The sequence below is a fragment of the Prionailurus viverrinus genome, chromosome X (assembly GCF_022837055.1).
Source record: "Prionailurus viverrinus isolate Anna chromosome X, UM_Priviv_1.0, whole genome shotgun sequence".
NCBI lineage: Eukaryota > Metazoa > Chordata > Mammalia > Carnivora > Felidae > Prionailurus > Prionailurus viverrinus.
Genome location: NC_062579.1, coordinates 62,308,546 through 62,596,903, shown reverse-complemented (window position 1 = coordinate 62,596,903; position 288,358 = coordinate 62,308,546). Strand labels below are relative to the sequence as shown.

Sequence of the window (288,358 nt, the reverse complement as noted above, 5' to 3'; positions counted from 1 at the left end):
AGGCTAACATTAGGCAGGAAAACATAAGGGAACTTCAGAGAGGCAGGAAATAGCTGCAAATTGGAGACTGAGAAAGTAACAATGGCAATGTCGGTGGTGTTTGTGAAAAAAGAGGATGAGATAAATATGTTCCAGACCTGCCTGAGCTAGATGCCATAACAGTACTATCTTACAGTTAGATCTATGTTACAAAAGAGAAGGTAAATAGTCAGAAGTTCCTTATATGCAGGTTTGCTTTACATGACCAGGCAAACTTATGTAAGAGTTGTAAATTAGGTGCTCACTTCCTGTCCACTTTAAGCAGCCAAGAAAGGCAAGTACTTGCAGACTTCCCCTCTGAGGGCTTTTCTCAGGAAAAGCCACCTGTTAGACCTTCATACCTTCCTTATCCAGGGTTTTCAGGGATAAAAAATCTTCCCCCTAAAAGGAAGGCATATTTAATGTATCTATTGACTAAAATACCTCATGGTACCTTTGGCCCCATAAAGGTTCCATTTTCCTTGCAAGATTTTAAACAAATAAAAATGGACCTGAACAAATTTTCAGACAACCCTGATCAATATATATATATATATATATATATATATATATATATATTCATATTCCAAAACCTAACTGCTGGAGAACACCCAAGCCATCCCTAATGAAGGGAAGTGTAACACTGTCTCGCTGTTTTTCCTAATATACTAAAATTCTGCTAAATGTAATTAAGACTGATGGAAATAAGTGAAGTAACTCTGTATGTAGAAAAATAGGACATATATAAGAAAGATATAAGTAATGAGAATACATTTTTCTTAAAGGTAAAAGAAAGGAATTTTGTCCAAAATGAGACTAGTTATTTGGAAAAAATGGCTTGGGACAAAGTCTAAATGCAAAGGGTAAGTTACAGAAGATACATAAAGGGAAATCTTTGGAAAAAATTATATGTATGCTTAGGAAAGACTAAGATTAAAATAAATGGATTTTCCTGTTTCTTGAAGATGGCGGCATAGGAGGACGCTGGGCTCACCGTGCGTCCTGCTGATCACTTAGATTCCACCTATACCTGCCCAAATAACCCAGAAAACCGCCAGAGGATTAGCAGAACGGAGTCGCTGGACCCAAGCACAGACGAGAGGCCCACAGAAGAGGGTAGGAAGGGCGGCGAGGCGGTGCGTGCTCCACGGACTGGCGGGAGGGAGCCAGGGTGGAGGGGCGGCTCGCTGGCCAAGCAGAGTCCCTGAGTCTGGCTTGCAAAAGCGGAGGGGCCTGATGGATTGTGTTCCGACAGCAAGCGCGACTCAGCGTCTGGGAGGTCATAAGTTAACAGCTCTGCTCAGAAAGCGGGAAGGCTATCCGCCCATCCCCCAGACAAAATCCCAAAGGGAACCGGTTCCTGCCAGGGAAATTGCTCGCTCCCTGCAAACACCCAACTCTGTGCTTCTGCGGAGCCAAACCTCCGGCAGCGGATCTGCCTCCCTCCCACTGCCACAGGGCCCCTCCTGAAGTGGATCACCTAAGGAGAAGCGAGCTAAGCCTGACCCCCCTGCCGCCGTGCACCTTGCCTACCCACCCCAGCTAATACGCCAGATCCCCAGCATCACAAGCCTGGCAGTGTGCAAGTAGCCCAGACGGGCCACGCCACCCCACAGTGAATCCCGACCCTAGGAGAGGGGAAGAGAAGGCACACACCAGTCTGACTGTGGCCCGAGCAATGGGCTGGGGGCAGACATCAGGTCGGACTGTGGCCCCGCCCACCAACTCCAGTTATACAACACAGCACAGGGGAAGTGCCCTGCAGGTCCTCACCACACCAGGGACTATCCAAAATGACCAAGCGGAAGAATTCCCCTCAGAAGAATCTCCAGGAAATAACAACAGCTAATGAGCTGATCAAAAAGGATTTAAATAATATAACAGAAAGTGAATTTAGAATAATAGTCATAAAATTAATCGCTGGGCTTGAAAACAGTATACAGGACAGCAGAGAATCTCTTGCTACAGAGATCAAGGAACTAAGGAACAGTCACGAGGAGCTGAAAAACGCTTTAAAGGAAATGCAAAACAAAATGGAAATGACCAGGGCTCTGATGGAAGAGGCAGAGGAGAGAATAGGTGAACTAGAAGATAAAGTTATGGAAAAAGAGGAAGCTGAGAAAAAGAGAGATAAAAAAAATCCAGGAGTATGAGGGGAAAATTAGAGAACTAAGTGATACACTACAGAGAAATAATATACGCATAATTGGATCCCAGAGGAGGAAGAGAGAGGGAAAGGTGCTGAAGGAGTACTTGAAGAAATAATAGCTGAGAACTTCCCTGACCTGGGGAACGAAAAAAGCATTGAAATCCAAGAGGCATAGAGAACTCCCTTCAGACGTAACTTGAATCGATCTTCTGCACGACATATCATAGTGAAACTGGCAAAATACAAGGATAAAGAGAAAATTCTGAAAGCAGCAAGGGGTAAACGTGCCCTCACATATAAAGGGAGACCTATAAGACTCGTGACTGATCTCTCTTTTAAAACTTGGCAGGCCAGAAAGAATTGGCACGAGATTTTCAGTGTGCTAGACAGAAAAAATATGCAGCCGAGAATCCTTTATCCAGCAAGTCTGTCATTTAGAATAGAAGGAGAGATAAAGGTCTTCTGAAACAAACAAAAACTGAAGGAATTTGTCACCACTAAACCAGCCCTACAAGAGATCCTAAGGGGGACCCTGTGAGACAAACTACCAGAGACATTTCTACAAGCATAAAACATACAGAAATCACAATGACTCTAAACCCATATCTTTCTATAATAACACTGAATGTAAATGGATTATATGCGCCTACCAAAAGACATAGGGTATCAGAATGGATAAAAAAACAAGACCCATCTATTTGCAGTCTACAAGAGACTCATTTTAGACCTGAGGACACCTTTAGATTGAGAGTGAGGGGATGGAGAACTATTTATCATGCTACTGGAATCCAAAAGAAAGCTGGAGTAGCCATACTTATATCAGACAAACTAGACTTTAAATTAAAGGCTGTAACAAGAGATGAAGAAGGACATTATATAATAGTTACAGGGTCTATCCATCAGGAAGATCTAACAATTATAAATGTCTATGCGCCGAACACCGGAGCCCCCAAATATATAAAACAATTACTCATAAACATAAGCAACCTTATTGATAAGAATGTGGTAATTGCAGGGGACTTTAACACCCCACTTACAGAAATGGATAGATCATATAGACACATGGTCAATAAAGAAACAAGGGCCCTGAATGAGACATTGGATCAGATGGACTTGACAGATCTATTTAGAACTCTGCATCCCAAAGCAACAGAATATACTTTCTTCTCGAGTGCACATGGAACATTCTCCAGGATAGATCATATACTGGGTAACAAAACAGCCCTTCATAAGTTTACAGGAGTTGAAATTATACCATTCATACTTTCAGACCACAATGCTATGAAGCTTGAAATCAACCACAGAAAAAAGTCTGGAAAACCTCCAAAAGCATAGAGGTTAAAGATCACCCTACTAAACAATGAGTGGGTCAACCAGGCAATTAGAGAAGAAATTAAAAAATATATGGAAACAAACGAAAATGAAAATACAACAATCCAAACGCTTTGGGACGCAGCAAAGGCAGTCCTGAGAGGAAAATACATTGCCATCCAGGCCTATCTCAAGAAACAAGAAAAATCGCAAATACAAAATCTAACAGCACACCTAAAGGAAATAGAAGCAGAACAGCAAAGGCAGCCTAAACCCAGCAGAAGAAGAGAAATCATAAAGATCAGAGCAGAAATAAACAATATAGAATCTAAAAAAACTGTAGAGCAGATCAACGAAACGAAGAGTTGGTTTTTTGAAAAAATTAACAAAATTGACAAACCTCTAGCCAGGCTTCTCAAAAAGAAAAGGGAGATGACCCAAATATATAAAATCATGAATGAAAATGGAATTATTACAACCAATCCCTCAGAGATACAAACAATTACCAGGGAATACTATGAAAAATTATATGCCAACAAACTGGACAACCTGGAAGAAATGGAAACATTCCTGAACACCCACACTCTTCCAAAACTCAATCAGGAGGAAATAGAAAGTTTAAACAGACCCATAACCAGCGAAGAAATTGAATCGGTTATCAAAAATCTCGCAACAAATAACAGCCCAGGACCAGATGGCTTCCCAGGGGAGTTCTACCAGACGTTTAAAGCAGAGATAATACCTATCCTTCTCAAGCTATTCCAAGAAATAGAAAGGGAAGGAAAACTTCCAGACTCATTCTATGAAGCCAGTATTACTTTGATTCCTAAGCCAGACAGAGACCCAGTAAAAAAAGAGAACTACAGGCCAATATCCCTGATGAATATGGATGCAAAAATTCTCAGTAAGATACTAGCAAATCGAATTCAACAGCATATAAAAAGAATTATTCACCATGATCAAGTGGGATTCATTCCTGGGATGCAGGGCTGGTTCAACATTCGCAAATCAATCAACGTGATACATCACATTAACAACAAAAAAAGAGAAGAACCATATGATCCTGTCAATCGATGCAGAAAAGGCCTTTGACAAAATTCAGCACCCTTTCTTAATAAAAACCCCTGAGAAAGTCGGGATAGAAGGAACATACTTAAAGATCATAAAAGCCATTTATGAAAAGCCCACAGCTAACATCATCCTCAACGGGGAAAAACTGAGAGCTTTTTCCCTGAGATCAGGAACACGACAGGGATGCCCACTCTCACCGCTGTTGTTTAACATAGTGTTGGAAGTTCTAGCATCAACAATCAGACAACAAAAGGAAATCAAAGGCATCAAAATTGGCAAAGATGAAGTCAAGCTTTTGCTTTTTGCAGATGACATGATACTATACATGGAAAATCCGATAGACTCCACCAAAAGTCTGATAGAACTGATACATGAATTCAGCAAAGTTGCAGGATACAAAATCAATGTACAGAAATCAGTTGCATTCTTATACACTAACAATGAAGCAACAGAAAGACAAATAAAGAAACTGATCCCATTCACAATTGCACCAAGAAGCATAAAATACCTAGGAATAAATCTAACCAAAGATGTAAAGGATCTGTATGCTGAAAACTATAGAAAGCTTATGAAGGTAATTGAAGAAGATTTAAAGAAATGGAAAGACATTCCCTGCACATGGATTGGAAGAATACATATTGTCAAAATGTCAATACTACCCAAAGCTATCTACACATTCAATGCAATCCCAATCAAAATTGCACCAGCATTCTTCTCGAAACTAGAACAAGCTATCCTAAAATTCATATGGAACCACAAAAGGCCCCGAATAGCCAAAGGAATTTTGAAGAAGAAGACCAAAGCAGGAGGCATCACAATCCCAGACTTTAGCCTCTACTACAAAGCTGTCATTATCAAGACAGCATGGTATTGGGACAAACACAGACACACAGACCAATGGAATAGAATAGAAACCCCAGAACTAGACCCACAAACGTATGGCCAACTCATCTTTGACAAAGCAGGAAAGAACATCCAATGGAAAAAAGACAGCCTCTTTAACAAATGGTGCTGGGAGAACTGGACAGCAACATGCAGAAGGTTGAAACTAGACCACTTTCTCACACCATTCACAAAAATAAACTCAAAATGGATAAAGGACCTAAATGTGAGACAGGAAACCATCAAAACCTTAGAGGAGAAAGCAGGAAAAGACCTCTCTGACCTCAGCCATAGCATTTTCTTACTTGACACATCCCCAAAGGCAAGGGAATTAAAAGCAAAAGTGAATTACTGGGACCTTATGAAGATAAAAAGCTTCTGCACAGCAAAGGAAACAACCAACAAAACTAAAGGCAACCAACGGAATGGGAAAAGATATTTGCAAATGACATATCGGACAAAGGGATAGTATCTAAAATCTATAAAGAGCTCACCAAACTCCACACCCGAAAAACAAATAACCCAGTGAAGAAATGGGCAGAAAACATGAACAGACACTTCTCTAAAGAAGACATCCGGATGGCCAACAGGCACATGAAAAGATGTTCAGCGTCGCTCCTTATCAGGGAAATACAAATCAAAACCACACTCAGGTATCACCTCACTCCAGTCAGAGTGACCAAAATGAACAAATCAGGAGACTATAGATGCTGAAGAGGATGTGGAGAAACGAGAAGCCTCTTGCACTGTTGGTGGGAATGCAAATTGGTGCAGCCGCTCTGGAAAGCAGTGTGGAGGTTCCTCAGAAAATTAAAAATAGACCTACCCTAGGACCCAGCAATAGCACTGCTAGGAATTTATCCAAGGGATACAGGAGTACTGATGCATAGGGGCACTTGTACCCCAATGTTCATAGCAGCACTCTCAACAATAGCCAAATTATGGAAAGAGCTTAAATGTCCATCAATTGATGAATGGATAAAGAAATTGTGGTTTATATACACAATGGAATACTACTTGGCAATGAGAAACAATGAAATATGGCCTTTTGTAGCAACGTGGATGGAACTGGAGAGTGTGATGCTAAGTGAAATAAGCCATACAGAGATAGACAGATACCATATGGTTTCACTCTTATGTGGATCCTGAGAAACTTAACAGGAACCCATGGGGGAGGGGAAGGAAAAAAAAAGAGGTTAGAGTGGGAGAGAGCCAAAGCATAAGAGAGTGTTATAAACTGAGAACAAACTGAGGGTTGATGGGGGGTGGGAGGGAGGGGAGGGTGGGTGATGGGTATTGAGGAGGGCACCTTTTGGGATGAGCACTGGGTGTTGTATGGAAACCAATTTGTCAATAAATTTCATATAAAAAAATAAATAAATGGATTTTAAAAATACACTAATACAACATTAAAATTCTACCTTTCCCTCTATTCATAAAACAGTTTTCTTGGATTGTGGATCTTCTCTTGAAAAAAAAAAAGTAAACTAAGGTCTTTTCTCTTTTGTCTACCAAAAAACACCAAAGTTTTATGTTTTGTATTTATCATGTCTTTAATTACTTAGTCAAAACTTCTCAATGTTAAGAAATAGGTTTTGCTAAAAACTATGTAATCCTACATATTTCCCTTTAAAATCTCTTATTGCCACCTTGGTGAAATAAATAATTAAAATTTATAATGAAATATAATCTTATTTAAGATATGCTTCATAACTTTCTAAGATTTTAACAAATTTCCCAAGATTTAAATTGTAAATAAATCTTTTTAACCAATTGGCCCTTTTAATTTAATATGTTACTTAAAAAGCTCTGCCAAACAAATAATGATAATCCTTAGGTTGTATTGCTTAGGTCAATACTATAGATATTCAAAAATTTATATATAATTCTTAAAATTTTAATATGTTTTCATATAAGGTCATCAGTTGATATTCTAATTATCAGAAAGTTACATGTTCCAAAAATAACCAAATTTCCTTGTCAATTGCACCATAATAAACTCTCATATCGCATTATTAACCATATCCATTTTTAAGTCTTTTATCATTTATACTTTTTGTACTGATTCTCTTACAAAATATGTTTAATATTCAAAGAGATTTATAAAAATATCTTTTGAGACAAATGCAGGTGTTTGACATCTTTAAGGTTATAAAATGTATGAGTAAAAATTTCCTAAATTAAATAACTACATTCAAACTAAACAAAAATTAATAACATAAAACTAAATAAACAAAAAAATATCAACTATCAAAAAACTCTTATTTAGACTTCTTTTTCTTTTTGTTATTCTAATCATGCTTTGCCAAAAGGGGGGAAATGCCACCCATAAGGCCAGACTAATGAGAGCCCTATTCACCTTAAATCATTTACAGTTAGATAGAAATTTTCATTCCACAATGCTCAGACATTTTCAAATGGGGCAGGAACGCCCAAAACCCAAGGTATGGTACAGATTGTCCAATGAGGGGCCAATATGGAAGGGTCCAATACAATTGTTAACCTGGTGGAAGGTTGTGCTGATGTGTTTTCTCCTCAGGGTCCTGTGTAGGTACCTGCTCAGTTAATAAAACCATATCATGAGCTGGCAGGAGGGACTCAAGAATCCAATACCAAACTTCAAACTGTTGGCAGTGGCCCCTCCCAGTGGGATCTTTAATCAAAAGAAGAGGAAGATCAATCACTAATCCAACTGGGACATCTCCTGGGGTGATGTTAAAAAATTAACCTCAAAGGCTGAAGAGGTTTTAAGCAACACGTGTATGCCCATGACTCCTAAAAATATGTTTCTATCCATCATCTCTTGCCTTACTGCCAACTCAACCAAGGTAATACTCCTGCTAATATGTCTGCATATTCACCCACACTCTACTTTTACCTACTGGACTCATCTTCTTAGCCCTCTGATGTTTGATCTATTCTCCTAGGAAGATCCTGAAATTCCTATATCATCCAATGACTCCTCTGTTACCGGAAGACACTGAGTTTCCATGAACGCTGATGATTCATCTAACTATCCATCCCATAGGATCTCTATAAATTGGAATCTTTCTCACTTGGACATCTCTCTATGTTTCTATTACAATCCTAACACTCAAAATACTAACCGAAGCCTCTGTGTCCCTCTTCACAAAACATGGTATATTAATAGCATACCTAAAACACCAGAAGATGAATCTCAGGTAAGTACTACCAAATATCAACATTTTTTTCCTCACAATACGAATAGTAAGAAACCTAACTGAGGTAAAACGAGTACCAAAACCTCCAATGCCAGTATGTACCAGACCATGGCTAGAGATAGGGTCCTAGTATGGCTTCCCAGGGGACTTCTGCCATTCTTATAATTTTACCCAAATATCCCTATTTAACAATACATTCCTTGAGAATTGGGGACCCCAACGACTGATGGTAATGGAAAGTAATAGAATTTGGGAAGCACGAATCTGCAATTGGTCACTTCCTTTTCATTATGACACTTGTAACCCCATATGGAATCCCGGATTTGCGGTCCAATTTTTGACTCCACTAATACTCCACTAAATACTCCACTAAATACTCCACTAATACCTCTTCCTCTATTAAAACTTCCTCTTGGAGGATTGGCTTGCCAATTTATCCAAAGAAAATTTATACACGTCCTGCTACATTTATACATGGCAAATTTAACTGGTCCTATACTGAAGGAATCAACAGCACTCTTATATGAACTACAAGACCATATATTTTCTTACTTACATCTGCAGCTCCATATTTTAATGAGACACACACTATTTTCCTAGAAAAAAAAACATGGGTGACCCCTTGTTTCTTTACTACAAACATACCACATTTACATATGACTTTTGCCTATATTGTCAAACAAAAGGCACAACTTTGGCTGCCAGTCGAATTAAGTCTGCCTAGGCAAGTGGGGGGGGGGTCCTCATTGCAACAGCTTGCCTCTGCATTGACAGACAGAAAGAGAGTCAAAAGGTTTCTAGACATTGTGTTGGAGACTATTTTGACCATTAGGGCACTTGCAACAACAACAGCCACCGCAGCTGCCTCTATAGACATCTCTTTACAGACCACACAACAAATAAATCAATATATGCAAAGCACTGCATTAGATTTAGAAAAGCAGGTGAGGATTCACCAACAAATCATCACCCAACTTCAGGCATTAGAAGCTGTTGTATGGATAGGAGAAAATCAACAGGCATTGTGCACCCAATCAGAACTTGTATGTGACTCAGGTTTCACAACCAACTGTATCACTCCCACTTCATACGATGGGTACTGGAATCAAATACATCAACATCTAAGTCAGGCATTTGACTTGCCCCTTAAACATGAATAAAAAAATGTAAAACCTCCATTAACAACTGAAAAATCAGATCGCAAAAACAATTACAACAACTTCAACAAGAAAGCCAACAGGCCACAATTAACACTCTCAACGATAATTCTAACTGTATCAACCCAAAAAACTGGCTCTCTGGGTTGAGTTTATACTCCTGGTTCAACACTGTTATAATATTGCTAATAATCTTATTTTTTGTTGCAGTTGTCAAGCTGATTATGTTTCTTTTCCCCTCTAACATGTCACCCAAGTAGTTCTTTAACAATATCCAGATGCTCACCACTTCCGTGACAACTCCTGGTCATGCAAATAAAATACAAAAGGGGTGAGGGAGATGTGGAGTTATTTCTAGAGTGTATTGTAAGTCCTGTAGAGTGAATGGGGTAATAGCTGAAATGTCAGCAATGTTCTGGCATCAAGGCTGTCAAGCATGTAGCATTATGAGATACAGAGCCCCATGATCCCCCAAAGGATAGTTTAGATACAACACCTGCTGCAACTCCCTGACATTCCTTGAAACCACATGCACTCCCTTCATACTTTCACATAGCCACCAGACATAGGTCTGGCTAAGGTTTAAAGATTCTGTGTGCTGTCTTTCCATGCTTTGATATACTTTGATACTTACACCTAATGAAATGTGAAATAAAGACTATGTGCAGACTAATGCCACTGCTGTTTCTCTCACAGAGGAAGCCCTGCATGTCCATCAGTCTTGTGTCTGAGAACTCTTTCTTCAATGTGCGGCTACAGATGGCACTGTTATAAACATTAGCGTGCATGTGCTCCTTCAAAACAGCACTCCTGTATCCTTTGGATAAATACCTAGTAGTTCAGTTGCTGGGTCATAGGCTAATTCTATTTTTAACTTTTTGAGAAACCTCCATACTGTTTTCCAGAGTGGCTGCACCAATTTTCATTCCCACCAGCAGTCCAAAAGGGTTCCTCTTTCTCTGCACCTTCACCAACATCTGTTGCTGCCTGAGTTGTTAAGGTTAGTCATTCTGACAGGTGTGAGGTGGTATCTCATCAGAGTTTTGATTTGTATTTCCCTGATGATAAGTAATATTGAGCATTTTTCATGTGTCTGTTAGCCATCTGAATGTCTTCTTTGGAAAAGTGTCTATTCATGTGCTCTGCCCATTTCTTCACTTGATTATTTGATTTTTGGGTGTTGAGTTTGATAAGTTCTTTATAGATTTTGGATACTAATCCTTTATCTGATATTTAATTTGCAAACGTCTTCTCCCATTCCATCTGTTGCCTTTTAGTTTTGCTGATTGTTTCCTTCTCTGTGAAGTTTTTTTTACCTTAATGAGGCCCCAATAGTTCATTTTCCCTTTTTTTTCCCATGCCTCTACAGACATGCCAAGTAAGAAGTTGCTGCAGTCTCGGGGCGCCTGGGTGGTGCAGTCGGTTAAGCGTCCGACTTCAGCCAGGTCACGATCTTGCGGTCCGGGAGTTCGAGCCCCGCGTCAGGCTCTGGGCTGATGGCTCAGAGCCTGGAGCCTGTTTCTGATTCTGTGTCTCCCTCTCTCTCTGCCCCTCCCCCGTTCATGCTCTGTCTCTCTCTGTCCCAAAAATAAATAAACGTTGAAAAAAAAATTAAAAAAAAAGAAGTTGCTGCAGTCTAGGCCTAGGTTGCCTGTTTTCTTCTGTAGGATTTTATAGCTTTCTGTCTCACATTTAGGTCTTTCATCCATTTTGAATTAATTTTTGTGTACGGTGTACACAAAATGAAAGTGGTCCAGTTTCATTCTTCTAATGTCACCATGCAGTTTCCCCAACATTTGCCAAAAGACTGTCTTTTTGCCATTGGATATTCTTTCCTAGTTTGTTGAAGATTAGTTGGTCATATATTTAAAGCCCATTTCTGGTACTGTGTTCTGTTCCATTAATCTATGTGTCTGTTTTTGTACCATTACCATACTGTCTTGATGATTACAGCTTTGTAATACAGCTTGAAGTCTGGAATTGTGATGCCTCCAGCTTTGGTTTTCTTTTTCAGGATAGTTTGGCTATTCGGGTTCTTTTCTGTTTCCATACAAATTTTAGGATTGTTTGTTCTAGCTCTGTGAAAAATTCTGTTGTTATTTTGATAGGGATTGCACTGAATATGTAGATTTCTTTGGGTAGTATCGCCATTTTAACAATATTTGGTCTTCCAATCCATGAGCATGGAATGTTTTTCCTATTTTGTGTGTGCCTTCAATTTCTTTCATAAGTCTTCTATAGTAACAGATCAGAAAACTTCTAGATGGTTTTTGATGGAGTCTTTCGGGTTTTCCACATAGAGTATCATGTCATCTGCAAAGAGTGAAATTTTGACTTCTTCCTTGCTAGTTTGGATGTCTTTTATTTCTTTGTGTTGCCTGACTGCTGACGCTAGGACTTCCAACACTATGTTGAATAACAGTGGTGAGAGTGGACATCCTTTTTGTGTTCCTGACCTTAGGGCAAAAGCTCTCAGATTTTCCCCACTAAGGATGATATTGGTAGTGGGCCTTTCCTGTTATGGTCTTGGGGTATGATCCTTCTATCCCTACTTTCTTGAAGGTTTTTATCAATAAAGGATTCTGTATTTTGTCAAATGCTTTCTCTGCATCTATTGAGTGAATCATGTGGTTCTTATACTTTCATTTTTTAATATGATGTATTACATTGATTTGTGGTTATTGAATCAGAGTTGCATCCCAGGAATAAATCTCATTTGATCTTGGTGAATAATTCTTTTAATGTATTGTTGGATCCGGTTTTCTAGTATATTGTTGAGAATTTTTGCATTCATGTTCATAAGGGAAATTGGTCTGTAGTTCTCCTTTTTACTGTGGTCTTTGTCTGATTTTGGGATAAACATAATGCTGGTCTCATAGAATGAGTTTGGAAGTTTTCCTTCAATTTCTGTTTTTTGGAACAGCTTCAGAAGAATAAGTGTTAACTCTTCTTTAAATGTTTGGTTGAATTCCCCTGGAAAGCTATTTGGCCCTGGACTCTTGTTTGTTGGGAGACTTATGATTATGTATTCAATTTCTTTACTGGTTATGGGTCAGTTCACATTTTCTATTTCTTCATGTTTCAGTTTTGGTAGTTTGTGTGTTTCTAGGAATTTGTCCATTTCTTCCAGATTGCCCAATTTATTGGCATATAATTTCTTGTAATATTCTCTTATTATTATGTGTATTTCTGTGGTGTAGGTTGTGATCTCTTCTCTTTCATTTGTGATTTTATTTATTTAGGACCTTTCCTTTTTCTTTTTGATCAATCTGGCTAAGGTGTTATCAATTTTGTTAATTATTTCAACGGTCTACCTCCTGGTTTCATTAATCTGTTCTACTGTTTTTTTTTTAATTTCGATATCATTGATTTCTTTATTATTTCTCATCTTCTGCTGATTTGGGGCTTTATTTGCTGTTCTTTTCCCAGCCCTTTTAGGTGTAAGGTTAACTTGTGTATCTGAGACCTTTCTTCCTTCTTTAGGAAGGTCTGGATTGCTCTATGCTTCCCTCTTATATCCACCTTTGCTGCATCCCAGAGGTTTTCGACTGTCGTGTTTTCATTTTCATTGGCTTCCATGTACTTTTTAAAAATTTTTTTAACTTTTATTTATTTTTGAGACAGAGAGAGACAGAGCATGAACGGGGGAGGGTCAGAGAGGAGGGAGACACAGAATCTGAAACAGGCTCCAGGCTCTGAGCTGTCAGCACAGAGCCCGACGCGAGGATTGAACTCACAGACCGCGAGATCATGACCTGAGTTGAAGTCAGACACTTAGCCGACTGAGCCACCCAGGCGCCCCAGCTTCCATGTACTTTTAATTTTCCTCTTTAATTTCTTGGTTAACCCATTCATTCTTTAGTAGTATGTTGTTTAACCTCCATATATTTCAGGGCATTCCAAATTTGTTCTTGTGGTTGATTTCAAATTTCATAGCATTGTAATCTGAAAATATGCAAGGTATGATCTCAATCTTTTTGTACTTGTTGAGGGCTGATTTGTGTCCCAGTATGTGATCTATTCTGGAGAAGTTTCCATGTTCACTTGAGAAGAATGTGTATTCTCCTGCTTTAAGATGAAATGTTCTGAGTATATATATTAAGTCCATCCAGTCCAGTGTGTCATTCAAAGCCATTGTTTTCTTGTTGATTTTCTGCTTACATGATCTGTCCATTGTTGTAAGTGGGGTGTTGAAGTACCCTACTATCATGGTATTATTATCAATGAGTTTCTTTATGTTTGTGATTAATTGATTTATATATTCGGGTTCTCCCAAGTTGAGCACATAAATATTTACAATTGTTAGATCTTTTTGGTGGCTAGACTCCTTCATTATGATATAGTTCCCTTTTTAATCTCTTCTTACTGTCTTTATTTTAAAGTCTAGTTTGTCTGATAGAAGTATGGCTATTCCAGCTTTCTTTTGGTGACCATTAGCATGGTAGATATCTCTCCATCCCCTTACCTTCAAATCTGCAGGTGTATTTAGGTCTAAAATGGGTCTCTTTTAAACAGCATATAGATAGGTCTTGTTTTGTTATCCATTATGGTACCCTATGTATTTTGAATGGAGCCTTTAGTCCATTGACATTTAGAGTGAATACTGAAAGATACAAATTTAGTGCCATTGTATTGCCTGTGTAGTTGGAGTTTCTGGTGATGTCCTCCAGTACTTTCTAGTCTTTGTTGATTTTGGTAATTTTTGTTTTGTTTCATATTTTCTCCACTCAAAGAGTCCCACTTAAAATTTCTTGCAGGACTGGTTTAGTGGTCACAAACTCCTTTAGTTTTTGTTTGTCACGGAAACTCTTTATTTCTCCTTATCTTTTGAATGACAGCCTTGTGTAGCCAAACACTGAATAAAAAAATTCTCAGTCACTTAGAATGAGTGATGGGCAGGGCTGCTTCTGCTAGCAAAACAGCAGCAGCAGCTGCAGCAATAGCCAACTGGAAAGAGTCTTTATTTCATGTTCACCAGGTATAAACATCAAAGAATGTCAAAGCATGAGAGGAAAACACAAAGAGCTTCCAGACATAAACCAAATACATATCTGTTGTTATATGTGAAAGCATGTAGGGAAGATGAGCAGTTTCAGGAACTGCTTGGAAATTACAGTGGGTCTGCCTCCTAACTGGCTCCTGAGAGATTATGGGGCTCTGGATCTCATAGTGCTATCGTGTCTGAACACCTTGAAACCAGAACATCGCTGATGTTTCAGCAATTACCCCATTGGCTTTTCCAGTGCTTACAATACACTCTCTAAAAATAACTCTACATATCCCCCCTTTTATTTTTTATTAGCAGGACCAGGAGTTATCATGGAAGTGGTGAGCATTTGGGTATTGGTGAAGAACATCTTGGGTGACTTGTTAGAGGAGCAAAGGGACACCATTTTGACAACTGAAACAAAAAAGCAAGATTATTAGCAATATTATAATAGTACTAAACCAGGAGTGTAGATTGAAAGCAGAGAACCAGTTTTTTGGGTTTATACAGTGATATATATCATTAAGAGTGTTAATTGTAGCCTGTTGGATTTCTTGTTGAGGCTCTTGTAATTGTTTTTGCAATATGATTTTTAAGTTGTTTAAAATTTTTTGAACAAATGGTAAGTTAATGCATCATCAAGAGGAAGTCTTAATAGAGGAATAGGTATTAGTGGGGTATTTGAGTCTGAGTATTGGACCCACAAGCCTAGGATTTCATATGGGGCTAAAGTATCATAATGGAAAGAAGTTAGGTTTCTTATTATTCATGTTTTCAGGAAAATAATGTTGACATTTGATAGTACTTCCCCGAGATTCATCTTCTGGTGTTTTAAGTATGCTATTCATATACCATTGTTTGTGCAGAGGGACACAGACACTTTGACTAATATTGCAAGTATTAAGATTATAATAGGAACAAAGGTGATGCCCAAATGAGAAAAAGTCCAATTTATTGGGAGCTTATGGGATGGATAGTTAGATGAATCATCAGCATTAATGGGAACCCAGTCTAATTACTCCAGTAATAGAGGAGTCATTAGATAAGAATTTCTGAATCTTCTCAAGAGACTAAATTAAACATAAGAGGGCTAAGAAGATGAGCCTAGTAGGTAAAAGTAGTGTGTGGGTGACTGGAAGAAACAGGTAAAGAATGCAGGCACATTAGCAGGAGTATTACCTCAGCTAAGTTGACAGTAAGGCAAGAGATGACAGAAAGGAACATATTTTCAGGGATCACAGGCATGCCCGTGTTGATTAGAGGCTCTTCAGCCTGTGAGGTTAATTTTTTAACATCACTCCAGGAGGTATCTTGGTTGGCTGAGTGATTAGTCTTCCTCTTCTTTGGATTCAACATCCCATTGGGAGGGGTCACTGTTAGTTTGAAGTTTGGTATTGGATTCTTGAGTCCCTGGTGTCAGGTCATGATGTGGTTTTAATAACTGATCAGGTACCCATACAGGACTTGGAGGAGAAAACAAAGCAGCGTAACTTCTCTATCAGGTTAACAGATGTATTGGACCCTCCCAGATTAGCCCCTCTTTGGGCAATCTATGCCATCCCTTGGATTTTGGGAGTTATTGTTTAATTTGAAAATGTTTGAGCATTGCAGAGGGAAATTTTCTAATTGTAAATAATTTAATGGAATAAGGCTCTCATTAATCTGGCCCTAGGGGTGGCATTTCCACCCTTTTGTTTTAATAAAAATAATTTTATGGGGCCATTTGCATGTTCCCTGATGGCTTGACCTTGTGGGTTATAAGGAATTTTAGTGGAGTGGAACATATTCTATTGTAACAAGAGCTGTAATTGTTTTGAGGTGTAAGCTGGGGCATTAAAAGTTGTAATCTTTTCAGGTACATCCATCACTGTAAAACATTCCAATACATGAGAAATAACATATGAGGTGCATTCCTCCTTCTGGGCAGAAGCCCATATGTATCCAGGAAAAGTGTCTATAGATACATTCAGTTTTACCAAAAGATGATATGGGCAAAATATCCATTTGTCGTAATTTGTTGGCTGTTAGGCCCTGAGGATTTACTCCGTGGAGCAAGTAGATAGGGGAGAATTGTTTCCATTCTGGGCAAGAATGAATGAGATTTTTTGATTGAGAAAGAGGAATAGAAATTTGTTTAGAGAATGTGTGTTCTGGTGAAAAAAGAATGAAAAGAGGCATTGTTTAGTCACAATTGTGACTATATGACCTATGTGACCTATGTTTAATAATCAATGCTTCAGCATTCCATTAGAATTGGAAAAGGCTTAAATGTCCAATGAATTAAATCCAGTTTATAAACCAAGCAAAACTTTAAAGTTTCATGTTACCAAAGACTTTGAAAGCTATTTTAACAATTACCTATGAAAAGGTTTGAGATATAATGAGTCATCATCTTAAGTTGTCTTTTTGTTAACAAATTGCAACAGAGATAACATGAGGTTATTTGACCTTTGGTAAACGTAGGAGAAAAAGTTTCATATATTTAATGCCACTGGCTATAAAACATGTCTATCTTAAATTAGTTTAAATACCAAACATGTTCCATTTGGGTCCACTTAAGAAGTGAAGCAATTTGCTTTCTTGCTTGGGAAGATGGGGGCGTAGGAGGACGCAGGGCTCACGGCATGCTACTGATGACTAAGATTCCACCCACATCTGCCTAAATAACCCAGAAAACCACCAGAAGACTAGCAAATCAGACTTTCTGGAGACAAGAGTAGACAAGAGGCCCACAGAAGAGGGTAGGAAGGGTGGAGAGGTGGTGTGTGCAAACACGGACTGGCAGGAGGGAGCTGGGCAGTAAAGGAGCAGCCCGCCCTGAAAGGCAGAGCCCCAGATTCTGGCTTGCAAAGGCGGAGGGGCTGGACTGCGAGAGTTCTGACAGCTAGCAGGACTTAACATCTGGATTGTTAAAAGTCAACAGATCTGCTCTCGGAGAGCCAGGAGGGCAAGAGGACACCAAAGGGAGAGTTGCTGAGGCCCGGAGGACAGAACACAGCTAGGTGGGGTACAAAGGAACTGGCAAGTGCCATCTCCCTCTCCCATCCCCCAGCTGAAAATCCAAAGGGAACCAGTTCCCGTCACCGAACTTGCTTGCACATTGCAAACGCCCAACAATGTGCTTCTCTGGATCCATCCCTCCTATGGGTATGGCTCCCTCACAGTGCTGCAGGGCCCTTCCCACAGGGGCGAAGGCAAAGCCACCCACGGCAAAGCCAACTAAGCCTTCCCCTCCCAACCCTGTGCACCTTGCGGATCCACCTTGGCTACTATGCCAGATCCTATTGAAGCAGCACCACAAGCCTGGCAGTGTGCAAGTAGCCCAGAAAGGGGCCACACCACACCAGAGTGAGTCCTGCCCTGGGAGAGGGTAAGATAAGGTACACACCAGTGTGACTGTGGCCCCAGAGATGGGCTGGGGGCAGAAAACGGGTCTGACTGCAGCCCCAGGCACCAACACAAATTACTCTGGACAGTACAGGAGAAGTGCCCTGCAGTTTGGAGCCACCCCAGGGAATACCCAAAATGAAGGAACAGAAGAACTCTCCTCAAAAGAAACTCCAGGAAGTAGCGACAGCTAACGAATTGATCAAAAATGATTTAAGCAATATAACGGAACAAGAATTTAGAATAATAGTCATAAAATTAATTGCTGGGCTTGAAAAAAGCATAGAGGACAGCAGAGAATCTACTGCTACAGAGATCAAGGGACCAAGAAATAGTCATGAGGAGCTAAAAATGGTATAAATGAGGTGCAAAATAAAATGGAGGCGACCATAACACGGATTGAAGAGGCAGAGTAGACAATAGGTGAATTAGAAGATAGAATTATGGACAAATAGGAGGCTGAGGAAAAGAGAGATAAAAAAAATCCAGGAGTATGAGGGAAGAATTAGAGAAATCAGTGATGCAATCACACGGAAAAATATCAGTATAATAGGAAATCCAGAAGAGGAAGAGAGAGACAGAAAGGGGCTGAAGGAAAAAGGCATTGAAATCCAAGAGGCACAGAGAACTCCCTTCAGATGTAACTTGAATCGATCTTCTGCATGAAATATCATAGTGAAACTGGCAAAATACAAGGATAAAGAGAAAATTCTGAAAGCAGCTAGGGATAAACAGGCTCTAGCTTACAAAGGTAGACACATAAGAGTAGTGGCAGATCTATCTACTGAAACTTGGCAGGCCAGAAAGGAATGGCACAAAATCTTCAATGTGATGAACAGAAAATATATGCAGCTGAGAAACCTTTATTCAAGCAGTCTGTCATTCAGAATAGGAGAGATAAAGGTCTTCCCAAACAAACAAAAACTGAAGGAATTCATCACCACAAACCATCCCTACGAGAGATCCTAAGGGGGATTCTGTAGGTGAAATGTTGCAAGGCCCACAAAGTACCAGACACATCACTACAAGCATGAAACCTACAGACATCACAATGAATCTAAACCCATATCTTTCTATAATAACACTGAATGTAAATGGACTAAATGCTCCAACCAAAAGACATAGGATATCAGAATGGATAAAAAAACAAGACCCATCTATTTGCTGTCTACAAGAGACTCATTTTAGACCTGAGGACACCTTGAAGTTGAAAGTGAGGGGATTGAGAAATATCTATCATGCTACTGAGGTCCAAAGAAAGGTGGAGTAGCCATACTTATATCACACAAACTAGACTATAAAGTGAAGGCTGTGACAAGAGATGAAGTAGGGCATTATATAATAATTACAGGGACTATCCATTAGAGAGAGCTAACAATTAAAAATGTCTATGTGCCAAAAACGGGAGCCCTTAAATATATAAAGCAATCACTAACATAAGTAACCTTATTGATAAGAATGTGGTAATTGCAGGGGGCATTAATACTCCACTTACAACAATGGAGAGATCATCTAGACACAGAGTCAATAAATAAATAAGGGCCCTGAATGATACATTGGATCAGATGGACTTGACAGATATATTTAGAACTCTGCATCCCAAAGCAACAGAATATAGTTTCTTCTCAAGTGCACATGGAACATTCTCCAAGATAGATCACATACTGGGCCAAAAAACAGCCCTTCATAAGTATACATGAATTGAGATCATACCATGCACACTATCAGACCACAATGCTATGAAACTTGAAATCAACCACAGAAAAAAGTCTGGAAAACCTCCAAAAGCATGGAGGTTAAACAACACCCTACTAAAAAATGAATGGGTCAACCAGGCAATTAGAGAAGAAATTATAAAATATATGGAGACAAATAAAAATGAAAAGACAACAATCCAAACGCCTTAGGATGCAGCGGAGGCAGTTCTGAGAAGAAAATACTTAGCAATCCAGGCCTATCTCAAGAAACAAGAAAAATGCCACATACAAAATCTAACAGCACACTTAAAGAAAAGAGAAGCAGAACAGCAAAGACACTCCAAACCCAGCAGAATAAGAGAAATAACGTTCAGAGCAGAAATAAACAATATAGAATCTAAAAAAAAAACCTGTATAGCAGACCAATAAAACCAGGAGTTGGTTTTTTGAAGAAATAAACAAACTTGATAAACCTCTAGCCAGGCTTCTCAAGAAGAAAAGGGAGATGACCCAAATAGATAAAATGATGAATGAAAATGGAATTATTACAACAAATCCTTCAGAAATGCAAGCAATTATCAGGGAACACTGTGAAAAATTATATGCCAATAAACTGGCCATCCTGGAAGAAATGGATAAATTTCTAAGCACCCACACCCTTCCAAGACTCAAACAGGAATAAATAGAATACTTGAACAGACCCATAACCAGCAAATAAATTGAATCAATTATCAAAAATCTCCCAACAAATAAGAGTCTGGGACCAGATGGCTTCCCAAGGGAATTCTACCACACATTTAAAGCAGAGATAGTACCTATCCTTCTGAAGCTGTTCCAAAAAATAGAAAGGGAAATAAAACTTCCAGACTCATTCAATGAAGCCACCATTAATTTGATTCCTAAACCAGACACTGACCCAGCCAAAAAAGAACTACAAACCAAGATCCCTGATGAATATGGATGCAAAAATTCTCAGTAAGATACTAGCAAATCGAATTCAACAATATATAAAAATAATTATACACCATGATCAAGTGGGATTCATTCCTGGACTGCAAGGCTGGTTCAACATTCATAAATCAATCAATGTGATACATCACATTAATAAAAGAAAACGACCATATGATCCTGTCAATTGATGCAGAAAAAGCCTTTGACAAAATTCAGCATTATTTCTTAATAAAAACCCTTGAGAAAGTCGGGATATAAGGAACATACTTAAAGATCATAAAAGCCGTTTATGAAAAGCCCACAGCTAACATCATCCTCAATGGGGAAAAACTGAGAGCTTTCTCCCTGAGATCAGGAACACATCGTGGATGTCCATTTTCACTGCTGTTGTTTAACATAGTTATGGAAGTTCTAGCATTAGCAATCAGACAACAAAAGGAAATTAAAGACATCAATATTGGCAGAGATGAAGTAAAGCTTTCCCTTTTTGCTGATGACATGATACTATACATGGAAAACCCAATAAACTCCACCAAAAGTCTGCTAGAACTGATACATGAATTCAACAAAGTCACAGGGTTCAAAATTAATGTACCTAATTCAGTTGCATTCTTATACACTAACAATGAAGCAACAGAAAGACAAATAAAGAAACTGATCCTATTCACAATTGCCCCAAGGAGCATAAAATACCTAGGAATAAATCTTACCAAAGATGCAAAATACCTGTATGCTGAAAACTATAGAAAGCTTATGAAGGAAATTGAAGAAGATACAAAGAAATGGAAAAACATTCCATACTCATGAGTTGGAAGAATAAATATTGTTATTGTCAATAGTACCTAAAGCTATCTACACATTCAATGAAATCCCAATTAAAATTGTACCAGCATTCTTCTCGAAGCTAGAACAAGCAATCGTAAAATTTGTATGGAACCACAAAAGGCCCCAAATAGCCAAAGTGATATTGAAGAAGACGCAAGGTGGGAGGCATCACAATCCCAGACTTTAGCCTCTACTACAAAGCTGTAATCAAGACAGCATGGTATTGGCACAAAAACAGACACAGAGACCAATAGAATAAAATAGAAACCCCTGAATTAGACCCACAAAAGTATGGCCAACTAATCTTTGACAAGGCAGGAAAGAATATCCAATGGAAAAAAGACAGTCTCTTTAACAAATGGTGCTGGGAGAACTGGACAGCAACATGCAGAAGGATGAAATTAGACCACTTTCTCACACCATTCACAAAAATAAACTCAAAATGGATGAAAGACATGAATATGAGACAGGAAACCATCAAACACTAGAGAAAGCAGGAAACAACCTCTTTGACCTCAGCCACAGGAATTTCTTGCTCCACACATCTCCAAAGGCAAAGGAATTAAAAGCAAAAATCAACTATTGGGACCTCATGAAGGTAAAAAGCTTCTGCACTACAAAGGAAACAATCAACAAAACTAAAAAGCAACAAATGGAATAGGAAAATATATTTCCAAATGACATATCAGACAAAGGGCTAGTATCCAAAATCTATAAAGAACTCACCAGACTCTACACCCGAAACAAATAATCCAGTGAAGAAATGGGCAGAAAAAATGAATAGACACTTCTCTAAAGAAGACATTTAGATAGCCATCAGGCTATCTAAAGATGCTCAACGTCACTCCTCATTAGGGAAAAACAAATCAAAATCACACTCAGATATCACCTCACGCCAGTCAGAGTGGTCAAAATGAATAAATCAGGAGACTATAGATCTTGGAGAGGATGTGAAGAAATGGGAACCCTCTTGCACTGTTAGTGGGAATGCAAACTGGTGCAGCCGCTCTGGAAAACAGTGTGGAGGTTTCTCAAAAAATTGAAAATAGATCTACCTTATGACCCAGCAATAGCACTGCTAGGAATTTACCCAGGGGATACAAGAGTGCTTATGCATAGGGGCACTTCTACTCCAATGTTTATAGCAGCACTTTCAACAATAATCAAATTATGGAGAGAGCCTAAATTTCCATCAACTGATGAATGGATAAAGAAATTGTGGTTTATATATACAATGGAATACTACGTGGCAATGAGAAACAATGAAATATGGCCTTTTGTAGCAACGTGGATGGAACTGGAGAGTGTTATGCTAAGTGAAATAAGTCATACAAAGGAAGACAAATGCCATTTGTTTTCACTCTTATTTGGATCCTTAGAAACTTAACAGAAGACCATGGGGGAGGGGAAGGAAAAAATGTTAGGGAGGGAGGGAGCCAAACCATAAGAAAGTCTCAAAAACTGAGAACAATCTGAGGCTTGATGGGAGTTGGAAGGGAGGGGTGGTTGGGTGATGGGTATTGAAGAGGGCACCTGTTGGGATGAGCAGTGGGTGTTCTATGGAAACCAATTTGACAATAAATTTTATTAAAAAGAAAAAGTCAAACAATTTGTTTACCATTGTTAACTTTTATGTGGGACATTGGTGGGGAAATCTGATGTGGGTGCTTTACATCTAGTGGGTTGCTCTTTGCTCCTTGACATCAAGGGGAGGAGGAGAAGCCCATGGTACCAGAGGCACCAAGAACGTATAGAAGTCAGTCATGTAGTTTGCACCCTAGGTGGTGTACAAGTAGGAGGAGGGAACGAAAGGCAGAAGAGGTGAGGTATAGCAAAGAAGGCTGGAGATGGATAAAATCCTAGTGGACAGAGAAAAAAGTCTCCCAGTCCTAAAGCCTGTCAGCTCCAACAGATCTGGTCTCCAAATGGAGGCATGAGTTAAATGTTTGTTTGGAAATTTACACCTTGACAAGTGCAAAAGCATACGTAGTTGCTCCTTATGTATATTCTGCTCTTAGATAGTGAAACCCCCATGACAAGTGAACATGAAAATGAAAGTAAAAGAAACAAGAAGACCAAGGATTCTGCATGCTTGACTTGAACAGAAAAGATTAGGGATACTATTCTTGTCTCATTGCAGGCATTGAGTGCTTTATTTCCTGCCTAGATGAGTGGACAACCCTTCTCTTCCTTAGGCTCGAGAGACAAGGTCCGCTGCTGGGAACCAGTTGACTTTTCTCATCCCTGTTCAGATGCCACTTGTAGCTGCACACCGATGAAAAGTTCTCAGACACTATACTGAGCAGACATGCAGGGCTGCCTCTTTGAGAGAAACAGCAGCAGCAGTAGTCTGCACATAGCCTTTATTTCATATTTCATTAGATACAATTATTAAAGGATAGCAAAGCATGGAAAGAGAGCACACAGTATCTTTAGACGTTAACCAGACCTATGCTGGTGGCTATGTGAAGGCATGAAGGGATTGTGTGTGGTTTCAAGCAATGTCCTGGAGTTACAACAGGTGTTGTATCTAAACCGTCCTTTGGGGGATCATTGGCCTCTGTATCTCATAATGCTATAATGCTTGACAGCCTTGAGACCAAAACATTGCTGACATTTCAACTATTACTGCATTTACTCTCCAGGACTTATGATACCCTCTCTAGAAATAACTCCATAGCTACTGACAATGCCAAAGTATGCAAAGAGCCCAAATGTCCATTGACTGATTAATGGATAAAGAAGACATGGTATATATATTCAATGGAATGTTACTTGGCAATCAAAAAGAATGAAATCTTGCCATTTGCAATAACATGATTGGAACTAAAGTGTATTATGCTAAGCGAAATAATTCAGAGAAAGATAAATATCGTATGACTTCATTTATATGTGGAATTTAAGATACAAAAGAGATGAACATAAAGGAAGGGAAGCAGAAATAATATAAAAACAGAGAGGGAGACAAAACATAAGAGACTCAATGTTTTCTTATTTATTATTATTATTATTATTATTATTATCATTATTTTAATTTTTGAGAGAGAGACAGAGTATGAGCAGGGGAGTGGCAGAGAGAGAGGGAGTCACATAATCTGAAGCAGGCTCCAGACTCTGAGCTGTCAGCACAAAGCCTGATGCAGGGCTCAAACTCACAAGCTGTGAGATCATGACATGAGCCAAAGTCATACGCTTAACCGACCGAGACACCCAGGCACCCCCATAAGAGACTTTTAAAAGCAGAGAACAAACAGGGTTGCTGGAGGGGTTTTGGGTGGGGCCTGGGCTAAATGGGCAAGGGGCATTAAAGAGGACACTTGTTGGGATGAGTACTGGGTGTTACATGTAAGTGATGAATCACTAAATTCTATTCCTGAAATCATTATTACACTATATGTTAACTTAGATATAAGTTAAAAAAAAACAATAATAATAAAAAATGTGGAAACCATCCCTACAACTATAAACCTGCAAATGTCCTGAAACTTAGTATTCTCCAAATACTTGTTTGAAATTTCTCATCCTCTAATGGTAGTGATGAAGAAAGATAATTTGGATCTGAATTAAATTACTTGTTTTCCAACCTGGTGTATGCCACTTATTAGCTATCTGGCCTGAAGCAAGTCAATTAACAATTCTAAAACTCACTTCTGACATATTAAAATAAAAATGTAATACCCACTTCACAGAGTTATTAAAACACCAAAAGAAAACTACAAAGCCCAAAGAAAATTTCTAAGCAGCTTATAGATTTTAAATAGTGTTTTCTTATCCGTGTATGGGGAAAAGATGGGCAAATTATTCATGAAAAGTTGTTATGAAAATTTCCTGAAAAAAAACAATTTTAATTTCTATCTCACATCATACACCAAAATAACTTTTAAATAAATTTAAGACCCAATATAAGCTTTTAAACCTAAAATATCAAAGAAAATATAAACAAATAATATATTGTACAATCTGTAATAATAAAGATATTTCCAGGGATTAAACAAAAAAGTAAAAGAGGATTAATGGATTCAATAACACCAGAAAGAGAAGCAAATAATCAACTGGAAGAAAATATTTGCAACGTGTATTATGGAATTAATATCCATAAGAAAGGGTTCTTAGAAGCCAATTAAGTTATGACTAACTCTTGATTTTGAAAAAATGGGCTAAGATAAATAATAAATTTATAAAAGATTATTTTTAATTGCAGTAATCTAAGAAAGGCAAGATAAAATAAAATTTCATTTTTCCTTTATAGGTTTAGTAAATAATAGTAATAATAATAATAATGATAATGTCAAAAAAGGTAAAATGAAATGCCTTCTGTTGACCATATCATAAATTGGTAAAATCTTTCTGAAAAGAAATTTTACAATATGTATGAAACATATTAAAAATGTCCATAATCTTTTTATGCATAAAAGTATTCATTCCAGTATTGTAACATCACAATATTTGAAGACAACCAACATATTTAGCAATGGGGATTGATTAAATCATGGTAAGGTATACAATTTAATAATATGCAGTAATTAAAGTCATATTGTAGGGAAAAGTTCACTTTCTTTTGAGTAAATATTTGTAAAATAGGATTTCAGTGTAATTCAAATTTATTTACATACAAATACAAATTCACATATGCACACATACTTGAGAGATACACACCAAAATTTATCAAGTTTTTGCTTTGTGGTGTTTTGTATTTTGTAAAATTTTTTAAATGAACATATGTTAATCAGAAAAAAGTATATATTATTTTTAAAGCCCTTAGTTTTGAATCAAAATATAAATATTAAAGTGAAAAAATTACAAGAACCTTTAGAACAATTAGTATGAAACATTTAGCATATAATAAGTGCTGTGTAAATGTTAGTTATTACTGTTATTACTATTTTCATCATTGATATTCAGCAGAAATATTTAAAGTTCTTTATTTGTACTTACAACATGTCACTGTTTCAGTGACTTAAATGTGCTGAAAAGATAAAGATATTCTAGCCTAATCTCGTTATTTTATCAGTAAAATGTTCAGTGTTGAGATGGTTTACTTAAAGGAATACAGTTAGGTTATGGAAAGCTGGGGTCAAAATCCAAAACTTCTTCATTAGATCCACGCACATGTTGTTATGTCGGGATGACATTTGTTTTAAATATCACTAAAGGAAGAGTTAAAATAGGACATGACCCCAATAACTTTGCAAATCCTGGGGCCCTGAAAAATCACATGATGGAACACTATGGTCTGAGCCCCATTGGAACATCAGTATGAAGCTTAAGTTATTAGACGTTGAAAGCCAGAACGTTTTTCATAATAACTCTAAGTAATAAAGAATGAATGAAGTAGTCAGCATTGGAGAAATATTGATTCATTTATTCAACAAATATTTACTAAGTGGTTACTATATATTAAGCAATGTACAAGGTACTAGGGAAAAGGTCACCTGCTGGTTTAGTCAGTAGAGCATGCGACACTTGATCTCAGGGTTGTGAGTCTGAGACCCACACTGGGCGTGGAGCTTACTTAAAAAAAATTTAAAAATAAAGGTACTAGGGAAATGAATGGTAAACACTATGCCTAGTGTGTCTGTGCTCAAGTAGCTTTCAGTCCAGGATAGAAAGAAAGCCTTTAGTTCAATCTACAACAGAATTCAGGAAATAATCAAACTCCCATTTCTGTTGAACCTTTCAAACAATGTTATACTTAATTTTACTATCTTCAAAGCTTGATATGTTTATACATTTAATTTTGACTGGATTTTAGCCACTGAATTATGAACTGATACTTTCCTATTCTTTCGTCTGGTCCTAGTGATAGGGGATGCAGCCCACACTTCTTAGTGACATGGTATTTAACCCTAGGCATGACCTTCTACCCCAGAATAGAGCTTTTTTTAGGAGGAGCAATTATTTGTAATTGCTACTCCTGACTCTTCATTAAGTATCCAGGTTATTAAGCTTTAATGAACAAGCTTTAAAAAAGTTTTCAAACTCATTCTCTGACTGAAAATATGTACACCAAAAGCATTTAAAGACTTAGGTCACTGTTGCTGTATCATATACTAATTTTATTTTTATTTAAAGAAACTCTGCACTGTTTTCCATAGTGGCTGTACAGTTTTACATTCCCACCAACAGTGTACAAGGAGTCCAATTTCTCCACATGCTTGTCAACACTTGCTAGCTTTTGTTTGTAATGGCCATCCTAACAGGTGTGAGGTGATAGCTCATTAATGATATTGAGCATCTTTTTATTTACTTGTTGGCTATTTGCATATCTTCCCTATAGCAGTCTCTTTTAAAATCCTGTGCCCATTTTTAACTGGGTTAATTTTCTAAAATTGAGTTGTAGGAGTTCCTTATATATTTTGGATGTTAAGCCTTTATCATATGTAGGTATGTAAATGTTTTCTTGTTCCATAGGTTGCCTTTACACTCTGCTGATTATCTCCTTAAATACGCAAGTTTTTTTTTAGTTTAACTTAGTCCCACTTCTTTACTTTTGCTTTTTTTGTGCTATATCCAAAAAATCATTCCCTAGACAAATGCCATAAAGCACTTTCTTCTATGTTTTTTCCTGGGATTTTTACAATTTCAGGTCTTAGTTTAAATCTTTAACCCATTTTTAGTTGATTTTGTGTAGGGTGTGTTATAAGGGTCCAGTTTCACTCTTTTGCAGGTGGATATCCAGTTTTCCTAGCATTAGATCCAGAAATTCTATTTCTGGATATATATAAATCAGGATCTCAAAGAGATATCTGCATTCTTATGTTCACTGCAGCATTATTCACAATAGCCAGAATATGGGAGCAATTTAAATGTCCATCAAAGGATGAATGGATAAAGAAAATGTGGCATATGCACACAATAGATGTTATTAAAAATAAGGAAATCCTACCATATATGACAACATGGATGAACATGGTGGGCATTATGCTAATGAAATAAGCCAATCCATGAGACAGATACTGCATAATTTCACTACATTAAGGGGTATGGTCAAACTTATAGAAATAGACAATAGAATTTTGGTTTCCAGGGGTTGAGAGAAAGGAAAAATGGGAAGTTCCAATCAACAGATACAAAGATTTCAGTTTTATAAAGTGAATGAATTCTAGAGATGTGTTGTACAACATTGTACTTATATTAAATAATACCATATTGTGCATTTCCAAATTTGTTAAGAGGGTAAATCTCATACTAAGTGTTCTTACTACAATGATAAAAAAAGAAAGAAATAGGCTCCTACAATATTTATTTGGCAAGTGGTTAATTACAAGTAGGGGGAAATTTCAGATCTGACTTTTTCTCAGTGGTAGTGTAAAAGGACAGAACAGGCCCTGAGGCTTCATCTCTTATTGCTAAGGTTGGAATCTTAGGGGTTTAAAGATGGGTTTGAAAGGTCAAGGGCCAAGAGAACTTAGCCACAAATTAAAATTCAAGACCTGGAGAGTTGAAAGTAATGCAAAGATGATAATTGCTTTTCCAGCAAATTAAAAAATAAATATTTCTTTGGTCAAAGTATTTGAATTTTGATGTAGCAAGTGGTTAAACCTTTAGTATCTGGAGAATCTGTGAACAGTAAGTACCTATACATTCCAGGAATTTAGAGTTTTAAGGAAATGGCATATTTCTTGATTTCTTCAAATGGGGTTCATGACGCATACCTACCATCAGGCTTAGCATATTCCTAGTGGTCCAGGTGCTCGATATGAAACTGTCATGAAAATAGAAAAGCAGTTATCATGAAAATTTATAAGAGATACTTCCAGGATCCAGAAACTGGTTCTGCCTTTACTTCTTTTTTTTTTCTGGCTTTATTTATAATGACTGAATTTGCTACGAGGATTTGTGGAGATTCTGTCAAAGGAATTATGCTTGAATATCTGAAGCTTAGTCACATTAGAACACACAGTTTTACATGCCACCTTTCAATGACTTTATTTTTTAAACTTTTTAAAATAATAAAATACTTCAGGCATAAACAAACCATAAGTAATAATATTGACAACCTTATTTAGACTCTTCAACTGAAAAAGTCATCATTCATACAATTTAAATCTCTCACCCCTATGTCATTATCCTTGAGCCCTCATGGTTACATATTGCCAATAATAAATATTTGTTCTTTTTTTTTTTTTTTGGAAAGAGAGAGAGTGCATGAGTTGGGGAGAGGGGCAGAGGGAAAGATAATCTTCTAGATTCAGGACTCAGTCCCATGACCCTGGGATCATGACTTTAATGGAAATCAAGAGTCTGATGCTCAACCTACCGAGCCACCCAGGTGTCCCACCAATAATAAATATTTATATTATTTTATACTTCTATATTTATGAGAGTCTTTGTTGCCTCACATTCTTCCCATAATTTGTTATTGTCAGAACTTTTTGGTCATCTCCAAAAGAAACCCTGTACTCATTAAACAATAACTCCCAATTCTCCCTTATCCCCAGTCTCTGGCAAACTCTATTATACTTTCTGTCTCTATGGATTTGCCCATTCTAGGAATCACATATAAATGGAATCATGCAATATTTGTCACTTAGCATAATATCCTCAAGATTCATCCATGTTTTACATGTGTCAGAATTTTCTTCTCTTTCAAGCCTGAATAATATTATTATATTTGTGTGTATGTACACATATATGCATATGCATATATATGATATAAATATATATATTATATTTTGTTTACTCATTAATCCATTGATGGACATTTGGAGTGGTTTTTAGTTTTACTTTTGGCTATTGTAAATAATGTTGCTATGAAAACTGGTGTCCAAAAATCTGAGTCCCTGCTTTCAATTCTTTTTAATATATATCTTAAAGTGGAATTACTAGAACATGTGTTAATTCTATGTTTAATTTTTTTAGAAACTTCCATACTGATTTCCATAGCTGCTACACCATTTTACATTCTCACTGGCAATGCACAACGTTTCCAATTTCTTCATACCTACACAAACACTTGTTATTTTCTTCTTTTATGATAATAGCCATACTAATGGTTGTGAAATTGCATCTCATTGTGGTATTTTATTTGTATTTCCCTAATAACTGGTGACATTAAGCATGTTTTCATTAGCTTATTGGACATTTGTATATCTTCTCTGGACAAATTTTTATTCAAGTACTTTGCGCATTTTTTGAAATAAGCTGTATTTGTTGCTGTTGAGTTGTAGAAGTTCTCTATATGTTCTGGAAATTAATGTCTTACCAGACATATGATTTCCAAATATTCTCTCCCATTCCATGGATTACCTTTTCACTTTCTTGATAGTATTCTTTGACTCACAAATTGTTTTAATTTTGATGAAGTTCAATTTATCTATTTTTTTGTTGTCGCCTGTGCTTTTGATGTCACATTCAAGAAATCCTCACCAAACCTAATGTTATGAATATTTTGCTCAATGTTTTCTTTAAAAAGTGTTATAGTTTTAGCACTTATGTTTATATGTTTGATCCCCTTTGAGTTAATTTTTGTATATAGTGTAAGGTAAGAGTCCAACTTCATTCTTTTGCATTCTTTTCCAGTTTCCAAGCACCATTTGTTGAAAGACTGCCCTTTCTCTATTGAATTGTCTTGGCATACATGTTAAAAATCATTTAACCATGTATGCAAGGGATTCTATATTAATACCTATTCCATTCCATTAGCCTATGCATCTGTTTTTATGTGAGTGACACACTGTTTTGATTACTGTAACTTTGTGGTAAGTTTTGAAGTCAGAAACTGTGAGGCCACTGACTTTTTTTATTCTTTTTCTTTTCTTTTTTTTAAAACATTTTTTAAACGTTTATTTTATTTTTGAGAGACAGAGAGAGATAGAGCATAAGCAGGGGAGGGGCAGAGAGAGAGGGAGAGAGAATCTGAGGCAGGCTCCAGGCTCTGAGCTGTCAGCACAGACTTGGCACAGAGCTCAAACCACGAACCATGAGAACATGACCTGAACAGAAGTTGGATGCCCAACCGACTGAGCCACCCAGGCGCCCCTGTATATGTTCTTCTTTTAAAGAATATAATTGAATTTTTTAAATCCACAACCTTCCAAACTTTATCTTTGAAATAGAGCAATAATTCCATTTAAGTTTTACCATTTTATTTTGCACTATTTTTTCTGTCATTTTTTTCTCTTCTCATCTCCTTTTTGATCACTGGTTTGTTTTAATCATTCAAATTGCTGCCTGATATTTGGAAATTAGAGATTTTATTTCTTAGTATTTATTCCATACATTATAGCATGTGCACTTAAAATATAAAAGTCTAAAGTCAACAAATTTATTTATTCTCCTGCCAGATAATTCAGAAACTTTCCAGCACTCTAATGCTATTTACCTTTTGGCAACTTATGTTATTGATGTCATGTATTTTAATTGTATAATTTCTTAAAAATTGAATTCCCCATGCAAATTGGTGCAGCCGCTCTGGAAAGCAGTGTGGAGGTTCTTCAGAAAATTAAATAGAGACCTACCCTATGACCCAGCAATAGCACTGCTAGGAATTTATCCAAGGGATACAGGAGTACTGATGCATAGGGACACTTGTACCCCAATGTTCATAGCAGCACTCTCAACAATAGCCAAATTATGGAAAGAGCCTAAATGTCCATCAACTGATGAATGGATAAAGAAATTGTGGTTGGGGCAAGATGGCGGCTTAGGAGGACGCTGGGCTCACCGCACGTCCTGCTGATCACTTAGATTCCATCTATACCTGCCTAAATAACCCAGAAAACTGCCAGAGGATTAGCAGAACGGAGTCGCTGGAGCCAAACGCAGACGAGAGGCCCACAGAAGAGGGTAGGAAGGGCGGCGAGGCGGTGCGCGCTCCACGGACTGGGGGGAGGGAGCCGGGGCGGAGGGGCAGCTCGCCGGCCAAGCAGAGCCCCCGAGTCTGGCTGGCAAAAGCGGAGGGGCCTGACGGACTGTGTTCCCACAACAAGCGCGACTTAGCGTCTGGGAGGTCATAAGTTAACAGCTCTGCTCGGAAAGCGGGAAGGCTGGAGGACAAAGGGAGGGAGAGCTGCTGAGCCCCCTGACAACAGAGCTCAGTTTGGTGGGGAACAAAGGCGCTCGCCAGCGCCATCTCCCCCGCCCATCCCCCAGCCGAAATCCCAAAGGGAACTGGTTCCTGCCAGGGAACTTGCTCGCTCCGCGCAAACACCCAACTCTGCGCTTCGGCGGAGCCAAACCTCCGGCAGCGGATCTGACTCCCTCCCGCTGCCACAGGGCCCCTCCTGAAGTGGATCACCTAAGGAGAAACTATCTAAGCCTGCCCCTCCTGCCCCCGAGCACCCTGCCTACCCACCCCAGCTAATACGCCAGATCCCCAGCATCACAAGCCTGGCAGGGTGCAAGTAGCCCAGACGAGCCACACCACCCCACAGTGAATCCCGCCCCTAGGAGAGGGGAAGAGAAAGCACACACCAGTCTGACTGTGGCCCCAGCGGTGGGCTGGGGGCAGACATCAGGTCTGACTGCGGCCCCGCCCACCAACTCCAGTTATACACAGCACAGGGGAAGTGCCCTGCAGGTCCTCACCACGCCAGGGACTGTCCAAAATGACCAAGCAGAAGAATTCCCCTCAGAAGAATCTCCAGGAAATAACAACAGCTAATGAGCTGATCAAAAAGGACTTAAATAACATAACAGAAAGTGAATTTAGAATAATAGTCATAAAATTAATCGCTGGGCTTGAAAACAGTATACAGGACAGCAGAGAATCTCTTGCTACAGAGATCAAGGGACTAAGGAACAGTCACGAGGAGCTGAAAAACGCTTTAAACGCAATGCATAACAAAATGGAAACCACCACAGCTCGGCTTGAAGAGGCAGAGGAGAGAATAGGTGAACTAGAAGATAAAGTTATGGAAAAAGAGGAAGCTGAGAAAAAGAGAGATAAAAAAAATCCAGGAGTATGAGGGGAAAATTAGAGAATTAAGTGATACACTAAAAAGAAATAATATACGCATAATTGGTATCCCAGAGGAGGAAGAGAGAGGGAAAGGTGCTGAAGGGGTACTTGAAGAAATAATAGCTGAGAACTTCCCTGAACTGGGGAAGGAAAAAGGCATTGAAATCCAAGAGGCACAGAGAACTCCCTTCAGACGTAACTTGAATCGATCTTCTGCACGACATATCATAGTGAAACTGGCAAAATACAAGGATAAAGAGAAAATTCTGAAAGCAGCAAGGGGTAAACGTGCCCTCACATATAAAGGGAGACCTATAAGACTCGTGACTGATCTCTCTTTTGAAACTTGGCAGGCCAGAAAGAATTGGCACGAGATTTTCAGGGTGCTAGACAGAAAAAATATGCAGCCAAGAATCCTTTATCCAGCAAGTCTGCCATTTAGAACAGAAGGAGAGATAAAGGTCTTCCCAAACAAACAAAAACTGAAGGAATTTGTCACCACTAAACCAGCCCTACAAGAGATCCTAAGGGGGACCCTGTGAGACAAAGTCCCAGAGACATCACTGTAAGCATAAAACATACAGACATCACAATGACTCTAAACCCATATCTTTCTATAATAACACTGAATGTAAATGGATTAAATGCGCCAACCAAAAGACATAGGGTATCAGAATGGATAAAAAAACAAGACCCATCTATTTGCTGTCTACAAGAGACTCATTTTAGACCTGAGGACACCTTTAGATTGAGAGTGAGGGGATGGAGAACTATTTATCATGCGACTGGAAGCCAAAAGAAAGCTGGAGTAGCCATAGTTATATCAGACAAACTAGACTTTAAATTAAAGGCTGTAACAAGAGATGAAGAAGGACATTATATAATAGTTACAGGGTCTATCCATCAGGAAGAGGTAACAATTATAAATGTCTATGCGCCGAATACCGGAGCGCCCAAATATATAAAACAATTACTCATAAACATAAGCAACCTTATTGATAAGAATGTGGTAATTGCAGGGGACTTTAATACACCAGTTACAGAAATGGATAGATCATCTAGACACACGGTCAATAAAGAAACAAGGGCCCTGAATGAGACATTGGATCAGATGGACTTGACAGATCTATTTAGAACTCTGCATCCCAAAGCAACAGAATATACTTTCTTCTCGAGTGCACATGGAACATTCTCCAAGATAGATCATATACTGGGTCACAAAACAGCCCTTCATAAGTTTACAAGAATTGAAATTATACGATGCTTACTTTCAGACCACAATGCTATGAAGCTTGAAATCAACCACAGAAAAAAGTCTGGAAAACCTCCAAAAGCTTGGAGGTTAAAGAACACCCTACTAACGAATGAGTGGGTCAACCAGACAATTAGAGAAGAAATTAAAAAATATATGGAAACAAACGAAAATGAAAATACAACAATCCAAACGCTTTGGGACGCAGCAAAGGCAGTCCTGAGAGGAAAATACATTGCAATCCAGGCCTATCCCAAGAAACAAGAAAAATCCCAAATACAAAATCTAACAGCACACCTAAAGGAACTAGAAGCAGAACAGCAAAGGCAGCCTAAGCCCAGCAGAAGAAGGGAAATAATAAAGATCAGAGCAGAAATAAACAATATAGAAACTAAAAAAACTGTAGAGCAGATCAACGAAACCAAGAGTTGTTTTTTTGAAAAAATAAACAAAATTGACAAACCTCTAGCCAGGCTTCTCAAAAAGAAAAGGGAGATGACCCAAATAGATAAAATCATGAATTAAAATGGAATTATTACAACCAATCCCTCAGAGATACAAACAATTATCAGGGAATACTATGAAAACTTATATGCCAACAAATTGGACAACCTGGAAGAAATGGACAAATTCCTGAACACCCACACTCTTCCAAAACTCAATCAGGAGGAAATAGAAAGCTTGAACAGACCCATAACCAGTGAAGAAATTGAATCGGTTATCAAAAATCTCGCAACAAATAACAGCCCAGGACCAGATGGCTTCCCAGGGGAGTTCTACCAGACGTTTAAAGCAGAGATAATACCTATCCTTCTCAAGCTATTCCAAGAAATAGAAAGGGAAGGAAAACTTCCAGACTCATTCTATGAAGCCAGTATTACTTTGATTCCTAAACCAGACAGAGACCCAGTAAAAAAAGAGAACTACAGGCCAATATCCCTGATGAATATGGATGCAAAAATTCTCAATAAGATACTAGCAAATTGAATTCAACGGCATATAAAAAGAATGATTCACCATGATCAAGTGGGATTCATTCCTGGGATGCAGGGCTGGTTTAACATTCGCAAATCAATCAACGTGATACATCACATTAACAAAAAAAAAGAGAAGAACCATATGATCCTGTCAATCGATGCAGAAAAGGCCTTCGACAAAATCCAGCACCCTTTCTTAATAAAAACCCTTGAGAAAGTCGGGATAGAAGGAACATACTTAAAGATCATAAAAGCCATTTATGAAAAGCCCACAGCTAACATCATCCTCAACGGGGAAAAACTGAGAGCTTTTTCCCTGAGATCAGGAACACGACAAGGATGCCCACTCTCACCGCTGCTGTTTAACATAGTGCTGGAAGTTCTAGCATCAGCAATCAGACAACAAAAGGAAATCAAAGGCATCAAAATTGGCAAAGATGAAGTCAAGCTTTCGCTTTTTGCAGATGACATGATATTATACATGGAAAATCCGATAGACTCCACCAAAAGTCTGATAGAACTGATACATGAATTCAGCAAAGTTGCAGGATACAAAATCAATGTACAGAAATCAATTGCATTCTTATACACTAACAATGAAGCAACAGAAAGGCAAATAAAGAAACTGATCCCATTCACAATTGCACCAAGAAGCATAAAATACCTAGGAATAAATCTAACCAAAGATGTAAAGGATCTGTATGCTGAAAACTATAGAAAGCTTATGAAGGAAATTGAAGAAGATTTAAAGAAATGGAAAGACATTCCCTGGTCATGGATTGGAAAAATAAATATTGTCAAAATGTCAATACTACCCAAAGCTATCTACACATTTAATGCAATCCCAATCAAAATTGCACCAGCATTCTTCTCAAAACTAGAACAAGCAATCCTAAAATTCATATGGAACCACAAAAGGCCCTGAATAGCCAAAGGAATTTTGAAGAAGAAGACCAAAGCAGGAGGCATCACAATCCCAGACTTTAGCCTCTACTACAAAGCTGTCATCATCAAGACAGCATGGTATTGGCACCAAAACAGACACATAGACCAATGGAATAGAATAGAAACTCCAGAACTAGACCCACAAACGTATGGCCAACTCATCTTTGACAAAGCAGGAAAGAACATCCAATGGAAAAAAGACAGCCTCTTTAACAAATGGTGCTGGGAGAACTGGACAGCAACATGCAGAAGGTTGAAACTAGACCACTTTCTCACACCATTCACAAAAATAAACTCAAAATGGATAAAGGACCTAAATGTGAGACAGGAAACCATCAAAACCTTAGAGGAGAAAGCAGGAAAAGACCTTTCTGACCTCAGCCGTAGCAATCTCTTACTCGACACATCCCCAAAGGCAAGGGAATTAAAAGCAAAATGAATTACTGGGACCTTATGAAGATAAAAAGCTTCTGCACAGCAAAGGAAACAACCAACAAAACTAAAAGGCAACCAACGGAATGGGAAAAGATATTCGCAAATGACATATCGGACAAAGGGCTAGTATCCAAAATCTATAAAGAGCTCACCAAACTGCACACCCAAAAAACAAATAACCCAGTGAAAAAATGGGCAGAAAACATGAATAGACACTTCTCTAAAGAAGACATCCAGATGGCCAACAGGCACATGAAAAGATGTTCAGCGTCGCTCCTTATCAGGGAAATACAAATCAAAACCACACTCAGGTATCACCTCACGCCAGTCAGAGTGGCCAAAATGAACAAATCAGGAGACTATAGATGCTGGAGAGGATGTGGAGAAACGGGAAGCCTCTTGCACTGTTGGTGGGAATGCAAATTGGTGCAGCCGCTCTGGAAAGCAGTGTGGAGGTTCCTCAGAAAATTAAAAATAGACCTACCCTAGGACCCAGCAATAGCACTGCTAGGAATTTATCCAAGGGATACTGGAGCACTGATGCATAGGGCCACTTGTACCCCAATGTTTATAGCAGCACTCTCAACAATAGCCAAATTATGGAAAGAGCCTAAATGTCCATCAACTGATGAATGGATAAAGAAATTGTGGTTTATATACACAATGGAATATTACGTGGCAATGAGAAACAATGAAATATGGCCTTTTGTAGCAACGTGGATGGAACTGGAGAGTGTGATGCTAAGTGAAATAAGCCATACAGAGAAAGACAGATACCATATGGTTTCACTCTTATCTGGATCCTGAGAAACTTAACGGGAACCCATGGGGGAGGGGAAGGAAAAAAAAAAAAAAGGAGGTTAGAGTGGGAGAGAGCCAAAGAATAAGAGACTTAAAAACTGAGAACAAACTGAGGGTTGATGGGGGGTGGGAGGGAGGAGAGGGTGGGTGATGGGTATTGAGGAGGGCACCTTTTGGGATGAGCACTGGGTGTTGTATGGAAACCAATTTGTCAATAAATTTCATAAAAAAAAAAAGAAATAGAACAAACATTTCAAAACGTTTAAAAAAATTGTGGTTTATATACACAATGGAATATTACGTGGCAATGAGAAAGAATGAAATATGGCCTTTTGTAGCAACGTGGATGGAACTGGAGAGTGTGATGCTAAGTGAAATAAGCCATACAGAGAAAGACAGATACCATATGGTTTCACTCTTATGTGGATCCTGAGAAACTTAACAGGAACCCATGGGGGAGGGGAAGGAAAAAAAAAAAGAGGTTAGAATGGGAGAGAGCCAAAGCATAAGAGACTGTTAAAAACTGAGAACAAACTGAGGGTTGATGGGCGGTGGGAGGGAGGGGAGGGTGGGTGATGGGTATTGAGGAGGGCACCTTTTGGGATGAGCACTGGGTGTTGTATGGAAACCAATTTGTCAATAAATTTCATAAAAAAAATAAAAAATAAAAAAAATAAAATAGACAAAAAATTGAATTCTCCAAGTTATTATTATTAGTTTCATGCAGTAAATGCTCATTTAAAATTGCTCACGTATTTACCATTTTGTTTTGTTTTCATTTCTTCTATTTAGAACGACCTCTTTTATTTCCTTAAGAGAACATTCTTTTTCTTTGTGATAGTTATCTTAAAATAATTCCTTAAGTTTATTTTTATCTGGCAATGTTTTCATTTGAAAGATATTTTCACTTGAAATATATTTTTACTGGATATAGAATGTTAGCAGTTTATTTGAGAACAATGGCTATACTATTCCACTGCCTTGATTTCTATTGCTACCATTGAGAAACAAGATATCAATTAACCTGCCATTCCTTTGAAGATGTCTCTTTTCTTAGACAGTTATTAAAGTATTCTTTCTTTTTGGTGTTTTGGTATTTCATTATGATGTGTCACTGGTGTGAGTTTCTTTATGTATATTTTTTAGGATTCACCAAAGTTCTTGAATCTTTAGTGTCTTTTGTCATTGCTGTAAAATTCATAGTGAATATCTCTTTAAATATTGATTCTACCCCATCCTTTCTTTTCCCTCATTTTGGTACTCTGATCAACCACATGTGAGACCTTCTAATTCTATTTTCATGGTTCCTATCTCTTTTACATCTTTTAAATCTTTTTATGTCTATGTGATTGCCTGACAGCTAATTTATTCTGACTTATGTTCTAGTTCATAAATTCTCTCTTCAGTTATGTCTAATTTCCTATTAAAAGCCACCCATTTTATCTTTGTTATTTTAATTTTTACTTTTATAAGTGTCATCAAATCTGCTTTCTCAACTCTTCTGAGTCACTTTTTAGTTTCTTGTTCTCTCTAAAATTATTAATATTCTCTTTTAATTTTTTAAGCTTAGTAAGCATAGTTGTTTTAAAGGTATTTCTGACCACTTTATTACCTGAAGTCTGAAGATCTGCTGTTTTACCACTGTTTTTCACTCCTGGTACCTTGGTTATTTATATACTTGATTATCATTGTGTGTTGCTTACAGTACCTTGAACAATTAACTGTGGGAATAATTTGAGACCTAGAATAAAGTTGACTTAATCTAGGGAGAATTTGTATTTGCTTCTGGATGCCTAAGGACACTACAAGTTTGTTACCTTGTTAAACTAAATTCAGAGCTTGAGGTTTTCTGGACGAGTTAATATGTATTTGTGTAGAAAAAAATAGTATACTTATCATTTTTCTTTACCTTTGAGGCTTACACTTTAAAGACTCAGCTTACAAGGTTCAAATTTTCCTATATTACCAAATTCTCTCAAGGCCAAATAGCTTCAGTGTTCTTACTTCTCTGATTCTCACTTTCCCTTCAAATTTTAGCTGGTAGTTTGTAACTATCTTATCATTTTTTTCTTGCTCCTAAGCAAGATATCTTTAAAAAGATATTTTTAAAATAAATATTCTAGCCAGTATTTTAACTTGTTTTCTCAGGAATGGTTGGTAAAAATAGCGTGACCTCTCATTACTCAAATGGAAGTCCTTCCTTTTCTTTTTGCAAACTCACCTATGTATTTAAAATGATGTTATTTTTCCAGAAATTTTAGGTGTACTACAGTGAGGATTTTCATGTTTCTGACCATAATGCATGAAAGAGAACCCTCCCAAGTTTATATTAATGAATATACACAATAAAAGCACTCTAATACACTGGGCCAAAGTATGTGTGAGCTTCAAGACCACTCTTGCTCTTTCTACCCAATGTTCAGATCAAAGAAAAGTCTGAGGTAATTGCTCTGTGCCTCCTTTTACCTGAGTTGTTTTTTAGTAGCATAATTTTCTAAACTTCCTGCATTGGCTTTTGCCTTGGCTTTACCCTGGTGCAATGTTTTCCAGTCCTATCTTACTGCATCAACCACTTTGAAAGGAACACAGATTTATACTAGTCTAGTACTACTTATATTGCCTTTCCTTATTTCATAAAATCCCTGCTACATGAAACTATTTGTATGCCTAATTGTGGGTCTTTGAGGATTCTATTTTGTCTTTATCATTGTCATTATTTTTCTTACTGGGAAATATAATGCAAGGAGTGAATGGGTAGTAGGAGTGTGGTGAAGAGGATTAAACATTTTCTTAAAAAGTTTATTTACTTATTTTGAAAGATACAGCACGATTTGGGGAGGTATAGAAAGAGAGGGAGAGAGAGATAATTCCACCAGGCTCTGTGTTGCCAGTGCAGAAGCATTTAATTACTTTAAGGAGAGTGTGTAACCAAAATGAGTCTTGTCCTATAGCTTAGAAAATTTATATTAATAAGTTTAACTACAGTGAAGAAGGTAGACAACTTCATGGCCCTTGGGCCACTTGTAGTATTTCAACAATGGCATGCCTGATAGAAGTTTGTAGAACCCCTTTCTTAGTTTCTCTTCCCTTTGTAGCACTTTCCTAGGTCTGAGATTTAACTTCTTTATTTGATATGGTGGGCAAGAAATAATGAACACATTATTACTTCAGATAAATTGTTATTTCTAGAAATTCCTTGAACACATTTTGAATTACCTATAATGTTCTTCTTGTCTTCCTTCTATTTGTCAACTTTTGGTATTACTTTTATAAAGTTGTAGCTTATAAGGTTGTGTCACTATCTAACATGATGTAATTTAGATGAAAAATGGCTTCATTTTTTATAAACTATGAACTTTAAAACTGAATAATTTCTGTGTTTTAACGTTTTAGTCACTCACTAAATTTGTATATAGTTATTGTAAAAGAAGTACATTTAGAGACCAACATGGTGGTGAAGTAGGGAGATCCATACTTCCCACATCTCTCAAACAAAAAAGGGATGAAGCCAAAGGACTTTGAACCCTAAGAGTCTGGGAGGAAAAGAGACTGAGTCTACTAGGGAGAAACCAGGACAACCTGATGGGCCATAGATGGGTGATTGCGAACTGGGGGAGATAAAATGGGCTATGTAGGCATGGAAGGGAGGGATCCCCTTCTGCGGAGAGACAAAGGGAAGAGAAAGAGTTGCTGAGGAAGCGTAAGACTATATCTGGACAAGAGAAAAAAAACTCACATCAAGATGGAGATGTATATCATCTCTAACTGCATGTTAGAGGGTCTCTAAACACAGATCCCATCTTCTGACTGGGGTCGGCTGCCCTGTTCGGGCACCTGTGGAGAAGGGGAGGCACCTCCAGGTTCAGTGGTATATACGGGGCACAGTCCCCAGCAGTAAAAAATGGTCCCCTTCCTTGAAGGTCTATGGCACAGGACAAAACCAGCTGGGACCACTATCCGGAGGCGCTTCCCCAGTACTGGGGCACAGAGAGCAGGAGTTTAATTCCCAGCCAAGTGCCAGGCAAAGGAGTTGGCAGAGCAAGACAGACAACCTTGTCTGCACCCATGGCACAGAGATAATGAGTCCTAAGGAGTGATTTGGGACACCGGGTCCGTGGAGAAGAGACTGGGGGGTTTCCGTTTTTCTCCCCATCACCACCAAGGCTGGGCCTCAGGGATCAGTCCTGGGGGCCCACAGTGGAGGAGGGACCAGCCTACACTAAACCATGTCCCTCAATGCCAGGTAACTGCATATCTACTGGAGCAGGACAGAGGCTATGGAACCAGACAGACCCCTTCCAGACAAGCGCTGCTGTATTGCCTGGATTAATTCAAGGACAATTCTTGTTATATAGATATATTCTCCTTTCGATTTCTCCTTCTTATCTCTTCCCTTCTCTAGGATGATTACTCTGGTTATTGGTTATAGGGTAGTTCTATTTTTATTTTTGTGAGGAACCTCCACACTGTTTTCCAGAGCGGCTGCACCAGTTTGCATTCCCACCAACAGTGCAAGAGGGTTCCCGTTTCTCCACATCCTCTCCAGCATCTATAGTCTCCTGATTTGTTCATTATAGCCACTCTGACTGGTGTGAGGTGGTAGCTCAGTGTGCCTTTGATTTGTATTTCTCTGATGAGGAGTGATGTTGAGCATCTTCTCATGTGTCTGTTGGCCATCTGGATATCTTCTTTGGAGAAGTGTCTATTCAGGTCTTATGCCCATATCTTCCTGGATTATTTGTATTTTGGGTGTGAAGTTTGGTGAGTTATTTATAGATTTTGGAAAGTAGCCCTTTGTCTGATATGTCATTTGCAAATATCTTTTCCCATTCCGTTGGTTGCCTTTTAGTTTTGTTGATTGTTTTCTTTGCAGTGCAGAAGATTTTTATCTTGATGAGGTCCCGATAGTTCATTTTTGCTTTTAATTCCTTTGCCTTTGGAGATGTGTGGAGCAAGAAATTTCTGTGGCTGAGGTCAAAGAGGTTGTTTCCTGCTTTCTCCTCTAGGGTTTGATGGTTTCCTGTCTCATATTCATGTATTTCATCCATTTTGAGTTTACTTTTGTGAATTATGTAAGAAAGTGGTCTAGTTTCATTCTTCTTCATGTTGCTGTCCAGTTCTCCCAGCACCATTTGCTAAAGAGAGTGTCTTTTTTCCATTGGATACTCTTTCCTGCTTTGTCAAACATTAGTTGGCCATACACTTGTGGGTCCAGTTCTGGGTTCTCTATTCTATTCCATTGGTCTATGTGTCTGTTTTTATGTCAATACCATACTGTCTTCATGATTACAGCTTTGTAGTAGAGGCTAAAGTCTCGGGTTGTGAAACCTCCCGCTTTGGTTTTCTTCTTCACTATCACTTTGGCTATTTGGGGTCTTTTGTGTTTCCATACAAATTTTAGGATTGTTTGTTCTAGCTTTGAGAAGAATTCTGGTGCAATTTTGATTGGGATTGCATTGAATGTGTAGATTGTTTTGTGTAGTATTGACATTTTAACAATATTTATTCTTCCAATCCATGAGCATGGAATGTTTTCCATTTCTTTGTGTCTACTTCAATTTCCTTCATAATCTTTCTGTAGTTTTCAGCATACAGATCTTTTACCTCTTTGGTTAGGTTTATTCCTAGGTATTTTATGGTTCTTGGTGCAATTGTAAATTGGATCAGTTTTTATTTCTCTTTCTGTTGCTTCATTAGTAGTATATAAAAATGCAAATGATTTCTGTACATTGATTTTGTACCCTGTGGCTAGTTGAATTCATGTATCGGTTCTATCTAGTAGACTTTTGGTGGAGTCTGTTGGGTTTTCCATGTAGAGTATGATGTTGTCTGCGAAAGGTGACAGTTTGGCTTCTTTGCCAATTTTGATACCTTTTATTTCATTTTGTTGTCTGGTTGCCCATGCTAGGACTTCCAACACTATGTTAAACAACAGTGGTGAGAATGGACATTCCTGTCATGTTCCTGATCTCAGGGGGAAAGGTCTCAGTTTTTCCCCATTGAGGGTGATATTAGCTCTGGGCTTTTCATAAATGGCTCTGATGATAAAGTATGTTCCTTCTATCCCAACTTTATTGACGGTTTTTATTAAGAAACAATGCTCTATTTTGTCAAATGCTTTTTCTGCATCTATTTAGAGGATTGTGTGATTCTTATCCTTTCTTTTATTAACATTATGTATCACATTGATTGATTGCAAATACTGAACCAGCCCTGCAACCCAGGAATGAATCCCACTTGATCATGGTGAATAATTCTTTTTTAAAAAATTGTTTTAACGTTATTCATTTTTGAGAGACAGAGCATGAGCAGGGGAGGGGCAGAGAGAGGGGAAGACACAGAATCTGAATCAGGTTCCAGGCTCTGAGCTGTCAGCACAGAGCCTGATGCAGGGCTCGAACCCACGAACTGTGAAATCATGACCTGAGCTGCAGTTGGACGCTCAACCAACTGAGCCACCCAGGCACCCCTGAATAATTCTTTTTATATGCTGTTGAATCGATTTGCTAGTACCTTGTTGGGAATATTTGCATCCATATTCGCCAGCGATATTAGCCTGTAGTTCTCTTTTTTTGCTGGGTCTCTGTCTGCTTTGGGAATCAAAGTAATGCTGGCTTCACAGAATGAGTCCAGAAATTTTCCTTCCATTTCTTTTTTGGAGCAGCTTGAGAAGGATAGGTATTAACTCTGCTTTAAATGTCTGGTAGAATTCCCCAGGGAAGCCATCTGGTCCTGGACTCTTATTTGTTGGGAGAGTTTTGATAACTGATTCAATTTCTTCACTAGTTATGGGTTTTTTCAAATTTTCCGTGTCTTCCTGTTTGAGTTTTGGTAGTGCATGAGGGTTTAGGAATTTGTCCATTTCTTCCAGGTTGTCCAGTTTGTTGGCATATAATTTTTCCTAGTATTCCCTAATAATTGCTTGTATTTCTGAGGGATTGGTTGTGATAACTCCATTTTCATTCATGATTTTATCTATTTGGTTCTTGTCTCTTTTCTTTTTGAGAAGCCTGGCTAGAGGTTTATCAATTTTGCTTATTTTTTCAAGAAACCAATTCTTGTTTTCATTGATCTGTTCTACTGTTTTTTTTTAATTCTATATTGTCTATTTCTGCTTTGATCTTTATTTTTCCTCTTCTGCTGGGTTTGGGGTGTCTTTGCTGTTCTGCTTCTATTTACTTTAGGTGTGCTGTTAGATTCTGTATTTAGGATTTTCCTTGTTTCTTGAGATAGGCCTTGATTGCAATGCATTTTCCTCTCAGGACTGCCTTTGCTGCATCCCAAACCTTTTGGATTGTTGCCTTTTCACTTTCATTTGTTTCCATATAATTTTTAATCTCTTATATAATTGCTGGTTGACCCATTCATTCTTTAGTTGGATGTTCTCTAACCTCTATGCTTTTGGAGGTTTTCCAGACTTTTTCCTGTGGTTGATTTCAAGTTTCGTAGCATTGTGTTCTGAAAGTGTTCATGGTATGAGCTCAATTCTTTTATACTTATGAAGTGCTGTTTTGTGACCCAGTATGTGATCTATCTTAGAGAATGTTCCATGTGCACTCGAGAAGAAAGTATACTCTGCTGCTTCTGGATGTAGAGTTTTAAATATATCTGTCAAGCCCAACTGGTCCAATGTATCATTCAGGGCCATTGTTCCTTTACTGATTCTCTGTCTAGATGATCTACCCATTGCTGTAAGTCCCCTGCAATTACCACATTCTTTCCAATAAGATAGCTTATGTTTGTGATTAACTGTTTTATATATTTGGGGGCTCCCATAATTGGCACATAATCATTTATAATTGTTAGCTCTTCCTGATGGATAGACTCTGTAATTATTATATAATGCCTTTCTTCATCTCTTGTTTCAGCCTTTAATTTAAAGTCTAGTTTGTCTGATATAAGTATGGCTACTCAGCTTTCTTTTAATTTCAAGTAGCATATAGTTCTCCATCCCTTCACTTTCAATCTGAAGGTGTCCTCAGGTCTAAAATGAGTCTCTTGTAGACAGCAAATAGATGGGTCTTGTTGTTTTATCCATTCTGATACCCTGTGTCTTTTGGTTGGAGCATTAAGTCCATTTACATTCAGTGTTATTATTGAAAGATATGGGTTTAGAGTTATTGTGATGTCTGTATGTTTCATGCTTGTAGTGATGTCTCTGGTACTTTGTGGGCCTTGCAACATTTCACTCACAGAATCCCCCTTAAGATCTCTTGTAGGGCTGGTTTAGTGGTGATGAATTCCTTCAGTTTTTGTTTGGGAAAACCTTTATCTCTCCTTCTATTCTGAATGACAGGCTTGCTGGATAAAGGATTTTCGACTGCATTTTTTTTTTCTGTTCATGACATTGAAGATTTCCTGCCATTCCTTTCTGGCCTGCCAAGTTTCAGTAGATAAGACTACTATTACCCTTATGTGTCTACCTTTGTATGTTAAGGCCAGTTTATCCCTAGCTGATTTCAGAATTCTCTCTTTATCCTTCTATGTTGCCAGTTTCACTATGATATGTCATGCAGATGATCAATGCAAGTTACGTCTGAATGGAGTTCTCTGTGGCTCCTGGATTTCAATGTCTGTTTCCTTCCCCAGATTGGGAAAGTTCTCAGCTATGATTTGTTCAAGTACACCTTCAGCCCCTTTCTCTCTCTTCTTTTTCTTCTGGAATTCCTATGATATTGATATTGTTCCATTTGTTTGAATCACCTAGTTCTCTAATTCTCCCCTACTGATCCTGGATTTTTTTTATCTTTTTTTCTCAGCTTCCTCTTTTTCCCTAATCTTATCTTCTAAATCACCTATTATCTCCCCTGACTCTTCAATCTATGCTGTAGCTGGCTCCATGTTTATTTTGCACCCCATTTTTAACATTTTTTTAAATTTCATCATGACTATTTTTTAGTCCCTTGGTCTTTGTAGCAATAGATTCTCTGATCTCCTCTATCCTTTTTTCAACCACAGTGATTAACTTTATGACTATTATTCTTAATTTTTTCAGTTATGTTGCTTGTAACTGTATGGATCAATTTTTTGGCTGTCACTTCTTCCTGGAATGTCTTTTGAGGAGAATTCTTCTGTTTCACCATTTTGGCTACTTTTCTGTCCCTTATGGGTTTTAGAAGTTTGTTATGTGCTCTGTACCTGTGAGCACTGCTATATTAATGGAATCTTAATATATATATTTTATAATATATATAATTATTAATATATATATATTTTTTTCAGCCATTAAAAATAATGAAATCTTGCCATCTGCAATGACTTGGGTGGAGCTAGAGAGTATAATGCTAAGTGAAATGAATCAGGGAAAGACAACTACCATATGATTTCACTCATATGTGGAATTTAAGAAATAAAACAAATGTGCAAAAGGAAAAAAGAGAGAGGGACAAATCAAGAAACAGCTTCTTATAGAGAAGAAACTGATGGTTAATGGAAGGGAGTTGGGCGGGGGTATGGGCGAAATGGGTGATGGAGATTAAGGAGTGCATGTTTCATGATGAGCACTGAGTGATATATGGAATTGTTGAATCACTATGTTGTACACCTGGAACTAATGTCACTTTATATATTAACTAACTGGAATTTAAATAAAAACTTAAAGAAAATTAAAAAAAACAAAAAACAAAAGAATGATGGTGGAGAGCCTGGGTGGCTCAGTAGGTAATGTGTCCAAGTCTTGACTTTAGTTTAGGGTATGATCTCACAGGTTCGTGCGATCAAATACCACCTCAGGCTCTGTTCAGGATGCAGCCTTCTTGAGATTCTCTGTCTCTCTCTCTTCCCCTCCCCCACTCATGCCCACTCTCTTTCTCAAATAAATAAGCATTAAAAAAAGATGGTTAAAAATCTATAATCTATATCTATCTATCTATATCTATCTATCATTTTACCTATACATACTTTGTGCTTTAAGCTTCTATGGCTGCTGTTCGTTGATTTGCCATGATTCCTGACTGCTCACTTTCTTGATTTTTAAATAAGTCAGACTGGCCTGGCCTTAGTTTATCTTGTTTGGTCTTTGGCTTCTTTCTTTTTCTTTACTTCCTTTTACTTTATTTTCCTTATCCATAAAAAGTGATGGCAAAATGATGTAACAAATTAGATATTTTTTTCTTATTTAATTTATCTTAAAAAATAGCCACTTAAATCCTTTTTTGTGCAGCACGATTTTTCAAAAAGTTGTCAAATGACTCTGAATTTTTAAGAACTCTTCTTTTTCTTTCCTTTCCCAATCTTCCCTGTAGCCCAATATTGATTTAGAATAATTAGATTTTTTATTTTGCTATCTTCTTTGGTAATGCAGATATGAAGCATGTACCTGGGTGCTTCTTTAGATACATTTTGCTTATTTGGACAAAGGTATTTTCAATGTACCTCCCTTGATTTGACCTGAAGAGTACTGGTACTTTTAACTCCTCAGATCTTTTAGTTCTTCTAAAGACAGATGAGATTTCAGATCAAATTATAGGTGCCTGGTTGATATATTTGTGTGGATTGGGGTGAAAACTTGCATAGGATCCTGATTTGAGGCATTCTGGAATGGCCCATACTTCATAGTGCTAAATAACTGACTAATAGGGACTACTATTAGAACTCTAATGAGCAAATAGTTAATTTTTTGGATCATCTTAATGATATAGCAAAAGTGTTATTTCTGAGGATATAGCCACTCCAGCAAGTTCATGATGATCTATAGGAAATGTATGTGTGTGTTTCTGGAGAAAGGATTCATGGTTATGTCATATTAGCAAAAGGATCCCCCAATCAACCAAGTGGTTGAGAACAACGTTAAAATTTAAAGGAAATACAGTTTAACCTTGAAAAAGTAGTATATGTTTTTTCTCCTATAAATAGGGTTCAAGCTTCTTCCAGAAGTCAATAAATGTAAATATGTAGGGCCCCTAAAATCTAGTAAATTTCTACAAATATATTTCAATATGAATTAGAGACACAAAAATCAATTTTATTATGCCCTCAAGGGAGGCATTTAGAAGTGGATTTTTTCCTGGACGTATAGAAAATGTTTCTTTAATTTTTTTTAACAGTTTGCTATTGCACAACTGTCAAATTAGAAAATCTAAGGCTCTGGTCTCTTGCTTTATCCTGACAACAATAGCATGGCTGAAAGGAAAAACATACGGAGCCATATCAAAAATATAGCTGCTGACAAGTGAGAAATAGAACTCCACTATGCAAAAGACAATCACTTATATTCATAGCTTTAGTTTTCCTGGATCCACTTACAAACTCTGCCCCCACTCCATCTCTATCTTACTATTTTGCATTTTCTCTTTAATTCTTTGACTGCTGTACTAGACTATAAATAGCTTGAGGACAAAAATAATGTTTTAGTAAATTACATATGTCTGTACATAATAGCAACTAAATGAAAGTTTGTGGAATGAAGTTGTCTCCAGTATTCCCTTTTATACTTACAGCTTAATACATTGGATCTCAATCTTTATCATACACAAGAATTCTCTGGAGTGCTTATTGAAACAGTGGTTGCCGAGTCTTACTCTCAGAATTTCTGGATCTGTAGGTGGGGCCCTCAGGTCTGCATTTCTAACAAATTTCCAGATGATGATGCTATTGATCCAGAGAAAAATGCTTGGTTTAAGTAGGAAAAAAAAACAAGAATATTAGTAATAACCTTGCATCTCAAAAATCACAGTGCAGCTCCAAAATCAGTTTCATTTTTGAAACTTATTAGAGTGAACTAGTTTCATGAAATATATTTTCCATAAAATAAGTTCCCTTAATAACTAAAATGCAATGTAGATATATAGTGTTCTGCATAGGTTATTTACAGAATCATTACTAGGTATTTACCCAAAGAATATTAAGTTGAAGGGATCATGTACCCCAATGTTTATAGTGGTATTATAAAAAATAGCCAAATTATACAAAGAGCCCAAATGTCCACCTGCTGATGAATGGATAAAGAAGGTGTGGTATATGCATACAATGGAATATTCCTCAGCCATAAAAAAATAAAATTTTGCCATTTGTAACCACATGGATGGAGCTAGAGTATATTATGCTAAGTGAACTAAGCCAGCCAGAGAAAGACAAGTGCCATATGATTTCACTCATATGTGGAATTTAAGAAACAAAACAAATGATCATGGGAGGGAAAAAGAGAGAAGCAAACCAAGAGACAGACTCTTAACTATAGAGAACAAACTGATGGTTACCAGAGAGGAGGTGGGTGGGGGATGGGTGAAATAGGTGATGGGATTAGAGAGTGCACTTGTGATGAGCACTGGGTGTTGCATGTAAGGGTTAAATCACTAAATTGCACATCTGAAACTAATATTTCATTGTATGTTAACTAACTCGAATTTAAATAACAATTTTAAAAATAAAGAATAATTAGAGCAGAGGAGAATATGCAAATAATTCTGAAGAGGTTTCCACCAAAAGTTTGTGGCAGAGTGTATTTTTCTTCTTAATTTTACTCTGACTTGGCCCACAGTAAAGCGAGGGAAATTTCTTCAACTGTCATCTGTTTAACTAGTCAGAATACGAAGAACAAGGTTGTCATGGATAATTGAAATCTATTGAGAACATATACATTTAACATTGCATTTTCATTTTAAATTATTTCCTTCATGCTTTGAATCAAGAACATTTAAAAGGACAACACTTAATTTTAATTTGCTTGTTAATTTTTATTGTGCAACTTTGAAGATGTCAGTAAGTGGCAAAATGCCTAAATGTTGGAGAGCAAAAAAATGAAAGAGACGTAAACAGCCTCAATTATCTACAAAGCATTGACTTTCTGATTAATGAAAATCAACTTGACCAGGGAAATCAACCCAATTTTCAGTAGCTTAAAAGTTAGTTTTTTAAAACCTTTTTTTTAATCCTAGCAAGCCATATTGTTAAGAGTTGTGTTTTGGACTTATATAGGCAGGTTTCACATATGTTAACAAGTGGTTGCCTTGGTTAAGATAAACTGGAAATGAATTGCTTATTAATGGGAAAAAGTTTAAAGAGGAAAATGAAAGTTGAAAGCACTTTCTTTGTTGTATGCAGTCCCACACTGACCCAAAATGCACTGTGAAAATGTTTTATTTAGATTCCACTTACTGAATAATTGGATAGCAGTGAATTCTTTTTCTTTTATTAGTGGTGCCCCAACCTAGAACTTCTCTCCCATTCAGCTCCACCAAACCAAATCCTAAAAGACCAAACCCACTTCTACTCTCAAGGCATATTCTGGACTAATTCCTATCTGACATGATCCAAAGATTAGTAAAGTCCATGTTGGAATGGATTTTAGCAGTCACTCAACAAAGATAAGCCTTTATTCCTGATTGATTGTCATTATGCTTGAACATTTCCAATGATTTGAGGACTTTTGAATTTATAAAGCAGCCCTATCATTTTTGAAAACTTGAATACAAAGCTGAAACTTGCCTCCCTGTCAGTTCTCTTTTTTGGCTTTGGTTTTGCCTTCTTGAGAACCACACAGTAAGTCCATCATTCTTTGCCCTAGTAGTCTTTCAAATATTTAAATGTAGTTATATTTTCTTCAGATCTTCCCTTCTTTATACTAAACATCCTCACTTCTTGGAGCTTTGCCTCTTATCACATATTTTTAAGATGCCTCATCATTCCTGATTTCTCTTCTCTAGATGCAGCCTTTTGTGAAGTTTTTTTTTTTTTTAAATGAAACAATCGGCTGAATAGAGCAGATTTTATCTGATAAGGATCAAGGATTGTAAGACTCTTAACATTCTTACTTTAGATCTAACTTTTTCTTAATGTAGTTTAAGTCTCAATTATTTTGCTTAACCCCTATGGTACACCAGCTCATACTAAATGTATACAATTTTTAAATAAAATTTTCCCACTTTAAGTGTTTATTGCCCATCCTGTACTTGTGCAGTTAATTATTGTAAATCTAAAAGTAAGATTTAACTGTTAAACCCTGCCAAATTTGATCTTGCTGCATTTGAATGTTGAGTTTTTTGAGATCATTGAAATCTTGTTTAATATCTATGCTTTCATTATTCCTCCCAGATTGTTTTCAACCACAAATTCAATAAACATGGCTTTGATTGATACATTGCATGAAGAACAGGTGTGGATACCTATGACATGGTACTGGAAATATCTCTGATTTCTGAATACCAATTACTCTAGCTTATACCACACCATCTATCCTTTTCCACAGCCATTCACTCAACAGAGTTTCACACCACCAACAGTTCTAGGCACTGGGAATATAACAGTAAATAAGAGAGATAAGATTTCTACCATTATGGAAAAGCAAAATAAATAAGCAAATTGTGATTTCCCATAGTGATTTGAGAAGAATAAACACAACCAGAAGATAGAGGAGATAGTATGATTTGGGGATGCTATTTTATTTTATTTTTTTAATTTTTTAAACGTTTATTTATTTTTGAGACAGAGAGAGACAGAGCATGAACGGGGAGCGTCAGAGAAAGAGGGAGACACAGAATCCGAAACAGGCTCCAGGACCTGAGCTGTCAGCACAGAGACCGATGCATCGCTCGAACTCACGGACTGTGAGCTCATGATCTGAGCCAAAGTTGGCCGCTTAACCCACTGAGCCACCCAAGCGCCCGGGGATGCTATTTTAAATAAATTAGTCCATAAAGACACATCTGAGGAAGTAAATTTTAGCTGGCAACCTTAGTGAAGTAGTATGCTATGTGAAGATCTTGGAGAAGAGTTTTCCAAGAAGGCATAGCAGGTGAAAAGTCCCAAAAAGACAACAGGATTTCCAGAAAGAAGGAGAGAGAGTGAAAAAAAATGCCAGTGTAGCATAATGATCCAGGGCAGAAAGAAGTGTTAGGAAACAAACCCTAACAATGATTTGTGATTTTATTGTTAATGTGTTGGGAAGCATTTTGAGGATTTTAAGCTGGGAAATAATATGATCCTATTCAACTTTACAAAGAATATTTTGACTGCTATTAACAGAAAGTGTTCTTGTGCCTCGGTAGCTAAGTCAGTTAAGCGTCCAGCTTCGGCTCAGGTCATGATCTGGTGGTTCATGAGTTCAAGTCCCACATCGGGTTCTGTGCTAACAGTTCAGAGCCTGGAGCCTGCTTAGGATTCTGTGTCTCCCTCTCTCTCTCCCTGCCCCTCCGCCACTGCACTCTTTGTCTTCTGTCTCTCAAAACTAAATAAATGTTGAAAAGTTAAAAAAAAGAGAAAGTATTAAAAAAGGTAGTAGTAGACAATAGCAAACCATATAAGATGATTTTGCAGTGGTTCAAGCTAGAAACAATAGTGACTTTGTTGGAACAGTAATGGAAGATGTAAGGAGTGCTTAGATTTTGGACTTATTTTGAAGGTAAAACCTACAGGATTCATGAGTGGCTTGGATATAGAGTGTGAAGGGAAAAGAAGACTGAGAAACTGGGTGAATTTAATTACCTCTGTTTGTACTCTGGTTTCATATTTGTCTTCTCTTATCAGTTGGACTATACATTCTTTAAGGGTAGGGAACCTTCATTTCTTTTTCTCTCAAATCACCTAAGTTCAACATATGCAGTGTGTACTTAATGAATTTGTTTTTCTATCATAGGTAGTCTATCTCTGAATCCTCCATTTTCATCCTAATCATTCCTTCTTTGAAATTCAATAATTTCTCTTTATTACTGCTCTTGACACCCTGATCTAGGACTGAGTCATCTAGAAGCTGTATTACCACTACAACTGTCTAACTGATCTTTCTTTTTCCAGACTATCCCTGATCTGATTCAAGCTGCAAATTGATGACCAATTACTTGAAAAATTTGCTTTCAGTCATTCATTCAACAAAAACTTACTGATTTGTCTTCTTTGTATCTAGGACTCTTCTAGAAGCCAGGGATATAAAAATAAGACAGACAAAAAAAAATCCTGCCATCATGGAGCTCATATTTGCAATAACTAAAAATAAAGAGCATGTTAGATAGTAAGTGCTATGAAGAGAAATAAAAGAGGAAAGGGAGTATAGGGAGATAGATGAAGTGTTGAGAAGATCACAATTTGAAATAGCATTACAGTGTAATTTCTTTAAAATTTTAGATATTACTTTTAATGAAGTTACATGACAACAGAGATATGAATCAAATAAGGGAGTAAAGTCAGGCAAAGATCAAAGGGAACAATAGTGCAAGGGTTCTGATGTGGTCATGAGATTAATTTGTTTGAGAAACGGATAGGCCTGTGTGATTTGAAAGTGCGTTAATTGCAGGGTGGCAGGAGGTGAGGACAGAAAGATGGCAAAGGCCAGATCAATTAGGAGTTTCAGACTATGGTAAGAAATTTTCATTTTATAGTATATGTGAATGTAAACCATTGGACATTCTGGAGCTGGGCATGATTTGATTTTCTTTTAAAAAATCATTGAAGCTCCTGTCTAGATTGTATAGGTTTGAGGTACCCTGCCTTAGGATCTTTAGTGGCTTTTAATAAAATCAACATTCTCTGCCTATTTTCAAATACTTATCCTATTTCCTATCCTATTTCCCCACAAGTCCTCATATATGCCCTCTATTTGCTAGGCTGATTTTATCACGGGTTTAATTTTTGTCTATTCCTTCCCCTTTAAGACAGTGCTTAAAGTTTTCTCTTATCCACCATTCAAGAACTATCTCAAGTTTCAATTACAAAATAAAATGCTCCCCCAACTGTCATCACCTCGCTGTTGTTTCCAGTCATCAAATGATGTATATCTTGTCCATAGTTGATAATTGAGCACCCAATAATGTACTTAATTTTAGTGTTGTGAATGTTTAATGTGTGCTAATCTTGTCTTCTCAATGATGTTATAAGTTCTATAATAGCATAGGTCCAGTAAATTGTACATCTCTTATGGCACCCAGAAAATTTGGGGGGTGTTAACTGTGTAACATATGGCTTGAGTTGTTTTTTATTTTTCTTGCAATGGTGTAGCTGTGACCATGCAACTAACTTCTGGCAGAACAGGATTGATGTTAGGTGAACAGAAGTCATAATTTTAATTTGTTTTAGTTGCCAGAGTCAACTGGTCACATAAAACAGTACACTTGCTCTTATTGACAAATTCCAAAAGCTTGATAGATACCTTCTTGATTTTACTAATACTGAATATATGCATGCCAATTGAATACTGACCACAAAAGACTATTTCTGTATGTAATCATTTGATTTTGGCATGCAACAATTCTGCTGAAAGCGAATCTGAAGTTGGAAGACCAGACAGCACCTGCTCAAATGGTGGCATATTAACTATTATAGTCACAGGGATGCTGGGTGTTCACAGCTATTCAGGAAGGGAAAGATACAGAAAGGCCTGGCCTTGGACACAGCTGATAGCAGGGAAGAGGCAGCCCCACTGCAGGCAGCTATCATTCCTCCCCCCTCCCCACTCTTGGGTTCTGGGCTGAGGCCTGGGACTGTCCGAGCTGATCTCGGGCTCCCATTGGTCGCTGTCTTTTGTGACGTCACAATCATGATGAGAATTGATGATCGGACACGCTGATTTCATTGTCTGAGGAGGCTGTAAGACCCAGGAAAAATCTTGCTGAATCTGCCTGCCTAGGCACTGGCCTGATTGGGGATCCTCCGATCCTTCCAGTGACCGCACCACGCTGCGAGGTAAGTACCCAGTCTGGGTGGGTGTGAAGGGTGAAAGACGATGAGCAAGACACCGAGCTAATGCTTTGCCCAGTAGGGAGCTTATAGGTTCAGAGGCCTACAGAGGCTGCCAACAAATTTGCGGCGGCTTTTGGGGAGCCAACTGTATCTAGTTTCCAAGCAAAGGCTGGCGGCAGCGTGAGGTTAAAAAAGAGCTGAGGATAGGGATATAGCAGGTATTGCCAGAGTGCAAAGGATCTTGCTCCTAGAGAGGGCAACGTTGAGGATGCGCTTCTGCCTTCGGAGTAGGAGGAAGTGGCACATTTGCCTCTGAAGAAAGGAGGCGGGGGCGGGGGATGAATTCTACCACTACTAGATTTCACTGGACAGCCGATTTCTCACAGCCCTACTCAAACTCACTGAGTGCTGCGCTTGCGCATTAAGAACATGTGGGGGAGGGGAAGGGGGGAGTTCGTGGCGAGAAGAATAGACGTAGAGTTTGCGCAGGCGCCTTTTCGGTTTCGCTGGAGGAGGTGGCGCTGAGCTCTGTCTGGGCTGAGTATAGAAAGAGCTGGGGAGTTGGCCCTGTGATATTTCAAGGGCTGATTGATGGAGAGCGGTGTGCCAGTTATTTTAAATCTGGCTTATTGGGCATACCCACACCCCAAATGGGTTTGATGAATTTAAGAAAGCAGATTCTTAATCTACATATACCAGGTTTGTAATAATTGAAAGAAGTCGGAGAGGAATCTGTGGAGTAGAAATTACTGAGATGAGAAACCTTTGGAAGAAAAAAAAAAACCACTAATTATTCAAATGAATCCAACTTTTAATCTTCAGTGCTAACTCTGATTTGAGGTACCATTCAATGATTTTGAAATTTAAACTCTTTGGAGAGACTCAGAGGGAGACCCATTGTGGAGAGTCAGAGTAAGAAATTTAACTTTCTTGTCTTCTTTTTTCTTCTTTCTTTCTTGAAACGGTTTCTTATAAAGCCTTGGTCTCCCTTTCAGGTTGGTGCTAAGATTTTCTTCTTTCTTCCTGTTTCTCTGCTAAAACCACCAAAGTCAAATCCTGTTTGAGAGACCCTTTCTAATTCTCCCTTTTTGGGAGGGGCAATATTACTCAGCAATTGTGAGGAAAAACCTGCCTGTTTGTTCTTGGTGGAAAAATTGTACAGTAGTGTTATTAACTCTCGACTGTTTCATAGAGAAATCTGATTTTTCCCGTCTATTTTTTATAGTTAAGGGGTTGTCAAGTCCTGGGAAATTTTCTTTTCAAAGGTCACTATTATAATTCTTCCTTTATCCTACAATATAAGCTATCTTCACCACCCATCCAGTCACTCCAGGAACCTCCTAGCCAGCTTTCACTTGTGCTCCAAATCCCTAATTTATTCTGCCAGACTAATGGTCAGTGAGCACTTCTTTTACCAAGTCATTTTCTTCACCAAAATATTCTTGGCTCTATTTTTTTTTTTTATTGTTTCAAGCCCAACTCCACTTGGATTGCAAAAACTTCATGATCTGGCTTTATTGTACCATAGGAGTCTTATTTTACTTAATTCTTCAGTGTATAATTCTTCTTAATGTCCTTTGGACCATCTATCTCCAGAGCTTTGCTCCTTGCTCACCACCATTCCCTTCACCCAGGATGCCTTCTCTTCTGCCCATTCAGATCGTACCGAATTTGAAAACTCAACTCAATTTATACCTCTCCCTAAGTGCCTTCCAAGTGTAACCCAACCATCATTAAGCTCACCTTTTCTAGAACTTCTACATCAGTTCTTATATTTGTCACTTTCTTATAGCCTGTATTATTGTCTTATTTGGGTTGTGTGCATGTGTGTGTGTGGGACTAAACTTTTCAAGTGGATTTTAAACCCCCTCTTAAGGGTTGGGACCATGCCATCTAATTCTTTATCTTCTGCCTACAGCACCTGGATGATTATTGGAAGTATCTGTAACCATATATTGTCTTTGTATCCCAATTTCTTGGGTAACAAAGTATTATTATAGAGAAAACTGTATATATGTGAAAATTTATTCATCATTGCTCAGGCAAGGGACCCTCCAGTGACTGAATAAACTTGAGCATGAATCAGAGAAAAGGCAATATGGACATATCTATATAGTGGGTGGCCTCCAAATATATACTGTCTTCATAAAAGACCAAGGGGACATTAACCCAGAAGTGTTTCTATCTCTAACTTTCTCAGTTTGAAAAATACTAAGACATTTCCCATTTTCTGTACTTCTCTTTTATGACATTACATCATGTATGTTCTGTTAAAACCTACTAGTTATTTACTGTGTTTTATTGCAATATATCATACAGTTGCTGATTTGCATTGACTGTCACTAATAGTTTTCATTTGTACCTCTGTTAAATGAGAGCTAATCATTGTGATAGCTATCATAATTGTTATCATATAACATATCACTTGCCACTTTCCTACCCCTTCGGCTTCAAAGTGCATTGTTTCATGGAGCTGAGTTTTATTTGATAGACATTGTTTAATATAGAGACTTTCCACAGATTTCACTTTGGCTGCTGCTTCACTTTGAGGCACCATGCCAAACAATATCATATGTGGCTTAAGAACATGGATAATAATCATTCTAGAAGTGGATAGTAATCATTCTAGAAGGGTATTATAACCTATAAATTTAAAAATATTTGTCATATATCATTATGAATGAACTGTGAATGTTATTTACTATAAGGGAAAATCCTTTGTCCTTGACTTTTTCTCTTATTACCTATATTATGTAAATTCCCTCAAAGTGTTTTAGCTTGCAACCATTTCATAGTAATTAATAAGACTTACCTAGATATTCACATATAGACCAATAGACTAAACTGTTCAAAGGTAGGACACTCTAGATAGAATATAATGCTTAGGAATATGTTGCCAATTATTATTATTATTTTTTTAAATGTTTATTCATTTTATTTTATTTTTAAATATAATTGATTGTCAAATTGGGTTCCATACAATACTCAGTGCTCATTCCAAAAAGTACCTTCCTCAATGCCCATCATCCACTTTCCCTTCTCCCCCAACCCCCCATCAACCCTCAGTTTGTTCTCTGTATTTAAGAGTCTCTTATGGTTTGCCTCCCTCCCTGTCTGTAACTTTTTTTCCCCTTCCCCTCCCCCATGTTCTTCTGTTAAGTTTCTCAAGATCCACATATGAGTGAAAATGTATGGTATCTGTCTTCCTCTGACTGACTTATTTCATTTAACATCATACCCTCCAGTTCCATCTGCGTTGCTGCAAATGGCAAGACTTTATTTCTTTTTCATTTCCAAGTAGTATTCCGTTGTATATATAAACCACATCTTCTTTATCCATTCATCAATTGATTGACATTTAGGGTCTTTCCATAGTAATTTGGATATTGTTGAAAGTGCTGCTATAAACATGGAGGTACATGTGCCCCTATGCATCATATGCTGCCAATTTTAGAAAACATAAAAAAAAATAAAAGTGTGGTATTTGTGTTTTAAGGTTTATTTTACAATTCCTATCTCAATGAAAGGATGGCATTGGACGTTGTCATTTAAGTTTTAGTTTGAGCTGCAGGAGATTTTATAATGATGAGCCAATCTCCCCATTTTACAAATGAGGAAGCTGAAGTATAGAGAAGTGTAGTACCTTAGCAGGATTAATAAATGGTAATATTTATTAAACACTTAATACCAGGCACTGTGCTAACAACTTTATATGTTATCATATTTAAACCTCACGACATCCCTATGAGATAGTTTCTAGTATTATTTCTCATTTTACAAATGGGAAAACAGTGGCTTAAAGTGGTTGACTTCCCTGGGGCCACACAACTATAAAATGTCACAGAGTTCAAACATTGGTCTGTTTTGACTCTTTTTAAAAAAAAATGTTTATTTTTGAGAGAGAGACACAGAGTGCTAGCAGGGGAGAGGCAGAGAGAGAGAGAGCACCAGAATCCGAAGCAGGCTCCAGCCTCTGAGCTGTCAGCACAGAGCCCGTCACAGGGCTTGAACCCATGAACTGTGAGATCATGACCTGAGCCGAAGTCGGATGCTCAACCAACTGAGCCACCCAGGACCCCCTGTTTTGACTTTTAATCATCAAACTATACTTGACCAAAGTAATATGCAATGAATCTTTGGCAGAGCTTTAGCAAGAATCTGAATATCTGGAGCCCCAGCTTAATTGTGTGTGTGTGTGTGTGTGTGTGTGTGTGTGTGTTTTATATCATAATGTTTTCCATGAACAACATACTACTTGTATAAAGTCGCTGATTTCTAAGCCTGACCAAATGGTGTATACCTACATTTCTTTTTAGGTATTTTACTAAAACATACTTTCTTGGTCTTGATTGAAAAATATGGCATTAAATTTTGTATGAAATATATATTTAAAGATATTTAATTAGTTCTGCTTTTAAAATTGTATTGTACTTCCAGAAGGAATTATATATTGTGTGTTGTTACCCCCAAACACAGTAAAAATACTTGAATTGTTGATTTTAATTTTATAGTAGAGTTAGCTAAACATGAAATTAGTGCTGTCTTAATATACTTGTATAGAGTACATTATATCTAGGCATAGTGGTTTGTAAGTAAGGAGTGAAAATTCTAGAGAGATAGATTCTGCATAAGAAGGGAGCTGGAGAGGTTAGCATATTCAGAAGCTGTAACTAACACTATGAGACCTGTCTAGTATGTAAAATTTCAAGACAACAGACTGAAACCTGTCTGCAGAAGTGGAGTCATCCATATACCAACTAGTAGCAAGATTTCCTAGATTAATTGGATATCTAGGTACATGGCAACTAAATAAATGAGATTATATTATATCAATTAAATGCTATACTTTACATTTGTCATCCATAAAGAAATCTGCAATAGAAGCTGTCCTACCTACTTGGTCTCCTATTGTTCTATAACTAGAGTTATGTTCGAATTGGGTTGATCCTTAGAAGCTTTAAAATGGAGGGGGATGGAGATTTGGACAAAATGGGTAAAGGGGGGAGGGAGATACAGGCCTTCAGTTATGGAATGATTAAGTCAAAGGAATAAAAAGCAGAACATAAGGAATGCAGTTAATAATATTGTAATCACTATGAATGGGACAGATGGTAGCTATACTTTTGAACATAGCATAATGTGTAAACTTGTCATATCACTGAGTCGTACACCTAAAACTAATATAATATTGTGTGTAGGTATACTCAAAAAATGTATTGTCAGAGTGACAAAAATTTGGGAAAACATTTTCTTAGCAGTTTTTCCCTTGGAGTTGGTGGCAGTTTATTTTAAGATTTTTAAATGCAAACATGTCTCAGGTAGGCAATTTTCTCATGTACACAACAGTTTGTGCATGATGCTTGCCCAAGGTCATGCAAGCAGTAAGTGGCAGATCCAGGGCTTTAAAGGAGATGCCATTGTAGATGCGTCACTCTTTACTAGGTTATGGACTAGAGAGCTAGAGTGAGGCCCATCTTTATTTATTGTTTTTAAAAACTGTTTGTATGTATGTATATATGTGTGTGTGTGTGTAATTTCCCCCTAATTTCTCTTTCTGAGAAAGAGACTGTCTTTCAGAGTCTTTAGGTCTATGACATTTTTCCTTTTTCTGTCAGTGGAGACAAATAATTTTAATTTTTTTATGTTTATTTTTGAGAGAAACAGAGTGTGAGTGGCAGAGGGGCATTGAGAGAGAGGGAGAGAAGGAGACACAGAACCTGAAATAGGCTCCAGGCTCTGAGCTGTCAGCACAGAGCCCGACATGGGACTCGAACTAGGGAACTTTGAGCTCATGACCTAGGCCAAAGTCGGATACTTACCCGACTGAGTCACCCAGGTGCCCCTAAACAATTTTAATAGAAAGGCCAAGGCTTAAGAGAAAGGGATCATTGTGTTGGCCTCCAATGGCTTCAGAGGCTGAGGGCATATAGACCCATACACTATTCTTTCCTATTGTCAAGTACAAAGCAATGGCAAAAGCATGTCTTCTTTGGGTTTTGTTTTGTTACACTAATATACATTGTTTATATACATTATACACTAATATCTTTCTTTACATATTGTCTTACTTGGTTGACTTGGGCTATGTATTGTGTGTTTTATGGATGAAGTAGTTATGTCATTTAGGAAAGTAATGATCTGAGGCCCATCCTCCAAATAGCTTTACGTTTCCATAGACCCATCAGGTGTGTTGAAATCTCCTCAATAGAACAACAATTGAAAGAGACCCAGGGCATTATGAAATATGGAAGAAAAAACATATTCTACATTAGTGGGACTATTACATTAGTCATAGAATACTCAGCCTTGACTTATCCCCGCTATCCTGAGACAGCATGGAGTTATTTTTGAATATGTATGTAAATTATTAAAATAGTCAGACATTTTATTTAGAACCTATAGGTTAACTTTTATCACCAATGAATGTTTGAAAGATGCTCAAGGTCAGTTTTGGGGCACCTGGGTGGCTCAGTCAGTTAAGCGACCGACTTCGGCTCAAGTCATGATTTCACAGTTCATGGGTTTGAGCCCCGTGTTGGGCTCTGTGTTGGCAGCTCGGAACCTGGAGCCTGCTTCAGATTCTGCATCTCCTCTCTCTCTGCCCCTCCCCTTCTCATGCTCTGTCTGTCTCTCTGTCTCTCCCTGTCTCTCTCTCTCTCAAAAATAAATAAAAGATGCTAAAGGTAAGTTTCAGTTATTTCTTCTTTTCCCAACAGCTAGTGCTTAATGTAAAGAGACACTTTTAAAAACTCATTATTGATTGTGATGTTTAGCCAGTGTACTTTTCTGGTAGGGTTGAATGCATCTATATCTATTAAATTTTTGCTCCTCAAAGTGTGTTACATGGAGTACAAGCATGAGCATCACCTGGGAACTTCTTAGAAATTGCAGAATCTATGTCCTCAACCAAGACCTACTGAATCAGATTCTGCATTTTAATATCTCCAAGTGACTCATATGCACATTAAACTCTGAGAAGCACTGATATAAAGTGAAATATGACTTTCTGTGCAACTTAGACTTTTAAGAGCTGATAATCAGAAAAATACCTTAATTTCTTTTATACAGTTTTCACATGTGTAAAGAAATATGTAATCAAAGTCTTACTTGTCTAATATACATCAGCTTTGCTCCATTTTGGAGTCTATCTCATTGGGAGAATAGCTACTCTTGTGTGATGGGTAAAATTGTTGAGCCTGAGTGAATCCAATTATTTTGATGGTAGTAATGGCCTTACTGTTGAAATGATATTTTTCCTAATTGTCAACAGAGTGTTACAAAAGAGTATGAACGTATTGGGGTCACTGTCACTAATATCTTCAAAAGAAACTATACTTAGTTTTCCATTTGCTACTGTAACAAATCACCACAAACATAGAGGCTTACAATAACACATGCATTATGTTCTGGTGGTTTGAAGTCTGAAATAGGTATCATTGAGTTAAAATCAACGTGTCAACAGGGATTTTTTCCCCCTAAAGGCTCTAGGAAATAATTTACTTTATTACCTTTTTTAGCTTCTAGAGGCTACCCTCTTTGGCTTGTTGCTGCATCCATCTTCAAAGCTAGCAATGGCCAATCAAATCTTTCTCATATCGCATCACTCTGGCACTCTTCTGACTCCATCTTCCACATTTAAGGATCCTTGTGATTACATCTGGCCCACTCAGATAATCTAAAATAAGGTCTTTATTTTAAGGTCAGCTGATTATAAATCTTAATTCTTTCTGTAACCTTAATTCACTTTTGCGTTGGAATTTAACATATTCTTAGGTTTCATGCATGAAGATGTAGATATCACTGGGTGTGTGTGAGGGACACAGGAATTGATGGCCTTTTCGGCTGATAAGGAAAGTCAGCTTCTAATCTTGTAATGGGAATAAGCAATTAGTGTATGGTTTGAACTGTGTCTCCTACCCCCAAAAATTCATTGAAGTTCTACCCCCCGCCCTCCGTATCTCAGAATGTAGATTTATTTTGAAATAGGGTCATTACAGATATAATTAGTTAAATTAAGATTAGTAAAGTAGGCCCTTAACCAGATGTAACTGGTGTCTTTATAAAAGGGGAAGTCTGGATACTGGTATGCATAGAGAGAGAATGACATATGAACATGAAGATGTCCATGTATAAACGAGGAGAGAGCAGAGCCTTCCCTCACTGCCCTCAGAGAGAAAAACTCTCCCAATACTTTGATTTCATACTTCTAGACTTCATAATTGTGAGATAATAAATTTCTGTTTATGCCATCCAATTACAGTAGACCTAGAAAAGTCAAGATTGTCCTTCAGTTGATATCTAAGTATCATCATCCTCAAAAGCATTTATTTAGTAAGCTTGTATTCTATAATGTGCTAGATGTTGGATGAGGTGAATTAGACATTGAAGAACTTATGATATACATTAGACAATTTTCATAAAGCAACCTCTGAAATAGATGACTTTATGACCCTCTGTTTATTCAACTGTGAAAAGAGGGCATAGTATTCATACTATCTAACAGCATTTCTAACTTAAAATCCATGATTTTATTTATTAATTAAATTTTAGGAAGTTATTACATCCATACATTAATAAAAAGTATTAAGTGCAGGCAAAGCCATCAAACTGTTAAACTTTTCTTTGGGATCAGTATCTTAATAACTACCACCTATGTTATTCATTGCCCACTTTCTTCAATTTTTTTTTCTGAACAAGTGCCCTCTTTTAATGCCCAGCCCCCAGCCCCCAGCCCCTAGCCACCTCCCCTCTGTCAACCCTCAGTTTGTTCTCTATATTTAAGGGTCTTTTATGATTTGCCTTCATGTTTTTATCTTACTGTATTTTTACTTTCCTTCCCCTGTGTTCATCTGTTTTGTTTCTTAAATTCCACATGAGTGAAATCATATATTTGCCTTTCTCTGATTGACTTATTTCGCTTAGCATAATACCTTTAGTTCCATCCACGTTGTTGCAAATGGCAAGATTTCATTTTTTTCTAATATTTAAAACAAAAATTTAATATTTATTTGTTTTGAGAGAGAGAGAGAGCCTGGGGGAGGGGCAGAGAGAGAGGGAAACGAAGAATCCCAAGTAGGCTCCAGGCTCTGAGCTGTCAGCACAGAGCCTAATGTGGGGCTCAACTTCACGAACCATGATATCATGACCTGGTCTGAAGTTGGACGCTTAACCAACTGAGCCACCCAAGCACCCCAAATTTCATTCATTTTGATGGCTGAATAATATTCCCTGGTATATACCACCTCTTCTTTTTCCATTCATCAGTTGATAGACATTTGGGCACTTTCCATAATTTGGCTATTGTTCATAGCACTGCTATAAACATAGGGGTGTGTGTGCACCTTCAAATCAGCATTTTTGTATCCTTTGGATAAATACCTAGTAGTGCAATTGCTGAGTTGTAAGATAATTCTATTTTTATCTTTTTAAGGAACCTCCATACTGTTGTCCAGAGTGGCTGCATGAGTTTCCATTCCCACCAACAGTAAAAAAGGGTTCCTCTTTCTCTACATTCTTGCCAACATCTGTTGTTTCCTGAGTTGTTAGTTTTAGCTATTCTGACAGGTGTAAGTTGGTATCTCATTGTGGTTTTGATTTGTATTTCCCTGCTAATGAATGACGTTGAGCCTTTTTTTTTATGTCTGTTAGCCATCTGGATGTCTTATTTGGAAAAGTGTCTATTCATGTCCTCTGCCCATTTCTTCATTGGATTATTTGATTTTTTGGTGTTGAGTTTAGGTTTTTTTAAATAGATTTTTGGATACTACCCCTTTATCCAATGTGTCATTTGCAAATATCTTCTTCCATTCAATCAGTTGCCTTTTAGTTTTGTGGATTGTTTCCTTCCCTGTGCAGAAGCTTTTTATTTTAATGATGTCCCAGTAGTTATTTTTTGCTTTTGTTTCCCTTGCCTATGGAGCCATGTCTAGTAAGAAATTGCTGCAGCTGAGTTCATAGAGGTTGTTGCCTGTTTTCTCCTCTAGGATTTTGATGGTTTCCTGTCTCACATTTAGGTCCTTCATTCTTTTTGAATTTACTTTTTTGTACTTTCCTTAAATTTTAAAGAGAAGTAATAAAGACATTGAGAAACACCTTTGTTCTTTTGACTCTTTTGACCCTTTTGAAATTGGTTTAAAACTTATGTTTAGGGGGCGCCTGGGAGGCTCAGACGGTTGAGCGTCTGACTTCGGCTCAGGTCATGATCTCACAGTTAGTGGGTTCCAGTCCCGCATCGGGCTCTGCTGACAGCTCAGAGCCTGGGGCCTGTTTCGGATTCTGTGTCTCCCTCTTTCTTCTCCTCCCCTATTCACGCTCTGTCTCTGTCTCAAAAATAAATAAACATTAAAAAGTTTTTAAAAAGACTTATGTTCAGGACACAGTATATTAATGATTCTATGCCCACAATAGATGCTTAAGAAATAAATTTCAATAGATGAGTAAATTGTCAAAATATATGACGTGACACATTCATATACTGGAAAAATTTGAGAACAATGACATGAAGAGGAAATGGTTATTTTGATACAGTTTTGCCCTAATTTCTCATTATTGCAAAGTATATTGTAGTAATACGTGTTCTCATAATTCACAGATGAAGCTGTAGTCTTTAAGTAGCTTTAAGAATATTTTTGCAAATTTTTATCAGGTTTCCTGGATTAATTAGCAGTAAAATAACAATTCCTGAGTATGGTCATGATCAAACACTGGACAGTACATTTCATATGTGCAGATCTTTGCTGATTAACACCAAGGAATATGATTGTAATGAAATATTTAGAAACACAGTTGTGTAATAATCTCTGCCTTTGTGTTTCATATCTACATGAAAAAAAAAAACTAGGCAGGAGAAATGCAGTGCCAACAAAAACATTATGGGTCAATGTTAATCCCATACTTTAAACATATATACGCCTATAATTTGACAGTAACATATGTTTTCTAACTTAATGTCACAGGCTTAACATAGGACAATGTCTTTCAAACTAAGGTCTGCAGACCCCTATGGGTCCAAGGAAATGTCTTCAGAGGTCTGCAAGTTTTATGGCAATTTTTAAATTTGAGGGTTTTCTTTGATCTTGAAATAATTTATCTTAAAAATAAAATGATGATCTTGAAAGAAAAATCCACAGTAAGCATGCATTCACTCATACACAAAGCCTTTCTACCAGGTATAAAAACAAAACCTCTCTTTTAGAGTCCTAAATCACAGTTAAAAGACATTTGATGGAATTAATTGGGTACCTTAATACAGAGTTCCTCAAACTGACATCCAAAGATAGATTTTGGCAGGATAGGAAATATTTTGGTTTTGGTTTTGGTTTCTTCTTTCAAATGAAGAAGAAAGAAGGGTCTTTACCTGTGGCTTTATGATTTGGGTTGTGCTCCATAAGGCTTTTATGTTATTAAGCAGTTTCTTAGCTTATTCAAAATATTTGTGGAAATCAATTTATGCTTCCACTATTTGATGAATTAAATATGTATACATATATTTTTCCACACTATATATAGGTATGTACTTATTACTGTTACATACTTACCACTAGATTGTGTGCTTTGAGGACTCTTTCTCTAATCCCAAAAGAGCAGGATGTTTAATTTTTCCCCTGTGTTTTTCTAGTAAAATTGAGAATGGAAGACAAGACAATCTGATAGTTTATCTATTTGCTTCTAGGTGAAACTGGAAGCAAATCTTTAAAAAAAATTTTTTTGTGGGTTTATTTTTGAGAGAGACAGAGTGTGAGCCAGGGGAGGGGCAGAGAGACAGGGAGGCACAGAATCTGAAACAGGCTCAGCTCAGAGCCTGATGCGGGGCTTGAACTCACGAGCTGTGACATGACTTGAGCTGAAGTCGGACACTCAACTTACTGAGTCACCCAGGCGCCCTGAAACTGCCCTCAAATCTTAACATATACTATTTAAATATTATTCATGAAACACTAAAAGAATATCTAGTCTAAGTAAATGAATATGGCTTTACCCTTTTTTAAAGCAAATTTTAATTACCAATAAAACTTCTTGCTGGGAGTGTGTTAGAGAAGATGTAGAATAGGGTAGGATGGAGTTATGTGGATAATAAAAAAAGGTTAGAAAGAACTAATAAGAATAAGTTTACAGTAAGAATAAGCTTATGGTAGGGGCGCCTGGATGGCTCAGTTGGTTAAGCATACTACTCTTGGTTTTGGCTCAGGTCATGATCTCAGTGTCCTGAGATCGAGCTCTGCACTGGGCGTGGAGCCAGTTTAAGATTCTTTCCCTCCCTCTATTCTTCCCCCACATGCACACACACTCTGTGTCTCAAAAAAAAAAAAAAGGTTTTCAGTAGAGTAAAATAAGGGATATATAGATTATTTTGGTATAATGGATAATTTGTTATAATAACTATTTCAAAGTGTGGCTGTGGGAAGTTTTGTAGAGTTCCTCTAAGAAGTAACTGAAAATGCAAGATACATTTTAAAGATGTTAACCTAGAATGTGAATTGCAAGATTTTAGTGGTCAATGCTCGAAGCAGTGCAAACAGCTTGATTAAATAGCGGAAGACAGAAGTGATTTATGTGCACAATTTGGGGCTAGAAATGCAAGAAAAAAAAGCACAATTTGGTAGACAAATACGAATGGAACAAATATGTATGAGTGGCCCTACTTAGCTCATCATAAGATACTATATATCTCTGGTAACTGACAGTCATTTCTTCAGAATAAGTGTATGTGGGATTGTATCAAAGCAGAGTTAGGACAAGAAATCAGTTATCCAATTGAGGCTTTGTTTATGCCTCTGTTGTTCAACTTATAATCTGTTTGAATTTGATCTTTTTGTATTTTATTGTAATGTGAGTTTTGATATCTGAGTGTATAATAAAGTACTTACAGTTTAAATGTATTTTATTAATTTAACATCAGGACTCTGTAATAAAGCAAGTGTAATTAAAAGCCAATAGGTAATTATAATTGATAAAACAAAATGAGGTCTAGCATAACAACTGGCTAATGCTCTGTTTCTTTTAAGATAATCTAATCAAAACTTAAAAAATTATTCAAGTATACATGACATAAATATATTAATTTCACACGCAGTACATAGTGATTTGACAAATATGCACAATAAGTAATGCTTATCACAATAAGTAGTTAACCATTTGTCACCATACAAAGTTCTTACACTATTATTGACTTTATTCCGTATTCTGTACTTTTATTTTTTTTAATTTTTAATGTTTATTTGCTTTTAAGAAAGAGACAGCAAGAGTGGGGAAGGGGCAGAAAGAGAGAGAGACAGAATCTGAAGCAGGCTCCAGGCTCTGAGTTGTCAGCACAGAACCCAATGCAGGGCTCGAACCCATGAACCATGAGATCATGATCTGAGCCGAAGTCAGATGCTTAACAGACTGAGCCACCCAGGCGCCTCTGTACTTTTCACCTTTGTAGCTTATTTATTTCATTTTTTAAAGTTTTAATTTAAATTGCATAGTTAACATACAGTGTAATAGTAGTCTTAGGTATAGAATTTAGTGGTACAGCATTTACATACATACCTTGTGCTCATCACAACCGCACTCCTTAATCCCCATCATTTATTTCACCTACCCCCCTCCCCGCCTCTCCTCTGGTAACCATCAGTTTGTTCTCTATAGTTAAGAGTTTTTCTTGATTTTCGTCTTTCATGCCCCATGATTATTTGCTTTGTTTTTCAAATTCCAAATATAATTCAAATCATATGGTATTAGTCTTTCCTGACTGACTTATTCTGCTTAGCATAATGCTCTCTAGGTCCATCCATGTTGTAGCAAATGGCAAGATTTCTTTCTTTTTTATGGCTGAGTGATATTCCAATATATGTATATTGGCCATCTGGATGTCTTCTTTGGAAAAATGTCTATTCATGTCTTCTGTCCATTCTTTCACTGGATTATTTGTTTTCTCACTGGTGTTGAGTTTTGTAAGTTCTTTGTATATTTTAATTACTAACCCTTTATCAGGTCATTTGCAAGTAACTTCCCCCATTCCATTGGTTGTCTCCTGGTTTTGTTGATTGTTTCCTTTGTTCTGCAGAAGCTATTTATTTTTAATTAAGTTCCAATAGTTTATTTTTGCTTTTGTGTCCCTTGACTCAAGAGACATCTAGTAAGAAGTTGCTATGGCCAGTGACAAAGAGGTTACTGTTTATGCTCTCTTCTAGGACTTTAATGGTTTCCTGTCTCACATTTAGGTCTTTCATCCATTTTGAGTTTATTTTTGTGTATGGTGTAAGAAAGTGGTCCAGTTTCCTTCTTTTGGATGTTGCTGTCCAGTTTTCCCAACACCCTTTTTTTAAACAGACTGTCTTTCCTATTGGATATTCTTTCCTGCTTTGCCAAAGATTAATTCACCATATAGTTGTAGGTCGATTTCTGGGTTTCTAGTCTGTTCTATTGGTCTATGTATCTATTTTTGTTTTGGTAACCATAATATTTTGATTGCTACAGCTTTATCATATAACTTGAAGTCTAGAATTGTGATGCCACCTGCTCTGATTTTCTTTTTCAAGGTTGCTTTGGCTATTTGGTCTTTCAAGATTTCATACATATTTTAGGATTGGTTGTTCACCTCTGTGAAAATTGCTGTTGATATCTGACAGGAATTGCATTAAATATATATATTGCTTTGGGCAATATTCACAATATTTGGGACATTTTCACAATATTTGTTCCTACAATCCATAAGCATGGGATGTTTTTTTCAGGTTTTTTTTTTTGTGTCATCTTCAATTTCTTTCATCTGCGTTTTATAGTTTTCAGAGTAAAGATCTTTTATCTCTTTGTTTAATTTTATTCTTAGGTATCTTATGGTCTTTGGTGCAGTTGTAAATGGGGCCAATTCCTTGATTTATTTTTCTGCTGCTTCATTATTGGTGTATAGAAATGCAACAGATTTCTATACATTGATTTTGTATCCTAAGACTTTGCTGAATTCGTGTCTCAATTATAGCAATTTTTGGGTGCAGTCTTTCGGGTTTTCTATATAGATTGTCATGTCTTTGAAGATAGTGAAAATTTGGCTTCCTCCTTTCTGACTTGGTGCCTTTTATTTCTTTTTTTTTTTTGTCTGATTGCTGTGGCTAGGACTTCCAGTAGTATATTAAATAACAGTGGTGAGAATGGACATCATGTTTTTTTCCTCACCTTAGAAGAAAGCTCTTAGTTTTTCCCATGGAAGATGATAATAGTTGTAGGTTATTCATATATGACCTTTATTATGTTGAGGTATCTTCCATCTTGCCCTACTTTGTTGAGGGTTTTTATCATGAAAGGATGCTGTACTTTGCCAAATGCTTTTTCTGCATCTATTGAAAAGATCATATAGTTCTTATCCTTTCTTTCTTAATGTGGTATATCATGCTGATTGATTTGTGAATACTGAACCAATTTTCAGCCCACGAATAAATTCCACTTGAACATGGTGAATGGCTTGTTTAATGTACTGTTGGATTCAGTTTGCTAGTATATTGTTGAGAATTTTTGCATTTAGTTCAGTCGTTATTTGGTTTTGGTATCAGGGTGATGCTGGCCTCATAGATTGAGTTTGGAAGGATTCCTTCCATTTCTGTTTTTTTGAGATAGTTTGAGAAAAATAGCTATTATGTCTTTAAATGTTTGGTAGAATTCCTCTGTGAATCCCTCTGGCCCTGGACTTGTGTTTGCTGGGAGATTTGATTACTGATTCAATTTCTTTGCTGGTTATGGATCTGTTCAAGTTTGCTATTTCTTCCTGTTTCTGTTTTGGTAGTTTATATGTTTCCAGAAATTTATCTATTTCTTTCCAGTTTTCCAATATGTTGGCATATAGTTTTTCATAACATTCTCTTATAATTGCTTGTATTTCTGTGGTGTTTGTTGTTATTTCTCCTCTGTCATTTGTGATTACATGTATTTGTACCCTTTCTCTTTTCTTTTTGATACCTCTTGCTAGGGGTTTATTGTTTTGTTAATTTTTTCAGAGAACCAGCTCTTGTTTTCATTGATCTGTTCTTTTCCTTTTTTAGTTTCTATATCTTTTTTTTTCTGCTGTAACCTTTATTATTTCCCTTCTCTTGGTTCTAGGTTTCATTTGTTGTTCTTTTTCTACCTCCTTTATGTGTAAAGTTAGGTTGTTTATATGAAATATTTCTTGCTTCTTCAGGTAGCACTGTATTTGCTGTATACTTCCCTCTTATGACCACTTTTGCTGCATCCCAAAGGTTTTGGACTGTCGTGTTTTCCTTTTCATTTTTTTCGATGTAGTTTTAGATTTATTCTTTGATTTCCTGGTTGATGCATTCATTGTTTAGTAGCATGTTGTTCAACTTCCATGTATTTGTGGTCTTTTCATTATTTTTCTTGTAGTTGCCTTCAAATTTCATAGCATTGTCCTCTGAAAATATGCATGGTATGATCTCAGTCTTTTTGTACTTGGTGAGGCCTGATTTATGACTTAGTATGTGAGCTATTCTGAGAATGTCCCTTGTGCATTTGAAAAGAATGTGTATTCTGCTGCTTTGGGATGAAATGTTCTGAATGTATCTGTTAAGTCCATCTTGTCCAGTGTCTTATTCAAACATTGTTTTCTTGTTGGTTTTCTGTTTAGATGATCTGTGCATTGGTGTAAGTGGGTTATTAAAGTCCCATATTATTATTGTATTATTATCAATGAGTCTCTTTATGTTTGTTATTAATTTTTTTAAGTGTATTTGGGTACTTCCATGTTGTGGAATAAATATTTACAATTATTAGATCTTCTTGTTGGATAGTCCCCATTGTTATGAGACAGTGCCCTTCATCTTTTGTTACAGTCTTTGTCTTAAAGTCTATCTTGTGTGATGTCATTATTGCTACTCCAACTTTCTTTTGACACCTATTTGTAGAATAAATGTTTCTCCATCTCCTCACATTCAATCTGCAGGAGTCTTAGGTCTAAAATGAGTCTCATGTAGGCAGCATATAGATGGGTCTTGTATTTTTATCCATTCTGACATCCCAGATCTTTTGACTGGGTCATTTAGTCTATTTACATGCAGAGTAGTAATTTTTAATTTTTTTTTTTATTATCATGAGAGAGAGAAAGAGACGGAAAGAGAGAATCCCAGGCAGGTTTCGCACTGCCTCAGAGCCCGACGTGCTGCTTGATCTCATGAACTGTGAGATCATGATCAAGAGTCAGGTATTTAACTGATTGAGCCACCCAAGCACCCCCAGAGTAATTCTTAATAGATACGAATTTAGTGACATTGTATTACTTGTTTTGTCATTGTTTCTGTATTTTCTCTGAGCCTTTTTTGTCTTTATCATTTTGGTCTTTCCTTTAATGTTTCTTGTAGGGCTCACTTAGTGACCACAAACTCCTTTTAAGTTTTGTTTGTCTCAGAATCTTTTTGTCTTTCATATTCTGAATGATAGCCTTGGTGGATAGACTATTCTTGGCTGCAGATTTTTCCCATTCAGCACATTGAATATATCATGCCCCTCCTTTCTGGCTTGCCAAGTTTCTACTGAGAGATCTGCAGCTACCTTTATGGGTCTTCCCTCATAAGTTAGGGATTTCTTTTGTCTTGATGTTTTTAACATTAAAAAAATTTTTTTTGATGTTTATTTATTTTTAAGAAAGAGAGACAGAGACAGAGTACGAGTGGGGGAGGAGCAGAGAGAGAGGGAGCCACAGAATCAGAAGCAAACTCCAGACTCTGAGCTTTCAGCTCAGATCCCGACGTGGGGCTCGAACTCACGAACTGGGAGATCATGGCCTGAGCCGAAGCCGGACGCTCAACTGACTGAGCCACCCAGGTGCCCCTGTTTTTAACATTTTAATTTATCATTATATTTTGCAAATTTAATTATAATATATCTTGGTGTTGGCCAGCTTTTTAAAATTTTGATGGGAGTTCTCTGTTCCTCCTGGAAATGGATATCTCATTCTTTCCCCAGATTAGGAAAGTTTTCAACTATTTATTTCTTCAAATAAATTTTCCACTCCCTTTTCTCTCTCTTATTCTTCTGGTACTCCTATAATATGAATGTTACCATATTTTATGGAATCACTGAGCTATCTGAGTCTATTTTTTGTGTTCCATAATTATTTTTTTCTCTTTTATTCAGCTTTATTAGTCTCCATTATTTTATCTTGTCTATCACTTATTCTCTATTTATTCTAACTTTATGCTCATTTATCAAGTCTGTTTTCAATCTGTTATTGAATTTTTATTTCTGACTGACTTTTTTAACAATTTTTTTTATTTGAGAGAGAGTGCAAGCAGGGGAAGAGGGAGAGAGAGAGTGTGTTAATAAGCAGGCTCCTCACTCCATGCAGAGCTTGACGTGGAGCTTGATCCCATGACGCTGCATCATGTCCTGAGCCAAAGTCAAGAGTTCTCCTGTATTTTGTTGTTGTTTTTCTGTTAATTTATTTGTTTTTATTCTACATGTAACTGAAGTTATATGGTATTTGTCTTTTTCTGTCTTATTTCAAGATTTCATTCTTTTTTATAGCCAAGTAATATTTCATTATGTATATTATACCACATCATTATATATATTAAACCACATCTTCCTTATACATTCATTTACTGATGGAAATTTAGGTTGCTTCAATATCTTGGCTATTGTAAATAAGTTGCAGTAAACACAAGGGTGCGGTTATCTTTTTAAATTAGTATTTTGTTTGTTTGTGTGTTGTGTTTTCTTCAGAAAAGAATAGTGGAATTACTGCATCATATGATACTTCCATTTGTAGTTTTTTGAGAAATCTCCATAGTGCTCAGAGGCTGCATCAAATTACATTCCCACTAACAGATTTGGATGATTTTCTTTTCTCCACATCCTTGCCAACACTTGTTATTTCTTGTCTTTTTGATACTGGCCATTCTGACGGGTATGAGGTGATATCTCATTATGTTTTTGATTTGTATTTCTCTGATGATTAATGATATTGAGGATTTTTTCATGTGTCTGTTGACAATCTGTAAGTCTTTGAAAAAAAGTCCTTGGGGTGCCTGGGTGCTTCAGTATGTTAAGGGTCTGATTCTTGGCTTTGATTTAGGTCACAATTTTGGGGTTTTGTGAGTTCAAGCCCCACACTGGGCTCTGCACTGGCAGCATGGAGCATGCTTGGGACCCTCTCTCTCCCCCTCTCTCTTCCCTTCCCCCACTTGCACTCTCTGTGTTGCTCAAAATAAATAAACTTAAAAAAAAGAAAAAAAGTCTAATCATGTTCTCTGCCCATTTTTTTTTTTTTTTTAATTTTTTTTTTAACATTTTATTTATTTTTGGGACAGAGAGAGACAGAGCATGAACGGGGGAGGGGCAGAGAGAGAGGGAGACACAGAATGGGAAACAGGCTCCAGGCTCTGAGCCATCAGCCCAGAGCCCGACGCGGGGCTCGAACTCCCAGACCGCGAGATCGTGACCTGGCTGAAGTCGGATGCTCAACCGACTGCGCCACCCAGGCGCCCCCTCTGCCCATTTTTAATCAGATTAATTTTGTTTTTAGTGTTAAGATCTTTATATATTTTGGATTTTGACTGCTTATCAGATATATCATTAGTATATACCTTCTCCCATTCAGTAGGATGTCTTTTCATTTTCTTATGGTTTCCTTCACTATGCAATTTTTTTTACTTTGATGTAGTTTAATTTTTCTTTTGTTTCCCTTGCATGGGGAGACATATATTAGAAAAATATCGCTAAGGTCAAGATCCATGAGTTTACTACCTATATTTTCTTTTGGAAATTTTGTGGTTTCATGTATTACATTTAGATATTTAATTCATTTTGAGTTTTTTTTGTGTGTGTGTATGGTGTAAGGATCTTCCCCAGTTTTATTCTTTTGAATGTAGCTGTCCAGTTTCCCAAAGCCATTTATTGGGCTGTTTTCCCCCCAAATACATTCTTTCTTTGTCATAGATTATTTGACCATATAAATATGGGTTTATTTGTGGGCTTTAATTCTATTCCACTGATCTATGTGTCTGTTTTTGTGCCAGTACCATACTGTTTTGATTACTATATGTAGTTTTGTTGTATAGTTTGAAATCGGGGACTGTGATGCCTCCAGGTGTGTTCTCCCTCAATATCACTTTGGTTATTCAGGGTGTCTTGTGGTTCCATACAAATTTTAGGATTTTTTGTTACAGTACTGTGAAAAATACTATTGTGATTTTTACTAGGGATTGCATTTAATCTGTAGACTATTTTGGATAACATGAACATTTTAATAATGCTAATTCTTCCATTCCATGAGTATGTTATATTGTTCCATTTGTTTATGTTATCTTCAATTTCTTTTGTCCATGTTTTATAGTTTTTAGAGTATAGGTCATTTACCTACTTGTTAAATTTACATTTACACATTTTAATATTTTTATGCAATTGCAAATGGGATTGTTTTCTTAATTTTCTTTTCTACTATTATTAGTGTATACAGATGCAACATATCTCTGTATATGAATTTTGTGTCTTGCAACTTCGCTGACTTCATTTATTAGTCCTAATAATTTTTGGTGGAATCCTCAGAGATTTCTATATATAGTATCATGCCATGTACAAATAGTAACAGTTTTACTTATTTCTTACCAATTTGGATGCCTTTTATTACATTTTTTTGTTTGACTACTGTGGCTAGGACTTCCACTACTGTGTTGAATAAAAGTGGCAAGAGTAGACACCCTTGTGTTGTCCCTTATCTAAGAGGAAAAGCTTTCAGCTTTTTTTTCAGTATATTAAGGTTATTGTCAAATTGGTTTCTATACAACACCCAGTGCTCATCCCAAAAGGTGCCCTCCTCAATACCCATCACCCACTCTGCCCTCCCTCCCACCCCCCATCAACCCTCAGTTTGTTCTCAGTTTTTTTTTTTTAATTTTTTTTTTCAACGTTTATTTATTTTTGGGACAGAGAGAGACAGAGCATGAACGGGCGAGGGGCAGAGAGAGAGGGAGACACAGAATCGGAAACAGGCTCCAGGCTCTGAGCCATCAGCCCAGAGCCCGATGCGGGGCTCGAACTCACGGACCGCGAGATCGTGACCTGGCTGAAGTCGGACACTTAACCGACTGCGCCACCCAGGCGCCCCTGTTCTCAGTTTTTAAGAGTCTCCTATGCTTTGGCTCTCTCCCACTCTAACCTCTTTGTTTTTCTTCCCCTCCCCCATGGGTTTCTGTTAAGTTTCTCAGGATTCACATAAGCATGAAACCATATTGTATCTGTCTTTCTCTGTATGGCTTATTTCACTTAGCATCACACTCTCCAGTTCCATCCATGTTGCTACAAAAGGCCAGATTGCATTCTTTCTCATTGCCACGTAGTACTCCATTGTGTATATAAACCACAATTTCTTTATCCATTCATCAGTTGATGGACATTTAGGCTCTTTCCATAATTTGGCTATTGTTGAGAGTGCTGCTATAAACATTGGGGTACAAGTGGCCCTATGCATCAGTACTCCTGTATCCCTTGGGTAAATTCCTAGCAGTGCTATTGCTGGGTCATAGGGTAGGTCTATTTTTAATTTTCTGAGGAACCTCCACACTGTTTTCCAGAGTGGCTGCACCAATTTGCATTCCCACCAACAGTGCAAGAGGCTTCCCGTTTCTCCACATCCTCTCCAGCATCTATAGTCTCCTGACTTGTTCATTTTGGTCACTCTGACTGGCGTGAGGTGATATCTGAGTGTGCTTTTGATTTGTATTTCCCTGATGAGGAGCGACGTTGAGCATCTTTTCATGTGCCTGTTGGCCATCTGGATGTCCTCTTTAGAGAAGTGTCTGTTCATGTTTTCTGCCCATTTCTTCACTAGGTTATTTGTTGTTTGGGTGTGGAGTTTGGTGAGCTCTTTATAGATTTTGGATACTAGCCCTTTGTCCGATATGTCATTTGCAAATAACCTTTCCCATTCCGTTGATTGCCTTTTAGTTTTGTTGGTTGTTTCCTTTGCTGTGCAGAAGCTTTTTATCTTCATAAGGTCCCAGTAATTCATTTTTGCTTTTAATTCCCTTGCCTTTGGGGATATGTCAAGTAAGAAATTGCTACGGCTGAGGTCAGAGAGGTCATTTCCTGCTTTCTCCTCTAGGGTTTTGATGGTTTCCTGTCTCACATTCAGGTCCTTTATCCATTTTGAGTTTATTTTTGTGAATGGTGTGAGAAAGTGGTCTAGTTTCAACCTTCTGCATGTTGCTGTCCAGTTCTCCCAGCACCATTTGTTAAAGAGACTGTCTTTTTTCCATTGGATGTTCTTTTCTGCTTTGTCAAAGATGAGTTGGCCATACGTTTGTGGGTCTAGTTCTTGGGTTTCTATTCTATTCCATTGGTCTATGTGTCTGTTTTTGTGCCAATACCATGCTGTCTTGATGATGACAGCTTTGGAGTAGAGGCTAAAGTCTGGGATTGTGATGCCTCCTGCTTTGGTCTTCTTCTTCAAAATTACTTTGGCAATTCGGGGCCTTTTGTGGTTCCATATGAATTTTAGGATGGCTTGTTCTAGTTTCGAGAAGAATGCTGGTGCAATTTTGATGGGATTGCATTGAATGTGTAGATAGCTTTGGGTAGTATTGACATTTTGACAATATTTATTCTTCCAATCCATGAGCAGGGAATGTCTTTCCATTTCTTTATATCTTCTTCAACTACCTTCATAAGCTTTCTATAGTTTTCAGCATACAGATCTTTTACATCTTTGGTTAGATTTATTCCCAGGTATTTTATGCTTCTTGGTGCAATTGTGAATGAGATCAGTTTCTCTATTTGTCTTTCTGTTGCTTCATTGTTAGTGTATAAGAATGCAACTGATTTCTGTACATTGATTTTGTATCCTGCAACTTTGCTGAATTCATGTATCAGTTCTAGCAGACTTTTGGTGGAGTCTATCAGATTTTCCATGTATAATATCATGTCATCTGCAAAAAGCGAAAGCTTGACTTCATCTTTGCCAATTTTGATGCCTTTGATTTCCTTTTGTTGTCTGATTGCTGATGCTAGAACTTCCAACACTATGTTAAACAACAGCGGTGAGAGTGGACATCCCTGTGGTGTTCCTGATCTCAGGGAAAAAGCTCTCAGTTTTTCCCCATTGAGGATGATGTTAACAGCTTTTTACTATTGTGTGATGTTAGCTGTGGAATTGCCATATATGGCCTTCATTATGTTGAGGTGTGTTCTTCCCATACCCACTTTATTAAGAATTTTTATCATAAATAGATGCTGAATTTGGTCAAAGGTTTTTTCTGCATTACACTGTTGAGATTATCATGATTTTTATCCTTCATTTTGTTAATGTATTGTATCACATTGTTATGAACTATCCTTGCATCCATGGAATAGATGCCACTTGATTATGGTGATTGGTCCTTTTATTGTATTTCTGAATTTGGTGTAATATTTTGTTGAGGATTTTTTGCATCTGTGCTCATCAAGGATATTAATCTGTAATTTTTTTCTTGTAGTGTATTTTTTAACTTATTTTATTTTTTATTTTTTGAAACTTATTCATTTTGAGACAGAATGCAAGCAGAGTGAAGAAGAGTAGGAATGGTTTTATAACCCCATTTTCCATATGAAGAAACTGAGTCCAAGAGGTTAACTACATAGATATATCCTGATTCATAACATAGCGTTCACACTCCACCACTCCTAAAGGTCACTTGAATCTCTGTTTACGCCCATGGTGAAGTAACAGGAATAGAATTTACACTCTTATCTTAAATACCTAAAACAAAAAATAAATAAAAATATATATGAAACAATGGATTTCAACTATTCAACAAAAGACAGCACCAGACCATTATTATTAAGAGAAGGGAAATAAGACTAGCCTATGAGTGTCTCAACTCACTGCCTGGAGAAAATGTCCAGATCACAACAAAAGGAAAGTGAAGCCAAACAGGCTGGAAGTCTCTCTGAGTTAAGGGGACAAAGTTAAGGAAAGACAAAGGGACAGAATAATGGAGAGGAGAAAGCTCACAGACAGATGAAAACTGCACATTGAGAAAGTATGGAGATTTGTACAGGGACCTCTCAAGTCTTTGGCTAAATACTGATCAACTCTAGTGTGTTAAGAAAATATTGAAGACAAGGTAAGAACCACTAGTAAAGAAAAAGCAAAAAATTCTCAGGGCTCACATAGGACCCAAAAGTGTTTATGTTCCAACAGCCAGACTGGAAAACCTCATATTTTATGGAGCACCTAGGAAGGTCCTAAAAAGGATATTGACTCAGTAATGGGACAAATTAGCTCTGAACTATAGGCAATTCTTGACGTGCCTAACATAATGAAACCTTAAAAGAATAAAAAAAAATTCAAGTAACATAAATATATCCCAGAAAAAAAGCCCAAAATTATTTAAAGAATACAAAAACACCCAGTACCCAATAAGAAACTGCACAATATCTACCAATAAATGAAAAACTACTATGCCTGGCAAGCAATAGTAAATAGAGGTTTAGTGTGGTGAAAAAGCATTTATAAAACAGAATGAAAATAATATATTATAGAATTAGTAAAGAAGAATATTAAAACATCTGTGATAACTGTATTCTCTATGTTCAAATAGGTAACCAGGAAAGGGGTACATGCACCCGCAATGTTTATAGCAGCATTATTAACAATAGCTAAACTATGGAGAGAGCCTAAACAAATGTCTGCCAACTAATGAATGATAAAGAAGATGTGAAGATGTGGTATATATGTATACCACATGTATTCACATATGGTACACACACACACACATATAAACAATGGAATATTACTCAGCCATCAAAAAGTGAAATCTTGCCATTTGCAATGATGTGGATTGAGCTAGAATGTATTATGCTAACTGAAATAGGTCAATCAAAGAAAGACAAATACCATATGATTTCAATCATGTGGAATTTAAGAAACAAAACAAATCAGCATATGGGAATGTAGGGGGAAGAGAAGAAAGGAAAACAAACCACATGAGACCCTTAATGATAGAGAACAAACTATGGGTGGAAGGAGGGTAAAAACCATAGAGAACAAACTGAGGGTTGATGGAGGGGATGTGGGCAGGGGATGGGCTAGATGCATGTTGGGTATTAAGGAGGGCAATTGTGATGAGCACTGGGTGTTGTATGTAAGTGATGAATCACTGAATTCCACTCCTGAAACCAATATTGCATGGTATATTAAATAAAATTTAAATAAAAAAAGGAGGTAAAGGAAAGCACAAGCCTGATGCAAAAGAAAATGATTTATTTAAAGATCCAAATTGAATTCTAGAGACAAAATAAAGTACATAAAATGACAAACGCACTGGATATTTTTGACAGCAGATTAACCACAGCAGAAGAAAAAGTTAGTCAACTTGAATACATACTAGAGAAAAAATAAAATATTAAAAGCAACTGGAGGAATATTTGTTTTATTGGTGTTGAGTTGTATAAGTTATTTATGTATTTTGGATATTAACCCCCTATTGGATATATCATTTGCAAATATCTTCTCCCATTCAGTAAGGCACGTTTTTGTTTTATTGATGTTTTCCTTCATTGTGCAAAAACTTTTATTCTAATGTGATCCCAGTAATATGTTTTTCCTTTTGTTTCCTTTGCATGGAGAACATGTCTAGAAAAGTATTGCCACTGCCAATGTCAAAGACATTACTTCCTGTGTTGTCTTCTAGGATTTTTATGGTTTCATGTCTCCCATTTAGTTCTTTAGTTTATTTTGTGTAAAGTGTAAGAAAGTGGTCCAGTTTTATTCTTTTGCATGTAGCTGTCCAGATTTCCCATAACCATTTATTGAAGAGACTCTCTTTTCCTTAATATATATTCTTTCCTCTTTTATCATAGATTAATAGACCACATAAGTGTGAGTTTATTTTGGGGCTCTATATTTTGTTTCATTTATTTATTTGTCTGTTTCTGTTCCATACTATTTTGATGACTACAGCTTTGTTCTATACCTTGAAATCTGGAATTGTGATAGCTTCACCATTATTGTTATTTCTTAAGGTTGCTTTGGCTGTTCAGAGTCTCTGAGGTTCCATACAAATTTTAGTACTATTTATTATAGGTCTGCAGAAAACTCTATTGGTATTTTGATAGGGATTTTATTGAATCTGTAGATTTCTTTGGGTAATATAAACATTTTAGCAATATTAGTTCTTCCAATCAGTGAGAATGGAATATGTCCATTTGTTTGTGTCCCCTTAAGGTTCTTTTTATTTATTTTTTAACATTTATTCATTTTTGAGAGACAGAAAGAGACAGAGTGCAAGTGGGGAGGGGCAGAGAGAAAGGGAGACACATGATCCAAAGCAGGCTCCAGGCTCTGAGCTGCCAGCACACAGCCCTATGTGGGGCTCAAACTCACAGACTGTGAGATCATGACATGAGCTGAAGTTGGATGCTTAACCGACTGAGCCACCCAGGTGCCTCCCCCTTCAGTTTCTTTCATATGTGTTTTATAGTTTTCTGAGTGCAGATCCTTCACTTCCTTGGATAAGTTTATTCCTAGGTATTTTATTCTTTTGGGGCAATTGTAAATGAAATTGTTTTCTTTTTTTTTTAAATTTTTTTTTCAACGTTTATTTATTTTTGGGACAGAGAGAGACAGAGCATGAACGGGAGAGGGGCAGAGAGAGAGGGAGACTCAGAATCGGAAACAGGCTCCAAGCTCTGAGCCATCAGCCCAGAGCCTGACGCAGGGCTCGAACTCACAGACCGCGAGATCGTGACCTGGCTGAAGTCAGACGCTTAACCGACTGCGCCACCCAGGCGCCTGAAATTGTTTTCTTAATTTCTCTTTCTGCTACTTTGTTATTAGTATATAGAAATGCAGTCCATTTATGGATATTAATTTTGTATCCTGCAACTTGACTGAGTTCATTTGTTACTTACAGTAGTTTTTTGTGGATTCTTTAGAGTTTTATATGTATAGTATTATACTGTCTGCAAATAGTGGCATTTTAGCTTCTTCTTTACCACTGTGGATTTTATTTCTTTTTCTTCCCTCATTGCTGTGGCTAGATATGGAAGTGACCCAAGTATCATTGGTAGATGAATAAATAAAGAAGATGTAGTATATATACACAATGGAATATTACTCAGCCATAAAAATAATTAAATCTTGTCATTTGTGAAAACATGGATGGACCTAGAACATATTATGTGAAGTGAAATACATCAGACTGAGACAGACAATGCCATAATTTCACTTATATGTAGAATCTAAAAAACAAAACAAATTAACAAACAACAACAATAAAATTAGAAAGGACTCATAAATATTGAGAACAAACTAGTGGTTACCAGAGGAGAGGAGGATGGGCGACAGGCAAAATGAGTGAAAGGAAGTAAGTACAAACTTCCAGTTATAAAATAAATAAGGCATGTGGCTGAAAAGTATTGCTTAGGGATTATAGTAAATAATATTGTGATAAGTGTGTGATGACACATGTTCACTGCACTTCTTGTGGTAAGCATTTTATAATGTATGTAATTGTTGAATCATTGTACACTTGAAACTAATATGTCAGCTCTACTTAAAAGAGTCACTGTAAAGCTTCAATAATTAAGACAGTGTGGTTTTGATGAAAGAATGGACACATAGATCAATGGAACAGAAAAGATTGTCCCAAAATAGACCCACAGATATATATAGTCCATTGATTTTTGACAAAGATGAAAAAGCAATTCAATAAAAAAGTTTCTTCAAATAATGGTGCTGGAATAATTAAATATCCATAGCCAGAAAAAAAGCTCACAAAACTGACCTGTACTTCACACCTCTACAAAGGTGATCTCAAAACGGACCATAAACCTAAATGTGAAATGGAAAAATATAAAACTACTAGAAGAAAACGGGAACAATTTCTGTGACCTTGTGCTAGACAAAGGTTTATCAGATATAACACTAAAAACAAAAGCACAATCTGTAAAAGAAAAAAAAACAGTGATAAATTGGGCTTCATCAAGATTAAAAACTTTACTGTGAAATTCACAATATTTTTTTTGAAATACACTTTATTTTAATAAAATGGACAAGCTACTAGCAGGGAGAAAATATTTACAAATCATATTTCTGACAAAATACTTGTATGTAGAATATGTAATGATTCCTAAAAACTCAGTAAAAAGTAGAAAAAAATCCAATTAAAAATTTGCAAAATATTTGTATAGTTCTACAAAGTAGATATGTAGATGGCAAATAAACATATTAAAAATGCTTAAATTCATTACTCACTAGGGAAATACAAATTAAAACCACAATAATAACATATGATTATACACCTATTAGAATGGCTAATTTTTATTTATTTTATTTATTTCTTATTTTTTTAAGTTTTTATTTAAACTCCTGTTGAACTGCAGTGTAATATTAGTCTCACATGTATAATTTAGTGATTCAACACTTCATATGACACCTGGTGCTCACCACCAGTGCACTTCCTAATCCCCATCACCTGTTTTACCCAGCCCACCACCCACCTCCTCTCAGTTAACTATCAGTTTGTTCTCTATAGTTAAGAGTATCTTTCTTGGTTTGCCTCCCTCTCTCTTTTTTTAGCCTTTGCTTATTTATTTTGTTTCTTAAGTTCCACATATGAGTGAAGTCATGTGGTATTTGTGTTTCTCTGACTTATTTTGCTCAACATAATACTCACTTGCTCCATCTATGTCATTGCATATGGCAAGATTTAATTCCTTTTTGTGGTTGAGTAATATTCTATTGAATATTTATACCACAACCTCTTTATCCATTCATCAGTCGATGGACTGATCCATAATTTGGATATTGTAGATAATACTGCTATAAACATGGGCGTGTATGTATCCCTTCATTAGTATTTTTGTATTATTTGGGTAAATGCCTAGTAACGAAATTGCTGGATCATAAGTGCAGTTGTATTTAATTTTTAAAATAACTAATGACAATAAATGCTGGTGAGAATGTGAAAAAACTGAAACACATAGAATACTGGTGTGAAAAGCAAAGTTTTACAGTCACTTTTGAAAACTGTTTAGTAGTTTTTATAAAGTTAAACATATACTTATCATATGAAATCCTACTCCTAGGTATTTATTCAAAAGAAATGGAAAGACGTTTGCAGACAAAAACCTGCATACAAATGTTTTTATTGACTTTATTAATAATAGCCAAGAACTTGGAATATCTCAAATGTCCTCCAGTGGATGAATGGATAAACTGTGGTACATTTCATGCAATGTAATACTACTCTGCAATAAAAAGGAGAAAACTACTGATACAGACAACACAGATAAATCTCAAATGCATTATGCTAAGTGGAAGATATTAGTCTAAGAGGAATACATACTCTATTATTCCATTTATATAGCATTCTTCAAAAGTTAATATTATAGAACCAGATTAGTTGCTGCTGGGGCTGGGGTGGCTGGAGAATTATTTATAAAGAGGCAGTATAAGGGAGCTTTTTTTTTTTTTTGAGTGAGGGATCTGTTTTGTATCTTGGTTGTGGTGGTGGTTTCATTACTGCATATGTTTGTCTTAACTCTTAAAACTGTATATCAAAAAGAGTGAAATTTACTATATATAAATTTAAAAGTGAATAATAATAATGGATAAGAAGAACAATGCTAATAGAGACATATTGGCCAAATTAAAGACATTCAAAGTGTTTTGTTAACCTAGGTGGAACTCTTTGCAAACAAACAAAAAAAAATCAGTGGTTTATCTAAAATTCTAATTTTAATGTTGGAAAGAATGTGTTATATTTGACTTGGTGATGATGTTATGGACTCAATCCATCTTTAGAATCAGTTTTCTGAGAATAATTACTTATCAGTAAAATCTTTTAGTACTTTTCAACCAGTTAAGACATTATTAGGGCATTATTAGAGCTGGCTTTATATATGAAATCAGATATGTAAGAACAATGTTATGTAGCAGTTCATCTGAGATGTTTCCATGTGAAAATATGGCCTAAACAATGAGGAACTGCTAAAGGGAATTCATTCTTAGAAGATTCATTTTTCAAGTACTCCTGAAGCAATAAATTTAAAACATTTTACTCATTGCTCTGCTTGTTTGAATAGAATGTATTGGGCATAATCCTTTCAGTGGCTAAGGATCTTCATTAAACAACTGAATCATAAAGCTGAGAGCAACCTGAGAAACCCCATACCTGAATATGATAGATAAGTTGAAGGGCCCACTCATACTTAAAAATATAAATATGTTACAACTGTAACATGTTTTACAACTTAAGAAAATGAATTTACATATTGTAAATTATTTGTAAAAACCCAGACTGGTAGGTAGAACATGTCATATATTCTAGCATTTTACAAACTAGGTAATAGAGGCTCATAGAAATTAAGTGATTTACTTAAATAGTCCACAGTGGAGCTAAATGTAGAAGACAGGTCATCTCATTCCTATGGGCTGGCATATGCTGAGTGAGTGGCACATTGCAGAGTATTAGATTAGGAAATCCTGGGGTAAAGCTAAATTACTTGTTATTTCAGTACTTAATCCCTTAATTCAGTTACCCTCCCTACTTCAACCCAACAGACCTCAATTTCCACGAAGACAATTGCTTGCCATTTTATTTGCACATAAATAAGAACCCAACTTTTAAAATGAAGGTTTTTACAACTCTTTTCCTGATTTTTGTGTAAATTATTAGTAACTTTGGCTATGCAGTCATGCAATATCTTGCCACTTAATAGACCAAGATAACTAGGGTACATAAAGATTATGACAAGTTATTTTGCGGATAAGCCTTTATCTAGTTGTTGTGATAAATAATGAATGTCCTATAATTTGAGAGAAAAACATTATATCTTCTGATCAAAGTGGCCTTCTTGCTATTGCTATGAGTTTAAGGGAAAAACCAGAAGGGTCATAGCATTGTTTGTTGTCAGAATTGTAGACTCCAGGAGTCTGTTTAGTTCTCAGATCTACATTTGGCTATTGGTAAGTGAGGAAGAACCTGCTATGCTTTTTAATGCTTATATCATACTTGAGTAAATTTAACAGTTGTAGCCAGCCAATAGGAAAACATGCCTAAATTTTACAGCAGTTATCATCACACTTGAGGATCACCCATATCTTGCATTCTAGGAATTTTTATTTTTGTAGTTATAGCACTTCAGAGAAGGATCAGAGCCATTACCCTGATTACGCATTAGTGAATTGAAGTTTATGTCCCTCCTCAGAACTCATTCCAAAATACCTTGCTTCTAAATCCATACCAGCTAACATATTTTAGGTATTTTCCCTCTACCTTCTGGTTCCTCTCCTGACTGTAGCTGAATTATTTAGAAGAAGGAATTTCACATTGCTCTGAAAGCTGACAGCCATGATAGCAAATGTTGCTTTGATGGATACCATCACTACCCTCTGGTCCAAACATCCATGAAAGTTTGGTTACATTGCAGAATCAGATCCCCTTCAGAAAGTTAGTGGAGTTGTTGTTCCTGAAAGTTTCAGGGAGAAACTCTACTCCATCTTTCCTGTGTCCTCTCTGCATCTGATTTTATCTAATTAGATTTCTTAACATTAGATAGAGATGGAAAAAAGTCAGGTATACAAATAGCAATAGATGGCTATATGACTTTTTAATTTCTTTGTGAGACTGCCTTAATTGTTCAACATATCCAGAAGAAAGAAAATTATTTTTATTTACATGTCAATGTACTAAATTGTGTCCATATCCAGTATACTAGAATGATTTCTGTTTGGTTTGGCTTATAGTGCTTTTGTTGTTGCTATTTTCCGAATTTTGAAGGGGCAATTTCCTTAGAAAGGATGTTCTTTCTGTAAACTTTTAGGAATAACAATTTCAGTGTGACCACTTTTAATAAGAATCTGAAGTTGCCTTAATCTAACTACAAGAGTTCTTCTTTATAAAATGCACTACTAGAATTCATCCTCTTTAAAAGAAAAAAAAAGAGTTTGCACTGCCTTTTATTTGTGAGATTTACAGGTTTTCTCTTAATATTTAACACATTGCATATTTATAGGAAGGATAAAATGCATTATTAACATTTCTCTTGTATAATTATGATGGTGTCAATTTAATTAAAATTATGTAGTTTTTACATGGTTTGTTTTTAGTAAAATTCACATGATTTTGAATTTTGATTTATATGCTATCATGATTAAAAATAATTATTTTTGTTAGTATTCCCTAAAGCAAAGATATTTATAGTCACCAACACTTTGTTTATTTTTAAGCTTTTTAAGAGAGGTTCTGTTTTAATATATAAAATGAACCCCTTTATTCAAGAAAGAGGAAAAATAAAAGCACCCCTTTGTTTCACACCATAGTTTCTGGTCGTAAGACATGTGTCAGATGCCTTGTTTGACAAAGAACAGTGAGTGTTTCTGTTGATAATTGACCATGAATGTATGGGTACCACCATTTCTGTCTTTACTAGACATAAATATTTATTTCTTTGAAAGAACCTTTATTTCCCCATGGACTGACACTAACTAGATAAAGGTTTTCCTCTCTCTCTTTTATTTTGTCTTTAAAGTTAGTTTTGAGGAACAAATTTAATAAGTGTTTTCATTATATGTAATTTCCCATTATAACCTGTCTCCCTTTAGCACACAAATTATTGCCCATTGCTGGGAATTAGTTCACTTAAATGAATCTTGCAGCTTCAAAGCACTGAAACTTTATCAAAAAAACAAAAGCATACAAATTTTGCGTATACCCAATTTTTATTCCAATTTTCAGAGTATCTTCTTTTATTTTTAGATGAACCTGCGTTCTGTATTTACTGTAGAACAACAAAGGATTTTACAGCGTTATTACGAAAATGGAATGACAAATCAAAGTAAAAATTGCTTTCAGCTCATATTACAGTGTGCACAGGAGACTAAGCTGGACTTCAGTGTAGTCAGGGTAAGTATTGAGGTCTTAACTCTTGAATTTATAGCTTTTTATTGTAAGTGATAATTGCTTCATAGAGTGAAGTCATTAACTTTATAAACAGTTTCATTTTCCTGGTGTAAAAATACTACTTTTTTTTTTTAAATAGAAGTAATCATTTAGTATGTGTTTCTGTAAACACCTTGAGAACACTAAAACTTTTGCATTGTAAACATACCTCTAAAAAAATCCCAGTCCTTTGAACTAATGAATACATTTAAGATTACTTGTTTATCCTATGTCTGCTTTAAACCCAGAATTAATCTGGACACAACCCACCAAAATGGTATCAGTAAAACAGGCATCTACCAAGGGACTATAGTGTACCTAGCATATTTTCTTCGTGTACTTGAATTTTTTTAATCAGGCCCTTTTTTTCATAGCTCAAAATGTCAGTACTTTAGCTTTATTAACTAGCTGTTAGCCCGTAACAATAACAGTTGTGGTGGCGCAGTAGAGAAGGTTTGTCATCAGGCATTTTTAATTTCAGCATTTTTATCTTTTTAGGAAAACCTGGCCTTTTTAATGAATACCGCCCCCTTTTTTCTAAGTAAAATACATGCATTTTAATGGGTAACCTAATGCGTAAGGAACAAGAAATCCCAGGGAGGAAGTTTTCCTTTATCACAACCATAGTTATTCAGTTGTAAAAATCAGAGCCCCATGGATGGAACTGGAGAGTGTTATGCTAAGTGAAATAAGTCATACAGAGAAAGACAGATACCATATGTTTTCACTCTTATGTGGATCCTGAGAAACTTAACAGAAACCCATGGGGGAGGGGAAGGAAAAAAAAAGTTAGAGAGGGAGGGAGCCTAACCATAAGAGACTTAAAAACTGAGAATAAACTGAAGGTTGATGGGGGGTGGGAGGGAGGGGAAAGTGGGTGATGGGCATTGAAGAGGGCACCTGTTGGGATGAACACTGGGTGTTGTATGGAAACCAATTTGACAATAAATTTAATATTAAAAAATTATAATAAAATAAATACAAACTAAAATAAAATAAAATAAAATAAAATAAAATAAAATAAAATAACATAAAGTAAAATAAAATAAAATAAATCAGAGCCCCTAAACTTCTGTGAATGGCAATGAGAAGGTGATAGAGAGGAGACAAGAGATAAATCTAACAGAACTAGTCACAGATTCTATAGGTCCTTTCATGTTTGTCTGAATATGCTACAGACACTTAGGAATTCAATACCTTAGGAATTCAAAGATTGGCAACTTTCCATTTCTTGTCATTCATTAAGCTAATTTGGCAAAGAAAAGGCACACCTGTTTTTAAGTCCATTTTTCTTTTGGAGGACCCTTCAAAAGAGCCTAAAGATAAAAATCTCTTGATAAGCAGAATTCTTTGGAAAATCTATTTTTTAACGACTAGAAGATGTATTCACCTTTGAACTCCTAAATTATAGGATGGAAATATCACATGATAACTGTTTTTTATCTGATGAGATCAACAATCTTATTCCGATTTTTGTAAGAACTAGAAATAGTCCTATTGGTAGCTCTGAATTCCCTACTTGAATTTACAGCTTGATTTTTTTTATGATAGAACCCAGACTATTTAATGGTTTTTTGTACCAGATTTGGTAAAATTGTGTATAAAATGAGAGAAAGTATTTTTTTATTAATTTTTTAAAAATATTTATTTTTGAGAGAGAGACAGAGAGAGACAGAGAATGAGTGGGGGAGGGGCAGAGAAAGAGACCCAGACACAGAATCTGAAACAGGCTCTGGGGTCTGAGCTGTCAGCAGAGAGCACAACACAGGGCTGGAACTCAGGAACTATGAGATCATGACCTAGGCAGAAGTCTGACGCTTAACCAACTGAGCCACCGAGGCACCCTGAGAGAAAGTATGTTTTAAGGTCAAGGTTGTCCTTTTAGTAAATTCAAATCTTTATTTCCCTTTAGTAAACCTCAGAGAAAAATGTTTAATTGCCTTAGAAAGGATAAATGGGTAATATTTCAGATTGATGAAATTGCATTTTATAAGTATAAACTCATTTTTTTTTTCTTGGAGTAACTTTTTTCTTTTTTCCTTCTATTTTATCATTAAAGTGAAAAGCCTTCTCAAACAGCTGCTTTGTGGACTATGTTACCTTTCATATTTCCAATTTGTTATTGCTATCTTCCTCTAATAACTTATTTGATTGTACTTGTATATTGAGAGTGCTGAAATACAAGGATTTATATTTATGATCCAAATGGTATGGAATCTAAAACAATGAGAATGAGAGAAGTAAACTCCTAGATTGTAAGCTTACAAGTAAAATATTATTTAAGTTTTAAGGAATTGTGTAAAACAGATTCTTTTTGTTCTAGAAGAGTGTAAATCATACAGAAATTCAGTCTTCCTAATCTAAATTCCAACACAATTTTGGTTGCTTTTTCCCATCTGAGGAGAAAGGAGTTGTTTATAGACTTATCATTCCATGACCTCCCCTGCCTTCAATATCTTACTCCAATATTCTACTTGAAAGAGACTTTTCTTTATTATTTTTAATATAGTATTTGTTGTGTTTTCCTCAAAAAAACCCTCAAATACCATGGTACTAAGAACCTGATCCTAATGTAAAATGAACTTAAAAAATTAAGTCCATGCAAAAATAAATAGTAGAGTAATGGAACAGGGAAACCAAAGAAGGAGGTATGTAGAAAAAAACAAACAAAAAAAAAACCTGTTTGGAGACCGTGAATTTCAAAGAGAGAACTGAAAGAGAATTTTATGGACACCAAGAATTGGTGACCTAATGTCTTTTTCTTTCTTTCTTTCTTTCTTTCTTTCTTTCTTTCTTTCTTTCTTTTCTTTCTTTCTTTCTTTCTTTCTTTCTTTCTTCTTTCTTTCTTTCTTTCACCTTCCTTCCTTCCTTCCTTTCTTTCTTTCATTCTTTCATTCTTTTTTCTTTCTGTAGTATTGTTTTGTTAGTTTTCCCAAATTCTTATCATATCAGTTTTGTTTGATCCATTATTTTCTCTTTCTCCAATGAGTCATTTTGAATGAGAATAATTTATAGCCTATAAGCATTGGTAAATTTTGTATCCTGTAAATGAATAACTTTAAGTAAAATTTAATTTAGTTATTGGGAATGCTCAGGCAATAAATTTATTTTCAGAATTTTAAAAATATTTCTTAAGTATACACTTTCCTACTTTAACTTCAATGGAAAATATTGAAAATATGAAACCTTACTTTTGACCCAGAGTTTCATTATGGAAATGAATTATTGTACTGTGGTATAAAATAATACTGCTCACTACATGGTAAGCTATATGGGGTGATTTTCTTCTTCACTAAAGTACCCCAAAGCATTTAATTATTTCTCACATTAATTCTGTTATGTTCTTCCTTTCTTATTTTTGATGAGTAAAATTTCATGGGCATTCTTAGTTTTGGTGCCATCAAGTTGCCTCTAATTGCAATCTCTATACCAATGTTCTGCCTACTTTTTTTATTTCTAATTTGCTATAGAGTAGAATACTATATTTGGTCAAATCATGTATAAAATAGGAGAAAGTGTGTTTTAAGGGCAAGGGTTGTGCTTTTAGTAAGGTACATGTATCTTGTGATATCTATGTTGGCTGTGTTCTTGACAAGTGAGTTTGTTAGCTAGCTAATCTTCATATGCACATGATATTCTACTACATTTTACTTTTTTGAGGGGTTCATAATATAAATATCTAATAAACTCTATAAGCAACTGTATATGGTATATGTACATATTTCTATGTATAATATATATAATGAACAGTAAAACTATTAAAATAAGCCATAAATTTGCAATACACTAAGATCATTCTTAAACTTCCTGTATTAAGGTATTTATAGTAATGAGAACATTTATTTGTTTTCTTAGAAATATTGCCCAGAGCTGCTTTCCGGATGTAATAGTTCTTGAATTCAAATTTTACAAATTCACTATGCTTTCCCACTGAAAGACTTAAAATGTAATTCTTATAAATTTTTGTAAAAATTATGAACAAATGCATAATTCTTCATATGCACATTTTTCATACTTAAAAAGCCATAACACAGTAACTTATTTTTAACATTTGTAAAATTCACCTTTTTGAACCATACACTGAAATTATATTTATCCAAAAATATTTCTATTTAAATATTTCTTTTGAGTATATACTTTAAATCCCTTCATTTTTCTACTCTATTCTTTAAATCCTTTTCATTCTCCTTTGATATTTATATTTATTTGTCATTTTGCTTGTAGTTTACACCTCTGCTATTCAGTAAAACTAAATCATAGTGAGTTTAAAATTCCGACAGCCTCATGTGAAGCAAAGTAGAGCATCTACATCTCTGGAATATTTTCTTGTTAGAAAAATACTAATTATAAAAGTAAAATGGCCAAGAAAGATGAAAATTTCGGGAGTTTCTTGCCATAGTGGAAGGAGAATGTGCTTTGAGGTCAAGTGAAATTTATTTTGAATCCTTGCTCTGCCACTTGCTGACAGGATATCCTTCTATAAGCTACCTAATATTTCTGAACATCAGTGTTTTTATTTATACAATTAGGAAAATAATCAAAGAAGCCAATAAAAATGTAAGCACATAGTGAGGATCCAATACATGTTAGCTTTTATTTATGGTATTCTAGGGGTGCCTGGGTGGTTCAGTTGGTTAAGCGTCCGACTCTTGGTTTCAACTTCGGTCATGCTCTCACTGTTCGTGAGTTCAAGCCCCATGTCAGGCTTGGCACTGACAGTATGGAGCCTGTTTGGGATTTCTCTCTCCCTCTCTCTCTGCTCCCTCCCCTGGCTTGCTCTTTCTCAAAAAATAAACAAAAAATTTAAAAAATGTTATTTATAGTATTATAGAAACTTTAATGTAGATTGTATAAACATTAAAAACTGAGTAATTTTTGTGGTCTTCAAAAACAAATCACCTAAAAGTTAACCAAATATACCCTGCACCATGTTTGTGCAAGGCTAGTTGATTTAATGTTTTCACTTACTTATTTTTTCTTTAATTCATAATAGATTAATGTGTTTTGGTAGTTTATAGTATGGTATGTATTTTGAAATAATTATAAAGTTTGCTGATCACATTAGGGAATGTAATATTTCTTATTACATATTGCATAATCATAATTCAGTATAATACTAGATTGTTACAACAAATCAGTTATATAAAAGTGCATATTTTGTAATCAAATACTAAATGCCAACCTCTTATATTATTTTTATTAATGATATTTTTTTCGTTTATAAAAATAATATACACTCACTATATAAAGTTTGGTATGTGGGGCGCCTGAGTGGCTCTGTCGGTTGAGCGTCCGACTATGGCTCAGGTCATGATCTCATGGTTGGTGGGTTTGAGCCCCGCATCGGGCTCTGTGCTGACAGCTCAGAGCCTGAAGCCTGCTTCGGATTCTGTGTCTCCCTCTCTACCCACCCCCTGCTCATGCTCTGTCTCTGTCTCAAAAATAAATAAACACTAAAAAAATTTATTTGGTATGTAAAGTATAAAGAGGGAAATAATTACCATGAATTAATGACAAAGTGGGAAAAATATTTGCAACTTGTGACAAAGTGTTGCTGTTTCTAGTAGAAAATTGCTTTTATTTTTATTTATTTATTAATATAATTTATTGTCAGATTGGTTTCCATACAACACCCAGTGCTCATCCCAACATCCCTCCTTCCTGCCCATCACCCATTTTCCCCTCTCCTCCACCCCCATCTACCCTTAGTTTGTTCTCAGTCCTTAAGAGTCTCTTATGGTTTGCCTCCCTCCCTCTCTGTAACTTTTTTTTCCCCTTCCCCAACTCCATGGTCTTCTGTTAAGTTTCTCAAGATACACATATGTGTGAAAACATATGGTATCTGTCTTTCTCTGCCTGGCTTATTTCACTCAGCATAACACCCTCCAGTTCCATCCATGTTGCTGCAAGTGGCCAGATTTCATTCTTTCTCATTGCCAAGCAGTATTCTATTGTATCAATTTAAAAAGACAAATATCCCAATATAAAAATGAGTAAAGTTAATGGGTAAGTGATTTTATTAATGTAATACAGTAACCATAGAAATTCAAATGAAAATAGCAATTATATACCTTATATTAACTCCTAGGCTAGTAAAGACTACAAAAATATAATGTAAAATGTTGATGAGGTTGTGGGGAAACCGAACTCTTGGACAGTACTTTGAAAATATCAAAAAATCAAACACTTTCCCTTCTAGGATAGCATTGTAATGGACCAATAGCACAAAGATGCATATACAATGACATGTACTTCATTATGATTTATAATAGTGAATATTTCTAAAAATAACCCAGTAATATCTAGCAATATTAAATTAACCAAGTTGTGATATAGTCATATAACATTGTTAAACATGAAGATTACAAGTATATATTTGTTTAATAATATTATGAGCATTTTCCAATGTCATTAAATACCCTATCTTTAGTATCCTTCCAATGTCTCACTATTATAAATAAATATATGATGGACATAATTCCATATAACTTTGTATATGATTGTTTTTAGGATAAATTCCCAGAAATGGATTTACTACAAAAGGGATGTAAACATTTTTAGGGTTCTTGCTACAGGTTAATTGAATGGGTTTTGAGGACAGAAGCAGTAATACAATTCTATTATCAAAGTTCTTAGATAGTTATTGAGTGCAAGTTCTTGAACATGTCTGACCACATACTTTATTTATTTTTTACTTTTTTGACCTTATACTTCAGTTACTTTTTCTTTTATTGCATATTTTTGTTTGAAAAATTTATAGGCTTTAGTTCTATGACAATGAGAACACAATTTATCACATTGAAAGTTTTTTTTTCTTTTTTTGTTAAAAACATTTCTATAATATCATTTTTTATCCTTACAGACGTGGGTTGGCAATAAGAGAAGAAAAATGAGTAGTAAGAATTCTGAATCAGGAGCAACAACAGGAACTCTTCCCAGTACCTCTTTGGCAGCTCCGGACATTACAGTCAGAAATGTAGTTAACATCACTCGACCGTCAAGCCAACAGTCTTCTTGGACATCTGCCAATAATGATGACATTGTAACTAATGCATACAGTCCAGCAAGTTCATCAAGTAGGCAAGGGACAACCAAACATTCAGATACACAAATTACAGAAGCACATAAAATTCCTATTCAGAAAACTGCCAGTAAAAATGATACTGAGTTTCAGTTGCACATTCCTGTTCAAAGACAAGTAGCACACTGTAAAAATGCTTCTCTGCTCTTAGGTGAAAAAACAATTATCTTGTCAAGACAGACAAGTGTGCTAAATGCTGGAAATTCAGTATACAGTCACACAAAGAAAAACTATGGAAGCTCTTCAATGCAGGCCTCTGAGATGATGGTACCTCAAAAGCCATCTATGTGCCACCGACCTTGCAAAATTGAACCAGTTGGAATTCAGAGGTCATATAAGCCTGAACACATGAGTCTAGCATCACAAAACTTATGTGGGCAAAAGCCACCTATTAGAGACCCTTACTGTAGAACGCAAAACTTGGAAATCCGTGAAGTATTTTCATTGGCTGTTAGTGATTACCCCCAGAGAATTCTGGGAGGAAATGCCCCACAGAAGCCTAGTTCAGCAGAAGGAACTTGTTTGTCCATTGCAATGGAGACTGGAGATGCTGATGATGAGTATGCCAAAGAAGAAGAGTTGGCATTGATGGGAGCACAGATACCAAGCTACTCAAGATTTTATGAAAGTGGCAGATCCCTTGGAGCAGAGAACCAAAGTACAGTACTTCCTGGACCAGGAAGAAATATGCCAAATTCACAAATGGTGAATATTAGAGACTTGGCAGACAATGTACTCTATCAAAGCAGAGACTACCATTTGACACCACGGACCTCATTGCATTCAGTAGCTACTACGATGTACAGTAATACAAATCCATCACGGAGTAATTTTTCTTCACATTTCGCATCATCAAACCAATTGAAGTTATCACAAAACCAAAACAATTACCAGGTAATGTATACATTCATTTTATAAAATTTTTAAAAAGCTTTTTTTGGTGTAAAAAGCTGTGTTTGATATCCAGTTAAACATGAAACCTGGGTCACTTAACTCATACTGTGTTTTTTTGTGTTTTTTTTGTTTCTTTGTTTTATTCTTTTTAATGTTCATTTAATTTTGAGAGACAGAGACAGAGCAAGAGTGGGGGAGTAGCAGAGAAAGGGAGAAACAGAATCCAAATCAGGCTCCAGGTTCTTAACTGTCAGCGCATAGCCCAATGTGGGGCTCGAAAACACAAACTGCAAGATCATGACCTGAGCAAGTCCGCTGCTTAACTGACTGAGCCACCCAGGTGCCCCATCACTTAACTCACACTTTGAAGTAATTTGAGATTTTTTGCTTCAAATTGGTAGTTTGAGGTCAACTATTTGCTGAATGTTATGCTGTCTTTGTCATGTTTAAATTGCTTAGTTTTTTTCCCATGGAATATAATCATGGAAGCTTTCTCCTGACATTTAAAATGATTTTGTTCAGGAATTATTAGTCTTATGGGAAGCATGGCATTTCCCATTACTAAAATAAGACTAAATTGACTAGGTTCATCCACTTGAACATAGATTATTCCTGTGATGGTTTTTACTTGCAGTTTTGGAAGCTGTCAATAGATGAGTGGTGGTTTCCATGCATAACTGGCAAAGCAAGTCAATCATTTCCCCAAGAGATGATGGCTGAGAAGTCACAGTATGCAGTAACTCTGCCAACTACTTTTTCTAAAAGTAAATACTTTATTAAAACATCAAGTGGAATATTGATCAAGTTTTAAAAATGTTTATAAAGAAGAGACATTCAGATTTAAATGTAAAGCAACTTCAAACCTGTGTAAAAATAGGTGTTATTTCTACACTGCTTCACATATTCAGTTGTTTAGATATGCTTCAAATAATCTCAAAAGAGAGGTGAAAGCCCACCTCAGAACATCTCTTAAGACCAAGATTTCTCTGAAAAACATGTTTCTGTGAATTTGAATAGCAGGACATGGATGTTTGCTATTTTTCCTTGCTAATAAATAGCTAGACACTTTGATATTTTCAACCACAGTATTTAAGTATAATCTGGACTTAAGGGGCATCTGGGTGGCTCAGTTGGTTAAGCCTCTGATTTCAGCTCAGGTCATGATCTCGAAGTTTGTGGGTTTGGCCCTACCTTGGGCTTTCTGCTGTCAGCACAGAGCCTGCTTTGGATCCTCTGTCTTCCTCTCTCTCTGCCCCTCTCCCATTTGTGTTCTTTCTTTCTCTCTCTCTCTGTCAAAAATAAATAATACAAAAAAATTTAAAAATCTGGACTTAACGTGCTTCCAGGCTATTCTCAACCAATATAAGGAACCAAATTCTCTTAACTCCCTCCATCTTATAGCTCCCTGCTTCAAAATGAAAAGTAGTAACAGAGTATAGGCAGAATCTCTCTGGCACCTAGCCCTAACAGAAGAGGACTCTGTCATCATCATTAGTATTCATTTACTATTGAGAATCTACACATTTTTCTGTGTTGTTCTTTCCTAAAACATGCTTAAAGTAACAATGAATCATACTATTAAGATCCTCACACAAACCAGTTTTAATTTACCTTCTCTTTTGTACTTCTTTACCCCATTAGTGTTGTTCTTAATAATAGCCATAACAATAACATTTACCATCTGTTGAGCGTCTTCCACATACCAGGCATCATCAGTCACCTTATATACCTGATCTCATTGAATCTTCTGGACATATAGGCCACTCTGAACATATAGGTAATTTATATATATTTTGGTAACTTGCCCAGGATCACACAGCTAGTATGTACATGACAGAACCAGGATCCCAAGTAAGAAATATATCATGTGGTTATTTTTTTTTCTGTTTTACCACACAGCCTAATGATTTCAACTGTGTAGAGTATTTGGAAGCCTGAAAGTGCAGTTTAATTTTTATTTTTTCATAAACCAACAACTTCCTTAAAAATAAGTTAACCTATGTTTTACCTTAACCTTTTTTTTTTCCATCTTGAAATTTATTTTTATTTATTTATTTTTTTTATGAAATTTATTGACAAATTGGTTTCCATACAACACCCAGTGCTCATCCCAAAAGGTGCCCTCCTCAATACCCATCACCCACCCTCTCCTCCCTCCCACCCCCCATCAACCCTCAGTTCGTTCTCAGTTTTTAACAGTCTCTTATGCTTTGGCTCTCTCCCACTCTAACCTCTTTTTTTTTTTTCCTTCCCCTCCCCCATGGGTTTCTGTTAAGTTTCTCAGGATCCACATAAGAGTGAAACCATATGGTATCTGTCTTTCTCTGTATGGCTTATTTCACTTAGCATCACACTCTCCAGTTCCATCCATGTTGCTACAAAAGGCCATATTTCATTTTTTCTCATTGCCACGTAATATTCCATTGTGTATATAAACCACAATTTCTTTATCCATTCATCAGTTGATGGACATTTAGGCTCTTTCCATAATTTGGCTATTGTTGAGAGTGCTGCTATGAACATTGGGGTACAAGTGGCCCTATGCATCAGTACTCCTGTATCCCTTGGATAAATTCCTAGCAGTGCTATTGCTGGGTCATAGGGTAGGTCTATTTTTAATTGTCTGAGGAACCTCCACACTGCTTTCCAGAGCGGCTGCACCAATTTGCATTCCCACCAACAGTGCAAGAGGGTTCCCGTTTCTCCACATCCTCTCCATACCTTAAACTTTTTTAATGTTTATTTATTTTTGAGAGAGAGAGAAAGAGAGAGTGTGAGTGGGGGAGGGTCAGAGAGAGAAGGAGACACAGAATCTGAAGCAGGCTCCAGGCTCCAAGCTGTCAGCACAGAGCCTGATGCGGGGCTCAAACTCACAGACCACAAGATCATGACCTGAGCCGAAGTTGGACACTTAACTGACTGAGCCACCCAGGTGCCCCATATGTTTTACCTTTTTACAATCTATATATTTTTTCCTGACCGAACACTTAAAATTAAATTTGTTTTATATAAAAGAACCTCTTAAAAGGAAAAAGCTTAGCAACTTTTTGGAATAGTAATCTCTTTAAAGAAAGGCAGTCTGACAACAATGAAGAGCATCGGCTTAGAGCCTGATAGGCCTGGATTCAAATCTAGGTTCTGCCACTTTCTACTTGGGAAGACTCAGGCAAGTGGCATAACTTCTCTGTTTAACAGTTTCCTCATTTATATAATGTGGTTAGTAACATATGTTTCACAGGAAAGCTGTGACATGATTATGTCACAATCAGTGCAAAGCTACTTTTACATTCCCTGGCACATAAACTGTCTTATACATATGACATTGTAGTTGGAAAATTATTGAAACTCTGGTAGCCCAGGTCTCCTTTATATTAAAATAAAATATTTCAAAAGCCCACAATTATCACAGGGTAGTTGAAGAATAAATACCTGTAGTGCTGACTGAAAGAAGACTGAAGATTACCCATCAACTTTACCATAATGTGTGTACACTTATTAATATTATACCACACTTCCTCCAACTTGACCTTAGATTGTATGGGAAAGCGTGTTTGCAGAGAACCTTGGGGCATTGTTTTGCCCCTCCTTTCTCTTAGTTGAGATTTGGGGAAATCAAAGCAGCCTGGGGAAGTGTAGTCCATGAAAATGTCTTAGTCCATTTGGGCTTCTATAACAAACATACGATTGACTGGGAGGACTAAACAACAAACATTTATTTCTCACAGTTATGGTGGCTAGGAAGCCCAAGATCAAGGTGCTGACAAAGGGCTGGTATCTGGTAAAGGGCTGCTTTCTAATTGATAAATGACTGTCTTCTCACTGTGTCCACATATGGAAGAAGGGGCAAGGGAGTTCTCTAGGTTCTCTATTATAAGGACATTAATCCCATTTATGAAGGCTCAATTCTCATGACCTAATCACCTCTCAAAAGCCCATCCTCCAAACACCATCACACTGGTGATTAGGTTTCAACATATTAATTCAACTATGACACAAGCATTCAGTCCATGGTAGTTATTCTCTAAAATTTAGAAGAAGTTCTTTTACCAAGATATATTACTGTTAGGTGAGGACTTAGAAAAATAGAATCTATGGCCATATTGGCAACTTCCTAGCTGTGAAACTATAAGCAAGCAATTCTCATTAGTTTCTGACTTTAGGACTGTATAACAAAGATATATGCCTCTTCTTCCTGTTACACCAGGTATCTTCAAGCTGAGGTCTTCCTGCAAGAAGGTCTAGTTCCAAGCTATCTAGGTGAATGAGAGCAAATTGAGGGAATCCTAGAGGATGCTGAAAAGTTGAAATCAGATCTGTTTTGGAACCTTTTGGGAATGCCATATTAAGATTTGAAGTGGTAGTAAGGAAACTGTCAGGGGGTGCCTATATCAGGATACTATAGTTTAGTTGTTTTTTTTTTTCTTTAGAGGACAATTTATTTCATTTTATGTAAACCTTATTTTTTGATAGTTTCAAGTTTTTATTTAATATTATTTTTTAAATTTACATCCAAATTAGTTAGCATACAGTGCATCATTAGGGAAATACAAATAAAAACCACAATGAGATACTACCTTACTCCTGTCAGAATGGCTAACATTAACAACTCAGGTAACAACAGATGTTGGCGAGGATGCGGAGAAAGAGGATCTCTTTTGCATTGTTGCTGGGAATGCGAGCTGGTGCATCCACTCTGGAAAACAGTATGGAGGGTCCTCAAAAAATTAAAAATATAACTACCCTATGACCCAGCAATTGCACTACTTGGTATGTATCCATGGGATACAGGTATGCTGTTTCGAAGGGACACATGCACCCCAATGTTTATAGCAGCACTATCGATGATAGTCATTTTTTTATTTAACTTCCAGTTAGTTAACATACAGCATAATATTAGTTTCAGCTATAGAACTTACTGATTGATCATTTATATACAACACCCAATAACCACCACCACATGTGCCCTCCTCAATACCCATTGGCAACTTAACCCATTCCCCCACCAACCTCCACTGCAGCAACCCTAAGTTTATTCTCTATAGTTAAGAAACTATTTTATGGTTTCCTTCATTCCTTTTTCCCCCATGTTGATTTGTTTTTTTTTTCTTAAATTCCACATGAGTGAAATCATATGCTATTATTTGTCTTTCACTGACTAACTTATTTCCCTTAGCATAATGTTCTCTAGCTCCATCCATGTCATTGCAAATGGCAATATTTCATTCTTTTTTATAGTTGAGGAATATTCCCTTGTATGTATATACCACACCTTCTTTATCCATTCATCAGTCAATGGACATTTGGGCTTTATTCATAATTTGGCTACTGTTGATAATGCTGCTATAAATAATGGGGTAAATGTACCCCTTCAAATCCATATTTTTGTATCCTTTGGGTAAATATCTGATAGTGCAATTGCTGGATATTAGAGTAATTCTATTTTTAACTTTTTGAGGAACTCCCATACTGCTTTCCAGACTTCCTGCATCAGTTTGCATGGCCACCAGCAGTGTAAGAAGGTTCCCCTTTCTCCACATCCTTGCCAACACCTGTTGTTTCCTAAGTTGTTAATTTTAGCCATTCTGACAAGTGTGAGAAGGTATCTCCTTGTAGTTTTGCTTTCTATTTCTCTGATGATGAGTGATCATGTGTCTGTTGGCCATATGGATGACTTCTTTGAAAAAAAAAGTCTATTCATGTCTTCTGTCAATTGTTGACTGGATTAAATGTTTTTGGTTGTTCATTTTTATATATTCTTTATATATTTTGGTTACTAACCCTTTATCAGATGTGTCATTTGCAAATATCTTCTCCAATTCTGTAGGTTGCCTTTTAATTTTGCTGATTGTTTCCTTAGCTGTGCAGAAGCTTCTTGTCCTAATGAAGTCTCAATAGTTCATGTTTGCTTTTGTTTCCCTTGACTCAGGAGATGTATCTAGTAAGAGGTTGCTATTGCTGATGGGAAAGAAGTTACTGCCTGTGTTCTCCTCTAGGATTTTGATGGTTTCCTGTCTCACATTTAGGTCTTTCATCTATTTTGAATTTATTATTGTGTACAGTGTAAGAAAGTGGTCCAGTTTCATTCTTTTGCATGTTGCTGTCAAGTTTTCCCAACACCATTTGTTGAAGAGAATGTCTTTTTTTCATTGGATATTCTTTCCTGCTTTGTTGAATATTAATTGACCATTTAGCTGTGGGTTCATTTTGGGTTTTCTGTTCTGTTCTATTGATCTAGATGTCTGTTTTTGTGCCATTACCATAGTGTCTTGATCACTACAGCTTTGTAATATAAATTGGTCCTGGCATTGTCATGATTTTAGCTTTGCTTTTCTTTTTCAAGTTTACTTTAGCTATTTGAAATCTTTTTTAGTTCCATACAAATTTTAGGATTGTTTGTTTTAGCTCTGTGAAAAATGCTAGTGTTATTTTGGTAGGGATTATATTATGTGTGTAGATTGCTTTGGGTAGTGTAGACATTTTCATAGCATTTGTTCTTCCAATCCATGAGCATGGAATCCTTTTCCATTTCTTTGTGTCATCTTCAATTTCTTTCTGGATTGTTTTATACCTTCCAGAGTACAGATGTTTTAACTATTGAGGTAGGCTTATTCCTAGGTATCTTTTGTTTTGGGTGCAGTTGTAAATAGGATCAATTCCTGAGTTTGTATTTCTGCTGCTTCATTATTGATATATAGAAATGCAACAGATTTCTATATGTTGATGTTGTATCCTATGACATGACTGAATTCATGTATCATTTCTAGCAAATTTTGGTGGGGTCTTTTACATTTTCTATATAGAGTATCATGTCATATCCGAGTAGTTAAGTTTAACTTCCTCCTTTCCAATTGGATGCCTTTTATTTCTTGTTGTCTGTTTGTTGTGGCTAGGACTTCCAGTATTATGTTACATAACAGTCGTGCAAGTGGGCATCCCTGTCTTGTTCCCGACTTTAGAGGAAAAGCTCTCAGTTTCTCCCCCATTGAGGATGATATTATCTGTGTGTTTGTGGTATATGAGATTTATTACATTATGTTCTCTCTAAGCCTACTTTGTTGAGATTTTTTATCATAAACGGATACTGTATTTTGTCAAATGCTTTTTCTGCATCTATTGAGATGATCATATGCTGCTTATACTTTCTGTTCTTTATGTGGTGTATCATGTTGATTGATTTGTGAATATTGAGCCACCCTTTCAGCGGAGCAATAAGTCCCACTAGATTGTGGTTTATTATTTTTTAAATGGATTGTTCTATTTGGTTTGCTAGTATTTTATTGAGAATTTTTGCATACATGTCGATCAGGGATATTGGCCTGTTCTTCTCTTTTTTAGTGGAGTCTTTATATATTTTTGTTATCAAGGTAATGCTGGCCTCATAGAATGAATTTGGAATTTTTCCTTCAATTCCTAGGCATTTTTTGGAATAATTTGAGAAGAATAGTTAAGTCTTCTTTAGATGTTTGGTAGAGTTCGCCTGTGATAGGTATTTGGCCCTGTACTTTTGTTTGTTGGGACATTTGGAGTTACTGATTCAATTTCTTTGCTGGTTATCAGTCTATTCAAATTTTCTATTTCTTCCTGTTTCAGTTTTGTAGTTCATATGTTTCTAGGAATTTATTTATTTCTTCCATGTTTTGCAATATGTTTGCATATAGTTTTTCATAATACTCTCTTAATTGTTTACATTTCTGTGGTGTTGGTTATTTCTCCTTTCTCTTGAGTGAATTTATTTTTTTTAGTCTTTTCTCATTTCCTTTTGATAAGTCTGGCTAGAGGTTTATCAATTTTATTAACTTTTTGAAAGAACCAGCACCTGGTTTTATCGATCTATTCTTTTGTTTGTTTGTTTTTGTTTTTGTTTTTGTTTTTTTTTTTAAACTTTTTTTTTTTTAATTTTTTTTTTCAACATTTATTTATTTTTGGGACAGAGAGAGACAGAGCATGAACGGGCGAGGGGCAGAGAGAGAGGGAGACACAGAATCGGAAACAGGCTCCAGGCTCTGAGCCATCAGCCCAGAGCCTGACGCGGGGCTCGAACTCACGGAGTGCGAGATCGTGACCTGGCTGAAGTCGGACGCTTAACCGACTGCGCCACCCAGGCGCCCCTGTTTGTTTGTTTTTGTAAAATTTATTTCTACTCTAATCATTATTATTTCCCTCTTTTTCCACCTGTAGACATTGTTCGCTATACTTTTTCTAGCTCTTCTAGGTGTAAGATTAGGTTGTTTATTTGAGATTTTTCTTGCTTCTTGAGGTAGGCCTATTGCTATATACTTCCCACTGAGGACCACTTTTACTTTATCCCAAAGGTTTTTGACCTTTGTGTTTCATTTTCATTTGTTTACACTGTTGGTGGGAACACAAACTGGTGCAGCCACTCTGGAAAACAGTATGGAGGTTCCTAAAAAATTAAACATAGAACTACCTTATCATCCAGGTATTGCACTTCTACCCAGTTCAGTGATACATGTACCCCAATGTTTATAGCAGCATTATCAACCATAACCAAATTATGGAAAGAGCCCAAATGTCCATTGTATGATGAATGGATAAAGAAGTGATATGTATATATACAGTGAAATATTAGTTAGCCTTAAATAAAGAATGAAATTTTTCCATTTTTACCTACTTGGATGGAACTAGAGAGCATTATGCTGAGCGAAATAAATCAGTCAGAGAAAGACAAATACCATGTGATTTCACTGGTATGTGGAATTTAAGAAACAAAACAAACAGTAATAGGGGGGAAAAAGGAGAGACCATACCTAGAAACAGACTCTTAACTATAGAGAGAAAACTGATGATTACCAGATGGGAGATGGGTGGGGATTGGGTTAAATAGGTGATGGGGATTAAGGAGGGCACTTGTGATGAGCCCTGGGTGTTTATGTAAGTGTTGAATCACTAAGTTGTACACTTGAAACTAATATTATACTGTGTGTTAACTAACTGGATTTTTAATAAAAACTTAAATATAAAGTCCACAACTATTAATGTGTTTATGTTTATGTTTATTTTGTCTTTTAGTTCTTTTAGTTTTTACTTTATATATTTAGGTCCTCTGATGTTGGATACATAAACATTTAGAATTGTTATATTGTCTTGATGGATTTGACCCCCTTATCATTGTATAATGTCCTTCTTTGTCTCTTTTTCACCTGTTTAGATTAGTTTAATTTGTCTGATATAAGTATAGAGATTTCTTCTTTGTTTTACAATGTGCTTGAAATATTTTTCTGTGTCTTCATATAGAGTCTTTGCATGTCTTTAAGCCTAAAGCGAGTGTCTTGTAGGCAGCATATTATTGGCTCATGTTTGTTTTTTTTTTCCATCCATTCAGGTAATCTGTTTCTTTTACATTTACTTCTCCCATCAAGTTTTAGGTTATAGATGCTGTAGTTTACATGATTTTTATATTGTGTAACCAATCACAAGTTTTGGCACTTATAGTTATTTTTTACTTTGTTCTTTTAACTTTTAAAGTATAGGTGTAAGCAAGTTATGCACCACCATTTCCATATTACAGAGTCTAACTTTATTTATATTTACTATATATAGTATTTGGTTGTTTTACTACCATATATTTACAATTACCTGTGAGTTTTATTCTACCTTTATATGTTTGTATGGTATTAGCATATTTTTAATATTATTAGTAGAACTCCCTTTAACATTTCTTGTAAGGCAGGTCTAGTAGTGGTGAACTCCCTCAGCTTTTGTTTATTCAAGAAAATATTTCTGAAGGACAGCTTTGCTAGGTATAGATTCTTGGTTGACAGGTTTTTTTGTTAATATTTTGAATATATAATTCCATTATCTTCTGGCCTGAAAAGTTTCTTTTGAGATATCTGCTTATAGTCTTATAGTGGCTCCCTTGTATGTAACTTCTTTCTTCTTTCTTGCTGCTTTCAAAACCTTTCTTTGTCTGACTTTTGACGGCTTAGTTACAATGTATCTTAGTATAATCCTACTCAGGTTCAAACTATTTTGGGTCCTTTTGGCCTCATGGATATGTCATGTTAATTTTACTCCCCAGGTATGGGAGGTTTTCAGCCATTTTTGCTTCAAATATACTTTCTATACTATTCTCTTTCTGGCATTCTCATAACGTGGATATTGTTTTTTAATTGTGTCCCATAAATTCCATGGACTTTCTTCCCTCCTTTTTATTCTTTTTTTCTTTTTGATCCTGTGACTATGTAATTTCAAATGGTCTATCTTCTAGGTCTCTTCTTCTTTTTTCTGCATGATTGGGTCTGCTTTTGAAGCTCTCCATTGAATTGTTCAATTTAGTCATTGTCTTTTTCAGATCTATGCTTTCTAGTGTTTTTCTTTGTTTTTCCAATGGTTTCTATTTCTTTGTTGAACTTCTCTTTTTGTTTATGCATTACTTCCCAAATTTCATTTTTTTGTGTGTGTATTCTTGTAGTTTACTTCACTAGTTCACTTTAAAGGGATTGTTCTAAATTCTTTTTATGAATGTTCATAGATCTCCATTTATTTAGGGCCAGTTTTTGAAATTTTATTATGTTTTCTTTGGTGGTGTCATGTTTAATGATTTTCATGATCCTTGATTGTTTATTTGGTGCCTGTGCATTTGAGTAAGCAGTCTCCTCTTCCAGACTTTATAGGTTCTCTTTGGCAGAGACAGTTCTTCACCAGTCAGCTCACTTTCGGTTTCTGAATATGCCTGTTGGCAATGTCCTTGAGAATGTGGAGCTTGCTATCAGGATCTATTTTGGGGCAAGGTTACTGTGAGCTCTGAGTTCGCTGGGCTTCCCCTGGCTGAGAACAGTTGAATAGGACTGCTGGCTTAATTCTGTGTACAAGCAAGGCTGTAGGTTGTGTTCCACAGTTGCCTGGGTTCCCTGGACAGGCTGTATAGATGGTTAAGTCTGGGTACTATATTCAGTAATAGATGATACTTTGAAATGGTTCAGTATAACAGAATAGACCCCAGAGTCTTCATGTCTCCTTGTTTGTAGATTTAAATCAGGCAAGAGCGGGTACTGAATTCCCTAGCCAGATAAGGTTACCAGTTTTACTTTTGCATGGAAAGCCATGGGCTTCTGCTCTCTAAGTGCCACTTTAAGCAAGGTTGTTGGATGAACTGTTCAGCTTTCAATGTGCTCATTAGGTTCCCTGGTTGGTAAGGGTGAAGGCTGTATTCAGCCATGGAATGGGCTACAAATTTGCTTCTGTGGGTAGAACAAGAGAGCTATTTTCAAGACTGGAAATGCTTTTTGGTTTTGGTCTTGACTCAAGTCAAACCATACCACCAAGCTACCTGACTGAATGGGGTCACTGGCTGTGCTCTGTGGATGATCAGGTTTTCCTGCCAGAGTCTGCACTCAAGTATTGCTGGGGTATGCAGCTCTCCAGGTGTTTCAGCCAGGCTTTCTTGTCAGTTGGGACTGGGAGCTACACTTAGCAGTAGGCATGGTCAGAAGTAGCTCCACTGCTGAGCATACAGGATGACCAGCCCCCAGAAGCTTCCTGTGTATTCCCAGTCAGGGTCTCTGGTCTAAGGGTCTGGAGCTATGCTCATCAATGAAAGGGGTTATTAATTAGCTCCTCTACCTGGGCAGCTTGACTCCAAACTTGGAAAAGCTCTTTATTCATGGTCTTGATTCAAGTTGACTTACTATCCAAGTTCCCTAACTGAACAATGCCACTGGCTTTGCTCTGTGGATGATGAGCTTTGCCTGCCACACTCTGATCTAGTGCTGCTGAGTTGTGCAGCTTCAAGGTGTTCTGGCTAACCTTTTCTGGTTAGGTATGGCTGGGAGCTACATTCAGCAGTGGGTTTGGCTATGACTCAGCCACCCTGCCTGGGTGGAGACAAACCAGACTGTAGGGTTAGAAAGCTCTTCATTCAAAGACCTGAATCAGACAGACTTGTACCTTGCTGAATTCCCTGGTCAGACTGCACAACCATGTTGGCTCTGCAGATAAGCCAATCCACTGGGTGGGACTACTACTTGGGCATTGCAGTTAGGACTTTGGTCTGCCAAATCTGAGTGCTGGTTGGTGTCAGCCCCTGTGTGTAATGAGTCACTTTTGCTGCTTTCAAGATTCCTTGTATGTGTCTTTTGACAGTTTCATTATAATGTATCTTCATGTGAATGTCTTTGAATTTATCCTAGTTACAGTTTGTTGAGCTTTATGGATTTGTATGTCAATGACTCCTCAGTTTTGGGAAGTTTTCAGATATTATTTATTCAAATAATTTATCTTCCTCTTTCTTTTTACTTTTCCTTTTGGGGCTTCTAATAATACACATATTGCTCTGCTTGTTAATGTCTCATAAGTTTCTTTAGGCCCTGCTTAACTTTTTTTCATTCTTTTTACTTTTTGCTCCTCAAACTTGATAATATCAAATTATGTTTGTTCAAGTTTACTTATTCTTTCTTCTACTTATTCCAGTCTTCTGTCAAACTCTTTTAGTGACTTTTTCAATTTAGTTATTGTACTTTTTAGTTCCAAAAATTCCTTTTTGGTTCTCTTTATAATTTCTATCTCTTTGATGATATTCTCTTTTTGTTCATATACCTTCTTCCTGATTTCCCTTAGTTCTTTGTCCATGTTTTCCTTTAGCTCTTTGAGCATATTTAAGATAGCTGTTTTAACACATTTGTCTAGTAAGTCTGATATATGGGTTTTCTTCAGGGATATTTCCTGGAGATTTTTTCCTTCGAATGGACAATGCTTTTTGTATATATCATGATTTTTTTTATTGAGTATTTGAAAAACAACTGTCTTTCACTCCGTGCATTCTGGGTCTGTGCAGTTCAAGACAATTAATTAATTAATTAGCCTGGTGTAAAAGCTTAAAGTCTTTGCAGGACTTTTCTGGGCATGTGTCTCCCCTGGTTGTATGTACATGCTTTTTACTGATTACCCTACTATTAAAAGTCTTAATTTCCCAAAGAGTCTCACTTCTGCTTCTTCTAATAAAAACTCCATGAAATTTCCTACCTTTTACAATGTGGAATTTTTTTGATTAGTCTATGGCTTGATTGCTGTAGAACTTTGACTGATTTCTAAACCTACCATAATGTTATTCTTGTCAGTCTCTATTTTTAGTGTTTCTGTGGGGGATGAAACTGTGGAGCTGTCTAATTCTTTTTCTTGCTTTATCTTTATCTTTATCTCTTTGTTGTTTGTTGTTTTAGATGACAAAGCAAATGTAGCAACTCATATAATGTTATTGCAAAAAAAAAAATCCAGGGTGTTTTATTTCTTTCAAATGCCTATCTTTTGGTTTAACAAAGAGATGTGTGCAAAGCAAAGACTTGGAGCTAGGTATTAAGAATGCTGGTCCAGTCTTGAAAAGATTGTAGCTTGATAAGAGCTATCAATCTTTTCCTATTATTTAAGGGACTGATCTCTGAATATACATTTAAGAAAACATTTCATTTCAGTTGTATATTTATAACTTAAAACTAACACATGATAATTTATTTTCTAAACTTAGTAAAGAATTTTTATTTTTTATAACTTATAAAAGATCTGCCCTTTATATGGGTAAAATTATAATATTTTAAAATATGTTAGACTATAATTTTAAGGTTTACAGATTTGTAATTCTGTACTCCCCAGGGCTTTGGCTCAGAAGAGAATCATCCCACATATTAATTTATATTATTTTTCTGATATCCTTCCATTATTTTTCACAATCAGTATCCCTAGAATCAGTATGGTGAAATCAAGCTAGTTATGTTATGTCTGAGTACTTTTTATAATTTTATTGAAACATCTTGGAATTTGAGTTTTCCTGATTTTAATATCTTGTGCATTGAGAAATTTAACTTCTAAAATTATGTAGTAAAAAGAAAAATCCCAAATAGCACCTTGGTTTTTGACTGCAAGAACTTTTCAGTCTAGTAAGATTTTCTAAATACAAATTTCTTTTAACTTAATAGAAGAAAAATTAATATGCTTAAAAATGTTAGTTGCTTTGCCAAATGTTGTAGTATTTGAATTTCAATTTGTAAAGCTTATTTTGTTATTTCTCAAAGCTTTTCCAGACTTGGTCTAGAGACAAAAGGGAAATACATATTTTTTTTTTAAAAAGCCAATATATCTTTTCTTCTTTGCTCCACAACACATTGTTTTCTACCAGAAGCTAGTTATTCCCTCCTCCAACTGCCTACCCCCATGTAATGGTCTCTTGTACATTTCCACTCTTGGCTTTTTGTTGAATTTCAGCAAGTGAAGTTAGTGTATAAAGTGCACGTTAATTCAATCAACCAATCAATCAGCATATATTTATTGATTGCCTACCAAATGCTCAGCAGTGTCTTCTATGTTCTATACCTTATAACTTTAAAAGATCTAGGAAGCTCTGCTGATTAAAGCAGAATGATTGATATCTTTTATTGTTCAACTGATATCAAAACAGCTGATGGAAAGCAAAAATATAAGTTTATTATGAATCTGTTGCTGCTAAACTTTTCTGATAGACATGGTTATTGTCTGGTTGTTTCAGTTAATCGAATTAAGTAGAATGTCCCACATATGTGGAGAATTGTCTTTTAACAGAAATATTTTTGAAATAGGAATGAATGCTTTTTTGTGTATATTCTTTGTGTGACTATATACAAATAGACTAAATTGTTTTAAACATGATACCTTGCCCTTAATAATCTCATAGTCTAGCAGAAATATAGCAGAGTCATATGTAAGATCTAAATCATGAAAATGAAATGTAGTAAAAATTCCTTTAAAATCCTTTAAATCATCTATAAAAGTAATTATGTATAATGTATAATTAACATTCTGATATATATTACTTATTTTAAATATAACTTTCTATGAGAAAGGTAAGTGTTTTATAGATGGATTCACAAACCTTACCTATCCATATGATGTGACTACAGTTTACATCCATATAAGTGTATTACTTCCTTTAGTGTATCTACTTTTATTTTATTTTATTATTTTTTTAGTGTTTATTTTGAGAGACAGAGAGAAAGAGAGAGAGAGAGAGAGAGAGTGCCAGCATGGGGAGAGGCAAAGAGAGAGGAAGAGAGAGAGAATCCTAAGCAGGCTCTGTGCTGTCAGCATAGAACCCAATGCAGGGCTTGATCTCATGAACTGTGAGATCATGACCTGAGCCAAAATCAAGAGTTGGATGCTTAACTGACTGAGCCACCCAGGCGCCCTTAGTGTGTCCATATTTTTCTGTGAGATTTCCAATATTAGCACTTCCTTGCATTCACATTCAAAATTGTGACTCTCCAACTCTCTATTTGTTTGAGCAGACCAGCCATTTGGAGAGGCAGTCTTATGATGGCCATAAAAAAAACTATTCCAGTAATTTCCACACTGTCTAGTCCTCTTTAATCTCCTGCACAAGACCTGTATTTAGAAGTGTATTTATATTTCTCTCTAAATTACTACTCCCTAACTTTGTTCCAAGTCTGGATTGCCTTTTGCCTAAACTATTGTAAGTTTCCATACTGATTCAATTTACTGAACACATTGAATCAAATTAATCATCTTAATGTATAAAAATGCATTCTGACCATATAACTCATTTGCTTAAAACTTTGAATGGCTCCTCTTTTTCCATAGAATTAGATGTAAATGTACTTTGGTATTCATGGCTTGCACAAAGTAACCCCAATTCCATTTTTAATTCTAATTGAATTGACCATTCCCAAACACATCCTATCCTTTTTTTAATTTTTTTTTAATGTTTATTTATTTTTGACAGAGACAGAAGAGAGACAGAGCATGAGCGGGGGAGGGGCAGAGACAGAGGGAGACACAGAATCCGAGGCAGGCGCCAGGCTCTGAGCTGACATCACAGAGCCCAATATGGGGCTCAAACTCACAGACCTCAGGATCATGACCTGTGCTAAAGTCCGACGCTCAACCGACTGAGCCCCCCAGGCGCCCCAACACATCTTGTCCTTTTATTCCACTGTGCTCATGCCATTATTTTTCTCTGGAATGCTCTTTTTTATTTCTATAAAAATTCTATTCATTTTTTAAGGTTCAGCTGAGATATAAGTCCTCAAATTTCATGTAATTTCACCATACCTTACCTTCTATTGCATTTCATTTATTATACTTCTCATGACACTTATAGTATTCTTTATATTAAAGTCATTCATGTATCTTCCTCATCTTCCCTCTCACATTCTTGCCTTCTAGGAAATTATGTTTTACCCATCTTTTTTATTTCCTAAGTACCTAAAACAGCAACGTAGTATAGAAATTAAGTTCAAATTCATGACTTTGGAAAGTTACCTATACTTATTTCAATCATGTTTAATTTGTCAAAAAAGTTTTGAAATTCTTTTACAATTGCTTTAAGGGCCTGTGAGAATTTTTTTGGAAAAAAATTTAATGTTTATTTATTTTTGAGAGAGAGAGACAGAGACAGAGACAGAGCATGAGTGGGGGAGGGGCAGAGAGAGGGAGAGACAGAATCCCATGCAGGCTCCAGGCTCTGAACTGTCAGCACAGAGCCAGATGCAGTGCTCGAACCCACTAACGCTGAGATCATGACCTGAGCCAAAGTCCACACTTAACTGACTGAGCCACCTAGGTGCCCCCTGTGAGATTTTTAAAAATACTTTCATTGGTGACAAATCTCCATTATTTGAGGTAAAATTTGACTTTGGAAAATAGTTAGAATTTATTCTGAGCCACATTTAGTGAATAATATTGATGTTCAATTTGGGTTATTATATTTTCAGTTAAAACAAACAGAATATGAAATAATGACACAGAGTCTCTGGGTGTCATGAACTGCCAAGAAAAGTTCCCAAAATGTTTTCAACAATGACAACATCATTGTAATGACTGTATAACTTCCTGTTTTCTACTTTGAAACATATAGTACTCATTTGTATGTGTAAGTTCGAATATATTTGTTAAGTTGGTCTTGTCTCCTTGTCAATTACTTTTATATTTTTCCAAACCAGGGTATTGAAAAATGTGTTTGGAATTTAAATATCATTTAAATGATTACTATATTACCCTGCTCATTTGAAATACTATTTTTGTAGCCAGAACGGTGAGGGAAAAACCTTGTCATCACTACTGACCAAACAAAACTTCCCAACTTTGAGAGAAATATGTTTATACCATATTATTCTTCAAAAAAGCGTACAAATTCAGCTGCTATACTTAGCTGTTCCCGAGTTTTACCAGAAACATAAAGAACTGAAAAAAATTGAAATAAACAAAAGAAGGTAGTTAATATAGCATTTGAATATTATGTAACTGGTGCCCCAGAATTATAAAGCAAAAAAGTGAAACTTCATCTCTTCCCAACTCACATGGAATTGATATTTGTATGTTAATGTGTTTATAGTAGTTTTCTATTTTCTTGGTTACATACACTTGACCTAAGCAGAAAACCACATTTTGTATTCTTAAAATGTATAATTCCCATTCATTTATCATGTATATTATATGCATAAATTTTTTATTTCATATGTAGCTTTTTAATACTTACTGGTTTATATATATATATATTTTTTAAATTTATTTTGGGAGAGAGAGCACAAGTGGGGGAGAGGAGCAGAGGGAGAGAGAGAATTTTAAGCAAGTAGCACACCCAGCACACACCCAATGTGGGGCTCAATCTCAAGACCATGAGATCATGACCTGAGACAAAATCACAAATTGGATGCTTAACCAACTGAGCCACCCAGGTGCTCCTGGGTTTGTTTTTTTGTTTTTTTTTTGTTTTTTTTTTTTGTTTTTTGTTTTTTCTAGTTCATTTGGTTTAAAATGTTTTCTATAGCAAATTTATATAGACAGGTTGAAATTATCCTCACTAATAGGTGGGAGTATGTGCAAAGAGAATCCAAAATGTTTTGATATCTCTATTTTTTCAAGAGTATATTATGTGGTTATTTTGGTAGACTTACCTCTTTCATTGAGGCTAGCAGCCAAATTACTTTGTAAACATTATATTATATTCCAAGTATTAATGGGAGGACAGGAAAGTGTAAGTTTTGAAGAATTTTTTCCATCGAAATTTTCATTATCACTCAGTTTACCTTTAAAAATCAATTATTTGAAACTTCATGATCCTCAAACATTGTATTTAAGTGCCATATTACTGTAATGGGGTTTTGACTAAAATAAAATTATTTTTAATTTTTTTCTTAAAAGTATTATTTGGAGTTTATAACATTAATTTTGTTAGCCTATCCCTAGCATAGTGTTATATTTTGAACTCAAAATAAAATTTCATGTTTAGTGGCCAGGGACAGTAATAATTTACCTAAATTTTGAATAATTAAGGATATTACTTTACTATTTGCATTAACTGTTTGATTATCACTCCTTATCAGTAAGCATAATACTAATTCACAAGCCATCACTGAATGTAATTTATCAAAAACAATAAATGTTCGAATACCATATTCTCATCGTCACTATTTGGCAAGCCTGATTTGACTTGTCATTGTCTCAGGAGGTATGTGGGAGGGAAGGAGAAGGCAAGTGGAGAATTAGGAGTTATCCTCCAAAACTTGTGTATTTCAGGAAAATGTATGGTGATGTCTAGGCTACTCTGTGCTATAGCCCACAGGTCCACCTTGGTCTCTGTAAACAGTCCCTGGAATCCTACTGGAGTAGTACCTATCTCCTTGCGTGCCAATGTCGATGTAATAAGGTGTTGCTGCCTATTCATCTTAGTAGTCTCTGCTTAAAAAGGAGCTTGTAGTTATGTAGGATAAGTCTAGAGAACTAATACATAGAATGATGACTATAGTTAATAATTTAATTATTATAACATATATTCCACAGAGTACTGCATTTTTATTACAATAATTTTCTTGTTCACAGATTTGTAAACCATACTTCCAGGCCCCAACAGTGCCTAGGGATTTTCTTGAATTTCCAGGGGAAATTACACTGCTTCTAAAATTTTCTTACAAATGAAAGCCCTTTAAATCTGTTGTGTTCAGTAAGGAAATGGCAAAGTCTATGTGGGGGATATGCTCTGAATGCAGACCTATGTTGACATCTTGTATGAATTCATTGGTGTTGATCAGCATTCCAAGTAGTGTCAATGCATACCTTACTGAAATTCCATTTATTGTTTCCACAGATTTCAGGAAACCTTACTGTGCCTTGGATTACAGGGTGTTCTAGAAAAAGAGCAGTAAGTAATCCTTCATTTAAAGCAACGTTTGTTTCCCTTCTATGTTGTTAGTAAGAATGCCATTGAGAAAATTGTCATGATATTTGTAAAGTTGGCAAAATTGAACCTCGAAAAGACTGCATTATCTAAAATGACATATTTTGAGATCATAATATTTATATATATTACTAATGTAACCCTAAATAAAATGCAGTAATCAACACACCATTTAGTCTTTGAGCAGGTTTTTTCAGTTAAAAAAAAAAACACATTCAAACGGGGCGCCTGGGTGGCTCGGTCAGTTACGTGTCGAACTTCGGCTCAAGCCATGATCTCTCCGTTAGGGGGTTTGAGTGCTGCATCGAACTCTGTGCTGACAGCTCAGAGCCTGGAGTGTGTTTCAGATTCTATGTCTCTTTCTTTTTCTGCCCCTCCCATAGTTGTGCTCTGTCTCTCTCTCTCAAAAATACACATTAAAAATATATAAATAAATACATTAAAATTAAAAAAAACTCAAAGGTAATTAATGGGATGGATGAAATAAATAAAGTGGATTAAGAGGTACAGTTATCATGATGAACACTTGAGTAATTATAGAATTTTTTAATCATTATATTGCACACCTGAAACTAATATAACACTATATTAATTATAAATCAACAAAAAGACAATCAATAAAATATGTTTTTACATATAATTAGCCCAGTTAACTTGGTCATATAATTGAATCATGATTGATATAAACATTTCAATCAAAATTAAGGAGTTTATATTATTATTTGTTATTGGTGCATTTCAGTATTTTGAAGTAATGAATAAGTAGTATTTTAACAGTCTTATTTTGTTTTTCTAACTTTCTGTGACAACTGTTGTGACTTTTTTAATATGAAATTTACTGTTAAATTGGTTTCCATGCAACACCCAGTGCTCATCCCAACAGGTAGTCTCCTCAATGCCCATCACCCACTTTCCCCTCCTTCCCACCCCAAATCAACCCTCACTTTATTTTCAGTTTTTAAGAGTTTCTCATGGTTTGCCTCCTTCCCTCTCCATAACTATACTTCCCCCTTCACCTCCCCCATGGTCTTCTGGTAAGTTTCTCAGGATCCACATAAGAGTGAAAACATATGGTTTCTGTCTTTCTCTGTATGACTTATTTCACTCAGCTTAACAGTCTCCAGTTCCATCCACGTTGCTACAAAAGGCCATATTTCATTCGTTCTCATTGCCAAGTAGTATTCCATTGTATATATAAACGACAACTTCTTTATCCATTCATCAATTGATGGACATTTAAGTTCTTTCCATAATTAGGCTATTGTTGAAAGTGCTGCTGTAAACATTGGAGAACAAGTGCCCCTATGCATCAGCACTCCTGTATTCCTTGGGTACATTCCTAGCAGTGCTATTGCTGGGTCATAGGGGAGATCTATTTTTAATTTTTTGAGGAAACTCCGCACTGTTTTCCAGAGCGGCTGCACCAATTTGCATTCCCACCAACAGTGCAAGAGGGTTCCCGTTTCTCCATATCCTCTCCAGCAGGTATAGTCTCCTGATTTGTTCATTTGGGCCACTCTGGCTTGAGGTGATATCTCAGTGTGGTTTTGATTTGTATTTCCCTGATGAGGAGGGGCGTTCATCATCTTTTCATGTGCCTGTTGGCCATCCGGATGTCTTCTTTACAGAAGTGTCTATTCATGTTTTCTGCCCATTTCTTCACTGGATTGTTTGTTTTTCGGGTGTTGAGTTTGGTAAGTTCTTTACAGATTTTGGATACTAACTCTTTACCCAATATGTCATTTGCAAGTATCTTTTCCCATTCCATCCATTGCCTTTAGTTTTGATTGTTTCCTTTGCAATGCAGAAGGTTTTATCTTCATGAGGTCCCAGTAGTTCATTTTTGCTTTTAATTCCCTTGCCTTTGGAGATGTGTCAAGTAAGAAATTGCTGTGGCTGAGGTCAGAGGCTTTTTCCTGCTTTCTCCTCTAGAGTTTTGATGGTTTCCTGTCTCACATTCAGGTCCTTCATCCATCTTTAGTTTATTTTTGTGAATGGTGTAAGAAAGTGCTCTAGTTTCATTCTTCTGCATGTTGATGTCCAGTTCTCCTAACACCATTTGTTAAAGAGACTGTCTTTTTTCCTTTGGATATTCATTCCTGCTTTGTCAAAAATTAGTTGGCCATACTTTTGTGGGTCCAATTGTGGAGTCTCTATTCTATTCCATTGGTCTATGTGTCTGGTTTTGTGCCAATACCATGCTGTCTGATGATTACAGCTCCTGCTTTGGTCTTCTTCAATATTACTTCAGCTATTGGGGGTCTTTTGTCGTTCCATACAAATTTTAGGATTGCTTGTTCTAGCTTCGAGAAGAATTCTGGTGCAATTTTGATTGGAATTGCATTGAATGTGTAGATGGCTTTGGGTAATATTGACATTTTAACAATATTTATTCTTACAATCCATGAGCATGGAAAGTTTTCCCATTTCTTTGTATCTTCTTCAATTTCCTTCATAAACTTTCTATAGTCTTCAGAATACAAATCTTTTACATCTTTGGTTAGGTGTATTCCTAGGTATTTTATGCTTCTTGGTGCGATTGTGAATGGGATCAGTTTCTTTATTTGTCTTTCTGTTGCTTCATTATTAGTGTATAAGAATGCAATTGATTTCTGTACATTAATTTTGTATCCTGTGACTTTGCTGAATTCATGTATCAGTTCTCGTAGACTTTTGGTGGAGTCTGTCAGGTTTTCCATGTATAATATCATGTCATCTGCAAAAAAGTGAAAGCTTGACTTCATCTTTGCCAATTTTGATGCCTTTAATTTCCTTATGTTGTCTGATTGCTGATGCTAGAACTTCCACCACTATGTTAAACAACAGTGGTGAGAGTGGATATCCCTGTCATGTTCCTGATCTCAGGGAGAAAGCTCTCAGTTTTTCCCCATTGAGGATAATATTAGCTGTGGGCTTTTCGTGAATGGCTTTTATGATTTTTAAGTATGTTCCTTCTATCCCGACTTTTTCAAGGGTTTTTATTAAGAAAGGATGCTGAATTTTGTCAAATGCTTTCTCTTCATCGATTGACAGGATCATATGGTTGTTTTCTTTTCTTTTATTAATGTGATGTATCTATCACGTTGATTGATTTGTGAATGTTGAACCAGCCCTGCATCCCAGGAATGAATCCCACTTGATCATGTGAATAATTCTTATATGTTGTTGAATTCAAATTGCTAGTATCTTGTTGAGAATATTTGCATCCATATTCATCAGGGATCTTGGCCTATTCTCTTTTTTTGCTGTGTCTCATTCTGCTTGGGGAATCACAGTAATGCTGGATTCAGAGAATGAGTCTGGAAGTTTTCCTTCCCTTTCTATTTTTTGGAACAGCTTCAGAAGGATAGGTATTATCTCTGCTTAAATGTCTTGTAGAATTCCCCAGGGAAGCCATCTGGTCCCGGACACTTATTTGTTGGGAGACTTTTGATAACTGATTCAATTTCTTTACTGGTTATGGGTCTCTTCAAGTTTTCTATTTCTTTCTGTTTGAGTTCAGGAAGTGTGTGGGTGCTTAGGAATTTGTCCATTTCTTCCAGGACATCCAGTTGTTGGCATATAATTTTCCATAGTATTCCCTGATAATTGCTTGTATTTCTGAGGGTTTGGGTGTAATCCATTTTCATTCGTGATTTTATATATTTGGGTCATCTCCTTTTTCTTATTGAGAAGCCTTGCTAGAGGTTTATCAATTTTGTTTATTTTTTCATAAAACCAACTCTTGGTTTCATTGATCTGCTGTACAGTTTTGTTTTTAGATTGTATATTATTTCTGCTCTGATCTTTATTATTTCTCTTCTGCTGGGTTTAGGCTGTCTCTGCTGTTTTGCTTCTATTTCCTTTAGGTGTCCTGTTAGATTTTGTATTTGGGATTTTTCTTGTTTCTTGAGATAGGCCTGGATTGCAATGTATTTTCCACTCAGGACTGACTTCGCTGCATCCCAAAGTGTTTGCATTATTGTCTTTTCATTTTCATTTGTTTCCATGAATTTTTAATTTGTTCTCTAATTGCCTGGTTGACCCATTAATTCTTTAGTAGGGTGTTCTTTAATCTCCTTTCTTTTGGAGGTTTTCCAGACTTTTTCCTGTGGTTGATTTCAAGTTTCATAGCATTGTTGTCTGAAAATGTGCATGGTATGATCTCGGGTCTTTTATACTTATGAAGGGCTGTTTTGTGACCCAGTATGTGATCTATCTTGGAGAATATTCCGTGTACCTCGAGAAGAAAGTATATTCTGTTGCTTTGGGATGCAGAGTTCTAAATATATCTGTCAAGTCCATCTGATCCAATGTATCATTCAGGACCCTTATTTCCTTATTGACCCTGTGTCTAGATGATCTATCCATTGTTGTAAGTGGAGTATTAAAGTCCCCTGCAATGACCACATTCTTATCAATAAGGTTGATTATGTTTGTGATTGTTTTATATATTTGGAGGCTTCCGTATTTGGTGTATAGACATTTATAATTGTTAGCTCTTCCTAACGGATAGACCTTGCAATTATTATATAATGCCGTTCTTTTTCTCTTGTTACAGCCTTTACTTTAAAATCTAGTTTGTCTGATATAACTATGGCTACTCCAGCTTTCTTTTGACTTACAGTAGCATGATAGATAGTTCTCAATCCCCTCACTTTCAACCTGAAGGTGTCCTCAGATCTAAAATGAGTCTCTTGTAGACAGCAAATAGATGGGTCTTTTTTTTTTTTTAATCTATTCTGATACCCTACGTCTCTTGGTTGGAGAATTTAGTCCATTTACATTCAGTGTTATTATAGAAAGATATGGGTTTAGAGTCATTGTGATGTCTCTAGTTTTCATACTTGTAGTGATGTCTCTGGTACTTTGTGGTCCTTGCAACATTTCACTCACAAAGTCCTCCTTAGGATGTCTTGTATTGCTGGTTTAGTGGTGATGAATTCCTTCAGTTTTTGTTTGTTTGGGAAAACCTTTATCTCTCCTTCTATTTTGAATGACAGACTCTCTGGATAGAGGATTCTCAGCCACATGTTTTTTCTGTTCATCACATTGAAGATTTCTTGCCATTCCTTTCTGGCCTGCTAAGTTTCTGTAGATAGGTCTGCCACTACTCTCATGGGTCTCCCTTTGGAAGTTAGAGCCTGTTTATCCCTAGCTGCTTTCAGAATTTTCTCCTTATCCTTGTATTTTTCTAGTTCCACTATGATATGTCAAGGAGAAGATCGATTCAAGTTACGTCTGAAGGGAGTTCTCTGTGCCTCCTCGATTTCAGTGTCTGTTGCCTTCCCCAGATCAGGGACATTCTCATCTATTATTTGTTCAAGTACACCTTCAGCCCCTTTCTCTCTTTCTTCCTCTTCTGGAATTCCTATGATGCGGATATTCTTCCATTTGATTGCATCACTTAGTTCTCTAATTCTCCCCTCATACTCCAGGATTTTTTTTATCTCTCTTTTTCTCAGCTTCCTCTTTTTCCATAATTTTATCTTCTAATTCACCTATTCTCTCCTCTACCTCTTCAATCCATGCTATGGCTGCCTCCATTTTATTTTGCACCTCATATAGCTTTTTTTAGCTCCTCATGACTATTTCTTAGTCCCTTGATCTCTGTAGCAATAGATTTTCTGCTGTGTTCTATGCTTTTTTCAAGGCCAGCGATTAATTTTATGACTATTATTCTAAATTCTTGTTCTGTTTTATTTCTTAAATCGTTTTTGATCAATTTGTTAGATGTTGCTACTTCCTGGAGTTTCTTTTGAGGAGAATTCTTCCATTTCGTCATGTTGGGTAGTCCTTGTGGTAGCTCCCAACTGCAGGGCACTTCCTTTGTGCTGTACGGGGAAACTTGTTTTGGTTGGCAGGGCCGTAGTCTGACCCGATGTCTGCCCCCAGCCCACCACTGGGGCCACAGTCAGACTGGTAGTGTACCTTATCTTCCCCTCTCCCAGGGGCAGGACTCACTGTGGAGTGGTGTGGCCCCTGTCTGGGCTGCTTGCATACTGCCAGGCTTGTAGAGCTGCTTGATGGGCTCTGGCCAAGGGAAAAATCAGAGGGGTGGATCCGCATGGTGCACTGGGGTGGGAGGGGCTGGCTTAGCTAGCTTTGCTGTTGGTGGTCCCCTGTGGGAGGAGCCCTGCAGCACAGGGAGGGAGGCAGGCCCATGGGAGGGATGGATCCACAGAAACACAACATTGGGCACTTGCAGGGTGCAAGCAAGATCAGTGACAAGAACTGGTTTCCTTTGGAATTTCGGCTGGGTGATGGGAGAGGGATATTGCATTTTCCATTGCCTTTCTTCCTCACCACCTCCAGCTCTGTCCTTCTGGGGCTCAACATCTCTCCCTCTTGGCATCCTCTCACCTTCCCTGATCTCTGAAAGCGAAGCTGTTGACTTTTAACATTCCAGATGTTATGTCCTGCTGGCTGTCAGAACTCATGCAGTTTGACCCCTCCACTTTTGCAAGCAAGACTTCGGGGGCTCTGCCTTGCCCGGCGGGTTGCCCCTCTACCACCCTGGCTCTGTCCCACCAGTCCATGTAGCACACACCTCCTCTCCACCCTTCCTATCCTCTTCTGTGGGCCTCTTGTCTATTCGTGGCTCCTGAGAATCCATTCTGCTAGTCTTCCATCAGTTTTCTAGGTTATTTAGGCCGAAGTGGGCAGAATCTAAGTAATCAGCAGGACGAGGTGATCCCAGCATCATCCTACACCGCCATCTTCCCTTTTCTCATGATTTTGTAATATTAATATAAAAATTCATTAAAATTATGTTTTTTCAAAGAATCTCATTCAATTGGTGTGGGTAAGACCTATGAATATGCATTTTAACAAGTATCCCAGGAAATTTTGATGTAACTCGTCAAATAGATTGGAAACTATTAAAGGATTTTAATTATAAAAGAGACCTGAGTAGACTCTTATAAAGATAACTCAAATTACTTTATGGTAGGTTTGTTTAGGGATAATAAAACTGAAGTGAAGATATTTGTACTGGATAAGACTGTGTAGACTCTTCTCCCTTCCCTTTCCAAAAAGTAGAACTATATACCATGGAAATAATACAAGATGCCACCAAAGCAGATTTGTAAAAGATGGAAAATAGACAACTGGTTAGTAACTCTAGGACTCAGAAGGACTACAGGGTATTTTGTGTCCCAATTAACAACAGAAGTTAACTTACGCCAGGCATCTCATGACCCTCAATGTAATGAGAGAAAACAACTTGGATAAGCTAGGATAAAATAGGTGAAGGGAATTAAGAATATATATATGTGTATATATATATATATGTGTGTGTGTGTGTGTGCGTGTGTGTGTGCGTATGTGTGTGTGTGTATATATGTGTGTGTGTGTGTATAGATATAGATATAGACATTGGTATATATATACTGATCAGACTCCATTGTTTGGCATTAATTGAGCCATATTATGAAAATTAAACTTGCCAAGTTTTTAAGTGACCTTTTTATTCCTCAAAGGACTATAGGTCTATTAAACCTACTTGATTTATTTATGATTTCATTTGAATTTTTTTTAATTGTCTGTTACTTACCCTGAAGTTTTCTTAAAATATCTTCTCATAACTTTCAGCAGAAAGGAAAATTTTAAAAATTAATATATTATAAAAATTAATATGTATATTAATTTAAATCTAAGTTAGTTAACATATAGTGTAATAATGATTTCAGGAATAGAATTTAGTGATTTATCACTCACGTATAACCACCAGTGCTTATCCCAACGAGTGTCCTCCTTAATGTCCTTACCCATGATGAGCATGGAATAATGTATAGAATTGATAAATTATTACACTGTAAACCCAAAACTAACATAACACTGTATGTTAACTATATGGGAATAAAATAAAAAAATAAATAAATAAAAACACAATTATCTAAATAGATGCAGAGAAAGAATTTAACAAAATTGAGCACTGTTGCATGATAAATACCCTCAGCAAATTGGGAATAGAAATATAGTACCTGAATGTGATAAAGGCCATACATGAAAACCCAATAATTAACATTGTTAATTATTATGTTATTATTTATGTTAACATTGTTAATTATTATGTTATTATTACATTATTATGTAATGGTGAAAAACTGTAAGTTTTTCCTCTAAGATGAGGAACAAGGCAAGGATGCTCATTCTCACCACTTCTATTCAATGTGGTATTAGAAGTCCTAGCCAGAACAATTATAGAAGAAACAAAAATAGAAAACATCCAAATAATCTTTGCAGGTGACATATTCTTATATATAGAAAACCCTACAGGATACACACACAGTCTCTCTCTCTCTCTCTCTATCTCTGACACACACACACACACACACAGTTCTAGAATAAATGAATTCTATAATAATATAATTAAATAAATAAAAGTAAATTTGCAGGTTACAAAAATTTGTGGTGTCTGTATACACTAAAAATAAAGTATATGAATAAGAAATTAGGAAAACAATTCCATTTGCAATATCATAAAAAAGAATAACACTTAATAAACTGAACTAAGGACATAAAACAAGCTGAAAACTACAAAGCATTAATTTAAGAAATTAAGGAAGACACAAACAAATGAAAGAAAAATATCCCATTTCTCTGGTTTGGAAGACTTAGTGTTAAAATGTCCATACTACTCAAAGCAGTCTACACGTTCTGGGTAATCCCTACCAAAATGTCAATCACATTTTTTACATAAATAGGAAAAAATTCTAGGAATCATGTGGAACCACAAAGGACTCCAAGTAACCAAAAAATCTTAAGAAGTACCAATCTGAAGTCCTTATACTTCCACCTTTTCAAATATACTACAAAGCTACAATTAGATAATAATTGCTACAAAGCTACACAGCTTCACAATAAGATAATAATTATAAACTGAGAAATGAACATTTAAATGTCTCTAAAATTTTGAGTGTTTCAAGATATCAGACCAAAAAAATAAGACCAATCTATACGATGCCTACAAGAGACTAATTTTAGACCTAAGGACACCTGCAGGTTGGTAGTGAGGAGATGGAGAAATATTTATCATGAAAATGGAGGTGAAAATAAAGCTGAAGTGGCATTAGTTATATAAGACAATTATTAAAATAAAGGCTACAAGAGTTGAAGGACACTATATCATAATAAAGGGGACAATCCAACAAGATCTAACAATTGTAAATATTTATGCACCCAACATGGAATTACCCAAATACCTAAAACAGTTAAAAACAAACATTAAGGAACACATTGATTGTAATGCAATAATAGTAGAGGACTTTAATACCCCACTTATATAAATGGACAGATTATGTAAACAGAAAATCAAGGAGACAGTGGCTTTGAATGACAAATAGGACAAAATTGACTTAACAGATATATTCAGAACATCCCATTGTAAAGTAGCAGAATACACATTCTTTTCAAGTGCATATGGGACTTTCTCCAGAACAGATCACATATTAGGCCATAAATTAGTCCTCAACAGATACAAAATGAACAGATCATACCATGCATATTTTCAGACCACAACATTATATAACTTGAAGTCAACCAAAAGAAAAAATTTAGAAAGATGATAAGTATATGGAGGTTAAACAACATGCTACTAACAATGAATGGGTCAACAAGGATATCAAAGAAGAAATAAAAAAATACATGGAAACAAATGAAAATGAAAACACAATGGTCTAAAGCCTCTGAAATTCAGCCAAAGCTGTGCAAAGAGGGAAGTATATAGCACTACAGCCCTACCTCAAGAAGCAAGAAAAATCTCGAATGAAAAACATAGCCATGATGAGAAATAACCAACAACACAGAAATACACACAAATATAAAATAATATTATGAAAAACTATATGCCAAAAAATGGACAGCCTGGAAGTAGTGGGTAAATTCCTAGAAACATATAAACTACCAAAACTGAAACAGGTACAAATAGAAAACTTGAAAAGACTGATAACCAGCAAAGAAATTGAATCAGTATAAAAAAGCAACCCATATACAAACTCCAGGAGCAGATGGCTTCCAGGTAAATTCTGCCAAACACTTAAAGAAGAGTTAATACTATTCTTCCCAAACTATTCCAAGAAAGAGAAAAGGAAGGGAAACTTCCAAATTCATTCTATTATGCCATCATTACCATGATACCAAAACCAGATTAAGACTCCCACCACAGGCCAATATCCCTGATGAACATGGATGCAAAAATCTTAATAAAATAATACTAGCAAACTGAACCTACAATTACATTGAAAGAATAATTTACTACAATCAAGTGGGGTATATTGCTGGGTTGAAAGGGTGGGTCAAAGTTCACTAATCAATCAGCATGATACACCACATTAATAAGAGAAAGAATATGAACCATATGATCATTTCAATAGATTCAGAAAAAGCATTTGACAAAGTACATCATTTCATGATAAAAATCCTTAGCAAAGTAGGTTCAGAGGGGACATACCACAACATAATAAAGGCCATATATAACAAACATCTACTAACATCCTCAATGGGGATGAGAAAAACTGAGAGCTTTTCCTCTATGGTCAGGAACAAGACAAGGATGTCCACTTTAACCACTGTTGTTTAACATAGTACTGCAACCCTGGCCACAACAATTAGACAACAAAGAGAACTAAAGGGCATCCACCTCAGCAAGGAAAAAGTAAAACTTTCACTATTTGCAGATGACGTGATACTCTATAAAGAAAACCTGAAAGACTCCACCAAAAATCTGCTAGAACTGATAAACAACTACAGTAATGTCGTAGGATACAAAATCAGCATACAAATTTTGACTCCATTTCTTTACACCAATAATGAAGCAGCAGAAAGCAAAATTAAAGAATTATTCCTGTTTACAATTGCAACAAAACTATAAGATACCTAAGAATAAACCTGACCAAAGAGGTGAACAATCTGTACTATGAAAATTATATAACACTGATGAAAGAAATTGGAGATGACACAAAGAGAGGGAAAGATATTCCATGCTAATGGATTGGAAGAAAAAATATTGTTAAAAAGCCTATAGTACCCAAAGTTATCTACACATTTAATGCAATGTCTATTAAAACACCAGCATTATTTTTCACAGGGCTAGAAGAAACAATCCTCAAATTTTTATGTAACTATAAAAGACCCCGAATAGTAAAAGAAACCAAAAAACAAGAGCAAAGCTGTAGGCATCACAATTCTTGACTTCAAGTTATATTACAAAGCTGTAGTGATCACAATAGTATGGTACTGGCACAAAAATAGACACATAGACCAATGGGACAGAATAGAAAACCTGGAAATGAACCCACAACTCTATGGTCAATTTATATTTGACAAAGCAGGAAAGCATATCCATTGGGAAAAAGTCTCTTCAACAAATGGTGATGTGAAAACTGAACAGCAACATGCAAAGGAATGAAAGTGGACCACTTTCTTATATCATACACAAAAATAAATAGAAAATGCATTAAAGAGCTAAATGTGAGACCTGAAACCATTAAAATCCTGGAGAAGAACAGAGGCAGTAACCACTTTGAATTTGGCTGTAGCAGCTTCTTACTAGATATGTCTCCTGAGGCAGGGGAAACAAAAGCAAAAATAAACTGTTGGGGCATCATAGAAATAAACAGCTTCTGCACAGTGAAGAACATAATGAATGAAACTTTCTAAAAGGCAACCTACAGTATGGGAGAAGGTTTTTGCAAATGATAGGTCTGCTAAAGGATTAGTGTCCAAAATAAGTAAAGTACTTAAAAAGCTCAACACCCGAAAGTGAATAGTCCAAGTAAAAAGTTGGCAGAGAACATGAATAGACATTTTTCCAAAGAACGAATCCAGGTGGCCAAGAGACAAATGAAAAGATGCTCAACATCACTCATCATCAGGGAAACACAAATCAAAACTACAAAGAGATAATCTCACACCTGTCAGAATGGGTAAAATCAACAACACAGTAAACAACAGGTGTTGGTAAGGATGTAGAAAACGTTGAACAGTCCTGCACTTTTGGTAGGAATGTGAACTGGTACAGCCACTCTGGAAAACAGTATGGAGTTTCCTCAAAAAGTTAAAAATAGAACTACTCTATGATCCAGCAATTTCACTACTAGATATTTGCCTAAAGGATGCAAAAATACTAATTCAAAGGGATACATAATCTTAATGTTTATAGCAGCATTTTCTATAATAGCCAAATTATGGAAAGAGCCCAAATGTCCATCGACTGAAGAATGGATAAAGGAGATATGATGTGTGTGTGTGTGTGTGTGTGTGTGTGTGTTTTCCCATATTCCTGCAATATATAATATAACTCAGCCATAAAAAAGAATGAAAGCTTGCCATTTGCAAAGACATGGATGGAGCTAGAGAGTATTATGCTAAGTGAAATAAGTCAGTCAGAGAAAGACAAGTAACATATGATTTCACTCATATGTGGAATTTAAGAAATAAAACAACCATAGGGGAAAAAAAAGAGCAAACCAAGAAACAGACTCTTAAATATGGAGAACAAACTGATCGTTGTTTGCTTGAGGGAAGGTGGGTGGGGGGAATGGGTTAAATAGGTGATAGGAATTAAGGAGTGCATTTATATTGTTGAGTGTTGTATGGAAATGGAAATAGGCTTCAGTATTAAATAGGCCTCATTTCAGGGAAAGATTTACCACAGTGTGCCATGTTGACACTTGACTGTTTTATTACTCAAAAGTTTTTGCCTTTGCGATTCTGGCAACACTACTATGGAATTCCTTTAGAGTTCACTGTTATGAAATCTATAGAGTTTTGAACAATACAGCATATTATTTATATATGAATTTTTGGCCATTATTTAATATTTATATATTAGGCTTTGCCTTGATAAGTGGAATTTACAGTTGTATTCCTTTTCCCTTCTGATATTTGAAATATGTGACCCAGTTTGGTTTCTGTATTCCTCTTTAGCACCATTATAGTTTCTTTCATGTCCCTCTTCTGTTTGATGCAGCTACTGTGGCTCCTCATTTCCTGTGGAATCTAATAAAACTTTTTCTGTCATTAGAGCCCATTATTGCCTTGTCCCAACTTGCTTTTTTAAATGTATCTTTTAATGGAGGTTATTCCTGTTGTTCACTTGAGTCTATACATTGTGTTCTCTGGTTTTCTTGCTTTCACTTTCACTGTTTTCACTTTCTCTCTTATCTCTCTCTACCTGAATCTCACTCATATCTCAAGGCTAAACTCATAGTCCACCACAGTAACTTATATTGCCCTCTTTCCATCTGAAATTCCATAATGCTTACAATTTTTACCATACATTTCAGCCTTCAGTTCCATTTAGCCTGCAATTGCTGTTTTTTTTTATTCTTTATCCCAAGCAAGTCTCTCTCCTGTCACCTATAGTAATTTATAATAATAAAGTTCTTAGCCTTTACTTGTAAGCATGTTGAAATGAATAGGTACTATATTACAGTACAATATCTTTACTTGAAGACTTTAGATGGGCTGTTTTGGCCTCATTGATTAGTCAGTTATTAGACAAAAATCAATTTCATGATTCTTCAAAAGTTGTGCTGGTTGTTTCTAAACCTGTTGAGTCATACCATTCCTTATAAATATACTACATATGTGACACAGCTATGGTATTATGAAAACAGTAAGAACTGTAAAAAATAAGAATTGCAAGAGGTATATATGTTTTAACAACATGAGGGTGTGTATTTATAAAAGTGTTATTATAATTCAGATACTTTTTTAAGAAATTAACTTGGTTAATCCATTTTTTTTCAGGAATTAGATGGTTAGAGCAGTTACTTATCAGCTAAGTTAATTGAGATAATTCCTCTTTTTGAAAGGTTAGCCAAAAATTAAGAATTATGAATTTTTAGAAATGTGACTACCAGTCTAGTTTATTTAAAGATACTTTAAAGAAGCACAATGTCTTTTCCTTTCTCTCTTCCTTCTGTCCCAAATTAATGTACTTTTTTTTCTGACTGAGTATTGTGAACCTGAAAAAACACATCCATCTTCTGTTGAATGTCATCTAAATCTTTTGTGAAAATTTAGTATATTGTGTCTTCATGATATAGATTTTGACTTTCTTACCTACGTGTAATTTAGTTTGTTTTTTAATTGTGATGAAGTTTACATTTAGTTTGAATACCTTAGTTTATAGGTGTATATAGATGTTGAAAAATATTGGCTCTCTGACTGTATGTTCCATCAGAATGTTACTTAGGCTGGTTACTAAACTTATACTTTGTGGTTTATGGTTAAGCTATTAGACAACTAAATTTCTGTATGAAGGTACTTGGTATCCAGTCTATTTCAATATATTCAAATTAGTAAAAGTCTATTTCAATATATTCAAAATAGTAAAAACTAATATCAGTATTAAAACATTATACAGATTCCAGTATGTTTAGAGTTATGAATCTCTTTTGAGCATTAATTCCTCTTTATCATTAATATATAGACATGGATTTTTGTTTTACTGTGGCAATATAGCACCTAAAAGATAATTTTATAATATATTCTTCTGGATTTTTTAATTTGCTTTTTGGTCCATTTTGTTTTGGAATTGGCAATCTCAATATTATCAAAAGGAAATTTAGCACCCCCCAGTTTTATTGAAACATAATTGGCATATACCATAATGTATAACTTCAAGGCATACAACACAATGACTTGACTTACATACATTGTAAAATGATTACAACCATAAGTTTAGTTAGTATCCACCATGTCATTTAGACACAAAAAAAGAGAAAAAAAGATTTTTTCCTTGTGAAAAGAACTCTTAGGATATGTTCTGTCAACAACTTTCAAATATACTATACAACAGTATTAACTACAGTTATCATGCTGTACACTACACCCCTAGTAATTATTTATGTTATATCTGAAAGTTTGTACCTTTTGACCTTCATCAAATCCCTTCTTTTTTTAGTTATATAGACATTCTATTTAATCTTTATTTTTATGTATCCATGTGTCTCAATATTTTTATTTAGATTGGGAATTCTGGTGCTTCAAACTCAAAGTTACTAGAAGTTTTGCTCAGAGTCTAGCATTTTCTACATGCAAGTAGAAAGCACTATTTTTGTTGTTGTTGTTGTATGCAAACACTATATTCTGAGATGATTGGTAATATGAGGTAATTACTGTGAATTTTACCCAATCATATGGGAGCAGATAGCTCTAGACTTTTAAAAAATATTTTCTTTCCTTGTTTGTTTTTGAAAAGCTTCTTTATTAACTAATGTATAGATATGAGAACTCTTAATATTTTTTTATTTTTGTTGTTTTAATTTTTTTTAAATATAATTTATTGTCAAATTGGCTTACATACAACACCCAGTGCTCATCCCAACCAATGCCCTCCTGAATGCCCATCACCCGCTTTCCCCTCTTCCCCACCCCCCATAAACCCGCAGTTTGTTCTCTGTATTTAAGAGTCTCTTATGGTTTGCCATCCTCCCTCTCTGTAACTTTTTTTTCCCTTTCCCTTCCCCTATGGTCTTCTGTTACATTTCTCAACATCCACATATGAGTGAAAATATATGATATCTGTCTCTCTCTGACTGACCTATTTCACTTAGCATAATACCCTCCCAGTTCCATACACGTTGCTGCAATTGGCACTATTTTATTCTTTCTCATTTTCAAGTAGTATTCCATTGTATATATAAACCATATCTTCTTTACCCATTCATTGGTTGATGGATATTTAGGCTTTATCCATAATTTGGCTATTGTTGAAAGCATTGCTATGAACATTAAAGTACATGTGCCCCTGTGCATCAGCACTCCTGTATCCCTTGGGTAAATTCCTAGCAGTGCTATTGCTGGGTCATAGGGTAGTTCTATTTTTAATTTTTTGAGGAACCTCCACACTGTTTTCCCGAGAGGTTGCACCAGTTTGCATTTCCACCAACAGTACAAGAGGGTTGCCATTTCTCCACATCTTCACCAGTGTCTATAGTTTCCTGATTTGTTCATTTTAGCCACTCTGACTGGTGTGAGGTGATATCTCAGTGTGGCTTTGATTTGTATTTCCCTGATGAGGAGTGACATTGAGCATTTTTTCATATCTCTGTTGGCCATCTGGATGTCTTCCTTGGAAAAGTTTCTATTCATGTCTTCTGCCCATTTCTTCACTAGGTTATTTGTTTTTTGGGTGTGGAGTTTGGTGAGCTCTTTATAGATTTTGGATACTAGCCCTTTATCTGATATGTCACTTGCAAATATCTTTTCCCATTCCTCTGGTTGCCTTTTAGTTTTGTTGATTGTTTCCTTTGCAGTGCAGAAGCTTTTTATCTTGATGAGGTCCCAATAGTTCATTTTTGCTTTTAATTCCCTTGCCTTTGGAGATGTGTCTAGCAATAAATTGCTGCAGCTGAGGTCAAAAGGGTTGTTTCCTGTTTTCTCCTCTAGGGTTCTGATGGTTTCTTGTCTCACATTCATGTCTTTCATCCATTTTGAGGTTATTTTTGTGTATGGTGTAAGAAAGTGCTCTAGTTTCATTCTTTTGCATGTTGCTGTCCAGTTCTCCCAGCACCATTTTTAAAGAGACTGTCTTTTTTCCATTAGATGCTCTTTCTTGCTTTGTCAAAGATGAGTTGGCCATACATTTGTGGGTCCAATTCTGGGTTCTTTATTCTATTCCCTTGGTCTATGTGTCTGTGTTTGTGCCAATACCATACTGTATTGATAATTATAGCTTTGTAGTAGACAGCAAAGTCTGGGATTGTGATGCCTCCCACGTTGCTTTTCTTTTTCAGTATTACTTTGGCTGTGCAGCAACTTTTGTGGTTCCATACAAATTTTAGGATTGTTTGTTTTAGCTTTAAGAAGAATGCTGGTGCAATTTTGATTAGTATTGCATTGAATGTGTAGATTGCTTTGGATGGTATTGACATTTTAACAATATTTATACTTCTAATCCATGAGCATGGAAAGTTTTTTTCATTTATTCATGTCTTCTTCAATTTCCTTCATAAGCTTTCTATAGTTTTCAGCATGCAGATCTTTTGCATCTTTGGTTAGGATTATTCCTAGGCATTTTATGTTTCTTGATGCAATTATGAATGGGATCAGTTTCTTTATTTCCTTTTCTGTTGTTCATTACTGGTGTATAAAAATGCAACCGATTTCTCTAAATTGATTTTGTACCCTGCAACTTTGGTGAAGTCATGCACCAGTTCTAGCAGTCTTTTGGGTTTTCCATGTAGAGTATCATGTCATCTGTGAAAAGTGAAAGTTGACTTCTTCATTGCCAAGTTTGATGCCTTTTATTTCATTTTGTTGTCTGATTGCTGATGCTAGGACTTTCAACACTATGTTAAACAGCAGTGACGAGAGTGGACATCCCAGTCATGTTCCTGAAAAGCTCTCAGTTTTCTGCATTGAGGATGATATTAGCTGCGGGCTTTTCATATATGGCTTTTATGATGTTTAAGCATATTCCTTCTATCCCGACTTTCTTGAAGGTTTTCATCAAGAAACGTTGCTGTTTTGTCAAATGCTTTTTCTGCATCTATTGAGAGGATCATATGGTTCTTATCCTTTCTTTTATTAATATGATGTATCATATTGATTGATTTGCTAATATTGAACCAGCCCTGCAGTCCAGGAATGAATCCCACTTGATCATGGTGAATAATTCTTTTTATATGCTGTTGAATTTGATTTGCTAGTATCATTTTGAGATTTTTTGCATCCATGTTCATCACGGATATTGGCCTTTAATTTTCTTTTTTAGTGGACTCTGTGTCTTGTTTGGGAATCAAAGTAATGCTGGCTTCATAGAATGAGTCTGGAAATTTTCCTTTCCTTTCTATTTTGTTGGAACAGCTTGAGAAGGATAGATATTATCTCTGCTTTAAATGCATGGTAGTATTCCCCAGAGAAGCCATCTGGTCCAGGACTCTTATTTGTTAGGAGATTTTTGATAAGTGATTCGATTTCTTCAGTAGTTATAGGTCTGTTCAAATTTTCTGTTTCTTCTCATTTGAGTTTTGGTATTGTGTGGGTGTCTAGGAATTTGTCCATTTCTTCCAGGTTGTGCAGTTTCTGGCATATAATTTTTAATAGTATTCCCTGAAAATTTCTTGTATTTCTGAGGGATTGGTTGTAATAATTTCATTTTCATTTATGATTTTATCTATTTGGGTCCTCTCTATCTTCTTTTTGAGAAGTCTGGCTAGGCGTTTATCAGTTTTATATATTTTTTCAAAAAACCAATTCTTGGTTTCATTGATCTGTTCTGGTTTCTTTTGGATTCTATATTGTTTATTTATGCTCTGATATTTTTTATTTCTCTTCTTCTGGTGGCTTTGGAGTTTTTTTGTTGTCCTGCTTCTGGTTCCTTAAGGTGTGCTGTTAGATTTTGTATTTGGGATTTTTCTTGTTTCTTGAGATAGTCCTGGATTCCAATGTATTTTCTTCTTAGGAATGCCTTTGCTGCATCCCAAAGGGTTTGGATTGTTGTGCTTTCATTTCCATTTGTTTCCCTATATTTTTAAATTTTTTCTCTAAGTGCCTGGTTTACCCATTCATTCTTTAGTAGGATGTTCTTTAACTTCCATGCTTTTGGGGGGTTTCCAAACTTTTTCCTGTGGTTGATTTCAAGTTTCATAGCATCGTGATCTGAAAATGTACATTGTATGATCTCAATTCTTTTATATTTATTGAGAGCTATTTTTTGACCTGGTATATGATCTATCTTGGAAAATGTTCCATGCACACTCGAGAAGAATGTGTATTCTGCTGTTTTAGGGTGAAAAGTTCTAAATATATACATCAAGTCCATATAGTTTAGTGTATCATTCAGGAGCACTGTTTCTTTATTGATTTTCTGCCTAGATGATCTGACCATTGTTGTAAGTGGAGTATTCAAATCCCCTGCAATTACCCCATTCTTTCCAATAAGATTACTTACATTTGTGGTTAATTGTTTTATATATTTGGGTGCTTCCAAATTTGGTGCATAAACATTTATAATTGTTAGCTCCTCTTGATGGACAGACTGCATAATTATATGATGCCCTTATTCATCTGTTGTTACAACCTTTAGTTTAAAATCTAGTTTAATGTAAGTATGGCTACCCCAGCTTTCTTTTGACTTCCAGTAGCATGATAGATGGTTCTCCATCCCATCACTTTCTTTTTTTAAATTTTTTTAACCTTTATTTATTTTTGAGACAGAGAGAGACAGAGCATGAATGGGGGAGGGTCAGAGAGAGAGGGAGACACAGAATCTGAAACAGGCTCCAGGCTCTGAGCTGTCAGCACAGAGCCCGACACGGGGCTCGAACTCACGGACTGCGAGATGGTGACCTGAGCCGAAGTTGGACGCTTAACCAACTGAGCCACCCAGGCGCCCCTCCATCCCATCACTTTCAATCTGAAGGTGTCTTCAGGTCTAAAATGGGTCTCTTGCAGACAGCAAATAGATGGGTCTTTTTTTTTAATCCATTGTGATACTTTATGTTTTTGATTGGAGCATTTAGTCCATTTACATTCAGTGTTATTATTGAAAGATATGGTTATAGGGTCATTGAGTTATCTGTAGGTTTCATGCTTGTAGTGATGTCTCTGGTCCTTTGTGGTCTTTGCATCATTTCACTCACAGGGTCCCCCTTAGTATCTCTTGTAGGGCTCGTTTAGTGGTGATGATTTCCTTCAGTTTTTGTTTGGTAAAACCTTTATCTCTCCTTGCATTCTGAAAGATAGGCTTGCTGGATGAAGGATTCTTGGCTGCATATTTTTTTCTGTTCATCACATTGAAGATTTCCTGCCATTACTTTCTGACCTGCCAAGTTTCAGTAGATAGGTCTGCTACTACCCTATGTATCTACCTTTGTATGTTAGGATCCATTTATCCCTAGCTGCTTTCAGAATTCCCTCTTTATCCTTGTATTTTGCCAGTTTCACTGTGATATATCATACAGAACATTGATTCAAGTTATGTCTGAGGGTAGTTCTCTGTGCCTCCTGGATCTCAATGTCTGTTTCATTCCTCAGAGTGGGGAATTTCTCAGCTATTATTTGTTCAAGTATACCTTTGGCCCATTTCTCTCTCTCTTCTTTCTCTGGAACTCCTATGATATGGATATTGTTCCTTTTCATTGAATCACTTAGTTCTCTAATTATTCCCTCATAATCCAGAACTTTTTATCTATCTTTTTCTCAGCTTCATATTTTTCCATAATTTTATCTTCTATTCCACCTCTTCTCCCTCTGCCTCTTCAATCCATGCTGTCACCACCTCTAGTTTATTTTGCACCTCATTTACAACATTTTCTTATTCTTCATGACTATTTTTTAGTTCCTTGATCACTGCAGGAATAGATTCTCTGCTGTCTTCTATGTTTTTTTTTTCAAGCCCAGAAGTTAATCTTATTACTATTATTCTAAATTTTTGTTCAGTTATATTGTTTATATCTGTTTTGAGCAATTTTTTAGCTGTCATTTCTGCCTGGAAATTCTTTTGGGAAGAATTCTTCAATTTTGTCTTTTTGGCTAGTTTTCTGTCCATTATGTGTTTAAAAGTTTGTTATGTCCTATATAACAGGGCTCCTATATTGTCCAGGGCATAGCCCTTCAGAAGGTTTTTTTGTTTTTTTGTTTTTTTGTTTTTTTGTTTTTTTTTTCTGGACTGCTACTTGCTCTTTGTTGTTGTGCCTTGGTTACTTTATCTCCCTACTGGTAGTGATGTTTTGGTCCCTCCACCAAGTGTGGTTTGATTTGTTGGTTGAAGTGGCCTTAGAAAGGAAAACACACAAACACACAAAAGACAAAGAGAAAACAAAAGCATGCAAACACACAAATAAAAAAAAAAAACAGAAACACCAGCTACAAGTAAACAACAGGGTGGAGGTGGTGCTGACAGAAGAGACCTTATCCCATACAAAGAGAAATGACAAGGGCAGGGGAAAAAAAAATAATATAAAATTGACCAGAGAAACTATAGGCTTGATCCAGAGAGAGAGAAAAGAAAATAATGAGATGTAGAACATGTATGAAGAGAATGGATTATATTTGTCTGCTTAAACAAACCAACAACCAGTGCAACCAAACTAAAGGAAGGCAGTGATAAAAAGGAGAAAAGGAAGAATATATCTATATCATAAGAACTGTCCAAGAATTAAATCAGGCAATGCAACAGCACTGATCTAGGGTAGGGGCCATCTGTTTCATCAGCGTTAATCCTGCTCCAGTGGATACACAGTTACCAGGTGGGGAGGGGCGTGGTTTGGTGTAGGCGAGTTCTGCCTCCACTGTGGGCCCCCTCTCTGATCCCTGAAGCCCCACCTTGTTGGTGATGGGAGAAAAATGGCAACCTCCCTGTCTCTCTTCCATGGACTTGGTGTCCCGCACCACTCTGAGCTGTCCTCACTGTGCCGCGGACTCAAACCAGGCGGTTTGTCTCACCCCACCTACTCCCATGCCTAGAGCTTGGCTGGGATTCAAACTTCTGCTCCGTCTGCCCCAGTACTGGGAAACTGCTGTTCCATGCCACCTGATATGTGGTCCCTGGCTGGTGGATGCAGGCAGGCTTTGTCCTGTCCCACAGCACTCCATGGAAGGGATCGTTTTCTCCTACTGCAGACTGTGTTGTTGACCTAGCCACCCAGCCCGGGGCTGACTCCCCTCATTCCTAGGTGTGCAATCCAGGCAGCCAGCCCCAGTCCAGAGAATGCCCAGCAGTTAGAGATTGGATCTTTCTCCATCCAGGTCGAGGTTTTTCTCTTGTCCAGATACAGTCTTATGCTTCTCCAGCCTCTCTTTCTCTTCCCTTTGTCTCTCCACAGAAGGAGAACCCTCCCCTCCATTCATTTTATCTCTCTTAGTTCACAATCACACACCTATGGCCTGTCAGGTTGTTTGGGTGGGTGCCTGGAAGTGAGAATGTCTATTTCCCTCCTAGAATCTTGGGGTTCAAAGTCCTTTGGCTTCAACACTTCTTTGTTTGAGAGAGGAGGGAAGTTCAGATCCCCTTACTTCTCTGCCATGTTGACCCCTCCCTCTAAAAACTATTTTCTAAGCACTGTTAATTTTGGCATAAACACATGTTTAAGCTCAAATATAAAGTTATAGTTTTAGACATTATTCTGAATCAAACAAACAAATCCTGAAACTTTAATGCAAAGGTGATTTTGCAAAGTACCATGTCCTTAGTGTGAAAATTCTGTCATTTTTGACTGTGTATGTTTTGCAACAAAATTCTGTACACCCATTAGAATGGCTAAATCCAAAACACAGAAAATAGCAATTGCTGATGAGAAGAAAAAGAAATTCTCATTTATTGGTGGTGAGAATGTAAAATGGTACAATCACTTTGAAGACCAGTCTGAAAGTTTCTCAAATATCTTACCATATGCTCCAGGGATCATGCTCCTAGGCATTTACCAAACTGAATTGAAAATGTATGTCTACACAAATCCTGCATACAAATGTTTATAACAGCTTAATTAATGAGCACAAAAAAAAAACTGGAAGCAACCAAAATGTCTTTCAGTAGACAAATGGATAAACTGGCACACTAAATAGAATGGAATACTATTCAGTGATAATAAAAAAAAAATGAACCATCAAGCCATACAAAGATAGTAGTGAATCTTGACAGGTTCTGGCCCAAGATGGCCATGTAGGAAGATGTTAAACTCATCTCCTCCACAGGATACCCCAAATAACTGTGAGCAATTCTTCCTGAAAAATAACTGAGGACTGCATGAACAGCTTCTGGACAATATATATATATATATATATATATATATATATAGAATGGCAGAAGAGAACAGCAAGAGAGACAGAGGCATAGTAGTGAGAGGAACTCCCACACTGTAAACTGCAGTGGGGAGAGATTGTACTGTGGGAATTGGAGCAACTGATCTGTCCTTGGTAACAAACAAAAGCTGTGGTTCACACTAGAACTACTTTATGAAAGATCTAGCTCTTCAGCTCTGCCACTAAAGCTTTTTCTGGGTCAGAGGGACTGGTGAATGACAGGGTTTATGCTTGCCCTCCACCTTAAAAGAACAGACTGGAACAGAGTCGAGATCATAACTAGCTTGGCCCTTTTGCGAGTCCTAGGTCCCCTAGTCCACATCAGCTTCAGATTTGCTGAAGCACAGGAAAAAAAGAAAAAGCTGTGGTTTAAAGGAGTAACCAATATATGAGTCAGCCCTAGAATTCTCCCAAATGGTGAGAAAATTGCTGGAACTCTCTGGGTGGGAGGGCCTGACAGACACAATTTTACACTTCCCATCCACCTTGAAAGCACAGACCAGTGCATCATCCAGGTATTGTAACTGGCCTGCCACCTCAGTGAGCCGCAGGCAGGACCCTATCCCACTCCAGCTCCAGCCTTCCAACTGAGGCAGCTACAGGGCAGGGCACACCTGGACATCTCTAGTGTTCACTACAGCTCCAGCCTTCACATCATGGTGACACAGGCGCAAAGCACTGAAGAACATTCATTCTAAGCCTATACCACTTAGGCTTCAAGAAGCTTGCTAAGGCACCCTCAATTCAGAGTGCTCTGAAACAGCCTGGATGATGTCTGCTTTGGATCTAGCCAACCCACCAAGGTGTTCCCCATTTAAAGCACCCCAGGAACCCTTAGTCCCCACCAGCTTCAGTTACAGCTAATCTATAAGGGCACCTTTTCATGGAGTGCCTTAGAAAACTCCCCCCAAGTCCATCCACAACTCCAGTTGCCTGGCCAGAGCACCCCCTGTCTTGAGCACCTCAGTACATGTGGCTTGCACCCACTTCAGCTTCAGCTGTTCCAATAGGGTGCCCTCAGTGTGGAGATTCCTAATTTGCAAGCACTCAGCTTTAGCTGTATGGCCAGGGCACACTTTATGTAGAGATTTTAAAGGCCACACCAGCCCTCACCCACTTCATTTTAGCTGCCCAGCCAGAGCAAACCATGCACAGAGTACCTCATGATCCCCACTGCCTGTACCCTGCTTTGGATTGAGCCACCCCTCCAGGTAACTCCTCTGCTGAGAGCCCTGAAGCAACCAGTTTACACTCAGTTTAGCTATATCCTCCCAAGGTGTCCTCTGTGGAAAATACCTGGGACTCCTGGCTTACATCCCCTTTAGCTTCAGCCACCTGCCAGAACGCCCTCTGTGTGGAGAGCCCAGGAGCCTTCCAGCTAACAAACCACTTCAACTCAACCCATCTAATCAGGGCATACCCTGCGTGCAGTACCCCAGGAAACCTCAGCCTACATCCACCTTCACCTTTACCTGTTTTGCCAAGGTGTTTTCTGCATGGAGAGCATTGGTTACCTCCAGGTTGCACCAATATTAGCTTCAGCTGTCCTGCCAAGGTGCCCTCAGCATGGAGAACCCCAGGACCATACAGCCAGCACACTATCTCATCTCAAGACACTGTGCCAGGGTACCGTTTTGTAGAGAGCCCCAAGGCACCCTGGCTTATACCCACTTCAGCTTCAGCTACTCTGTCAAGGGACCTTCTGCATGTAGAACCTCAGGACATTCTGGCATGCACCCATTTCTGCTTTTACTCTCTTGCCAGGGCACCCACTATATGAAGAGCCCAGGGGCCACACCAGCCTGCACCCACTTAAGCTTTACCTATCTTCCAGGGCATCCACTGCAATGAAAGATCCAGCACCCATAGCCCACACTAGCCACAGCTCCCGCCAACAAGAGAAAGTCACCAGCCACACACAGTCTACATACAGGATGTCCATGCACCACAAGGTAATTCCTTCAAGTTTAGGACAAGTAGCTGTTCCACCCAATCTCTAGAAACACAGAGAGTCAAACAAAATAGGGAGACTGAAGAATGTGCTCCAAAAGAAATAAGACAAAGCTTCAGAAAAAGAACTAAATGAAATGGATATAATCAATATGCCTGATATAGAATTTAAAGTAATGATCATAAAGATGCTCACTGTTCTACAGAAAAAAGTGAAAAAAACTGTGAGATTTTTTTTTGAGATTTATTTTGTTGGACATTTTTAAAGAAAGAGATGAAAAATATAAAAAAGTAATCAGAGTTGAAGAATAAAATAACTGAAATAAAAAATACATGACAATAAACCAATAGTAAATAAGCAGATATAAAAGAATGTACCAGTGATCTGGAAGATAGAGTAATAGGCACATAAGCTGAACAGCAAAAAGAAAATAATAAAAGACATTATGATAGGTTAAGGGATGTCTTGGACAATCTGAAGCAAACAAACATTTGCATTCTAGAGTTCCAGAAGAAAAAGAGAAAATGGAAGGGGCAGAAAATTTATTTGAATAAATGATAACTGAAAATTTTCCTAACCTAGGGATGTAAATAGATATCCAGGTTTAGGAATCACAGAGAGTTCCAAAAACAATTTTTTTTGAACCCAGGATGGTCCATACCATGACACATAATAATAAAAATGTCAAAGGTTAAAGATAAGAGAGAATTTAAAAACAGTAAGAAATAAATAAAAAACTGTATACAAGAGAAACCATATAAGACCATCAGCTGATTTTTTCAGCAGAAATTTTACAGGCCAGAGGGAATGGCATGATATATTCAAAGTACTGAAAGGAAAGACCCTACAACCAAGAATACTCTACCCGGAAATGTTATCATTCAGAATTGAGGTAAAGATAAAAAGTTTATCAAACAAAAGTAAAAGAGTTTATTACCCTAAATAAAATTTGCAAAAAATATTAAAGCAACTTCTTTAAGTGGAAAAGACAATGACATAACTACATGTAAGAAAATTATGAATAAAAAGATGTAAAATATGACATATACATTAAATGTAGAAGAGGGGGTAAAAAATAAGGTTTTTAAGAATGTGAACATTTGAACTGAAAGGACCATCTTCTTCATATAGATTGCTATACACATCGTAAGTTATATATGCATCTCATGGTAATCATGAACCTAAAACATATAATAGATACACAAAAGAGAAAGAGATAAAGCCTAACATAACACTACAGAAATGCATCAATCACAAAGAAGGAGAGCAAGAGAAGAATGGAAGAGAGGAGAATTACAAAAAAAAAAAAAACTGGAGGGGCACCTGGACAGCTCAGTTGGTTGAGTGTCCAACTGTGGCTCAGGCCATGATCTCATGGCTTGTGGGTTCAAGTTCCGTGTCAGGCTCTGTGTTGACAGCGCGAAAGCTGGAGTCTGCTTCTGATTCTGTTTCCATCTGTCTCTGTCATTCCCCCCCAAAAATAAATAAACATTAAAATTTTTTAAAAAACTAACAAAATGGCAATACATACATACCTGTCAATAATGACTTTAAATGTAAATGGCTTAAATGTTCCAATCAAAAAAGAAGGTGACTGAATAGTTAAAAAAAAAGAAGACATATCTGTATGCTGCCTATAATAGATTCACCTCAGACCTAAAAATATATCCAAATTGAAAATGAAGAGTTAGAAAAATATTTACCACATAACTGGAAGTGAAGAAGAAAGGAGTGGCCACATTTATATCAAACAAAAAATAATTTAAAACAAAGACTGTAACAAGAGACAAGCACATTACATGATGATAAAGATCAATTTAACAAGAAGATGTATCAATTGTAAATATTTATGTACTTAACATTAGGGCACCTAAATACATAAAACAAATAATGGGTATAATGGGAGAAAATTATAGTAGTACTATAATAGTAGGGAATTTTAACACCCCACTTACATCAATGCATATATCATTTAGGCAAAAAGTCAATAAGGAGACTGTGGCTTTGAATGACACATTAGACCAAATGTACCAACCAGATATAAACAGACCATTCTATCCAAAAACAGAATACACATTCATTTCAAGTACAAGTGAAACATTCTACAGAATAGATCACAGGTTAGGCTAGAAGACAAGTACCAATACATTTAACAAAACTAAAATCACATCATGATTTTTTTCTGATCATAACAATATGAAACTAGAAATCAATCATAAGAAAAGAACTGTAAAAACACAAACACATGGAGGCCAAACAAAAACTAAACAACAATTGAGTCAATGAAACAATCAAAGTTGAAATAAAAAAATACATAGAGACAAATTAAAATGAAAATACATTAGTCTGAAATCCTTGAGACACAGTGAAAACAGTTGTAAAAAGGAAATTTACAGGGACACAGGAATACCACAAGAAACTAGAAAAAAATCTCAAATAAACAATGTAACCTAAAAACTAAGAGATCTAGAGAAAGAACAGCCCAAGTGAGTAAAATGGCATAAAGAGAAGGGAAGGGGGAGGAAGGAAAGAAATAAGGAAGGAAGGAAGGAAGGGAGGAAGAAGGGAAGAAAGGAAGAAAGGAAGACTACAGGCCAATATTTCTGATGAACATAGAAATATTTTCAACAGAATATTAACAAACCACATTTAGCAATACATGAAAAAGATCATTCACAAACAAGTGGGACTCATTCCAGGGATGAAAAGATGGTTCAGTATTTTCAAATCAATCAATGAGATACCATATCAACAAAACAAACAATAAAAATTATATGATTATCTCAAAAGATGCAGAAAAAGCATTTGACGAAATGCAACATTCAATCATGATAAAAACTCTCAACAAAGTGGATTTAGGCAGAACATACTTCAACATCATAAAGACCATATATGAAAAACCCACAGCTAGCATCATAAGCAAGGTGAAAACTGAGTTTCCCTCTAAGATCAGGAAGAAAGCAAGGATGGCCACTCTCATGACTTTTATTGAACATCATACTGGAAGTCCTAGCTGCAGCAGTCAGAAAATAAAAAAGGAGACATCCATACTGGCAAAGAAGAAGTTAAATGTTCACTATTTGCAGATGACATGACACTATACATGGAAAACTCCAAGGATTTCACCAAAAGCCTTTTGGAAGTAAAATGGAATTCAGTGAAGTTGTAGGATACAAAATCAATACCCCCAAATTGGTTGCATTTTTACATGCTAATAATGAAGTAGGAGAAAGAGAAATTAGGGTAACAATTCCATTTACAGTTACACACATGCACACAAACACACACACACAAACTATGAATAAACTTAACAAAGGAGGTGAAGGATATGTACTTGGAAAACTACAAACAACTTATGAAAGAAATTGAAGACAACAAAAAGGGGAAAATATTCCATGCTCATAGATTAGAAGAATTAATATTGTTAAAATGTTCATACTACCAAGAGCAATCTACAGACTCAATGCAATCCATATCAAAACACACACAAATACACAAAATACACACAGCATTTTTCACAGAGCTAGATGAATAGCATTAAAATTTGTATGGAACCACAAAAGACCCCAAATAGCCAAAACAATCTCAAGAATGAAAAAGAAAGCTGGAAGTATTACAACCCGGGATTTCACAATATACTAAAGTCATAGTCATCAAAACAGTATGGCACAGTCACAGAGATAGATGCATAGATGAATGGAACAGAATAGAGAGCCCCCCCCCCAATAAAAAACACACTTCATGTAGTCAGTTAATCTATGACAAAGAATGCAAGAATATACATTGTAAAAAAGACAGTCTGTTCAATAAATGTTGCAGGGAAACTGGATAGCTACATGAAAAAGAATGAAACTGGACCACTTTTTAGCAGCATACACAAAAATGAACTCAAAATGGATTAAGACCTAAATGTGAGACCTGGAACCATAAAAATCCTATAAGGAAATATAGGCAGCAATTTTTTTGACATTGGTCATAGCAACATTTTTCTAGAAATGTCTCATAAGGCAAGGGAAACAAAAGTAAAAATAACTATTGGGACTACATCCAAAAAAAGCTTCTATACAGTGAAGGGAACCATCAGTAAAACAAAAAGGCAACCTACTGAGTGAGAGATATTTGCAAATGACAAGTATGATAAGGATTTAATATCCAACATATATAAAGAACATATACAACTCAACACCAAACAACAGCAACAACAACAACTAATAATAATAATAACAACAATAATAATAATGATAATAATAATAATCAGATTAAAACATGGGCACAGGACCCGAATAGACATTTTTACAAAGACATAGATTTCGAACAAATGCATGAAGAGATGGTCAACATCACTAACCACCAAGGAAATGCTAATCAAAACCACAATGACATATTACCTTGCACCTGTCAGAATGGCAAGAATCAAAAAGATAACAAATTACCATTGTTGGCAAGGATATGGAGAAAAAGGAGCACTTGTACACTGTTGATGAGAATGTAAATTTGTATGGCCACTGTGGAAAACAGTATGGAGGGTCCTCAAAAAATTAAAAATAGAACAACCACCTGATCCAGTAATTCTATAACTGAATATTTGCCAAAAGGAAACAAGAACACATTAATTTAAAAACATACATACATCCCCATGCTCATTGCAGTATTATTTACAATAGCCAAGATAGGGAAGTAACCTAAGTGTCCATCAATAGATGAATGGATAAAGAAATAGTATATATAGAGAATGAAATACTATGCAACCACAAAAAAGCCAAGATATGTAAGCAACCTAAGTGTACATTGATAAATGATTGGAGATGGAAAACATGATACACAACAAACAAATAGTAAAATATTAGCCATAAAAAAGGATGAGATCTTGCCATTTGAAACAACATGAATGGACCTAGCATCATGCTAAGTGAAATAAGGCTTACTGAGAAAGACATATTCCATATGATTTCACTCATATGTATAATCTATATATAAGACAAATGAATAAACAAACAGAAAGCAGAATCAAACATATAAATACAGGCAACAAACTAATGGTTGCCAGAAAAAAGGAGGGAGGGAGGAGAACGGACAAAATGGGTGAAGGGAAATAAAAAATACAGGCTTCCAGTTATGGAATGAATAAGTCACAGGAATAAAAGACACAGCATAGGGAATACAGTCAGTGATATTGTAATAGCAGTGTATTATGTCATATGGTAGCTACACCTGTGGTGAGCACAGCATAACATATAGATATGTTGAATCACTGTTTTACACCTGAAACTGAAGTAACATTATGTGTTCACTATGGTAAAAAAAAATTCTAAAAAACAAAGAGGGGAACCTGGGTGGCTCAGTCGGTTCAGCGTCCGACTTCAGCTCAGGTCATGATCTCGCAGTTTGTGAGTTCAAGCCCAGTGTCAGGCTCTGTGCTGACAGCTCGGAGCCTGGAACCTTCTTCAGATTCTGTGCCTCCCTCTCTCTCTGCCCCTCCCCTGCTTGCGCTCTGTCTCTCTCTGTCTCTCAAAAAAGATCAACAACAACAACAACAACAAAGACATTGATGAATCTTAAATGCATTTTCCTAAGAGAAGCAACCTGTTTTGAAAGGCTTCATACTGTATGATTCCATTTATATGATATTCTGGAAAAGGCAAAACTCTATAGATGGTAAATAGGTCAGTGGTTTCCAGGGATTTACTGGGGCATAGTTGTTGAATAGGTGCAGCACCTATTTTGGGGGAGGTGAAAATATTCTATATGGTACTATAACGGTGGACATATTACACTATAAATTTGACAAAACATGAGAATTTTACAATAGAAGGCTATACAGATGTGCATAAAACCTGCAATGGATTGCACAAAATCTTAGCCTTTCCAAATTAAATTGATTGTACAGTAACTCTCAATTTATACATTTATCTGCTTTAACCAATAACAGTTGTCCACATTTTAGACATTATGTCTTATAATGGGAAAAGTCTCCATTTGAGTCCCTTATTGTGAATCATGTTAAAGGTACTAATTTGTTCTGACACTAGCTCTTTAAGGTGTTTTTTTTTGTGAAAAAGAATATGTGAAAATCTAATCAATTCCTTTATTTTACTTACAATTTAAGTACATGGAGTTGAAAAGTTATAACAAATTAGAATCATCTGGTAACTTGCATAGATTCTCCTTCTGTTCACTGGATGATCATAGAGGAATTTTGATATTCATTTATCTTAGATAATTTTAAAGTTGTCCAGCCTGGATTGAAGAATTGCTAGAGATCTACTTTCTCTGTGGTTCTGAGTCACACGCCTCAGAATTATGCTCTACAATCTGCACTAAATATAGTACAAAAGGAACTTGATTCTTCTAATCTCTGCCTCCTAGTAGCTTCTAGTTAAAAGCTAAGCAAATTTTTGTAATACGATTTTTAAATATTTATACTATAACAGTGGGAACTAAGATGGCAGCCTACCTGGAGGACCAAAGGCTTGCCTCATCCCTTTAACATATAACTATCTACATAACTATCAAATCATTCTAAATACCCAAGAAATAGAACTGAGTACTAGCAGAACAAACTCCACAACTAGAGGAAGAGAAGAGACTACATTGAGGAAGGAAGTGCAGAGACATTATTTGGGAGAGAAATGGATTGAGGGTGCTGCAGAGTGGGGGGGTCCCTGGTTGCAGAGAAGAAGAGAGAGACAGAGACAGAGAGAAGTGCACAGGAAAACACACAAGGAGAACACTTTATTTCCCCAAGGTCATTGGCTGGAAAAACAATAGGAGTTTATTTCCATGAATTTTTGCAACCAGTGGGGCTCAAAGACTGGAATTTTAAAGATCCTTGGCTTAGCCAGGAAGAGCCCTGAGAGTACTGCCCTACTTCTGGAGAGAAAGGCAGGCAAACAACCCTGGGGCTGATGCTATGCTCTGAGTATCATCTAAGGCACATAAAGAAGAAACTGCTCTTCTTAGAGCTCATCTGTAAGAGGTGATATTCATAGATGTTTCTCTGAGGACAAAAGAGACAGTGGATGTCATTTCCCTCTCCCACCTCTCAGCATAGGCATGGAGACACCTGCTAAAGGCTTTCAGCCTGACACGGTCTATTCAGCATGCTTCCTCCAAGTCCCACGACCCAGCACTCCAGAGCGACTGCCCTTCTTGGTCAAACCTGCATCTGTCTCAGCACGGCAAGACCCTCACCCAGGATAGTGCAGGCCTTTGTCACAGCATGTCCCTAAAGTCTGGAGTTTTAAAAGACAGCAAGCTTGCTGGGATAGAGCTCAAAGTACACAGGGCTGCTCCAAACAAGCAAACAAACAGGAGATAGCATGAAAATGGTGATTTGAAAAATGCATAGGTGGCACAATGGGAGATTATTCAGTCTTCTGGGAGTGCTTCCCTGAGAGCAAAAAGCATGGAGACACCTGTCCAGGGACAAAGAAGGTGGCTGGTGCCATTTCCTTCCTCCACCATTTCAGCATAAGCCAGTTTCAGTAAAAAGCACAGCACCAAACTGGCTACCTAAAATGTTTCCATCAAGTCCCATCCCCCTGCACTCTGTTGGTACTACTTTTCTCAGGTAAGTGTGCCTAAGACCCAGCACAGTGGCCCCTTCCCTAGAAGACCAGCAAAACACTTGCACACACCACATCCCCAGAACAGAAACTTTTGAAATACTTCAGTTCTAGTGGAAGTAGCATCAGGTCTCATTTAACAAGCAGACCAGAGCACACCTAGTTAAAACTCACCACACTCTAGGCAACATCCAAACGCTCCCCATTGCAGTCAAGGAGAAACTTCTGCAGAGGACTGATCTTAAGGAAAGAGCAGCCAAAACACTGTAGCAGTGTGCATACAGCATACACCAGAGACATTTCCTGAAGCGCCAGACCCTGGACAGTATATGGCCTCTTCTTCATAAAACCATTACTCTCTGAAGTAGGAAAAATAACAGGCTTTTTGAGAGAAGACAGAGGCCTACACAAAATGCCAATAGAGAGGAATACATATCAAAGGAAAGAACAAGAAAAGGTCATGGCAAGAGATCTAATCAAAACAGATATAAGTAATATGCCTGATGGAGAATGTAAAGCAACAATTGCAAGGATATTGGCTGGGCATGAGAAAAGTATAGAAAACACCAGGGATATCCTTACCACAGAGATAAAACAGTTAAAAAACAGTCAGAAATGAAAAAAAAATACAATGAGACTGTAAACTGTAATGACCACAAGGCTGGAAGAAGCAGAAGAATGAATAAGTGATGCAGAAGATAAGACTAATGAAAGTAATGACACTAAACAAAAGAGAAAAAGAATTATGGATCACAAGAATACACTTGGGGAACTCGGTGCTGCCATTAAACATACTAACATCTGTATTATAGGAGTCCCAGAAAAAGGAGAGAAAGGGGAGTAGAAGGTTTATTTGAAGATATAATAACTGAAAGCTTACTTAATCTGGGAAGAAAACAGACATCCAGAACCTGGAGACACAGGGAACTCCCAGTAAAATCAACAAAAGCAGGCCAACACCAAGACATATTGTAATTAAATTTGCAAAATATAATGATAAAGAAAAAAATCTTAAAAGCAGCAAGAAAAAATAAATCTACAGCTTACAAGGGAAGACCCATAAGGCTAGCTGCAGGTCTTTCCACAGAAACTTGGCAACCTAGAAGGGAGTGGCATGATATATTCAATATGCTGAATGGTAAAAATCTGCAGCCAAGAATACTTTATCCAGAAAGACTATCATTCAGAACAGAAGAGATAAACAGTTTCCCAGACAAAATGAATTTGTGACAGCTGAACTATCCCTGCAGTAAATATTAAGGAGGACTCTGGGAAAAAAAGACCAAAAGTGACAAAGATGAGAAATGAACATAGAAAATTTCCAGAAACAACAAAAAATAAAATAGCAATAAATACAAATTTGTCAATAACTATTCTGACTCTGAGTGGACTAAGTGCTCCAATCAAAAGACAGGATGTCAGAATGGATAAAAAAGAAAAATAAGAACCATATATTGTACCTACAAGAGATTCATTTTAGGCCTAAAGACATCTGCAGATTGAAATTGGGGGGATGGAGAAATATTTATAATGCAAATGGGGTGAAAAGAAAGCCAGAGTAACAATATTTATATCAGACAAGCTAGGTTAAACCAACGACTATAACAAGAAATGAAGAAGGGCATTTATCATAATAAAGGGGACTATCTAACAAGATCTAACAATTATAAATATTTATGCCCCAATATGAAAGCACCCAAATATAAGAATCAATTAATAATAAACATAAAGAAGCTCATTGATAATAATACAGTATTATCAGGGGACATTAACACCCCACTTATGTCAATGGACAGATGATCAAACAGAAAGTCAACAAGGAAACGATGGCTTTGAATGTCACCCTGGATCCGATTAACTTAACAGATATTTTCAGAACATTCCATCCCAAAGCAGCAGAATACACATTCTTTTTGAATGCACACGGGACATTCTTCAGAATAGATTACATACTAGGTCACAAATTTGACCTCAACAACTACAAAAATATTGAGACCACACCATGTTTATTTTCTGACAACAATGCTATGAAACTTGAAATCAACCACAAGAAAAAATTTGTAAAGACAACAAATACACGGAGATTAAACAACATGCTAGTAAAGAATGAGTGGACAAGCCAGGAAATCAAAGGAGAAATAAAAAAAAATACATGGGAACAAATGAAAATAAAAACAGGACAGTCCAAAATCTTTGGGATGCAGCAAAAACTGTCATAAGTAGGAAATATATATGACTACAGGCCTACTTCAAGAAGCAAGAAAAATCTCAAATACAAAATCTAACCTTACACCTAAAGGAGGTAGAAAAAGAACAATGAGCAAACCTTAAAGCCAACAGAAGCAGGGAAATTATATGAATTAAAGCATAAATGATACACTAAAAAATAAAAACAAAGACTAGCAGAACAGATCAATGAAACCAGGCTGGCTCTTTGAAAAAAATGACATTGATAACCCCCTAACCAAATTTATCAGAAAGAAAAGGAAAAGGAACCAAATAAAATAACAAATGAGAGGGGAGAAATGACAATCAACACGACCAAAATTCAAACAATTATAAGAGAATATAATGAAAAATTATATGCCAACAAATTAGACAATATGGAAGAAATGCATCAATTCCTAGAATCATATAATCTAACAAAACTGAAATGGAAAGAAATAAAAAACTTGAACAGACCAATTACCAACAAAGAAGTTAAATCACTAATCAAAAACCTCCCAACGTGGAGTGCCTGGGTGGCTCAGTTGGTTAAGTGTCTGACTTCAGCTCAGGTCATGATCTCGCATTTCTTGAGCTCAATCCCTATGTTGGGCTCTGTGCTGACAGCTCAGAGTCTGGATCCTGTGTCGGATTCTGTGTCTCCCTCTCTGCCCCTCCCCTGCTCCTGTTCTTTCTCTTTCTGTCTCTAAAAAAATAAATAAGCATTAAAAAAAAACTTTAAAAAATTCCCAACAAACAAAAGTCCAGGGCCAGATGGATTCACAGGGGAATTCTATCAAACATTTAAAGAACAGTTAATACCTATTCTTCTCAAACTATTCCAAAAAAGATAAATTGAAGGAAACTTCCAAATTTATTATATGAGACCAGCATTACTCTAATTCCAAAACCAGATAAAGATTCCACTAAAAAAGAGAACTACAGGCCAATATTCCTTATGAACATAGATGCAGATATTCTCAAGAAAATACTAGCAATTTGAATTCAACAGTACAGTAAAAGAATGATTCAGCGAGATCAAGCAAAATTTATTCCTGGGCTGCAAGGGTGTTTCAGTATTCACAAATCAATCAACATGACACAAAACATTAAGAAAAGAAAGGATAAAAACCGTATGATCTCTTCAATAGATGCAGAAAAAAACATTAGACAAAGTACAACATCCATTCCTTATGCAATCAATGAACAAAATAGGGACAGAGGGAACATATCTCAACATCATAAAAGTCATATGCAAAAAAAAACCCACAGCTAATATCACCTTAAATCGGGAAAAATTGAGAGCTTTTCCCCTACAGTCAGGAATAAGACAGGAATGTCCACTCTCACCACTGTTATTTAGCATAGTACTGGAAGTATTAGCCTCAGCAATCAAAAATAAAAGACATCCAAATTAACAAGGACGTAGATATTTTTCATATTTGCAAATGACATGATACCCTATATAGAAATCCCAAAAGACTCTTCCTCAAAGTTGCCAGAACTGATACATGATTTCATCAAAATCACAGGATACAAAATCAATGTAGAGAAATCTGTTGCATTTCTATACAATAATAACAAAACAACAGAAAGAAGAATCAAGGAATCAACCCCATACAACACCTTACAATCAAAAATCATATCTAGGAATAAACCTAAACAAAGAGGTAAAATATATATAAACTGAAAACTATAAAACACTGATGAAATAAATTGAAATTGAAGAGGACACAATGAAATGGAAAAACATTCCATGCTCATGGATTGGAAGAAAAACATCGTTAAAATGACTATATTCCCCAAAGCAAAGTACTTATTTTATACAATCCCTATAAAATACACCAGCATTTTGTACAGATGTCGAACAAACAAGCCTAAAATTGTTATGGGGCCACAAATGGTCCTGAATAGCCAAAGCAATCTTGAAAAAGGAAAGCAAAGCTGAAGGCATCATAATTCCAGATTTCAAGTTATATTACAAAGTTGTAGTGATCAAGACAGATATGGTACTGGCAAAAAAGCAGACACATAGATTAATAGAATAGAATGGAAAACTCAGAAATGAACCACAGCTATATGATAAACTAATCTTCGATAAAGCAAGAAAGAATATCCAATGGAAAAAATTCTCTTCAACAAATGATGTTGGAAAAACTGGATAACAACATGCAAAAGAATGAAAATCGTAAACTTTATTACACCTTCCACACACAAAAAATTTCAAAATGGATAAAAGACCTAAATATGAGATAGGGAACTATTAAAATCCTAGAGGAGAACACAGGCAGTAACCTCTTCGGCATTGGCTGTAGCAACTTCTTACTACGTATGTGTCCTGAGGCAAGGGAAACAACAGCAAAAATAAACTATTGGAACTTTATCAAAATAATAATCTTCACAGCAAAGTAAACAATCAACAGAATTAAAAGGCAACCTACAGAAAGGTATAAGATATTATCAAATAACATATTTGGTAAAGGGTTAGTATCCAAACTACATAAAGAATATGTAAAAATGAACAACCAAAAAACATATAATCTAGTAAAAAATGTACAAGACATGAATAGACATTTTTTGAAAGAAGACATACAGATAGATGATTAGCAGACACATGAAAAGATATTCAGTTTTGCTCATCATCACAGAAATACAAATCAAAACTATGATGAGATATCACCTTACACCTGTGAGAATGGCTAAAATTAACACAGAAAAGAATAAGTGTTGACAAGGATGCAGAGTAAGGGGAACCCTCTTATACTGCTGGTGGGAATGCAAACTGGTGCAGCCATTGTGGAAAACAGTATGGAGTTTCCTAAAACATTGAAAATAGAACTAAGCTCTGATCCAACAATTGCACTATTAGGTATTTTCCCAAAGGATACAAAAATACCGATTTAAAGGGGTATGTGCACCCTGATGTTTACAGCAGTATTATCAAGAATAGTCAAGCTATAGAGAGATACCAAATGTCCATTGCCTGATGATTGGATAAACAATATATGCTGTGTATATACAAGGGAATATTACTCAGCCACAAAAATGGATGAAGTCTTGTCATTTGCAAGAATGTGGATGTAGGTAGAGAGTACTATGCTAATCAAAGTTAAGTGAGTCAGAGAAAGAGAAACTCCATATGATTTCACTAATATGTTTAATTAAAAAAAAACATTACACATGAGCATGGCGGGAGGGAAAGAGATGCAGACCATGAGACCTACTCTTAACTATGGAGATGAAGCTGAGGGTTACTCGACAAGAGGTAGGTGGGGGGATGGTTTATATAGGTGCTGGGTATTCAGAGAGCAGTTGTTGAGATGAGCACTGTGTATTGTATGTAAGTGATGATTCACTAAATTCTACACCTGAAACTTATTTCACTGTATTGTTAACTAACTGGAATTTAAATAAAAACTTAAAAAATATATTTATACTATAACTAGTCATGCACAAGAGAGGCTATTAAGCTACAATATTAGAAACATAAATTAGGTATTAAAAATTTTGTATAAAATATACTTAGCATAGTCCAAAGTAAAACTGGATACAAATTATTGTCTTATTGACATATTTATTTTTAACTTTACTTTTTTCAATTTTATTGAGATATGATTGGCATATAACATGGCATTATTCCAAGGTTTGCAGGATAATGATTTGATATATGTATACATTGTGAAATTATTACCATAGTATGTTTAGTTAACATGATCACAAGTTAATGTGCTGGAAAAAAAATAGAATTACTTTTCACACTTATCAGGAATAATGATGCTAAGAATATATGGGACTGTATACTTTAGAAATATATGCATGTGTGGATAGAGATTGGGATGGTTGATGCTTTTACGGAAAAAATGCAATATTAACAAGACAATACAGTGATAGCAGGTAGCCAAACATATAGTCTTGATGCCTTTTAACATTTTTAGTTGTTATTACTAACTTTATTAGTGAAAACTTCAAAAAATGCACATTTATATAAAATAAAAATAGACTGAAAATCAGTGTTTTTAAAAAATATTACCTACAGAATAAAATAAATATACATTCTTTGAGTTGTTTTTGAATGTGGACTGAGCCCAGATTTCTCTAGCTATGGTTTATGTTTTCATGAAATCAGTTTTCAAAATTCATGTGAGATATTATAAAATCTTCTAGGAATAATCTTTTTGTGTCTTAGGTCACTTAATTTGAGTCATCCACAAACACTCATGTTAATTCTAAACATTTGCTAGTGTAACTTTACTCTCCCAAAATGATTTTTCCTTGTCTTGGTGGTCATAAAAATAGATTAGGAAGGGCAAGAATTGAGAAGAACACTGTACTTTATTTTATGTATATCACTTCTATTTTTCATAATTTTATTTTTTTTAATTTACATCCAAATTAGTTAGCATATAGTGCAACAATGATTTCAGGACTAGATTCCTTAATGCCCCTTACACATTTAGCCCATCTCCCCTCCCATAACCCCTCCAGTAACCTTCTGTTTGTTCTCCATATTTGTGTCCCTTATGTTTTGTCCCCCTCCCTGTTTTTATATTATTTTTGTTTCCTTTCCCTCATGTTCATCTGTTTTGTCTCTTAAAGTCCTGATATGAGTGACATCATATATTTGCTTTCTCTAATTTCGCTTAGCACAATACCCTCCAGTTCCATCCATGTAGTTGCAAATGGCAAGATTTCATTCTTTTTCATTGCGAAGCTTCTTCATCTGTTCATCCATTGATGGACATTTGGGCTCTTTACATACTTTGGCTATTGTTGATAGTGCTGCTATAAACGTCGGGGTGCATATGTTCTTTCGAGCAGCACACTTGTATTACTTCTAAACTTCATAAATTGTTCAAATTTTCAAAATGGTCATAACTTAATTTGGTTATTGAGAACTGTTTAAGAATTATTTTTCTTTTCAACATAACATTTCTACATAATTCAAGGCACTTTGTAATTTGGGTTTTTAAATCCATAATCTTTTGCCATAATACTCAAAGTGCCAAGACTCAGAAATAAATCTCCTTGCTAATCCACATTAATTACCAGATTCCTGGGTTTCCAAACATGGATCAAAGCCCATTTGAAGGCAGTGTCTTCTGTTTTCAATCAAAGATGCCCAAGTCAAGTGAATTTGGATTTTGAATTTATCGTGCTACTCTTCAGAGTAGCTCTTCTTAATTCACAATGGATAGGTTAAGGACATCCTGGCTGGCAAGACATGGCTTTTCTATAAATTAGGTCTAATTCCTTGTAAAATGCTTATGGACTTGTGTTTTGTTATTTTTAACCATTTTCAAAACCTCAGCCTTTATGAATATACCCATAATTTATTTTTAAATGGCCTAGTTTTAATGCAAGCAAAATTAGGTCTAATTTGGGGCAATTTCATGACATTAACTATCTTAATGCTGTTATTTAAAGGTGTGAATATTTTGAATATAGTTGTCAGAGTAATTATGGATTTTTTTTGTCTTTCACCTGGGGGTTTTAGGGTAGGAGTGTGGGTGGAAGGATAATATCCTGCTTTGTACATGTTTTATTAGATTGCCTTGTCTCTCACATGCTGCAAATCAAATGTCTAAATTTTATGGTTGCTTATACTCATTGCAGAAGGTTTCCTATTATCAGGTAAGAACACTGTCTTAAAAATCATGCTTTTTGGGGGCGCCTGGGTGGCGCAGTCGGTTAAGCGTCCGACTTCAGCCAGGTCACGATCTCGCGGTCCGTGAGTTCGAGCCCCGCGTCGGGCTCTGGGCTGATGGCTCAGAGCCTGGAGCTTGTTTCTGATTCTGTGTCTCCCTCTCTCTCTGCCCCACCCCCGTTCATGCTCTGTCTCTCTCTGTCCCAAAAATAAATAAACGTTGAAAAAAAAATTTTTGAAAAAATCATGCTTTTTGGAGTTTACTAAATTTTCAAGAATAATTCTCAATTCTCATTTTTAGATCTGTGTTTTACCTTATTTCAGTAAGATAGAAGTGTTTTTAAAAGTTACTGTAAGGACAAGTAAGTGCCTGTACAATGAAATGAGATTAAAGAAAAGACAAATTTACAAGGTAAAAGTTTTCTGGGGTTTGAACTTATATAAGCCTTGATCACTAAGAAGTTTTAGTGGCAGCATATGTAAACTTACAAACAGTACTGCTGTATTCTTATGTACCACATACCCAGCAGAGACCCAATAATGTTAATTGGCTAACAAAAGATCCTATGTAGTGGAAAACTTACTACTGATTTCTCTCCTCATATAAAGTTATGCAAAACATTCTTTTCATTCTTTGTATCTTAAAATTGTGTATTAAATATGGATATGTGTGTTTTTATATATGATGCCCAAAATTTACTTAGCATTTAAAAATTAATAACACTTTCTGCTGTTGGATTGAGGTAGTAAGAGATATGTAAGGAAAAATTATGTATGTTTTCCTCGGTGTTTAACTATCTGATTTGTTAGTATGCTTACTTCCTTTGTCTCTAATTCTGTGATGCCATCTTCTTTCTTTAAATATGTTTTTTTATGTTTATTTTTGAGAGAGATAGAGAAAGACAGAAAATGAGCAGGGGAAGGACAGAGAAAGGGAGTCACAGAATCTAAAGGTTTCAGGCTCTGAGCTGTCAGCACAAAGCCCAACGTGGGACTCAAACCCACAAATCCTGAGATCATGACCTGAGCTGAAGTCAGAGGCTTAACCGTCTGAGCCACCCAGGCACCCATGTGATACCTTCTTATCCTTTCTGTATTATGGTTGATGTTTTATTAGATCTTGACATTTCAATACATTTTAAACCTCATTCTATTGTAACAGTACGACTCCTTTCAAATTACATTTTGGTGTAGGCATCCAATTTTGATTTATTTTTAAACTAAATTCTTCCTAACTTTACTAATTACTAAATGAATAATGGAGAAATACAGCCAGTGCATAAGAACTCTAGGAAGTTGGCAGTAGAAATAGTGTAAATAGACAGCCAGCCATATTGCAGAAGAAGCCTACAGCAGTTTTCCCTTCAGTTCTGGACCTTTGCTTCAGGCTATTGGGCCCCAATATTTAATCTAGTCAACATAGAAGGTTCCTCAGGGAGCACAGTGTAGCTGGCACTACCAAATGTGAATCTGTGAATATGAATGGTGACATGATGATACTGGCAAGGTACGAAATCAGACCTTTTTCACATGCCAGCTATCATGCAAGTGACATCTGTGTTTCATGGGGCTCATGACTCAAATACATATTTTTAAAAAGCTACATCTTCTGTCTTAAATATATGCAAGTGTATAATTTCTATAAGAAAAAAATAGTAGACAGTATTAGATGCCCTTCACAAAGAAGCTGGAGCAAATTCCAAGGATGCCCAGCTACTGCAGCTCTTTCTAAAATAGGTTACTCTGTCAGGTATATATGATTTTTATAAATTAGTCCCCCCCTAATAGTACTTTGTACTTCCTGTTTAGGAGAGAGGTGGGTGGATGTGTGGGAGGTAAGTGTCAGAGGATGACTAACATTTATTGGATCCCTTTAAGATCATGATTTGTTTCATGTGGGTTTTCGCTTTTAATCCTTTTAGCAATCTTATGAGGTAGGTAGTATTATTCCCATTTTCAGGTAAGGAAACTAAGCATCAGAGAGAGATTAAGTTATTTGCTCATAACTAGGAAGAGACTGAACTAAGATTAAATTCAGGATTTACTTATTTCCCACTATTTTGCAGTAAGGAAAATTGCAGCTTGCTATGTCATTAGTCCTAAGCCTCTACCTACCATGTGCCCATCATAATCAGAATTTCTGTTGCCTCTGGATTTTAATTTTGTTGCTGGAGAATAAAATTTTAGTATACATATTGAAGTGATGGGCCTTATTGTGTGAAAGTTATTTGTTATTTTGTTTTGAGCAAGTTTGCTTTTGTACATAGAAGCTTACCAGCAATTCCTTTATTTTATAGTGAGACTGTTGCTGGTTAAGTTTAGAGAAAACACTTTTATAATTCTTTCCAAAGAAGATGAGTCAATGTCTTCAGAGAATTCCTTAACAAGATGTTATCTACATCCAATGTTTTTAAGTTTATCTATGGTAATATGGGTTTTGCTTTTCTTCGGCTTGTCAGTAGATAGAAGTTTTCTATTTCTGCATAGTGTTTTTTTGTATGACATTCTTGTAGCAGAGGATTGTGATTGAAACTGCATGTTACAAGTAAAAGGTTAGCTGGGCAATGTCAGTTCAAACTCTAGAATTGACTGCTAATCTTTTTTTAAGAAATGAAATCAAAATGACAGTAATTTTTCACATATGGTGGCTTTAGAAGGATGTTAGATCAGGAATTTGGATGACAATACTCCTGGGACTAAAGATTCATGATACCCGATGCTTAGACAACTATAGGGTAAAACTGAGGGAAGTCATTCTCAAGAATAAAGGTAAGTGTTATTGGGATTATAAAGAGATTATATTAGTGAGGGATCTCCAGATAAACAGAATCAGGATGTGTATATATTTGCATAAAGAGAGAAAGAGAGATTTATAATAAGGAATTGGCCCATACAATTATGGAGGCTGAGAAGTCCCAAGATTTGCAGTTAGTAAGCTAGAGACCTGGGAGAGCCAAAGTGTTGTTTCAATCCAAGTCTAAATGACTGAGAACAAGGACAGTCAATAATGCAAGATCCATTCCAAAGGCAGCAAGCTTCAGACCCAAGAAGAGCCAATGTTTCAGTCCCAGTCCAAAGGCCAGAAAAAACCAACATTCTAGCTCATCACTCAGACAGAGTACCCTCTTACTCAGCCTTTTTGCTCTATTCAAGTCTTTAATTTATTGGATGAGACTCATCTACATTAGGAAGAACAATTTGATTAATTCAATCTACTTATTCAAGTGTTAATCTTACCTAGAAACACCCTCACATGACATACCCAGAATAATGTTTGACCAAATGTCTGGGCATTCCATGACCTAGTCAAGTTAACCCCCAAAATTAGTCATCACAGTAATATATATCAGAAACTCAAGGGCTAGAAATTATCAGAATATGAAAGATAAATCCATTATCCAAAAGGGAATTAATATTATAAATATATAAAGAACTCTTACAACTGAATGACAATAAAAAACAACCTAATTAAAAAATGAGCAAAGGCCTTGAATAGAAATATGCCAAAGAATATATACAAATGGCTAACAAGCATATAAAAAGATGCCAACATAACTGATCATCACGTAAATGCAAACCAAAATCAGAATGTAATATTACTTCACAACTCGTTAGGATGGCTACTATTTTAAAAAACACAGAAATTAACAAGTGATGGTGAGCATGTGGAGAAATTAGAATACTTGTGCCCTGTTGGGGAGTATATAAAATGATACAGCCACTATAAAAAATAGTATTATGATTTCTCAAAAAGTTAAAGTAGAATTACCATATGATCCAGAAATTCCACTTCTGGGTTTATACCCTGAGGAATTCAAAGGAGGGGCCAAATAGATACCTATACACCAATGTTCAGAGCAGCATTATTCCTAATAACTAAACTGTGGAAAGAAACCAAATGTCTATCAACAGATGCATTGTTTTTAAAAAAATATGCCATATGGGGCATCTGGGTGACTCAATAGGTTAAATATCTGACTTGGCTCAGGTCATGATCTTGCAGTTCGTGAGTTTAAGTCACACATCGGGCTCTGCACTGACAGCTTGGAGCCTGAAGCTGCTTCGGATTCTGTGTCTCTCTCTCTCTCTGCCCCTCCCCCACTTTCACTCTGTCTCTGTCTCACTCTCTCTCAAACAAATAAAACATAAAAAATTTTGCAAATATGCTATTTACATAAAAGGAAATATTATTTATTCTTGAAAAGGAAAACAAATTTTGACACATGCTATAACAAGGATGAACCTTGAGGACATTATTCTCAGTGGAATAATTAGTTACAAAAAGACAAATACTGTATTAATCTACTTATATGATGTATCTAGAGTAATAAAACACACAGAAACAGAAAGCAAAATGGTACTTGCCAGTGGCTAGAGAGAGAAGGAAGTGGGGACTTGTTTAATTGGAACTAAAAAGTTCTGGACATGGATACATAACAATGTGGATATACTTACTACTGAACTGTATACTTAAAAGTATTTAAAATGGTACATTTTACATTATGTGTATTTTACCTCAACTTGAAAAAAAAAGTCAAATTAAACTTTCACCCAGAAGTTACAAATAAGGATTCTTTTAAGGACATCTTATTTACCCTTTTACAGATAAGAAAACTCTTTCACTAAGGGTAGAGTATGTATCAATAAGTAAATTGCATGGAATCATATCTGTAGAGCACAAGATTATCTGAAAGTCATATACATAATTTAAAAGGATAGTGCACTCTTTATAGATTTTGGATACTAGCCCTTTGTCCAATATGTCATTTGCAAATATCTTTTCCCATTCTGTTGGTTGCCTTTTAGTTTTGTTGATTGTTTCCTTTGTAGTGCAGAAGCTTTTTATCTTCATGAGGTCCCAATAGTTCATTTTTGCTTTTAATTCCCTTGTGTTTGGGGATGTTTCAAGTAAGAAATTGCTGCAGCTGAAGTCAGAGAGGTTTTTTCCTGCTTTCTCCTCTAGGGTTTTGATGGTTTCCTGTCTCACATTCAGGTCCTTTATCCATTTTGAGTTTGTTTTTGTGAATTGTGTAAGAAAGTGGTCTAGTTTCATCCTTCTGCATGTTGCTGTCCAGTTCTCCCAGCACCATTTGTTAAAGAGACTATCTTTTTTTTTTCCATTGGATACTCTTTCCTGCGTTGTCAAAGATTAGTTGGCCATTTTTTGTGGGTCTAATTCTGGAGTTTCTATTCTATTCCATTGGTCTATGTGTCTGTTTTTGTGCCAATACCATACTGTCCTGATGATTACAACTTTATAGTAGAGGTTAAAGTCTGGGAAACTCCACAACCAAGAAACAAATAATCCAGTGAAGAAATGGGCAGAAAACATGAATAGACACTTCTCTAAAGAAGACATCCAGATGTCCAACAGGCACATGAAAAGATGCTCAACGTCGCTCTTCATCAGGGAAATACAAATAAAACCACACTCAGATATTGCCTCACATCAGTCAGAGTGGCTAAAATGAACAAATCAGGAGACTATAGATGCTGGCGAGGATGTGGAGAGACGGGAACCCTCTTGCACTGTTGGTGGGAATGAAAACTGGTGCAGTCGCTCTGGAAAACAGTGTGGAGGTTTCTCAAAAAATTAAAAATAGATCTACCCTATGACCCAGCAATAGCACTGCTAGGAATTTACCCAAAGGATACAGGAGTGCTGATGCATAGGGACACTTGTACCCCAATGTTTATAGCAGCACTTTCAACAATAGCCAAATTATGGAAAGAGCTTAAATGTCTATCAACTGATGAATGGATTAGGAAATTGTGGTTTATATACATAATGGAGTACTACGTGGCAATGAGAAAGAATTAAATATGGCCCTTTGTAGCAACATGGATGGAACTGGAGAGTGTTATGCTAAGTGAAGTAAGTCATACAAAGACAGATACCGTATGTTTTCACTCTTATGTGGATCCTGAGAAACTTAACAGAAATCCATGGGGGAGGGGAACAAAAAAAAGAGGTTAGAGAGGAAGGGAGCCAAAAGATAAGATACTCCTAAAAACTGAGAACAAACTGAGGGTTGATGGGGGGTGGGAGGGAGGAGAGGGTGGGTGATGGGTATTGAGGAGGGCACCTGTTGGGGTGAGCACTGGGTGTTGTATGGAAACCAATTTGACAATAAATTTCATAGTTAGAAAAAAAATTTTTTTTAATGAAAGGACAGTGAATTGCTAATCTTAGATAATGTGTTCAATGTGATTACAAATGTAATTATGTCCAAAAAGATATCTGACATGTTTAGCACAGAGGTGTATGGATTTAAAAAATATAATAAAGAAAAAATAAAAATATGATCCTTTATCTTTTAAGCTTATTTATTTTTATTTATTTTGAGAGAGAGAGACTCTGTGCATGTGTGTGTGTGTGTGTGTGTGTGTGTGTGTGTGTGTGTGCATGAGTGGGGGAGGGGCAGAGAGAGAGAGAGAGAGAACTGATTCTGCTTTTGGTTTGTTTATTCATTTGTTTTGGTTTTTAGATTCCTACATAAGAGTGAGATCATATGGCATTGGTCTTTCCCAGTCTGACTTATTTCATTTGGCATAATACCCTCTAGGTCCTTAAACAAGTGCAATTTGGCTATGTTTATAAAAACTTAAATGCACATATTCTTTGGCCTACTAATCCCAATTTGTGGCATATTTATAGAGGCCGGAGGAAGAGGGATTGGGGATGGGTGGGTTCTGCTTTTGGTTTTGTCCAGCAAAGCCTAAGATGGCAGAAAGGATTACTCAAGGCTTCATGCAAGTCAAGAGAGCTAAGAGGGAAGCTAAGGGAAGTCTTCCAGGCTGATCTCAAGCTCCTGTATTTAAGAATACATGTAGGGAAACATTATGCAATACATCAGGGGGCTAAGTGCCAACAAGAAAGCATAGAAAGTGTACATAAAAACAAGTTAAGGTGTTGTCAAGACTACAAAAGAGCATATGCAGAAAACAGGGTGGAAAACAAGATGAGCTATTCCATAGATAACATGATCTAAGGAATTCCTGAGCACAGGAACAACCCAACCCCTAGATATACATTAACTAAATAAGGGAAGTGCAGCCCGCTCTTTTCAGCAAGGCCAGAAAGCAGTGTTCTCCTTTCCAATGCATTCCCTATAATCTCCTAACCCAGGGCATAGCTATTTGATTTGCCACAGGGATGGACACAATTGATGAAGGGGAGTAGGAGATACAGACTTCCAGTTATGGAATAAGTCATTGGAATAAAAGGCACAGCATAAGAAATGTAGTCAGTGAGAATGTAATAGCATTATATAATGATGAGTGGTAGCTATACTTGTAGTGAGCATAACATAATGTATAGAGAAGTCAAATCACTATGTTGTACACCTGATACTAACATAACATTATGTTTCAAATATACTCAAATTAAAAAAAAATTAAATGACCTAATATTAAGGCCTCATATTACATGTGTTTTGACATCTGGGGAAAGCAAGGAGAGTCTCAAATGGCCAACCACAAGTTCCCCTTGTCATCCTGTACCTGTAGACAAAGTACCATATTCAAATAACTCATTGCAGGGACCAAGTGCAGTGCCTGCTTATCCCTGAATTGTGGGTTTCTGTTCAAACAGGCCAAGCACATCCTCCTCCTGTGGGAAATTCTCCTGAGAGAAATCCAATCCTCCTATGGGAAATGGGGGTTTCACCACTCTCAGGGATTACACTACAGCCTCTGTTTGTTCACTCTATTCCCAGAGAGAATTCCCATGTGTCCCTTTGTAGCATATGGTGTTCTTTTCCAAGCTATGAGTATACCTGAATAATACACTGTTGATTTTATCTGTTTAGTGTTGGGAAGCTTTTGTTGGCTATACCCAAAACTCTAGGGCAAGAATCCCTTGATCACCAATAAGAAGTGGAGGTGATCAAAACAAAAAAAATTATGTATATTTGCAAATAATGTATAATGGTATAATTGCAAATTGTATAATTGCATAATGTATATTTGCAAATAAAAATCAAGATTTATATACAAGGATATCCATTTAAGCGTTGTTTTTAATAGCAATAACCTGAAAAACACCTAAGTTTTCACAATTAGATATTTCTAAATCATGTAGTGTCTATTGCGTATATATGTATATACACCCTATCTTCTTTATCCATTTATCATTATATGTACATCTTATTTATCCATTCATCTATCAATGGACACTAGCATTAGTTCCATAATTTGACCATTGTAAATAATGCTGCAATTAAAACAGGGGTGCATATATCTTTTTGGATTAGTGTTTCTATATTCTTTGGTTAAATACCCAGTAGTAGAATTACTAAATCATACAGTAATTTTATTTTTAATTTTTTGAAAAGACTCCATATTGTTTTCCACAGTGACTGTAACAATTTGTATTCCCACCAACAGTGATGAGGGTTCCTTTTTTCCACATCCTCATCAATACTTGTTTTTTGTGTTTTTGATTTTAGCCATTTTGAGAGGTGTGAGGTGATATCTCATTGTGGTTTTGATTTGCATTTCTCTGCTGATGAGTGATGTTGAGCATCATTTCATGTGTCTGTTAGTCATCTCTATGACTTCTTTGGAGAAATGTCTGTTCCTGTCCTCTGCCCATTTTTAAACTGGATTATTTGGGAGTTTTTTGGTGTTGAGTTGTATAAGTTCTTTATATATTCTGGATACTAAGCCTTTATTGGATATTTCATTTGCAAATATCTTTGCCCATTCAGTAGATTGTCTTATTATTTTTGCTTGTTTTCTTTGCTGTGCAGAAGCTTTATATTTTTATGTGGTCCATGGAACACAATTTGGCAGTTAAAAAGATTGAGGTAGTTCACGCCAGTCAGAGTGGCCAAAATGAACAAATCAGGAGACTATAGATGCTGGAGAGGATGTGGAGAAACGGGAACCCTCTTGCATTGTTGGTGGGAATGCAAACTGGTGCAGCCACTCTGGAAAACATTGTGGAGGTTCCTCAAAAAATTAAAAATCGGGGCGCCTGGGTGGCGCAGTCGGTTAAGCGTCCGACTTCAGCCAGGTCACGATCTCGCGGTCCATGAGTTCGAGCCCCGCGTCAGGCTCTGGGCTGATGGCTCGGAGCCTGGAGCCTGTTTCCGATTCTGTGTCTCCCTCTCTCTCTGCCCCTCCCCCGTTCATGCTCTGTCTCTCTCTGTCCCAAAAATAAATAAACGTTGAAAAAAAAATTAAAAATAGACCTACCCTATGACCCAGCAATAGCACTGCTAGGAATTTACCCAAAGGATACAAGAGTACTGATGCATAGGGGCACTTGTACCCCAATGTTTATAGCAGCACTCTCAACAATAGCCAAATTATGGAAAGAGCCTAACTGTCCATCAACTGGTGAATGGATAAAGAAATTGTGGTTTATATACACAATGGAGTACTACGTGACAATGAGAAAGAATGAAATATGGCCCTTTGTAGCAACGTGGATGGAACTGGAGAGTGTGATGCTAAGTGAAATTAGCCATACAGAGAAAGACAGATACCATATGTTTCACTCTTATGTGGATCCTGAGAAACTTAGCAGAAACCCATGGGGGAGGGGAAGAAAAAAAAAGAGGTTAGAGTGGGAGAGAGCCAAAGCATAAGAGACTCTTAAAAACTGAGAACAAACTGAGGGTTGATGGGGGGTGTGAGGGAGGGAAGGGTGGGTGATGGGTATTGAGGAGGGCACCTTTTGGGATGAGCACTGGGTGTTGTATGGAAACCAATTTGACAATAAATTTTATATATTGAAAAAAAAAGATTGAGGTAGTGTATCTGAATGTGATGGTATAGAAATAGCTCCAAGATATACATAAGTAATAGAATTTAAGTTTATAGTATCATCACTTTTTTTGTAAGTGTATATGCATTTTTGTTTTGGAAAGTTTCTGGAAACTACTGACAGAAGTTGCCTTGGTGTTTAGATTAGGAATTTGTAAATAAGGAAGGGAAAGAGACTATAGCTTATTTTATACCTTTCTGATCGTTTGGCTATTTTTCTTATCAAGTGTATTATTCATTTTTACAATGAAAATAAAACTAAAAAAGTATGATCTCTGCTACTAATGAGCTGATTTTCAAGTAGAAAGATGAATAGAATTTCACAAAACAAGTTTGAAGTCTCAACACTACAGACTAGCGTCTGGACTGATGATTAAAATAGGGCAGAATGGTGCACAGCATATGGAACACTGAAGCAGTAAGCTGAAGGAGTGTTAATTGTATTAAAATTTTTTAATAGTTCTCATTTTAAAGGGGCTTCCTCTGAATATAAATAGTTTACTTCTACATTTAAGTAAGATCCATACTTAAAACAGGACACTGTACTCCCCAACATCAGAGTTTTGCCATCTAATTTTATTTTTAAAAGAAAAGCAAAGAACTAAATTCCTACAAATGTTATGAAGTTTGTGAAGAGACCAGAAGGTTTCTGAATATTGTGTTGCAATACAATCCATGTAAAATCAATACAATTACCTGGTCACTTGGGCCAAACCTCAGCTTTCACCCTAGTTTCAGGGTTACTGGAATGTTATTCTTTTCACAAAATCAACAAGAGAATTGTTTAATATGTCTCTCTCACTTGAGCCAGTGGTTTTGGCTGTAGGTTTCTTTCTAAAGTGAAAGTGGCTTAGATCCCCATCAAAAAGCAAAACTGATTTTAACTTGAGGGTAGAATGTACGTTATCCTTTGTGTCCACCTTTTTATTCTTCTCTAAATCAATATTTACAGTTTTAATGATAAATTATTTTTATAACCTTATTATTTTCTTGGATAAGATGCTTTTAAGAACTTTAACTGTTCTTCCCCCTAAGTTTCTACTTAATAGGCGTTATCATAATAGCTTGCCTTCAACATTGCTAATGTTGGGACCCCAGCACATTTCTAACAAATCAAGTCAGGTTTTATTTAGTTCAATTTAAGGGATGAATCAGCTTCAGGTGTCCTCTAAATGAATTACAAATTAATTGGCTGAGTGTGTTCAGCGATCTGGTCATTATTCCTTACATTCTGACAGTAATGTAGCCTGGCTTGCACTGGAGAACTTGATGCAATGGAAATATATAAAAACCCTTATGCTGGCTGTTATGGTGGATTATTTGAATCTACCTAGAACCCTACTACCATTTATTTTGCTTTCTGTTTTATTTTAGTTACAAAACTATGGTACGATCGATATACAATGGGAACCTAATGAGCTTTTTATGTTGTAAATACTTGAAGCTTATTCCACTTGATTAAAAACTCTTGTATGGTATATTTTGATTTGTTCCTTAGGAACATGTAATTTAGTACTAGTACTTACAATAAATGTTACTCATCAAGGCTTTTTAAGTAGAGGAAAAACAAATTTATCATTTATCTGTGTTGAATGATCAACATACGCACAGAACAACTGTACTATATTGCCTATGAATAGACACATTAATTATACAATCTAACTTCACTATTTTGGCAGTAAACCACAAGTTCATATATTGCTTTCCCTCCTGATGTTTAAAATTCTTTCTCAGGGCCGCCTGTGTGGCTCAGTTGGTTAAGCCACCAACTTTGGCTCAGGTCATGATCTCACGGTTCGTGGGTTTGTCCCTGGAAATGGCTCTGTGCTGACAGTTCAGAGCCTGGAGCCTGCTTCAAATGCTGCGTCTCCCTCTCTCTCTGTCTCTCCCCTGCTCACATTTTGTCACTCTCTCTCTCTCAAAAATAAAAAAAAAGTAAACATTAAAAAATTAAAAAATAAAATTCTTGTTCAAAGGGTTGTAGCTTTAAAACATATTTATACTTGTTTTTTAGTATTTTACCAGTTTTAGCTATGATAACTCTTTCATTTAAGTCATGCTTTATATGTTGTATACATTATATTGTTATTCAAATCCAATTCAGGAGAGGGCTCTATTTTAAATTTCATTAAGAAAGGGAATGTTGAGGGACACCTGGGTGACTCGGTTAAGCATCCGACTTCAGCTCAGATCATGATCTCACAGTCCGTGAGTTCGAACCCTGCATCGGGCTCTGTGCTGACAGCTCAGAGCCTGGAGCCTGTTTCAGATTCTGCGTCTCCCTCTCTCTCTGCCCCTCCCCTGCTCATGCTCTGTCTCTCTGTGTCTCAAAAATAAATTTAAAAAAAAAGAAAGAAAGGGAATATTGAAATCAGTGTACTTCTACAAAGGATTTGAGGTGTAGCCTCTGTGAGACCAGACCATATCTTTTTAGGTAGAAGACAGCAACAGAACCTCATACCTCCTTCCATGATTTGCAGCATTTCTCCTCAACTCACTATCACAGGCTTTCTTTCTCACTCTCTTGCTCTCTCATTCTTGTTCTCTCATCACAAAAACATGCATACACATACAAGGGCTTTGCAGGATATAGATTTTTAATTAAAAGTTATTTTTAGATTTTTTTTTACCACCTCCTTAGCTAATTGGAGACCTCATAAGGATGAAGTTACTTGAAAAAAAAATCAGATTTCTATTTCTAGCTCTGCGATGGACATTTTGTTCCTTGTTAAATGTGTCCTTTGACCCTGCTTTTCCTGACTCCTTATCAGTAAAATGAAAGTCATTATTCCATCATGCTTCTAATTTACTTCCTACAGTTGCCTCTAGGATTCATTGAATTAAAATAACATATAAGGTCTATAGTTTATTGGAATAAAAAATCTAAAAATAAAAAGGATAGGGTTATTATGAAACTTTCTGAAGCCATAAATATGATTATTAAAAGCTACCTTATCTTCTTAAGCCTTTCTTATTTACACTTTTAATTTATTATAACATTAAAACAAGATCCACACATGGCCAATCTAGATTAAATTCTCAAAAGACATCACAGTGATGTGATCTTGACTGTTATTTTTTAAAATATTTTTAATGTTTATTTATTTTTGAAAGAGAGAGAGAGAGAGACAGTGCAAGCAGGGGAGGGGCAGAGAGAAGGAGACACAGAATCTGAAGCAGGCTCCAGGCTGCAAGCAGTCAGTATGGAGCCCGATGTGGGGCTCGAACTCACAAACCGTGAGATCATGACCTGAGCTGAAGTCGGACGCTCAACTGACTGAGCCACCCAGGCGCCCTAACCGTTATTTTTTAAATATATTTAGTGTGAATATGAATATGTGTATCATAGAAAAATGAAAAAAATAGACATTATAATATTAACAAGTGCTATTTACTGAATTGTGGATAATTTAAATTCTTTCTTAAAAAATTTATCCTTATTTTCTACAATGACAATACAATGTATTATTTATGTGATTATAATCATTTAAAATCAATACTGCTTATTTGCTGGTGCACTTTTCTGGCTCAGTTGGTAGAGCATGCAACTCTTGATCTCAAGGTTGTGAGTTCAAGCCCCACAATGGGTGTGAAGTCTACCTTAAAAAAATGGTAAAAATAAAAACTAAAAACAACTTAAAAATACTAATTAATTGCTAACAGTTAATTTTTTTGACTTGTTTTATTCTAACACACTTTCATGTTATGGAAATATCATGGAGAGGGCCATTTCAGAATGGGGAAACACATATTAAGAACTGTGAAATTAATTTAGTTATGTGTTGAAAGTAGCCTAGTATAGATCACCCAGATGACCCTGTCTATAATATTCTTTCCTTTTATTGTTCTAATTATTTTAAATCTGTCTTATAGCTACAAGACCGCACTCAGTTCAGTGACCGAGACTTAGCCACCCTTAAGAAGTACTGGGACAATGGCATGACCAGCCTTGGTTCTGTGTGTAGAGAGAAAATTGAAGCAGTTGCAACTGAATTAAATGTTGACTGTGAAATAGTTCGGGTAAGACATTTTCAATAATTTTCATGCTGTGATTGAAGATTGTCATAAAAGAAAGCTCTATAAAAATTGCATGAGGTGCTGTAAACAAGAACATCAATAAAGTGAAAAAGATTATCCACAGAATGGGGGGAAATATTTTCAAAGTACATATCTGATAAGGAGTTTATATTCAGAGTATGTAAAGAATTCTTAAATATTAATAATAAAAAGGCAAATAATGCAATTGAAAATGGGCAAAGAATTTAAATATACTTTATCCAAAGAAGATATGCAACTGGCCAATAAACACACAAAAAAAATGTTCAACATCATTTGTCATTGTGGAAATCAAAACCACAATGAGATACCACTTAATAGCCTATATGATGACTATAATAAAAAAGACAGATAATAACAAGTGTTGACTGGGATGTGGATAAATTGGAACCATTGTACACTTTTGTTGTAAATGTAAAATGTTTTAGCCACGTTGGAAAACAGTTCTTAAATTTTTAACATAGAGTTATCATATGACCCATCAATTTCACTCTTAGGTATGTACCCAAAAGAAATGAAATGTATGTATACTCAAAAACTTATACATGCTCATTTTTTTTCTTAAATTCCACATATTAATGAAATATTATGGTATTTCTTGCTCTCTGACTGACTTATTTCACTTAGCATAATACTCTCCAGATCCATTCACATTCTTCCAAATAGTCACATTGCAATTTTTTTTATGGCTGGGTAATATTCCATTGTATATATGTACCACTTTTTCTTTATCCATTCAGCAGTCAATGGACATTTGGTCTGTTTCCATAATTTGGCTATTATAGATAATGCTGCTATAAACATTGAGGTGCATGTATCCCTTCAAGTTAGTATTTTTTATTCTATGGGTAAATACCTTGTTGTACAATTCCTGGATTGTAAGGTAGTTCTATTTTTAATTTTTTGAGGAAACTCCATACTGTTTTCCACAGTGGCTGCACCAATTCACATTCCACAGACAGTGCAAGAGGGTTCCCCTTTCTTCACATCTTCACCAACACTTGTTGTTTCTTGTGTTGTTAATTTTAGCCATTTTGACAAGTGTGAGGTGATACCTCATTGTAGTTTTGATTTGTATTTCTCTGATGATCAGTGATGGTGAGCATCTTTTCATATATCTGTTGGCCATCTGTATGTCTTCTTTGGAAAAATGTCTATTCTTGTCTTCTGTTCATTTCTTAATTGGATTATTCATCTTTTGGGTGTTGAGTTTTATGAGTTCTTTATATATTTTGGATAATAATCCTCTATCAGAATGTCATTTGCTAGTGTCTTCTCCCATTCTGTAGGTTGGCTTTTAGTTTTGTTGATCATTTCATTCACTGTGCAAAGCTTTTTGGTTTTTTTTTGTTTTTTTTTGTTTTTTTATGAAATTTATTGACAAATTGGTTTCCATACAACACCCAGTGCTCATCCCAAAAGGTGCCCTCCTCAATACCCATCACCCACCCTCTCCTCCCTCCCACCCCCCATCAACCCTCAGTTTGTTCTCAGTTTTTAACAGTCTCTTATGCTTTGGCTCTCTCCCATTCTAACCTCTTTTTTTTTTTCCTTCCCCTCCCCCATGGGTTCCTGTTAAGTTTCTCAGGATCCACATAAGAGGGAAAACATATGGTATCTGTCTTTCTCTGTATGGCTTATTTCACTTAGCATCACACTCTCCAGTTCCATCCATGTTGCTACAAAAGGCCATATTTCATTTTTTCTCATTGCCACGTAATATTCCATTGTGTATATAAACCACAATTTCTTTATCCATTCATCAGTTGATCCACATTTAGGCTCTTTCCATAATTTGGCTATTGTTGAGAGTGCTGCTATGAACATTGGGGTACAAGTGGCCCTATGCATCAGTACTCCTGTATCCCTTGGATAAATTCCTTGCAGTGCTATTGCTGGGTCATAGGGTAGGTCTATTTTTAATTTTCTGAGGAACCTCCACACTGCTTTCCAGAGCGGCTGCACCAATTTGCATTCCCACCAACAGTGCAAGAGGGTTCCCGTTTCTCCACATCCTCTCCAGCATCTATAGTCTCCTGATTTGTTCATTTTGGCCACTCTGACTGGCGTGAGGTGATACCTGAGTGTGGTTTTGATTTGTATTTCCCTGATAAGGAGCGACGCTGAACATCTTTTCATGTGCCTGTTGGCCATCCGGATGTATTCTTTAGAGAAGTGTCTATTCATGTTTTCTGCCCATTTCTTCACTGGGTTATTTGTTTTTTGGGTGTGGAGTTTGGTGAGCTCTTTATAGATTTTGGAGACTAGCCCTTTGTCCGATATGTCATTTGCGAATATCTTTTCCCATTCCATTGGTTGCCTTTTAGTTTTGTTGGTTGTTTCCTTTGCTGTGCAGAAGCTTTTTATCTTCATAAGGTCCCAGTAATTCACTTTTGCTTTTAATTCCCTTGCCTTTGGGGATGTGTCGAGTAAGAGATTGCTACGGCTGAGGTCAGAGAGGTCTTTTCCTGCTTTCTCCTCTAAGGCTTTGATGGTTTCCTGTCTCACATTTAGGTCCTTTATCCATTTTGAGTTTATTTTTGTGAATGGTGTGAGAAAGTGGTCTAGTTTCCACCTTCTGCATGTTGCTGTCCAGTTATCCCAGCACCACTTGTTAAACAGACTGTCCTTTTTCCATTAGCTATTCTTTCCTGCTTTGTCAAAGATGAGTTGGCCATACGTTTGTGGGTCTAGTTCTGGGGTTTCTATTCTATTCCATTGGTCTATGTGTCTGTTTTTGTGCCAGCAAAGCTTTTTGTTTTATTGAAACAAATGAGCATAGGAGAAAAAAAAGAGAGGCAAACCAAGAAACAGACTCTTAACTATAGAGAATGAATTGATGGTTACGATGAAAGAGGTGATTGGGAGGGATGGAATAAATAGGTGTTGGTGATTAAGGAGTGCACTTGCAGTGAGCACAGGGTGTTGTATGTAAGTGTTGAAACACTGAATTGTACACCTGAAACTAATAATACGTTGTATGTCAACTCATTGGAATTTAAATAAAAACTTAAAAAAAGTACTTATACATGGATATTCATAGCAGCATTGTTCATAATAGCCAAAAAGTGGGAAAAAAACAAATGTCCATGAAGTGAATGCATAAAGAAAATGTGATATAGCATAGAATGGAATATTATATAAACATATAAAGTAATGAAATACTGAAACGTGCTACAAAATAGATGATTCTTGAAAACATTATGCTAAGTGAAAGAAACCAGTCACCAAAGACCACATATTTTATGATTCCATTTATATGAAATATCCAGAATAGGAACATCTACAGAAATGAAAAGTAGTATCAGTAATTGCCAGGGGATTGAGATAGGGAGGAATGAAAAATGAGTATAGGGTTTCTTTTTGGCATGCTGAAAATATTCGGAATTTGGGTGATTACATTACATTACATTACATTATGAAACATTACATAAGGTAATATGAAATAGACCTCACATGTTATATAATGAAATTTTGATTGAAAATTATATTGATCAGTCATGGGTACAGTAGTTTACATTCAATTTATAAAATGTGGGTATAAGATTTAAATAGTAGTAATAGTAGTATGCTCATAAGTGTTTAACAATTAGCTAAGGAAAAAAACCCTGATTTATAGCATTTCTTGATTTTTTTCCTTTTAATATATGAAATTTATTGTCAAATTGGTTTCCATACAACACCCAGTGCTCATCCCAAAAGGTGCCCTCCTCAATACCCATCACCCACCCTCCCCTCCCTCCCACCCCCCATCAACCCTCAGTTTGTTCTCAGTTTTTAAGTCTCTTATAGCATTTCTTGATTTATGTGGTATAAAGAATCCCACTCTAGGTGATTTCATGGATCATTCAATGTGGAATTCAGAAGAGATGCTAACAGTTGGCTTTTTCAAGGAAGTATGAGTAGGCTTCAGCTTACACTGGAGATTCATCCCAGAAAATCAAGAGGGAAGTGCTATTAAAAAACAAATGACAAAATTCAGATTTCTTCTATAGGAAGAAATAAAGTATTTTCACATACATAGATGAAGAAAAATGGAATATTGGGAGAAACCATGGAGCACAGGTTTCGAAAAATAATTGCTATTCTCACAATGCTTGCTTTTTGGTTTTTTTTGGATCCAAATGAAAAATCAAATTAAATCCTGCAATTACTGAGTATGCTACGTTATGTATACTAACAAAGAAATAGAAATGCATCAGACACTTTTCCTATTTTTAAGTAGTTTGGAGTCTAGCAAGAAGGATAACACAAGAATACAAATGATTGAAGAAGAATTGGAGTGGGATAATGGTATGAGAAGCCTAAATGCCAAGAATAAGGAATTTCAGAACATGTGTTTTTGTTCTTATCATTTTTGTTTTTTTTTTAATATAAGTTATAAATGCACCCAGCTTAAGGAGCCGAGTTCTGTAAAACTTGCTATAAAACCAACATTCCTTATTCTTTCCCTACTCCTATTTTCCAATAGCTGGAATCAAGCACTTTTTACCTCCACCTATGAATAATGTGTTGTATTAATTAGGATTAGGTTTGGCTGTAACAGAAACACTCAATAGTAATTCAGACAAGATATTTTAATTTCATGTACAAGTCCAGGGATATACAACTTAAAATTGGCATGGCAGTTCTGCCCCATAAACTCCTCAGAGACTCTGGTACATTCCACCTTCAATTCTGCCATCTCTATGATGTACTTCTTGCCCAAAAGGTCCAAAATTATGACACTTATGGTCCAGGAAGCAAGACAGAGGGGGGTAAAAGAAGAGGCAAGGGGTGTGTACCAGCTATCTTTTAAAGAGGATTCCCGGAAACTGTCACAAGACACATTCACTTCTAACCCACTGGCTGAAGATTAGTTCCATGGTCATACCTAACTGTAAGGGATGCTGCAAATGGAGTTATACTCTGGGAAGCCATATGCCCAGCTAAATTTTTTTATTATTATGGAAGAGGGAGAATACCTAAGAGTCTCCCTTCTCTCTGTTTATATGACTATTTCTTGATTTTTCAATGCTAGCCATTGTTGATTGATTTTCCACTATGAAATACGAGGGTTTATCCTCAATCTTTTTCAAGATCTCTTCAGCGATCCTTTTACTTACATGCATACTTTTTCTCTTTTTATTCTCCCAGTTTGGTTATTTCATAATTTTGGTTGGTTAGTTATCCAGTGTTAACATTATTATAACTAAGTAAGTGTTTTACATATTTGACTTATGTAGTATACTATTATAATACATATTAATATATGTAGTATATTATATTATACTATTTCTGTGTAACATTATTTTGTTTTTTGTTTTGTTTTGGTTTTGTGTTCATTATTAGTTTTTTGGGGGGTTTTTTTTGCATTTTTGCTTGCTTAATTTTGTAGGTACTACTAATTTATTCTGAAACCCTTTCCAGGTGCATATCTCTCTTCTCAATACATTCATACACATTTGGTAGTGTAACAGTTTTATCATCTTGAAGAAATTTTTCCTGAAATCTGATCTGTTCCAGTCTGAATTGGTAGGTCTTCACCTGGAACACAGCTGTTATCCTGAGATTTCCATTTTCAATGTGGTTATCTTTTTGCTGTACTTTCAGTAAGTTATCATGAAATTCATTGCCATGGGGGAGAAGTAAGTTATCATGAAATTCATTTCCATGGGGGAGACCCCATTCTGCAAGAAAGAGGAGACAGTGATAGAATATTCCTAAACATACTCTCTCAAAATGAAAGATATAAAAATCTTTCCTTTTCGGACAGTGTTTGCTGCATCCCATAGAGTTTGAACCATTGAGCTCTCATTTTCACTTGTCTTCATGTGTTTTTTTTTTTCATTTCTTGATTGATCCATTCATTGTTTAGTAGCATGTTATTTAGCTTCCATGTAGTTGTGTTCCTTCCAGATTTTCTTGTGATTGAGTTCCACTTTCAACTGTTGTGGTTGGAAAAGATGTGTGACATGATTTGTTAAGATTTTTTTATGCCCTAATATATGGTCAGTCCTGGTAATGTGCCATGTGTACTTGAAGAGAATGTGTACTCTGCTGTTTTGAGATGGGATATTCTGAATTTATCTGTTAGACCCATCTGGTCCAATATGTCATTCAAAGACAGTGTTTCATTTTTGTTTTGATGTTTGGATGATCTATCCATTGATGTAAGTGGGATGTCAAAATCCCCTCTTATTATTGTATTATTACCAATTTCTTCTTCTATGTCTGTTAATAGCTGTTTTCTTTATTTAGGTGGTTTCATGTTGGTGCATAAATATTTACAATTGCTATATACTTTTGTTGGACTATTCTCTTTATCATATGCAGTGTCTTTCTTTGTCTCTTGTTACAATCTTTGTTTTAAAGTCTATTTTTTTCTGATACGAGTATTGATACACCACCTTTCTTTTTGTTTAGATTTGTATGGGAAATGTTTTCCACCCTTTCACTTTTTATGTGCATGTGTCTTTAGTTCTGCAGTGAGTCTCCTTTGGCAGCATATAGTTGGGTATTGCTTTTTATCCACTCTGTCACCCTATATTTTTTTATTGGAGCATTTAGTCCATTTAAACAGATGCAAAAATTCTCAATAAAATACTAGCAAGTAAAATCCAATAATACTTAAAAGAATCATTCACCATAATTAAGTGGGATTTACTCTTGGGTTGCAAGGGTGCTTTCATATCTACAAATAAATCAATGTGATATGCCACATTAATAAAAGAAAGGATAATAACCAAATGGTCCTCTCAATAGATACAGATAAAGCATTTGACAAAGGACAATATCCATTCATGATAAAAACCATCAATAGAGTAGGTTTAGAGGGAACATAACTCAACATAACAAAGGTCATATATGAAAAACCCACAGCTATTATAATTCTCAATGTGGAATTCATATAATTTCACTCATATGTGGAATTTAGGGAACAAAACAGATGAACCAACAATGGAAAAATATCAAAAACCACACCTTTAAATTCAGAGAACAAAATGGTGATTGCCAGAGGGGAGGTAACTGAAGGGAGGGGTAAAATATATGGGATCAAGAGTATGTTTATATTTATGAACACTGAGTAATGCATGTCATTGTTGAATCATTATATTGTAGATGTGAAACTAATATAACACTATGTCAATTATTACTTCAATAAAAGAAGGAAAAAAGAGACATTGATAGCAATAGAATAATAGCAGGGGACTTTAGCAGCCCATTTGCATCAATGGATAGTTTTTCCAGCCAGAAAATCAATAAAGGACCTTAAACAACATAGTAGAGCAGATGGACATTAAAAAAATATACAGAACATTTCATCCAAAATCAGCAGAATTCACATTCTTCTCAAGCTCACGTGGAACATTTTCCAATACAGATCACATATTAGGCCACAGGTCTCAATAAATTTAAGATGATTGAAATTTTATTAAGCATCTTTTCTGACCACAAGAGCGTGAAACTAGAAATCAATTACAAGAAGAAACTGGCATCACAGATTTATTAGAAACAAATGAAAGCAAACAAACAAAAAATGACTTACCAAAATCTAGGGGATACAGCAAAAGTGGTTCTAAAAGGAAAGTTCCTAGTACTACAAGCTATGAAAAAGAGAAACCTTAAATAAACAATTAACTATAGACCTAAAGTAACAAGAAAAAAAAAGGTAGTATAGTAGAAGAAAGTAACAAAGATTAGAGTGGAAATAAATTAGATAGTAAAAGTGAAATAGAAAAGATAAATGAAATCAAGGGCTGTTTCTTTAAAAAGATAAACACAGTTCACAAATCGTTAGCTAGTTTCACCAAGAAAAAAGAAGGCTCAAATAAAAACAGAAATGAAAGAGAAATTACAACTGATACCACAGAAATACAAGGATTCATAAGATTATTATAAATTGTCTGGAGCAACACATTAGACAACCCAGAATAAATTGATAAATTACTGGAAACACAATATTCCAAGACTGAATCATGAAGAAATAGGAAATATAAGTTAACTTATTATTAATGAGGAGAATGAATCAATAATCAAAAAACTCTAAACAAAGTTACAACCAATCCCTCAGAGATACAAACAATTATCAGGGAATACTATGAAAAATTATATGCCAACAAATTGGACAACCTGGAAGAAATGGACAAATTCCTGAACACCCACACTCTTCCAAAACTCAATCAGGAGGAAATAGAAAGCTTGAACAGACCCATAACCAGCGAAGAAATTGAATCGGTTATCAAAAATCTCCCAACAAATAAGAGTCCAGGACCAGATGGCTTCCCAGGGGAGTTCTACCAGACGTTTAAAGCAGAGATAATACCTATCCTTCTCAAGCTATTCCAAGAAATAGAAAGGGAAGGAAAACTTCCAGACTCATTCTATGAAGCCAGTATTACTTTGATTCCTAAACCAGACAGAGACCCAGTAAAAAAAGAGAACTACAGGCCAATATCCCTGATGAATATGGATGCAAAAATTCTCAATAAGATACTAGCAAATCGAATTCAATGGCATATAAAAAGAATGATTCACCATGATCAAGTGGGATTCATTCCTGGGATGCAGGGCTGGTTCAACACTCGCAAATCAATCAAGGTGATACATCACATTAATAAAAGAAAAGAAGCATATGATCCTGTCAATCGATGCAGAAAAGGCATTTGACAAAATTCAGCACCTTTCTTAATAAAAACCCTTGAGAAAGTCAGGATAGAAGGAACATACTTAAACATCATCAAAGCCATTTATGAAAAGCCCACAGCTAACATCATCCTCAACGGGGAAAAACTGAGAGCTTTTCCCCTGAGATCAGGAACACGACAGGGATGCCGACTCTCACCGCTGTTGTTTAACATAGTGCTGGAAGTTCTAGCATCAGCAATCAGACAACAAAAGGAAATCAAAGGCATCAAATTTGGCAAAGATGAAGTCAAGCTTTCACTTTTTGCAGATGACATGATACTATACATGGAAAATCCAATAGACTCCACCAAAAGTCTGCTAGAACTGATACATGAATTCAGCAAAGTTGCAGGATACAAAATCAATGTACAGAAATCAGTTGCATTCTTATACACTAACAATGAAGCAACAGAAAGACAAATAGAGAAACTGATCCCATTCACAATTGCACCAAGAAGCATAAAATACCTAGGAATAAATCTAACCAAAGATGTCAAAGATCTGTATGCTGAAAACTATAGAAAGCTTATGAAGGAAATTGAAGAAGATATAAAGAAATGGAGAGACATTCCGTGCTCATGGATTGGAAGAATAAATATTGTCAAAATGTCAATACTACCCAAAGCTATCTACACATTCAATGCAATCCCAATCAAAATTGCACCAGCATTCTTCTCGAAACTAGAACAAGCCATCCTAAAATTCATATGGAACCACAAAAGGCCCCGAATAGCCAACGTAATTTTGAAGAAGAAGACCAAAGCAGGAGGCATCACAGTCCCAGACTTTAGCCTCTACTACAAAGCTGTCATCATCAAGACAGCATGGTATTGGCACAAAAACAGACACAGAGACCACTGGAATAGAATAGAAACCCAAGAACTAGACCCACAAACGTATGGCCAACTCATCTTTGACAAAGCAGGAAAGAACATCCAATGGAAAAGACAGTCTCTTTAACAAATGGTGCTGGGAGAACTGGACAGCAATATGCAGAAGGTTGAAACTAGACCACTTTCTCACACCATTCACAAAAATAAACTCAAAATGGATAAAGGACCTGAATGTGAGACAGGAAACCATCAAAACCCTATAGGAGAAAGCCGGAAAAGACCTCTCTGACCTCAGTCGTCGCAATCTCTTACTTGACACATCCCCAACGGCAAGGGAATTAAAAGCAAAAATGAATTACTGGGACCTTATGAAGATAAAAGGCTTCTGCACAGCAAAGGAAACAACCAACAAAACTAAAAGGCAACCAACGGAATGGGAAAAGATATTCGCAAATGACATATCAGACAAAGGGCTAGTATCCAAAATCTATAAAGAGCTCACCAAACTCCACACCCAAAAAACAAATAACCCAGTGAAGAAATGGGTAGAAAACGTGAATAGACACTTCTCTAAAGAAGACATCCAGATGGCCAACAGGCACATGAAAAGATGCTCAACGTCGCTCCTCATCAGGGAAATACAAATCAAAACCACACTCAGATATCACCTCACGCCAGTCAGAGTGACCAAAATGAACAAATCAGGAGACTATAGATGCTGGAGAGGATGTGGAGAAACGGGAACCCTCTTGCACTGTTGGTGGGAATGCAAACTGGTGCAGCCACTCTGGAAAGCAGTGTGGAGGTTCCTCAGAATATTAAAAATAGACCTACCCTATGACCCAGCAATAGCACTTCTAGGAATTTGCCCAAGGGACACAGGAGTACTGATGCATAGGAGCACTTGTACCCCAATGTTTTTAGCAGCACTCTCAACAATAGCCAAATTATGGAAAGAGCCTAAATGTCCATCAACTGATGAATGGATAATTGTGGTTTATATACATAATGGAGTACTATGTGGCTATGAGAAAGAATGAAATATGGCCCTTTGTAGCAACGTGGATGGTAGTGGAGAGTGTGATGCTAAGTGAAATAAGTCATACAGAGAAAGACAGATACTGTATGTTTTCCCTCTTATGTGGATCCTGAGAAACTTAGCAGAAACCCATGGGGGAGGGGAAGGAAAAAAAAGAGGTTAGAGTGGGAGAGAGCCAAAGTATAAGAGACTCTTAAAAACTGAGAACAAACTGAGGGTTGATGGGGGGTGGGAGGGAAGGGAGGGTGGGTGATGTTTACTGAGGAGGGCACCTTTTGGGATGAGCACTGGGTGTTGTATGGAAACCAATTTTACAATAAATTTCATATATTGAAAAGAAAAGTTCAGGACATGATGATATGGCTGGTAAATTCTATCAAACGTTCAAAGATGATTTAATACTTATCCTCAAAATCTTCCAGAAATTGAAGTGAGAAAAAAGCATCCAAACTCATTTTAGGATGCCAACAATATCTTGATACCCAAACCAGATAAGGACACTACAAAACAAGAAAGTTACAGTCCAGTATTCCTAATGAACATAGATGCAAAAATCCTTAACAAAATATTAATGTATTAATGAATTTAACAATACATTAAAAAGACCTTACATCATGGTCAAGTGGGATTTATCCCAGGGATACAATGATGGTACAAGATATATCAATCAATCAACATCATACTGGCACATTAATAAAATGAAACATAAAAATCATAAAATCATCTCAACAGATACAAGAATCATTTGACAAAATTCAATATCCATTTATGATTAAAAATATCTCTTAATAGAGTAGGTACAGAGGGGATGTACCGCAACATAATGAAGACCATACATGACAGACCCACAGCTAATATCATTCTCAATTGTGGAAAGCAGAAAGCTTTTCTTCTAAGATCAGGAGAGAATTAATAATGCTCAATCTCCCCACTTTTTTCAACATAGTATTGGAAGTCCTAGCAACAGCAATTAGTAAAGAAAAAGAAAGAAAAGACATATAGATTGGAAAGGCAGAAGTAACACTCATTATTTGTAGATGACGTGATACTATATATAGAAAGTCTAAACACCCCGCCAAAAAAATGTTATTATAAATAAATCCAGCAAATTCAGATTAAAAATTAAAAAACATTTTTTTGTGTTTCTATACACTAATAAAGAACAATCAGAGAAATCAAGAAACAATCACATTTTCAATCACATTGAGAAGAATAAAAAGCCTAGAAATAAATTTAGCCAAAAAGGTGAAATACCTCTACATTTACAGGTATAGGACATTGAGGAACGAAATTGGAGAAGGCACAATGAAATTCCTATCAAAATTCCAGTGGCATTTTTCACAGAACTAGAAAAAAAATGATTCTAAAACTCTTATGTATCCACAAAATATCCTGAATAGCCAAAACAATCTTGAGAAAAAAGAACAAATGTGGAAGCATCATACACCCTGACATCAAACTATAATAAAAAGATATAATCAAAACACTATAGTATTGCCATGAAACTTGACACATAGATAAATGAACATATTAGAGTACCTAAAAATAAGCCCGCATATATATATATATATATATATATATATACTAAACTAATATATAGCAAAAGATGCAAAAATATACAATGGGAAAAGAGTAGTCTCTTCAATAAATGGTGGTGGGAAAACTGGACAGCTACATGCAAAAGAGTAATATTGGGCCACTATGTTACACTACATACAAAAATTAATTCATGGTGGATTAAAGACTTCAACATTAGTCCTGAAAACAAAATTTCTGGAAGAAAATGTAAGTGGCAAACTCCTTGCCATTGGTCTTACTGATGTTGTCTTGGATTTGTCTCCAAAGGCAAGGGAAACAAACCAAAATAAACTGGGGCTACATGAAACTAAAAAGCTTCTGCACAGCAAAAGAAATTATCAAAAAATGAAAAGGCAACCTACTAAATGAAAGAGGATATTGGCAAATTAGATATCCAATAAGAGGTAATATCGAAAATAAAGAACATATGCAAGCCATTAACAAAATAACAAACACCCAGAAATGAACCCACAACTATATGGTTAATTAACCTTTGACAAAGCAGGAAAGAATATCCAATGGGAAAGCGACAGTCTCTTCAACACATGATGTTGGAAAAAAAAACTGGACAGCAGCATGCAAAAGCATGAAAACAGACCACTTTCTTACACCATACACAAAAATAAATTCAAAATGGATGAAAGACTTAAATGTGAGACACAAAACCACTAAAATCCTAGAGAAGAACACAGGCAACAACCTCTTTGACATCAGTTCTAGTAACTTCTTACTGAATAGATCTCCTGAGGCAAAGGAAACAAAAGCAAAAGCAGACAATTTGGACCTCTTCAAGACAAAAAGCTTCTACACAATGAAGGACACAATGAACACAATTAAAAGGCAACCTGAAGAATGGGAGATTTTTTCAAATGAAATATCTGCTAAAAAGTTAGTGTCCAAAATATATACAGTACTTAAAAAACTCAACACCCAAAAGTGAATAGTCCAAGTCAAAAATTGGCAGAAAATATGAATAGACATTTTTCCAAAGAAGACATACAGGTGGTGAACAGACACATGAAAAGAAGCTCAATATCACTGATTATCAGGAAAATACAAATCAAAACTACAATGAAATATCATTTCACACCTGTCAGAATGGCTGAAATCTGGGCACCTGGTGGCTCAGTTGGTTAAGCATCCAATTCTTGATTTCAGCTCAGGTCATGATCTCATGGTTCATCAGACTGAGCCATGCATCAGGCTCTGCACTGATAATGTGGAGTGATTGAGATTCTGTCTCTTCCTCTTTCTATGTCCCTCCCCTGCTAAGGTTCTCTCTCTCTCTCTCTCTCTCTCTCTCTCTCTCTCTCTCAAAATTAATTTAAAAGAAGATTTTTTAAAAAAGAATGGCTAAAATCAACAACACAAGAAACAACAGGTGTTGGCATGGATGTGGAGAAAGTGGAACACTCCTGTACTGTCTGTATAGCCACTCTTGAAAACAATATGGAGGTTCCTCAAAAAGTTATAATAGAACTACCCCTATAATCCAGCAATTGCATTATTAGTTATTTACCAAAAGAATACAAAAATACTAATTCAAAGGGATACATGCACCCCAGTGTTTACAGCTGCATTTTCTACAATAGCCATATTGTGGAAACAGCTCAAATGTCCATCAGCTGAAGAATGGATAAATAAATGGTAAATATATACAATAGAATGTTACTCAGCCATGACAAGTAATGAAATCTCCATTTGCAATGACATGAGTGGAGCTAGAGAGTACTATGTTAAGTAAAATAAGTCAGCCAGAGAAAGACAGTACTATATGATTTCACTCATAGTTGGAACTTAAGAAACAAAACAAAAGAGCATAGGGAAAAAAAGAGAGAGGCAAACCAAGAAACACACTCTAAACTATAGAGAACACACTGATAGTTATGGGGGGGTTAGTTGGGGGAGGGGTTAAATAGGTGATCGGTATTGAGGAGTGCACTTGTGATGAGTGCTTGGTGTTGTAAGGAAGTGTTAAATCACTAAATTGTACACCTTAATCTAATATTACACTGTATGTTAACTAACTTAAATTTAAATAAAAACTTGAAAAAAATAGCAAACAATCCAATTAAAGACTGAGCAGAGGACCTGAACAGACTTTTTTCCAAAGAATACATGTAGATGACCAGGAGGAACATCCCTACTCATGGTAATGGAAATCAAAACACAATGAGATGCCACTTTTCACCTGTCAGAATGGCTAGTATCAGAAAGACAAGAAAAAAAGTGTTGATGAGGATGTGGAGAAAAGGGAAATCTTGTACACTGTTTATGGGAATGTAAAATGGTGTATCCATAATGGAAAACAGTATGAATTTAAAAATTGAACTACCATAGTATCCAATAATTCCATTGCTGGTTATTTAACTGAGGAAGACAAAAACACTAGTGTGAGAAAACATGTGCACCCCTATGTTTATTGCAGTATTACTTATAATAGCCTAGGTATGGAAAACAACGTAAGTTCCATGAATGGATCAATAAATATAAAAGATGGTGGTGTGTATATTGCATATATACATCCCCATCAACCCTTAGTTTGTTCTCTGTATTTAAGAGTCTCTTATGCTTTGCCTCCCTCTCTGTTTGAAACTATATACATACATACTCTGCTATAAAAAAATAATACAATCTTGCCATTTGTGACAACATGGGGGACCTTCAGGGTATTATGCTACATTAAATAAGTCAGAGAAACACAAACACTGCATGATTTTGCTTATATATGGAAACTAAAAAGAAAAACAAACAAACAAAAAATATCTTTACATGTGGAGAACAGATTGTTGGTTGCCAGAAGGGTTGGAGGTTTTGCAGAGCAAAATGGTTGAAGGGAATTAAAAACAAACTTCCAGGTATAAAGTAAATAAGTCATGGGGGAGTAATGTACAGCATGAGGGATATAGTCAATATTATTGTATTAACTTTCTAAGCTGAAAGATGGTATCTAGATTTTTTGTGATGACCATTTCACAATACATACAAATGCCAAATCAATAAATTTTACACCTTAAACTAACATAATGTGTTATGTCAATTATACATCAATATATTTTTAAAATGGAGTCAAGAATGGCATGATCAATCTCACACAGCTAGTCAGTGACTACAAGCCAAATCTTTTTATTATTATCTAATATTGTTTCTATTTCCACTTTACCAATGTATGCCCTATCATAAGAATTACCTTGAAAACCTCTTTAAAAATACAGATTACTCCTTTCCAGTCTTACTCTCAGGATTTGCTAGAAAGGATCTGCTAATCCGTATGTTTCCTTTTTCTCAATAATTAGGATCAGGTTAATTTGGAGGAGTTCACTTCACTACACTATATTATGTCATTGTGGTTAAATATTGTAGCTGGTTCTTTCCTTTTATAATACTTGATCAGATTTTGTGATTTATATTTTCTTCTCAAAATTTCTATTGTCTCTACTTTTACTAGATTGTAAGTTTGAGTTCCATGAGGACATATATCATGCCTGGTTGTTCACTACTGAGACTCCACAACTAGAACTGTGTTTGGTACATACTTGATGTTCAGTAATATTTGTGGAATGAATGTTTAACAGAATGGTGTACCCTGTACATATAACATTCCCACCATACAAATATATAATAATATACACTTAAATAGAAGTTTTACATATTGTTTTATATTATTTTAATTTATTTTAATATAATTTATTGTAAAGTTAGGTAACATACAGTGTATACAGTGTTCTCTTGGTTTCAGAGGTAGATTCCCATGATTCATTGCTTATAATCCACACCCAATGCTCATTCCAACAAGTGCCCTCCTCAGTGCCCATCACCCTTTCTCCCTTCTCTCCCATCCTCCCATCAGCCCTCAGTTTGTTCTCTGTATTTAAGAGTCTCTTATTGTTTGCCTCTCTCCCTGTTTGAAACTATTCTTTCCCCTTCACTTCCCACATGGTCTTCAAGTTCCACATATGAGTGAAATATATGATATCTGTCTTTCTCTGACTGACTTATTTCACTCACCATAATACCCTCCAGTTCCATCCACGTTGTTGCAAATGACAACATATTATTCTTTCTCATTGACAAATAGTATTCCATTGTATATATAAACCACATCTTCCTTATCCATTCATCAATTGATGGACATTTCAGCTCTTTGCACAATTTGGCTATTGTTGAAAGCACTACTATACACATTTGCGTACATGTGCCCCTATGAATCAGCACTCCTGACCATTAAACAGAACTCCTGTTTAATCTCCATACTGGCTTTATAAAGTTTATAAGTGACTAATCTACTACCTTTCACTATATGTTTGCTTTAACCTGTGAAATTATTTCCTTGCTTAATTTTCTGTGTTCCATTAATGGCCTTTTCTTTCCACTCAAAAAATCCCTTTATCATTTCTTATAAAGTTGGTTTAGTGGTGATGAATTCCTTTAACTTTTTTTTTTTCTGAGGGGGAGGATCCGGGAAACTCTCTCCCCTTCAATTCTGAATGATAACCTTCCTGGGTACTCTTTTTTTTTGTTTGTTTGTTTGTTTTTCCTGGGTAGGTTTCTTTACTTTTTTTTTTTTCCTTTTATCTCTTTGAATATATCATGCCTATCCCTTATGGCCTGCAGTGTTTCTGCTGAAAAATTACCTGATAGCCTTTTGGGGTTTCCCTTGTTTTAACCGTTTGTTGTTGTTGTTGATGTTGTTGTTGTTGTTTGTCTTGTTTTGTTTTGTTTTGCTTTGTTTTTTGGTGATTTTAAATTCTTTCTTCATCATTATATTTTTCCAGTTTAATTATTATGTGTCTTGCTGTGGACCTCCTTGGGTTCATCTTGTTAGGGGCTCTTCTTGGACCTGGATCTCTGTTTCCTTCCCCAGGTTAGGGAAGTGTCCTGGTATTATTTTTTTTTCAAATAATTTTTTCTTTCCCTTTCTCTCTCTCTTCTCCTTCTGAGAATTCTATAATGTGAATGTTATGCTTGATGGTGTTGCATAGTTTTCTTAATCTATTCTCCTTTTATTATTCTTTTTTTTCTTTTTGCTATTCAATTTAGTCGCTTTCCATTACCCTGTCTTCCAGATCGCTGATCCATTTTTCTGCATTCTTTAATCTGCTATTGATTCCCTCTACTGTATTTTTCATGTCAGTCATTGAATTCTTCAGTTATGATTCACTCTTGTTTATATTCTCTAACTCTTTGTGGACATTCTCACTGGGTTTATCCACTCTTTTTTCTCAAGTCTTTTCAGTATCTTTATGACCATTACTTTGAACTCTTTATCAGGCATATTTCTTTTGCTTCATTTAGCTCTTTACTGTGATTGTCTTGTTCTTTCATTTGGGAAATATTCCTCTAACTCCTCATTTCATCCAACTCTGTGTGTATGTTTCTATGTATTAGGTAGAACATCTATATCTTCTGATCTTTCAAGTAGTGGCCTTGTGTAGAAGAGGTCCTGTGGTGCCCTATAGTTCAATTCTCCCATGTCACCAGAACCAGGTGCCCCAGGGGTATCCCCTGTGTGGGTTGCATGCACCTTCCTGTTGTGGCCAAGCATAGTTGCCTTCATCCCAGATAGCTTCTATGACCCACTTTGCCCTCTGTGAGCACACCTTTGAGAGTTCTGGCTGAGGCCAGATAGGACTGGTGGTGGGTGAGGCCATTATTCATTCTATCAGTGTGCTATTAACCTCTCTGCCAAGACCACATACACTGAAGTTCAGGGATCAGTCACTTCCTTGTACATGCAGCTAAGGGGTCTGGCTACAGTAATTGTGGGTGCCTGGTGTGTTGGTTTGTTACCCCCTCCACATGAGTGGAGTCACTTTGTAGTGGTGCTGGTGTGGGCCAAACCTGCAGACCAGGTGTGGTTGGGAGCAGCTTTGGAAGTTGTGCCTGCCATGGCAGGCAGGTCGGTGTGGTTTGTCAACAGAGAAATTCCAGGGTGAAGCACTTGGTGCTGGCAAAGAAGAAGGAGAGTTTTAGAACTGAGTCCCAAAAGCATTCTTTTATCCGTGTTGAGGTTGAAGAACAGTGGTACCCATATGTGCTTTTCTTCCTAGAGAATCCTTCTGTAGTTTTCTTTTCCTGTAGCACATGTTCTCAGATTATTCAATACATCTCTTTGATGGATACCCCAGGAACTTTTCAAGCTGCACCTCTTATTTCTTGGTGAAGTTATTTATTATTATGGCTCTTTAAAAGAAGGTATTGAGTTTATACTGCCATCTGGCTTTCCTGGTCTTGAGCAACCTTGAGTTTTTTACTCTCTTGGTGTAAACCCAGCTAGTTTTCAAAGCCAGAATTTATGGAGATTCCTCTTTCCACTGTAGATCCCCAGTACTAAGGCTGCCTATTGTGTGGTTTGTTCATCTTACTTCTCCTTGCTTGTGAATTCTTTTCTGTTTGTGGTTAGTTACTCTGGGGGTTTGGTTCCCAACCACATCTTTACCACTCCTATCATTTTTGATGTAGCAATCTCTTTATGACTAGCTATGGAATATCTGTTCTTCAAATCTTTAGGTCATTTTGAGAGTTATTTGCAAAGACGCAGGTATTATCCCAGTGTGTCTGTGGCATGAGGTGAGTTCAGGGTCCTCCTATTCGGTCCTCTATCAAAAGGATATCGATTTTAACTAATTGTCCTGGAACTACTGAATATTCACATGAAAGAAAAAAAATAATCTAAACATGGATCTTTCATTATTCACAAAACTTATCTCAAAATGGATGATATACCTAAAAGTATCTTTAGGAACTCCTAAAGATAACATAAAAGAAAATCTGGGTGACTTTGTGTTTGTTGATAACTTTTTAAATACACCAAAGTCAAGTTTGATTACAAAATTGATAAATTGGACTTCATTAAAATTGAAAATTTATAATCTGCAAAAGACATTCTTACCAGAATGAAAATACAAGCCACAAACTGGAAGAATTTTTTTCAAAACATTTTTATGATAAATGTACAAAGGACACTTAAAATCCAACAATAAGAAAATAAACAACCTAATTCAAAATGGACAAACATCTCAATCAATAAAACTAAAAGGCAACTGACAGAATGGGAAAAGATACTTGCAAATGACATATTGGATAAAAAAGTTAGTATCCAAAATCTGTAAAGAATTTACCAAACTCAACACCTGAAAAACAAATAATCCAGGAAAGAAATGGACAGAAGACACAAATAGACACTTTTCCAAAGAAGACATCCAGATGGCCAACAGACACATGAAAAGATGCTCAACATCACTCATCATCAGGGAAATACAAATCAAAACCACACTGAGATACCACCTCACATCAGTCAGAGTGGCTAAAATTAACAAGTCAGGACACAACAAATGCTGACAAGGATGTAGAGAAACAGGAACCCTCTTGCACTGTTGGTGGGAATGCAAACTGGTGCAGCCACTCTGGAAAACAGTGTGGTGGTTCCTCAAAAAATTAAAAATAGAACTTCTCTACAACCCAGCCACAGCACTACTGAGAATTTATCCAAAGGATACAGGAGTGCTGATTCATAGGGTGACATGTACCCCCATGCTTATAGCAGCACTTTCAACAATAGCCAAATTATGGAAAGAGCCTAAATGTCCATCAGCTAACGAATGGATAAAGAAGATGTGGTTTATATATACAATGGAATACTACGTGGCAATGAGAAAGAATGAAATCATTCCACTTGCAGCAATGTGGATGGAACTGGAGGGTATTTTGCTAAGTGAAATAAGTCAGTCAGAGAAAGCAGATATCATATATTTTTCACTCATATGTGGAACTTGAGAAACTTAACAGAAGACCATGGGCTAATGGAAGGGGAAAAAATGGTTACAGAGAGGGAGGGAGGCAAACAATAAGAGACTCTTAAATACAGAGAAAAAACTGAGGGTTGATGGGGAGGTAGGGGAGAGGGGAAAAGGGGTGATAAGCATTGAGGAAGGCACTTGTTGGAATGAGCACCGGGTGTTGTATGTAAGTGAGGAACCACAGTAATCTACCCCCAAAACCTAGAGTACACTGTACACACTGTATGTTAGCCAATTTGACAATAAATTATATTTTTAAAAAATAGGCAAACATCTGAACAGACACTCACCAAAGAATTTAATCAGATGACAAATAAGCATATGAAAATATATACAGTATTATATATCATTAGGGAATTGCAAATAAAAAAAAGATAAAATACCACATACATTTATTAGAATAATCAAAATCCAAACCCCCAACAGCACCAAATGCTGGAGAATATGTAAAGCAACAGAAACTCTTACTCATTTCTGATAGAAATGCAAAATGATACATTTGCATGGTCTTTGGAACACATTTTGGCAGTTTCGAAGAAAAGTAAACATAGTCTTAACATATGATACATTAGTTTTGCTGCCTGGTGTTTACCCTGATGAGTTGAAAACTTATGTTCACACAAAAACCCGCACATAAATATTTATAACAACTTTATTTAATTACAAAAGAAATTAGAAGCAGCCATGATGTCCTTCAATAGATGAATAAATAAACTGAAATACATTCAGACAATGGAATATTATTCAGCAGTAAAAATAAATAAGATATCAAGCCATGAAAAAAATGGAAAAATCTTAAATGAATATTTCTATGTGAAAGAAGCCAATGTTAAAAGGCTACATAAATGCTGTATCATTCCAAGTATATAATATTCTGGAAAAGGCAAAACACTAGAGAGACAGTACAAAGGTCAGTGTTTTCCAGCGACTTGTGGGGAGAGAGAGAGTTAGGATAAATAGGTGGAACACAGAAATTTTTAGGGCAGTAAAACTAGTATGCTGCACGATAGTTTAATGTTATAAACTGTCATTACATATTTGCCAAAAACTATAGAATGTACAACACAAAGAATGAACCCTAATAGAAATTCTGGATTTCACTTGATAGTTTATCAATATTTGCTCATCAATTGTAACAAATCCACTTTATGAATTTTAGAATGATGTTAAATCAGAGGAAATTGACTGGGTGCGTGAAGGGTACATGGCAACTCTTTTTTTGCCTTTTTTTCCCTAGAAATCTAAAACTGATCAAATACTAATGCCTGTTATTTTATTTTATTTTTTTTTAATTAATAGATACAGAAAACAGATTGATGGTTGCCCGATCAGTGGCGGGGTCGGGTGGAGTGTGGAGTTGGGGGATGAAAGAAATGTGCCAGGATGGTCAAAAGATACAAATAAGGGGCGCCTGTGTGCCTCAGCCAGTTGAGCATCTGACTTCAGCTCAGGCCATGATCTCATGGTTCATGGGTTCAAGTCTCGCACCTGGCTCTGTGCTGACAGCTCAGAGCCTGGAGCTGGATTCTGATTCTGTGTGTGTCTCTCTCCCTACCCCTCACCCGCTTGCTGTCTCTCTCTCTCTCTCTCTCTCTCTCTCTCTCTCTCTCTCTCTCTCAAAAATAAATAAACACTTTTTGGGGCGCCTGGGTGGCGCAGTTGGTTAAGCGTCCGACTTCAGCCAGGTCATGATCTCGCGGTCCGGGAGTTCGAGCCCCGCGTCGGGCTCTGGGCTGATGGCTCAGAGCCTGGAGCCTGTTTCCCATTCTGTGTCTCCCTCTCTCTCTGCCCCTCCCCCGTTCATGCTCTGTCTCTCTCTGTCCCAAAAATAAATAAACGTTGAAAATAAATAAATAAATAAATAAATAAATAAAGATTGAAAAAAAATTGTTAAAAAAATTAAATAAACACTTTTAAAAAAGATAAAAATAAATATTAATTTGAAAATCAATAAAAATATAAGTCCATTGAAAAAAAATCAGTGAAATTGACAAACATCTAGCCAGAGTGGCAAAGAAAAAAGACACAAATTAGTAATATTAGGAATGAAATGGGTAATTCTACATACTTTTAAGATAGAAAAAGGATAAACAGAATTTTTAAAACAACTTTACATGGACAAATTTGACAATTTGGATGAAATGGATTCCTCAAAGGGTATAAATTATCACAACTCACCCAATATGAAATAGACTATTTGAATAGCCCTATAACTATTAAGAGAATCAAATTTGTCATTAAAAACTGCCCTCCAAAAGAAATCTACAAGTGCGCAAAATTTACAGTTAACATCACACTTAATGGTGAAAAATGTAATGCTTTCCTCCTGAGATCAGGAACAAAACAAGATATACACTTTGACCACCTTTATTCAATTTGTACTGGAATTTCTAGCTAATGCAAAAAAATAAGAAAAGGAAATAAAAGTAACATACAATCAATCATCAGTATTGACAATCCGAAAGAATCTACATAAACAGTCTTACAGCTAGTAAGTGAGTTTAACAATGTTTCTGGATACAAGATCAACATACAAAAATCAATTGTGTGCATATATAGGAAAAAGTGAACATATTGAAACTGAAATTAAGCATATAATACCATTCTCAATCAATCAAAATATCAAATATTTAAATATAAATCTAACAAAACATGTATAGGACTTTTATGCTGAAAACTACAAAACATTGATGAAAGAAATCAAAGACGTTCTAAATAAATGGAAAGACATCTGTGTTAATGGACTGAAAGACTCAACAGAGTAAAAATGTAAATTCCTCCAAAATGATATGAAAGTTTAACATAATTCTTACAAAAGTTTCAGCAATATTTTTGATGTAGACAAGAAAATTCTAAAATTCATATGGAAAGGAAATATGTTAATTTAGTTAAAATAATTCTGGAAAAAATACTGAAGTGGAAGAAATTCATCTACCTAAAATCAGGACTTATTGTATAGCTATAGTAATCAAGACTGTGGGGCACCTGAGTGGCTCAGTTGGGTAAGTGTCCGACTTCAGCTCAGGTCATGATCCCACTGTTCGTGGATTCAAGCCTATGCTGACAGCTCAGAACATGGAGCCTGCTTCAGATTCTCTCTGCCCCTCCCCCACTCATTCTCTCTCTCTCTCTCTCTCTCTCTCTCTCAAAAATAAATATTAAAAAGAAAAGACTGTGTGGTAGTCACAGGAAGATACAAATGCAGATCAGTGAAAAGGATTAGAAATAGTCCTGCACAAGTATAGCCAGCATAGTTGATTTTTGACGAAGGTGCAAAAGCAATTCAATGGGGAATATCTTTTGAAAAAATGGTTCTGAAATAATTTGATATCCATATTAAGCACAAATGAACCTTGACCAAAACCTCACACCTTATACAAAAATGAAATCAAAATGGATCACAGATTTAAATGTAAAAAATAAAACTATAAAATAAATTTTAGAAGATAAAATAAGAGGCAATCTTTAGGACCTAGGGCTTGGTGAAGTATTCTTAGAAATGTCACTAAAAGCACAATCCATAAAAGAAAAGAAAAAAAAAAAAACAAACAAGAGCTTGGAATTCATCAAAATTAAAAAAAAAAAAAAAAAACTTTTTTTCTGCAAAATACCAGAATAGTGAAAATAAAAGCTACAGACTGGGATAAAATATTGCAAAACCACATTTCTGATAAGAACTCCTACCTAGAAAATATAAAGAACTCTTAAAACTCAACATTAAAAAAAAAGTAAATTAGAAAATGAGCAAAATGCATGAAGAATCATTTCAATGAAGAGAGTGTATGGATAGCAAATAAGCACATGAAAAGATTTTCAACATCACTAGGCATTGGGGAAGTCAAATTAAGAACTCAAGGATTGGGGCACCTGGGTGGCTCAGTCGGTTGAGCGTCTGACTTTGGCTCAGGTCATGGTCTCACAGCTTGTGAGTTTGAGCCCCGCATCGGGCTCTGTGCTGACAGCTCAGAGCCTGGAGCCTGCTTCTGATTCTGTGTCTCCCTCTCTCCCTGCCCCCCCCACTCATGCTCTGTCTCTCTCTGTCTCAGAAATAAATAAACATAAAAAAAGTTAAAAAAAAAAAAAAAGAACTCAAGGATCTATCACTGCATGCACCAGTGAAAATAGATAGTCTTTTTCATTACTAAGAATACCAGATGCTGGAAAGAATGCCAAAAAAACTGGGTTTTTCATACATTGCTGGGAGAAATGTAAAATGGTACAACTTTTCTGGAAACAATTTGACAGTTTTTCATGAAACTAAACATGCAATTACCATATGGCCAAGCATTTGCATTCTTGAGCATTTGTCCTGGAGAAATGAAAACTTAACATCTGCACAAAAGCTTGTTCGTGACTGTTCATGACTGTTCATGAAGTTTTAAGGGCCCCTAATTGGAAGTAACTTGTGTCCTTTGATGTGGGAATGATTAAACAAACATTGCAAATAAATTGGAAAAAAATTAGTTCATAAATATCATGTAATACAACTTAACAATAAGAAGGAATGGAGTATTGATACATGTAACTTGAAAAAATCTTCAGGGCGCGTGGGTGGCTCAGTCGGTTAAGCTTCTGATTTCTGCTCAGGTTGTGATCTTGCGGTTTGTGGGTTTGAGCCCTGTGTCGGTCTCTGTGCTGACAGCTCCGAGCCTGGGGCCTGCTTTAGATTCTGTGTCTCCCTCTCTCTCTGCTCCTCCACTGCTCACGCTCTATCTCTCTCAAAAATAAATAAGCATTAAGAAAGTTAAAAAAAAAGAAAAAGTCTTCAGAAAATTATGGTGAGTGAAAAAAGCCAACTTCAAAAAATTACATACTATGACTCCATTCATAAAACATTCTTGAAATGACACAAAGATGTGGAAGACAGATTAGTGGTTGACAGTGGTTGGGAATAGTGGATAAAAGAAGAAGAAGAATAGTGTGATAAAGGAACATAGAAGTGTACATACATACTGTGTAATTTCAATTTAATGTTTTAATTATTGTGATACAATTAGGTTAAACATAAATTGGAGAAAACTGAGTGAATTTACCTCTGCCACTTCCTGTGAATCTAAAAATATTTTACTATAAAAAGTTTTAAAAATTGTTTCTGAGTCCAATGAAATGAAATTTTACAAATTTTGAAATACCCAAGTAACCATTAAAGAGCTGAAGTTAATAGAAGTTACATTTTCATCAAGGAAGAACAAGGTTGGAAATGGCATATGAACTATAGTTATAACTACCTGTCTGGTCCCTGTAGAAAAGAACTAATTTGTGTTTTGTTTCAAAGACCAAAAACAAAAGTTTGTGAATTTTTAACTAATTTTAAAAGATATAATCATTTATATTAAATAAGTACTTTCTCAAAAAATAACATTGATATTTAATTATCATTTATCAAAATATTAAATATATTTTGTTTAATTTCCCCTCAAGGTTGTTCTGTTTGAATTATGTTTGCTTTATAAACATGAATATCTGCTTATAAATGTTTTGTTAGCCCTTTATTCAACATTGTATTTGACATTTTTGTACATTATAGTATGTAAAATCAGTAAAATGACCAATTTCAAAAATGAAAAAAAATAAAGTCTAAAAAAATTGTCCTGAAATAGGCTGCATGTTTCTTGAATGTCTGAATATTTAGATAAATGTTACCTTTCTGCTAATAGTATGTTTAAAATAAAAGCATAATTACTTTTATTTTTGCTTATTGACTAATAATTAAATTTTCTTATTCTAGGTACCTATTTATTTCTAATCATATTTTATGCAGCATCCATTTATTATTTTAATGGCCAAACCTGCTAAAGGTTCTATGTTTACAAAAATTCCTTTTGTATTTCTCTTATAAGACTTGGATTGGGAATAGAAGAAGGAAATATCGTTTAATGGGGATTGAAGTTCCACCTCCAAGAGGAGGCCCTGCTGATTTTTCTGAGCAGCCTGAGTCTGGTTCTTTGTCTGCACTCACATCAGGAGAGGAAGCTGGTCCAGAAGTAGGGGAGGATAATGACAGAAATGATGAAGTATCCATCTGTTTGTCTGAAGGAAGCTCTCAAGGTATTTTATATGCTGCACTTCCTAATAATAGCCTTTGTAACTTTGATGGATTTTTAACTTGCTTTTCAGCTAATTGCATTTCACATCTAAAGTTCTCAAAACATTTGGTTAAACGTTTGAAAATAAATTGATTTATTTTGATTTATTTTTATTTTATTGATATGTATATACACATATATACATAATGAAATGATTACTGCAGTCAAAATAATTAACATATCCATCTCCTCACATAGCTACCATTTATGTATATGGTAAGAACACCTGAAATCTACTCTTAGCAAATTTCTAGAATGCAATATAGAATTGTTAACTGTAATAATCATATGAATTAGATCTCTAGACTTATTCATCCTACATAATTGCAAATTTGTATCCTTTGACCAAATTCCCCCATTTTCCTGATCTCCCCACCATGGTAACTACCATTCTGTTCTCTGCTTCATTTGACTTTTTATGATTCCATGTATAAGTGAGATCATGCAGTATTTTTATTTCTGTGCCTGGCTTATTTCAGCTAACATAATGTCCTCCAGGTTCATTCTTCATGCATTATATATACAGTATATAAAATCTCAGTTATGTGGGGAATCTAAATATAATATTATATAATCTCAATTTATTTATTCATCTGTCAACAGATAATTAGGCTGTTTTCATATTTTGACTATTATAAGTAATGCTGCAAAAAATGTGGAGCACAGATAACTCTTAGAGATACTGATTTTATTTATTTTGGTTATATATCCAGAAGAGGGATTACTGGATCATGTGGTAGTTATATTTTTACGTTTTTAATGAACCTACATACTCTTTTCCATAATGACTATACCAATTTGCATTCTGACCAATGATGTACAAAGGTTCTCTTTCCTCTATATCCTCACCAACACTCTTTGTCTTTTATGTTTTTTATTTTATTCTTAATGCTTCCACCTAAAGAGTCTCCCACACTGAGTCATCACAAGGAACACTTATGTACCACAATAACGATCTCTCACATTTAGAAATATTGTTTATTACAACAATCCATAATTATAATTAAGTACATGATTGTTTTTATTTTATTGAAACTCTAACCAATTTAGCTTTGAATGTTATAAATGTATTATTATAAAAAAGGATATGGTATAATATGATATACACCAGGGTAGTAGTCAGGCAACCTCAGTATAAGTCCTGGATCTTCCACTAGCTGATTATGTGACTTCAGGCAAAACATTTAATTCATGGGGCTTTAGTTACACATCTGTAAAATAAAGGAATTAGCCTGGGTCATTTCTATAACATTTCTTAGTTTTTCCCTAATGAGAATTCAAATAATTGGATGTACTTTTTCAATGAACACTTATATTGAGGTTTAATTTACATATCATAAAATTCATTGATTGTAAATGTAGAATTCAATGAGTTTTAGGAAATTATAGAGAGTATGCAACTATCACCATCACTAAAATCCAACTTTAGAATATTTTCACCACTTCAAAAAATTTCTTTGAGCCCACTTGTAATCAATCCTCATTCCCACTTCCAAACCCAGGCAACCACAGATCTGCTTTCTGATAATATGAACTTGTCTTTTCTGAGTATCTCACATAAAAGCAATCATACAATATATAGTATTTTTGCATCTGAGAGAAACAAAGGGAGAGAGAATCTTGCAATGGCCCATTTTGTTTGTTTCTATTTTACTGGATCAGAATATTAACAATACAGTTTCCAGTTTAATTTTTGCCTTTTAAATTTGATTATGGACTTTCTCATGCCAGAACTTTTGCTTGTAATATTTATGTTGCCGAATATATCAGTCCTTTTCTTTATGATTTCTGACTTTGGTATTAAGATTACGAAGTTCTTCATTGTACCACAATTATGTAAACATAACCCTATATATCATCTTATATCTTATGGTTTCATTTTTACAACTTGATATTTATTCTGCATAGAATTTATTTTTACTTAATATTTGTGAGGAAAATACCTAATTTTATTTTTCCAAATGGTTAACCAGTTGCCCTTACACTATACGTTAAATAATCCAGCATTTTACTAGTGAGTTTACTTGTAGCTTTTTATCAAGCTTTATACATACACATGCACACACACACACACACACACATACACACATATATGTATCTATATATATTTTGGATTTTCTATTCTTTTACATTGATCTGATTGTTTATGATTTTGGCTTTATAAAATATCTAAATATCTGGTAGGACTCTGATTACTCTTCTTAGTTCTTGCAGCACAGATTATTCTAGATTAATTTTAGAATTGCTTAATCATACCTTTCCCCAATCCCTCTTGCCAAATATCATTTAAGCTTTTTTATTGGTACTGAATTAAATGGATAGTAAAATGTGGAAAGATAGAAACAGTTTTCCATGTGTTGAGTTTTAGATGATGTCAGGATATCAATGTGGAGCTGTCCAGCAGACCAATGGATAATGTGGGTCTGAAACTCAGAAAAGGAGTTAAGATATGAAAAGAAATATAGGAGCTACTCACATTGAGGCTGAACAAATGTCTAGCCATAGAAATAGAAGATTTAGTTAAGTGAGAAAATGGAAGACAAGAAAGGAAGATAGACAAGGGCTGTATGTTAAGAAATATCCAGATTTGGGGGCTAGGGGAGAAAGGGAAGCAATGAAAGAACATTCAGATATAGGAGAAACAGGATATTATGATATTATTAAAACCAACGAGAGAGATTTCAGAAGAAAGAAGTGTCATTATATCAATCATCTTTTGGAAGGTGAGTAGAAAGTCCTCTCATATGAGGCATTTAAAATGGTCAAAGGTATATAAGTGGACAATATAATGGTAGTACCAGAGGATGGGGAGAGGAATATGAGGAGTTGTTGTTCAATGAATATAAAGTTACAGTTATACAACTGGAGTATAACTGTTGAAAAACATATTGCATATAGTTAGCAATAAGGGGCTATAGAAAAAAAAGAAAACTTAACAGGGTAAATCATTAAGTTGTTCTTACCAAAAAAAAAGAGGGACACAAGAAAACTTTTGAAGGTGATATATATGTTCATTACCTGGATTGTGGTGATGGTAACATGAGTACTGATATGTTCAAACTCACCAAATTGTTTATATTTATTATGTGCATTTTATGTACACCAATTACACCTTAATAAAGCAGAAATATTAAAATAAACTTTAGAAACAATGAGAAACCATTGAATTGGGTGCTTAAGGGCTTCTTTCAAAAGCAATGTGTGTTGCGAGGGGTAGGCAAACAGATTGCATTAGGTTGAGTAATGAAAGGGGTATTAAAGCTCTTGGTATTGCCAGGGCCATGTATTTTAATACTAAGTCTTTGAAAAGATGTGTGAATATTCAACTGCTCTCTCTCTCTCTCTCTCTCTCTCCCCTCCCCTTCTCTCTCTCTCTGTGTCTTTACCAACATTTACTGTTGGCTTTGATGAAGATGATAACAGGATTTAGTGTACAGAAAACTGTGAAGCAAGAAAAAGGAGAAGATGTTGCATCTTTTCCAAGTCCCTTATTTATAATCTAGTTGGTCCATTAAACCAAAAATGGACCAACTTCTATTAGTCTGCTACCAAAGACTATTAGTCTCTACTAAATTGTATGTGCCTGGTAATACTTGAATGTTTTCAGTGATTTAGGAATAGATATTTATTTATTTATTTTAATATATGAAATTTATTGTCACATTGGTTTCCATACAACACCCAGTGCTCATCCCAAAAGGTGCCCTCCTCAATACCCATCACCCACCCTCCCTGCCCTCCCACCCCTCATCAGCCCTCAGTTTGTTCTCAGTTTTTAAGAGTCTCTTATGCTTTGGCTCTCTCCCACTCTAACCTGTTTTGTTTTTCCTTCCCCTCCCCCATGGGTAGAGAATGATGACTGGCAGCTATTTGAAAGATAATGGGGATTTGTGTGTTTCTATGGGTGGGTGGGAGAACTATGAGGAAATATTCTTTTTTTTTAATGTTTATTGTTGAGAGAGAGACAGAAAGAGAGACAGAGAGAGAGAGAGAGAGAAAATGCAAATAGGGGAAGGGCAGAGAGAGAAGGAAACGGTATCCTAAGCTGCTTCTGTGCTGCCAGCAGAGAGCCCAATGCCAGGCTCAAACTCAGGAACCATGAGATCATGAGCTCAGCCTAAATCGAATGCTTAACCAAGTCTGCCAACCAGGCGCCCCGGGAAATATTCTAATAAAAGCAAATTACCTAAGCCCCTGAAAGGGAGTTTCAATCCACTACTTCCACTTCCCCACCTAAAAGGGAATTTTTAAAAAAATAAGTAGTTAATAGGGGAAAAATGATTTAATTTTAAGGTTTCTAATGGTCCACTGCTCCTACACTGACATCCTTTGTCATTTAATAGTGTGTTCTCTAGACAGGTGACATAGCAATTAAGGCCTAATGAGAAAGAAGAGAGAAAGAATTTAATGCATGAATCAAAAAACACTTGATGGGAAGTGATATTACCTAGAGTCCCTTCAGTGGCTTACTTTTTACAGCTGCATAGTAACCTTTTCATTCTCATCAGAAATTGGAGCAGAAAAGCAGAAAATAGTCTTAAAATACTAAGAGAGCCTTTTTGCTCACTATTTCCAATGAGTTCTGTCTTCCAAATGTCTAAGAAAAAGAAAAATGTCTTTAAAGCAGGGCTTACAGGGGTGTGGGCAAGATGGCGGCTTAGGAGGACGCTGGGCTCACCGCACGTCCTGCTGATCACTTAGATTCCATCTACACCTGCCTAAATAACTCAGAAAACCGCCAGAGGATTAGCAGAACAGAGTCGCCGGAGCCAAACACAGACGAGAGGCCCACAGAAGAGGGTAGGAAGGGCGGCGAGGCAGTGCGCGCTCCACGGACTGGGGGGAGGGAGCCGGGGCGGAGGGGCAGCTCGCCGGCCAAGCAGAGCCCCCGAGTCTGGCTGGCAAAAGCGGAGGGGCCTGACGGACTGTGTTCCCACAACAAGCGCGACTTAGCGTCTGGGAGGTCATAAGTTAACAGCTCTGCTTGGAAAGCGGGAAGGCTGGAGGACAAAGGGAGGGAGAGCTGCTGAGCCCCCTGAAAACAGAGCTCAGTTTGGTGGGGAACAAAGGCGCTCGCCAGCGCCATCTCCCCCACCCATCCCCCAGCCGAAATCCCAAAGGGAACTAGTTCCTGCCAGGGAACTTGCTCGCTCCGCGCAAACACCCAACTCTGCGCTTCTGTGGAGCCAAACCTCCGGCAGCCAGCGGATCTGACTCCCTCCCACTGCCACAGGGCCCCTCCTGAAGTGGATCACCTAAGGAGAAGCGATCTAAGCCTGCCCCTCCTGCCCCCGTGCACCTTGCCTACCCACCCCAGCTAATACGCCAGATCCCCAGCATCACAAGCCTGGCAGAGTGCAAGTAGCCCAGACGAGCCACACCACCCCACAGCGAATCCCGACCCTAGGAGAGGGGAAGAGAAGGCACACACCAGTCTGACTGTGGCCCCAGCGGTGGGCTGGGGGCAGACATCAGGTCTGACTGCAGCCCTGCCCACCAACTCCAGTTATACACCACAGCACAGGGGAAGTGCCCTGCAGGTCCTCACCACGCCAGGGACTATCCAAAATGACCAAGTGGAAGAATTCCCCTCAGAAGAATCTCCAGGAAATAACAACAGCTAATGAGCTGATCAAAAAGGATTTAAATAATATAACAGAAAGTGAATTTAGAATAATAGTCATCAAATTAATCGCTGGGCTTGAAAACAGTATACAGGACAGCAGAGAATCTCTTGCTACAGAGATCAAGGGACTAAGGAACAGTCACGAGGAGCTGAAAAACGCTTTAAACGAAATGCATAACAAAATGGAAACCACCACAGCTCGGCTTGAAGAGGCAGAGGAGAGAATAGGTGAACTAGAAGATAAAGTTATGGAAAAAGAGGAAGCTGAGAAAAAGCGAGATAAAAAAATCCAGGAGTATGAGGGGAAAATTAGAGAACTAAGTGATACACTAAAAAGAAATAATATACGCATAATTGGTATCCCAGAGGAGGAAGAGAGAGGGAAAGGTGCTGAAGGGGTACTTGAAGAAATAATAGCTGAGAACTTCCCTGAACTGGGGAAGGAAAAAGGCATTGAAATCCAAGAGGCACAGAGAACTCCCTTCAGACGTAACTTGAATCGATCTTCTGCACGACATATCATAGTGAAACTGGCAAAATACAAGGATAAAGAGAAAATTCTGAAAGTAGCAAGGGGTAAACGTGCCCTCACATATAAAGGGAGACCTATAAGACTCGTGACTGATCTCTCTTTTGAAACTTGGCAGGCCAGAAAGAATTGGCACGAGATTTTCAGGGTGCTAGACAGAAAAAATATGCAGCCAAGAATCCTTTATCCAGCAAGTCTGTCATTTAGAATAGAAGGAGAGATAAAGGTCTTCCCAAACAAACAAAAACTGAAGAATTTGTCACCACTAAACCAGCCCTACAAGAGATCCTAAGGGGGACCCTGTGAGACAAAGTCCCAGAAACATCACTGCAAGCATAAAACATACAGACATCACAATGACTCTAAACCCTATCTTTCTATAATAACACTGAATGTAAATGGATTAAATGCGCCAACCAAAAGACATAGGGTATCAGAATGGATAAAAAAACAAGACCCATCTATTTGCTGTCTACAAGAGACTCATTTTAGACCTGAGGACACCTTTAGATTGAGAGTGAGGGGATGGAGAACTATTTATCATGCGACTGGAAGCCAAAAGAAAGCTGGAGTAGCCATAGTTATATCAGACAAACTAGACTTTAAATTAAAGGCTGTAACAAGAGATGAAGAAGGACATTATATAATAGTTACAGGGTCTATCCATCAGGAAGAGCTAACAATTATAAATGTCTATGCGCCGAATACCAGAGCCCCCAAATATATAAAACAATTACTCATAAACATAAGCAACCTTATTGATAAGAATGTGGTAATTGCAGGGGACTTTAACACCCCACTTACAGAAATGGATAGATCATCTAGACACACGGTCAATAAAGAAACAAGGGCCCTGAATGAGACATTGGATCAGATGGACTTGACAGATATATTTAGAACTCTGCATCCCAAAGCAACAGAATATACTTTCTTCTCGAGTGCACGTGGAACATTCTCCAAGATAGATCATATACTGGGTCACAAAACAGCCCTTCATAAGTTTGCAAGAATTGAAATTATACCATGCTTACTTTCAGACCACAATGCTCTGAAGCTTGAAATCAACCACAGAAAAAAGTCTGGAAAACCTCCAAAAGCATGGAGGTTAACGAACACCCTACTAACGAATGAGTGGGTCAACCAGGCAATTAGAGAAGAAATTAAAAAATATATGGAAACAAACGAAAATGAAAATACAACAATCCAAACGCTTTGGGATGCAGCAAAGGCAGTCCTGAGAGGAAAATACATTGCAATCCAGGTCTCTCTCAAGAAACAAGAAAAATCCCAAATACAATATCTAACAGCACACCTAAAGGAAATAGAAGCAGAAAGGCAAAGGCAGCCTAAACCCAGCAGAAGAAGAGAAATCATAAAGATCAGAGCAGAAATAAATATAGAATCTAAAAAACTTTAGAGCAGATCAACGAAACCAAGAGTTGTTTTTTTGAAAAAATAAACAAAATTGATAAACCTCTAGCCAGGCTTCTCAAAAAGAAAAGGGAGATGACCCAAATAGATAAAATCATGAATGAAAATGGAATTATGACAACCAATCCCTCAGAGATACAAACAATTTTCAGGGAATACTATGAAAACTTATATGCCAACAAATTGGACAACCTGGAAGAAATGGAAAAATTCCTGAACACCCACACTCTTCCAAAACTCAATCAGGAGGAAATAGAAAGCTTGAACAGACCCATAACCAGCGAAGAAATTGAATCGGTTATCAAAAATCTCCCAACAAATAAGAGTCCAGGACCAGATGGCTTCCCAGGGGAGTTCTACCAGACGTTTAAAGCAGAGATAATACCTATCCTTCTCAAGCTATTCCAAGAAATAGAAAGGGAAGGAAAACTTCCAGACTCATTCTATGAAGCCAGTATTACTTTGATTCCTAAACCAGACAGAGACCCAGTAAAAAAAGAGAACTACAGGCCATGATGCAATATGGATGCAAAAATTCTCAATAAGATAATAGCAAATCGAATTCAATGGCATATAAAAAGAATTATTCACCATGATCAAGTGGGATTCATTCCTGGGATGCAGAGCTCATTCAACATTCACAAATCAATCAACGTGATACATCACATTAACAAAAAAAAAAGAGAAGAACCATATGATCCTGTCAATCGATGCAGAAAAGGCCTTCGACAAAATCCAGCACCCTTTCTTAATAAAAACCCTTGAGAAAGTCGGGATAGAAGGAACATACTTAAAGATCATAAAAGCCATTTATAAAAAGCCCACAGCTAACATCATCCTCAATGGGGAAAAACTGAGAGCTTTTTCCCTGAGATCAGGAACACGACAAGGATGCCCACTCTCACCGCTGCTGTTTAACATAGTGCTGGAAGTTCTAGCATCAGCAATCAGACAACAAAAGGAAATCAAAGGCATCAAAATTGGCAAAGATGAAGTCAAGCTTTCGCTTTTTGCAGATGACATGATATTATACATGGAAAATCCGATAGACTCCACCAAAAGTCTGCTAGAACTGATACATGAATTCAGCAAAGTTGCAGGATACAAAATCAATGTACAGAAATCAGTTGCATTCTTATACACTAACAATGAAGCAACAGAAAGACAAATAAAGAAACTGATCCCATTCACAATTGCACCAAGAAGCATAAAATACCTAGGAATAAATCTAACCAAAGATGTAAAGGATCTGTATGCTGAAAACTATAGAAAGCTTATGAAGGAAATTGAAGAAGATGTAAAGAAATGGAAAGACATTCCCTGCTCATGGATTGGAAAAATAAATATTGTCAAAATGTCAATACTACCCAAAGCTATCTACACATTCAATGCAATCCCAATCAAAATTGCACCAGCATTCTTCTCGAAACTAGAACAAGCAATCCTAAAATCCATATGGAACCACAAAAGGCCCCGAATAGTCAAAGGAATTTTGAAGAAGAAGACCAAAGCAGGAGGCATCACAATCCCAGACTTTAGCCTCTACTCCAAAGCTGTCATCATCAAGACAGCATGGTATTGACACAAAAACAGACACAGAGACCAATGGAATAGAATAGAAACCCCAGAACTAGACCCACAAACGTATGGCCAACTCATCTTTGACAAAGCAGGAAAGAACGTCCAATGGAAAAAAGACAGCCTCTTTAACAAATGGTGCTGGGAGAACTGGACAGCAACATGCAGAAGGTTGAAACTAGACCACTTTCTCACACCATTCACAAAAATAAACTCAAAATGGATAAAGGACCTAAATGTGAGACAGGAAACCATCAAAACCTTAGAGGAGAAAGCAGGAAAAGACCTCTCTGGCCTCAGCCGTAGCAATCTCTTACTCGACACATCCCCAAAGGCAAGGGAATTAAAAGCAAAAGTGAATTACTGGGACCTTATGAAGATAAAAAGCTTCTGCACAGCAAAGGAAACAACCAACAAAACTAAAAGGCAACCAACGGAATGGGAAAAGATATTCGCAAATGACATATCGGACAAAGGGCTAGTATCCAAAATCTATAAAGAGCTCACCAAACTCCACACCCGAAAAACAAATAACCCAGTGAAGAAATGGGCAGAAAACATGAATAGACACTTCTCTAAAGAAGACATCCGGATGGCCAACAGGCACATGAAAAGATGTTCAGCGTCGCTCCTTATCAGGGAAATACAAATCAAAACCACACTCAGGTATCACCTCACGCCAGTCAGAGTGGCCAAAATGAACAAATCAGGAGACTATAGATGCTGGAGAGGATGTGGAGAAACGGGAACCCTCTTGCACTGTTGGTGGGAATGCAAATTGGTGCAGCCGCTCTGGAAAGCAGTGTGGAGGTTCCTCAGAAAATTAAAAATAGACCTACCCTATGACCCAGCAATAGCACTGCTAGGAATTTATCCAAGGGATACAGGAGTACTGAATTATAGGGCCACTTGTACCCCAATGTTCATAGCAGCACTCTCAACAATAGCCAAATTATGGAAAGAGCCTAAATGTCCATCAACTGATGAATGGATAAAGAAATTGTGGTTTATATACACAATGGAATATTACGTGGCAATGAGAAAAAACGAAATATGGCCTTTTGTAGCAACGTGGATGGAACTGGAGAGTGTGATGCTAAGTGAAATAAGCCATACAGAGAAAGACAGATACCATATGGTTTCACTCTTATGTGGATCCTGAGAAACTTAACAGGAACCCATGGGGGAGGGGAAGGAAAAAAAAAGAGGTTAGAATGGGAGAGAGCCAAAGCATAAGAGACTGTTAAAAACTGAGAACAAACTGAGGGTTGATGGGGGGTGGGAAGGAGGAGAGGAAAGGTGATGGGTATTGAGGAGGGCACCTTTTGGGATGAGCACTGGGTGTTGTATGGAAACCAATTTGTCAATAAATTTCATAAAAAAAATATAAAAAAAAGCAGGGCTTACATTTTATGTGTTAAAAATCAATTAAAAATTATGTTAAATTTTCCTAGAAAACACTCTACAAGCTAAAAGAAGCATTACATTTTTCAAGCACAATAAAAGGCAGGTTTAGCCAAAATCACCAAAAAGTGCTTGCTGACCTTTTAGCAGTTTCAGTTCCATTTTTTTTTCTTTTCTGAGAGAATAGGTATTTCCCTGATATAGAGCTTTTGACTTACCTCTAGCTTCCACCTTTTATCTCCCACCCTCACCTCTCCCATTTTTTTTTCTTTCCCTGTGTGCAAGTGAAGAGAAAAGAGATGTGGTAAAGCTACCTGGCAAACTCTAGAAAAAGTAATAGATGACTCAGCTCCTTAAAGTTCTGTGTCGACTAATATATATGTATGGTTGAGCAATTTTAAAGATTTATACTATCCTGATAATCAAATTGTTTAAAGTATGACAAAGGTTAACATCTATAATGTTAAATATTTTAACAAATCTTCTTAGCTATATCTATTATATGTATATGCATATAAAATATAGTTCTGCATAATTACATAGTGTGAGTGTATCCCTAATATATAGAATGCCCTCTAGAATTTTCACTGGTTAATAACTTTGCTTATTTATTTATTTTCCAATTTGCAGAGCTGCTTTTCCTGAGGAATAAGCAGTCACATCAACTGTATTTAACTTTCAAACTTTCAGTAATGTGGAAGCTATCTCTAAACTATAAAACATGCCTTAATTAGCTGCATCACTTCATACCTTTTTATTTTAGAAATCCTCCAAATAGTTTTTATTTACATCTTATAAAATAATCAAACCTTGTATGAATATTTTGCCAGTAAAGCAAAGCTGTGTATAAAGTTATGAGCAATTAAGAACGGAAATATAAGGCAAGCCTATAAGGAATGATACCAATAATGATCTTACTGATGATTGCTGTAACTTCTATTCTGGCAGCATTAGTACTAATATCAGCTCTGCAGCTAAACCTGATGACAACTCCCCCACTTCATTTCATTTAGTGGCTAATTACATATGACATGAAATATCTAAGTAATGAATAAAGTCTCCTCCATATAAGCATCATTCTTTTACTAAAAAATTAAATTGAGGGGCACATGGGTGGCTCAGTCTGTTAAGCATCTGACTTTTTTTAGTTTATTATTTATTTATTTTCAGAAAAAGAGAGAGTGGGAGAGCGAGCACACATAAGTGGGGGAGGAACAGAGAGAGAGAGAGAGAGAGAGAGGGAATCCCAAGCAGGTTCCACAATGTCAGCACAGAGCCTGATGTGGGGCTTAAACTCATGAACCATGAAATCATAACCTCAAGCATCCAACTACTGGTTTTGCTTCAGGTCATAATCTCACAGTTCATGGGATTAAGCCCTGCATTGGGCTCCACACTGATAGCAGTGTGCTTGGAACTCTCTCTCTCTCTCTCTCTCTCTCTCTCTCTCTCTCTCTCCGCCTCTCCCCTGCTCATGCTCTCTCTCTAAAAATAAATAAATAAACTTAAAAAAACTAAATTTAATTTTTGGTGTTCAATAGATGCAGAAAAAGCATTTGACAAAATACACCATCCATTCATGATAAAAACAATCAACAAAGTAGATATAAAGGAAGCATACTTCAACATAATAAATGCCATATATGAAAAGGACACAACTAACATCATCCTCAGTGAGGAACAACTGAGATCTTTTCCTCTGTGGTCAGGAAAAAGACAGGATGTCCACTCTCACCATTGTAATTTAACACACAATACTGGAAGTCCTAGCCACAGCAATCAGAAAACAAAAAGAAATAAAAGGAATCCAAATTGTCAAGGAAGAAGTCAAACTTTCACCATTTGCAAATGACATGATACTCTCTATAGAAAACCCAAAAGGCCCCATTAAAAAACTGCTAGAACTGATACACAAATTTGGCAAAGTTGCAGTACACAAAATCAGCACACAAAAATTTGTTGCATTTCTATACACCAATAAAGAAGCAGCAAAAGAGAAATCAAGGAATTAATCCCATTTGTAATTGTACCAAAACCCATAATATACCTAGGAATAAACCTAACCAAAGAGGTAAAAGATCTTTACTCTGAAAACTATAAAACATGGAAGAAAGAAATTGAAGATGACACAAGCAAATGGAAAATCATCACATGCTCATGGATTGGAAGAACAAATATTATTAAAATGCCTATACTACCCAAAGCAATCTACACATTTAAAGCAATCACAACAAATGGTGTTGGTAAACTGGAAAGCTACATGCAAAAGAAACTCAACCACTTTCTTACACCATACACAAAAGTAATTTCAAACTGGATTAAAGATCTACATGTGAGACCCAAAACCACAAAAATCCTAGAAGTTAACACAGGCAGTAACTTCTTTGACATTGGTTGTAGCAACTTCTTTCTAGATATGTCTCCTGAGGCAAAGGAAACAAAAGCAAAAATAAACTATTGGGAATTCATCATAATAAAAAGCTTCTTCACAGTGAAGGAAACAACAAAACTAAAAGGTGACCTATGGAATGGCAGAAGATATTTGCAAATGACATATCCAATAAAGGGTTAGTATCCAATATATAAAGAACTTAACAAACTCAATACCCCCAAATGAATGATCCAATTCATAAATGGGCAGAAGACATGAATAGACATTTTTCCAAAGAAGACATACAGATGGCCAAGAGACACATGAAAAGATGCTCAGCATCACTTATCATCAGGGAAATTCAGGTCAAAACTACAATGAGATATCACCTCACACCTGTCAGAATGGCTGAAATCAAAAACACAAGAAACAAGTGCTAGGGAGGATGTAAAGAAAAATGAGCCATCATGCACCATAGGTGGCAATTCAAACTGTGGAAAACCGTATGGAGGTTTCTCAAAAAATTAAAAACGGAACTAACCTACAATCCAATAATAGCACTACTAGGTATTTACCCAAAGAATACAAAAACACTAATTTGATAGGATATATGCACCCTTATGATTATTGCAGCACTAATTTACAATAGCTAAACTATGGAAGTAGCCCAAGGGCTATATATATATATATATATATATATATATAATTATTGAGCCGTAAAATAGAGTGAAATGTTGCCATTTGCAATGATATGGATGGAGGTAGAGATTATCATGCTAAGTGAAATAAGTCAGGGAAAGACAAATGCCATCTGATCAATCATACATGGAATTTATGAAACAAACAAATGAACAATGGGAGAATGAGGCAAACTAAGTAACTATAGAGAACAAACTAATGGTTACCAGTAGGGAGGTGGGTAGGGGATGGGTGAAATAGGTGATGGGGATTAAGGAGTACACCTGTGGTGGTAAGCACTGAGTGTTGTATAGAAGTGTTGAATTACTATATTGTACACCTGAAAGTAATATTACACTGTTTACTGACTGGAACTTAAATAAAAACTTGAAAATAACTAATTAAAGACATAAACAAATTGAATTTATGGTGGAATTTGCATTAAAATTCTGGTGAAATTTTTCTGTATATCTTAAACTCTAATGATGTATATACTCATAGGAGTTCCCCAATTAGCCATGTTTTTTTTCTGTTTATCCTCCATGCTCAGACAGGGCACTCCTATACATCTTTCCATGGGAAGGAATGGATCTGGAAAAATTCTGGGAGGACTGATAAATATTTTTGTTCTGTTTTCTGTGGTGAAATAAAGCATCAGTTCCCAAAAGGCTGAGAGCTTCCACTAGTGTTTATCTAAATAATCTACATGCCATGACTTTGCAAAAAGAAAATGGAGAAATATTACTGTCTTGTTTTACTAAGGAGTAGAGGTGGGGATAATCTAAGACAGGACAATATTTTGTAGACACCTATGCTGTGAACCAGCCACTTTCCCTAGCTCAGCACAGAAGACTTTTTAATAGACTTATTTTTCTGAATTTATTTTCCTTTGTTTATTTTTTCATATTTTTAGAATATTGATTTTTTTATCATATGAGAGATACATGTTTATTATAGAAAATTAAAAAAATACAATGAAAAATTAGAATAGTCCTACCTTTCAGTAATAACTATTCTTAAAATAGGAGTGTGTGGGTATTTTTGCCAGTGTTTTCTTTGCATATATGCAGGTGTGTGTGTGTGTGTGTGTGTGTGTGTGTGTGTTCACGTCACATGCCTTTTCACAAAATTAGAAAATTCTGTATTTATAGTTTTATATCATGTATTCAAAAATTATCATCTTTCACTTATTATAAGTAATACAAATTCATTGTAAAAATATTTAAATATGATTAAACTAATTGAAATAAGAATTAACAAATATTAAAGGGCGCCTGGGTCAGTTAAGCATCCAACTTTGGCTCAGGTCATGATCTCATGGGTCATGGGTTCAAGCCCCACATTGTGCTCTGTGCTGACTCAGAGCCCAGAGCCTGCTTCAGATTCTGTGTCTCCCTCTTTCTCTGCCCTTCCTCAGCTTGTGCTCTATCTCTCTCCCTCTTCCTCAAAAATAAAGAAACATTAAAAAAATAAGTAAAACTAAACAAAATGAAGAAAAATAGAAGTTTCCTGTAATTCCGTCCAGAAATAACAATGTCAGTGTTTTGGTATTAAATAGCATCATTCTTTTTGTTTCTTTTTCCTCTATGAAAAGGTACACTTCTTTTACTTTTACAAAATTGAGATCACACTGTATCTACATAGTAGGTTTTGTCACCTTCATTTAATTTACTTTCCAATTTTTTGTGAATATTTTCTTTATTATCAATTCTTCTTCTTCTTCATTTTTATAGTATTTATTGTAGGAAGAGGTCCTAAGTGATTTATTGAGTCCTTCATTGTTAAGCATATAGGTTATTTCCATTTATTTTTCAATTATAAACAACACTGTAGTGGCCATCTATCCACACTTGTTTCCTAGAATGCATTGTTAGAGGTACAGTTGCTCATCACAGCATATATGATGTGAATATATCATTTGTGCCTTTTTAAAATAAGAAAAAATATTTAAGTGATCTTGAGAAAGGTATTCTCAATAAAATTTTGAGTAATGAAAATGAAACTGTGGCCTTTTTTTTTTCTATAGAAGAGTCCAATGAAGTTCCAAATGAGGCAAGGGTTCATAAGGAGGAGGACCACCATGCAGTATCCGCAGATAATGTGGTATGTACATTTTCAAATTCTTTCCTCATGATGGATTCTTTCCCACATGATGGATTTCAAGGATATGTTTCCCTTTGGTAATGATACTGGTGTTAGCAGAATAAAATCTTGCTCCACTTCACAAGCCAAAACAGAGCTGTCACCAATGAATTTATATATATTTGAGAATTTAAGAAATGAAACTTAAAGCACTGTCATTTGTGCCTCAAATTTTTTGATTGAAGAGATTTGTAGGGCGCCTGGGTGGCTCGGTTAAGCATCCAACTTTGACTCAGGTCATGATCTCATAGTTGGTGAGTTCAAGCCCCACTTTGGGCTCTGTGCAGATGGTTCTGAGCCTGGAGCTTGCTTCAGATTCTGTGTCTCCCTCTCTCTCTGAATTTCCCACACTCGTGCTCTGTCTCTCCTTCAAAAATAAATAAGCATTAATTTAAAAAAAAAAGAAGATATTTGCACATATAAAAATCTGATGCTTACTACACATAGACATTTTATACATGTTACTTTTCTTTAACACATTCAGCAAAAAGCAGATTTCTTCTCATTTAACAGGTGGAAGAAATAAAATTGAAGTTAGCCTGAAACCATGAAGGAAGCCCTTGTTAGTTCTGGGTCTTGTATCCAAGGATTCCTGATTCAGAGTTGTCTGTTCAGACCACACCTATCTCTACTAAGTTTGGAAACTTACCTTCTTTCTAGTTGTATTAGACTCTTTTAGTCTTCTTAAAAATTGCTCTAATGAGAGAAGGACGATATTAAAAGACTGGGTAACAGGCAGAGACAGACTGTATACAGATTAAACTGGGCTTTGTGAAAATGTAAACATTATTGATATATAGAAATGTTCTCCAAACAGCTGTTTTAGCAGCATCTGTTTATATTTTGACTCCATCAAGTAATACAGAAATCAAGATAATATTAAAGTCAAAGCCAAAAGCAAATGCCATTTTGCTTTTGTTTTTTTCTTTGGAATTAGTAATTTTTGCTTGATTGAAATCTTTAAAAAAATGGTCCCTATAATGGATTTTTGTGTTACAAAATGGGTGTAGCTTCATGATTTACCCAGGCTTCCATTGCAAAAATTATTTATGACACTCTGATTCTTCTATATCTCCTTAATAAAAGTTGACACATAAAATACAATTTTGCTCTTTTTTGTTAAATTCAACAATATATAACAGTGTTTTCCACGTGCAGAATATAGTTTAGGATTACATTTTATTGATCTCAGTCCTGATTTAAGTTGATGTTTGACCCTAGTAACACAACTCAATAGACTATAGGAAAACAAGCTTTGATTTTGATGCAAAGCCATGTTTTCTTTAGCTAGTAATAATTATTTCCACAATATTAATCATATTAACATACATTCCATGAAGTAATAATATCCTCTGCTCTATATTTGAGTTGTACTGTACAAGCTATATACAATTATTTACAAATTAAAACCTTTTTCCCTAAACACATGTTCATTTTTAGTCTGAATTTCTCTGCATTGGATCTCCCCTCAGCAGACATTTGGAAATAATAAATGAAGTAATAGCATGGGATGACCAAAGTCACTTAGGGACCTAATTTTTGAAAAACAATTGATTTTTAGAGATAAATTTTGACAAAGCACAAAGACATATAAGACTTATTTATATGCACATATATATCCAGTGATTCTTGGTGCCTTCTTCCCTGGATTACTTATCTTCTTTTCCCCCAAACCAATACAAATACAGAATCTAAAAAAAAAATTTGGAAGTGTAAAATAAGGTCTGATGAAAACTGATATGATTAAACACCAAGTTTATAATTATTTTAATTAAAAACAAAATAGAGTCATCTCTAATCAGCAGCAGAAAGCAGTTTTCATTGCAACTGTCCTCCTGACTAGTAGGTCACAAACCCTGCTATGGTTACATATCCTTATAGGCAAAGTATTAAGGATGGTCATTCAGGGTATGTTCTCCACTTTTTAAAAATTGTTATTCAAATTCCAATTAGTTAACACACACTGAAATATTCGTTTCAGGTGTACAATATAGTGAATCAACACTTCCATACAACACCTGGTGCTTAAAAATTTAGAACTGATCTTGTCTTTTGGTTTTGATTTAAAAAAATAATGTTCCATGATTAGAGAACTTTCCTTGCTCTCATGGTTGGAGCTTATTGGTCATTACTCACATCAGCAGTTAGCTGTTCACTCTTTTGAATAGATATTTAATTAGTACCTACTATGTGCAAAATACTGGACAGACTATGTTGAACCTTAATTCTAAAGATAATGGAAGTTTAACCTCTCTCTCTCTCTCTCTCTCCCTCTCTCTCTCTCCTTACTTTCCAGTGAAGGAAGAAAACCGCCAGGTTATTTTTATTATCACATCATAATTGTCTAGCTAATGGAGTGCATTTAATAAATTAATTTTTTAGGGGTGCCTGGGTGGCTCAGTCGGTTGAGCGTCCGACTTCGGCTCAGGTCATGATCTCACCGCTTGTGACTTTGAGCGCTGAGTCAGGCTCTGTGCTGACAGCTCAGAGCCTGGAGCCTGCTTCAGATTCTGTGTCCCACTCTCTCTCTGCCCCTCCCTCACTCATGCTCTGTCTCTCTCTCTCAAGAATAAATAAAACATTAAAAGTTTTTAATAAAAAATAAATAAATAAATATTTTTAAACTGTATTTGACTTTGGAATGCATGTCACATGTTGATATTTTACATTAGAAGTTAGTTGTGAAGAAGCACATGGTAATTTAAAAAAAAAAGCCCTTGCAACAAAGTAGGTATGGTTAGCATTAGACTATTCTTATGGGAAGTGAACTTCCTGTCACTGTAGGGCTCTGTTTAAGCAGAATTCAAGTGCTTATTTTTTTTCCTTTTATATTGTGAAAAGTTTAAAGTTTCTTTTTAAGCTTCTTATTTGAGAGAGAGAGAGTGCAAGTTTGAAGGGGTGGGGAAGGGCAGAGAGAGAGGGAGAGAGAGAATTCCAAGCAGGCTCTGGACTGCCAGTACAGAGCCTTAGGCAGGGTTTGATCTCATGAACTGGTGAGATCATGACCTGAGCTAAAATTGAGTTGGACACTTAACCCACTGAGCAACCCAGGGGCCCTGAGGTTTTTCTATTTTAAATAGTATTACAATAATTTTCTATTTACTTAAAAAAATTAATGTTTATTTTTGGGGGAGAGAGAGGCAGAGCGTGAGTGGGGAAGGAGCAGAGAGACAGGGGTATAGAATCCAAAGCAGGCTCCTGGCTTTAAGCTGTCAGCACAGAGCATGTCGTGGGGCTTGAACCCACCAACCTTGAGATCATGACCTGAGCCAAAATCAGACACTTAACCAACTGAGCCACCCAAGCATCCCAATTTTCTATTTACTAAGCAGTCATCAATTAAAGGTAGAGGAAGGTGGCTCAAACACACACTGGTTATAACACTGAAGAGCCAGTCAGTTATCAGTTTATTGTGGATAATCTAGACTAGATGATCTCATCATAAAAAGTAAACATTGAATGTATATGTTCTATACATTGTTGAGTGTAGTGATGATAATCAGATATATATTTATTGAAACTTCTCTACTTCTGTTACAGAAAATAGAAATTATTGATGATGAAGAAAGTGACATGATAAGTAATTGTGAAGTTGAACAAGTGAATTCTCTCTTGGATTATAAGGTGAAAGTAATTTCAAATTCTTAATTCATTAAGAGAAGGTACTAATTGAAGCAGACTTTTGTACTAGTTTAGTTCACTTTTACTTTCATTTGATAAGTTAAACTGGGGCTCCACATTGACTTTCTCAGGCACTTAGATATCAGTCAAGATGTTGGCCATTTTAATGCTGGCTAGTTTAGTGGTTGTGGTTTTAAGCAAAGAGCTTGCTGAGTGGGAGTAGGTGTTGATAGTGTATACCAAGGTGAGGCTGTGCACAGTGTTGGTTAATTTATGTTAGTTGGTTAATTTATGACAGTGGATTAAAAGGTAATGTTTATTTTTAAATGGTGGCAAAGGGGAGTTTTTTTTCCAGTGGCATTTGCTAATTTTATCTTGGAATTCAACTTTTGAAGACCATTTCTAGGAAACTTGTTTGAGAAGTTTAAAAACAATTTGCAGAACAAATACCAAATGAATATAAATAGAGATGACATTTTCTTAAAACCACTTGTACCTAAACTGTAAGGCTTATGTTGTGAGTGTGCCATACATAATTTTATTTTATTAAATTTTGACATGAGATATCTGTCTATATGTCAATATGTTTTCTGCATAGATATATAATTATTACCACTTTGTTAATCAATACTGTATCTTACTAGGTAACTTTGTGGCTTTCCAAATTTTGGCCAATCTTTCTATCCATATACAAAAGTTCGTTTCTTGAAATATCATAAGTGACAAAGCAGAGATTAATCATCCTAAACTGTTAATAGAAAAAAAATAATCAGAAAAGAATACTTTTCATTTTCTCAGAGTCTTTTTGGTTTTCCTATAATTGAAATTATGTACTTCAACAGATTATTTCCTAAATGTTTATAACATGTCAGACTTTATAATATTGAACATTATAAACATAGGAGACAATTATCTTTTGAAATTTATTTGTTAAGTGGTCAAAATGCACACTATAATCCAGTATTTAAGCTGTATTTCCAACTAATAAAATTATAAAATTGTATTTCTGAACTACAAGAGATCATTCTTATCTTTCCTCCATAGTAATAAAGTATTTCTAAATGCCCAGTTAGGTTTAAAGAGCTCTGTACCATGTGGCACAAGGTATGAAAATTACAAAGAGGACCGGATTGCATGGCTGCTAAGTAATCTCCACTTAGTACTCTCAAACAGGTCAAATGGAGCTGGACTCAAAACAGAGGATACTCTCCAGAACCTTTCCCTTCTGGAGTGCTGCTTGAGAAGGTTTTGAGCTAAAACAAGGGTAGGGCAGAATGTTCTACCCAGAAATGCTAATTACATTTTTATTGCACTCTATAGGACATTTAATGATTCAATGTTTTCCATTGCGGTAAATGCTGTGGGAATAGGAGTCCTTAACTATCTTGTTAAGAATGTCTTTGACAACACATTACTATCCTACATAAATGTCTTTCCTTTAACTCTAAAAAATTAACACCTATATAGAAAATATATCTTTCCATAATCATTTTTTTTATTTTTAAGGTTTATTTTTGAGAGAGAGAGAGAGAGAGAGGCAGAGTGCTAGTGGGGGAGGGCAGAGAGAAAGGGAGACACAGAACCTGAAGCAGGCTCCAGGCTCTGAGCTGTCAGCACAGAGCCTGCTACAGGGCTCAAACTCACAAACCATGCAATCATGACCTGAGTTAACGTCGGATGGTTAACCAACTGAGCCACCTAGGTGCCCCTTTTCATAACCATTATTGAAATACTTCACTTCATTTGTGATTTCTTACCTTAATTCAAAAGCAAGGGTAAATTAGGAAAGGAAAGAAGATGGAAGACTAGAAGACTCCTGAGCTCACCTATTCCCACAGAAATACCTAGGCAATATTATACATCTATTCAACTAACTGTTACTAAACACTACCAGAAGAGATGTTGCACAGCTAGTCTTAAGAAGCCACATATAAAGGGTAAGGGGCAGAGATGCAGTTGGGAACCAACTCCCTGTGTGAGTAAATACAAACAAGAGGGACATCACAGTCATGGAGAAGTGACTCAGACTCCTCAAAGGGCACTGCTGGCACTGAGGACACCACAGGGAAGAAAAGTCCCCATAATGTTTGGCTTTGGAAACCAGCAGGCATTAACTCTGGGAACTTTAAAAATCAGTAAGCTTAATGCTATGAAAGCTGAAGGTTGATAGGAAACCGAGTATTATCCTTAAAGAGACAGTATACTAAGTAAATGGGTCCAAGACACAGCACAGAAAACAGCAGTTTGAAAAGTGCCTGAAGTATACATGAAAGGCATTTATTGTTTAATCTTAGAACATGTACTGGAAGGAAAGGGATCTTCATATTTCTTCAAGAATGAAAGTTCAACAATGTCAAAAATTTCTTGGCTTTTCCCAGAGTAAAGAGCCAGAGGCCTATAAGAGCCATTTCTAACACTTTCCATCTTCCTTGCCAACAACAACTGCTTCACCAAGTAATTCCTCTGAGGACCAACCACACCCAAAACACCTGCCATGATAGGCACAGCTTCTAAAGCTGTTCCTGACCAACTACACCTGGTTTACAGCTTTGGCACAGACCAGCACCAAAACAAAGTGACTCCACTCATATGGAGGGGGTAACAAACCAACACACCAGGCACCCACAATTACTGTAGCCAGACCCCTTAGCTGCATGTATAAGGAAGGGACTGAGCCCTGAACTTCCGTGTATGTGCAGTCTTGGCAGAGAGGTTAATAGCACACTGTTAGAATGAGTAATGGCCTCGCCCACCAACCAGTACTACTTGGCCTCAACCAGGACACTCAAAGGTGTGCTCACAGAAGGCAAAGTGGGCCATAGAAGCTATCTGGGATGAAGGCAACTATGCTCAGCCACAACAGGAAGTGCCTGCAACCCACACAGGGGATACCCCTGGGGCACCTGGTTCTGGTGACATGGGAGAATTGAATTATAGGGCACCACAGGACCTCTTATACACGAGGCCACTACTTGAATGACCAGAAGATATAGCTGCTCTACCTAATACATAGAAACACACACACAGAGTTGGATGAAATGAGGAGTCAGAGGAATATGTCCCAAATGAAAGAACAAGACAATCACAGTAAAGAGCTAAATGAAGCAAAGATAAGAAATATGCCTGATAAAGAGTTCAAAGTAATGGTCATAAAGATACTGAAAAGACATGAGAAAAAAAGTGGATAAACCCAGTGAGAATGTCCACAGAGAATTAGAGAATATAAACAAGAATGAATCATAGCTGAAGAATTCAATGACTGACATGAAAAATACAGTAGAGGGAATCAGTAGCAGATTAAAGAATGCAGAAAAATGGATCAGTGATCTGGAAGACAGGGTAATGGAAAGTGACTAATATGAATAGCAAAAAGAAAAAGAATAATAAAAAGAGAATAAGTTAAGAGACTATGCAACACCATCAAGCATAACATTCACATTATAGAATTCCCAGAAGGAGAAGAGAGAGAGAAAGGGAAATGAAAATTATTTGGAAAAAAAAACAAAAAACAATAGGAGGACACTTCTCTAACCTGGGGAAGGAAACAGAGATCCAGGTCCAAGAAGTAAGTAGAGCCCCTAACAAGATGAACCCAAGGAGGTCCACACCAAGACACATAATAATTAAACTGTCAAAAGGTAATATTGAAGAACGAATTTAAAAACAGCAAAAGAAAATAGTTACAAACAAGGGAAACCCCAAAGGGCTATCAGGTAATTTTTCAGCAGAAACATTGCAGGTCAGAAAGGATTGGCATGATATATTCAAGGAGATAAAAGGGAGAAAAAAAAACTACAACAAAGAATACCCTACCCAGGAAGGTTATCATTCAGAATTGAAGGGAAGAGGAAGAGTTTCCCAGACACCACCCCCCACAAAGAAGAATGTTAAAGGAATTCATCGCCAGTAAACCAACTTCACAAGTAATGATAAAGGGACTTTTTTTGAGCAGAAAGAAAAGGCAATGACTTGAAGAGAGGAAATTAAGCAAGGAAATAATTTCCAGGTTAAAGCAAACATAGAGTGAAAGTTAGTCTATTAGTCACTTATAAATTTCATAAAGCCAGTAAGGAGGTTAAAACATAAAAGTAGTAAAATCAAATGTGGCTATAAAAGGGATACACAAAATAGGAAGATGTAAAATATAACATTATGTACATAAAATGGAGGCGGGAGTAACAAGGTAGTGCTTTTAGAATGTATTGAAACTAAAGTGACCATCAACTTAATGTAGACTGCTATTCACATAAAATGTAACATATTAATGCAATGGTACCCACAAATCAATAAATTACTATAGATATACAAAACAATAAAGAGAACAGAAACTAAACATAACACTAAAGTAAGCCATCAAAACACAAGGGAAGTAAACAAGAAAAGAAAAGAACAGAGAATAACTATAAGAACAACCAGAAAACAATTTTTAAAAAGGCAGTAAGTACATACCCATTAATAACTATTTTAAAGGTAAATGGGCCAAATGCTCCAATCAAAACACAGGGTGACTGAATGCATAAAAATGCAGACCCATCTATATGCTACCTATAAGACACTTCAAAACTAAGACACATGCAGATTGAAAGTGAAGGGATGGAAGAATATTTACCATGCCAATGGAAGCCAAAAGAAAGCTGGGTAGTAATACTTATATCAGACAAAATAGGCTTTAAAGCAAACTCTGATAAGAGCCAAAGAAGGACACCACATGATGATAAAGGAGAGAGTCCAAGAAGAGAATAGAATGATTGTATATATTTATGCACCCAATATAGAGGCACCAAAATATATAAAGCAAATATTAAGAGACATAAGGGGAGAAATTTACAGTGATGCAACAATAGCAGGGAACTTTAAGACCCCACTTACATCAATGGATAGATCATCCAGACAGAAAATCAACAAGGAAACTATGGCTTTGAATGGCACATTACTCCAGATGGACCTAATTGTTATTTCCAGAACATTCTATCAAAAAACAGAAGAGCACACAGTCTTTTCAAGTGCACATGGCACATTCTCCAGGACCAATCATATATTAGGCCACAAAACAAGTCTCAATAAATATGAAAAGCTTAAAATAATATCAAGCACAACATTAACCACAACAGTATGAAACTAGAAATCAATTACAGGGAAAAAAAACTGAAAAAAACAAACACAATCGGGGTAACCAACAAGCTACTAAACTCCAGTGGGTCAATGAAGAAATCGAAGGCAATTAAAAAATACATGGAGACAAATGAAAATGAAAACACAGCAATCCAAAATCTTTAGGATGCAACAAAAGCAGCTCTAAGAGTGAACTTCATATAGCAATACAGGCCTACCTCAAGAAACAAGAACAATCTCAAATAGACAACCAAGCCTCACACCTAAAGCAACCATAAGAAGAAAAAATAAATTCCACAGCTAGTAGAAGGAAGGAAATAAATGTTAGCACAGGAATAAGTAAAATAGACACTACAAACACAATAGAGAATATCAATGATACCCATTGCTGGTTCTTTGAAAAGTTAAACAGAATTGATAAATCTCTATCTAGACTCATCAAGAAAAAAGAGTGATGACTCATCAAATGAAGGGAGAGAAATAACAACCAACACCATAGAATACAAAGAAATATAAGAAAATATTATGAAATATATGACATTAAATCGGACAACCTAGAGAAATGAATAAATTCCTAGAAATATACAGTCTCTAGAACTGTCCAGGGATGCATGAATGGGTAAAGAAGTAGAGGTGTGTGTGTGTGTGTGTGTGTGTGTGTGTGCATGTGTTACTTTGCCATAGAAGAAGAATGAGTTTTTGCCACTTGTGACCACATGGATGTACATAGAGGGTATCACACTAAGTGAAATAAATTCAACAGTGAAAGGTGAATATGATATGATTTCACTTATACATGGAATTTAAGGAAACAAATGAACACACAAAATAAACAGACACTTAAATACATAGAACAAAGTGGTGGTTGCCAGAGGGGAGGTGGGTGGGGGAATGAGCAAAATAGATGAAGGGAATTAAGAGGTGCAAACTTCCAGTTATCAAATAATTAAGTTGGGATGCCTGAGTGGCTGAGCCGGTTAAGCCTCTGACACTTAGTTTTGGCTCAGGTCATGATCTCACACTTTCGTGAGTTTGAGTCCCAGGTCAGGGTCTGTGCTGGCAACAAGGAGCCTGCTTGGGATTCTCTCTCTCCCTCTCTACCTTCCGTTCCCCCACTTGGACTGTCTATGTCTCTTTCAAAAATAAACAAAAATAGGGAGATAGCTGGAGAAGATGGTGGCTTAGGAGGACGCTGGGCTCATCTCGTCCTGCTGATCAATTATATTCCACCCACATCTGCCTAAATAACCCAGAAAACCACCAGAAGACCAGCAGAATGGACTCTCCAGAGCCAAGTGTAGACGAGAGGCCCAAGGAAGAGGGTAGGAAGACGAAGAGGTGGTGCTCACTACCCAGACTAGTGGGAGGGAGCCAGGGCAGTGGAGAGGCAGCCCACTGAGCAAGGCAGAGCCCACGAGTCTGGCTTGCAAAAGCAGAGGGGCCAGACTGCCTGAGTTATGAGAGCAAGTGGGACTTAACATCTAGAATGTTAAAAGTCAACAGCTCTGCTCGGAGAGCAGGAGGGCGAGAGAACATCAGGAGGGAGAGGTGTTGAGCCCCAGAAGACAGAGTTCAGCTCGGTGGGGAACAAAGGCTCTGGCCAGCACCATCTTTCTCTCCCATCCCCCAGCCGAAATCCCAAAGGGAACCGGTTTCTGTCACCGAACTTGCTTGCACAGCACAAACACCCAATGCTTTGCTTCTTTGGATCCATCCCTCCAAGGGGTCTGCCTGCTCCCCATCTGGTGCTGCAGTACCCCTCCCGCAGGTCAGTGACCACAAAGCGAACTAAGTCTGCCCTCCCTCCGCTGTGTACCTTGCGCATCCACCCCTGCTAATACGCCAGATCCCATAGAAGCAGGACCACAAGCCTGGCAGTGTGCAAGTAGCCCAGACAGGGGTCACACCACTCCACGGTGAGTCCTGCCCCTGGGGGAGGGGATGATATGGTACACACCAGTCTGACTGCGGCCCCAGAGGTGGGCTGGGGGCAGACATCCGGTCTGACTGCAGCCCTGCCCACCAACACAAGTTACTCCATTCAGCACAAGGGAAGTGCCCTGAAGTTCCGCCCCACTCCAGGGACTACCCAACATGACTAAATGGAAGAATTCTCCTCAAAAGAAACTCCAGAGAGTAACGACAGCTAATGAATTGATCAAAAATGATCTAAGCAATTTAACAGAACAAGAATTTAATATAATAGTCAGAAAATTAATCGCTGGGCTTGAGAAAAGTATACAGGACAGCAGAGAATCTATTTCTACAGAGATCAAGGGACTAAGAAATAGTCAGAGGGAGCTAAAAAATGCTATAAATGAGGTGCAAAATAAAATGGAGGTGACCACAGCTCGGATTGAAGAGGCAGAGGAGAGAATAGGTGAATTAGAAGATAAAATTATGGAAAAAGAGGAAGCTGAGAAAAAGATGAAAAAAATCCAGGGGTATGAGGGGAAAAATAGAGAACTAAGTGATGCAATGAAATGCAAAAATATCCATATAATAGGGATTCCAGAAGAGGAAGAGAGAAAGAAAGGGGCTGAAGGTGTATTGAACAAATTATTGTTGAGAACTTCCCTGATATGGGAAATGAAAAAGGCATTGAAATCCAAGAGGCACAGAGAACTCCCTTCAGACGTGACATGAATTGATCTTCTGCATGACATGTCATAGTGAAACTGGTAAAATACACGGATAAAGAGAAAATTCTGAAAGCAACTAGGGATGGACGCACTCTAACATATAAAGGGAGACCTATAAGACTAGTGATGGATCTCTCTACTGAAACTTGGCAGGCCAGAAAGGAATGGCAGGAAATCTTCAACGTGATGAACAAAAAAAATATGCATCCGAGAATCCTGTATCCAGCAAGTCTGTCATTCAGAGTAGAAGGAGAAATAAAGGTCTTCTTAAACAAACAAAAAATGAAGGAATTCATCAACACTAAACCAGCAATACAAGAGATCCTAAGGGGGACTTTGTGAGTGAAATGATGCAAGGACCACAAAGTACCAGACACACCACTACAAGCATGAAACCTACAGACATCACAATGACTCTAAACCCATGTCTTTGTATAAAAACACTGAATGTAAATGGACTAAACGCGCCAACCAAAAGACACAGGGTATCAGAATAGATTAAAAAAACCAAGACCCATCTATTTGCTGTCTATAAGAGACTCATTTTAGACCTGAGGACACCTTCAGATTGAAAGTGAGGGGATGGAGAACTATCTACCATGCTACTGGAAGTCCAAAGAAAGCTGGAGTTATATAAGACAAACTTGACCTTATCAGACAAACTAGACTTTAAATTAAAGGCTGGAACAAGAGATGAAGAAGGACATTATATAATAATTACAGGGTCTACCCATTAGGAAGAGCTAACAATTATAAATGTCTATGTGCCAAATACAGGAGCCCTTAAATATATAAAACAATTAATCACAAACATAAGCAACCTTATTGATAAGAAGGTGGTAATTGCAGGGGACTTTAACACCCCACTTACAGAAATGGATAGATCATCAGGATACACGGTCAATAAAGAAACAAGGGCCCTGAATGAGACATTGGATCAGATGGACTTGACAGATATATTTAGAACTCTGCATCCCAAAGCAACAGAATATACTTTCTTCTCGTGTGCACATGGAACATTCTCCAAGATAGATCACATACTGGGTCACAAGACAGCCCTTCATAAGAATACAAGAATTGAGATCATACCATGCACACTTTCAGAACACAATGCTATGAAGCTTGAAATCAACCACAGGAAAAAGTCTGGAAAACCTCCAAAATCATGGAAGTTAAAGAACACCCTACTAAAGAATGAATGGGTCAACCAGGCAATTAGAGAAGAAATTAAAAAATATGTGGAAACAAATGAAAATGAAAAGACAACAATCAAAACACTTTGGGATGCAGCGAAGGCAGTCCTGAGAGGAAAATACATTACAATCCAGGCCTATCTCAAGAAACAAGAAAAATCCCAAATACAAAATCTAACAGTACACCTAAAGGAAATAGAAGCAGAACGGCAAAGACACCCCAAACATAGCAGAAGTAGAGAAATAATAAAGATCAGAGCAGAAATAAACAATAAAGAATCTTGAAAAAAACTGTAGAGCAGATCAATGAAACAAAGAAGTGTTTTTTTGAAAAAAGAAACGAAATTGATAAACCTCTAGCCAGGCTTCTCAAAAAGAAAAGGGAGATGACCCAAATAGATAAAATTATGAATGAAAATGGAATTATTACAACCAATCCCTCAGAAATACAAGCAATTATCAGGGAATACTATGAAAAATTATATACCAACAAAGTGGACAACCTGGAAGAAATGGACAAATTTCTAAGCACCCACACACTTCCAAAACTCAAACAGGAAGAAATAGAAAACTTGAACAGATGCATAAACACCGAAAAAATTAAATGAATTATAGAAAATCTCCCAAGAAATAAGAGTCCAGGACTACATGGATTCCTAGGGAAATTCTACCAGACATTTAAAGCAGAGATAATACCTATTCTTCTCAAGCTGTTCCAAAAAATAGAAATGGAGGCAAAACTTCCAGACTATTTCTATGAAGCCAGCATTACTTTGATTCCTAAACCAGACAGAGGCCCAGCAAAAAAGGAGAAATACAGGCCAATATCCCTGATGAATATGGATGCAAAAATTCTCAATAAGATACTAGCAAATCGAATTAAACAGCGTATAAAAAGAATTATTCACTACGATCAAGTGGGATTCATTCCTGGGCTGCATGGCTGGTTCAACATGTGCAACTCAATCAATGTGATACATCACATTAATAAAACAAAAGAACCATATGATCCTGTCAATTGATGAAGAAAAACCATTTGACAAAATTCAGCATCCTTTCTTAATAAAAACCCTCGAAAAAGTCAGGATAGAAAAACATAGTTAAAGATCATAAAAGCCATTTATGAAAAGCCCACAGCTAATATCATCCTCAATGGGGAAAAACTGAGAGCTTTCCCCCTGTGATCAGGAACACGACAGGGATGTCCACTCTCACCGCTACTGTTTAACACAGAGTTGGAAGTTCTGGCATCAGAAATCAGACCACAAAAGGAAACCAAAGGCATCAAAATTGGCAAAGATGAAGTCAAGCTTTCACTTTTTGCAGATGACATGATATTAACATGGAAAACCCAGAAGACTCCACCAAAAGTCTGATAGAACTGACATACATATTCAATAAAGTTTCAGGATACAAAATTAATGTACACATATCAGTTGTATTCTTATACACAAATAATGAAGCAACAGAAAGACAAATAATGAAACTGATCCCATTCACAACTGCATCAAGAATCATAAAACACCTAGGCATAAACCTAACCAACGATGTCAAAGATCTGTATGCTGAAAACTATAGAAAGCTTATGAAGGAAATTGAAGAAGATATAAATAAATGGAAAAACATTTCATGCTCATGGATTGGAAGAATAAATGTTATTAAAATATCAATACTACCCAAAGCCATCTACACATTCAATGCAATACCAATCAAAATTGCACCAGCATTCTTCTCAAAGCTAGAACAAGCAATCCTAAAATTTGTATGGAACCACAAAAGACCCCAAATAGTCAAAGTAATATTGAAGGAGAAGACTAAATCAGGAGGCATCACAATCCCAGACTTTAGCCTCTACTACAAAGCTGTAATCATCAAGACAGCATGGTATTGGTACAAAAACAGACACATAGACCAATGGAATAGAATAGAAACCCCAGAACTAGACCCACAAAAGTATGGCCAACTAATCTTTGACAAAGCAGGAAAGAATATCCAATAGAAAAAAAAGACAGTCTCTTTAAAAAATGGTGCTGGGAAAACTGGGCAGTAACATGCAGAAGGATGAAACTAGACCACTTTCTTACACCATTCACAAAAACAAACTCAAAATGGATGAAGGACCTAAATGTGAGACAAGAAACCATCGAAACCCTAGAGGGGAAAGCAGGAAAGAACCTCTGTGACCTCAGCCGCAGCAATTTCTTACTTGACACATCCCAAAAGGCAAGGGAATTAAAAGCAAAAGTGAAATATTGGGACCTCATGAAGTTATAAAGCTTCTGCACTGCAAAGAGAACAATCAACAAAACTAAAAGGCAACCAACGGAATGGGAAAAGATATTTTCAAATGACATATCTGACAAAAGGCTACTATCCAAAATCTATAAAGTGCTCACCAAACTCCACACCTGAAAAACAAATAATCCAGTGAAGAAAGAGCAGAAAACATGAATAGACACTTCTCTAGAGAAGACATCCGGATGGCCAACAGGCACATGAAAAGATGCTCAACGTTGCCACTCCTCAGGGAAATACAAATGAAAACCACACTCAATACCACCTCACGCCAGTCAGAGTGGGTAAAATGAACAAATCAGGAGACTATGGATGAGGATGTGAGGATGTGGAGAAACGGGAACCCTCTTGCACTTTTGGGGGGAATGCAAACTGTGCAGCTGCTCTGTAAAACAGTGTGGAGATTCCTCAAAAAATTAAAAACAGATTTACCCTATGACCCAGCAATAGCACTGCTAGGAATTTACCCAAAAGATACAGGAGTGCTGATGCATAGGGGCACATGTACCCCAATGTTTATAGTAGCACTTTCAACAATAGCTAAATTATGGAAAGAGCCTAAATGTCCATCAACTGATGAATGGATAAAGAAATTGGGGGTTATATACAGAATTGAATAACTATGTGGCAATGTGGCAAGAATGAAATATGGCCTTTTGTAGCTATGTGGATGGAACTGGAGAGTGTTCTGCTAAGTGAAATAAGTCATACAGAGAAAGACAGATACCATATGTTTTCACTCTTATGTGGATCCTGAGAAACTTAACAGAAGACCATGGGGGAGTGGAAGAAAAAAAAAAGAGGTTAGAGAGGGAGGGATTTATTTTTATAAATAAATAAATAAATAAATAAATAAATAAATAAATAAAACAAGTTTCAGTGTAGAAAAGTACAGCATAGGGAATATATTCAATAATGTAATAACATTGTATGTGACAGACTGAGACCACACTTATTGTCATGAGCATTGAGAAATATATAGAATTTTCAAATCAATATTTTGCATACCTGAAACTAATACACTATTGTATGTCAATTTTACTTCAATAATAATTTTGTAGAATAAAGTAATATTATCTAACATATATATATATATATGTGTGTGAATATTATCCAAATTTTATGCTTCCAGCATCAGTGAATGGGAATTCCACTACTCTCATTAATACTTTGCACTGTCTGAATTTTGCATTTTAGCCCCTCTGGTTTATGTGAAATATTATTGTATTGTGGTTTTAACTTTTCATTTACCTGTAATTAATAAAACTAAACATTTTATTATAATATTGACCTTTTGTATAATCTCTTTGTAAAGTAACTCTTCACATATTTTGCCTGATTTTCTTTTTTTTAATATGAAATTTATTGTCAAATTGGTTTCCATACAACACCCAGTGCTCATCCCAACAGGTGCCCTCCTCACCCACCCTCTCCTCCCTCCCACCCCCCCATCAACCCTCAGTTTATTCTCAGTTTTTAAGAGTCTCTTATGGTTTGCCTCCCTTCCTCTCTTTTTTTCCTTTCCCCTCCCCCATGGACTTCTGTTAAATTTCTCAGGATCCACATAAGAGTGAAAACATATGGTATCTGTCTTTCTCTTAGCATAACGCTCTCCAGTTCCATCCACTGGAGATGGATGGAGCCTTTTGCTACAAAAGGCCATATTTCATTCTTTCTCATTGCCAAGTAGTGCCTGGTTTTCTAATGTGTTAAAGTCTTTTCCTTATTGATTTGTAGATTAGTCAAATTGAAAACTATTTTCTACCAGAAAATGATATGAAATATAAAGTAAAGGTAAATAAAACCTCATTTAGCAGTTCTCATTGCTGACTTCAGGATGTCAATTTAAAACAGCTCATCAGTTTTGAAATTCAATCTTTTTTCAGAGAACATTTTTGTTCTCTTTTTGCATACCCATACTATTGTTCTTTGTTTTGGAATCAAAATCACTTCGTTGGTTTCTTAATTATATTCATCATAAGGCTCTTGAAAGGAGAGATGTATCTTATTCATCTATGTGTTACCTAGTTTCCAGCACATAGGTATCCATTATATAGTTCCTGAGTGAATAAGTTAGTTTACTTATCCTTGGAAAAAGTTTTAATAGTGGTGTGCAAGTGCTCATTTATATACAATCAATTAATATTAGAAGCTGGATCATTATAATTTTTTCCGACACTGGAATAAACAGTCTTTCATTATTCTTCAGATTCAGTATAACAAAATGAAAGAATGGTTTCTTAATGTGCATTTGATAATTATTACTATGAAATACTCAGTTTGTACATAGTGAGTTTTTTGATTGATACATATTGCTAGAAACCCGCATCACTAGAAGTTCTGACTAATCTAAAATACTTAAGAGACAACTTGGTGAGCTCAGTCCCTGAATCATGAGTAGATATATCATAAAATAATACCTCAATTTTGGCAGCCATTGATAGCCTGCTGAGATATCAGATCTCCAGTGTACATGAAGGCTTGAGTGCTCCCTACATTCATCTTGGAGAAGAATGGACAAAGCTTACTGGAAATGTAGGGAAGATGTTAACAAGAAAATTGAGGTAGATCTTCTTTTGTGCAATTCGGTGACTGATAGTTTCTTACTAGTTCCTCTCACAAACACTCCATGTACTTAGGAAATTCTCTAAAGTACACATACATTCCTGTCTGTAATCAAAAAAGTGTTTCATAGGCCTGCAAAAAGCAGCTCCAAGAAGGAAATATTTGTAAAATGAAATTATCTTAAACCTGTTTTTGTTTTTCAAAAATTGTATAAATACCGAGTAGAAGAAATATTTGCATGAGAAATTAGAGATCTGCATACCAAAGATGACTTCTGATTTCTGCAAATGTAAATTAATGTTTTAAAAATGTTTTTTAATGGACTGTGAATGCAGCTCTTTAGGACTATGCATTCAAAGGAGACACTACACCTGTTTAGGGCTGATTTGTGACTCAGTATGTGATCTATTCTGGAGAATATTCCATGTGCACTCAAGAAGAATGTGTATTCTGCTGCTTTAGGATGAATGATCTGAATGTATCTGTTAAGTCCATCTTGTTTCATTCAAAGATATTGTTTCTTTTTTTTATTTTCTGCTTAAATAATCTGGCCATTGTTGTAGTGTGGTATTAAAGTCTCCTATTATGGTATTATTATCTATGGATTTCTTTATATTTGTCATTAATTGATTTATATATTTGGAATCACCAAGATGGGGACATAAATATTTACAATTGTTAGATCTTCTTGGTGGATAGACTCCTTAATTGTGATATAATGCCCTTTTTCAACTCTTATTACAATCTTTGTTTTAAAATTTAGTTTTTTATATAACTATGGCTACTCTGGCTTTCTTTTGACCTCCATTAGCATGACAGATTTTCTTAATCCCCTCATTTTCAATCTTCAAGTGTCCTTAGACCTAAAATGTGTCTCTTGTAGGCAACATATACATTGATCTTGTTTTTTAATCTATTCTGATACCCTATGTCTTGTGTTTGGAGTATTTAGTCCATTTACATTCAGAGTGATTATTGAATGATATGAATTTACTTCCATTGTGTTATCTGTAGATTTGTTGTTTCTAGTGATGTTCTCTGATCCTTTGTAGTCTTTGCTGGAAGAACAAGTATTATTAAAATATCTATACTACCCAAGGCAATCTACACATTGAATGCAATCGCTTTTAAAATAATACCAACATTCTTCACAGAGCTAGAACAAACAATCCTAAAATTTGTATGTAACCACAAAAGACCCAGAATAGCCAAAGTAATGTGGAAAAAGGAAACCAAAGCTGAAGGCATCACAATTCCAGACTTCAAGCTGCATTACAAAGCTATAATCATCAAGACAGTATGGTACTGGCACAAAAACAGATATATAGATCAATGGACACAATAGAGAGCCCAGAAATGGACCCACAATTGTATGGCTAACTAATCTTTGACAAAGCAGGAAAGAGTATCCAATGGAAAAAAAGACAGTATCTTCAGCAAATTGTGCCAGGAAAACTGGACAGTGACATGCAGAGGAATGAAACTGGACCACTTTCTTACACCATATGCAAAAATTAATTAAAAATAGATGGAAGAACTAAATGTGAGACAGAAAACCATCAAAATCCTAGAGGAGAAAGGAGGCAACACTTTCTTTGAACTCGACCTCAGCAGCTTCCTACTAAACGTGTCTCTGGAGGAAAGGTAAACAAAAGCAAAAATGAACTATTGGGACCTCATCAAGATAAAAAAGCTTCTGTACAGCAAAGGAAACAATCAACAAAACTAAAAGGCAACCGATGGAATGGGAGAACATATTTGCAAATGATTTATTGGATAAAGGGTTTGTAGCCAAAATCTATAAAGAATTTATCAAACTCAACATCCCCAAAACCAATCATCCAGTGAATAAATGGGCAGAAGACATGAATAGGCACTTTTCTAAAGCAAGCATCCAGATGGCTAACAGACACATGAAAAAAATTCTCAACATCACTCATCATCAGGGAAATACAAATCAAACCACAATGAGATGCCACCTCACACCTGTCAGAATGGCTGAAATTAACAACTCAGGAAATGACAGATGTTGATAAGGATGTGGAGAAAGGGGAACATTTTTGCATTGCTATTGGGAATGCAAATTGGTACTCTAGAAAACTGTATGGAGGCTCTTCAAAAAATTAAAAATAGAACTACCCTACGACCCAGCAATTGCACTACTGGGTATTTATTCAAAGGACACTATATATATATATATATATATATATATATATACACACACACACACACACACACACACACATACTACTTGGTGATCAAAAAGAATGAAATCTTGCCATTTGCAACAACTCGAATGGAACTAGAGTGTATTATGCTAAGCGAAATAGGTCAGGCAGAGAAAGACAATTATGATTTCACTCATATGCGGAATTTAAGGAATACAACAGATGAAGATAGTGGAATGGAAGGAAAAATAAGATAAAAGCAGAGAGGGATGGAAACCATAAGAGACTTTTAAATACATAGAACAAACTGGGGGTTGTTAGAGTGGAGGTGAGTGGGGGATTGGGTTAAATGAGTGATGGGCATTAAGGAGGGCACTTGGAATGAGCACTGGGGTTTATACGTAAGTGATGAATCACTGGGTTCTACTCCTGAAACCAATACTATACTGTGTGGTAACTAACTTGAATTTAAATAAGTAAATTTAAATTTAAAGGTAAATTAAAAATAATTTAAAAAACAAAGGAGACACTACATTTCCTATATATGAAGACTTCTTGGTCAGCACTTTAGTAATACTACTGATCTTGAATAAATACTAAAAAAAAATAAGTTTAGAATTAGTCAAATATAATATAGAAGATGCCTATTGAATTTTATTAGAATGCTTACTTGTAACTCAGATTGCTGTAGGGTGCCTTTGAATAGGGACTTTAGCTTCAATAATCATTTGCAGATGATGCATTTGATATTAAATTATCTGAAAGGGAGGTAGTTTTATTAGGTACAGTAAGTTCTAAACTCTGCTGATAAAATAATTGATGCAGCTCATAGTTTTGAATGCGATTAATATAACTGTATTTTCTCAATTGAAACAAAAGAATGGCCATAGAGTTAACTAATTTTAATGTCTTTTATGCAGCTTTTTGAACAAATACTGTTAATGGTCCTGCTGTGCTCTTTGGGACCAGTTCTCCAGCTACAGAAAACACTCATAGCTTATTTTTTTTTTTTTTGGCAAGAGGAATAGCTAATACTTTTAATAAAGTTTTTGATATATAATTTCTATACAATAAAGTTCACCTCTTTACACAGTTAGATGAGTTTTGACAAGTGGGCGCAGTTGTGTAACCACAACCACAATATGTTTATTTATCTGCTGATGAACACTTGTGTTGTTATTAGTTTTGGGCTATTATGAATAAAGCTGCTATGACTATTCATCTTCTTGTGGACACATGTATTCATTTACCTTGGGTTAATACTTAAGAGTAAATTGCTACATCAGACGGTAAGAAAGAAAGATAATGTGTAATTTTATAAGAAACTCTCAAAACATTTTCCAAAATGTCTGTATTGTTTTATAAACCCACCAACAATGTATGAGACATATTGTTCCACATTCTCACGAGCACTAGCTATTGTCAGTCTTTTTAACTTTATTTTTTATGAATATAATTTATTGTCAAATTGGCTTACATACAACACCCAGTGCTCATCTCAACAAGTGTCCTCCTCAATGCACATCACCCATTTTCCCTCTCCCCTGCTCCCCCATCCATCCTTAGTTTGTTCTCTGTATTTAATAGTCTCTTGTGGTTTGCCTCCCTCCCTCTCTGTTTGTATCTATTTTTCCCCCTTCCTTTCCCCCATGGTCTTCTCTTCAGTTTCTGAAGATCCACATATGAGTGAAAATATATGATATCTGTCCTTATCTGACTGACTTATTTCACTCAGCATAATACCTTCCAGTCCCATCCACATTGCTGCAAATGGAATAATTTCATTCTTTCTCATTGCCAAGTAGTATTCTATTGAATATATAAACCACATCTTCTTTATCTATCCATCAGTTGATTGACATTTAGGCTCTTTCCATAATTTGTTGTTGAAAGCGCTGCTGTAAACATTGGGGTACATGTGCCCCTATACATCAGCACTCCTGTATCGCTTGGGTAAATTCCTAGTAGTGCTATTGCTGGGTCATAGGGTAGCTCTATTTTTAATTTTTTGAGGAACCTCCACACTGTTTTCCAAAGCGGCTGCACCAGTTTGCATTACCCCCAACAGTGCAAGAGGGTTCCCGTTTCTCCACATCCTCACCAGCATCTGTAGTTTCCTGATTTGTTCCTTTTAGCCACTCTGACCAGTGTGAGGTGGTTAACTTTAGATATTGTAGTATGCATTGCAGTTTTAATTTGATTCCCTTAATGACAAATTATATCAAGCATTTTTCATGTTTAGTGGTCATTCACATTTTGATGAGGTGTGTGTTCAAATATCTTTCCTGCTGTTTATTCTGTTGATGGTCCTATAATTGTATTGTAAGCATTCTTGATGTATTCTGAATACAAGTCTTTTATCAGGTGTGTGATTTACAATATGTAAATTGTGATTCCCAATATGTAGCTCATATTTTAATTTTCTTAACAATGTATTTTGAAGAGCAAAGGTGAAGCACCCGGGTGGCTCAGTTGGTAAGCGTCAAACTTCGGCTTGGTTCATGATTTTGTGGTCCGTGTGTTCGAGCCCCATGTAGGGCTCTGTGCTGACAGCCTGCTTCAGACTCTGTGTCTCCCTCTCTCTGTCCCTCCCATGCTTGCTCTCTTTCTCTCTCTCTCAAAAATGAATAAACATTTTTAAAAAATGAAGAGCAAAGAGTTTTTGTTTGTTTGCTTTAATTTTGATGAGGTCTTTTTGTGCCGTTGAGAAACAGCCTAAACCAAGGACACAAAAATTTTCTCCTGTTTTTCTCTAGTTTTATAGTTTTAGGGTTTGTGCATTTCTTGTTGAATTTTGTATATGATGTAAGGTAAGAATTGATAGTCTTTTTTATATGGATTTACAATGGTTCAAACACTATTTGTTGTATTTGTTGGAAGATTGAACTTTCTTTGTTCATTGAATTACCTTAGCACCTTTTAAGAAAATATGTGTGTGTGTGTGTGTGTGTGTGTGTGTGTGTGTATTTTTTCTACACTGTTTTCTCTTGATAGATATGTCCACCCTTTTGGCAATAACATAACTTCTTGATTATTGTAGTTTTAATTATAAATCTATTCAGAACACTTTTGTGACCATTAGTTTATTTGAGCTTTACAACCCTCAAACCTAGAATTGCCAAAGATTACTAGTATTATATACATTTCACTGATGAGCAAATAGAATCACAGAGAGTTTAATTGGTCTGCTCAAGTTTACACAGTGATCAGTAGAACTGGCACTAAAATCCTCTCAAATCCTAGTCTATTGTTTTCTTAGGAAACTAACAAAATAGTAAAGAGGGACTGTGTGTCAAATCAGTGGTACACAGTGGTACATTGGAGATATTATCTGAATAACAGACTCCTATATAAAGTCAGGGAGCTCAACAAACTACTTAAGACTGTAATAATTTTATTCCCCCCTTGGTACAAAATAGTCTTTTTAGTTCTCAATATTTGGCTTTGTGAATGGCACATTCAGTATTACTACATCTGTTATTGCTCTTTAGTTGGGGTAATTGGACTTTGCCTGTTCTTAATCCTAACAAAAATGCTAATTAGGTTTAATACAGGAGTATTCTTTCCAAAAGGAAATTGTTTCTTGAGATTTCTTCTACTGGAATTCTTTATTGTATTTTTGACCTTGCAAATTGTTTTCTTTTGTTGATTTGTTTAAAAGTTAGTCTTTGAGTAACATGATAATTTCCTTCTGTGCTTTATATTCTTTATACTAAAATGTTATTTTCTTTACTGTCCTTCTAATTTGATTGCTTTTTGGAATTTTACTGTGCATCAAACGTATATAATCCTAGGTTTTCATAAGGTAATGATATTATCTGATGTTTTCTCGCTCAGAATGAAGAAGTCAGATTCATTGAAAATGAGCTAGAGATTCAAAAGCAAAAATACTTTAAACTTCAGACATTTGTTAGAAGCTTGATAATAGCTATGAAAGCTGATGATAAGGAACAACAGCAGGTAGGTCCCATAAGAGAATAGTAAGCTGTAACGTATCATGTTGAAAAATGACATGTCACACTTGAGTTCTTAATATATTTTTTTTATTTTTCTACTTCATTTATGCTTGGCATCAAGAAAGGATTTGTTACTTTATAATCTTTTTTTATTATTTAGCACAATATTTTTAAGTATAGATATTCAGATATGTGTGTGATACTTTAGTAAGAAATCAAAATAATTGTTAATTTAAGGCTAGATTTAAGTAGGGGGAAATAATTTTTAAAAATATGTTTTAAAGAAACTCTCAGAGTGTTTGTAGAGACCAGGCTACCCTAACTGGAGAGGCACATATTTTGGAAACTTTCTTGAATAAAAGAGGTAGGGTATTTGCCTCTCTTCTGGATTTCAGTTACCCTCCAGACCTCACTAGATTTCACAAATGTTTGAATATCTTTTATTTCATGATACGTTGCTTATCACTAAAAAATATGAAATTACTTTGTGAAATTCTTTGTGACCACAATGCATCATTTACTTTTCCCAGTTTAACTAGAATGTTTGATTCCTTTACCCCAAAGGTGAAATGTAATGTCTTTTGTTTGTCACTATGGATTTTTATTTACAAATTCCTCCTAAATTACACTTTCTGTCCCATTATTTTTCATGGTAAATTTGTATAAAATGTATTAAGGTTGCTAAAAATTATGGAATGTTATTAAATGTTCTATTCAATACTAAATGATACCAAATTTGCTTCTGAGTTGTATGCTATGGTGTTGATTTCTTGTCAGAGACATTCAGTGAATAGTGTGTCACACAAGTAACCATTGATTTGGAAGCAGTCTTGTAGGCTTTTATTTAGTAAGTAATCTCAATAGTACTGTACAAATTCATCCCTTATATACAAGCAAGACTGACATGTGTAGTTCATCTCAGATATCTCCAGGGAAAAATAATAGAGTCTTAACATCCCACTGTTTTTCTTTTTAAAGAGAAGAATTTATTCATGAAATTCAAGCCAATATGTACATTTTGCTCTCCCCATGCCTCACACACACAGACATTCCAAGACAGCAGTCTTCGGTTACCTTTACCATCTTTATTTAAGCATGTTATTGTTTTATATTGTTTTATGTGAGTTATCATATTCTATGGCATATTAAAAGTGTGTCTGTTTTTTAGGAATATAAACTATGGATTTTAAATGAATAAGGTGGCAGTCTTAATCATGGTCCCAAGGGTACTGTAAATTTTAAATAACTGTAAAAAAATAGGTTCAATCAGAGAAATAATTTGGAGTGTGGTCCTCGTCCCAAAAGTTATGGCATGGTTTTGAATTCAGAGTTACAAGGCCAGCTAACTAGCTTCTAGGTGTCTTGATATCTCTGAATGGTGCACAGAATGCATTTTGTTTTCTAATTATAACCTCATCCTTGTCTTGGTTCTTTCCCCAAGAATACTCACGAATAAGAAAAGTAAATATTGTGTATTTTACTTTTCTCCTTCTCTTATACTTTTCCTCTGATAAAAGACTAATGAAAAAAAACTATGACAAAACATTGGCCATCAAAAAGGAGAAAGTCACACAAAACCTGTACTGGAAGTTATATCATATATAATCAGCACCCAAATAGAAGCTACAAATTTGTATAGTTGAGATTAGGTATAATCAATCTCATAATATAGAAGACACCAATAGTAGTTTATGAAAGTTATTATGGTGATCTTTTAAGTTACTAATCTTTATGTTTTGAGATACTTAGAGGTTGACTTATGGAAGAAATTAATGTATAATCTACTTAACAAAAGAAAGCCATTGTGTCATTTGTTTCTCATTTTTTAAAATCTGGTTTTTTTTCATTAGTTTTGGTTTTGGTAAGCTGAGATAAGTGGTCCATAGAATACGTTTCCCCACTGGAACTGGGTTCTAAAAATATATGACACTGTCTGATTGAAATACTAGATTACCCAAATGGTTTGTTAATTAACAGCCATTTTTAATTAAAAATAATGTTGCCAGCACTATACTACATGAGTTAGTCTTTCTTCCCATGATGATTAACTGTGTGATCCCAACCAGGTCAATTTCTTCCCTTTAACTTCCAATTTCTCCACTTTGCAAGGAAAATATGCATTATTAATGTTATGAAAATTGGCATTCATACCCCTAGGGCTTAGAATACGTGTTATAAAAACAGATACTATATTTGGGAATTAACTTAATCTTTTGGGAATAGTGGCACTAGGTCAGATTCTGAGGACAGACAGATGAAAGACCTAGAATAAAAAAACCTTAATTGTATTTACTTTAGGATCTATAAAAAAGGCAAGTCTAGCAATTGTCATAATCCATAGATTTGTTCAGTGTGCCAATGTTGCAATCCAATAAGATATTAAAAAGAATTTTGAAGTGGACTTCATGCTTTAGAAGTGTCTTATGCTGCTTTATGTATACTCAGTCAGCTACATGAATGCAATCACACAAAAAAAATCTCTTTTGATTTGAAGGTCTCCCCACCAGAATTTAGAATGTCATTAAGTCTGCTCATTCACTTAACTTTTTAATATTCTAAGCACATGTTCAATGAATGTTAGTTCGAGCACTTTGCCCTTTTTAACATGGCTTCTTCACAGTTGCAAAGTGAATTAAGTCCAGTGATGCATTTCTAATAAACTATGATCAGCTAATGTTAGCAAAGGCTTTGTTTCACCTTGACTGGGATAGTGATAAATATCTATTCTAGAAGACAATGTCTCTGTGTCCTTTTACTAAAATCTAATACCTTAGAAAGTGTATAGTACCATTAGACGACTGCTTTGTAAATACTCCAAATTTCAGCAAGAAGTTCATGAGCTATTTAATAGTATAAAATAAATAACTTTTCTATCAGATAGGAGTTGGTCTTTTCTCATGTAGATTGACAAAAAGGAGGAAGTTTTTAATCTTGTCTCTCTGCTATTAGACAAAATGTATAGATGTCACTTATTTTAATAAAGAGAATAGAATATGTCTTATTTCAACAGTGGATTTAATAACTTCTCCAACATTCCCTATCTTTCTATTCCTTAATTCAGTAGTCGCAAATTTGCATATGTTCCCATTTCCCTGGTCTTTGTTTACTACTGCATCCAAATCCCACACTACAAGTAATTCTATCTCAAATTGCCCATATATGCTACATTATTTTTAGTATTGGGAGCTTCAAATCAATCATTTAGTTCACAGTTTTTTTTATGATCAAGTGGGCATTAGCACTATCAACCACATAAATCTTTATTAATCATTTATTTCTCTAGTATGGATGCATGTTCTGTAACTCCAGATGAAACAATTATACCATGACAAAGCTTAGTTCATGGCTCTTGGCTTATCCTAATTACTTATAGAGAAATGAGCAGACCTTTAGATACATAATTTCACAGCTGTGAATTGCTCAGCTGTGCCCTAGTGAATGCTTGGCCATCTATGGGCATAGCCTAAGAAAAGAAAAAAAAATACTTGGAATTTTCAAGTTGTTAATGTTTAGTCTAAAGTAAAATAACTGAGGGGTGCCTGGGTGGATCAGTGAGTTAAGCACCCAACTCTTGGTTTTGGCTCAGATCATGATCTCATGGTTCGTGAGTTCGAGCCAGGCTCCGCACTGAAACTACAGAGTCTGCTTGGGATTCTCCCTTTTCCTTTCTCTCTGCCCCTCCCCTGCTCATTCTCTCTGTCTCTCTCTCAAAATAAATGTAAAAAAGTAAGTAGAATAACTGAGCTTTATTCCTAATTGATAAGTTCTTTCTCCCACTGAAGTACAAAATACTCTTTTGAAATGAGTTTTTCTCTAAAGGACAACATAATTGGGCAGGAATATTTTAATAAGGAATATAATTTTAAAGCCTTTTAGCACTGATCAGTGGGCATTTAAGACTAGTATACTACTTGGCAATGAGAAAGAATGAAATATGGCCTTTTGTAGCAATGTGGATGGAACTGGAGAGTGTTATGCTAAGTGAAATAAGCCATACAGAGAAAGACAGATACCATATGTTTTAACTCTCATGTGGATCCTGAGAAACTTAACAGAAGACCATGGGGGAGGGGAAGGGGAAAAAAGTTAGAGAGGGAGGGAGGCAAACCATAAGAGACTCTTAAAAACTGAGAATAAACTGAGGGTTGATGGGGGGTTGGAGGGAGGGGAGGGTGGGTGATGGGCATTGAGGAGGGCACCTGTTGGGATGAGCACTGGGTGTTGTATGGAAACCAATTTGACAATACATTTCATATTTAAAAAAAAAACTAGTATGAAAATCACTTATCTCAAATATTTCAGAGAATTTTGTTCAGAATAGTTGTTCATTTCCCTCTTGATTTCCCTTTTGCCTAGGGTTTCACTCTACATAATTTACATTCTCAGGATCTAGTATTTTGTTACTTTCTTAATATATTGTATGAAGTTTTTCTTTTACATAAAGTATTGTATAAGGTCCTGAAGAGAAATGCTCCATTCTTTAAGTTCATGAAGGTAAATCAATAAGAGAGAACCAAAACTATTAACATAAAATTGGCGGGGGGGAGGGAAACTTGTCCTCATACTAATTTTTAAAAATTGATTTTTCTGACTCAGGCACTGCTGTCAGATTTACCTCCTGAATTAGAAGAGATGGATTTCAACCATGCCTCGCCGGAGCCTGATGATACCTCATTCAGTGTGTCTTCTTTATCAGAGAAAAATGCCTCAGACAGTTTGTAATTTGAGGGGGCATATATGACACAGCATTTTGGCTAAGAGGTGTGCATTTCAAGATAACTGCATTCTGTTGCCTCAAAATTCTTCAGTTGGAAAAACATATTGTTGAAACTGACATGCCCTGTGAAGAATGGACAAGATATAATGGCTACAGTGTAAAAAATGTATGTGAAATTTAAAAGCAGTGTTTGAGAATTTTTTTCCAAATTGGTAAAACTCTGGTGAAAATTGTATTTAAATTTTAGGAATTTAGCTATGAAATGCATAATGCCTAATTTCTGAAATATTTGTTTGGTTTTTAGAAGAATCTTAGTTTTAGTAATAGTTTTGACCAGAGACACAAAAATAAAGTTATTTCAACATTGCTTATCAAGTTACTAATGCTTGGTTAGTTTTGTTTTGTAGCCATTACATCTTTCTTCTCTCACCTTTTCCTATATCCACATACACTTTTACTCAGGAAAGTGGACTCAAATTTGAAAGAAAAAACAAAAACTTTAAAAATGATTTTACCTGGATGAGTCCTGGGATTTATTTTCCAACTCCTATGAGAATTTGACTTCAGTTAATGATTGAAAATTGAAGTGATTAACTGGTATATAATTGTAAATTTATGGCATTCCTCCATTTCCTAACCAAAACATTTGGGGAGAAGGGGGAAAGCACTATGGAAAAGTAATTCACCAACATGAAGTCGAATAAATTATTAAGTGTACAGAAACAAAATGTTGTAAAAAAATTAGTCTTAATGGGAATTCTTCATTGTTGCAAATGGCAAGTATTGATAAGATTCACATTCCACTAATAAATTTGTGTAACTGAGTTAGTTGAAATGTTGCACAAATATTACACATTTATCACTATCTTTATAATATTTTTTCAGTTACATTTTATGAAACAGGAAGTTAAGGTAAGGCACTGAGATTTCTTTTTTAATCTGGTCATTCAGCTTTGCCACAAAATTTACCTCATTCTCATGTGAAGCTTCTACAGAGCCATCAGCCAAGGATAATATCCAAAAAAGTTATACACACTATGGTTGTGAATCACAGTTCTAATTTCCTGGATACTATTCTTTTGAAGGGAGTGGCAGACAGAGAGAGAGAGAGAATCCTAAGCAGGCTCCAGGCCCGCCACAAAGCCCAGACAAGGGACTTGATTTCACAACTGTTGAGATCATGACCTGAACCAAAATCAAGAGTTGGACGCTTAACTGACTTGGTCATCCATGTGTCCCTTCTGGATACCATTCTATGAATACACTCTTAAATGGACATGCTACACAGTTGTACCAGATTGCTACACACTGTAGATGATTCTTTGCAGACCATTCCTTCTGGGGTACCAGAAGGCATTACCAAGACACATAGGAAAATACCAGTTTCTCCCTGAGCCACACAGCATCATGTATTTGTGAGTTGGCTGTGTGGATTTGTGTTGCATGGTTAAATTACTGTCTATTTCTAAATGATTAATGAGGTAGCTACATGGCTGCTTTGGTCACCACGTTTCTGTGTCATATATTTTTGTAATTTGTAAGTAAAACAAATTTTTATATTGAAATTCAAAAATACTAATTTATGAATACAGAAAAGAACTCATGACTGTCTTTGACCTTGAAATGCTCCCTCCCCACATACACAAATAGGTAAAGTTCATTGATAATCCTTCATTTTGTCAGTAATTTATTATTGTTGCCATGTTACTTCTATGGTTCTTTTGTTAGAAATATTTTAGCTGGAAGCCATATGGTTCTTTGTAAATAATGCTTAGTACTTCTGGATGACAAGTAAAATTCCATTCAAAAAAGAATGCTGAAAAGAACCTCAGACATTAGGATTAAATTTAGCAGTTACATCAATTCCTCCATGATATAAAGAGTCCCTACTATATACAACATTCTTAAGGTAAAATGAACAAATTCCAGGCTTTCAAGTCTCTCCTAGGAGCTCCTTCCTAGTCATTGAGTTTATCTTTAAACTCTAATTTCTTCTGCTTCAGTTTAAACTCTTTTTTATTTGTTTCTTGTCACTAAGTAAGGATAGCTCATTCTCTCCTACATCTTTCAACTTTATGGTTTGCATTTGTCACACCCCAGCGATTAGTCACCAAGTAAAAAAAATCTTATTGAACTTTTGCTATAGGGACATTGGATTTCTACTCGGCAAGCTACAAACTTCAAAACAAATTATGTCTTTTCACTTTTTCAGGAATATTAATAAAAATTATTTAAGTAGAAATTTTAATAGATTTAAAGGTTCTGTTAGGTGTAATTCCTAGAAAAACATCTTATCTACAATTTTGAGAACAAACATAAATGATTCCTTTGTCCCTATTTAAAATTCCATTAAAATAGAAGCAGTACACTTAAGAATCCTTTTGTTTTGGCGTTTGTGTTTCAGCACCATAATTATTTATTTTACTCTCATAAAATTAAACATTTTATGGGCAGCTTGGTAGCTCAATCGGTTGAGCATCTGACTTGTGCTCAGGTCATGATCTCAGTTTGTGAGTTCAAGCCCCACATTGGGCTCACTGCTGTCAGTGCAGAGCCTGCTTCAGATCCTCTGTCCCTCTCTCTCTCTGCCCCTCCCCTGTTTGTGCTCTCTCAAAAATATATGAACATTTAAAAAATTAAACATTTTAAAAACAAAATATAGTTGTTCTGTAGCAGGAACCAAAAGAAATAGCTGTATCTAGAAAAAATCATAATTGACAGTATGAAATTAAGCACTGCAGATTTTTTAAAAGATACCAAGGTCAAGTACTAAAAATCTATTATGAAGAAAATATATCTTTAACACATATAGATGGAATTTTTGAGACATTTTAAAGCAGAAAACATATCAGTTTGACTGCTTTTGTGATATTTTCATGACTGAGGGGAGAAAAACAGCTAGTGTTTCTTTCTTTTGGGCTTTGACACATTAAAGCAGACCATACTATCTGGAGTATCTCTCACAAAGACGGATACCAAGGTGAAAAAACTTGTTTTTCCTTCAGCTACACTTTGATGTCTGCTTTCAGCTTAGGATAACCAACCAGTTTCTAAGCAACAAAGTATATATAAGGGCACTTACCTTAAATGTGTATTAAAAAATAACTTGAAGGTACCTTCCTCATTTCAGCCAAGCTAACGTTAGTCACAAGAAAACGAGAACTGCAGTGATGCTGGAGAATGGAAAAATTAGCATATGCAAGGACAACCTCAAAAGAAAATTGATCTTTTCATGAAAAATGGGGATGTTTTGTTGTAAGATCAAGTATCAACATTGAGACTTCTATGCTACCATTGTAATAATAATAAAAAAAATTATCATTGTTGGAGAAAAAAATGCTGCAAACCACTCACATCCTGTGCTCTGTATACTACCAAAACTTCAAAAATGTTGAAGAGGCCATTTTTCCAAAGGCAGCAGCATGTATTTTAAGGCACTTTCATAGTCCACCATCTTTAAGTTTGTAGGAGAAAACACAAGTAGTGAATTTAAAAGAATTTTAGGCTCTAAGTTAGACTTTGTTGCCTTCTGTTTTGGGGGAAGAGGGGAAATTCCACTCATTTCCTAGGAATAGTTTCCTCATCTTAGCCTGATAACTTATGGTCATTTTTAAGAGAAATTCTGAAAATGTTTCCTTCACATTGTAGTGATGGTGTACCAGGAATATTATCTATTTAAAAAATATATATTAGATTTTCATTCAGGTCCTAAAAATGCCAAATTCTGACTTATTAGCCTTTTAAGGGAGCTATCAGTACTATAATATTTAAAAGATGAGTACATGGGTTTATCTTTGAAGTTGGCATTATCCTTGGCAGACAACACTATCATACTCATAATATCAAGCTGTGCTCTGCGATAATATGAGGGAGAAGCCTACTAATTTGTGAGACTGCAGTCATCATGCCATTGCCAAAACCAAACCATTATTTAAGAGCAGATTTGCTAAGAGGGAAAAGATAATAAAATATTTTCTTGAAAATAAATATGATTTTTCCATTAAAGTTTATACTTAGTATATATTGCTCTGCATTGGAATTTTATTTTGTATTAACTTGTTAAGTAGTTCCTTTAAGCGATCTTGCATCCCATTTTACTGATACTACCTCTGAAATATACTACCACCTTGAAACCACATCACTGTAATGTGATCTTTTGTAGGGTTTTTATTTAAAGTTTTATAGAAGCAATAAATGATTTCTAACTAATAGACATCTATTTCTTTCTTTTAATGTTTACTTTTCCAAGTCTTTGTGTTTTAAGCATTGTTCCCTTTTTAAAGATAATTTTTGTCCTCCCCAAAATAAGGTTCTTGTAAAAAAAAAAGGCCCCCAGAATACAGAGAATGATAAGGTATTGTGGGTCAGAGAAGGGAAAACATGGAATGCTTACGTAGAAATTCTGTTGTCTTCCAAGCTGGCAAGAATGTCATCTTTAATTGAGTTTACTTAAAAAAGAATTACTCCAGTATCAATGTAATAGAGTGAATATTTTGTAACAGACAACAGGTTTGTCCATGATAGGATATTTAAATTGTAAAAACAATAAGTAAATTACCACAGTATAAACAAAGAATGCTAATTTTATAGCATTTTTTTTAATGTGGCAGTATTGTGCCTAACTCTGTCTCTCTTGACACCAGTAGAGCATGCGTCTAATTTGGGTGAAATATGCCCACACCTTTTTTTGTCAACGTCTTACACCAATTAAAACTCTTTATGTTACCTAACTAATGGGAGAAAGCGGGGGGGGGGGGGTATGTTTCAAATAGCACAACAGTAGCTTTCTTTCCCAGTTGACAAATATCACGAATGTTGCAAGGAGAAAAATTACATAGAAACATGAATTTCAAATGACCCAAGTCTTTCTGAGAGATGCAAAAACTTTGAGTTTAGGTAGTGAAAACCTTTGATTTTATAAAAATGAATGGGAATTATTATAAATTTGTTTAAGAGACAAGTCAATGGTCAATGGATGAGTATGCCCATAAGATTGAATAATGCTATTCACAATCTTTGAGACTAGTTTTTTACATTTCTTGTGTATATTATATTATAAAAGTAACATATGTTCACTTTAGGCTTTCTAGAAAATGTAGATAGCATAAATGAAAATGGAACCATATGCAGTCCCAAAATTCCAATAATAATAATTATTAAAATCTTAGTATATTTCATTCCAGTCATTTCTTCTGCATATTACATATATTCATCAAAATTAAGATTATACTGAATAGGCATATATGTCTTACTTTTTTTCTTAATGGTATGAGAACATTTCCATGTAACCATTTGTCACCAAGGTATTTTACTCTCAATTACATTTGGACTTAAATGGTGAATTTTTAAAAATTGATATGAGAAAAAAGAAAAAATTCTACCGATGAAAATATATCTGTTCTATAGAATTAATAAGTATTTCCTTTACATAAACTCTATACTTCTTACCATAGATATAAAACAAATGAGATTATCTATTTACCCTCACAATAATAAAGTTGTTATACTTTGGCTGCAAGTTGCAAGATACTTCTCAATACTTCCACAAAGTAATATTTTTGTCACTTATAGTATAAACTATTCTAAAGTTTAAAAATAAAACAAAAATCATTATTACATATGAAAGATCTCATATTTCATAAAAAAATATGTTCTTGAGTAATAATTTTTGAAGTAAGTTGGAATTTAATTCCAATGTTTCTGTAAAGAAGGTTTTTATTGTTATTTTTTAATTCAAGTATAATTAGCATATAGTGTTATATAAATTTCAGGTGTACAATATAAATATTTAACAATTCTGAACATTACTCAGTGCTCATCATAAAAACTATACTCTTAATTCCCTTCACCGATTTCATCCATCTCGCCACTAACCTATTCTCTGGATTCCACCAGTTTGTTCTCTACATTTAAGAGTCTCTTTTTTTGTCTCTTCTTTATTTGTTTAGTTTCTTAAATTCCACATATGAGTGAAGTCAAATGCTATTTTTCTCTCTCTGACATTTCACTTAGCATTCATTATACACTCTAGATCCATCCATGTTGTTGCAAATGACAAGTTCTCATTCTTCTTTATGGCTGAGTAATATATATGTGTGTGTGTGTGTGTGTGTGTGCACATATATATATATATATATATGACCTATTCTTCATTCATCTATGGAGTGAAATTAAATGTTATTTTTCTTTATTTGACTGACATTTCACGTAGCATTATACCCTCTAGGTCCATCCATGTTGTTGCAAATGGCAAGTTCTCATTCTTTTTTATGGTTGAGCAATATTATAATTATATATATAAAATATATTATAGATCCCATTCTTATATTATATATATACACATATTATATACATATATATATGTGTATATATATATATATATATATGACCTATTCGTTATCCATTCATCTATGAGTAGACACTTGGGTTGCTTCCATATCTTAGCTATTGTAAATAATGCTGCAATAGGGGCGCCTGGGTGGCGCAGTCAGTTAAGCGTCCGACTTCAGCCAGGTCACGATCTCGCGGTCCGTGAGTTCGAGCCCCGCGTCAGGCTCTGGGCTGATGGCTCAGAGCCTGGAGCCTGTTTCTGATTCTGTGTCTCCCTCTCTCTCTGCCCCTCCCCTGTTCATGCTCTGTCTCTCTCTGTCCCAAAAATAAATAAACGTTGAAAAAAAAATTAAAAAAAAATAAATAAAAAAAAATAATGCTGCAATAAACACAAACAATAAATGGGTTGATCAAGAAATTAAAGAAGAAATTAAAAAATACATAAAGATAAATGAAAATGAAAACACAGTAGTCCAAAATATCTAGGAGGCAGAAAAATCTATTTTAAGATGAAAGATTTTAGCAATACAAGCTTACATCAAGAGGCAAAAAAATCTCAAATGAACAACCCAAACTTACATCTAAAGGAGTTAGAAAAAGAAGAGCAAAGCCCAAATCTAGTAGAATGAAGGAAATAATAAATAATAAAATGAAATAGAGACTAAAAGTCAACAGAAAAGATCAATGAAACCAGGAGCTGGCTCTTTGAAAAGATCAATAAAAGTGATAAAGTTTTAGCCAGACGAGAGAGAGAGAGGAGTTAAATAAAATCAGGAATAGAAGAGGAAGGATAACAACCAACACCACAGAAGTGCAAAGATTCTAAGAGAACATTATGAAAAATTATATGCCAAAAAATTGAACAACCTAGAAGAAAATGGATAAATTCTTAGAAACATACAACTTTGCAAAAGTGAATCAGAAAGAAAAAGAAAATTTAAACGGACCAATTACTGGCAACGAAATTGAATCAGTAATTAAAAAAGTACCAACAAACAAGTATAGGACCAGGTGGATACGCAGGTGAATTCTACCAAAAATTTAAAGAAGAGTTAATATTTATTCTTCTCAAACTATCCCCAAAACAAGGAAAGAAATAATTCAAACTCATTGTGTGAGGCCAGCATTACTCTGATACCAAAACCAAATAAAGATACTACAATAAAAAGAGAACTATAAGCTAATGCCTCTGATGAACACAGATGCAAAAGTTCTCAATAAAATATTAACAAACTTCATCCAACAATACATTAAAGAAATCATTCATCATGATCAATGGGATTTATTCCTGGGATGCAAAGAATTTCCAAATCTATCAATATGATACATCGCATCAACAAGGGAAAGAATAAAAGTCATAGATCAATTCAATAGATGCATAAAGAGCATTTGACAAAGTACAACATCCATTCATGATAAAAACCCTAGAAAGTAGGTTTAGAGGAAACATAACATAATAAAGGCCACATATGAAAAACCCACAGACATCATCAGATTCACTGTTGAAAAAGTAAGAGGTTTCCTCTACGATCAGGAACAAGACAAGGATGTCTATTCTCACCACTTTTATTCAACATAGTACTGGATGTCTTAGCCACAGCAATTAAAGAACAAAAATAATGATGGTATCCAGATCAATAAGAAAGTATTAAAACTTTCACTATTTGTAGATGACATAATACTATGTATATAAAACCCTAAAGATTCCACCAATAAAACTTACTAGAATTGATAAATGAATTCAGTAAAGTCACAGTAAATTCATCAAAGTCACTGAAATGATTCAGTAAAATCAATATTCGGAAATCTGCTGCATTTCTATACACTAAGAATGAAGTAGCAGAAAGAGAGATTAGGAAAACAATCCCATTTATTTTTTTAACATTTATTCATTTTTGAGAGCGAGAGAGACAGAGCATGAGCAGGGGAGGGGCAGAGAGAGAAGGAGACACAGAATCTGAAGCAGGCTCCAGGCTCCCAGATGTCAACACAGGGCCTGACGTGGGGCTCCAACACACAGGCTGCGAGATCATGACCTGAGCCGAAGTCAGGCGCTTAACTGACTGAGCCACCCAGGAGCCCCAGAAAACAATCCTATTTAAAATTGCGCCAAAAATAATAAACACTGTTTTTTTTTTAATCATAGTGTTCTGTTTAAAACAGTTTGAGAAGTTTTGGAAATTTTGTGAATCCTGGATTTTGCTGTGAAACAATATTTATATTTCAATTTTAATACATAATGCCATTATAATCAAGTGACCTCCTTTGTGATCTTAGCCATATAAAACTAACATTTTCCAGTCCCTGGGTAATTCCCTAGTTAAGAGATCTTTAGTCTTCTTCATTATTTCAAGCTGTTAGAACATCATTCAATGCATTATTTCAATAACATTGGAACTGGTATCAAAATTGTTTATTAGTTACAATTGGATAAGGCACGGTTGTGAGACTCAAGTCACAGGTTTGACCTCCATTCAGATTTATTACTTTATACAAAGGGGGGGGGGGGAAACTGCTACAGAGCCACCATGAACCTGTATTCCTAATCTTGTCTTGCAGTCTGTCACTTGTAACAGAAGATTAGGTGGAAGATGTGGTTAGATATAGTCAACTTTATATGTTGCTTAAATGGTATAAAATAATGGATGTTGGAAAGGCTTTCCTGTCCATTTCTATTCACCCCATGTGACTCTGTTGAAAGTTTATTAATAATAATTTATTGGGGATAATTTTGTATATAGTGCAATAATTCCTGACAAAGATAAATTATTCTGTGAGTTATTCATACCATCGTGGCATTTGCTTAATCAGCTGCATTATTTTACAACACTGAGTGAAAAGCAGGACACTTATAGAAGGATAGTTGGGAAGGTGAGTAATTAAAACTGAAGAGGGATAAATATAGATCCTCCAGAAATCTTGAGGGAGAAATAACAATGGAAAGCACTAAATAGCTCAGGGGAAGGGGAGAAGGAATGTAAGATTCTAAAATCTAGAAGGTTAAATGTGTGTATAGTACTAGAGGGCAGGAGTTAGGATAGAATATTCTAGTAGTAAAGCCATGGGGTCAGATGTGCTTTAATAGTTGTCAGGTATATGGTCTTAGACAAGTTATTTGAACTCTCTGTGTTTCAGTTTCTTTCCAAAATATGAAGGAAAAATAAGATACAGAGAGGGAAGCAAACCATAAGAGACTCTGCAATACAGAGAACAAACTAAGGGTTGATAGGGGTGTGGGAGTGGGGAGGTGAGGAAAATGTGTGATGGGCATTGAGGAAGGCACTTGTTGGGATGAGCAGTGGGTATTGTATGTAAGTGATGAATCACAGGAGTCTACTCCTGAAGCCAAAACTACACTGTATGTTAACTAACTTGACAATAAATTTAAAAAAACCATAAAAAATAAATAAATCATAAAAATTAAAAAATATATATATATATAAATAATGGTAGGGCCTATTTCATAGTGTTATTGTGAGGAATATGACAACCTATGATAAAGTACTTAGCACAGTGCCAAGCAGATGGTAAGTTCTTGGTAAATGTTAGCCAATGCTATATTATTACTTACAGAAAAAGAGATTGAAGGAAACCAAAGACAATTTCCACCTACCAATTTTGCCCAGGCAGAAATGGCTTTAAGAAACATATAAGGAAATAAAAACACAGCTCAAAATAATTTGAAGTATATTTAGTATCTTATTAGCAGGGTTGTCACATTTAAAGGAGAGCATAATTTTATTGGTATGCTCTCAATGGTCTTCTTACTGCCTTAGAAAACTCATTGCACTTCCTCACATCAAAGAGCTGCCACTGGAACTGGGACAAATCAGATATATTATCTTGCATTGAATAAAATATTGATGTCCTATAACATATCCACTTTTATTGACCCATTATCTGTGTGTGTGTGTGTGTGTGTGTGTATAGTTTTATAATCTTGTGTGAACCAAACTCATTGTGGAAAAGGAAAAAGATATTTCCTTAAAGAGTTATTTGATATCTGGAAAATGGCGGCATAGCAGGACACTGGGTGCACCATTTCCTTCTGATCTCTTTGATTCCACCCATATCTGCCTAAATAACTTAGGAAACTGACAGAAGTCTAGCCCAACGAACTCTCCACAGCCAAGCGTAGACAATAGGCCCACGGAAGAGGGTATGAAGGGCAGAGAGGCAGTGTGCACCACCCGGACTGGTGGGAGGGAGCTGGGAGGGTGGACAGGCAGCCTGCTCAGCAAGGCAGAGCCCCTGAGTCTGGCTTGCAAAAGCAGAGGGACTGAACTGCATGAGTTCTGGCAGCCAGTGGGACTTAATATCTAGAAGGTTAAAAGTCAACAGCTCTGCTCTTGGAGAGCAGAGAGGGCAAGAGGACATTGGGAGGGAGGGTTGTTGAGCCCTGAGAGACAGAGCTCAGCTCGCAGGGGAACAAAGGTGCTGGCAAGTGCCATCTCCCTTTCCCATCCCCCAGCCCAAATTCCAAAGGGAACAGTTCCTGTCGCCGAGCTTGCATGCAGTACTCAAACACACAACACTGTGCTTCTGTGGATCCATCCCTCCGACGGGTCTGCCTCCCTCCCACTGCTGCAGGGCTTCTCCCACAGGGGACCACCAACTGCAAAGCAAGCTAAGCCAGCCCCTCCCGCCCCTGTGTACTTTGCAGATCCACCCTGGCTAATAAGCCAGATCCCATCAAAGCAGCACCACAAGCCTGGCAGTGTGCAAGTAGCCCAGACAGGGGCCACACCACTCCAGAGTGAGTCCTGCCACCAGGAGAGGGGAAGATATGGTACACACCAGTCTGACTGTGGCCCCAGCGGTGGGCTGGGGGCAGACATTGGGTCTGACTACGGCCTGCCCACCAACACAAGTTACTCCGGACAGCACAGGGGAAGTGCCCTGCAGTTTGGAGCCACCCCAGGTAATACCCAAAATGACAAAACAGAAGAATTCTCAAAAGAAACTCCAGGAAGTAGCAACAACTAATGAATTCATCAAAAACGATTTAAGTAATATAACAGAATTATAGTCATAATTTAGAATAATAGTCATAAAATTAATGACTCAAAAATTAATAGTCAAAAAAAAGACTATAGTCATAGTAATTTAGAATAATAGTCATAAAATTAATCGCTAGGCTTGAAAAAGAGTATAGAGGACAGCAGAGAATCTATTGCTACAGAGATCAGGGACTGAGAAATAGTCAGGAGGAGCTAAAAAATGCTATAAATGAGGTGCAAAATAAAATAGAGGCGACCACAGCTAGGATTGAAGAGGCATAGGAGAGAATAGGTGAATTAGAAGATAAAATTATGGAAAAAGAGGAGCTGAGAAAAAGACAGAAAAAAAATCCAGGAGTATGAGGGGAGAATTAGATAACTAAGTGATGCAATGAAACAGAACAATATCTGTATCATAATTCCAAAAGAGGAAGAGAGAGAGAAAGGGGCTAAAGGTGTACTTGAACAAATCATAGCTAAGAATGTCCCTGATCTGGGGAAGGAAAAAGGCATTGAAATCCAAGAGACACAGAGAATGCACTTCAGATGTAACTTGAATAGATCTTCTGCACGACATATCATAGTGAACCTGGCAAAATACAAGGATATAGAGAAAATTTTGAAAGCAGCTCGGGATAAACAGGTCCTAAACTATCAAGGGAGACCGATAAGATTAGTGGCAGACCTAACTACTGAAACTTGGCAGGCCAGAAAGGAATGGCAGGAAATCTTCAATGTGATGAACAGAAAAAATATGCAGCTGAGAATCCTTTATCCAGCAAGTCTGTCATTCAGAATAGAAGGAGAGATAAAGATCTTCCCAAAAAAACAAAAACTGAAAGAATTCATCACCACTAAACCAGCCCTACAACAGATCCTAAGGGGGATTCTGTGAGTGAAATGTTGCAAGGACCACAAAGTACCAGAGATATCACTACAAGCATGAAACCTACAGACATCACAATGACTCTAAACCCACATCTTTCTATAATAACACTGAATGTAAATGGACTAAATGCTCCAACCAAAAGACATAGGGTATCAGAATAGATAAAACAAAAAAAACAAAACAAAACAAAACAAAACAAAACAACCAAGGCCTGTCTATTTGCTGTCTACAAGAGACTCATTTTAGACCTGAGGACACCTTCATATTGAAACTGAGGGAATGGAGAACTATCTATCATGCTAATGGAAGTCAAAAGAAAGCTGGAATAGCCATACTTATATCAGACAAACTAGACTTTAAATTACAGGCTGTAACAACAGGTGAAAAACAGCATTATACAATAATTACAGGGTTTATCCATCAGGAAGAGCTAACAATTATAAATGTCTATGAGCTGAATACAGGAACCCCAAATATATAAAACAATCACAAACATAAGCAACCTTATTGATAAGAATGTGGTAATTGCAGGGGACTTTAATGCCCCATTTACAACAATGGATAGATAATCTAGACACAGGATCAATGAAGAAACAAGGGCCCTGAATGATACATTGGATCAGATGGACTTGACAGATATATTTAGAACTCTGCATCCCAAAGCAACAGAATATACTTTCTTCTTGAGTGCACATGGAACATTCTCCAAGATAGATCACATACTGGGTCACAAAACAGCCTTGAGTAAGTATAAAAGAATTAAGATCATACCATGTTGATTTTCAGAACACAATGCTATGAGGCTTGAGATCAACCAGAGGAAAAAGTCTGGAAAACCTCCAAAAGCATGGAGGTTAAACAACACCCTACTAAAGAATGAATGGGTCAACCAGGCAATTAGAGAAGAAATTAAGAAATATATGGAAACATATGAAAATGAAAATACAACAATCCAAACGCTTTGGGATGCAGCAAAGGCAGTCCTGAGAGGAAAATACATTGCAAGCCAGGCCTATGTCAAGAAATAAGAAAAATACCAAATACAAAATCTAACAGCACACCTAAAGGAACTAGAAGCAGAACATCAAAAACACCCCAAACCCAGCAGAAGAAGAGAAATAATAAAGATCAGAGCATAAATAAACAATATAGAATCTAAAAAAAAAAAACTGTAGAGCAGATCAATGAAACCAAGAGTTGTTTTTTTTTTTGAAAAAATAAACAAAATTGATAAACCTATAGCCAAGCTTCTCAAAAAGAGGAGACAGGACCAAAATATATAAAATCATGAATGAAAATGGAATTATTACAACCAAACCTCCAAAATACAAGCAGTTATCAGGGAATACTATGAAAAATTATATGCCAACAAAGTGGACAACCTGGAAGAAATGTATAAATTTCTAAGCACCCACAAATTTCCAAAATTAAAACAGAAAGAAATATAAATTTGAACACCCCATAACCAGCAAAGAAATTGAACCAGTTATCAAAAATCTCCCAACAAATAAGAGTCCAGGACAAGATGGCTTCCCAGGGGAATTCTACCAGACATTTAAAGCAAAGATAATACCTAAACTTCTCAAGCTGTTCCAAAAAATAGAAAGGGAAGGAAAACTTCTAGACTCATTGTATGAACCCAGCATTACTTTGATTCCCAAAGCAGACAGAGACCCAGCCAAAAAGAGAGAACTACAGGCCAGTATCCCTGATGAATATTGATGCAAAAATTCTCAACAAGATACTAGCAAATCAAATTCAACAGAAAAGAAAAAGAATTATTCACCATGATCAAGTGGAATTCATTCTGGGGCTGTAAGTCTGGTTCAACATTCACAAATCAATCAATGTGATACATCACATTAATAAAAGAAAAGAAAAGAAAAGAACCATATGATCCTGTCAATCGATGCAGAAAAAGCATTTGACAAAATTCAGCATTCCTTCTTAATAAAAACCCTCAAAAATGCTGGATAGAAGGAACATACTTAAACATCATGAAAGCAATATATGAAAGGCCCACCACTAGTATCATCCTCAATGGGGAAAAACTGGGAGCTTTCCCTCTGAGATGAGGAACACGAAAGGGATTTCGACTCTCACCGCTGTTGTTTAAGCATAGTGTTGGAAGTGCTAGCATCAGCAATCAAACAACATAAGGAAATTAAAGGCATCAAAATTGGCAAAGATGAAGTCAAGCTTTCACTTTTTGCAGATGACATGATATTATACATGGAAACCCTGAGAGACTCCACCAAAAGTCTGCTAGAACTAATACATGAATTCAGCAACGTCGTAGGATAAAAAATCAATGTACAAAAATCAGTTGTATTCTCATACACTAATAATGAAGCAACAGAAAGACAAATAAAGAAAATGATCCCATTCACAATTGCACCAAGAAGCATAAAATACCTAGGAATAAACCTGACCAAAGATGTAAAAGATCTGCATGCTGAAAACTATAGAAAGCTTATGAAGGATATTGAAGAAGATCTAAAGAAATGGAAAAATATTCCGTGCTCATGGATTGGAAGAATAAATACTGTTAAAATGTCAATACTTCCCAAAGCTATCTACACATTCAATGAAATCCCAACCAAAATTGCACCAGCACTCTTCTTGAAGCTAGAACAAGAAATCCTAAAATTTGTATGGAACCAGAAAAGACCCGAATAGCCAAAGTAATTTTGAAGAAGAAGACCAAAGAGGGAGGCATCACAATCCCAGACTTTAGCCTCTACTTCAAAGCTGTAATCATCACGACAGCATGGTATTGGCACAAAAACAGACACATAGACCAATGGAATAGAATAGTAACTCCAGAATTAGACCCACAAAAGTATGGCCAACTTATCTTTGACAAAGCAGGTAAGAATATCCAATGGAAAAAAGACAGTCTCTTTAACAAATGGTGTTGGGAGACCTGGACAGCAACATGCAGAAGATTGAAACTAGGCTACTTTCTTACACCATTCCAAAAAATAAACTCAAAATGGATGAAGAACCTGAATGTGGGACAGGAATCCATCAAAACCCTAGAGGAGAAAGCAGGAAGAAACTTCTGTGACCTCAGCCGCAACAATTTCTTACTTGGCACATCCCCAAAAACAAGGGAATTAAAAGCAAAAGTGAACTATTGGGACCTCATGAAGATAAAACCTTCTGCACTGCACGGGAAATAATCAACAAAACTAAAAGGCAACCAACGGGATGGGAAAAGATATTTGCAAATGACATATTGGACAAAGGGCTAGTATCCAAAATCTATAAAGAACTCACCAAATGCCACACCTGAAAAACAAATAACCTAGTGAAGAAATGGGCAGAATACATGAATATACACTTCTCTAAGGAAGACACCCAGATGGCCAACAGGCACATGAAAAGATGCTCAACGTCGCTCCTCATCAGGGAAATACAAATCAAAACCACACTCAGATACCCCCTCATGCCAGTCAGAGTGGCCAAAATGAACAAATAAGGAGACTATAGATGCTGGAGAGGTTGTTGAGAAACTGGAACCCTCTTGCACTGTTGGTGGGAATGCAAACTGGTGCAGCTACTCTTGAAAAGAGTGTGGAGGTTCTTCAAAAAATTAAAAATAGACCTACCCTATGATCCAGCAATAGCACTGCTAGGAATTGTCCCAAGGGAGACAGGAGTTCTGATGCATAGGGGCACTTGTACCCCAATGCTTATAGCAGCACTCTCAACAATAGCCAAATTATGGAAAGAGCCTAAATATCCATCAACTGACGAATGGATAAAGAAATTGTGGTTTATATACACAATGGAATACTACGTGGCAATGAGAAAGAAAGAATATGGCCTTTTGTAGCAACATGGATGGAACTGGAGAATGTTATGCTAAGTGAAATAAGCCATACAGAGAAATACAGGTACCATATATTTCCACTCTTATATCGATCCTGAGATATTTCACAGAAGACCATGGGGGAGGGGAAGGAAAAAAAAGTGCGAGTGGGAGGGAGCCAACCCATAAAGGACTGTTACAAACTGAGAACAATCTGAGGGTTGATGGGGGTTGGGGGAGGGTTGGTGATTGGTATTGAGGAGGGCTCCTGTTGGGATGAGCACTGGGTATTTTATGAAAGTCAATTTGACAATAGATTTCATAAAAAAAATAAAAATATTTAAGTAGTGAAGCTATAATGTTGAACAGCTCTCCTAAAAGTAAGACAAAATTATCTCCTTCTTGTCTCTAAGGGGAAGAAAATATTACACATTGTTGGCAAATAAAGAAAAATCAAAAAGTGTGTAACCTAAAAATAAAAGAAAATATTGTATTATAAAATCTAGACAATTAATTGATAAAAAATATACATTGGTTTCTTCTCTGAAGAAAAAGTAAAATAGATTTAAATGGATAAAATATAACAAACAAGACAGCATAAATATCAAACAAGACAGACATTAAATATCATGTGTGGTTGCTAAGAAGTTGATGGGTGGTTGCTTACCTAAGTAAAGGCTAGTTGTCAAAAGAAACTGTGTTAATAAATAAATTTGAGTTGGTTGAATCCAGTCAAGTATTGATGGCCACCAAGAAATGATGTTGGGAGATATATATAATTTGTCTTCACACACTTAAAGATCACTCCCAAATATTTTCCTACCTTTTCTTAACACATTGCCAATTACATATCTACCAAATGAAAACTTATTTAATTCCTGTTTTAATACGTTTATACTTTCTGTCTGCATTCCATAACTAACATTTATTGAATTCATATTACGTGCCAGGCATTGTGCTGGGTGATAGGCCCTATGACCTCCTGGAACAAGTTCAATTAATTTAATGGCCTGTGTGTGATTTGTGCAGTGTTTGAGCTGAAGAAAACCTTAGAGTTTCTCCAGATAAAATTTCTCATTTTACAGAGAACAGTAATGGTGCTCAAAGGGTTAACATAACTTACCCAAGATCTCCCAGATGATAAGGATAAATCCAGGACTAGATTCTAGGCCTCCTCCTCCCCACGTCTGTGTGTTTTCCATCATACTAGACTATAGAATGTACCTTATTTTACTGATTCTAAATCTACCTCTTTAAAGCAATAGTTCTCAAAGTTAAAATGCATAAGAATCATGAAGAAGATGGTTGTTTAAAATGCAAGTTCATGAGCTTCATATCCAGAAATTCTAAACACCCAAGATTTGGGTTTTTTGCTTTTTTTTTTTAACCCTGTGATTTACCCAAGTGATTGTGGATGTAAACAGTCCTCACATCATACTCAGAGAAACTTTTTAAAGTTTCAAGTAATGACAGTACATAGATTCATCATTCTGTGATTTGGTGTTATTAATAATTTTCACAATTTTAAGGACTTTATTGATCTCTATAAGTACTTGTTTCTGCAGATATAAAAATCCTAAACTTTAAGCTCTTTTCTTACATTGAAGACTCCAAACGCTTGAAAGTTTTAGTGTCTTTATCATAAAAGAAAAAGTGACTATCCCATACCTATCATGGCAGTGACCCCAGACTGAGTTGGTTGCTCATGAATCAATACCTGTCAGGTTTTCAGGAAATTAAAAAGGATTCTGTGTTAGAGCAGAATACCTGGTAACTAACACAAACCCTAGAACCATGTCTTGATGACAGTATATACAGGACTCCAAAGGAATATATAGGCCTCTAAGACCACATTGAAATTTTATCTAAAGCAATACACACACACACACACACACACACACACACAGCGCATAACAATAATCCACAAATAGGAGTGGAACTAACTGATGGAGCAGATTCTAGTATAATAATTGGATTACCTAATGCTAGTGAGTGAAATAACTATGAATGAAAATATCATTGAGGTTTGATGTTTCTGTCTCTCTTTATTTCTCTTTATTTCTCTTTATTTCTCTTGGAAGCTATTTTACATCCTCTTTGCATGAACCAAATGCATGGCCCACTAGTGCCTGCTCACCTCCTCTCAAGTATATCTTTTCAGTTTGCTGTACTATACAGCTGGTCTGACTGATTTGGGGTCAGGGAAGAGACCCCCATTAAGTTTCCAGTTTAAGCCTGTTCTCCAACAGGTTTTACACTAATCTCAGTGCTAGACTTTTTATAAGTGCAGGTAATAATACAGTCACACTTTGCTTTCTCATTTGCCATTGTTTCTCATATGATATCTCCCTTAGTAATCTCAAAGTGGAGAAGAGGGTGATTAATGTAGTGGAGTGCAGACATATTTGAATCTCTATAGCACTTTGACCCCAATGTAGCAGGGAAATATTTTAGAACTGAATATTGTTAAACCTCTTTTATGTTTATAAGAGTGACTTGCCCAAGGTCCAAGAGTTAGATGAGAACTATGGAGCAGTAGAGAACCCAGGAGTCTTGCGTTTATTGTCACAAACTTTTTGCAGCAAAAAACTACATGTTAAGCAACTATTTGGGTGACATTACCATTCACACATTTAGTAGTACTTGTGTTTTTTTTTACACTTGCCAGAAACAAAATGGAATCACAAAATACAATGATTAGAAAGTAGACTTTCACACATTCTATTTTAAAGGCTGGAAGGGTTTTAGTATTTTACCAGAATGTAATTTTAAAAATGTGGTGGGCATATATATAATTTTTTAATGTCTTTATCCATTTCTGAGAGAAAGAGTAAGATCATGAGCAGGGAAGGAGCAGAGAGAGAGGGAGACAGAGGATCCGAAGTGGGCCCTGCTCTGAGAGCAGAAAGCCCAATACAGGGCTCAAATTCACAAACCATGATATCATGACCTGAGCTGAAGTCAGATGCCTTACTTACTGAGCCACCCAGGATCCCCAAGCATACATATAATTTTAAGAATGAACACAGCCCTGTGTATTCAATAGTCATTCCAAAACGCTTGTTGATGATGATACCTTATTCAAAAAATAGTAATCTTATAGACAAAATCCACTGGGTCAATTTTGGTGTAGAACCTCAAACTTAAAAAGACTTTCAACAGTTTCAAAAAAAGAATAAAAGACTTTAAACAGTTTCAGATCATTGTTTAAGGCAACAAAGAAATCCTTTCCAATATCACTGGCATTTTTTTCCACCTGCTCCTCCCTTCCCATGATTGTCACTCTAGCTTCACCAAGCTCACTTAGAACTCCTGGCTCCTGCTAAGCTGACATTGCCACCATCTCTCTCCAGCTGCCATCATGATAATCTTCTAGGACCTTATAAGCCATAATGAGATGTTCTCTGATATCTGCAAGATCTGGAGATTGCAGACTGGAAGTGCCTAGAGGTGGAAAAGAAGATGGTCAGTAGAACAGAGGGTAACATTGATGGCTTGCTCACTGGTGAAAATGCCTCCACTGAAGGTCTGGTGTGCAAAAGTACCAAAAGCACAATAATCACTTGTATTGATAATGTCATGATCCATCACTGGCAGGAAACCAGCTTCACAAAGGAAGCCTGCGAGAAGTACATCAAAGATTACATGAAATTAATCAAAGGCAAACTTGAAGAGTAGAGGCCAGAAAGAGTCAAACCTTTTATGGCAGGGGCTTCAGAACAAATCAAGAAAATCCTTGCTTATTTCAAAAACTACCAGTTCTTTATTGGTGAAAACATGAATCCATATGTCATGGTTGCTCTGCTGGACTACAGTGAGGATGGTGTGACCTCATGTATGTATGATTTTCTTTCAGGGAAGTTTAGAAATTAAAAAAAAATGTTAATGAATTTGGCTATTACTTTGGATGTATCACCTGTTGTCCTAACTGCCTACTGCTCTTCATCCACACAGCACTAAGACTTAGAAAAATGGGACTAATGTCATCTTGAGCTCTTCATTTATTTTGACCTTGATTTTATTGGAGTGGAGGCATTGTTTTTAAGAAAAAAATGTCATGTAGGTTGTCTAAAAATAAAATGCGCTTAAACTAAAAATAATTTATCTCTGGCTTATAGTCCTCCAGTTTCAACTTAAACACTTCCAGGGAGAGGGAGATCACTCCTTAACAAGACAATCTATTCCACTGTGACATCCCTTAAGCATTCTAAAGTGCTAAATTCTGACTTCCTGTAATTTCTACCAATTGATCCACATTTTGCACTCTTAAGTGATACAGAGCAATTCTGCTTTTGTATGTGAATCCCTAAAACTACTTGAAGGCAATACACATTGCCTCAATCTCCACCCACACCATCCATAACAAGCATTTTCCTGTGTCAAATATCCCTCCCTGGTTCTTTCCAAAAATTCCACATTTGACTTCATAACCAGACTTAAAGCCAGCCTGGTTACTCTCTTCTAGAAGAATATCTGAGATTGTTCCATCTGGAAGGAAATCATTTCTCAGATGCAGTATCATCAGTCGGAAGTAAATAGAGCTACTAATCGTGTTGCTTTGGATTTCTAAACAATTAAGGGAGCCAGAGTTGCACATTAGACAAGCTAAAACAGTCAAACTATAGCATAGAAGCTTCCACATCTTTTTCTTTATTCCAATTGGCATCCTATTGAAATATGGAGATCTGTGCAACTAATAACTTCCTTAAGAATGATCAAACAGGGTCATTTACTTCCCTTGTAAATCTCTAAATTTCTGGGCAAATAAACCTTCTACATCTGAAATTCTTAAGAACAAGTTAAAAAAAACAAAAAAAAATTCTTTTTCAGAAGGAATTAAGTATGACTTCTCCTATGTCTATGCTATGATGCAACCTGTCATTGATTTCAACTACAGACATATCTTGCTTTATTGCACATGGCTGAATTGCACTTCACAGATATTGAATTTTCTACAAATTAAAGGTTTGTGGCAATCCTGCTTCAAGCAAGGCTATCAGCATCATTTTTCAAACAGCATTTACCCACTTTGCATTTCTGTGTCACATTTTGGTAATTATAATATTTCAAAACTTTCAATATTATTGTATTTGTTATGGTGATCTGTGATTATGAATATTTGGTGTGAATATTATAATTATTTGGGGGCACCACAAACCATGCCCATACAAGGCTGTGAACATAAATGTTATGTGCGTTCTGACTGATCCAACAGCCAACCATTACCTGATCTTTCTCCCTCTCGTTGGGCCCCCCTATTCTCTGAGACACAACAATATTGAAATTAGGCCATTTAGTAACCATACAGTGGCCTCTAAGTGTTCACGTGAAAGGAAGAGTTACACCTATCTCACTTTAAACCAAAAGCTAGAAATGATTAACCTTAGAAAGGAAGGCATGTAAAAAGATATGATAGGAAAAAACCTAGGCCTCTTGCACCAGTTATCCAAGATGTGAATGCAAGGGGAAAGTACTTGAAGAAAATTAAGAGCACTATTCCAGTGAACACACAAATGATAAGAAAGTGATGGGGCGCCTGGGTGGCGCAGTCGGTTAAGCGTCCGACTTCAGCCAGGTCACGATCTCGCACTCCGTGAGTTCGAGCCCCGCGTCAGGCTCAGGGCTGATGGCTCAGAGCCTGGAGCCTGTTTCTGATTCTGTGTCTCCCTCTCTCTCTGCCCCTCCCCCGTTCATGCTCTGTCTCTCTCTGTCCCAAAAATAAATAAACGTTGAAAAAATAAAAAATAAAAAAAATAAAAAAGAAAGTGAAACAGCCTTGTTGCTAATATGGAAAAAGTTTTAGTGGTATGGATAAACAATTAAACCAGTCATAACATTCCCTTAAGCCAAAGCCTAATCCAGAGCATAAACCTAATTCTCTTCAATTCTATGATGTTTGAAGCTAGAAGAGATTGCTTCATGTTGTTTAAGGAAAAAGCTGTCTCTGTAACATAAAAGTACAAAGTGAAGCAACAAGTGTTGATGTAGAAGATTCAGCAAGTTATCCAATAGATCTAGCTAAGGTAATTAATGAAGGTGGCTAAACAACAAAACAGATTTTCAATATAGATTAAACAGCCTTATATTGAGAGAAGATGCCATTTAGGATTTTCATAGCTAGAGAGGAGAAGTCAATGCCTGGTTCCAAAGCTTCAAAGAACAGGCTGCTGACGACTCAGGCTAATGCAGCTGGTGACTTTAAGTCAAAGCCAACAAATTCTACGGCCCTTAAGAATTATGCAAAAGCTACCCTTTTGCTCTATAAAGAAACAACACAGCCTGAATGAAACCACATTTTTTGACAAAATGGATTAATAAATATTTTAATCCCACTGCTGTAAACTATTCCTAAGACAAAAATATTCCTTTTTAAAATATTACTGCTTGTGTGTGGGGGGGGAGGGGGAAGTTAAGCTGGCAGTGTAGTAAGGGAACGCTATACTTGACTCCTTTCTCAAACACAGTTAAATAAATATCAAGTCATTATGAACAGCTAGGAAATCAATCTGAGGGCTGAGAGAACAAACTGCACAACTAGAGAGATAAAAAAGGCCACATCATGGATGGTAGGATGTGAGGTGATGGAATTTGGAGGAGAAAAGAAACCTACCCCTCCCTACCTTCCCCCCACACCCCCATGCTATGGTGGGGAGGGAGCCTGATCAGGCAGAGAGGAGAGAGAGAGAAGAACAGGGTGCAGGGCATTCACAAGTAAAACATTTGCCCAAAACAATTGATGGGAAAAATGAGAGGGCTGATTATCGTAAGTTTTTACAAGCAGTGAAACTCTAAGTATGAAATTTTAGAAGTCTGACCCAAAACCAAGTGGAGCCTAATGGGCATAGAGGTGCTCCTGTGGAGAAGGAGTGAAAAGGCCCTTGAGCAGACAGTGTGGTCTGAGAATCCCGTGGGGCATTGTGAGAGACAGTTCTCCTTCTTGGAGTGCATTTGGGAGAAGTGGCACTGCTTCTCCAGGGACAAAAGAGCCAGCAGGCAACATTGAACAGACCCATTCATTAGCAAAAGAACAGAGGAACCTGCTGAAGACAGCTAACCTGGACACTGGCTTTTGCTATGCTTTGCCATAAACCTAAAAGTCCCTGCGCATTCATGCACCTGCCCTTCTGGGACAAAATAGCGCCAGCCACCTCAGAATGTGACCCTTCCACAGAGGATCAGGGTGGGTCTATGCTTCACCAGATCCTTGAAATTTGGAGTTTTGAAATCCAGCCTGTACACCTGAGATAAAACAAAGGAGCACTGTACCACCAGGTGGGCAGACAGTCCAGATACTGAAAAGGTAAAGGCAGTATTTAGAGGTATGCCTGGGACAAAAGAGGGGAGACTGTTCATTCTTTTGAGGGATTCCTGAGCAGTGGTGGGCATGATCTCCCCACTCCAGGAACTAGAGAGGTGGCTGGTCCCATTTTTACCCCTGTCTATCAGGATGAACGAACATCAGTGGACAGCATAGCACCCACGTGGAGGCTTGAGACACTTACATTGAGCCCTGCACCCTAAGTTCTGCCTGTGCTTCTGAACTAGGGCAAGTGTGCCTGAGAACCAGAGCACCAGTTCTCACAGTTTATGCGATCCCACCCCACATCAGACTCTGCACTAACAGCATGAAGCCTTCTTGGGATTTTCTCTCTCTCCCTATCAGTCCCTCTCCTGCTCATGTGTACTCTCCCTCACTCTGTCTAAATAAATAAATAAGTAAATAAATAAATAAATAAATAAATAAATATTTTTAAAAAAAGATTATGAGAAATTATATGCTAACAAATGGGGAAATCTGCAAGAAATGGATAAATACTGGGGTGCCTGGGTGGTTCAGTTAAGCATCCAACTTCAGCTCAGGTCATGATCTCGCGGTTCATGAGTTTGAGCTCCACATCGGGCTCTGTGCTGACAGTTTAGAGCCTCGAGCCTGCTTTGAATACTGTGTATCCCTCTCTCTGTCTCCCCTGCTTACACCTTGTTTCTCTGTTTCTCAAAAGTAAACAGTAAAAAAAAATTAAGGAATGGATAAATTCCTAAGGACATGCAAACTACGAAAACTGAAACAGAAGGAAATAGAAAACTGGAACAGACTCATAACCAGTAAATTAATTGAATCAGTAATTAAACACATTCTATGAGTCCAGCATTAACTTCATTCTAAAACCAAAGGCCCTACTAAAAAGGAGAACAACAGGCCAATATTCCTGATGAACACGAATGTAAACATTCTCAACAAGATGCTAGCAAAACGAATCCAACACTACATTAAAAGAATTGTTAACTACGATCAAGTGGCATTTATTCCTGGGCTGCAGGAGCGTTTCAATATTTCAAATCAATCAACATTATACACCACACTAATAAAAGAAAGGATAAGAACCATGTGATCTTATCAATAGATGGAGAAAAAGCATTTGACAAAATACAGCATTCATTCTTGATAAAACCCTCAACAAAACAGGGATAGAAGGAACATACTTCAACATTATAAAGGTCATATATGATAGACCCATAGCTAATATCTTCCTTAATGGGAAAAAACTGAAACTTTCCCTCTATGGTCAGGAAGAAGACAGGGATGTCCACTCTCACCAATGTTATTTAATATAGGACTGGAAGTATTAGCCTCAGCAATTGGACAGAAAAAAAAAAAAAACATCCAAATCAGCAAATAAGAATTCTAAGTTTCACTGTTCACAGACAACATGAAAATTTATATAGAAAACCCAAAAGACTATCAAAAAATTGCTAAAACTGATACATGAATTCAACAAAAGCAAAGGATATAAAATCAATGTACAGAAATCAGTTGCATTTCTATATGCCATTAATGAAGTAGCAGAAAAGGAAATCAAGGAATCAATCCCATTTACAATTGCACCAAAAGAAAGACAAATACCTCACGATTTCACTCATATGTGGTATTTAAGAAAAAAACAGATCAGCATAATGTTAGGGAAAAAAAAAAGAGAAGGATGCAAGCCATAAGAGTCTTAACTATGGAGAACAAACTTAAGTTTGATGGAGGGAGGTGGGTGGAGAATGGGCTAAATAGGTCATGCGTATTAAGGAAGGCACTTGTGATGAAGGCATGTGTTGTGAATGTTATATGTAAGTGATGAATCACTAAATTGTACACCTGAAATCAATGGTACCTTATATGTCAAGTAACTAGAATTTGAATAAAAACTTGAAAAGAAAAAAAATGGAATTGAAAGGTCATAGTTTCCAGCAACTCCACTACTGAATACCTATTTTAAAAGACATATGTACCACTATGTTCACTGTAGCAGTTTTTTTTAACACTTGCAAAGACACAGAAACCATCCAGGTATCCATTGATGTATGAATGGTTAAATAATATATGGTATATAATACAGTATAATATACAATGGAAAACTGCTCATAGAAAATAATGGTCTTGCCATTTGCAACAACATGGATAGTCCTTACAGGTCTATCCTATGCTAAGTGAAACAAGTCAGACTAAGAATGATAAATACTGCATGTTTTCACTTATATATGAAACTAAAAACAAAACAAAACAAAACAAAACAAAACAAAACAGATGAACACACAAAGCCAAGCAAAACACAGACTCGTAAATGTGGAGAACAGATTGGTCATTGTTAGAGTGTAGTGGTGTCATAGGGGATGTAAAATGGATGAAGGGGATTAAGATATATAAACTTTGATGGGGTACCTGGGTGGCTCAGTTGGTTGAGCATCCAACTCTTGATTTTGGTTCAGGTTATGATCCTAGGGTCATGAGATCAAGCCCTGGCTCAGCACAGAGCCTACTTAAGATTCTCTCTCTCTCTCTCTCTCTCTCTCTCTCTCTCTCTCTCAAGATTCTCTCTCTCTCTCAAGATTCTCTCTCTCTCTTTTCCTCTCTCTCTCCATCCCTCCCTTTTCCCCTCTCCCCCACTTGCACAAAACTTAAATAAATCTTTAAAAAAAGATGTACAAACTTCCAGTTATAAAATAACTAAGTCACATGGATGTAATATTTAACGTGGTGAATATAATCAATAATATTGTATTAACTTTGTAAGGTGACAGATGGTAACTATACCTATTGCAGTGATCATTTCATAATGTATACAAAAGCCAAATCACTATGTTGTATTCCTGAAACTAATATAAGATTTCATGTCAATTAGACTTTCATAAAAAATAATCAAAACATAAAGTATAACGGTGGTTTCTAGGGGCTGGAGGAAGCAGGAAATTGGGAGATTTTGTTTAATGAGCATAGACTTTTAATTATGCAAGATGTAGATATTCTAGATATCTGTTACACAATGTGAATATAGCTAACATTTTGCCAAGCTGTACACTTAAAAATGGTTAAGATGAGAAAGTTTGTATTGTATCACAATTTTTACAACATTGTATAAAGAATGATCAGCTTGTTTAAAAATATTTTATCAATAGTTAAATTATAAATCATTTTCTTGAGATGTCACATTATATGTTCCCAAAGTCATTTTAATTGGTACTTTAAAATAAATCTCATTCTAAATGTTATTATATTGATTTGTCATCTCTGGGCATACAGGGACTTTATCGTACTCAGGAAGTTATCAGGGGTGTCAAAGAGTCTGTGTCATAGCAGTGCATCCCCAAGGCCCCTACATCTTTTTCTTTAAGGTGCTAAGATATAGAAGATTATATTACAACCCTAAGATGTTATCATTGTACTCCCTTTTACTTCCTAACATATGATTCAGCCATATTGGGAATAATACTTTTGTTAAGCAGAATTAATCTATACCTGAAAATGAGGTGTCAGTATGCTATAAAATATTGGGATTGTATAGTGAAATTAATGGAACTCCCTTCAATTTAATAATTTGGAAAAGGTACACATTTTATTATAATGGGCCACATGAGAAAATCAGTCCTACGGCTTTATAGTTATGCCTTGTATAATGTGTGAGACAAAATAGCATGGCCATTTCTCTCAGTGGGAACTCTGATTATTTCCACTGCCATTATAAGTGAGGGAAAATTCAGACCTGGATTAAATGTTTAACTACTTCCTAAAACTTTATCTGATTCCTCTCAATCACAAGCAAACCCTCTCTGCTATGAACTAACAGAGTGCCATATTGATAGCTTCCTTAGTGCACAGAGTTCATATCACCTTTGGTTATAGTTAATACATCTTTCCCCATTTTTTTCATAATCTCCTTAGAAACAAGCCTTATTTAGCTTTACATCCTCTTACAGAGTTGGCTATCAATAAATATTTCTTAAATGAATGAATGATCTAGGGGGAACCACTCTTTAACATTGAATAAAGAAGTTTCCTGGGCTTTATCCGCTTCGCCTATAAAATGGAAAGACTAACAATTATATCTAGTCTACAAGTATGCTGTTAATACCAAATAAGAAAAGCTTTAAAAATGCTTTAAGATTGCTAAATTCAATAAAAAGTAAGGTGTTGTTATTAACTAATTTTTAAATAAATTGGAAACCATTCAAAACTATCAACAATAGGGGCGCCTGGGTGGCGCAGTCGGTTAAGCGTCCGACTTCAGCCAGGTCATGATCTCGCGGTCCGGGAGTTCGAGCCCCGCGTCAGGCTCTGGGCTGATGGCTCGGAGCCTGGAGCCAGTTTCCGATTCTGTGTCTCCCTCTCTCTGCCCCTCCCCCGTTCGTGCTCTGTCTCTCTCTGTCCCACAAATAAATTAACGTTGAAAAAAATTTAAAAAAAAAAAAAAAAAAAAAAAAACTATCAACAATATATATTTATTGAAATTACATTGAAATAAGATGAATCGGACACTATCCCCTGCTCTCAAGGAATTTCCAGGCTTCTTCATATCACTTTGTCACTGCTTAAATTATATATTTATTTATTTTTGTCTTTTCCACTCGAATGAAAGCTTTAAAAATATAAAGATGTTGTCTATCATGTTCAGTGCTGTATCTCTAGTAAATGTTTGTAGAATTGATGAATAAATGATTGACTATACCTAGTAGAAGATATACAACATTAAACAGTATTCAACAAATATTTACTGAGATCCCATTGTGAGCAATAACCAGAGGACACAAGCAAAGTTGAATAGAAAATGCAAAGAATTATTACCTTTAGGGAAGCTAAGATGGTGATATAGTAGGAGAACCCTAGGTTTGCCTCCTCCCTTGAACACAGCTAGATAACTATCAAATCATTCTGAATACTCAAGAAATCAACATGAAGACTGATATAACTGCACAACTAGAGGGAGAGAAGAGCCCACATTGATGAAAGTAAGTGCAAAAATGTGGTTTGGGAAGAAACTGCAAAGAGGAGGGAGACCTGGTCCCAGAGAGAGGTGAGAGAGTGTGGAGAGCACAGGGAAATACAAAAGGAGAACAATTCCCCAAAGTCATTGGCTAGTTTTTGTGAATTTTTGCAACCAGCTGGGCTCAAAGACTAGAGTTTTAGAGGAGAGTTTTAGAGGTCCTCAGGCTTGTCTGGGATAGAGCCCTGAGGGCACTGCCCTACTCCTGGAGAGAAGGCACACAGGAAGCCCTGGGGAAGATAACACAATCAGAGGGTCACCTAAGACATGAGAGGAGAGACTGTTCCATCTTCATGGAGCATATCTGTGAGAGGGCGAATTGCCTACCCAGAGAGAGAAGAACTGACAGGCACCATTTCCTTCCTGTGCCCTTCAGCATAGGTGCAGAAACAATTTCTGAGGGTGACTAACCTGGACACTGGCTGTTTAGACTGTTTTGCTTCAAATCCCATGCTTCTGGTGCCACTGCTTTTCTGGGTTAAACTTGCATCAGTCCTAGTGCAGTGACACCTTCCCCCAGAAGACCACTGTAGGTCTCTGCCACACCAGTTCCCTAATTTTTGGAGTTTTAAAAGTCAGCAGGCTTGGTTGGGATAGACCCCAAAGGGCACTGCACAAGCAACCCAGGCAGACAATGTGAAAACAGCCACCTAAAAAACACCTAGGATACATCACATGAAGGGAAATTATTCCTTCTTCTGGAAGTGCTTCCCTGAGACAAACAAGCACGGACTCCCCTCTCTAGAGACAGAGGAGCTGGCTGGCATCATTTTCTGCTTCCACCCCTAAGCAGAAGCCAACTTCAGAAAACAGCACAGCACCAACACTGGCTTCCTAAACTGGTTAAACAAGTACAGCCCCTCTCTGCTCTGCTGGTACTGCTTTTATCTAACAAGTGTGCCTAAGGATGAATGCAAAGGAACCCCTTCCCCACAAGGCCACTACAGAGTCCTCTACACACCATTTCTACCAACCATAGAGTCTGCAATGCTCCAGTTCAGGTGGAAATAGCATAAGGTCTCATTTAACATGCAGACCAGAGTACACTTAGTTAAATCTCACCACACGCTGCCTAAGGTCCAAACACTACCTATTGCAGGCAAGGCAACCCTCTGTAGATTACTGACCTGTAGGACAGAGCAGCCAAAACACAGCAGCAAAGTGCACACAGCACACACCAGGATGCTCCCTGAAGCTACAGGACCTAGCCAGTATATTACCTCTGCTTCAAAAATCAGAAGGGCACCTGGGTGGATTAGTTTGTTAAGTGTCCAACTCTTGATTTTGATTTTGGTTCAGGTCATGATCTCATGGTTAGTGAGGTCAGCCCTACGTCAGACTCTGTGCTGTAAGCATAGAGACTGCTTGGGATTCTCCCTCTCTCTCTCTCCCTCTCTCTTTGCCCTTCCCCTGCTCTCTTTCTCTCCAAACAAACAAACAGTTTCTCAAAATATATACATACGTATATACATACATAAACTTAAAAAAAAGAAAAGAAAATCTGAAGGAATCACAATTTCAGTCTTAAAGCTATATTACAAAGTTGTAGTCATCAGGAAAATATGGTGCTGGCATAAAAACAGACATATAGGTCCATGGAACAAAATAGAAAACCCAGAAATGGACCCACAGCTAAATGGTGAACCAGTCTTTGACAAAGGAGGAAAAAATATCCAATGGGAAAAAAGACAATCTCCTCAACAAAAGGTGTTGGGAAAATGGGATAGCAACATGAAGAAGAATGAAACTGGACCACTTTATTACACCATCCCACAAAATATATTCAAAATGGATTAAAGACCTAAATGTGAGACAAGAAATCATCAAAACCCTGGAGGAGAACACAGGCAGGAGCCTCTTGGACCTTGGCCATAGCAACTTTTTACTAGACATGTTGACAGTGAAGGGAAACAAAAGCAAAAGTGAACTATTGGGACTTCATCAAGATAAAAAGCTTCTGCACAGTGAAGGAAACAGTGAAGAAAACTACAAGGAAATATATGGAATGGGAAAATATATTGGCAAATGACATATCTGATAAGGACTAAATATCCAAAATCTTTAAAGAACCAATACAAATAAACACCCCCCCAAACCCCACAAATAATCCAGTTACAAAATGGGTAGAAGACGTGAATAGATATTTTTCCAAAGAAAACATCCAAATGGCTAACAGACACATGAAAAGTTGCTCAACATCATTCATAATCAGGGAAATGTAAATCAAAACTACAGTGTGATATCACATCACACCTTTCAAAGTTGCTTGAATTAACAGCACAAAAAAACAATGGGTGTTGGCGAGGCTATGGAGAAAGGGGAAACCTCTTAAGTTGTTGGTGGGTATGCAAACTGGTGCAGACACTCTGGAAAACAGTATGGAGGTTCCTCAAAAAGTTAAAAATAGAACTACCCTATGATCCAGCAATTACACTGCTAGGTTTTTACCCAAAGAATACAAAAATACAGATTTGAAGAGATACCTGCACTCTGATGTTTATAGCATCATTATCAACAACAGCCAAATTGTAGAAAGAGCCCAAATTTCCTTTGACTGACGAATGGTTAAAGAATATGTGGTGTATATATAAATGGAATATTACTCAGGTATAAAAAATGAATGAAACCTTGCCATTTGCATAACATGGATGGAGCCAGAAAGCATTATGCTAAGTGAAGAAAGTCAGTCAGTGAAAGACAAATTCCATATGATTTCACTCATACATAAAATTTAAGAAGCAAAACAGATGAACATAGAGGGAAAATAAAAGATGAAGGCAAACCAGGAAATAGACTCTTAAGTATACAGAACAAACTTATGGTTACTTGAGGGGAGGTGGGTGGGGTAGTTGTCTTTTATAGGTGATGGTTATTAAGGAGGGCACTTCTTGTCATGAGCACTGGGTGTTGTATGTATGTGATGAATCACTAAATTCTATACCTGAAAATAATATTACACTGTATGTTAACTAACTGGAATTAAATGAAAACTTTAAGAAGAACACAAACAAAGAAAATGCATAGAAATCTAACATAGAAGGCAGAGTGTGAACAGAAAGGTGATAGAGTTAGAAGCAGTTTTGTGGGAATCTGTATGGGTTCACGGAGTTGGCATTTGAGCTGGACCTTGAAATATTGGCAGAATATGGGCAAGTAGAAATGAAATGATAAGGTTCTAAGCAAACAGAGTAGCATGAACAAAGGCATAATATCCAGTATGGCATAGGTGCCCTTGGGAAATCCAGATAGTCCAATAGAACTGGAGCATACGATATAGAGTAGTGAAAATGGTTCAGTCTTGCATTGGATGGCATTGAATATCAGGAAAATTCAGCCCAACAATATCCCTCTCTGAAGAAAGACAAGTTTTGTATAATACTGCTGGAAAGTAGGGGTTAAAATACAATGACTTAGAAGTTTACCCTTGACCCCTTATTTCCTGGCCTTTTCATGCTGTTGCCAGTGTTATTTTGGTTTAAAATCCAATTATAACAAAAATTAGGGTCCTCAATATCAGTTTTATTTGAAGATCTTTTCTGAACCTGTAGAAAACAATTTTGGCATGTGTGAAGGATCTGTGTTTTTTCTAGCAAGAGAAAATCTGAAATAAAACAGGAAACAAGAAATAAGACATTTCCTTTTGTCATTTGACCTTCATGCCTCTGACCAAAGATTTGCTTATATTTTATCTAGTTTTAATTTCCATAAGTCAGTACAAATAAAATAGTATTAAACAGTGGCTAAGAAAATGTGAATGAGATTTTGAGCAAATGCCTTCCAAAATAATTATTAAAAAATATATGAGTAGGTCACTAGAGTCAATCTTAGCTTGTTGCCCAATGTTAAGGCTGGTAGTAATGCTTTCTTAGAGGAATATATGTGGACATGAGAATTGTTCTCTTTTTCTTTTCTTTGGAAGATTTTAATAATGAGAATTTCGGGGCGCCTGGGTGGCGCAGTCGGTTAAGCGTCTGACTTCAGCCAGGTCATGATCTCGCGGTCCGTGAATTCGAGCCCCGCGTCGGGCTCTGGGCTGATGGCTCAGAGCCTGGAGCCTGTTTCAGATTCTGTGTCTCCCTCTCTCTCTGCCCCTCCCCCGTTCATGCTCTGTCTCTCTCTGTCCCAAAAATAAATAAACGTTGAAAAAAAAATAATGAGAATTTCATTTATTCATTATTGTTCCACTTTATTTACACACACACACACACACACACACACACACACACAAGCACGCACGCACACACCTGACTGTATTACTTTTGGAAATAGAGGCTGTTTATTTAATTCCCACTGAAAATTTTAAAACACAATGCCAACTAAATCTGCTGCTTTGGAGAGTCTCCTCCTTGTATGCCCACTCTTGTGTAGAACTAAGTGCTTAATGTCTGACATTTTTATCTATCCATCCATTCATCTACCCATCTGTGTATCTATCTATCTATCTATCTATCATCTATATACAAAACAAGCATTTACAGAGAATGTACTCATTTTCAGATACCATGTCAGGTAGTATGGGTACTGTGCTTTCTCTTAACAAGATGAGTTACACTTATTTTCAGTATATCTGCATGGGAATTCCAGAACAAGTCTGTAAAACAAATATATTAACCTATAGATGGAGCCATTTTAAAACTTTTAAACAATATGCTTACATGTTTATGTTTAACAATATGTTTAACAGTATGTCGATTTATTTTTACTTTATTTTTAATTCGCAGCAACTGAAAGGATTAGCTGAAGACAAATGTTCTTTTTGAAGTCAAATTGCTTGAAGAGCTGTAGTTACTTATTGAATTGAATATTTCTATTTTTTAAGGGAGTCCAAGAATTTTAGAAGGAATTTTGCAATCTGATCACTACATATCTCATTTACCTACCATTTTCCAATGAAGAATATCCATTATATTTGTTTTTAAATATGTAGTGTGATATTTTGATGTTTTAAAAATGTTTATTTTGAGAGAGTAAGAGAGAAAGAGAGAGCACGAGGTGGGGAGGAGCATAGAGGAGAAGAGACAGAATCCTAAGCAGTCTCCACTCTGTCAGTGTGGAGCCCAATGCGGGACTTGAACTTGTGAACTGTAGATCATGACCTGAGCCGAAATCTAGAGTCAGACACTTAACTGACTGAGTCACCCAGGCACCCCTATTTTGATGGTTTTTAACTGATGCAGTGATGGTCAATAAAATGAACACTGAGGTTAGAATGAGAATCCTGGATTTGATTTTCACTTCTAAAATTTATCACATGAGTAGAGGCAAATCTTTTAATTATTTATGAGCTTTGGTTTCCTCATTTAAAAATAGGGAAAATAAGGATGACTTGTCTAACTCACAGAGTTGTCATAAGAATCAACACAAATAATGGTATCAACACTCTTGGTAAACTGGTAAATGCTCTTTAGGTATAAAAAAAGATTTTTTTTTCCTCTTTAGGCTCCATATCCAGAAGGATCTATTTGTATTGGTTAAAGTTAAGCTGCTAAAAATTGTCAAAGAATTGTTGTTTAAACTTAAGAAGAGAGATATTTCAAGAGAAACACAAAAATAACAACAACAACAACAACAACAAAACATACCGGCCCTTCCCGCCCCCCCCCCCCCCCCCCCCGCAAAACCTTATTTACAGCAATGCATTAGACAGGCTCCAGGACAGCCATGTTTGGTTCTGGATGGTCTTTTTATTCTTCTAATATCCAATTATTCTGTTTTGCTTTGAGTTTAAGACATTCATAAGTAGGCTGTCTTTAAGGGATGGGGATTATCACTCTAAACCTCAGGATTGCTAAGGAAGGCGGGGGTTCATTCTAGGAACTGGGAGGTGACGAACAGAGGCAGACTTTAGGGAAGAAGATGATGGTTCTGATAGATTATACTTAAACAATAAAAAGGCATGGGTCCAGTCCATAAACTTTCCCACTAGAGTGAATAGACTGCAATATAAATAAGTGTACTGATGGTTACTATTTTACTCATAATTGTGTCAAACCGATTGGCACATTGTAGATGCTTTATAAATATTTGTTCACTGATAATTCACCTATAAACAATGGGACAGTCATTCTAACTCTAAACCTTCTAAATGTATACATTATTTTATGTATTCTTTTCTGTTTAAGAGCTAAAATCATCTACATATAAATTTCTGAGGAAAAGCAAGGGGGTACAGCACAAGTGTTGCCCTGGGTCTCACAATCAATGTGTTTTCATGCAAATTAGAAAACAGTGCCACCCTGGCTATAATAATTTTCTTTTTTTCCTATATTTTTGTTTTCATTTTTTTAAAATTGCTAGTTTAATTTAGTTAGTTCAATATTGGTTTCAGGTGTAGAATTCAGTGATTCATCACTTAGATATAATACCCAGTGCTCATCACAAGTACCCTCCTTAATACCCATCACTCATTTAGCTTATCCCCCACCCATCTCCCTCCATCAACCCTCATTTTGATATCTATCTTTAAGAGTCTGTTATAGATTGTTTCCCTGTCTGTTATTTTCCCATTACCATATGTTCATCTGTGTTGTTTCTTAAATTCACATGAGTGACATCATATGGTATTTGTCTTTCTTCGACTTATTTCACTTAGCATAATACACTCTAGCTCCAGCCATGTTGTTGCAAATGGCAAGATGTCATTCTTTTTGATAGCTGAGTAATATTCATATATATATATATATATATATATATATATATACCACATACCACATCTTCTTTATCCTTTCATCAGTCTATTGATATTTGGGCTCTCTCCATCATTTGACTATTGTTGATAATGCTCGTATAAACATAAGGGTGTATGTACACTTTCATATCTGTATTTTTGAATCCTTTGGGTAAATACCTAGTAGTATAATTGCTGAATCATAGGGTAGTTGTATTTTTAAATTTTTGAGAGACCTCCGTGCTATTTTCCAGAGTGGTTGGACCAGTTTGCATTCCCATCAACAGTGTAAGATGGTTTCCCTTTCTCCACATACTTGCTAAAACCTGCTATTTCTTGTGTTGTTAATTTTAGATATTCTGACAGGTGTGAGGTAGTATCTCATCATGGCTTTGATTTGCATTTCCCTGATGATAAGCGATGTTGAGCATCTTTTCATGTGTCTGTTAGCCATCTGGATGTCTTCTTTGAAAAAGTGTCTATTCATGTCTTCTGCTCATTTCTTAAACTGCATTATTTATTTTTTGGGTTTTGAGTTTGGTAAGTTCTTTATGGGTTTTGGATACTAACTCTTTATCAGCTATGTCATTTGTAAATGTCTTCTCCATTCTGTAGGTTGCCTTTTAGTTTTGTTGATTGTTTCCTTCGCTGTGCAGAAATTTTTCATCTTGATGAATTCCCAATAGTTCATTTTTGCTTTTGTTTCCCTTGCCTCTGGCGACATGTCTAGTAAGAAGTTGCTATGGCCAAGGTCAAAGAGGTTGCTGCCTGTGTTCTCCTAGAGGGTTTTGATGGTTCCTTGTTTCACATTTAGGTTTTTAATCCATTTTGAATATATTTCGTGGGATGCTTTAAGAAAGTGGTCCAGTTTCATTCTTCTTCATGTTGCTGTGTTTTCCCAAAGCCATTTATTGAATAGTCCTTCTTTTTTCCATTCAATACACATTCCAGCTTTGCCAAAGATTAGTTTACCATATAGTTGTGGGTCCATTTCTGGGTTTTCTCTCCTGTTTCATTGGTTTATGTGACTGTTTTTATCATACTATCATACTATCTTTATCATACAGCTATCATACTATCATACATACTTTATCATAAATACTTTATCATTCATACTTTATCATACATACTTTATCATACATACTATCATACTATCTTTATCATACAGCTTTATAATATAGCTTGAGATTCAGAATTGTGATGCCTCCAGGTTTATTTATTTATTTATTTATTTATTTTTCAGGATTGCTGTGGCTATTAGGGATCTTTTGTGTTTCCACAGAAATTTTAAGGTGGTTTGTTCTTGGTCTGTTAAAAACGTTGATGTTATTTTGATTGGGGTTTCAATAAATGTGTAGACTGCTGTGGGTACTATAGACACTTTAACAATGTTTGTTCTATCTATGGGCATGGAATTTTTTTTCATTTCTTTGTGTCTCTTTGATTTCTTTCATGAGTTTTCTATAGTTTTAACAGTACAGATCTTTTATCTTTTTGCTTAGATTTATTCCTAAGTATCTAATTGTTTTGGTGCAGTTGCACATAGGATCAATTCCTTGAATTCTCTTTCTGCTCTTTCATTATTGGTGTATAGATGGGCAGATTTCTGTATGTTGATTTTGTATCCTGTTAATTTGTTGAAATCATGTATTAATTCTAGCAATTTTTCGTGGAATATTTTGGTTTTCTACATAGAGTATCATGTTCTCAGCAAATAGTGAAAACTTGACTTCTTTGCCTACTTGGATAACTTTCTTTTTTCTTTTGGTTGTCTGATTGTTGAGGCTAGAACATTCAGTACTACGTTAAATAATAATGGTCACAGTGGACATCTTTGTCTTTTTCCTGACCATAGGGGAAAGATTCTCAATTATTCACCATTGAGCATGATATTAGCAGTGGGTCTTTTCTATATGGCCTTTATGATGTTGAAGTACATTCCCTCTGTCCCTGCTTTGTTGAGTGTTTTATCAAGAGCTGATGCTGCATTTTGTCAAATGCTTTTTCTGCATCTATTAAGAGGATCATATGGTTCTTATCTTTTCTATTATTAATATGGTATATCACATTGATTGATTTTCAAATATTGAAATACCCATGCAGCCCAGGAATAAATGCCACTTGATCATAATGACTAATTCTTTAATGTACTGTTGGATTCATATTGCTAGTATCACATAGGGAATTTTTGTATCCATGTTCATCAGATATAGTGGCCTATAGTAACTTTTTTTGTGGAATCTTTGGTTTTGGAATCAAGTTAATGATGAGTTTTTAAGAGTTACATTTCTAGTTTTTGGAAAAATCTGAGAAGACTAGGGATTATCTCTTTAAATGTTTGATAGAATTCCACAGAAAGCCATCTGGCCCTGGGCTTTTGTGTGTTGGGAGCATTTTGACTACATATTCAATTTTTTTTAATCTTGTAAATTTTATTAATTTTCTTTTTATTTTTGAGAGAGAGAGAAACAGAGTGTGAGTGGGACAGAGGCAGAGAGAGAGGGAGACACAAAATCTGAAAAAGGCTCAGGCTCTGAGCTGTCAGCACAGAGCCTGATGTGGGGCTCAAATTCATGAATGTGAGATCATGACCAGGGCCCAAGTTGGATACTTAACATACTGAGCCACCCAGGCACCACTACAGATTCAATTTCTTTCCTGGTTATGGGTCTGTTCAAATTTTCCCTTTATTCCTGTTTCAGTTTGGGTAGTTCATATGTTTCTAGGAATTTTTCTATTTCTTCCAGATTACTCAGTTTGTTGTCATATAATTTTTCATAATATTCTCTTATAATTGTTTGTATTTTTGTGGTGTTACTTGTGATCTTTCCCTTTTCTTTTGTAGCTTTATTTTTTTAGGTCTATTCTTTTTTTTCTTTTTGATAAGTCTGGCTAGGATTTATCAATTATATTAATTCTTTCAAATAAACAGCTCTTAGTTCCCTTCTCTGCTCTACTGGTGTTTGTTTGCTTCTATATCATTCATTTCTACTTTAATCTTTATTATTTCCATTCTTCTGTTGCCTTTGACATTGATTGCTGTTCCTTTTCTAGTTCCTTAACCTGTAAGGTTAGGATGTGTTTTGAGACCTTCCTTGCTTCTTGAGGTAGGCCTGCATTGCAATATAATTTTCTCTTGGAACTGCCTTGTCTGTAGCCCATAGATCTTGGACTGTCACTTTTTCATTTTTATTTGCTTCCATTATTTTGTATTTCATCTTTAATTTCCTGGTTTACCCATTCATTCTTTATTAGGATGTTCTTTAACTTCCATGTATTTATAGTGTCTCCAAATTTGTTCTTGTGGTTGGCTTCAAGTTTCATAGTGTTGTGGTCTGAGAATGTGCGTGGTATAGTTTCATTTTTCTGTGTTTTTTGAGGACAGATTTGTGACCCAGTATGTGATCTATTCTGGAGAATGTTCTATATGCACATACTCATAAAAGAATGAGTATTCTGATGTTTTAGGATAAAATTTTCTGAATATATCCATTAAGTCCATCTGATCCAGTGTGTCACTCAAAGCCATTGTTTCCTTGTTGATTTTCTTAAACGATCTGTACTTTTATGCAAGTAGGGTGTCAAAGTCCCCTTCTCTTATTGTATTATTATGAATGAGATTCTTATATTTGTTATTGCTTTATATATTTGGGTGCTATCAAGTTGAAGGCATAAATATTTACAATTGTTAGATCTTCTTGATGGATGGACCCCTTAATTATGGTATAATGCCCATTTTCATCTCTTGTTACAGTCTTTTATTTAAAATCTAGTTTGGTTCTTACTGAGGAGGAACCAAGATGGGAGAACAATATGGAAGTTTTTTGGGTGTCTTGTGTCCATTAAATACAGCAAGAATAACACTAAAGCATCCTGCACACCTAGAAAACCGATCTGAGGATTAACACAACAAACTAAACAACCTGAGCCACAGAATTCACAGGTACATGGTGCAGAGAAGTAAACTTAGGGAGAGAGAAGCCACAGAGGGCAGGGAGCCGCTTTTGCATGTGGAGAGAAGATGGAGATGGGGAGGAGAATACAGGAAAAGCATAAACCCCCACAGAAGCAACTGGAGAGAAAGTGGAAAATTGGAAAAGCCACAGGGACTGAACTAAGGGAGAAAGGAGAGAAAATGGAGAGGGTTTAAATTCCATTAAGACTATAAACAGGGGGAGTGTAGAGTCTGAAACTCCTCAGCTCAATACCTGGCAGTGCTATGGTGGGAAGGGCAAATCTCCAGGAGCAGACTGGGCTCTGGGAGGTTCTCAGGCCACACAGGGAAGAATGGTTCCACTGTTGGAAGGATATTTGGTAGAGGCTGTGAGGCCACGTGGTCCCAGCAGACCCCAGAGAACAACCACATTCACTGGTGCTGGAACAAGGTCATTAAGGGTGAAGCCTGGTGCTAGATGTGTGTTGTGATTTTCCATAATCCCTGAAATGCTGCTTCTACACTATCTCACATACTTCTGGGGTGGGTGGTACCTGGCTGCAGTCTCTGGGCATCGGCAGCAGCACGGTTCCACAAACGTTCCTGGGTGCTGCTGGCACCCAGACATTGCTTGGTGAGACCCTCCACAGAGGGACAGAACTAGTCAAAGCCGCAGTCCCTCAGAAGTAAGGGGCCAGGAGAAACAGCCACATCTGACACAAAACTCAAGAGGGAGTGCTGCCTGGGGTTTGTTCATGGACTGTGTAAAAGCAGGGAGTGGATGGAAGCCAAAGACAAAGTGTGTGATTGCTGACTGGGGAGAACAGAGTTCCAATACTAGAGACTGGGTAGCTGGGTGACGCCATTTTCACCGCTCCCACGCATGGGCATATGCACCTACCAGTGGCACAACAATCCACCACAGTATGCTAATCAGCACCATCTAGTGGAGAACAGAGCCATTAGACGAAGCTCCACCCAACTGGGCCAACCTCACTCTTCAAGAACACAAGTCTCACTGCCTGATTAGGTTATGGAGTATAAAGCGCTTCATAGTTTGACTTCTAGGGGAAAACAAAGTAATTTCAGTCATATTTCAGTCTGTTAGCAGGTCCATCTATTCAACTTTCTTTCTTTTTTTTCTTTTTCTCTTTTTCATTTCTTTTCTTTTTTTGAATACAGAAAGAGAAAAAAATCATTTTTGTTTTCAATTTTTATTAAAAATATTTTTCTTTAGTTTTTTTCTACTTTACATTATATGTTCGTTTAAATTTTTAATTTATTTTACTTCCATCACTTCATTTTAGTCTACTTCAGTGTATTCATTTTTTTTCAAATTTTCAAGTTATTCCTTTTTTTCCCCACTTTTCCCTTTTTTCTCTAATTTATCAAGCCAATTTCAACACCCAGACCAAAACACACCTAGGATCTAGCATAATTTATTTGATTTTGTGTGTGTGCGAGTTTTTAATTTTAATATATTTTAATTTTAATTTTTTTTAATTTTATTTTTTTACCTCATTAATTCCTTTTCTCCCTCCAAAATGACAAAACGAAGGAATTCACCCCAAAAGAAAGAGCGGGAAGAATTTACAGCCAGGGACTTAACCAACACAGATATAAGCAAGATGTCTTAACCATAATTTGGTATCACGATAAGAATACTAAGTGGAGTCAAAAATAGATTAGAATCCGTTTCTGTGTATATAAAAGAAGTAAAAGCTAGTGAGGATGAAATAAAAAATACTATAAATGAGCTGCAATCTCAAATAGATGCCACAGCGGCAAGTATGGATGAGGCAGAACAGAGAATCAGCGTTATATAGGAAAAATTTATGGAGAATAATGAAGCAGAAAACAAGAGGGAGATTAAGGCAAAAGGGCACGATTTAACAATTAGAGAAATCAGTGACTCATTTAAAAAGGAACAGCATCAGAAGCATAGAGGTCCCAGAAGAGGAAGAGAGAGAAATAGGGGTAGAAGGCTTATGTGAGCAAATCATAAGAGAAAACTTTCCTAACCTGGGGAAAGATACAGACATCAAAATTCAGGAAGCACAGAGGACTCCTATTAGATTCAACAAAAACTGACCATCAACAAAGCACACCATACTCAAATTCACAAAATACTCAGGCAAGGAAAGAATCATGAAAGCAGCAAAGGGAAAAAAGTCCTTAACCTACAAGGGAAGACAGGTCATGTTTGCAGAAGACCTATCCACAACAATTTGGCAGGCCAGAAAAGAGTGGCAGGATATATTCAATGTGCTGAATCAGAAAAAATATGCAGCCAATAATTTATCCAGCAAGGCTGGATATTCTATTCTATTCAAAATAGGAGAGAAAGAAAGTTACCCAGACAAACAAAAATTAAAGCAGTTTGTGACCACTAAACCAGCCCTGCAAGAAATTTTAAGGGGGACTCTCTGAGGGGAGAAAAGATGAAAGAAAATAAAATAAAAAACAAAGACCAAAAGCAACAAAGGCTAGAAAGTACCAGAGAACACCATCAGAAACTCCAACTCTACCAGCAATATAATGACAATAAATTGATACCTTTCAGTACACACTCTAAACGTCCATGGACTCAATGATCCAATCAAAAGACATAGGGTAATAGATTGTATAAGAAAACAAGATCCATCTCTATGCTGTTTCCAAGAGACCCACTTTAGACCTAAAGACACCTTCAGATTGAAAGTAAGGGGATGGAGAACTATCTATCATGCTAATAGTCAACGAAAGAAAGCCAGAGTAGCCATACTTATATCAGACAATCTAGACTTTAAAATAAATACTGTATCAAGAGATGCAGAAGGGCATTATATCATAATTAAGAGGTCTATCCACCAAGAAGACCTAACAATTGTAAATATTTATGCACCAAATGTAGTATCACCCAAATATATTAATCAATTAATCACAAACATAAAGAAACTCATCAATAGAAATACCATAATAGTAGGAGACTTGAACACCTCACTCACAGCAATGGACAGATCATCTAATCAAAAAAACAAGGAAACAATGGCTTTGAATGACACACTAGACCAGATGGACTTAACAGATGAATTCAGAACATTTCATCCTAAAGCAGCAGAATGTACATTCTTCTCCAGTGCACATGGAACGTTCTCCAGAATAGACCACATACTGGGACACAAATCAGCCCTCAACAAGTACAAAAAGTTCAAGATCATACCGTGCATAATTTCAGACCACAATTCTATGAAACTTGAAAACAACCACAAGAAAAAATTTAGAAAGGTAGCAAATACTTGAGACTAAGAAACATCTTACTAAAGAATGAATGGGCTAACCAAGAAGTTAAAAAGGAAATTAAAAAGTTCATGGAAGGCAGTGAAAATGATAACACCAAAACCCAAAACTTCTGGTACACAGGAAAGACTGTCATAAGAGGAAAGTATATAGCAATCCAGGCCTTCCTAAAGAAGGAAGAACAATCTTAGGTACACAACCTAACCTTATGCCTTAAAGAGCTGGAAAAAGAACAGCAAATAAAGCGTAAAACCAGCAAAAGACAGGAAATAATAAAGATTAGAACGGAAATCAATTCTACCAAAACCAAAAAAAACCACTAGAACAGATTAATGAAACCAGAAGTTGTTTCTTTAAACAAATTAACAAAGCTGATAAACCACTAGCCACTTTGATCAAAAAGAGAAAGGAAAGGATCCAAATAAATAAAATCAAGAATGAAACAGGCGAGATCACAACCAACACAGCAGAAACAAAAAGAATAATAAGATAATATTATGAGCAATTACATGCCAATAAAATGGGCAATCTGGAAGAAGTGGACAAATTCCTAGAAACATATACACTGCTGAAACTGAAACAGGAAGAAATAGAAAATTTGAACAGACCCATAACCAGTAAAGAAACCGAATGAGAAATCAAAACTCTCCCAAAAAACAAGAGTCCAGGGCCCGATGGCTTTCCAGAGGAATTCTAGCATTTAAGGAAGAGTTAACACCTATTATCTTGAAACTGTTCAAAAAAGTAGAAATGGAAGAAAAACTTCCAAATTCTTTCTATGAAGCCAGCATTACCTTGATTCCAAAACCAGACAGAGACCACACTAAAAAGGAGAACTATAGACCAATTTCCCTGATGAACATGGATGCAAAAATCATCAAGATATTAGCGAGCCAGATCCAACAATACATTAAAAAAATACATTCACTACGACCAAGTGGGATTTATACTTGGGATGCAGGGTTGGTTCAATATCCATAAAACAACGTGATTCATCACATCAATAAAAGAAAGGACAAGAACCATATGAGCCTCTCAATAGATGTAGAGAAAGCATTTTACAAAATACAGCATCCTTTATTAATAAAAACTCTCTTGGGGCGCCTGGGTGGCGTAGTCGGTTAAGCTTCCGACTTCAGCCAGGTCACGATCTCGCGGTCTGGGAGTTCGAGCCCCACGTCGGGCTCTGTGCTGACAGCTCAGAGCCTGGAGCCTGTTTCCGATTCTGTGTCTCCCTCTCTCTCTGCCCCTCCCCCGTTCATGCTCTGTCTCTCTCTGTCCCAAAAATAAACGTTGAAAAAAAATTAAAAAAAAAATAAAAACCCTCAAGAAAATAGGGGTAGAAGGATCATACCTCGAGATCATAAAAGCCATATGTGAATGACTCAATGTTAATATCATCCTCAATGGGGGGAAAATGAGATCTTTCCCCCTAAGGTCAGGAACAAGACAGGGATGTCCACTCTTGTCACTGTTATTCAACATAGTATTGGAAGTCTTAGCCTCTGCAATCAGACAACACAAAGAAATAAAAGGAATCCAAATCAGCCAGGCAGAGGTCAATCTTTCACTCTTCGCAGATGACATGATACTCTATATGCAAAACCCTAAAGATTCCACCAAAAACTGCTATAACTCATTCATGAATTCAGCAAAGTAGCAGGATATAAAATCAATGCAGAGAAAGCGGTTGCATTCCTATAAACCAACAATGAAGCAACAGAAAGAGAAATAAAGGAATCCATCCCATTTACAATAGGACCAAAAACCATAAAATACCTAGGAATAAGTATAACCCAAGAGGTGAAAAATCTATACACTGAAAAGTATAGAAATCTTATGAAAGAAATTGAAGAAGACACACACAAAAAATGGGAAAATATTCCATGCTCCTGGATACAAAGAACAAATATTGTGAAAATGTCAATAGTACCCAAAGCATTCTACATATTCAATGCAATCCCTATCAAAATGGCACAGGATCTTCACAGAGCTAGAACAAATAATCCTAAAATTTGTATGGAACCAGAAAAGACCACAAATAGCAAAATCAATCTTTAAAAAGGAAACCAAAGCAGGAGTCATCACAGTCCTGGACTTCAAGCTATACTACAAAGCTGTAATCATCAAGACAGTATGGTACTGGCATAACAACAGATACACAGATCAATGGAACAGAATAGAGAACCCAGAAATGGACTCACAAACGTATGGCCAACTAATCTTTGACAAAGCAGGAAAGAATATCCAACAGAGTAAATACAGTCTCTTCAGCAAGTGGTCCTGGGAAAACTGGACAATGACATTCAGAAGAATGAACCTGGACCACTTTCTTACATTATAGACAAAAATAAACTCTAAATAGATGAAAGACCTCAATGTAAGACTGGAAGCCATCATAATCTTAGAGGAGAAAGTAGGCAAAAACCTTTTTGATAGTGGCCTCAACAACTTCTTACTCAACAAGTCTCCAGAGGCAAGGGAAACACAAGCAAAAATGAACTACTGGGACCTCATCAAAATAAAAAGCTTCTGCACAGCGAAGGAAACAATCAGAAAACTAAAATGCAACCAACAGAATGGGAGAAGATATTTGCAAATGACATGTCAGATAAAGGGTTAGTATCCAAAATCTATAAAGAATTTATCAAAGTAAACACCCAAAAAAAACAAATAATCCAGTGAAGAAATGGGCAAAAGAAATCAATAGACACTTCTGCAAAGAAGACATCCAGATGGCCAACTGACACATGAAAAAATGGTCAACGTCACTCATCTGGGAAATACGAATCCAAACCACAATGAGATATCATCTCACACTTGTCAGAATGGCTAACACCAACAACTCAGGAAACAACAGATGTTGGTGAGGATGCAAAGAAAGAGGATTTCTGTTGTCTTGCAAAAGGGTGGGAATGCAAGCTGGTGTAGCCACTCTGGAAAACAGTATGGAGGTTCCTCAAAAAACTAAAAATAGAACTATCTTATGACCCAGAAATTGCACTAGTAGGTATGTATACAAGGGATACAGGGATGCTGTTTTGAAGGGACACATGCACCCCAATGTTTATAGCAGTGCTATCAACAATAGCTAAAGTATGGAAAAAGCCCAAATGTCCATCGATGGATGAATGGATAAAGAAGATGTTGTATGTTGTATATATATATATATATATATATATATATATATATATATATTATTCGGCAATCAAAAAGAATTAAATCTTGCCATTTGCAACTATGTGGATGGAACTAGAGGATATTATGCTAAGCGAAATTAGTAAGAGAAAGACAAATATCATATGACTTCACTCATATGAGGAGTTTAAGAGACAACACAGATGAACATAAGAGAAGGGAAACAAAAATAATATAAAAACAGGGAGGGGGACACAACAGAAGAGAATCTTAAATATGGAGAACAAACAGAGGGTTACTGGAGGGGTTGTGGGAGGGGGGATGGGCTAAATGGGTAAGGGGCATTTAGGAATCTACTCCTGAAAGCATTGTTGCACTAGCTGCTGACTAATTTGGATGTAAATTAAAAATAAAAATTAAAAAATAAATAAATAAATAAAATCTAGTTTGATGTAAATATTACTAGTCTGTTTTTTTTTTTGACATCCATTAGTGTGATAGATGGTTCTCCAACACCTAACTTTCAATCTTCAGGTGTCTTCACGTCTAAAATGAGTCTCTCGTAGTCAACAGATGGATGGGTCTTATTTTTTCATTCATTCTGGTACCCTATATATTGATTGCAACATTTTGTCCATTTACATTCAGAGTGATTATTGAATGATATGAGTTCAGTACCATTGGGATACATATAAAGTTGATGCGTCTGGTGATGCTATCTGTTCCTTTCTAGTTTTTGGTGCTTTTGGTCTTTTTTTCCCCAAAGAGTCCTCCTTAATATTTATTGCAGGGCAGTTTTATTTTTTTTTTATTTTTTTTTTATTCAATTTTTTTTTCAACGTTTTATTTATTTTTGGGACAGAGAGAGACAGAGCATGAACGGGGGAGGGGCAGAGAGAGAGGGAGACACAGAATCGGAAACTGGCTCCAGGCTCTGAGCCATCAGCCCAGAGCCTGACGCGGGGCTCGAACTCCCGGACCGCGAGATCGTGACCTGGCTGAAGTCGGGCGCTTAACCGACTGCGCCACCCAGGCGCCCCATTGCAGGGCAGTTTTAATAGTGACAAACCACTTTAGTTTTTGTTTGGTTGGGAAGCTCTTGATCTCTCCTTTTTTTTTTTTTTTTTTTTTTAGAGAGAGAGATATCATGAGTGGTGAGGGGCAGAGGGAGAGAAAGACAGAGTAAGAAAGAATCTTAAACATGCTCCATGCTTAACATGGAGCCGAACATAGGGCTGGATCCCATTATCCTGGGATATGACCTGAATTGAAATCAAGAGGGATACACTCAACAGACTGAGCCCGTATGTGCCCCTCTCCTATTATAAATGAGAGCCTTGTTGGATAAAGTATTCATGACTTCATATTTTTCCCATTCAGCAGGTTGAGTATATCCTGCCATTCATTTCTGGCCTGCCACTTTTCTGTGGACACATCTGCTAAGAACCTTATCTGTCTTCCCTTGTAGGTTAAGGACTTTTATTCCTTTGCTTCTTTCAGGATTCTTTCTTTGTGTATGTTGTGAATTTAACTATGATAAGCCTTGGCAATGGTCAGCTTTTGTTGAATTTATGAGAGTTCTCTGTGATCCTTGGATTTTGATGTCTGTGTCCTTCCATAGATTAGGGAAGTTTTCAGCTATAATTCGCTTGAATAACCTTCTGTCAATTTTTCTCTCTTTTCATCTTCTGGGACTCCTATGATATATGAATGCTATTCCATTTTAATAAGTCACTGAATCCCCTAAATGTACCTTCGTGAGCCATTATGTTTCTTCTTTTCAGCTTGATTATTTTCTATAATTTTATCTTCTATATCACTAATTAGTTCCTCTGATTTATCCATCCTCACATGCATCCATTTGGGTTTGCATCTCAGTTATAGTATTTTTAATTTTGGCCTGACTGACTAGATTTAGCCCTTTTATCTCTGAAGTAAGAAATTCTCTAGTGCCTTCTATGCTTTTTCTAAGCCCAGTTATAATTGTCGATTTAAATTCTAGTCCAGACATCCTACTTACATCTATATTGATTGAAACCCTGACTGTCATTTCTTTCTGTTCTTTATTTTGGGGTGAACTCCTCCATCTTATCATTTTGGAGAAAAAAATAGTAAAACATAATAAAAATATAAAAAATTTAAAAAATAAAGGAAGCTAGCTCTTAGGTGTGTTTTGGTCTGCTTGTTAAGAGAAGCTTCATAGAAAAAAAGGGGAAAAGATAAAAAATTAAAAGTTAAAAAAATAGAACTAAAAAATGTTCTTCTGTATCAAAGAAAACAATAAGAAAAACAAATCAAAGGAACAAACACAAACACAAAAAACAAAGGAAGCTAGGTCCTGTTTCCCCTAGGGCTGAAGATTTTTGGCATTCTGTGATCAGTAGACTTAATGTGTGGGAGGGTTTATACTGGTATTCTGGGGGAGGAGCCTGCTGCTCTGATTCTCAAGTGGATTTGCCCTGGTGGAGAAGTTCCTGGAGGGCACGGGGAGGGGGCAGGCAGGTCGGGACTTGGTGTAAGGGCTCCATTTTCCATTTGGTCATGCTGTTTAACTCACTGAGGTATAATAGTCCTGGTGGGCTAGGGGTGTAAATGCCTTCACCACACTGTTAAGTCTAGGAACAGGAAGTTCCCTCTCTCTTAGAGTCAAGGAAGCAATCACACTTCCTGTGTTCCCATCTTCCATCAGATCCCCACCTTCACCCTGCCCTTGACTGAGCTGTTTGCCTGTCAGGCAGCATAGCCCTCCTGTGTTTAATCTCAGGCCCAGCTGTGTTTCAAAACACTACACTTCAGAGATCCCTACATCTCTGGGAGATGGTGTCACTGCATTGTAGCCAGTGCTAGCTTGTTCCAGAACACAGCCATGCAACCACAAAGCAGCAGTGCCTTGGAGTTTATGGTAAATGGCAACCCACAGCTGGTGCCAAGGTTTGCTGCCATTAGCCAGTGTCTTTGTTTTTATACTGGTGAACGGGCAACTCAATGGTTCCCGAAGTCTCTTTTGCCCACGGAGAGACCTTATCACCTCTACCAAATGCACTGCAAGTAGAGGAACTGGTTCTGCCAGTGCATCCCAGAGATCCTCAGACTGCACTGCCTGCTCCCAGGGCTCCTCCCTGCTTCCTTACCAGAGCACTGCCAGGCACTAACTTCCAAAAGTGTAGGCTCTACACTCTGTCTGCTGTTTATAAAAAGGTGGCAGTATTGAAACACTCTCCTTTTTTCCCTATCAGTGGTTTTGGGGAATAATTTTCTTGTACAGTACCCTAAGCCTATTTTCACTCTTTTTTTTCTCACTATTTCTCTCTGAGATAAGGGCTCCCTCCCTGCCCATGTCTCTTTTCTCCTACCAATCAACTCTCTGAAGTTCCTACCTTCCACATGTTATTTTTTCTGTTTGTAGATGAGCAATTTCTGGGGTGTTCAGGATGACTTGATATTTATCTAACTGTTCGGGG

At 36.3% G+C, this 288,358-nt stretch overlaps 1 protein-coding gene and 1 pseudogene across 1 annotated transcript; both read left to right on the top strand.

Annotated features, from left to right (window-relative positions):
* Positions 1-55,495: 55,495 nt before the first annotated feature.
* Positions 55,496-239,804, top strand: HDX (highly divergent homeobox). The gene is made up of 10 exons (XM_047843980.1): positions 55,496-55,539; positions 88,245-88,391; positions 95,290-96,402; positions 115,490-115,543; positions 169,329-169,475; positions 195,268-195,475; positions 211,157-211,233; positions 214,813-214,896; positions 234,706-234,828; positions 239,421-239,804. Exons 2-10 carry the CDS (start codon positions 88,245-88,247, stop codon positions 239,544-239,546), a joined length of 2,079 nt encoding a protein of 692 aa, XP_047699936.1. The 5' UTR covers positions 55,496-55,539; the 3' UTR covers positions 239,547-239,804.
* Positions 239,805-258,938: 19,134 nt separating this feature from the next.
* LOC125156991 (translationally-controlled tumor protein-like) lies at positions 258,939-287,949 on the top strand (annotated as a pseudogene).
* The last annotated feature ends 409 nt before the right edge of the window (positions 287,950-288,358 follow it).

Coding starts and splice junctions, on each gene's coding strand:
- HDX (XM_047843980.1), top strand. CDS start 88,245: ATGAACCTGCGTTCTGTATTTACTGTAGAACAACAAAGGATTTTACAG. Junction 214,897..234,705: donor ATTCTCTCTTGGATTATAAG/GTGAAAGTAATT, acceptor TTTCTCGCTCAG/AATGAAGAAGTCAGATTCAT. Junction 234,829..239,420: donor ATGATAAGGAACAACAGCAG/GTAGGTCCCATA, acceptor TTTCTGACTCAG/GCACTGCTGTCAGATTTACC.